Source organism: Acartia tonsa, chromosome 8, assembly GCF_053477335.1.
Source record: "Acartia tonsa isolate MP-2025a chromosome 8, ASM5347733v1, whole genome shotgun sequence".
NCBI classification, from domain to species: Eukaryota; Metazoa; Arthropoda; class Copepoda; order Calanoida; family Acartiidae; genus Acartia; species Acartia tonsa.
In genome coordinates this window covers 25,175,114-25,463,471 of record NC_137267.1, presented here as the reverse complement: position 1 = coordinate 25,463,471, position 288,358 = coordinate 25,175,114, and the positions used below count along the sequence as shown (strand labels likewise).

At 31.9% G+C, this 288,358-nt stretch overlaps 12 protein-coding genes, 1 long non-coding RNA gene and 2 other non-coding genes across 20 annotated transcripts in view; 6 read left to right on the top strand and 9 right to left on the bottom strand.

Annotated features, from left to right (window-relative positions):
* Positions 1 to 6,423, bottom strand: part of LOC145326369 (gamma-tubulin complex component 4-like) — an 18,802-nt gene extending 12,379 nt beyond the window's left edge. The window contains exons 1-10 of one of the 2 annotated variants that reach the window (XM_080169682.1): positions 5,534 to 6,423; positions 4,817 to 4,911; positions 3,671 to 3,744; positions 2,747 to 2,794; positions 2,355 to 2,455; positions 1,915 to 1,968; positions 1,379 to 1,423; positions 1,020 to 1,076; positions 655 to 705; positions 331 to 477 (exon numbers count right to left, since the gene is read on the bottom strand). In XM_080169682.1, coding sequence (XP_080025808.1) covers positions 331 to 477; positions 655 to 705; positions 1,020 to 1,076; positions 1,379 to 1,423; positions 1,915 to 1,968; positions 2,355 to 2,455; positions 2,747 to 2,794; positions 3,671 to 3,744; positions 4,817 to 4,911; positions 5,534 to 5,593 — 732 coding nt within the window. In that variant the 5' untranslated portion in view covers positions 5,594 to 6,423. The remainder of the gene's footprint in view (positions 1 to 330; positions 478 to 654; positions 706 to 1,019; positions 1,077 to 1,378; positions 1,424 to 1,914; positions 1,969 to 2,354; positions 2,456 to 2,746; positions 2,795 to 3,670; positions 3,745 to 4,816; positions 4,912 to 5,533) is intronic. The other variant, XM_080169683.1, reaches the window with a different exon arrangement.
* Positions 6,424 to 7,359: 936 nt separating this feature from the next.
* Positions 7,360 to 7,813, bottom strand: LOC145326373 (histone H4). The gene has a single exon (XM_080169690.1). The coding sequence runs from the start codon at positions 7,788 to 7,790 to the stop codon at positions 7,479 to 7,481; it is 312 nt and encodes a 103-aa protein (XP_080025816.1). The 5' UTR covers positions 7,791 to 7,813; the 3' UTR covers positions 7,360 to 7,478.
* A 1,961-nt stretch (positions 7,814 to 9,774) lies between these two features.
* Positions 9,775 to 10,244, bottom strand: LOC145326367 (histone H2B-like). Its single transcript, XM_080169679.1, has one exon. The coding sequence runs from the start codon at positions 10,202 to 10,204 to the stop codon at positions 9,830 to 9,832; it is 375 nt and encodes a 124-aa protein (XP_080025805.1). The 5' UTR covers positions 10,205 to 10,244; the 3' UTR covers positions 9,775 to 9,829.
* A 326-nt stretch (positions 10,245 to 10,570) lies between these two features.
* LOC145325471 (histone H2A-like) lies at positions 10,571 to 11,046 on the top strand. Its single transcript, XM_080168455.1, has one exon. The coding sequence runs from the start codon at positions 10,613 to 10,615 to the stop codon at positions 10,991 to 10,993; it is 381 nt and encodes a 126-aa protein (XP_080024581.1). The 5' UTR covers positions 10,571 to 10,612; the 3' UTR covers positions 10,994 to 11,046.
* Positions 11,047 to 15,238: 4,192 nt separating this feature from the next.
* Positions 15,239 to 41,067, bottom strand: ptc (protein patched). Its single transcript, XM_080169678.1, has 13 exons — positions 40,698 to 41,067; positions 37,892 to 37,975; positions 37,339 to 37,634; positions 36,873 to 37,043; positions 24,559 to 24,831; positions 24,110 to 24,254; positions 23,793 to 23,849; positions 23,539 to 23,685; positions 23,052 to 23,306; positions 17,709 to 19,250; positions 17,188 to 17,330; positions 16,665 to 16,848; positions 15,239 to 16,252 (listed from the first exon to the last, which is right to left on the bottom strand). The coding sequence occupies exons 1-13, from the start codon at positions 40,896 to 40,898 to the stop codon at positions 15,734 to 15,736; spliced, it is 4,017 nt and encodes a 1,338-aa protein (XP_080025804.1). The 5' UTR covers positions 40,899 to 41,067; the 3' UTR covers positions 15,239 to 15,733.
* Positions 41,068 to 48,242: 7,175 nt separating this feature from the next.
* On the bottom strand, positions 48,243 to 187,483 carry LOC145326365 (protein-lysine N-methyltransferase SMYD4-like). Its single transcript, XM_080169677.1, has 27 exons — positions 187,424 to 187,483; positions 187,066 to 187,096; positions 186,324 to 186,367; positions 65,924 to 65,952; positions 64,051 to 64,113; positions 63,479 to 63,550; positions 63,093 to 63,168; positions 62,619 to 62,671; positions 62,022 to 62,085; positions 61,582 to 61,659; positions 61,454 to 61,514; positions 60,966 to 61,030; positions 60,367 to 60,434; positions 59,769 to 59,809; positions 57,363 to 57,424; positions 56,830 to 56,901; positions 56,570 to 56,653; positions 56,120 to 56,202; positions 55,524 to 55,629; positions 54,916 to 54,985; positions 54,405 to 54,468; positions 54,092 to 54,144; positions 53,364 to 53,437; positions 52,193 to 52,282; positions 51,498 to 51,605; positions 51,190 to 51,243; positions 48,243 to 49,246 (listed from the first exon to the last, which is right to left on the bottom strand). The coding sequence occupies exons 5-27, from the start codon at positions 64,089 to 64,091 to the stop codon at positions 49,190 to 49,192; spliced, it is 1,596 nt and encodes a 531-aa protein (XP_080025803.1). The 5' UTR covers positions 64,092 to 64,113; positions 65,924 to 65,952; positions 186,324 to 186,367; positions 187,066 to 187,096; positions 187,424 to 187,483; the 3' UTR covers positions 48,243 to 49,189.
* Positions 58,016 to 58,097, top strand: TRNAS-CGA (transfer RNA serine (anticodon CGA)). The gene has a single exon. It is a non-coding gene; the product is annotated as a tRNA-Ser (tRNA).
* On the bottom strand, positions 58,614 to 58,686 carry TRNAR-UCG (transfer RNA arginine (anticodon UCG)). The gene has a single exon. It is a non-coding gene; the product is annotated as a tRNA-Arg (tRNA).
* LOC145325516 (uncharacterized) lies at positions 130,834 to 158,740 on the top strand. Its single transcript, XM_080168495.1, has 5 exons — positions 130,834 to 130,939; positions 145,281 to 145,324; positions 156,706 to 156,801; positions 157,998 to 158,057; positions 158,534 to 158,740. The coding sequence occupies exons 1-5, from the start codon at positions 130,834 to 130,836 to the stop codon at positions 158,738 to 158,740; spliced, it is 513 nt and encodes a 170-aa protein (XP_080024621.1).
* On the bottom strand, positions 134,409 to 137,381 carry LOC145326362 (uncharacterized). Of its 2 annotated transcripts, XR_013881892.1 has the most exons (7): positions 136,883 to 137,381; positions 136,587 to 136,643; positions 136,109 to 136,149; positions 135,638 to 135,775; positions 135,139 to 135,255; positions 134,661 to 134,745; positions 134,409 to 134,476 (listed from the first exon to the last, which is right to left on the bottom strand). XR_013881892.1 is itself a non-coding variant. In XM_080169671.1 (5 exons), exons 1-5 carry the CDS (start codon positions 137,070 to 137,072, stop codon positions 135,163 to 135,165), a joined length of 519 nt encoding a protein of 172 aa, XP_080025797.1. In that variant the 5' UTR covers positions 137,073 to 137,381; the 3' UTR covers positions 134,578 to 135,162. The 2 variants fall into 2 exon arrangements, 1 of the variants encoding a protein (XP_080025797.1); XM_080169671.1 differs by lacking the exon at positions 134,409 to 134,476 and having other exon boundaries at positions 134,578 to 135,255.
* On the top strand, positions 155,556 to 170,160 carry LOC145325515 (uncharacterized). The gene is made up of 7 exons (XM_080168494.1): positions 155,556 to 155,582; positions 156,706 to 156,801; positions 157,998 to 158,057; positions 158,534 to 158,644; positions 162,731 to 162,957; positions 169,610 to 169,758; positions 170,021 to 170,160. The coding sequence occupies exons 1-7, from the start codon at positions 155,556 to 155,558 to the stop codon at positions 170,158 to 170,160; spliced, it is 810 nt and encodes a 269-aa protein (XP_080024620.1).
* On the top strand, positions 172,873 to 185,313 carry LOC145325469 (beta-1,3-galactosyltransferase 5-like). The gene is made up of 9 exons (XM_080168454.1): positions 172,873 to 173,011; positions 175,592 to 175,698; positions 175,892 to 175,976; positions 176,353 to 176,456; positions 177,066 to 177,153; positions 177,795 to 177,853; positions 179,174 to 179,235; positions 179,567 to 179,688; positions 184,968 to 185,313. Exons 3-9 carry the CDS (start codon positions 175,908 to 175,910, stop codon positions 185,085 to 185,087), a joined length of 624 nt encoding a protein of 207 aa, XP_080024580.1. The 5' UTR covers positions 172,873 to 173,011; positions 175,592 to 175,698; positions 175,892 to 175,907; the 3' UTR covers positions 185,088 to 185,313.
* An 8,798-nt stretch (positions 187,484 to 196,281) lies between the features above and the next one.
* LOC145325468 (uncharacterized) lies at positions 196,282 to 197,951 on the bottom strand. Its single transcript, XM_080168453.1, has 2 exons — positions 196,986 to 197,951; positions 196,282 to 196,879 (listed from the first exon to the last, which is right to left on the bottom strand). The coding sequence occupies exons 1-2, from the start codon at positions 197,902 to 197,904 to the stop codon at positions 196,716 to 196,718; spliced, it is 1,083 nt and encodes a 360-aa protein (XP_080024579.1). The 5' UTR covers positions 197,905 to 197,951; the 3' UTR covers positions 196,282 to 196,715.
* Positions 197,952 to 243,502: 45,551 nt separating this feature from the next.
* LOC145325467 (uncharacterized) lies at positions 243,503 to 247,246 on the bottom strand. Its single transcript, XR_013881492.1, has 3 exons — positions 246,920 to 247,246; positions 245,855 to 245,935; positions 243,503 to 243,638 (listed from the first exon to the last, which is right to left on the bottom strand). It is a non-coding gene; the product is annotated as an uncharacterized LOC145325467 (long non-coding RNA).
* A 19,366-nt stretch (positions 247,247 to 266,612) lies between these two features.
* The window catches only part of mub (poly(rC)-binding protein mub), a 128,333-nt gene continuing 106,587 nt past the window's right edge, over positions 266,613 to 288,358 (top strand). For all 4 annotated transcript variants that reach the window (XM_080169675.1, XM_080169673.1, XM_080169674.1 and 1 more), the window contains exon 1: positions 266,613 to 266,644. The gene's annotated coding sequence lies outside the window, so the exon portion shown is untranslated. The remainder of the gene's footprint in view (positions 266,645 to 288,358) is intronic.

The following is a 288,358-nucleotide window of genomic DNA, read 5'->3' as shown; positions in this document are numbered from 1 at the left end:
CATATTGAACATAACGTACATAGTGGTCACACTGCAAATTGTCAGCGGCCTTTGCTCCCCATGTAGAGTGAAAACGGCTTGTTACCAAAGTTTAAGCAAAAGAATGAGAGAACGTGTTCATATAACTTTGAATATCTCACTGTATAATTTATGGTCCAATGTGTCCTGCCTCCCTAGATATTATCACGTCTGACATTTTAACTTATAAATCAAATAGTCGGGGGTTAGGTTACTGATCCTAAAATGTATCTTATCCTTATAAAAGTTAAACATTATATGATGAACATATAATAATTTACTAGATACCTATAAAATATTTTAAATATACACCTGAATACTTTCACCAATGAAGAATATTTTCTCGGCCAGTGCTGGAGAGATGTGTGACGGGACGAGGTCCAGTTTCAACTGATAGCTGCTGCTCTTACTCCGAGTTCGTTCTCCCTCGTCACCCATTATCAGTATACTGTCATCCGCCTTATTTTACAGCTTTTAACATTTTCAAGTTCCATGTGGCATATTTTTAAACTCCTTTTTAAACCAATTTTCGAAAGAATGTCTTTTTATTGCTAAGGTGAAAAGAGAAAAAATCTAGGCCTTTTGTGTTTTGTAAAATCTATTTTTACTAAATAAAAGAAAATAAAATAAACTCACCTTACTGTCTTTGATAATGAAAAACTCATGGAATGGATCATACAAACTTCCCTAAATCAGATAATACATTTAGTTTAAAATAATAAAACATAATTTTTATTAAGTTGTTATTAGGAATTCGAAGAAATAAGACAATAAATAAATTGATACACATTCAAAACGATAAGAAATATCACCCCTCTGATCAGATTATTTGTTAAAATGTTTGGACACTTTTAAATTCTAGTACTCAGTCTCTTAGCAACAAAAGATGAAAATCTCATCTAATGAAAACGCAAGTTGGTAATCTTAACAAAAATCTATCTAACTATTCCGAAAGTGCTTATTATGCTTAAACTTTATTTATCATTGTTCAATGTTCATACCTGTAAGAGCCAAGCAAGAAGTTGTTTATACAGAACTTTGTTCAATTCGCTTAAAACCTAAGATGAATAGGTATAAAAAAATATGTATTTGTACGTATACTGACAGTACATATGGTTTATAACTGTTTTCACTTATTTACAGTCGTAAGGGTTTAAGGCAGACGTTATAATTTCTTTACATCCCCTAAATCATAGTAAGGAAAATTTTACTATTTTATTATATTTGTAAAATTGAAGAAAGAAAAGTAAAATGAGAAAGGAAGAATTAAAGAGAGTAGGTACCTAGATACATGTTTAGAAACTATACACCACTAGTCAAACTTTCTAGAATAAATTTTATTAAATTTTTTATTTGTTACCTTTTTGAGTGCTGTCCCAACACCTTCAACTCCCGACGCAGAAGCCTAAAATAAGTAAAAAATACAAGATAAATACCTATAAAATATCACAAGCTTAATCGTTTACTACAAAAACTTTTAAAAATTCACTACTCCAAGTACCTCATGCACTATCACCAGAAAATATTCAAACACTTGGATACATATGGAGCAAAATTATTAAAGCTAGAACTAAATACATATATATTATATTGGATCTTTTTCAGATAGCTATTCTCGCGTATAAAATTCGATAGGTATAATTTGGAGCATAATTTTACTTAGAATCTAATCAATGAGAAGAAAATAAAACAAGTTCTTGTGATTTAGCGGGTCAAGATTTAATGTGCTTGAACAAGGAGCTTGAACTAGCCCTAGTTTTAACAAAAGTGCCTCAATCCACTCCATGACGATGTAGGTCAATAAGAAACTATGGCTAATCAATCAAAGATAATTATACAGAATAAGAAGAATAAGACATGAAGCAAGACGATAAAAAAGTAAAACTAGGTACCTACCTTATAAACTTTATCAAGAATCATACATCCTGTCGGCTGGTCTTCTTCAATAATCTATCAAATAAAATATTTCTATTTATGAAAATATCTAAAGCACATATAAAAACTTTTATTTTGACATGAACAAAAAGGTCATTGCGGCAAACTGCTCGACTAAAGTATATTCAAACATTGTACTAGATACTTGAAAGTATTTAACTTATTCTTATACAATCAATAACGTAATTTTGTAAAAGCTATTTATAGAAAAAAAACCTTACCACAAAGAATAAGAATTAGGTTTGTAATGTATAACAAGAAAAATGCGCATAAAAACTTATTTACAGAATATTTACGTGCATTGCGAGCTTCCTGTGCATTATTGAGTATTGGTTCCAGAAATTATTTTAGATGTTTACAACTAAACCTTTCTTCGAAAATTAGACTTGATCAGGATATACCTTTAGAAGTTGAACCAGAGCTCTAAGAACAGGTCTATGAGGGATGAGACGGTGTTGTAGGAGGGATAGTTGTGCTCCGGCATGCTCCAGTATTTCATATTCTTAACAATACAACAATACAGATTTTGTCTTTTAAATCAACATGTTTACTGTTCGTACTTAATTATGTGTTAACATCATAAGAGTAGCTTAAATCTTGCCAATTAAAATATTTATTTTTCTGTCGCAAATAAATATTTGATTTGATTTTGATTTAAAACATCTCAAAAATTTGATTATTAAATGATTATTAGTTTGACTTTCGTAAAGTCACAGATGCTTACTAAAATGAACGTAAACACCTTTTTAGTTGTATTTGAAGAATAGCTTTACTACAAAAGTGGATACCTTACCTAATGTAACTAAAGTTTGTCTGTATGGTTCTAGAGCAGTATCCACGCCTGAAATACAAACTTTATGTAAACAAATTTTTAAATCATTTACAACAAATATCGATTACCTATCTAGACTATGTAAAAGCGTATTTTAAAGTAAATTACATTAATAAAGTTAATTTTTGTTTGAAAAGACCATAGAAGCAAAATTTTCTTTGATAGGCTAATATATGCTTTTAAATATGCTGTTTACAACTTAACATGAAATTAACTTCTAAGAAAAGAAAACAGATTAAATAGAAAACAAGGATGACAACATCCATAAGTAGCAAAGCTCAAAAATTATGAATGGATATCGGGAAAAATAACTATAAAGCAGTGTCATACAATAAACATTAATCTTGATAAAATAGGGGAAAAAGAAACTTGAAAAATTAAAAGTCTAGGTATCGATCTAGCACCACAGTTTTAGACAAATCTTAATGAAACTTAATAAACATATGTAGAATATGAGCATATTCAATCCCTGATAATTTTAGCCGCAAATCCTGAATAGGAATCGAGAAAACCTAAAAATCTGGGAATCGATCTAGCACCCCAATTAATATAAAAATCGTAATAAAACTTAAGAAAAATACCTATGTATAATGTAAATTTAAGCAATCCCTGAAAATTTCAGCCCATTATCTAAAACAGAAGTTGAGAAAATGACCAAAACATGAAAATCTAGAAATCGATCTAGCACCCCAAATAACAGACAGATGGACAAAACAATGTATAGATTAGATGGGTATATGTTATAAGAATCTTTATTAAAAATTTCAGCTGTCTATCTTTTATAGGAGCCGAGAAAATCACGTTTCCCCCACTTTGTCTCAGACTGACGGAAATTTCGAATTATAGAGTAGCTTGGCTACTAAAAAATATAAATAAAATATTAACCTTCATATAAAGCAGCTAGATACATGGCAGAGTCAAATCTATATCTATTCTCATTGATGTAATGGTGAAGTTGCCTAAAACAATAAAATCATTTTTTATTGAAAAAAGATCATGATTGGCTAACAAAAAACACAGGTAATTTAAGAGAGAAGTATGCAAGTACACCCCCATTATGATTAACTAAAGGGATTGTTGCATGAAGTGCATTTAAAAATTTGATTGCAAGCATAAGTTACAAAAAAACAAACTAACATAAATAATGTTGTATCATAATAAACTAGCGGATACACCCCTAGAAGCCTCTATAGGCACTTAAGGTAGGAGGGGGAAAAGTCGACCTCATCCCATTTGAAATTTGAGTTTCAAAAAAGTAAACAAATATTTTTTTGGGGGGGAGGGGGTGAAGACACCCTCCCCAAAAAGAGTTTAAAACCTTCCCAGGACCTATAAGAAGCTTCACTGTAATGGAGAACAATATCGGTTCAGCGGTTAGCGAGATCCTTCGGGACAGACAAAAAACGCTTACTACTTTATATAATAGGATAGCAATCAATTAGGCACCACCAAAATAGTGATCATGCTGTTTTTGTGAAAACAGCACAGACATATAAGTTGCATATATCCAAAAAACACAATTCTTGATATTTTATAACCTAGTAGAAAATATAAATTCTTTCAAATATACATGTAGTTTAAAACTATTGAACAGTAAAAAATATGCAGTTCACTAAATTCTAGTTTAAATAAATAATGTGAAAATTTTTTATGGAAAAGTCTTGAATTTCTCTAATGGGGTGGAGGTAGCCTCCCCTTTAACATTTACAAACCTACTTTGGACCAATAAGAAGCTTCATTGCCAAGGAGAACCATATGATATCGGTTCAGCAAGAATCTTCGATACAGACCACTGACCAGGGTTGGAAAAAAAACCGTTTTTTAAAATAACCCAAATAAGTTGGTTTTATTGGTTTTAAAAGATTTAAGATTATTTGTGTTTTTCAAAAGTTCCAATTTCATTTCAGGCTAACCAGACAGAATCTTCTACTTGGATTCTATTCTGGACTTTTTTTTGTATTTTACCAACACTGGTACACACAGGAAGACATCGTGTTACTTTTATTTAAGGATGATGGTAGTTGCTCTTACATATAATCAGAGGCAACTTCAAGTAGCTGGTTAATAATTACAACTTCACATGGGTGAAGCTCGCTGATACTCTTATTAACCCGTAATACTCCATCCTAACATAAATAACAGAATGTTTCATAAATTAAACATTAATATCGATTATTTTCCTCAGTAGCTGTTGGTCTGTCAAGTCGTTTTTTAAAAAATCAAATCATAAAATATATGGCAGGTTTCAGGATTTTCTATTTATTTATTTTGATTTCTTACCAATCAAACATAAAGTCGGCGCTTTTACGGCTTATCTTTAGTAAGTGTATGTTTTCTAAGAAATTTTCCTTGCCTAACACTTTTTTTGTAGAGCTTATGGTGTGTTTTGAAAATTAAGAACAAAAGATCATAAACTTGTTTATTGAACTGTATTAAACAATAATAATTTTTTCTTAATTGATTTAAAATTGTTTAATACCAATAGCAATAAAAAAAAACAAGAGAAATTAGAGCATCTGCCATGCCAAATTATAGCTTTCTATGTACTCCTGTTTTACAGACTTAGAATACATAACTTTGCGGTAACAAAGCTCCGATTTGTCCTTACATGATTTTGTTGTGCTTCGCTACTTTTGGATCGTCATCCTTGTCTAAAATAATAGTAAGCTGTTTGTGAGCATGTTTATGTCCAAAAGGTCTCTAAAACTGCTAAACCGACGGATCATTGGGTATAAAACTACTACTAACCTTCTCAGGAAAGATAAGTCCAGGATGACCTCGTAGCGCGATCAACAATTCATGGTACATTTTTATCTTTGTAAAAACAGAATCTTGATAATTAATAAATAATAATGTAGGTCAATTTTCAGAAAGCTTAACGGAAAAGACAAACACAATGTTCGATAAATAATTTTCAGACAAACGTACGAATACACAACGCGTTTGATACGTAATCAAAATTAACTAAAATTTTGAACAGTTTGTTTGTATAACTCTTAAAAGCAGGCTGCTTAATAATGGACATACTTACATGCATTTGATCGAAGAATTGATTATACAGATGCTTCGCTTATGACAGATTTGCCTTCATATAATCTCATGGAAAACATAGATAGTTATATTTATAAAAATTTAATGATGACAAATAGTTTTGAATGCGAATGTACGGACTTTCTGATTTTAGTTATAGAGATGTTGCGCTTTCTAAATTGTACATATCTAATATAGAAACCATCATGCCAAGTTTGAAAACAATTTGACAATTGCATAATTTTAACATGACTAAAGTTTTAATAAACATATTTGTTATACGGACGTACAAACTAATTAATATTAGAAAAGGTTGATTACACGAAATAATTTAATGATCTTTCTTCGAAAACATACATTTATATTTCTACCATTAATAAAATATTTAATTTTTAATCCAATTATTTTGATATTCTATGTACATTGTACATAGACTATTTAATATAAATCATAGCACAATATATTTATAATATTAATAGTACAAACTTAAGAAGCTGTAATTAATTGAATGGAAACTGTTACTGGAAAGCCGCCCGTATGGTTTCTTGCTTGGCTGCAGCAGAAGTAAATAAACCCCGCGAACCATATGATCGTCATGGGCTTCTAGTAAACTAGAATATTTTATAATTATTTAACGCGCATTTTTAATTCATAAGATATCGTTAATTTAGATAGTCCAACTGGCCCTTTAATCCGTCAAATTTAATAAAAATTTCAAATCCTTAATATTTATAAATCATTAATTTCATAAAAACAATAATTTCCTGAAAGATAACTAACTCTTGAATCAAAAGCTAACTTATATGTTTTGTCATATCCTTTACATTATGCAAAAAAATAAAAAAAATAACAGTTTTACCGTATCAAAATCGTTAGATTCTAACTATAAATATGACCAAATTTTTTTTCGTTTTCCTATTGGGTGATTTTTACTATATAACTAATATTAGATAATTTAAACTTTATATGCCGCTAACTATACTTTACAAATTCTAATTTACTAAAAGCCGCTATCTGTAAACAAATAACCGTCTGCACATGCCAAAATCTTCTGTGTCATTTTATCCCCATTCGTCTTGTAGGTTTTTATTTTTCTCTAGACAAAATGTCCTCTTAAGTTATTTTATTCTGTCTTGACTACATATATAAATAATTCATTGATATGATTTTTTTACATTAAACTATTCTACCCAAAATTTTACAAGTCCCTGACTTCACATACCTGTCATTTAAGCCAAACAGTTTTAAGTCAATAAAAACAAATATTAAATTAAACAAAGATAATAAAAAAAAGAATAGAATTAACTTGGCACAAATAAGTGCCTAAATATATATGTTTCCAACAATCAAATCGTCTTATCTTTTATATAAGAATTTTATACGGCCGCACCCTATACTCAGGAGAAAAGGGTTAGAATATTGAAATGAACCCAAGACATCAATCTAAAATTTTAACGCTCCTACTACAAAAATAAGTGCAACTGGAATACCTATATGTTTGCATCATATTCTAAAAGATTACGGAATGTTCAATATGCACTTAATTTACAATTATATATATTTTATTTGTCTAAATATTCAGTGAAATTCTTCTCAATATGATCATATTTAGAGGGTTCTTAAAAGAACCCATGGGATAATCCCGTCCGTTGTCCAAGTTAGCTTAACCTCCGAATCCGTATAGGGTACGTCCTTGTCTCTTGAGGGCATACACAACATCCATAGCAGTGACAGTCTTCCTCTTGGCGTGTTCAGTGTAAGTGACAGCATCTCTGATAACGTTCTCCAGGAAGACCTTGAGGACTCCACGGGTCTCCTCGTAGATAAGACCAGAGATACGCTTGACTCCACCACGACGAGCTAAACGCCTGATAGCGGGCTTGGTGATACCCTGGATGTTATCACGCAACACTTTGCGGTGACGCTTGGCGCCTCCCTTGCCAAGTCCCTTTCCTCCTTTGCCGCGACCAGTCATGATAATATTCTGTATAAGAATGAATTGTTCAGGGATCTCAAGTCAAAAAAAATTTTTACCCTACTTTCATAGCAAAAATACACGACTTTACACGACTTTTTAAAAGGGGAAGGGAGGGGTAGAAAAAAGGGGGAAGGGGTAAAGTAAAAAGGGGGAGAGGGTAAAGGGGGAAATTTTTACTTGCATACCGATTTTTAAGTCAAAATAAGTAACATTCAGATTAAGCTATAATATCGATTCTTGCCCAAAAATCTGCTGTGATTTCATAGAAGGAATTTTTTAAATATTTGGATCTATGTGTTCCATTTAATAAGTCACAAAAGAGATAAATTTAGGGAATTGCTGGATGACGTTTAAAATACCCCCTATGGTGAAATATAACACCAAACAATAAAAAATGTGCACTTCATTTTTCAGATTTGGGTTCAAAGAGAATTTTCTTGGGACATATTTCAAAATTTGAGAAATACACGACATTTTTGGAAATTACACGACTTTTAGGCCAAAAAAAGGTCGTGTCACGACTCAATAATTTTTACACGCAACCAAAGTGAAATACACGACTTTTAGGCAAAAGTCGTGTAAAAAACACGACATTGTGATCCCTGGAATTGTTACTAGATTGATAGCAATATTTATACTCTATTTGATTGCAGGTCATTGGTGGATTTTCTTATCTCTCCCTGTGCTCGTATTGGTGCATAATCTGTTAACTCTTCTCTTATTGGTCAGAAATGAAGTGACGCTTTCCTTGATTGGTCCTCTCCTCTGATTGGATGTGAAGACAGGTGAAAGCTCTGAGTCATTCACCTTTCTCTGTGTTGTTGTTGTATTTTGTCGGTAAAAATCAATAATTCCTTTCTCAATAAATTCGTTGGGCTTTTTTATTTTAAAGATACTTTACAAGAACATATATTGGCGATGGAATAATCATTAAAAAATGTCAATTCTACATTAAAAATAACATTTCGGTCTATTTCTATCTAAGGAAACTATTACTTAACTTCTAAACAAAATACTTTATACTTCATAATTATAGGTAGTTGATGAACCAATAAAATACATTTAAGATTTAGTTACTAATTTTATCTACAAATGCCAACTAAATGTTTGATGGGGAATTATTTGCCCATTAATACACAAAGCCCGACACAATACCCTTAAAAAAATGACAAAGATACTTTTAAGAGTTGATAGCAACCTTTAAGATTAAGCAATTTTATGCTAGTTTTAGTATTAAAATAATTAAGTCTTGGGTATAACCCAATTTTTATAATTAGATAAGAATAAAATAGTAAAGGATTATTTTTTTTTTTTTTTTTGGGGGGGGGGTCGATTTGAATTCAATAGCCCAATTTGTTACATTGATATAAGAAATATATTTTAGCAAGGGATTCTTTTCAGGAAGGGGGGGGGGCAATTTCTCTAGGGAGGGTGGTTGTATACTCAAATAGTTATAAACCTTTCCTGTATTTCTAAGAAGCTAACCTGTATATGAGAACCATATCGGATCGTCGGTTATGCATATGAATAATTCGTACTAACGATCAATCGAAGCTGCAATAATGCTTCGCCTTTTTTGTGTTACAAGAATGCTTGTACACTATTAATCCTTATAATAAAGTAACAGGATGTTTGTGTGTTTGTCTGTACCGAAGGATCTCGCTAACCGCTGAACCGGTCGGGTTCTCCTTAACAGGGTAGATTCTCATATGTCCTGGGAAGGTTTATAACTATTTTGGGGGAGGGTACCACCACCCTCCCTAGAGAAATTAAATTTTTTTTAAATTTCTCAATTCTAGAAAGAGAGTTCAACGAAAAACAAACATCAAACGTAAATTTTTTTACTTTTTCTTTTAAAATCTTAAATAAGAAATTGAATTATTAAATTCGACTCTCTCCTCCTCAAGTGCCCCTAGAGGCCTCTAGGGGCGTAGCCGCTAGTAAATTTATAAGTTAGATGAATGAAATCTCATGTGAATTATTTGTTAGGCCCTATAAAAGGGCCTAGAATTCAAGATGTTAAGAATCCTATTGAATTACTTTGAGCTGGTGTACTTGGTCACGGCCTTGGTTCCCTCAGAGACTGCGTGCTTGGCCAACTCTCCGGGAAGGAGAAGCCTGACAGCAGTCTGGATCTCCCTGGAGGTAATGGTGGACCTCTTGTTGTAATGAGCCAGACGGGAAGCCTCAGCAGCAATACGCTCAAAGATATCGTTGACAAATGAGTTCATGATGCTCATAGCTTTGCTGGAGACACCAGTGTCGGGGTGCACTTGCTTCAACACCTTATAGATGTAGATGGCGTAGGACTCCTTCCTTCTCAACTTCTTTTTCTTCTTGTCTCCCTTGGCAATGGCTTTCTGGGCTTTGCCAGACTTCTTAGCAGCTTTGCCGGAAACTTTTGGTGGCATAATGCAATGTGGGTAGCGCGTCAATTTACAAATACAGAAAGATACTGTATGAATGCTACGTGATATTCCCTCTTTATTTATATACTGTGTTGAGTTCTAACACGAGAGAAAGTGTGTTATCCGTGACGGGTCATTATTTGCAGAGTCTAGAAAAAAATCTTGTTTCACTCACCCTTATAAAAAACTTTTTTCGCGAAACACTTCAAATTTATATTATTTACTTTGAAAAATAAGAAATATTTTTGAATACTGTTTAAGGGTTAATTTTTTTTCTGAACTCACGAAAATGTACACAAATTTTGGGTCTCTGAATCCATTTGTCGGCACCGTATAAGGTATAAATAAGAGAAACAAGAGCAACTGAACTTTAGTTAGTACAGTACTCGCTACGTATAAAATTCAGTTAACATGTCCGGAAGAGGCAAAGGAGGAAAAGTGAAGGGAAAGGCAAAGTCTAGATCAAGCAGAGCTGGACTTCAGTTTCCTGTTGGTCGTATCCACCGTCTTCTACGTAAAGGCAACTATGCCGAGCGTGTTGGCGCTGGTGCCCCAGTCTACATGGCCGCTGTCATGGAATACTTGGCCGCTGAGGTCCTCGAGTTGGCTGGTAATGCTGCCAGAGACAACAAGAAGACCAGAATTATCCCCAGACATCTTCAGCTGGCCATCAGAAACGACGAGGAGTTGAACAAGCTATTGAGCGGTGTCACCATCGCCCAGGGAGGTGTCCTCCCCAACATTCAGGCTGTTCTCCTACCCAAGAAGTCTGAGAAGAGCGCTAAAGCTTAATTTACCATCATGTGAAGTTACACTTCACGGCTCTTTTAAGAGCCTAAACATATTTCACTCTGAGAATTATTTTCCATTAAGAACATGGACAGAAATTAATGTTATCACGCTATAGCAAATGTTCAAAACGAATAGTTAACTTGATAAAATCATAATTGATTAATATCCGCGGGAATCGCGATGTTGCTACATAGTAAGGAGAGTTTCAATTTTGTTTGATAGTATTTTAAATTTCAAGAATCTTTTAATCGAGTCAATTTATGAAAGGTTTCGTGATCAATCTAAGGTCTTCCGGCTCGTACATAATGTCGTCTTTGATGCAATAATACTAAAAACAAATTTTATCTTAAAAATTTATCAGCTTTTTATGTATTACCTTGTAGATTTTTTTCTGTTAACTTTCCGGATTTTTCATCACTATTATTAAATGGTCAGTACTTTGCTGCCAAATACTTTTTAATTTACGAAGATAGCTCAAATATTAAGGGAGTAATAAGCGTTTAAAAAAAATAGTTTACGTGGGACACCCTGTAGATGTAGAATATCCGTGAAAATCATGGTAGGGGTTGAACTAACGTCAATTATGTTGCTAACATAGAACTCTAAGATTGGTAAGTTCATCTAGTAGGAGGGGAGGGTATGGGATAAAGAGGCAATTGTTCTTTTAGCCTTCTATGCAAGACATGTAATATCTAAGTAATAATATATCCCTTTGCATTGTGGCAATTAACTTCCAGAATTTCATAGTCGTTCTAAATCAGGCTTAAACTTGAGTTTAACTTAGGCTAGGTATGTTGGGATAAGCCGTAGTTTTTTAAGCTATAAATCGATGTAAATACTGCAAGATTTTATGTACTCTGGTAAAGTGATGCTAGCATCTGGCTACAATAACACTACACCCTCTCCCCTCCTACTGGAAGAACGAATTGACTAATATTAATCAAGCAGGCTAAATTGACGACAATTTTCCCTCTGTCTATATATCGAAGTATATTAATTATTCTATAGCGTTATCAGTGCGGGAGTGACATTCGACTTTAAATTTTACTGGTACCCAAAGTTTTTAAAGTCGTGTTTCTTATTTGTTGGCCAAACTAGTGGTGTCTTAACTTTATGAAAACTTTTAGAGGAGCGTTTAATTCATGATTATTATTATCCTGCTAGGTTGCTAAAAATAAAGTTTTTTCCCCCAAAAACCTATGACCAATCCTTGCGGGCTACCAGTGCAGTGCCCTCTATAATTAAACAATGAACCTATAGAACTTCCAACTTCTTGGTATGGATGACCTCATTTATTGGTCAGTTAATTCATCCAGTAGGAGGGGATGCGGGATATCGTTATTTTAGTCAGCAGCGAACATCATTTCATTAAAGTTCATGAAAATCTGGTACAACATCCAAGTAAGAATTTACATCGATTAAATTGAAAGAATGTAAATTAAATAAGTTTATTAATAGCTATACAAAGGTGCAAAAGTATGAAAAATAACAAAATTCAAAATCAGTTCATTGTTAACAGTTTTAAATGTAAATATAAGCCTTAGGTACACATTTAAATAAATGTTTAGGCTTTATAAACATTGTTACATTTTAAATGATGGTACCTTGGAATATTTTTTTTCTTGTTGACAAATTTTGTAGATTTAAAAAAAAAATTATAAGATTTTTTTTCGCATATTTGATTCATATCCAGGGTTGTCATTTTGGGCGGGCGCTTTTGGGCGGGCAGTTTTGGGCGGGCGGTTTTGGGCCGCCCAATATAAGGTCCTTTTGGGCAGTTTTGGGCACCCCCCTTTTAGGGGGAGAGAAAAAGGGGAGGGGGTTTAAAAAGAGGAGGGGCGGGCCTATTTTTTGGGTGATATCCTTATACTAAAGTAACAGGATGTGTGTCTGTTTGTTTGTTTGTCTGTGTGTTTGTACCGAAGGATCTCGCTAACCGCTGAACCGATCGGGTTCTCCTTAACAGGGTAACTTCTTATAGGTTCTGGGAAGGTTTATAACTATTTTGGGGAAGGGTACCACCACCCTCCTAAGAGAAATCGCCCCTAGAAAAAAATTACACTCCCCCCCAAAACATTTTTTAAATTTTTTAAAAAATAAAAATGGGGGGGAGGAAACCCCCCCCCTCCCCCCCCCCCCAAAAAAAAAAAAAAAAATTACTCCCCTCCCCCCCCCCAATTTTTTTTACTTTTTCTTTTTAAATCTAATATAATAATTGGATTATCAAATTTGACTCTCCACTCCTCAAGTGACCCTAGAGGCCTCTAGGGCCGTAGCCGCTAGTTAACTAAACCCTGAACAACTTTATTATGCTATCTACATTTTCCTGGATATTTTGTCTATGGTAGTTCATAAGTGTACAGCTTTACAGTATATTGTTTCTATTTGGTAAAGCAACTGATATATGATAAAAGAAAAAGATGCTTAGATATCATTCAAAATCTAAATTTTTTGATTTTTTACTGAACAACTTTATTATGCAAATCCAAAGAAAATCAATGGGAAAACGTTTATTTTGCACTTTTCTCCTCTTTTAAAGATTGATTCTGATAAAATAACAATTTTTTAAGGGATTTATGCATTAAATATTAAGAAAAAAAGTATAAGGTAGAAATTAATTAATTTTCTAAAATAGAAGTATTAGAAAAAAGAAATTCGACCCTTATCACTTTAGAGGACAGCTGCTGACCTCCAGTCTAATGCATGTAGCTTAATACATGTTATTGATTAAAATTACCCTTAAAAGTATACAAAAATGTTTTTTAATGTATTAAAAAAATAAATTTTAAAATCTTGATTTTGAGGATGATGACCTTTCAGTTGCTCCTCTTGTGTGTGATGGTGAGCAAAATGTTATCTAAGTACATGCCCATTACAACAACTTGTCTATTAACCTATGTACCATTTTTTGTAGTCATAGCAGCCTCCAATGGTGCCTCCTGACACAAAATATAACCATCTTATAAAAACTACAGTTTTTACCTTATGATTTGGAGTAATTAAAATTGCAATTTTTTTCTTTTTTAATATTGCTTGACTAGAGACTGCTATGACTACAAAAACTGGACAATAGTTCAATATATAAGTCGTCATCCTGGGCATGCACTTTGATAACATTTGGCTCACCATCACCACCAGTAGGAGCATCTTACAGGCCATTGTCCTCAAAATCAAGATTTAAAATGGATTTTTTAAACACATCAAAAAACGTTTTTGTATACGTTTCAGGGTAATTTTTATCTTTAACATGTATTTAGCTTCATCCATAAGACTGGGGATCAGCAGCTGTCCTCTTGAGTGATAGGGATGAAATTTCTTTTTTCCAAATATTTCTTAATTAGAAAAATCATTAATTTCTACCTTATACTGTTTTTCATAATATTTGATGCATAGATTTCTTTAAAAAATGTTATTTTATCAGAATCAATCTTAAAAAGAGGAGAAAAGTGCAAAATAAACGTTTTCCCATTAATTTTCTTTTCATTTGCACAATAAAGTTGTTCAGTAAAAAATCTAAAAATTTTGATTTTGATTGATATACAAGCATTTTACTCTAAAAAGAATCTTTTTCCTTTATCAAATAGAAACAATGTATTGTAAAGCTGTACACTTATGGACTACCATAGACATAATATCCAGGAAAATGTAGATTGCATAATAAAGTTGTTCAGGGTTTATATAAATTAGTAAGCTTTTTTTGTATCTAGAGAAGGATTTCACTAACTGCTGAACCGATATGGTTCTCATTTCCAGTGGAGCCTTTATAGGTCCTGAGATGGTTTTAGGCTATTTTATTTCTAATAATAAGTCTAGGTATGGTTTTAGGCTATTTTATATCCTTTTTATATGCTTTTTACGACATTTGCCCAAAAAGGGTGCCCAAAACCACTTTTAGGCGCCCAAAACCCGCCTAAAACCCTTTTGGGCAATTGGGCCGCCCAATATCAAAAAAAGTGCCCAATTCGACAACCCTGTTCATATCAAGTTAAATAGTTAAACAAGAGAAAAATAATTAATTTGGTGAAATTGTAATTTTAAAAAAATGGGACTTTCGCACAAATCATCCCCTCGAGCGCTGATAACCCTCTCCTGTCCTCCCTCACTCAAAATATATGGGGTGGGGGATCATTTGTTTAGGTAAGGCATCGGAAAAAAAACTACCCCACCCCTTTATTTTCAATTATTTTTTAAAATGGGAAGAGGGGGGGGGATGAGTTGTAAGCGCTCAACCCTATTTTTGTGGAAAAGTACCAAAGATGTAATAGAATTATTAGAAGGTACCATAAAAAATATTTAAATAAATATCACAGAGTCTAGTTTTAACTGAATCACAGCCACATACAATTTTAATAATATAATAATGTAAAAAAAGTTCATTTTAGTTTTGGTTTAGAAAAGTAAACAATTTATAAAAAAAAATGTTCAAAAATGAACACTTTACAATAAGATACAAGATGAGATTTTTAATTTGGCACATAAAGTTTAAAAATATGTTTTTGTTATTAAAAAATAACATAATTAATAAATATAAAAAAAAATAAAAATTTGTACATGAGATGCATTGGTAAGGTCAAAATTTCGTTCAAAATTAAATAATTTTGTTACAGAACGTCTTTTTAAATACATTATGTAGGTTTGATGCTGTAATTTTGATATTTTTTCACTTCTATTAAGTGTTTTGAGGTATTTGATAACTTTTTTTGTTGAAAAACTACCGAAATATTTCTATAAATCAATTGTCTACTTTTCAGAGAAGCCACCATCTGATGAGAGGCTAGAGGCTAGGCTGCTGTCGCCGCTAGATCTCAGCGGATCTGAGGGAACACTGCTGCCCGAACTGCTACGACGGCTGCGGCTCCGACTGCTCGGCCGGCTGCTGCCGCCTCCCCCACTGCTTCCGTTCCCGCCGTCAAAACTACTACTGCCGTTGGGCGTGTGCAGTTCAAGCTTAAATTTAGCGGTTGCCGTAACTTTGGTAACACCTGGCGTCGCGCCGCTACTGCTCTCCACCGTTATGTGCGGCTCTAGGAACACAGAAGTGCCATTTAAGCTGCTCTGGGTGCTGCTGGGCAGCTGTGGCTGCCTCTGACAGTCCTCATCCTCGTAGGAATCTGCGGAATAGCTGTCGGCGTAACTGTTGGAAATATGGCTGTGCGATTCTTCAGCAATTGTTGATAGGGAGAGGTTTGAATTATGTTTACGGCCATGGGATTTGGACGCTTTGCTTGAACTAATTGATTTAGGCTCTGTCTTGTGAATCTAAAATATAAAATTGTATTAAAAAACATTATAGATTAATAATGTGGCGAAGGTAGTTTGTCTGTCCATCAGTCTGTAACGCTAAGGGGAAATTTGATTTTCTAGGCTGTAACTGAAGATATTCTATGCATTGTTTTGAACCCGGTATTAGTGTCGGACTGATTATGACGTAACAAAAAAAATTAGCCAATGAGAGGCTACTATGAATTTTACCATTGGTCAATAATGTCCTCTCATTGGCTAATTTTTTTTGTTACGTCATAATCAGTCCGACACTAATACCGGGTTCATTGTTTTGTTCGTATGACTGTTGGTCATGCTTCAATAGACATAAAACCTTATTTTATTTTTTAAATTATAATATTAGAAAACTATTCATGCTTATGCAAAAAAAGTTGTAAAATTTGCTTACCTTAGGCGGCTTCGCCTTGAATCTGACAGGCGAAGGTTTCGGCGTCGGAGGCGGGACACTTTCCTCGCCAACAGGCGGAGTTAGGTTGCCAGGAGGACCAAGGATGACAAGCAGAACTGGGAAGAAAACTAGGCCGTTGAATAGACCAAGGACGATCAAGGCCACCAGAACAAGGAAGAAATATCTGAAATATAATAATTATTAGCATTTTAGTATTATCATTACAGATAAAAGTTATAAGCATAGCCGCTCTCATGTAAAACCTTAATAATTCAAATTACAGGTACATTGTAGATGAACTAGCACCTACGTCCCTATAGCATCTAGGGTTTCTGTATTAGACCGCGAAGAGATTTAGATGAAAACAGCCTAAAAGTCTTAAGTTTGAAAATAAACAGCATAGACCCATCTCGTGGATGTATGTAATTGCTTAAATGGGATGGACGTACAGAAAAGGGATTAGTAGAGTATTCGCAAATTTGCCAGATTTGAAGATTCGCCTTAAAAAAAGATAAAATCCCACCTGATGATAAAGTCAAACTGTGAGAAAACGAGCATGACGACGCCAAGTAGAGTGGAGACAGCTCCGTGTATGACTGGGGCAAACATCTGTTCCAGGGCCAGGATGGCACGCTTCTCCCGGCTACCTATACTTCCAACAAAGCCCTGAAAAATAATATAATTAGAAATAGATCACTTATTGGGCAGTTCGTTCATCCAGTAGGAGGGGTGGGGATAGCGTAAAGGTGGTGTTTTGGGGGCGATCATTATTTTAGCCCGCTACAAGTTTCACTTTATTAGATTACATAATAACTATTGTAAGATCCAAGTAATATTAAATCCATTAGATTGGGGATAAAAAACAAGTATCTATTTTGAAGGGAAGCTATACTGTTTGGAAGCGCAGCTACTCTTAAAGTAGGATGTATCCTGACACCCGTCATTCCATAGAAGTAAACCATTATTTGCCGTTTGTTTATGCTTTGCTACTTAGAAAACTTGTTAATGTTTAAATGCTACCTAATAAATTTTTTTAAAACTTACCACTAGAAAGTGAACAGTAAACTCAACTCCCAATCCAATAGCCAGAATAATGATGACTGCGGGTACAGCACTCAGTTTCAGGCCCAGCAGGCCCAGGGCGCCCAACAGCTGGCTGACCAGACAACCAACCACAAGGGTGAGTATGACCGCTGCCCAAGGTGACATGAAGACCAGGCTGATAACTACAAAGATGGCTCCTAACCCAGCGGCCAACGCTAGCAACATATATCCCCTCAGGCTGATGTACTGCTCCCAGAAGGTGAAGGGGATTCCATTGGGGAAGTTTGGCAACCCCTGTGCCTCAAAATTAGCACAAATTTCGCGGATTTCTTGTATAGTTTGCACTACAGTTTCAGTATCTCCAAGATTTTTCAGCAAAAATGGAATCTGCGCAAACCTAATTGGTTTAGATTTTGGAATTCTCAAGTTATAATCACTACGGTCTGAAAACCAGTTTTTGGGTGTGGGGACAATACTTGCTTGGCTGTAGCTGTAGGCCATGGCATCGTTAGAATACCAGGCAGATAGATAATTGTAAAATCCGTCGGGGTTGATAATATCGTCCTGCACGAGCCGACGGTAGCGTAGTAGAGACTTGTCTACAGGTGAATCAACATGTCCAGTTTGTACAATAAGCTTGTAGCCAAGAATGCCATCATCAGAAGCCTCTGGTTTCCAACCTTCCTCATCAATATGTCCAGCTGATATATCCTTGTCAAGTGCTGTTTGAAGTCTCAACAGCCAGGTGCGGAATAGTGAGAGCCAAAATTCTGGCAAGCCACCATTGTCATCCTTGATAATGTTAGCAACTCTAACAAAAGAATCATGGTACTTGTAGAGAATAGCTTGGTTTTCTGGATATTCAAAGTTTCCTTGAGTTATAGCGTGCATGTTGTAGAATCCAAAATATTCATCTTCAGCTTCTAAAAATCTCCAAACAGAAGTATTGCGAGGCACCATATCGGATAGATCAAGTCCATCTTCCAGCCGATTGATGCCCAGCACACTGGCGCCAATAAGACAGGTAACGGCAAGCAGGGTGATCACTTTCATGGGAGCTTTAGCTAAGATGCGGCCATAATAATCGCGCGCAAAGCGTGTCAAGTACAGGCCAGAGGCGTGCGGGGTTTGCGGCTGTTTGTCGGCTTCGCCGTTTTCAATCAAATCTTTGGTGGAAGAATGTTCTCTTAGTGTATTGCCGACACTTGACCATGTATCGTTATTTCTTCGCCGATCATAGCCCTCGTTGCGGTTATTGTTGGCATTTTCCGTCGACTCATCTTTATCTCCGCCACTACCATCCATACAGCAAGCCAAATCTAATTTCCCGCCAAAAATACGGCGCACATCCAGCGCAATCATGGCGGGAAACAGGAAGATCATCGAGATGAGGTTGATCGCCAACAATATGGCCGCTTGGAAGCAGAACGAGCGCATGGCGGGAATGGGTATGAGGGCGGCCGCCATGAAGGCGGCAATGTTGCACATGTGGGTCAGAATGACGGATATGCCGGATTTACGCATCACCTCGCCAACTTGGTCCTGAAACAAAACATTTTTGTTATTTTTTTTAAGGTTTATGTTAAAAACAAAATTGAATCTTGGCTTAAATTATTATATGTCCTGTTCTATTTTAGTTTTTTTTTCAATACTAGTAATAAGTTTAAATTTCTCTAGAAGTTATGTTATTAAGCTTAACCTTTTACCTAACCCATTTTCTATTTAAATATTGTAGATAAAAGTCTCCAGAAAATGTTTTATGTCGACAATATGACATCAAAAAAAAGAATCCATTTATAAACATTGTGCCAACAGTGGTAATAGCTGACTTATTGTCGACATGTCGTTTTTAAAATGTCAATATCGACATAACAACAGTCTTATGTTAATATATTAATAGCATCACTATGGCTTGACAGGGTATTATCTCTGTGAGATAAACAAATAAATGAAGTTGAGACATGAAAGGATAATTAGTCCGCCAAACACTTCCTCAATAATAACCCTTGCTCAGGGAAAAACGGACATATAATACTAGAGTTATAGAGTAGCTGCAATTAAAAAAATATAAAAAAAAACTATCATTGATACCAAACTTTGGTTAATTGTGACACTTGGAAATACTTTTCTTTTGCAATGTTATTATTAAAAAAGCGAAGTTATTACAATGACGTAAAATCTATAACATTTAGTTATTGATGTCTTTTGAATAATGGCATATCGAAAATATGTCGTTAAATTTCATGCAATAAAGTCGACAAAAACAATGAAATAAAAGAGGTCATAATTGACATTATTCTAATGACAAAATGTCAATTATTTTTTCTTTAATTGACTATCCGTTTATTTGATGTGTTATTATGATTTTGTATAAAATATTGTCTCTTAGAAAGTGATTAAGTAGTCATAAACATAATATTAATCAACCCACTTGTTAGTAGCGAAGCTTCTCTTTAATTCATTTAATGTCTGTAAGTCTGTCCGTCCTTATGTAATGCAATATGGGAAATGTTATTTTGTACACTTACGATTTTATTTATTTTTAGAATGTACCATTTGCCAAAAACACCCAGAAAACTTAAAAAATACTTTTTGAATGCATACTATGAGGATAGAGAAGCCTTTTAGAGCACGACTCGCGTTTTAAAAATAAAATAAAGATATCTTAAATTTTACTGTGCTTTTTATATACGGGGTGGTGTATGTCGTAAAACGGGAGTTTATACAAAAAAGCACAAAATTTTATTTTTGGTATAGCAGCTCATTCAAAAAGGTAAGTTTACTAAGTCTGTCTATTTGTAACTACATCAAAATGCTGTTTTCCTATATTTCATAGCTACGAGTATTATATCAATTTGTAGCATGGCTAATCATTACAATTTCCCCTGATTTTTTGCTACTTTTTAGAACATTTTTTGCTGTTTTAAGATATAACAAGGACCACACACAAGCAAAGCTAAATGTGAGTGAATGGTTTAAAAGCTTATTAAGAGGTAAACTGTCCTAAATCCATACACGTTCAACAATTAGGGGACAGACAAAAGTGACATTTATATTATAGAAACAGTTACATTTTTAAAATATACAGTTTAAAAGTTAAAATGAAGCTTAAAGTCTAAATTTCTTTTTAAATTGTAAATTTCATTAATTTAAAATTGAAATTTAATGAATATTTCGTTATTGCTAATAGCAATATTTTCGCTATTTTTACCCAATAGCTATAAATAAACAAACTAGTTTTAGAAAACTTCAATGATTTAATTTAATTAGTATTTCAACGGTGATTCTTAGTTAACAAATAGCTTTAAAAATAGCTTAAATTCAGCCTAATTTGTTAAAAAACTTTATCTGTATAAAAAGAGTAATGCTTACAGTTTATATGTTTGTATAAAATATATGAATTAGTATATATGGATGGAAGGACCTCCCAAGTTAAAATCAACAACAGGCATTACCCCCCCCCCCCCCCCCCAAAGTCTCATCTTCATTGGAGTGAAGGCTAGGCCCCCCCAAGATGCACAAACCGTCTGACACTCCTACTATTACAACCCCCCCCCCCCTTTATGAAAATATACCTAATAATTTTTTCCCCCACCCACCTTTAATTCTTAGTTTTGACTTCTGATTCCCATACCACCCCCCCCCTCTAAAATAAATGATGGACCACCCAGAATAATCCCACATGGGTCATAACCTTCTCCTCCCCCTTATAATACCCCCCCCCCCCACCATAAACCATGATCCAAAAAAATAGTATCATTTAAATATAATTCAGTAGCATCAATGAGGAAAGAAGATCTTAATTACAAATCTATAAACATCTAATTAATCCCCCCCCCCAAGTCCTCTCCCCCTTTTGATTCTTTTAAAAGTCATTCAAAGGATATTTAAAAGATATTTAGTTTATTTTTCTGTTTTTTTTTAGAGATGCATATCTGGGGTATCATGGCTTTAAATCTTGAAAGAATTATTGCTGCGCTTTTGACATATTTAAATCTGATCTTTTAAAAGGGACAATTTTTCTGAAAAATTGAAAAATAAGGATTTAGAGTTGAAAAATAGTCATAAACCTTCGCTACACACACATACAGACATGTTTACAGATAAACATCCTGTTACTTTTAAAAAGTTTCTTTTTTGAACAAATATGCCGCACTCTTGTATCAAAACGAAAACTAGGTCTTTTTGGTCATAGTGACTCTACCAAATGTAATCTATGTAATGTAGAAAGTAGTATAGAACATTCATTATTTTTTTGCCTTTACCCAAAATTCTTTATAAATGCTCTTGCTTTATATTTAGACTATTATTTTAATAATGACACCCCTGAATTCATTTATCTCAAAGAAAATTTTTATCTTTTTAATGTTTGGTACCCTATATTTGCTAAAAATGAAATATTTTTTCAACTATCATTGCTAATTCTAATTGCCAAAGATCGCTCATTAAAAATTAGTAAAGATGAATGTTTATCAAGATGGACCATTCTAAACTGTTTCTCTCAATCATTGTTTGTTGTAAAATCTGCTTTATCAATTTTAAATAATATGGGTCTAAATTCTGATTTTCTTAATGATTTTCTTGAGTTTCTATTAAAACAAAAAAATAATATCTCATACTTCAAATGTACATGATTTATATTCCGTAATTCGTAATTTATCTATTATAAACATTTAAAAATACATAAATTCATAGTTTGTTTCATGTTTAACTCGAAATAAATTATATAAAAACAACAACAACTTTTATAAAAGGGAATTTTTTCCAAACACAAATAGTAATCAGAGCATATTTTTTACTTGAAAAAAAAAACTTGTTGGGAGGTCTGAAAATTGTGTAAGTGGTGTAACTTTGTGCTATTTTAAGCTATCTTGATCTAATTTTGAAAATTTGAAATTAATGGCTATACAACTAGCCCAATAAATCACAATAAAACTTTGTAATAGTTATTTTTTGCAATGAATAATCAAGATCAATTTTTTTTTATGGTAGATATAGATGATTAAAGAGTAGCTGCACTCAAAAGTCAGACGATAAAAATGCATTGGCACGTTAAAAAGAATGTGTTATTAAAATTATTGTATGTAAATATGAGTATTATTATGAAAACTATTGCATAAAACATTTGCTTATTGTTTTAAAATCAACGTAGCAACAATTTTTAAAAATAACAACATTTTTTGAACGTAATATTTAATAATTAATTCTGAAACGCAACTTAATTACCATTATTGTGTACAAAATTAAATTTTATATTGATATAGGAATAATTCAAAGATATATGCAGTAAATCATTTTTATGGAAAAAACCTCAAAAAATTTTTATAAACAAACAAATCTTACCTTAGCCGGTATATTAGTAGGAGTTTGTAGTGTAAAAGTGTGAACCAAGAGAAAAACAGCGTCCACACCCAGGCCCAGGCTCAAAAACGGCACAATTTGGGTGGTAGATGCGTTGAAGGTGATACCAGCCAAGGCGGCGATGCCCAGACCGGCGGCAATACTGACGGCTACAAGGATTACCCCGGCTATCCCCAGCCCGGCGTGGGAACGCACTTTGTCCGTCCAATTGTACAGTGTGATACCAGCATAGGCCATCTAAAAAAAGGGATTTTTGTTAATCATTTTGCTTCTTAAATTAAACCGAAACCCGATATTTTGATGGATGAAATATAAAATTAAACTAAATATTAAAATCATATTTATCTAATCTACAATCAAATCCATCTTTTTCTCTTAATTAACAAATAAAAATTTCATAAAATCTTTAAAACAAGTACGATAGTTTACCAAGAATGAGAGCGCAGCTTACAAATAAAGTAAAACTTACCATCACAAGATACCCAATAACAAGGCTGTGCATGTCCATAGTGGAGAAAGTCTGCATCAAATGTTCCAGGGCCAGGGAAGAGTATGAGTTGAAGGTGAATTTATCCTGCACGCCTCGCGCCTTCTCAACCTCTGCTTGGAATTTTAACTAAAATATTAAATTGTCATTAAATTTTTTTAAATTTTTTAGAAATTTGCTTAAAACTACTTTTTCTCAAAATTGTAAACCTTTATGCAAAAAAAACATTTATTTACCTGGAATTCATTTAATATTTCTTCAGCTGTTTCAATATTCCATCTCAAAGTATGCACCTAAACACATTTTATTTTTTTTTTGTATTTTTGTTACAAGATATAAGAATATTTTTTGAATTCGTTAATTTAGGTCAGGTTAGGTTACATTGGTTACTGTGAAGCCCCGCAGGTTTTTTTTTGGAGAAAAAAACTAACCCACAGTCTTCATGTTTAAATTCTCAAAAAATAAGAGGCACTACTTTGTGGGAAGCCATCAAACATTTTCGGATGATTTAATATGTTCAAGAGATCTTAAGATGCAAGAAGAAATGAATTACCTTGTATGTGTTGGACCAGTACTCTAACATGTCCCTGGGCCCCATGAGCTGTATGACAGACTGGAGTGCCCTGGCGTCACTGATCATACCGGTCTTGTTCTTCTCCACACCTCCCACTACCAGCTCCTCGGGCCATCGCATGTACCTGATATTAATTATTATTATAAAAATTAAATTTTAAAAGCAAACATTTTCTAAATATTGAATTAGTTAGTCTGATCGAAAAATGATACCACTTTCTCCTTAAAATAAATTGATTTTTAGACTGCTGATTCCTATGACAATTGAGTACTATAATATAAGCAAAGAATCTCTATAGTACTGTCTTAAATTTTATAGAATTACATTGAATTTGTATTCATATATTTTTCTAATTTAATATTTTAAAGCGCTATCACTCTATAATCATCAATGTACGTGGTTGTTAAGCTTCGTTTATATGTGCATACCTTGTGGCAAAGCTGGAGCATCCGCCGGTCAATTCGACACCGATATCCGGCTCTTCGGCCTCCCCCTTATTCGGCGCTGTCCGCGGACACTCCGGGTCCTGCGGATTCAGACACGGCTTCTCCTGGTACCCGCTGCTGATGCCCGCCTCCTTCATCAGGTGCTGGAACTGGTCCAGGCCCACGGAGGGGAATGCCTCGGCCATCTCTTGGAATAGTTTGGTGGGGTGCAGGGATTGCCAGGTTATTCCCTTGCTCCCCTTGTCGCCTCCCAACCTAAAAAGAAAGAAAAATATTTAAAAATTATGTAAAAAGGATGTGTTGGGCAAGGTAGACAGATGGAGAGAGAAAGAGAGCGAGGGAGATAGAGAGAGAATGAAAGAGAAAAGAAAATTAAATAGAAATGAAAGTAAAGTAAAGATATGTCCAATTGAAAGATGATAAGCTTTATAGAAAACGTTTTGCGATACATTGCTTTAAAATGAAAAACAATAAATCAACGTTGTTAATGTTTAAGAAAAACAAAGCCAAATTTAACAATAAAGGGTGTAAATTGATTCTTTCATAAAATTGTTTAGAAAAACATAAAAATAAAATCATTAACCAATCATCCCCCCCCCCGCTATTCATCCATAAAAAATAAAGAGGGGGAGGGAGGAAATAAATAAACCTTTTGTTAGAAATCTTTGTAAATCTATCAAGATAAAAGTTGTATTTAACAAAGGATAAGTCAGGGAGATGGATCAATGGATTAAAGCGGCAGGATTAGGGGAACAGGTGAAATAACACCTTTGCATTACTTTAGGATAGGTTAAGCTGAGCTGGATAGATGGATAATGGGTTGTTTAGATAGGTTGATAGCTGGGATAATAATAATCAGGGTGGAAGGGAATATTGGATTGTTAATTATACTGGTCGCCAAAGTTTTGTAAACACGTTATCTTATTTGTTGGCTTAAAAACTTTGGAGAACTTTTCTTTGACAATGATCTTTTCATCTATACAAGGGGGTATTTTTGATTGTCATACTTGAAAGATAATGTATACAATTAATTGTCTTATCCCTTAAGGTCCGTGAACATAATGGTTTGTCAACCCCACCCCAACCACCACCCCCCACCCCCTTGCCTACTTATTTCAATTGTAAAGTGAACATTTTTAAAATCCAACAAATTTTATAGAAAAAAGCTAAATAATTATGGAATGGCTAAAAAGTGACTTAAAATGCCTGTAAGTTTATTTGAAGTCCTATTTATACGATTTGTATGATGCTGTCGCCTTTAAAAATAATGGTTCGATTGCGTGATCGAGTAAACACCTTTATGGTCTGACCAAAACAAAATTCCAACCCCTTTTATATTTATTGTCACTTGTGACGGCTTCATTTCGGGGAGGGTTACACAGTCCCCTCTGCCTCTTCAAACTATAGAAATATCACAGTACGTTTTAAGGCTATACAGATACAGTGATACTATAGATAAAATAACTATAAAAACCACTATCAGTAAATGTTAGGTACATGTACAATTTGGTGGGTATTCACATCCGCATACTTTTTACATTAAATCAATATTATTATTGCTCTAATTTCTTCAAGAAACATTTGCTCTTTATTATTTGAAATAATATCTCTTGCAAATATAAAATATATGCGCATGCGATAATAAGCGGAAAGGGATGCGCACCAAACCATTTACTTTAGGACAATTTTAAACGAGTCTTGATAAAGTAGGATACAAAAAAACTTCGACTACTTTCATAAATAATGTCTGTCTGTCTGTCTCAATATAATAACAAATTGTTATTTTGCTTCGCTACTCATCAAAGCAATTTTAGATACTAAAGTTTCAATATACTGAGACTTAGTTTAAATTAATTTTTTTTTAGAAGAGGGAAAAATTAAGAGATGGGAATATGTTTTCTCGTATTCATTCGAATCCGGTGGATAGGAACCGGTTCTCATCCATACGAAAAAACTATGTCTAGCATCGTATTATATCCAGCTTTCTACGAATATAAAAATGTACAATCAAAAGATTAAAACCAGTTTTTTTAGCCGGTGCCTTCGGCACCTCGGGGCTAAAAAACTAGTTTTAATCTTTTAATTCGTCATTCTATATCCGCGGAAAGCCGTTTATAATACGATACGAGAAATAACTATTCCAGTATGGCTTCGAAAACGTTTAATATCCGCAGCATTAGAACCGGTTCTCCGCCATACTGAAAAATCATGTATATCATCGTATAGCAGACAATTTTCAACGAATATTAAAATTAAAATCCCAAAATAATACCAGTTTTGTTAGCCCGGAATGGGATGGTAAAAGAGTGAAAAGGAGTGAGATATAGCAAAATAACATGCTAGATATTTCGAATTGAGTTACAGACGGATAGTTGGACATACATACAAGGCGACCTATAAAGTAGCTTCATAACTTGAATATCTATATCTGCCCTGTTTTGACTATTTGTTTTTCAATATACTTATCTCTAACCCCTTTAAATTTTTAAAAAGATTTCCCGACATTAATAGGTGTCGAGGGAATCATTTTAGAAATATTTACAAAATTTTTATGGGGAGAAAAAAGTGCTTTTCAACGTTAAATTTTGTCATCATTAATCTTAATATATTACTAGCATATTTTGTGTTTAACTTTTGTGCTGTTATTATATTAACTCTATGTCAATAATATATGTCACCCATGACCCTTTTTTATCAAAACTAATATGAACTTTTTAACCCCTTTATTATTAAGAATTGATGCTGAAAAAAGTTAAATATTTTTACGCATACCTATATAGCATATGCTATAAGAATTTTTTTTTGTTGGGGGGGGGGGGAATTGAGATTATTTTATGAAATGGGTTAGTTGCGATATTTTAATCTTAATCGCCCCATGGAAGTTCAAATATTTCTACCCCTTTACAGCAAATTTATATCTCTACTATCTGTCACCAAATATGTACTGTGGCTATATGATTACTTTCAATATATGTACTGTGGCTATATGATTACTTTCAATTTATGTACTGTGGCTATATGATCACTTTCTATATATGTACTGTGGCCATATAATTACTTTCAATATATGTACTGTTGCTATATGATTATTTTAAATATATGTACTGTGGCTGTATGATTATTTCAATATATGTACTGTGGGTATATGATTATTTTTAATATTATGTACTGTGGCTATATGATTACTTTCAATATATGTACTGTGGCTATATGATTACTTTCAATATACATATGTACTGTGGCTATATGATTTCTTTCAATATATGTACTGTGGCCATATGATTTCTTTAAATATATATGTACTGTTACTATATGATTACTTTCAATATATGTACTGTGGCTATATGATTACTTTCAATATACATATGTACTGTGGCTATATGATTATTTTAAATATATGTAGTGTGGCTATATAATTATTTTGATATGATATAAAACGTATGAAGACTTTTTAGCGTACAATAAGCGTTGTACTTGTACATATCAAGAAAATTTTTGTTACAAACACATTGAAATATTTTTAGAAGATAAAATGTTTCTACATTTGTTATCAGCATGTGTGCAGTGCAAGATTCTTGACAACTTTCAGACAACTTGGCGAGTCTCTTGATTCAAGCATTTAAATCAATTTAGATTTGTGTGTATTTCTAGTTTACTCTTAGTAACTGTCCATTTTAACCTATTTTTTTTAACGAAATCCCCCCAAAATAAATCCAAAACAAATGAAACAAAATCAATTATTATTTGATTTAACCTGTTTTAAAGGATTTGAACTATAAATACCCAGGAAATAGCAGATTATAACTTAATATACATGATTAGAATATAATCTACGTTGTAAAAATATTAATTTCAAAAAAAATAAGGACAACCAGATCCATAAGTAGCAAAGTCTAACATAATAAAATATTAATAAGAAAAATTATATTTTAATTAACGCCTAAAAGGCATGAGAAAATTTTTTAAACCCCAAAAATTCATGTATGCTGATAAATAGGGTAAATTGTGGATAATTATGTTTATATTGTTCTAGGGGAAATACATGTAAAAATTTCATTTCCTTTAGTTAATAAGCTTTCACTGGCTACACTACATAGGTGGGTTTATGGAAGATGAATTTTACCTTATTATCACAGGAATGCTCATGAAAACTTTGAAATTGAGCAGTTTATCACAATAGAACCCAAACTTTTATGATAACGTTGGCTTAACAACTTTGAGGACTTTTATTGGATTTTGATTGGTTGATTCATTAAGTTGGGTGTCCAAACGTTTCAACCACAAATTGTAATCTTAAGAAGGGTAATTTATCGGCCATTGTCTTATCCCTTTAGATCCCTGCTAATTACAGAACTTCTACGCCCCCCCCCCCCAAAAAAAAAAAATGAAATGGTGAGATAGACAAAGATTTGTTTACACTTAACACATGTTATTTACTTTAGAAAATTTTCAAGCGAGCGTTTAACAGTTTTGGAAATATGAGAAAGAGAAAGAAAGAGTTTGAGATTGTTGATTATATTACAGAATATTAATTTGGAAGGAGGGTTTAAAGGATAGATCTCAATTTTGATTTTCTGACCTTTGTCTGAAAGTCTTAGTAGTGCAAGAACCTGTCTATTGGTCGTATATTAGTATATTTTCTGATGATTTTAACGTCTCTAGTATGTTACAGACTTGAACCCCTTGATACCCATACCGCATTTTTAGCTTGTTATAATATAAATTAATGATATGCCAGCAAAAAAAGGAAAAATATTGACCCCTAATCTTTTGGGATTAACGTGTTTTAGCCCTCAGGGAGGGGATGAGAAACAATAGACTGGTTAGTACCCAAAGTTTTATAATTCATTCATTCATTGTCTTTAAAACTTTTATTTTATCAAAATTTGATTGGTTTGTACAAACTGAAGGCTTTTCCAACAAACATATTAATCTACATAAAGGGTATTTTTGTCTATCTTGATTGTGGGTGTCATTGTCTTATCCCTTAAGATCCCTGCTTGGTCGATGACAAATTAATGCTACGCTGTATCATGGGATGGGGGCGTGATTGAAATGTGTAGTATACTCCTTTGATTAAACTCAATTTACGGGTTTTTATATAATTGCAACGTAGTTATAAGACTTTTGGTAGCAATAAATTGAGACGTTGGGTATCCCTCTAACTGAACCGATTTTTGATTAGTCAACGGTCTAAATTTGTCTCGGCCAGGATATGATTAAAAGCCTAAATCGGCCAAGGAATAGCCGAGTACAATATTTTTAAACTTAAAAAATTAAAAATAAAGAGCTAAATGATTTATTGCGTCTTTCTCTTTTTATCGACAGACGCACTTGGATATATTATTTTCATAATTAATTATATGTATTTCCCATGTTAACGTCACCTTATGTGTAAATTTGGTGAGCTACATTATTGAATAGCGTTGTTAAGTTAGGATGGAAGAATTTTGTAATGAAAGCAAAAGTGGGGTAGAGGATAAGGGATGGGGTAAAACGGGTTATCATAATGTTTTATTTTCTTGACTTTAAGTTAAACTCTATCCCCTGCTTAGCCCTACTTATGTGAAACTAAAATAATGAGAGGTAGGGTTTAACACATATCATACGATTAGTATTTCCTCCCACCTTTATCTCAAGTTGCAAATGGGGAGGGGAAGGGGGTTAAGGGGGGGAGGGGACTGAAATAAAAACAAAGATGATATTTGTTTAATCTCTTTAATATGAAAGGTTTATTTTTATAAAAGATATTTTTTTCAAAAAGGAAAATTATTCTAAAAAATAATAAGAATGTCTTAAAATATCAAAGGCTTTCTATATTTAGGGTTAGTAATTTAGCCATGTTGATTTCAAATCTAGCATGAAAATTGAAGATTCCCTTAACGAGTAGGTATAATTTGAAATTTAAAAATACTGATTTCTTTGTCAATAAGGCATGATCGCAAAAGCTACATAAAATGTTAAGCTATAGATTTGTGTGGAGTAAAATTTCTTCAAACGTTAAAAGATATAAAGGTCTTAATTTTCAAAACCCTTTGACATAATTTCTAACCCAAGCTCATAACTTATTTAAGGGAAAAAATCAATCAATACGTTCAGAGTTTAAGCTGTCAAGAGAATTTTTCAATTCACCCAGAACGCGCTCTTATTACAGGGCGTGGCGACAAAACCGCCAAATAGGCGCGCTACTTTTTAAAATGGAAAATTAAGAAATGTTTAAACAGTGCTCAGTTTCTTGTTTATATTCTATCAAACATGTTTTTCATGGCTATTCCTTAAATTATCTAGATGAATGTTTTGTCAGCAGGATTTTCAATTTTTTTTGTAGTTTTGAAAGGACGCCTTTCTAATATTTGAACTCATCCATATTATGTGGTAACCGCCAAGACTCGTCGCCTCCGGCTCCAGGGGTTACGGGTTCGGGTCAGGTTATATCTGAGTTATGGGAACCCTTGGGAATTTAGCTTCTAAATGTCTATCTAAAATAACTATCTAGATATGGTGTCTATTTGGGGACCAAATTGTAAAAAAATAGGTACATTTCTATGCACATAATGAAAGCTATGAATTAAAACCAAATGTGCTACCTACCAAAAAATGCACTGAAATGATGAAAAATCAAAAATATTTGCCGTTGGCATAATTTCAAAATTAGAAAGGCCCCACACATCAAATAAAATTTCAAATTTCCGGTAAAACGCCAAAAAGCTAAAAAAAAATAAGATTGGTCCATTTGTTTTTTTTGTTCTGTTGTAAATGTAATTTTGTAGAAAGATTTTTTTTCTATTTACAGGGTGAAGCAAAAGAAATATCGAATCTTTCTTTTTACAAATTAAGCATAACTTTAACTTAAAAAATATAATTGTTTTAAAAGTAATTTTTTCCATATGATATTGAAATGTTTCAAAAAGGTTTTTTTTTCAAATTGTTTCATTATTTTGTAATGACCCTGTAAATTTATGTTACAAGTTAAAAAATGTAGTTCCAAATACAACTTTTTTTTCAGTTGAGTATTGCAATGCTAGAAATGTTTGCTATGCTACTTGCCAACATGGCCGAGTTCCTTGGGTTGCAAGTCACGAAAAAGATAGGTGTCTTAATATTTTTTGAATGATCTACATATTTTTATTGTCCATCCGTTCATTTTATTATAGTGAAGATAAGCAATACAAGAAAGAAATGTTATTAGGATAGATGTCTACAACTTGTTGTAAAGATTCCAATGACAATTAAGCATAATCAACTCTGGACATTAAACTGGGTCAGTTAAAAATAGGTGGATTCTTTGTACAGATTTTTCGTAGCAATGAGCATTTTTTATGCTAAAAATTAACTTGTTAAGCAAAGGAAAGTGGAGAAAGCAAGTTTTTATTTTTATAATTTCGAGACTAAAAAACTCGTCATGATTATTAACTTGTGTGGTCTCAAATCTGAACATTTATACACATCTTATAATCAGACATACAGACAAAGTTTCTTCAATTAAAGAAACGAAAATAAATATGCTTATATGGCAATATTCTACGCCAACCAACAATTTTTGCTCGGATTTGATGCTTTTAGTATAAAATTAAAAATGGCAGACGCCTGTTTTTTTTTAATCCATCTATTTATTTTGCTTCATAATTGTCACTGCTCTTTATGATATGAATGCCTCTTTTCTTTCTGTTTAACGTTCATGGTTCCTTTACTTTTGGGTTAGGTCTGAGTATTCTGCGGGACTGTAGGGTTAGGTAAATTTGTGCATTTTTAGTCTTTATATTGTAAGTTTGTAAACATTACAATTTCATCTGTTTTTAAGAATTGAAGAGAATTGACAAGAACAGTAGTATTTTATATAAAAATTTAGATTGATTTTAATTTTCATTTTTAAAATCAAATTGTTGCACTGAAAACTGACCAAAACAACGAAGCCCAATTTAACTTTTCTTTATCCCCGGATCAAAAATAAATTTGTGGGGGGTCCCGAATTACTAGCATGTCGTAATTAGGCCATATTGCAGAAATGGCAGCGACGCTCTCATAAGGGGAGGTCCCCTCACATCTATGGATTACCCAAAATTCGATAAGCAAGGAAAAAATCTATTGAAAACAAATAATTTTTAACATTTTAATAAGACTTACCCTATAAAAATGCCTAGAAATTTGTCTTTTTCCCTAAAATAATTTTTCATTAAATCACAAAAACATGATTTAAAACTAAAGAAATACTTTTGTAGATTACAATAAATGGTTAAAACGGTAAGACACTCACTCAACTTAGTGAACAATCCAATCAAAATTCATTATATGTTCCCAAAGTTGTTATGCCAACAAATCAGAATAGATTAGTTAAAAAGTTTGAGGACTAGAGTAATTATCAGCCCAATGTCCCCTCCCTGCCTGAAAGGAATATATTTTAACAATGTGAAAATTAGTCAAAGTAAAATATCTATATTGTTCATTCTAGACAGGGACAACAAATTATTTGAGAAAAAAAACAAGGATAAAAATCGCAAAATTTAAAAAAATGTAGAATTTTTCAGCAAAAGCTAAATTTTATTATGAAATCAAATTAAAATTTCATGTTATTTTAGCATCAAATTGTACGAATAGAGATACAAAACTACTTCACAGTTTTAATAAGTCAAAAAATAATTTAATAGAAAGAAAAAAAGGTTAAAAAATCTGAGTAGACCTAAGACCACCCGGATTATTATTTACTGCCACTTTTTTCTCCACGGAATGACCAAATTTGCCCTGTTATATGCATATACACGGATAACTATCCTCAACATGGATGATAACATTCATATAAGCAAAGCTCAGACAGTCTGACAAACGAACATTATCTTTTACCCTTTCAATAAATATACATTCAATGTATTTCCAGAACATTGGGCTGTTCATTACACTGGTACTCAAAGTTTTTTAATCAGGTATTCTTATTCGTTGGGTTAAACTTTTATTAAATTTTTATTGGTTAGATCAAAATTAGTAGAGTGCGAACATTTCCACCAATATTTTTAATCTAGAGACAATAATCATATTTCATTATCATTCGGAATTGTATGAAGATTTATCATTCATTGTCTTATCCCTTGATATCCCTGAAATTTTACAGAATACCTATTCTTTCCGTTGGTCCTGCTAAAATGTTGATAAAAATCTCCTTTAAAAGATTAGAGAGGAATAAAACGAGATACAATAAAAGACCCCATCAATTTTAAATTTTTAAGACCAAAGAGGCGAAAAAAAATGAATGAGACCCAATATTCAATTTAAAAGCGAAGCTTTTTCATAGTTAGACTCTTTACGTTTGTGCTTTTTTTTTTGGCTGAAATATTGCATTTAAGAATACTTTTAAACAAGTTCCATTCTTGTTTTTTTTCTGTATTTAAATATCCAATATCTGGAAGTGAAAATTAAAAATAAATTGACCCAAAAACTACAAAAAAAAGTCTCGTTAACAAGACAATTTAAAAGTTACATTTAAAAATACTTTGTACCTAGGTAGTAAAAAGAGAGGTATAGATAGAAAATAAGTAGATATGTATAGTGTATACAATTAAATAGATAAGCAAAAGCGTTGCTTGGCTTACTTTTTTTTCTGTCCTCTAATTAAGAACCATAGCAAGACATAAAAAAAGACTCAAAATTACCAGCCGCTGCGCCCCTGGACGCATTGTTTATCTTAAATATTTAATTTTAGCTGGAGCTATGGGCGCATTCGCAAGTATAACAAAAAGGTTTTTAAAACAGTTACTTTTTTACCAAAATAAACAGGCAATCTATTTTGAAAACATGCTCACTATAATTTTGGTTAATACATGTAATCTAAAAAAAAGCTTGATTTCATTTAAAATATATACATCCAAAATGATATAACAAATTGCCGTCAAATTGGCAATTTTGTAACAAGAAAGAAAAGCTCAGATGTTAAAAAAATATGTTACGAGGTTTGTTAAATCAGGGATCTAAAGGGATAAGACAATGGCCGATAAATTTATGTACATACTTTGTAATAAAACACAAAATTACCCCTTCTGTAGAAAAAAATTAGTAGTTAAATCGTTTGTACACACATCTTAATGAACCAACTAATCCGATCAAATAAAAGTCCCCAAAATTGTTAAACCAACGAATAAAAAAACTTTGGGGACTAGTGTAATATCAGCCCAATGTCCCTGACCTCCCTGGTGTGAAATAAATCGCTTTATCTTTAATGTTTGAATTTCTGTAAAGCATATTCAACCCTTAAAAATGTAAAAATAAAGCATGTCTAATGAATCTTGAACAAGTTCCATTATTAAAAGAATTACCGACCAACTGCCCCTCCCACCTATTTCATCCATCAAGGCCCCCCCCCCCCATCCCCTAACACAAACAAATTCTTTGAGTCCTTTATTTTTTGCTGACTTTGTCCTTGTGTTTGTAAGTAAGATATATTCCCAAATGGCAACTTACCCCCCCCCCCCCCCCACATTTTTTGTTTATTAAGTTTCCCGCCTTTTATCCTGTGGGCGAGGTTGAATTTCATTTAAAAGTTATAGGTATACTTGTCTACTAAGGAGTGTGAAACTGTGTTTTAGATAGGTATACATGTTTCCAATATTTTTGAATCATACTAATGTTAATATTTTGTGACATTTTTTCTCTCAAAAAAATGTAACCGAAAGGAAGTGGGCTTTTGTCCCCAATGACAATAGTCTTTAACAGTCAAACTTTTCAAAAATATGATAAACATTCTTACAAAAAGACTTAAGCACTAAAAAGGCAATTTCATCCTAAGAAATATCTTTTTTTGAAAATTGAATAGAAAACCGTAGGGAAAAGTTTTGTACCTAGTTCCTTAAAGGGAAATAACTTTTCTTTATCCGTTCTGCAATATTTTTTTGTGAATACATATCCCCCGGTAGAACCCATAGCGCGGCAAAGTAAAAGCCAAATGTACCCAATCAGCTAGAAAATATCTCAATTCAAAAGCTGGACAAAAACATTAATTTTTGTCAAATAAACTGTAACTTGGTGTAAAATGGTCTAGACTTACAACTAAAATGGTTTGGGAGAGGGTTGGATATTCTGAAAAACAAGAATGACAACTTTCAATAAACTATTAAACAAAATTCGATTAATTTCTTTCGCAAAATTACTTAAATGCACAGGATTGTATGTTTTAGGAGATGATTCGCTGATAACATTGTCAAAGGAATCATCATTTCACAAATTAGGTCAATACAATAACATCAAGCATAAATCTAATATTATGAATTTTTATCCAAATCTTTGAAAATGTTAGTTTGATCCTTAACTAAGACCTAAAAGGCATTCATTTCAAAGTTGGCTGTTAAAATGTATACTCCGTTTTTATATCAAATGTCGATATAAGTATCTAATAGTAAGCAAAATAATCTAAATCAGCTTAACTTAAAAATTTGTATAAATTGACATTTATACAATCAAAAACATGTCATTAGCATCTACATATTAAACGCGATAATGTCGACATAAAAAATGTCAATACAAGCTTCAAAATTTAACAGGGATTACAAGGTTCTAAAATCAGAAGACACGATTTGTCCCCCGTCATTTTAATCTACTTAAACTACGGAAAGTAAATTGTACTAAGAAAAGAAAAATATGAATTCAAAGCATTAAAATAATCTTTTGGACATGTAATTTATTTTATATTAAATTAATTTCAGGATTTATTTTTAATCTACCTACAAAAATTCTTCCAAGACTAATGTAAAATTTACCTAAGATTAAATGATATACATACAAAAAATAAGCTTAAATATTTCAATTAATCAAATATTAAAAGAAAAAGTTTTAAGCTTGTCCAAAAAACTTTAAGATCTTTGAACACTTTTATAACAAGAAACTTCTTTGATGTATGGCTTTAATTTCAGACAATTATAATCAGTTTTAAATTGCTGCTGTAACAATCTAAAAGATTTATAACTACAATAAGAGGTAAAATTATCATTTTGTGTTAAAATAAACAAGGGTAACTATTTTCAAAGCAGCAAAATATAAAAGAATATGTTTATCTTCCTTCAAGTTTGTCCAATTTAATATAATAAAAACAAATGGTTTTAATGTCTTACGCCCATATAATGAATTAATAGCGTTTCTAATGATAATTTTTATAATTAAGGTCCACCCTTTATTATCTTATTATGATTACATTTCTAATACTGTTAGATAAATGGATAGAAAGGAAGAAAGGTGATAGATAGATAAAGAACGAAAGAGAGTGAGAAAGAGGGAGAGAGATATTTGAGAATTTTTAACAAAAACAAAACAGTACTTACGGAACATGAACTGGAAAATCTGGGCCCAGTAGCCTGCTTCCCTCCCAGAAACAGTCCAGGGGGGTGATGATGGCGCAGGGAAACAGTTTGTCCAGGATCTGGTCCACAATCGGGATCTCAGTGTTCTGTGGGATGCTGGGCTTGTAGCACAGGTCTTGCAACTGCCAAGTTCTATAAAATAAAAATAAATTATCCAGTTTTTTTTTTAAAGAGAGGCTTTCAAAAAGCTTAGTTAAAACAATAACCCCTCCCCCCCCCCCTTCCTAGCTATCATTCTTTAATATTGTTTGTCTCGCCCCTGAGATGAACTTTAACCCTGCAGGGCGTTAGCCCTCTGGGCCTCCCTTAACCCAAAATAAGCACAAAGTTATAGTCAATAATTTTATATTCCAAGCTTTCTATAAAATTAAATTCAAAATGCAAATATTTAAAATAAAGAGACTACAAAACAAAAAGTGTAACTTACATGTCATCTCTGCTGACAGTAACCCTTGTGGCCTTCAGCAGAACTTCCAAGTGATTCAACAGAGCGTCCGACGTCAACATCTTTCCATCGCCTTCCGCCGTTTGGATAAACATCTGATTAACGCCGCCCGAACCGGCTCCGAGCGTCTTGTCAATATAGTCCATTTCTCGGTCGAGTCGGCCGCCCTCGGCCACCCACAGCTTCTCGAGCCGTTGTTCGGTCACGACCGACTTGAGGCCGATAGTCATAGAACATAGTAGCAGGAGGCCGGTAAACAAAATTTTGCCAGCGTGGGCCTAAAAATAAAAATGTGGTAATTTTAACCCATTGCATTGTAAGTTTAGGCAAAAATATTCTTTTACATAACTGATTAAAATCAAGATTTTTTTTTGACCAATAGAGGGAGGGGGGGGGGGTTGTTTTTACTGTTAACCCCCTATTTTTTGGGAAATACAATAGATTACCCCTTCCTTTAAACATTTGAAAACCCTCATTTATGCCCAAAATAAAAAGCTTGGACGTTCTTGTTGAGGACATATACGAAATAGCTCACCTGTATTAAAATTCCTAGTTGAAAAAGCTCTTCTTGTAATTTAGATCTGACCCAAAGGGCTGGCTTGTTTCCTCGCGCACGCCCCTGAAAAACAATGATATGAGACTATTAAAATTAAAACTATAGCCGTCAAATGCTTAATATGCTGAAGCTACTATCTATTGTTTTTATAAAGAAATTAACAATTTAGAAATTTAATTTAAAAATATTTTAAAATCAAAGCATAACATGTAACTCAACTACAAAAATAAATCTAAAATTAAATGTTTAAACCTTGAAGTTGAAATTTAATTTTAAAAGGACCTACATTTTGAAATAAAAAATGAATAAAGCCATCTTAGGAGCTATGCTAAGCTTCTCTAAAATTGAGAACTGAATCGGTTAAGTGGCTAGCAAGATCTTAACACATATACAAAATAAACACTTCTTTAAGTAAAAGCTAAAATCCATTTATAAAAATCTAACTTAATATGAACAACGTTTGAAATAGTAAAGCCTCTATGTAGCAATTCAAAATAATTGTAATTCTTTAAAAATTCATGGTATAAAAAGAAAATTGTTACTTCATGCACAATTTTTATATCAAGATGAAAATAAAATAATGTTTTAATGGGTAAATTTGTCTAAATGGGCCGGCGCGGGGCCACATGAAATCATTTTAGACCTTTTTCTAACCCACATATCTTTTTGTAGCAAATCTATTCCAAATCATTTTGTTCGCCTGTTCTATCATTTCTTATGAGTTTTAAAGCTTCTTCAAATGTAAGTGGTTATTTAAAAAAAAATTAATAACAAAAAAATCAATTACCAAAAACATTTGCTAAAGAACAAAATATTTCCAGGCGGTAGATAGTATTGGCTAAAAAGTCAATGTAATAAACACGCAAAAGGAAAGTTCTTGGTAGTTAAAAATAAGTCAGCTAGGAACTATTCCATCAAAATTAATTTGCCATCTTTATGAATACATCCTTGGAGAAAATGTTGTACAATCAAATGGATAAATTGGTCACGACCCGGCGACCCCTGGAAACCGCTGTCAAAAATCTACCAATTGATCATAGTCAAAATGAAAGAAAAATAACAGATATATCTGCGTATGTAATTGTGGCTCTAAAATAGCAAGGTTTTATGTTAAAATCGGCTTCCAATTGACTTTTGGGTGCTTTCCCTTAAAATAACTAAAGAGCAGAGAACCCCCCCCTCCATTCTTTGAGGGAAAAAAATAAGGGTGGGAGGGGGCACCTGCGTGGCTACCCTATACTCAATAAAACCTAACCTAAAGTAACACAGGCATGGGGGGGGGGCAGGGTTTTCTGTGCTTGACTCGACTCTTTGAGGGAAATCACCTACTTAATCTTTTTAAAATATGCTTAAAACTTGTTATAAAAAGGCCACACTCTATGCCTCTAAATCATGATTTTGAATACCAAACCTTTGAACATTACATATAGGGGTATTTTAAATGACCAATCATAGGTATTGTTCAATTTTGACATTAAACTTTCTATAACAGGAAAATATGTGACCAATAGTATTAAGGCAATAAGAAGGAAGATGGTTAATTTATCGCCCATTGTCCTTGCCCTTAATTTAGACGACATCTTAAATGTATTTAATTAAAGCCCTAGGGTATCATAAATTAATTTGATAATAAAGACTCTAATTGGTCACTTAATGACCATATAAAAAAAAAGGTTACAAATTTATAAAATAAAACTTTGTATTTTATGAAAATAATATGCATATTAAAATTTCTAAAATCAGTATATTTTACCCATAAAATTCAAAGAAAAATAAATGATCCCTCGAATTAATAGAGACATTTGAGTAAGATGTTAGTAGCCCATAAAAATTCCCCCTCTCACATGCCCCTACCCTACAAGATTTTGCCCATTTAACCCCCTACCCCTTCCACTTGCCCATTTTTATGGCCCAATTCCCCTTAACTCACTTACAAGATTGGGTCCTAGGGACATATTCAAAAACATTTTCACTGGTTAGAACAGGGTGAAATCATTGTGTGATAAGCTATACAAAATTTTCCCTTGAAATTGCCTTTCTATTTACAACTCAATCTGCGCTTAACAAGGGGTATATATTACCCTAATATAATAAAAACATATTTTAAATAAAAATAAGAGTAAAACTGCTAGGTATAAAACACAAAATCAAAAATATTTTATAATGTAAAATATAGTCACCCTGAACGCACGTAAGGTACCTTACCTTACTTACTATGGATAAATAAAACTACCTATATAGCAAAGTTTCTTTTATTTAGATTTAGAATAATAATCAAATGAAAAACGTCTATAATAGCTTTATTTCAAATTCACAAATAAAAAATAGAAGTTATAGATGGCATAAAAAATTAGGTAGCTTCTATATATCTTAAATAGCTGCCAAGAAAATTAATTTACTTTACTATTCTCTGAAGCGTTATCGAAGGCAAACAGACGGACTATGTAAGCTTTAGAGTGAAAGGATGCACTATAGTGAGAGAAATCTTCACACAAAAAATTGATTATCATCCGTATATAGCTAAAACAACAGCCAAGAAATAGCTCCCTCCAAACTAATAGTATAGACAAATAGAGTTACAGAGTAACTTTGCTTATGTTACATTTTGCTAAAAAATAAACCCTATGTTTACATTTTGACATAGGAGGAAATGAAATAAACGGCATGGGCAGAAATTTGTACAGGCCCGATTTTTTTACTCCATTACACGCACACACCCCCACACATTGATGTCTCTATTTACTGAAAAGCAAATGTCTTAATCTGTTTACATTGCAAAATTTACCTTTTTAATATGATCCAGCGCCACGCTGGCATTTGTGTAGCTTGTCCTTGTTAGCAAGCCAGGATCTGTCACTTTAACTGATTTAGAATTAGGTACACCATTACTGGATTTTATATTAGATAGATCTACTTTTAACTTTGGGGGTGGCTTTTCTAAATCATTTTTAGATCGTTGTTTACTATTAAGGCTTGATCTAGCCATTTTTAGGTTATTTTAATATGTAACTTGTTCTTTATATTAATTGTTGTCACTTTTTAACATTGAATTTACTATAAAATGCTATGTAAAGCATTGATATTGTTTAGAAATAGCTGAATTTTGTTCAGAATTTTGGGTAAGCATCGAGCAGTACTTTCCCCTGCAAATGCTTAGTTTAAACTGAAGAAAAAGAGGAGGGGGGGGGGGGTGGAACAGGGGAATTTCAGAGGGTTATATGGGGAGGGATGTCAGGATTATAGGAGGTGTGCTATCTAGATTGGGGTATACACAAAAGGGGGTTGGGGACCAGGGGAATTGGGTGGCCGGTAAATGTAAAGTAAATTGTAAAGAGGTGGAGAGAAATAAAGACTGTACAAGAAAAAATTATAAAAAATTAAAAAAATTAAAAATGGGAAAACTTTAGTCAAGAACATCACATTTTCAAAAATCTTTTTATGTAAAAAGTTTTTTGCTCCTCAAAAATTAAAATCATACAGTCCTTTCATGAGGAATAATAGGAAAGGGGATGGAGAAGAAGCTTTGTAGTAGGCAAGAAATGGGAAAAACGGAGATTGAAAGGGAGAAGTGGGGTTGGGGGAAATATAGGTGGATTATCAAACAAACCACCAATTTTTAATGGCTAATAACAGCACAATTTGTGTTTTTATGAATTTTTAGAGTAGAAATGCACAAGACAAGCAATTATTTAAGACAACAACAGCAACTTTAAAATACACAATGTGATATTTCTGTGTAATTCTTTTTTGCCTTAGAAATAAATATCGCTAAAAAATATTTCTTGGCATTTTTGTATGACTATTGTTGTAATGTTTAAGGTGCAAGATTTGAAGAGCAGAATCGCCCATGGGACAGAGACACACGGAGATAGGGATATCACACGGAGCTTTACAAAGTGTCCTAAACTATTGACGTCACACGGCTCATTTTTTAGGAAACTTTGTAGAGTTTCATGTGAGACTCTATAAATGAAAAACAACGTTCTGAAAAAAGAAAAATTGATAATTATTGTAAAAATCTTTATAAATTCAAATAATTTTGTATTTTACTCAACTTCACGCGACAAATTGCAACAAAAGCTCTTTTCCTAAAATTGAAATGATTCTATGATTTCAATATATAAATGTTCATAAAAAGACTGGCGAAATAACACTAAAGGTGTGGCCTTCCTTCAAAATACCAAGCGAGCACAGAAACACCCCCTTATTTTGAAAATTTAAGTAAGGGGAAAGGTAATTTTTTGTATACCTCATCCATGTTGGGACCCTAACCCTTATGGGCCTACAATTACGGGGGGCGAGACTTGTTTTCTCTTTGTATAAATATCCCTCTTTTCCTGATATAAACACTAAACAGAGAGTTTGAGAAAGAGACCTAAAAAAAGACCACCCACACCGATGAGTTATATGGGGTAGGGATAGGGAGGGGGGGGGGGGGCGGGGGGGTGGATGAGACCACCAACATAAAATTATGCCTTCTTCATTTCTGACTTATCTAAAGGATTATATACAACAAGGTATGCAAATAAGACCCAACGATTATGAGGCAGTTGACCAAGGATACGTAAAATAAAATGATATATTTTGATATTTTATTGCCCGGTTTAGAATTATATTAAGATGGGGACAGTACAAATCTAAAAAAACAGGCTAAAACCCACCCTAAAAGAAAAAACTTAATCAGTTTAGTAGTTGTTGAAATCTTAAAATTCAGACAAAAAACTCTTTGTATAATAGGATATGGTAAAGGAAATTTTTATTGGATTTTACCCATTATTACATAATTTTCAACTTTCTGTGCATTATGCTTGACTTAAAAATAAGTACAACACCCAAACTTGTATCCCTAATTTTTTAGTGTTTTTGCATTATATAAAAAAATAAAAAGTTATTTGTGATTAGAAAAAGACAGAAAAAAAGCAAAAAAATATGTAAAAATTCAATCCATTCTCCCGATCTTAATCAACACACAATTCCTTAGAAACAGTAGTGCCTAAAATAAAGGGTGTATATTTGATGGATTGAAAGCAGGAAAATAGCCTAAAACTAACCACCATCATATAAAGTGCATTTCTTAAAAGATCTGACCGGCTATTTCCGAGATGTTTTGTTTCAAACATAAAGACCTCACCAAACTATGATAAAAATTTGTTGGTTTAGAGTAACATTATCATTTTTTAAGGTCGGATTATTTCCTAAAGATATTACAATTCAATTTGATATCTCAACTGGTATTTGAAGAAACCCACCCAAAAAACAAGAACAAAAACAAACGGATAAGCGAAGCAATAAAAATAAATTTATGATTAGGTGTAAACAGACAATCTTATTAATATGCTTTCTTTCCATCTCTCTTTATTTCATTGTTTTTATATGGGCACTAGCGGCTGAGTCCCTAGAATTAAGAGCTCTTTATGCAAAGGGGTGATAGAGACAGTAAAATTCCGTTCCGTGATTAGAGAGATCTTGACGGACAGACAAAAAAACGCACAATTTAATATAGAAGCAAAACTAAAATCAGCCATGTGGTCAGAGAGACAGACACACAAGTTAATTAAAAAATTGCAGCGCTTCTTAAAAGAATTAATTCTTCAAAATTTCTTTGGCTTTGCAAAGCAAATAAAGACAGGTTATGTATTCAAAAAATCAATAGTAAAACAACAATCAAAAATATGATTTTTTACTGTGAAAATATCACGTGGAGACTTCTTAGGACCAATACTAAACCACCCTGAAAATTGAAAAATCAGTGTTTTATTTGAAGTAAAGCAAAGACAACCATTTAACCTTTTTTAGAATTTATATCCATAGCATTACTTGGGCGTTTCTAAACTCTGGTTTTATTGAATTTAATATGTTTGTTTGTAAATGGATTAAATCATTAAAAAAGATAATAAAGTATAATAATAAATTGATACTTTGACACAAAGTGCCTGTTCAGCACCCCCCCCCCCCCCCCCCACCAAAGTTTTTTTCTATGTCCAACCCTTGCGGAGTGCCCTAACCCAGTGGAGCCTTCCAGATCAACAAGGAATGCGCAATGTCTTTTAGTATGACGCGGTGTTGGACAGATTAGAATTTGTTTGATTAAGAAAATTTTAATTAGAGCCGGTTGTCTGATTAGTGTTTAAATACAAAGAAGTCAGGAAGTTCTTACCTCTCTTGGTCTATGTTTCTATTTATAGATTTGTTCTAGTAAATACAAAGAAGTAAGGAAGTTATTACCTCTCTTGTTCTATGTTTCTATTTATAGATTTGTTCTAGTAAATACAAAGAAGTCAGGAAGTTCTTACCTCTCTTGTTCTATGTTTCTATTTATAGATTTGTTCTAGTAAATACAAAGAAGTCAGGAAGTTATTACCTCTCTTGTTCTATGTTTCTATTTATAGATTTGTTCTAGTAAATACAAAGAAGTAAGGAAGTTATTACCTCTCTTGTTCTATGTTTCTATTTATAGATTTGTTCTAGTAAATACAAAGAAGTAAGGAAGTTATTACCTCTCTTGTTCTATGTTTCTATTTATAGATTTGTTCTAGTAAATACAAAGAAGTCAGGAAGTTATTACCTCTCTTGTTCTATGTTTCTATTTATAGATTTGTTCTAGTAAATACAAAGAAGTAAGGAAGTTATTACCTCTCTTGTTCTATGTTTCTATTTATAGATTTGTTCTAGTAAATACAAAGAAGTCAGGAAGTTCTTACCTCTCTTGTTCTATGTTTCTATTTATAGATTTGTTCTAGTAAATACAAAGAAGTAAGGAAGTTATTACCTCTCTTGTTCTATGTTTCTATTTATAGATTTGTTCTAGTAAATACAAAGTACCCTATTGAGCACAGATAACATCATCTCCTTCCTTATTTTTAAATAAAATTAAATTAAGGTAGTTTTATTTGTTCATCACATAAAGTTAGGTTAGGAAAGGTGTAGGCTTGCAGGGTTAAAACCTTCAGACAAAGTGAATTATAGCGTAGCTTGCTACGATTATACCTCCAAATATATGCAATGGTTTTAAGCAGGAAGGGAGAAGACTTTAGGCCCCAAGTTTTATAGTAAAGTTTTTTTTCTGTATTAATTTGCTTAACAACTTTGGGAACTTTAAGTAAATTTTCATTGGTTGGTTCATTTAGTTGAGTGTCCAAACCAACCCAATAATCGTAATCTACAGAAGGGTAATTCTGTGTATCATCATTGGGGAAGTACATAAATTTATCGTTCATTGTCTTATCCCTTTTTATCCTTGGGTTACAAGACACCCTTTATCCCCCTTTTTATTTGCCTTATAGTAAAAATCTTTATGACTTAACATTGGTGGAAAGTCGACAAATAATAAAAGGAAAAATAAATAAGCCTAAAATTATATAAAACAAGGATGACAACATCCATAAAAGCGAAGCACTGAAACAGTAGGACAAACGGACATTAATACTTGTATAGTGTCTGAACTGAATAATCAGAATATAAAGGTATAAGATTCGAAGCAAAATTGTAAGTAAATTTGTTGAAAAACTGCTTGATACAGGATAATGTTTATTGACATACTTACATCTTTAGGGCTTGATTATAGAGTTGCTTCGCTTAAAATATTGTTCTTTGTTGTCCCAGGAATCAATATACCAAATATCAGATCAAACGGATAATTAGATTATATAAAATAGATTATTGTTGTTAAAAAAGTAGAAGAATCAACATGTTTAAAATGGACGTACGGACATTCTGGTAATGATTATAGAGTTGCTACGCTTTCTAAATCGTACCTAACTATTACAGGAATTACCATGCAAAATTTGAAATCGATAGGACAATTCTAACATGCCTAAATTAACGAAAAAAGCTATTTAAAAAAGTAAAAAAATCAACGTGTTTAAAATGGACGTACGGACAATTTGGTAATGATTATAGAGTTGCTACGCTTTCTAAATCGTACCTAACTACTACAGAAATCACCATGCAAAGTTTAAAATCGATAGGACAATTCTAACATGCTTAAATTAACGAATAAAAGCTAACTATCTCGGACGGACGTACGGACGGACGGACGGACGTACGGACGGACGGACGGACGGACCGACCCTAATTATAGAAAAGCTTCGCTTTTAAAAATTTTAATATGTATTTATCATGATCAACCAATTAGAAACCATACAGGATTAGAAATTTCATTAATCTTTTGCTCTGCGATAAAGTCAAGCAATACGATAAAATTCATTGTAAATGTATTTAAAATTACGTTCTCTTGTTTATTATCAATATTAGATAATATTGCATCAATCAGAGATTGATGTACATCTCCAATGTTCATTACAATTAGTGGTTGAAACGTTTGGACATTCAACTTTATTTCAAACATTATTATAAAACTTTGGGGACTAGTGCAATAAACAGCCCATTGCCCCCTTCCTTCCTGGCATTAACCCATCTCTTTATAAACCTTACTAAATGGAAGGGCTGGCCTGACTAAATAATAGAAGCCTTATGATAGTTTCTATAATAAGTTTTCTTCGATATTAACACTTGATTTAAGCTTTGCAATATATATGTTATGCTATAACTATTAACTATAGCTGAATTAAGGAACCAAATTAAATGTAATTATTTCAAAGTTTGAAAGGTGGGTGATAAGAAAATTATCGGTGCCATTTTCTCACAAAGGGGGGTGGTAATTTTGTAATGGTATCGTAATCAAGTTATGATGGGAAATCTATTATATTTTTTTCAGTTTTAATGGTGAAAATGGAAACGCTGAAAAAATTAGACTACAGAAACTTACTTTAATTGGAACTTTTATGCCAGTTTTTAGCTTTTTGTATATTTTTGTAGTGTCCTTCATACCTTAATTACGACATCTTTACATAAATCTTCCCCCTCCCCCTTTTTATATGACTATGTGGGTGGGCGTTTGACAAAGATTATCAACTAACTAGGTTACCTTATATCACCAATTAACCCCCCTCCTTATTTTTAAAAGCGAAGCTTTTCTATAATTAGGGTCGATCCGTCCGTACGTCCGTCCGTCCGAGTAGATAGCTTTTATTCGTTAATTTAGGCAGGTTAGAATTGTCCTATCGATTTCAAATTTTGCATGATGATTCCTGTAGTAGTTAGGTACGATTTAGAAAGCGTAGCAACTCTATAATCATAACCAGAATGTCCGTACGTCCATTTTAAACATGTTGATTTTTCTACTTTTTTAACAACAAATTTTTATGTGATCTAGTTATCCGTTTGATCTGATTTTTTGTATATTGATTTATGGGACAACAAAGAACAATAGTATAAGCGAAGCAACTCTATAAACAAGTCCTAAAAATGTAAGTATGTCCAGAAACATTATCCCGTATCAAGCAGTTTTTGAACAAATTTACTTACAATTTTGCTTCGACTGTTTCGATTCTTTTATATTCTGATTATTCAGTTCAGACACTATACAAGTGTAACTGTCCGTTTGTCCTACCGTTTCAGTGCTTCGCTTTTATGGATGTTGTCATCCTTGTTTAAATGAATTGTAACTAAGAGAGAGTGGTACTTTTTTCTTATGCAAAACCTCTGGGAAACCAATACCAATGCCGCCCCTAACTAATTAATATTTTTAGATACAATCCGGTCCTTATTTTTATACATTTACAAATAATTGTGAGGGGGGGGGGGCTGTGCTCGACTAGCCACTTTGAGGGAAACCGATTTAAAATTCTAGAATAAGTTTTACGCATTCATTTCACGATCCTAGTAAAATAATTGTCCTGTACATCTTTTATCTTGGGTGGTCAAAGGTCAAAAAAACAAAATAATGTGCATGTGTGTATGTGTGTGTGCGTATGTGCATGTGTGCGTATAAGCGTTTGTGTGTGTGTGGGGGGGGGGGGGGGGGGGTGGCGTATGAGCGTGTGTGTGGGGGAGGGGCGTGTGTGCGTATGTTTGTATGTGACATATTTTTTTGAAACCCAAAACCTGGAAAAAGCTATGGACAATTAACTTTACCAGTATTAGGTAACAAGGGGATAAAGCGCACATGTGAAGAAGCATGGCACCTCTATAATTATCCATTTACACATTATTTAGAGTAAAGAGGTGTAATAACAATATAATCTTGTTGTAATTTACTAGTGGCTTCGCCCCATGGGTGTTCCCTTTCCAATTTTGTATTTGTCCTAAAGTAAAAAAACTTAGTGAAGGGGGATTATAATTTCTCATGGAGGTGGTATTCACCCTCTCGTCGAATATTCGACCGACCCCCTCCCACCCCCCTCCATGGACCAATGGAACGCTTAACTGAAAATGGTTCATCTGTTTACGACAGACGGACATCATGTTACTCAAGATGTAATAATCTATATGACGTTTTATAAAATTTTATTATAATAAATCCAATATTAAAACAGGTTATACATAACATACAAATTAAACTTGCGAATACAAAAATTAACAAACTTTAACTATTGACTAATCATTTTACATTTTCAAAAAGAATTTGATTTTTATTTTAAAACTGGGATATTTACTTTATTTGTTCTTAAAAATTGAAATCTTCCTAGAGTTAAGTGTTCCTTTAGAAAAATATTCCTATTTTGAGGAAAGGAATAACTATATGTGATAACTAAAAAGAATATAGATAAACTTGCATTTTTTATTGGATTCCAGTTAAAACAAATTAAATAAAATTTACAAATAAAATATAAAAACAAGGAAGACAACATCCATAAGTAGCGAAACTCAAAAATTATGGTTGTATATCCGGAAAAAATGAACTATAGAGCAGTTTCATAAAAAAACATTACACTAAAAAATCACGAAGCCTTGTACGATTTATAACTTGAAAATCTAGGAATCGATCTAGCATCTCAACTAATAAGCAAATCCTAATGAAACTTTGTGGGGATATGTATACTGTTAACTTATTTAATCCCTAAAAATATCAGCCGTCTATCTTGAATAGAGTTGAGAAAATCATGAAAACTTGAAAAAAATGTAGGAATCGATCTAGCACCCCAACAAATTGACGAATCTTAATGAAACTTGGAGAAAATATGAAGAATCTTAACATAATTAATCCCTGAAAATTTCAGCTCTTTATCTTTTATAGGAGCCGAGAAAATCACGTTTTCTCCTTTCTGTCTCTGAAATGGCGGACATTTCGAATTATAGAGTAGCTTTGCTACTAATAATGACAAAGGAACAGAAATTTTAGTTATTGAGAAGCTGCGCTACTTAAATCATAAGATACATTTGAAACAAAGTCTAAAATAGAATAAATAAGGAAGCAAAGCTTTTCTATATAATAGTTTATTCAGCGTCATCCTTCTGTTGCAGATAATGAACTGCCTTCTTCCACCAACAAACCTAGGATTGAAAATATTGAATTAATCAAGAGAAAGGATAATTTTGTTTAATACAATTGGGGTGTACTGTACATTAGTTTATCGCCTGTTGTCTTATCCCTTAAGTCTCTGCGTCTCCTTTTTTACTCCACCATTTATTTTCATTTTACTTTTCTCCTTTTTCTTGAAGACCAGCTGCGCAACTATCAAAGAAACTGGTTTGACTAGCCGCGAATCCGGCGCTTCAAGACACACACGTAGATAAATGTTAGAGTAGGTGGAGCTGTGATTTTCAAAAATGTGGGTGGAGTAAAATTTTTTATTTTCTTTTAACATACATATTTCTAATAGTGCAGCCTAAATATGAATAGGGTCTGTTCGAAGCTATGGGGTAAATTATAGACAGAAAATGCCTTACTTCTTCAATATTTAGGTGGGTAGGTGTTACGTACCCCTCCCTTGTCATTAAGCGATCCCCAAGAAGCTAGATATGAAGCCAACCGTCCAGCAAAATGTAAAAAACTAGTGAATACGCACATAGCTTCTAGGGGATGGCAACTGATGTAAGAAAAAATATTCTAAAATCACCATAAGACGTTTATAAAGCTTCCCTGAAGAGTACTTTAAATTCAAACCAGCAATATCCGAGATCTTAATCTTCAGACAAAAAGCCTTACTACTTTATAATATATGCAGTGAACATTCAAAATCTTTTCTTTTTGTTAACTTTCATAGTTATTCCCATCTACAACCCCAGACACAAATATGTTGGGGAGAGGGGGGGGGGGGGTGGGGCGGAGTCCAATTCTTAATCAGATAATAATTCCCTATGACATGCATTCCTATATCGCTCAAGGAGTTTTAAAACTGAAAGGTTGAAAAATATGTAGCACTTAAAGTAATATGCAAAATAATTTCTAAAAAGGGTAAGATAAATATTTGTTTCTAGGCATTTTATCGTTTTAAAGAAAAAAAACACACACTTAAACACTTTAAAGATTCATTGTTTTATTTCAAACACCCTGGGTATCAGGTTAACTTGATAAGTAACAACCAACTCTTTGATTGTCTGAACTTTATATTGAAGTCCCAACTGTGCAAGGTAATGTTTTAGACCAAGGCATTTTCTACTTAACGGGATATTAAGCCTTATTTCAAACCAAAACCTCCCCGACGACAGCGAAAACGTTACATGTTTAGCAACAGTCGCGGGTTCCTTTTGATAGTAATAATGGGGTGTGCAAAAAATGGATCTTGATGCTAATTTGACTATTTTGTTATTTTGTAACTTCTACGTAAAAACTCCTTGATTTCGCCACGCCCATAGGAAAAATTTTCCATCAATCAAAATCAACGCGAAGAATTGTCGAAGAAAGCGTCATATGGGAAAAATTATTTGAATTCTTCGGTAGCTCAGTTAATTATTAATTAGTAGGACAAATATTATAAACATAGCTCAAGAAATTAATGTTATTTTCTTCGAGCACTGTCTGAAAGTTTACCAGATCTTAAAGCGCAAAAAAAGAGACGTTCAACAAAGTATACATTTATATCAAAGCCCAATATTTTAATAGCAAAGATTTTTAAATATGAACATAGAAAATGGCCTTAAACATTCATAAGACCAGGATGTAAATGCCATGAAAAGCAGAGTCCAACTGGTCAAGCGAGAACTTAAGCTTTATCCTGACTAACGGACAGACATCGTTCTACTTTGTAATTTAGGGAAAAAAACATGACAAGTACATTTAAGACAGGCACTGTAAGCCACAAAATTTATAGAGTAGGTTTGGTGCTTTTCCCTTAAAGTACTTTGTCGAGCACTGAAACCACCCCCTTGTTATTTAGATAAATAGAAAATATCGTTTGTTTATTACTTTAGTTTAGGGTACTAAGGAGCCCCGCAGGGTTTCAGTGCCCGGTAGGCACTTTGTGGGAAAGGTTTGTAACAGTAAACTATTATACCTGGAAACTTTTCATAACAGCTACTTGCAACTGGTGAGGAGTTGGCAGCGCAGTCTAAACACAGGTAATTTGTAAACAAAATATTTAAAGTTTTACAAAAAGTTTAAAAAAACTTCTTGCTATTTGAAATCGAATATTAAAAACATAAAAATAAATCGGATCTATCACATTTTGTAAAGAGCCCTTCAAAAAAGTGTTCGTTTTCTGCTGGATGTTACTCGACAAAAGATTTGTTTTAGACCATCTACTAATAAAACATTACTTTCAAAAAAATATTAGCGATAAAAAATTTATGATGTAAAAACTACCTGAATTAGTCTTATTTCTTGTTTATGACTTTCTATGGCTTTATCAATAAGTCCTTTCTCAACAAAATCCAGATTATCCATTTCTAATTGAACCAGCTTGTCTGACACCTACAGTAAATCAATCAATGAAAAAATATACAAATGTAGAACTTGTAAGTTAAAGACTTAAAACTAGGATGACAATATTTACAAGTAGATGAATTTTGCTTTAACATTAACTTATTCTTACTTCCCCCCCCCCCTCCTCTTAATTTAGATCTTTTAAAAAGTTTATTTCTAGCTCCTTCGATTATTCAAAATATCAAGCATTGAAGGTACCAACCAACAACTTAAGTATAAAGTATATGATTATTATTTAAACTCATACATTAGTGAAAATCACATTTCACAAAAAAAAATTACGGACAATGTAGGTTATAGAGTAAATTATCTATGGACATCACAAAAGATATCCATATATATCTTTACAGCAGCCAAAAAAAATTTACAACGCCCTCCACAGAAATAAAATCTCGTTTGTTTAAATACTGACGACAAACATAATATTGCACATTCTGAATGCCTATTGACCAGGGATATATAATAACCGCATTTATAAATCTAATGATTTGAATGCTTATAGACAAACACATGGAAATATAGAGTAACTTTCCTACTACTAATAAAATTTATATATCTATTGTTTTAAAATTTACCTTCTTATTAGGTCTATCTTTGTTAAGCTGTTTGTATGTTGGCCAATCATTTTCACACGCCTGACAGGTACAGTCAAACAGGTAGTGTTCCTTAAGTAAGTTTATATCGTTGAAAGGTTTCGTGACTTTTAAGTTTAAATGTTTTTTAAAGGTTTGAATTTGCTATATATTTTACTAACGCCCCCATAAGCCTCTAGTGGCCATTTAAGTCAACCTCCCCCCTCAATTTTGATTTTAAATTTAAAAAGAAAAGTAAAAAAATATTTTTGAAGTAAAAAATTTTTCTAGGGGTTATTTCTCTTAGTATGGTGGTGTTACCCTGCCCCCAAATAGCTAAAAACCTTCCCAGGACCTATTAGAAGCAACACTGTTATTGGGAAACATATCGGTTAAGCGGATATTTTATTGGTGCCGATTGTTTTATAATCACGTTCTCTCATTTGTTGACTTAAACACTTTTGGGATTAAATTTTGTTAGATTGTTACAGACCTACAGTGTCCAAACGTTTCCACCAATAATTAAATTCTTTATAAGTGGTAATTTTCTTTATCATAATAAGGGATTTAAATCAATCTATTGTCTCTTGTCTTATCCCTTAAGATCCTTGGCTAGAGAGGATATACAACAAACCTTAATCCATGGGTTTCAAATATGTTTTGGTAGTTCACTGAAATGGAATATACAACAAACCTTAATCCATGTGTTTCTAATATGTTTTGGTAGTTCACGGAAATGGAATATACAGCAAATCTTAATTTATGGGTTTCTAATATGTTTTGGTAGTTCACGGAAATGGAATATACAACAAACCTTAATTCATGGATTTCTAATATGTTTTGGTAGTTCACTGAAATGGAATATACTACAAACCTTAATCCATGGGTTTCTAATATGTTTTGGTAGTTCACGGAAATGGAATATACAACAAACCTTAATTCATGGATTTCTAATATGTTTTGGTAGTTTACTGAAATGGAAAATACAACAAACCTTAATTCATGGATTTCTAATATGTTTTGGTAGTTTACTGAAATGGAAAATACAACAAACCTTAATCCATGGATTTCTAATATGTTTTGGTAGTTTACTGAAATGGAAAATACAACAAACCTTAATCCATGGATTTCTAATATGTTTTGATAGTTCACTGAAATAAAATATACAACAAACCTTAATCCATGGGTTTCTAATATGTTTTGGTAGTTCACTGAAATGGATACAATAATTATCCATTACCTCTTCACCTAAAAATAAAAATTTATGGGGGTCAAATTTCATTTGACTACAGAAACGTAAATAAATTTTATATGTAGCCCCTTATTCTTTAAAAATATAAAGTAATAATTAACAAAATATAATTTTTACTTCATTTCTTGGTACTATGTTAAGCAAAAAATATTAAATTAAACTTAACTTCCAATATGCACTCCCAAAATATTTTGGGAGGCTATTACCCCGGGGCAAAACACTTTTTTGTTGGGGGGGGGGGGGGAATTCCATCTTAACCACCCCCCACAAAAAAATAAAAGCTTGGACGTCCTTGCACATTTGGTCATTAAACAGATGTTAGTGTCACAGCAGCTAATAGTTTTAAAAAGATGACTTTAACGAAAGAGAAAAAGATATCGTTTGCTATGCAATTGAATAAAAGCCCACTCATTATTTAATCAAAGAAATATTGAAGGTTTTTCTCAAATAGCATAGCCCCCCTAATTTTGGGTGCCATTCTTTTCACAGCCCCAATAAGTAACAACGATTAAAAAAAACGAAGATTATCCTCCCCACATTTTGATCAATTTATTTCTCAATAATGGGAGGTGGTTGGGTTTCAGAGCTCGCAAAAGCATTTTTAGGAAATACCCACTTCTTATAATTAATTAATCATGAAAAAATATTACCTTTTCTGATATTCTTGCAAGCAATAAGAAGCATTTTCCGTCCAATATTAATCCTAAAATTTATTTATTCCTATGGCTATGGTCTGTCTGTTCAATTGTAGTTTTAAAAAGAAAAAGAACAAAATTTTTTTTTTGAGATGGACAATTTTTCTAGGAGGATTTCTCTTGGAAGGGTCGTGATACCCTCCCTCAAAATAGTTATAAACCTTCCCAGGACCTATATAAGGCTACAATGTGAATTCTTTGGTACAGATAGATGTCATGTTATTTTTATGTAACAATGTCTGTTTAGTGTTTATAAATAGTTTATTACCTAAATGTATTAGGATTACAATCACTATTGAAATAGCTTCCAATTGCACTGTAGAGGCCAGCACCTGAAAAAAGAATCATTTATTGCTATCATTAATACTAAATAGAATTTATTTTTTTTCATGGATAATTTGTGATGGGAAGGTATACAATTTCATTACTATTTAGCAGTTACTGAGATCTTTGGAATTGTCAGACCGATACAAAAACATGTCACATCTTTTATAAGTAATAAATATTGCCATCTTAGTATTATTAAATGTTTATAAATCATAATTTTTTGTTTTCCAACATAGACAGCTTTCCGTGAATATTAATATGAAATATTATAAATTAAAACTAGTTGTGTTAGCCCCAAAGAGCCAAAGGTCGGGTCCAACAAAACTGGTATTCATTTTATAATTCTTTTTTTAATATTTATGGAAAATTATCTGTGATAGGATGCTTTTCATTTTTTTTAGTATGGCTGCGGATATCACTCGGTTTTAAAGCCATATTGGAAAAGTCCTCACCAATATGGTCATGGCCAATCTTTTCCTTCTGTCCTTTCCCAACTCCCCACACTGGATGAGAGTTCATATCCTAAACAAAAAATATGAAGCTTGAAATAGGCTGAAACCTGCACATGGTCAATATAAAGTTATAGAAATATATTAAACGGGCTATTGTACCTTTTCTGATCCTAAAAACTAAATACTCTCTTATTTTTGTACTTCCTAATCATCTGTAAAAATATTGAAGGTCTCAAAAAAGGTTCAATTTACGGAATTACGCGAAAAAATTACACTCTTTATTATATTTATAAACTGAAAGATGCATAATTGAATAATGAACAAGGACAAGACAGTTCAAGAGTAACACAGCATGAAAAATGAACAAAATACCACATTTGATTTTAATAGCACTACAAAAATACAGCTAGCAAGCTGTGAATTTGCAGTACGACTGCCAAAATTATTTCATTCTGAAAAATTACTCTTGTTTATTGTAATAATCAGAAAAATATACAGGGAATTTAAGCATACCTTAGCTTCTATTTAAATCCTAAATCGTACATTTGGTCTGACGGACATGGGTTACTAATATAAAAGTATATGTATTCAAAATTCAATATTATTACCTGGATTAATCTGAGCCTGTAGATCAGCTTTCCAATAACAACTTCTCCAGGTTGTAATTTCCCGCTAGGTGTCTCCACTCCACTGTCAGAGTAGTAAGTCGTCTTCCTATAGAAATGGAAAATTTAATGTCTGACTTTTGTTACTGATTATACATTATATATTAACTTTAGATATTTAAGAATGTCTAGCATGTTTTACTACAGTTATATTCTATATTAACTGTTCTATGATAGTTACCTAAATGCTCTGAATAGAAATATAGTAACAAGAGAATGTCTGGTATGTGTTACTACAGTTATATTCTATATTAACTTTCTATGATAGTTACCTCAATGCTCTGAGTAGAAATATAGTAACAAGAGAATGTCTGGCATGTGTTACTACAGTTTTATTCTATATTAACTATTCTATGATAGTTACCTCAATGCTCTGAGTAGAAATATAGTAACAAGAGAATGCCTAGCATGTGGTGCTACTGTTTTATTCTATATTAACTATTCTATGATAGTTACCTCAATGCTCTGAGTAGAAATATAGTAACAAGAGAATGTGGTACTACTGTTTTATTCTATATCAACTGTTCTATGATAGTTACCTCAATGCTCTGAGTAGAAATATAGTAACAAGAGAATGCCTGGCATGTGTAGCGGCAGCAACATCTTCTTCATTCTTTGCCATCTTAACATTTTTAGAATAGCTTAAGTATCTTTTCATACAATATCTTTATAAATACATAATTCAGTAAGGTTTATCTAATTTTATTTATCAAACTATATCAACATAATCAATAATCATCCTTCTTATCTGTCTATCTATCTATCTCTCTATCAATCTATATACCTGAAATAACAAGGATAACCTCTGTACATCAGTGTGTACAGGAGGTGTATCTATCTATCTATATACCTGAAATAACAAGGATAATCTCTGTACATCAGAGTGTACAGGAGCTGTATCTATCTATCTATATTCTATATACCTGAAATAACAAGGATAATCTCTGTACATAAGAGTGTACAGGAGCTGTATCTATCTATCTATATACCTGAAATAACAAGGATAACCTCTGTACATCAGTGTGTACAGGAGCGGGCCAATCCCCAGACCAACCATTTCCAAGAAATTCTTTCTAAAAAATTTAAACAATTAGATATAATTTTTCAATAATTTTTAGACAAATGGCATATTATACATGATAGAAAAATTTGAAATTATTAATGAAAATATTTAAAAAAATAAATTCTCTTTAAATTCATTTTATAAGATTTAAATATTGTCAAGGATCTAGTTTTAAAAATGACTGACCTGGTTTTGTATCCAGAATTTGACTGGTTGTCCGCAGATAATCTTGATGGAGTGGAATATGGTGCAACCATCCTAAATACAATACATTTTTATTGAACAAATACGAAACATTAATAATTATTATAATTATGATTTTTTAATTTTCCTGAAAATTTTTATACAAACAATTGTTTTAGTATGAATAGAGCCTGTTGAAATCCAGCTTAATTGAATCGGATTCATAGAATATAATTTTGCAGAGAATGTAATAGTTTATAAGCAGTGCTTTTTGCATAAACCACCCATAAGCCGCATCATTTCCTTGATTTTGCCCAATTTTGTTAACTTGTGTTAAAAATTTTCGTTTCTTTTTGTAAGGTTGCGTGATTATCAACAGTTATTTGAATATTAATTGTAAAAGAAGTTGGGCATTGCCTTAGAATGTATTTAATAAGATTGATGCGCATATGCCATAGAAATCTTCACTGTAAATTTCCCCCATAGAGTTATGGATTGACTGACTGCCTGAAGGACAGACAAATTGAATTGTTTACCTTGCTATCATTGATTCTAATGTTATATAAATCCATCTGACACTCGTACTTGTGATAACTCTCTAAAACAATAAAAATAACTAAATTAGAAATTTATAACTAAATGATTCTTTTTTTTTATGATAACCATACCATCCATAATACAAAATAACCTTATATAAAAGTAACAGGATCTGTTTTCTCTCGTTCCGCTGAACCGCTTCACAATAGGTCCTGGGAAGGTTTAAGGGTACCACCACCTTCCCAAGATAATTGACAATAGAAAACAAATTTATACACCACACCTCCCCAAAAAATTACTTGTCTTTATAAAACTAAAATCATAAGTGTGAAAGATCGACTTACTTCCAAACCCCCCCCCCCCCACCTCAAGTACCGTAAAGGTTACAAGGGGCGCAGTCGCTTATTAAACATATAAAGTTTTTTTCATCTGTCCATTAAGATATATGGCTAACTGATTTAGTTTTCCACTTCTAAAAGTATTTAGGATGATTTAGAAATCTGAAGGTGGTTTTAAGCTACTTTTCTTTCTTCTTTCCTAGTTTCTAGGGGCAAAGTTAAGAATAGATTTTAAAACAGGCAGTCGCTAGCATATATGTAATTGTAATGGTAAAATTTATTTTACTATGGTAAATTTCTAATTTGTATGTACAGCAGTCGTGGCCGAGTGGTTAAGGCGTCTTACTCGAAATCAGATGGGGTCTCCCCGCGCAGGTTCGAATCCTGCCGGCTGCGAAATACTATTTATTTTTTGGTTTAATCATAGTAATGTCCTGTCACCCTTGAACTTTTGAAGTTATTTTCTCGCTATGCAGTTTGCAATCATATTATGTATTATTATTTAAAAATATTTATCAATATGAAGAAGACAAAGTAAAAATAGCAAAAAATAATTAGAATATGTCATAAAAGTTTCGAGTGTGGCCTTATCCATTAGGCCAAACGCCCTTCTATATATATTTGTTTACAATCTAAAAATTTGAATTAAGATCATATTATTACATATTAGATAAAAAAAAAAAATTTGTTATGAAAAAATCGATAGTCAAAGTGAAAAATTAAATAGATTGTATTACAAAAGTTATAAACGTTACAGGACTTGAACCTGCAATCCCCAGATCCGAAGTCTGGTGCCTTATCCATTAGGCCACACGCTCATATTATATTTTATAGCTTATATTATGAAAAAATTGTTATGAAAAAATCGATAGTCAAAGTGGAAAAATTAAATAGATTGTATTACAAAAGTTTTGAGCGTGACAGGACTCGAACCTGCAATCCCCAGATCCGAAGTCTGGTGCCTTATCCATTAGGCCACACGCCCATGTTATATTACTAATGTTTAAAATTCTAAATATAATTATTTTGTAATTTAAAAATATTGATCAAGAATTTATTATAAGGCGAAAACAAATTATTTATCCTTATACTAAAGTAACAGGATGTTTGTGTGTTTGTGTGTCTGTGTGTTTGTACCGAAGGATCTCGCTAACCGCTGAACCGATCGGGTTCTCCTTAACAGGGTAGCTTCTCATAGGTCCCGGGAAGGTTTATAACTATTTTCTTGGGGGGTGGGACACCCTCAACCCCCCCAAAAAATGAAAAATCCCCCCCCCCCCAAAAAAAATTTAAATTTTGTTAACTAAAATTAAAAATGAGGGGGGGGGCACCCCCCCCCAAAAAAAAAAAAAATTTTTTCGCCCCCCCCCAATTTTTTTTTTACTTTTTCTTTTAAAATCTAAAATAAGAAATTTAATTATTAAATTTGACTCTCTCCTCAAGTCCCCCTAGAGGCCTATAGGGGCGTAGCCGCTAGTTATGAATAAATCGATAGTCAAAGTAGAAAACTAAATAGATTGTATTACAAAAGATTCGAGCGTGACAGGACTCGTACCTGCAAACCCCGGATCTGAAGTCTGGTGCCTTATCCATTAGGCGACACGCCCTCCTTATATACTTAAACTTCTGTTTATATTTCGAGTATGGTCCCTTTCTTTAAAAGGCCCTTAATGGGCATTTCGTCGTATTTTCACAGTAGCTTTAGATAGGTTATTCGATCTAGGTTAGGTTAGTTTTTCTTTTGAGATATAAAAATATTAATCACGAAACCTCTTACTCTGATACAACAATATAATCGAATTAAATGACAGGAATAAGTTTCTTTAGAAATATTTTCCATTATCGCTTCAAAATCGATTAATATGCTGTGGATAAGAACCGGTTCTCACCCATACTGAAAAATTATGTACATATAGTATTGTATTATATCCAGCTTTCTACGAATATAAAAATGTACAAGCATGAGATTTAAACCAGTTTTTTAGACCATACCTTTGGTATTTTAAATTGTACATTTTTATATCCGCGGAAAGCTGTTTATAATACGGTGCGAAAAATTAATTTTACCTTCAGCTTCTTGCTTACAGTTTGGGCCACAGAATATTACCCTGAAATAAAACAGATTTCTTAATTTTAAACATTGTTAAATCGAAATAAATAATAGGCTAATTGATAATATGCAGGAATAAGGTATATCCAGGTAAAAAGGTCGTCAATTCTTAATCCCTATCGACAGCTGAAAAAAACACACATAGGTTTCGTAATTTTTTCCAGAACTTATTTCGTTGTTGGTATAAATAAGCTGGATAATATGTCAGCCATAGCCACTTTAGAATTTGTCATATAGTCTGACTTAGCATGAAGTATTCGAAAATATTCCCTAAAAAAACCTTTATTCAACCCACCTTATTTTTTAAATTAAATAGAAAATAAGGTAGGTGGTAATTTTCGACTGTTGGTTTATTACTTTTGGTATGTTAGGTTATATTGAGTAGCCTCGGTCACCAAATTATAGACCCCACTGGTTATTGTTCCGACAGAGGCCAAGTCCATCAACCCAAATTTTCAATATATTTCAAAATAATGAGGGGGGGGGGTAGTGCTAGTTTTAGTGATCGATAGATTCTTTGAAGAAATCACCAAATTATTTGAATTTTCAATTTACCTTGGACAGTTTGAGCAGGGATAGGGCACTTCCACACCCACCATACAGTGAAGACAGTATTTCATAATCTAAAAAAAAAAATACTATTGTATTTGATGAACATAATACTAATATAAAGGAAATATGCCTTGGCCTTAATAAAGGTTCACAACTTCGTAAATACCGAGCTTTACAGGCAATGCTTTATTTTATGACCTTATTCATGAAATCTAATCAAATTGCCAGCAGCAAAGGTATCAAGCCATTTGTTATTATATAATTTAAAGCTCAAGATTTCAAATTCTACTGGACCTATTGAGTTCACCATAATAGGGCAGCTTCCAAAAGTTTTAAAATTTTTGTCTTTAAGATAGATTTCGGATCAACGCTAACCACTGAACCGATACAGTACCCTTTTTAAAGTAGATTTTTATATCCCATTCTGCTAGATGAACGAACTGACCATTAGATGAAAAGGGAAATAGCAACCTAAATCAACGACAATTTTCTCCCTTCATAATATTCATTTATATTACACATCCTTTTCCTTGGAATAAGACTTTAAATTCAGGGGGCGTAGCAGCTTCTAACTTATGAACCCCTCGAAAATGGCCACTTACTTGGTCAGGTTTGTCTGGATTGAGATGAGCAGCTTCAGTGTCTACAACCGCCAGGATACTTCCAACTAAATACAAAGTTTTTAGGGGGCAGTTACAAAAAATGTCGGTTAAGTAGTAAAAATACCCCCATTGATGCTCAAGGGTGGGGTAAAGTGCTGATTACCCCCCCTCAAACTTTAAAACATCTCATTTTACCCCCCTCAAATATTAGTAGAACACATTAGATTTCCCCTCTCAAATCTTTGAAACCCTTTATTTTACCTCCCCCCCCCCCCCCCCCCTCAAAATAAAAAGCTAGGACGTCCCTGCATACCCCACGTATTTGTGAAATGAATATAAGTATTGCAATTGATAGGAATATCGCATCTGATAAAACCTAAACTGCTTTTCTTCTACTTTGGTTAGTCAGAAAAAGTTAAAATGCTTAAAAATACTTATTTACTTTATTTCAGGAAACAATGAAAATTTTTTAAAAATTTTCAATGTACCTTGTATGTTATCTTTAGCAAAAGCATTTCTACCCATTCCAATAGTTTCTATGATTTCAACCTAAAAATAATCAAAATATTAATTAATACCTAGCAATCTTTTTGTGTAATTATCTAATTATCTCTACCTGATCTGTGACCCTTGGATCCTGTTTGCAAGGCTTCTCTGGAACAAATTCTGGGGGGCAAGGGACGCCCTCATCCTTCTACACACAAAATAATAATATACAAAAAACTAAATACATATATTTTTGATTCATAACTATATTATATCTCTAAAATAAGATCAAGCAGTGAATAATTTCCATATATTATCATAACATTGTACATATTAGAGTAGTACAGAGGTGGATTTTATCAAAATATTACAGACATACAGAAAGAGAGAGAGAGAAGGGTCCATAAGCTTTATGAAACACACTTTGCGTTTTAAAAAACTGACTGATTACGAAACTATTTACACTTTCTAACAAATAATGTGAAAGAATTGTTAACATTATGTATTTCTATAGGTCCAATTAAGGAATGGGGGGGTTTATGATTTTTATATTTAATAGTAAAAGTTTACCTTATTTTTGAATTTTGATATACATTCAGTTAAAATCTTCGTGAATTCCGTTTTAGTCTTTTCTCTAAAACAAGTATATAAGAGTTGTTTTCAGTATGGCTTCGAAAAAAATTTATTTGAACAGTTTTAGAACCAGTTCTGAGCCATATCGAAAAATTATGTATCGTGTCGCATTATAGACAATTAACCACTAACAGTAACAAACTCATTAAATCATTGCCAGTTAAAATGGCCTGGGCCTTCGGACCTTCGGGGCCGACTGAACTGGAATAAATCTTATAAGTTTGCATTTTAATATCCACGGAAAGCTGTCTATAATACGATGCAATAAATAACTATTAATAGGGATTAAGAATTTGGACAAAATCAATGCTTTCAAAATTTAAAAGTACACAAAACCTACAATTTTATATAAAATTTTTTCTAAAATTTTTACCAGAGTCTATTTAACATAAGTTGGATGTTGTGTACTTTAGGACAAAAAGAAAACCAGATTCTCGAAGCTAAAAATGCCTCACTTTATTTTTTTGAGGTTTCTTTGTGATAAATTGTTGCACCCAAAAATCCAACTTGTATTAACTAGACTTTGGTTCTTACCCCAGAGTGCTTGATTTCAAAAGTTGCAAAGCTGTCTCAAAACTGCTAACGCCCTGTAATTAATATTTTAAAAAAAATATTTTACCTAAGTTTACTTTTATTCAGCTGTAGACAATACGCAATTTATTTGGAAAGGTATTATATTATGTCAAAATATAATCGGGGGTTTAAATTGAATTTAAAATGAAATTATTATCTATTATTGGAATATTCCTAACTTTGTACTATCCGAAAAGCTACTCAACAAAGTTCTTGCATGTCGGACGGTTTGTTGGTTAAATAGTTAGTTTTAGGCATTTTTCTCTGTATATAAGAATAAATTAATGAAAGTGCAAAACAAAAAATGTGAGATAAAAAACATTCTAACTTTTTGCCTAAAATAAGCTTATAACTTTATTTCTAGCTCATTTAAAAATTTAAATATTCAATTCAACGTTGGACTGTATCTTTCTTGTAAAGTAGGAAAAAAACAACCTTTGAATATTGTTTTCTTTTAACATAGCATTGACCAATCTTATGATGAAATAGGAAGGTTTCTCCTGGTTTATACCTAAAAACAAATTTATTAAATTGACAGCACTTTACATTTTAAGGTAGTTTTTATCTAAATTGACTAGTAAGTAATCTAAATAATCTTGTAGTTGAATAAGATAAATGGCAATGTATATGGAGTTTACAGATACATAAATATAAAAAATACCTAGGTTTTATTTCTATTTGATAGCTTATGTACTATTGATTTAAGTTTCCTTGGACAGTTCTTATTATGAAAGAAAATGAAAATCACACAACTTCTAAAATTTGGATAAAAATGAAAACCTCGAAACCTCAAAAATGTATTGTTTTGATTAATTACTTACTTGTATTTAATGCAGAGTTGAAAATCAGCAATGGCAGTTTTCCATCGTTTTGCCTTCATCAATGCGTTACCTCTAAAATATGTTTTTTTTTTATATCTGCGATCTTTGTAGTGTGCCTAGAGTACCTGTGTTTAGTGCCCTAGGAAAATGGTGATAGATGTCATCGCTTTTGGCCTAACTATTCTTTTGACGTTATAGTGTAGGGAAATAGAAAGGGAAGGGGGAAAGAAACACCCTAGAAAAATGATGGGGTATAGGGTATTTGACGTCAATAGAATAGGTAGGGGAAAAGCAGTGACATCTAGACAGCTACAACAAAATTGCCCTCTTCCTGTAGAATGTAAAAATTATTGACTCTTATGGTTTGTTCAGGAATCAAAGTTTGAAATCGATAAGACAACAACATAACTATTATACCTAAGTAACCTATAAGAGCTATCCATTAGGTACATACAGACTGACCAACACTAGTTATAGGAAAAAATAGCTTTTTATAACTCATATGACGGAGTTGCTTAGTGATGCACAAAATATCCTAATTGTAGACAAGCTGTGCTACTAGCAATACAAACCTGTGGAAATAAACAGATCCAATATGAGAGTCTGCGGTCATCAGAATACCGAGGTTCAAGTCCCTGCAATATTTATCAAATATCATCCTTATCTCGTTAATTAATTTTTTTGTATTCAGCAGCAACCATCCAATAACTTAGATTTAAAAACAATGCTGGAACCTATATGATGCTTCCTAAAAATGGACTATAATGAAACATTGCCACCAAATTAGAAAGAAATGTTTATGACAACTTAAAGTAGAGTAGGAAAAAAGTTGGAAAAAACAAAAGAACACATAATAAATTAGCCCCCCCCCCCCCCAATAATGCAAAAAAAGGGAAGACTGATTTATCATCCATTGTTCCCACCCTGTATTCCTGAACAAACTTGACGTGAATCTTACATCTAACCTCTTAACTTTTCCCCCCAAAAAACGAGTAATTTTAAAGAAGATAATTTATTTCAATGTAATGGGGAAGAGATGAGATAAAAAGACAAAGAACGAAAAAGGAAAATAAATGATAAATGAAAATAGAGGAATACTTCATAGAATGAAAAAGATATAGAAAAAAAACCAAAAGCAATAAAATGCAGTAATCAGAAAGAATTAATGAGATATATACAGAGAAGGAGATAGATAAAGAGAGAAATATATATACATACAGAGAGAGAGTGTGTGTGAGAGAGAGACAGAGATAGAGATAGATAGATAGATAGATAGATAGATAGATAGATAGATAGAGAGAGAGAGAGAGAGAGAGAGAGAGAGAGAGAGAGAGAGAGAGAGAGAGAGAGAGAGAGAGAGAAAGAGAGATGAGAAAGAGAGAGAAAGAGAGAAAAAGAGAGAGAGGGAGATAGAGAGAGAGAGAGAGAGAGAAAGAGAGAGAGAGAGAGAGAGATAGAGAGAGAGAGAGAGAGAGATTATGATAAAGTGATAAAGATTTTAAGTCGAACACGATTTTGAACTTTAGACTGGCAGAAATTTAATTTATATTTTATATACATTAGAGGACCCACTGATTTTAACCATATTGAAGTACAATTACAAGATCACACAGGAAGTATAAAGTATAAAAGGAGCAGTGTTTGTCCTTAATGATCTCGTAAATGGCTGAACCGATGGTAAACCCTTTTCGGGGAAGTGCGGTAAGCTATAAAATGTTGTGTGAGGAGACTCGACCATCAACAGAAAAAATATGACCCCCCACCTTCTTAGAAAAAATGTGGTGGAACCCCACCAACCCATCCCGGGGTGAAGACAATTGTTGATTAAACAAATGCAAAATGGGCTTATCAGTCTTATCTAAACAATATGCTTAAATCCAAATTGTCAAGATTAATTGTTCAAAGGAAATCTCCTAAAGTGACCGATTTGCTTAAATTCTTAAAATTGATTAGTTTATGTTCTGGTTTCATTAATCTAACATTGGAAAAATCAGTGGCTACATGAAAAAACATATAATATATCTTAATATAAGTTTAATCTAATAATACTAATATAGCATATGCGACCATAGCATCTAGGAGAAATATATTCTAATAGGATATAGGGACAGAAAAAATACTATAAGCTTTGTGGAAAATACATTTTTATCTCAGGCTAAAAAACCAGCTTAACAAATGCATACTGTTTATTGTCATTAACTAACCCAAGTCCGTATTGTGATTTTAAGTGACACTTTGAGATCCCACTAGTTGCCTCGCCCCTAGCCTCTAGAAAAGGGCATAGGAGTTAAAGAAAATGGCATGAAACCATCTCCTGTAATTTATTAAGCTTCCCTGAAAAGTACAACCCATTTGAAACAGCAGTTTCCAAGATCTTAAGCTTAAGACAAAAAAACCTTACAGCTAATAGGATGATTGTTGTATTGAGAAATGAAAAAAAATTACCTTACACCGCTTTTCTCATTCACTGTTTCCTGAAACAAATAGAAAATTATAAATACTTGTAAATTTCAAAATACTAAAGTAGCATGATGTCTGTTTGTCTGTTACTTTGTATGAATGTCAGCTAAGATCTTGTAAATGTCGCGACCGATCATTAAAAAAAATGTAGGGAAGTTTTAATTTTGTCAAGGGAAGGTTTTAAACAATTTGAAGATTGCCCAATTGAACGAATTTTAGGGTGCCTATGACACTCCCACTCAGGGGAGTAATTACTTCAACTAACATTAGTTTTACTCCCCAATACAAATATATAAATAAAGGTTTAGAACCTAGAAATAATCCAAAAATATTTTCATTTGTTAATTTCACTACAGAACTATCATTCTAAAAATTATTTTAAAGGCAAATTTTATTGGCTAAAAAATGAATTAAAACCTGCCCTTTAATCCGATGATTTTAGCTATTAAAGCAAGATTTTCCTACATTATCATATCGGGGAGATTAATTTATCGTCTATTGTCTAATCACTGATAAAATTATTACAAAATCTGTGGGAGTATGATGATAGCAATTTTTATTATGTTTGTATTCAATAGTATTCATACAAAACAGAAAAATAAACATAAGACAAAAAATCAAAGAACACCTACTTCTCTTTGCATTTACTAAAGCAAAACTTTAATATGATTTTGTATTCGAGTGCTTTATATTTTAGAGTAAAACACTAGAGGGAGAAAGGGTTAAATAAGTGTATCTCCCCTTCGCAGTGTCCTTGTGCCGACTCTCAATTGGGTCATTGAAAATCAACCAATAATGTCGGTTATATTAACACAGCCAAGTAGCAGAAAACAATTTAGTAGCAGACGGAAAAGGTCATCGAAAAAGGGAGGGAGGTGGTTATCTGTACATAATCTATACTACAGATCTGTTCTTTATATTTATCTTTTTTATAACTCAGAAAGACATAGCTCCTTTCTATTGAGGACTTTTATTTTGAAAAAAACTAGAAAAATAAGCTAAACAAAAACGTTGGCGGATCTCTACCATCCCCCCCCCCCCCACCACATTGTATTTCAATAAATTAAAAATAATGTTAGAGGGGGGGGGGGGTATTTAAAAATTATTTTAAAAATAAGCAGAGGGTTCTGAGGGATTTAACGAATATCTTTCACTAGATATTTTTGTGACATCTAAGATATTGCTTTTAATTTATTTCTATGTTTTATGTAGGAACACTGTGTATTGAATTTTAGTATATCTATGTTACGCAGGCAACACCCAAGTTTCAAGTAAAATTCAAAGAAAATTTCACAAACAATCAGATTCAAGGATATAGATATGATTTTGGATATATATTCATTCTTTGAAGCAGCTATACAATACAAATGACCAATGATATGTCAGTATACATTATAAAAATGGTCAATTTCAATATATACTGGCCATTTTTATTATAGGCACTATAAGCTGCTTTCAATTCATTTGAAGGAGGGGCGTGGGAAAGGGAATTTTCAACATCCTCTAGGAGATAAGATATTGGGGTAAACTGCCTCTTTAATTTATACACCAATAAGGCTAATTAACTCTTGCATATGGCTGTGCACGCAACCTGTAGAAGATTTAGAGGTTTTAGGCTTTTCCTAGTACTTTGCCAGTTAATACTCAAAAATCCTAAATGGAACGCTCATTTTTTTTTACGAAAAGTATGCTTTAATCCTATTTTTTTCCTAAAATGTTAATTCTTAATTTTTGCAAATTAAACTCCTTTAGGATGTTGCATAATAATGCTTTTGGTTTATTAACTTTCAATTCTGAAGCTTTATTTAGAAAAAAATAATTATGTTAAATTAAATAACAATATAAATTATGATAAACAAAGATGACAACTTCCATAAAAGCGAAGCTCTGAAACGTTAACAAACAAATATTAACACTTGTAGATTGTGATAACGAAATAATTAGAATATAAATGTTTAAAACAGTGGCGTGCGAAGCACTTTGTCTAGGGGGGGGCATTTTGAAGATTTTGTAAAATTTTGCCCCCCCCTAAATCAAAGTGCCCCGGGGGGGCACTTTGCTTTAGGGGGGGGCATTTTGATTATATATACTAATTTTAAATAAGGGCGTTTTAAGGGGTGGGATTATTTGATTATGGGCCTTCTAGTCCTTATCCCTTCTTCCCCATCCCTATTTCCCGTTTATATCCCCTATCTCTTCCCCCCCCCCCATCTTTTCCCCCATCCCTTCTCCTCACCCTGCAATGACCGAAGGGAAGGGAGCTAGAAAGCATCTTCGAAAAAAAAGTACAGAATATAATTTTACCTCCCCCCCCTCCCCCACCACAAAACATTTTTTATGGGTGGAAGGGGATGTTATAAAATATCAGCAGGAAGGATGAATAACCCCATTAAAAAAAAATTTTTGGGGGGGGGAGGAGATAAAAACACTAATTTTGGAAATAATTTACCAAAAATTAACCTAATATGTAAAACTGATTTTAAATATTTCTTTATTGTATGACAACAAGGATGACAACATCTTTAAGTAGCAAAGCACAAAAAATCATTAATAAGAATAATAAGAAATAGATTTAAAGAGCATCTATTGAAATAAATATATATTTTAGGTAGAAAAAGTCAAAAATCCTTTTTCCTGCATATTGTGTGATGACAGTCAAAGTAGATTACATACTGGATGCTCGAAACAGCAAGAAATTTTATTTTTTTTAAATATTATAATCCACAAAAAAAATTATCGTACAATAAAAACTAAAGATATAAAGAACTATGTAAAAAATAAAAAAAATCACTTGTCCTTTCATCTACAGATATAAAAATCTCTTAGAAATATGGAACTTTGGGGTATAGTCTCTTTTGTGGCAACGCCTCTTAAGGGGCAGTTCGTCGTATTTTCATAGTAGCTTTTTATAGGTTATTCTAGGTTAAGTTAGGTCAGGTGATTTCCCCGCAGGGTTAGGCAATTGGCCCCGCAGGAGCTATAAATAGGGGAAAAGCTACTGTGAAAATACGACGAAATGCACCTTAAGAGGCAATGTCACAAAAGGGACTATACCCGAAATTTAAAAGATACAAAAATAGCCAGAAACGTCCTGAAAAGCAGTCTGACATCCATGAGTTTTTAATAGTTAATTATACTCCATAATGATGGGAATGTTAACATTAAGTTTTAGCCTTCTATCTTTAATTGCAGTTGAAAAAATCACATTTCCTCCTTAGCATTACGTACTGACAGCCATATTGAATTATAGAGAAGCTAAAAAGTTATATCAACATATCCTAGCCTCTTTAAATAGCACTTTAAAACTCTGTTAATTTTTCATTAAGTGGTGTTTCCAAGGATTTATAAGGGCGGTGCGTGAAGCGCACCTAAAAATATTTACCCCCCCTTTGAACTAAAATCAATTAAAGACAACAAGAGTGGCGTATTTTATCAAGTTCGGAATATAGAGTGTAGTTAGTTTTAAGGGTTTTTAATGAAAATTGCCATAAAAAACATGTCTTTTTGTAAGGGTATGTAAACAAAAAAAAAGATAAACTTATTCTGAAAATAATATGACATCATATATAGTTATTCATTGAGACAGACATACAGTGTTGAGAAAAAGGCTTAGATAAATATCAACGCTGTTTCTTTTTTATATAAAATAACTTTTTGATTAAATATTTGTTGTTTTTATAGAAATAAAAACAAAATATACAATGTATGTGATAAAAAGCAGAAACCATTTGGAAGTGCGCGAAGCGCAATTTTTTTTCTTCAAATATGCAGGGAAAGAGGGGTTTTTGGGCTATTTATTACACTAATCCCAAATAATATAAAATTTTCTTATTCGTTGGCTCAACAACTTTGGAGGCTTTAATGGAATTTTGATTGGTTGGTTAATTAAGTCGAGTTAACATACATTTCATCCACTAATTGTAATCTATATAAGGGGTAATTTTGTGTATCATCATTGGGGATGTACAAAATTTCTTTGGTAAAAAGTTTATATTATACCAAATAAAATACTTCCTATTTTGTTATGTTCAGTGAAAAAAGATTATAACCTAATTTCTACACTAATTAAAAAATTTGGTAAGGTTAAATGAATAGTAACTGTCTGTATGGCGCGAAGCGCCAAAAATTTTTTTTTGAATATTTCTTGATCTTTTTTTTGGAAACTGGGATAGTTTTGCTTTTTGTAGGGTAGGGGGCAAAAAGGGGCATTTTTGTTGACCAGGGGGGGGCAAAATGGGGCATTTTTCAACATTTAGGGGGGGGCAGGGGGGGCGGTGGCTAGGGGGGGGGGGCAGGGGGGGGCGTTTTGGTCGCTAGGGGGGGGCGATTGCCCCAAATGCCCCCTTCGGTTCGCACGCCACTGGTTTAAAAATCGAAACAAATTGAAAGTAAATTTGTTTAAAAAGTGCGTAAATACAGGATATTGTTTAAGGACATACTTACATTTTTAGGACTTTATTATAGTGTTGCTTCAATTATAATATTGTACTTTGTTGTCCCAGGAATCGGTATTCCAAAAATCAGATCAATCGGATAATTAAATCACATAAAAATTTGTTGTTAAAAAAACAAAAAAAATTAACATGTTTAAAATGTACGTAAATTGGAGAACAATGATTATAGAAAAGCTTCGCTTTTAAAAGATTTTCTTTGAACAAATGTTGAACAGTTAAAATTAATAATGAAGTTAATATGGAAAGAAAATCAATTAAAAAATAAATAGGGATGTAAGTAAAAAGATTCAGTTGTAAATTACGCAACGATTGCATAGACAATTTGCATTGCAAAAAACATCATATATCAATTTATAACTTTTAAAAATACCCCCAAAGAAGTTTTAAAGGAAAATTGATTGATTTGTTATCCTATAAATCGTGAAATAGGAAAAATAGGCTTATCTTGTAATTTTCATGACTCTGTGGGATTATTTCATACAAATAACAATATTTCCAGTACGGCTTCAAAACTGATTAATATCTGCTGGATTAGAACTGGTTCTCAGCCTGACTGGAAAATATTTAAAGTATCGTATTGCAGACATTTTCCCAGGATTATTAGAATAAAAATCATAATATTAGTCACAGTTTTTTTAGCCCCGAGTTAGTTTTAATCTTAAAATTTTTGATAATAATATCCTTGGAAAGCTGTCTATAATACGATGCGATAAATAATTATCATGTTTTTATTTATTCAATAGAATTATAAGAGTAATCACTCTACTATTTATTCTTTACATAAAAAGGGGGAAGCGGCATAAGTCGACACTTAAATTTTACTTCTAAATGTAAAAAATATTTTTTTTTATGGAATGCTATTTTACAGGGTTATATAATTCTTGGAGGTTGGACGTATTCTCTACACAGAAGTTATAAACCAACCCATGTCCTATAAGTAAATTCACTGTAAAGGAGTACAATATCGGTCAAACGGATATCGAGTTCCTTCACTAAACATAGACTCACACACACCATTAAATTGGTTCCTGTTCGTTAACATAAAGAACAATGTTAAGCTTTTTATGGTGCCTACAAAAATTGACGACATACTGGCCTACCATTGGTCAATTAAAATTTATACCGGCCTACCATTGGTAATTTAGTAAATTTATTGGCCTATCATTGGTCAATTGTATTGTATGACGTAATTTTTCTGTAGGCACCATAAAGAGCTTCAAACAAGGGTGATTGGACACAAGAGTTTGCTCCAAAAGATTTGTCTATTTGTCCATAACGTATCTGTCTGTTTGCGTTTCATTCTGCAATATGAATTAAGGCAGAGTACAAATATTCTATAAAATAAGGGTTTTATCAGTATCACAAATAGCAAATGTGCCCGTGTCTGCATTCCCTATACTAAAATTGATCTGCTTTATACATGCGCTTCCTTTTAAGCATATTTAAGCTATTAAAGTTTTAAAAATTTGATAAAATGTACATAAAGTATATAAACAAAAAATGGAATTATTGTTACTTGGATCTTACACCAGATTGTCATGTACTCTAATAAAGTGAAGTTTGTATTTTTCCTCTGTTATAATATACACGTATATTCTACATCCATTTAGCCAGTGCAAGGAATTAAATCAATAAAACGTTGGCAGTTTTTTGGTTTACCTCTCAATTCAACTATTTTTTTCTAATGTTTTTTTAATACTTCTGATTCATTGGTCTGTCTGTCTGTACTATTAAAAATGCTGGTTAAAAATTTAGAAAAAATGGAATGCATGTGTGTAACCACTCCTTGACCTTACAACAGCACATAATGCTGAGCCCATTTTATTCACATTTACCACAGGTTTCTTTCAACCAACAAAATTAGAAAATATTTTGAAAAAAAACTAATTTTCATAATTATGGAATAAAGTTGAAAATTACTAAAAAATTAAATAGAAGTTGTCAAACTTAATAAACAAATGATAAATCTACTTTATTTATTTGTTTGTATTTTTAAAGTAATCAAATTTTCATGTACCAAAGCTTTTTGAAAGAATGCACTAAACTTAGTAATGAAAAAGCATGATATAAGAAGGACAAAGTTACTATGACACTTTTAGTTTAGCTATGCTATTAGAATGGTCAACATATTTAGTATTATTGTATGAACTTATACATTTTCTTGTGTGTATTTTTTCATATGTATGAAGAAAAGCCATGGGCAAGAGAAATTCATTTAAAACATAGATAAGAGTAATTGAAAATAATAACAAATCAGATCAGAAAAAAAAGAACTTTTGTTATCGTTGATTTGAAGTATAATTATCAAATCATGTTTAGCATCATATTACAGACAATTATGCAAGAATAGAAATAAAAATCTTAAAATTCATATTAGATTCGTTAGTTCTTTCTAACAAAACGGTTTTAGTCTTTTTCTTTTAAATATTCGCGGAAGGTTGTCTATAATAATAAATAGCTATTTTCTTCTACAATTTTACAATTTCTAAAAAAAACCTTTTAAGTTTCTTTTGTTATTTTGGGGGTCTCTACAATTTTTTAAATTTTCAAGAACAAAAGGGGGTAGGTCTTTGAAGGTGAGTAGCCTAAATAGCTTTAAACCTAAGATTTACTGAAAATTTTTGAATAATCTGTAAATATAGGTTTATGAGATCTTGTTAGACAAATATTTATCCAGCAAATTTAGTAAATAGATTTTTTTTTATTTTTTTCATTACAACATTAACTTCAGTATGTTACATTAATCTAAAAAAACAAGAAAATAAAAATAATTGTATTTATAAAATCAACTTTATTTTTCTTATGTACGTAGGTGCTATAATTTTTTTTATAGAAAAATAATCCCTGTATTTTGAATTTGTGTGGCTTTAGATTTTCAGAAGTGGCAAAAATAGTTAATACATGCCATTTACCAAATAATAAATTAGTAATTTATGTTTGTGCCTATAAGATCTTAAAAATCCTTAGAAATTTAGGCAAGCTCTGTATTGGTCCTGGTAAGGTTTAAGGCTATTCGTCAGATGAAAGATAAATCCCCCACCAATTTTCTATATTTCTTCTAATTACTACACTCTGAATTCCCTATTATGCTAAGGGCGCAGCAGAGGTTCTTGCCCGTGAAAATTATTTGAATAATCTTGTGAAGTATGCAAAAATACTTCAACCCTTCCTGGCACTTGTACTAACACTTAATCAATCATTTATTTCACAGTCACAAAAAGTGTTTCCATAAACCAACCATAAGGCATTATAAGAAATATGATATCAGACAAAACTAAAAAATACCAAAAAAAAATATTTCTTTTTTAATATCCACTTTCACGTAATAAAACGACACAAATCTTTTTATAAAAGTACAGAATGTCTGAGAGTCTATCTGTCTGTCTGTTTATACCAATGATCCAGCTAAACAATGTAGCGATAAGGTTCAGTATAGCTTCCCATTGCATAGGTAGTTGAAAAGTTTAAAACTATTTTGGGGGAGGGTACCACTACATTTCAAAGAGAAATCATCTCTAAAAAAATTAGTCTCCAAATTTTTTTTTACTGTTTCTTTTTAAAACTAAAATTGAAAGATGTGGGCGGGCAACTTCACCTCCTACCAAAAGTGCCCCTAGTAGCAAATTTATTAGAGAGTGCATTTCGTGCAATCAATTTATTATTTGTGATTTGGCAATGCAGTATATTTTGCTAAACTGTTGGGACACCTCACAAATGCGGGGTATATGTACATAAAAATTAACACTACATCACGAATTATGAATTTAGGAAATGCACTTTAGTTCACTCTGCAATTTCTTTACTTTATAAAATATACATTGCCATTAAATAGTATTTATCTTTTTAATCTGGTTTTAATCTTATATTTTTTTATTTTAATATTCTCTTATTGTATCTGGACCCCAAAAAGATTTGATAAAAAATGTATTTTTCATGCTTATTTCTTTTGTAAATTTTTACACCTATCAAATAGATCAACAGAGTATCTTCACATAGAATTTCTTAATAGTCTGTATAATTCAAGTATCCTATAAATAATAAACCATATATTTATTACTGACTGATTTTGATTAATTTATAGGCATTCAAACGAATACTGCTTTACGAAGTACTATTTACATAAAAATGAGCGAGCCGACTAAAATCATCCCCCCACCCCCTTACTTGTCTTATGTTTCAATGTTTTATTCAGTTCTAATTTTAGATAATTATTAATATTCATAAGCTCATTTGTTTCTTTCTAAATGAAACAAAACGAAACAAACTTTTGATTGAATCTATATAAAACTAGTGCCAAACTAAAAAACATCCTGTGAACTAAAATGTAGAACTCAATCGGTTCAGTGGTACCATAAATCTTTGTCTTTACTGTTTTGTGTCTTTTAATGGATGTAGAAAAAGGGGGGGGGGGGGGTATGTTCTTAATTTTCAAATCTATAGTATTTATCCGCAGTTATCGAATTTCTAAGCTGCAGACAAAAAACTTTAATACTTTATATTCAAACATTGAGGTCAAACTATATATTTGTTAAATCTTTGTCATTTCTGTTTTTAACTTTTAATGAATGCGAAAAAAAGATGGAGGGGTTCTCAATTTTCAAATCTATAGTTATAAAGGGAGTATTACCAACAAATTGAACAATGCCATTCAGGGGGTTGATTAATTGCATTTGGAACCCCGTGGTGTACATGTATAGTACCAGTGTACATGTGTGTTTATTCTCTATTGGGATAGGTTTTAGCAAAAAAATATTGACAAAAAAATAAAAAAAATATTAAAGTGTAAAGTATGATTCACATTTTGATTTGAGAAACATTAACTATTGTATTTAATTTTAAAAAAATATTAATGTAAATAAGACTAGAGACGGTCATAGCATGCAAAGATTAAATAAAAAAGATTAAATCTTATGGAATATAAAGGTAAAGCAACGCACACAAACATCCAACTACTTTATTGTAAAAATATTTGTCTCTGTTGCTGGGTATGAATGGGTTTTCTGCAGGGTCAAATGATTAATTGATTTCCTATTTATATTTGGGCATGCCAGCGTTTATTTACTGAGCAAATCTTTATTTCAGGGTTTGATAGGTCCCAGGATGGTTTTAGGCTTTTTTTTCTAGATTTAAACATTGGTGTGGTTTTAGGCTACAGGGCCTAGATGATATGAAGATAGGGGGGAAGGGCAACAGTGAATACTGTAAAAAGTAGTTGGTTGGGTTGAAGAAGGGATCTTAGGAGATAAGACAATGGTCGATATATTGATTTATTTCTACAATAATGATAAACAAAATTACCCCTTCCTCAGATAAATATTTTTGGTTGAAAGTTTTGGACTCTGCTTGTTTGAAACAACCCTGGATACTTTAATTATGATAATATTACCAGGGCTCGGCAGCTACAACTGAGAAAATTGTAGAAAAGAAGCCTCAACCGTCGGCAGCTAACATCTGTTTTAGCCACCCTAGGCCTAAATTCCCATCTCTATTTTGATATTTGGCTTTTTTTTAGTAGCATAGCCACTCTATAATTGATTTTGTATGCCTGTCAGTTCTTCCCTAAGGCCATGGGGTAAATGTAATTTTCTCTCCTACTACTAATGATAGAATACTGATTTTTAAAAAATATTCATCTAACCAAAGAGCATCTTGTATAAACTTTACTTTGCATGTCAATCTGTTGGTCATACTATAAATGGAATGACTAATCAAGTACCTTTAAAGATTTCTTAGTTAGATTTCATAAAATTCCCTCTTTTTTTATGACCACTTAACATCCGCTCTATAATAACTTTTTGTGTTACTTATGGATATTATCATCCTTGTTAATGATATAAAAAAGTCTGAGGATGTTAGAGTCAGATTCAGGGTTACTACTCAAATTTAAAGAAATTTCTAATCATGATGAAAAATTATGTCTCAAGATTTGTGTAAAATCAAATTCCCATAGGAATTAAAATGTATTTTAAATTTCTCTTTTAGGTCAGAGCTAGAAAGCAGGCGCCTAGGCATGTTATTAGATTAATCTCCGCTAAAGATGAAATAAAATTCTGGAAAAGGTTATGGATGATCCACCTACAAAACAAGGGATTTAATTCTATTTCTATTCTTCATAATTTTACTTGTAATTTTGTCTTCTTATATATATATAAACTGGCGAATCTTATATAATCCATTGGGGCTCTCCTAACTCCAAAATATCAAAAGTAATCAATTATTTTTTTTATGATGATTCCAATTACATAAATTCCTGGCTAAAACATGACATCCCACAGTATGTAAACATAACTAAACTGTATATTTTTTACCTGCATAGCTTATACACAACTTGCTTTAAGATTGAAGTTGCGGGAGGTCGACCCATATATTTTCAAATTTAGTTTTTAGAAGAAAGAGTAAAACTTTTTGGTGGGGAGACTTCTCTTTGGAGGGTTGTTGTACTCTCCCCCAAATTAGTTATAGACCTTCCCAGGGCCTATGAGAAGCTACATAGTAAAAAATAACCATATTAGTCTGGCGAAATACATCAGTACAGACAGACAGATAGAATCACAGACATTCTGTTATACATTGTAAGCTCCTATTTACGTACCTATACCTCCCAAAATTGGGAGGGAAAGAGAATAAATGTAGAGATACTTCGCGTCTTAAAAATGGTAACTACATAAAAATTATAATTCATCTAAGGCCTTACCATCGTTTATATTTCTTAGAATTGCACAGGGATCTTGTTACTAGCACAGTTAATCTATAATCAGGGCTTGTCCGTTCATCTTTAATGGAGAATTCAGAGAATTTAGTGGTTGGGAAGATCTAAACGGACAAACCGAAACACTATATACTTTATTTGATAAAATTAACAATCAAATTTAAATAATCTTGCATTAAAGTTTATTTTACAAATGGATCTTAAGAGATAAGACAATTGACAATAAGTTGAAATACTTCTTAAGATATTTTTGTTTATTCATGTAATCATTTTAAATTGTTACACATTTATGAGCTATACTATGTACAGACTTTGTATGTTATGAATCTTGTTTGCATCCTGATTGACCATACAAATAATTGTTGCGCACATTTCAAACAAAAAAAATAAACAAGAACAATAAATTTCCAAATGAGCAAATCTAAAGAGGAAATCTTTATATAGAATTTAGATAATAAGGAGAAAGAAGAAAAAGGAGAAAAGAGTTTGAAAATGAATCTAAAAAATAAGATAAAATGATATTAGATACTAGTGAATCGGTGGTGCAGGCACCACCTTAAAAATTATATTCTACGTTATCTCACTTCTGAATATTAACCCTATTCTTCCATTGACCTATCCCCGACTATTACCCATTTTTTCTTCCATTGAGCTATCCCCAACTATTAACCTTTTTTTCTTCCATTGAGCTATCCCCGACTATTTACCTTTTTTTCTTCCATTGAGCTATCCCTGAATATTAACCTTTTTTTCTTCCATTGACCTATCCCCAACTATTAAAGTTTTTTCTTCCATTGACATATCCCCTACTATTAATCATTTTTCTTCCATTGACCTATCCCTGACTAATAACTTTTTTTCTTCCATTGACCTATTCCCGAATATTAACTTTTTTCTTCCATTGACCTATCCCCGACTATTAACTTTCTTTTCTTCCATTGACCTATCCCCGACTATTAATTTTTTTTCTTCCATTGACCTATCCCCGACTACTAATCTTATTTCTTTCATTGACCTATCCCCGACTATTAATCTTATTTCTTCCATTGACCTATTCCCAACTATTAATCTTATTTCTTCCATTGACCTATCCCCGACTATTAATCTTATTTCTTCCATTGACCTATCCCCAACTATTAATCTTTTTTCTTCCATTGACCTATTCCCAACTATTAATCTTTTTTCTTCCATTGACCTATCCCCGACTATTAATCATTTTTCTTCCATTGACCTATCCCCGACTATTAATCTTATTTCTTCCATTGACCTATCCCCGACTATTAATCTTATTTCTTTCATTGACCTATCCCCGACTATTAATCTTATTTATTCCATTGACCTATCCCCAACTATTAATCTTATTTCTTCCATTGACCTATCCCCGACTATCAATCTTATTTCTTCCATTGACCTATCCCCAACTATTAATCTTTTTTCTTCCATTGACCTATTCCCAACTATTAATCATTTTTCTTCCATTGACCTATCCCCGACTATTAATCTTATTTCTTCCATTGACCTATCCCCGACTGTTAATCTTATTTCTTCCATTGACCTATCCCCGACTATTAATCTTATTTCTTCCATTGACCTATTCCCAACTATTAATCTTCTTTCTTCCTTTGACCTATCCCCGACTATTAATCTTATTTCTTCCATTGACCTATCCCCAACTATTAATCTTATTTCTTCCATTGACCTATCCCCAACTATTAATCTTATTTCTTCCATTGACCTATCCCCGACTATTAATCTTATTTCTTCCATTGACCTATCCCCAACTATTAATTTTATTTCTTCCATTGACCTATCCCCGACTATTAATCTTATTTCTTCCATTGACCTATCCCCAACTATTAATCTTATTTCTTCCATTGACCTATCCCCAACTATTAATTTTATTTCTTCCATTGACCTATCCCTCAATCTCTCTCTCTCTCCGAACCGTACTACAAATCAAGTTACTCATAAAAATTACTACGACTTTTATAGTTTCGTTTATTCATCATTTTTAAAAGATTGTCCCTCTCTCTCACTTCCCTTTTCTTCCGTCTTTATTTTAATTTCATTATTTTTATTTAAAACCGTATTTATAATTTTGTCTCTCTTTCTTTAAAATATTTTAGGATCCCAATATTTTTTGTTTAAAATTATCGTCCTGAAAGGGTTAAACTATTTAGCTAAATGTTAAATTTTAGTTTAATATCTGAACACATTCGGGCGCGTCGCTAGTATCATATTACATTAAAACTTAGTTTTCCTTGATTTACTATATTATAAACTTAAATTTTCTATTTTATGAATAGAAATTTAATACTTCAATATAATTTGAATAGCAACATAAAATAAAAAATTTAATTTATTCTTCATAGAGTAAAATAATGGGTCTTATCATTCTGGTCATTGAGAGTTTATTATTGATTTTTGAACCAGTATGAGTTTTTAACATCTGACCTTTGGAAAACTTGAGCTCGTTTATTTCCTATAAAGATCTGTCATGGATCTTGATGCAATACAGCAGGCCGTTTTGTAAATGTTAAAAATTGGAAGATTTCATTAAACAAAAGTAATCGCAAATATAAGTATTAAATAATGAGATGGGTAATAAAATAAAAAGCTCCTTGGATAAAAATTAGGATAATTATAAAGAAATAACTAGTTTATAAATACATACTTTAAATATGGCCACACTTTATTTATGAAATTATGAATATGAGTGTAACGAAATATGTAATATTTTACCAAGGTCAGGATCACATGAAGTTCAAGGAAAAAAAAATTTTTTGTGAGGGGGTCAAAAATGGGGGGTCGGCAGTTGAACAGCGGGGGTCATATGGGGTGACGGAGTCCGATTTTGAAAAGGAAAATTGCTATGGATTCTTGAATGCCGTCCGGAGGTGAGACAATTGGAATTTCGAAAATCGGAGCAAAAACGCGCGCGCAGCGCGCGCGCACAGTTGAAAATTGCGGAAAAAAAGTCTCCATTTCACGTTCCACACATCTCTACAAATTTTAAGATTCACAGATGGGAACAAAATTGTAAGATGAACTTTAATCCTAATTATCCTGTCAACAAAGGTGTCCCATCACTTACGCTAAATGTAACACAATATCAAAGCGCGTTTAAATCACTATTCTTTTCCAGCAGCGAATAACATCGGAGGGGGAGGGGGGGGGGGGCTTAAGGTACCCTCCAAAAATCATAATAAACCTTCTCTGGACCTACAAGAAGCTTCACTGTGAAGGAGAACCATAGCGGTCGAGCGGTAAGCAAAATCTATATATATAGACACACAGACAGACAGTCGCCCACTTTTATATAAGGATTAATTTCTGTAACGAAGGTGTATTAACTTTTTTGCTTTTTATTTAAGATAGCTAGCCGGTTCTTTTAGTAAGTAGTAGATGTAAAATTTTTCATAGCATTCAGATATGCAATCGGTTTTTTTTGTAGACCTCTTATTTTTGAAGTAATTTAAGTTTTTATAAAAAATAATTAAGTCAGTTTTAAGGTACTAAAACGCAACAAAATAAAAGAAGAAAATTGCCAGTATGAACAAAAATAGCAAGATCTTTAATTTGACACCTTACTTTTAAAATTCTGTTGATTAATTATTGAAAAAATCTATATTTTTAACTTCGGTTTAATAAAAACTTTAAACCTAAATATTTTCTCAAACAGACATAAAAAATATGGGTTCATATATACCTTTTAGAGGTGTCAAATTAAAGATTTTACTATTTTTAACAACAAATTTTTATGTGATCTAATAATCTGATTGATGTGATTTTTGATATACAGATTCCTGGGACAACAAAGTACAATATTAGAAGCGAAGCAGCTCTATAATCAAGTCCTAAAAATGTAAGTATGTCTATAAACATTATTCTGTATCAAGCAGTTTTTCAACAAATTTACTTACAATCACTCTTATCTGATTATTCAGTTCTGACACTATACAAGTGTTAATGTACGTTTGTCCTACCGTTTCAGTGGTTCGCTTTTATGGATGTTGTCATCCTTGTTTAGATGGAAATTATAGGTAAAAAAGTTAAGACGCCTTGTCAAGTTTTTTAAAAAGTGACCAATGAGAAATTGCTTTTATACAACTTTGGGGGCCAGTTAAATTTACAATCCAATTCCCCAGCCCCCCCCCCTCTATTTAGTAATTTCACATTTGCTCTGTCATTTCTCACTGTTTGTGGTGATTTCCTGAAAGTGACTATCCCCTGTGGAGGGCCCTAATCCTGCGGGGCTACCCAAAATAACATAATAACCTGACCTAAAGAAATAAACAAAAAACGAAAATCTACCCCCTCACTCTATCTACTATTTTCAATTTATTTCTAAATGAGGGCAAAATTGGGGTTCGACAAGGCACTTTGAGAAAAATTGCTTTCCCATATTTGTTTTTATAATACTTTTTTATCCATTAAAAAATTTGCCAACTCGTATTTTTATAAATTATTTTCTCAAATATAATTTTTTTGTAATTATTTTGTTGTGTAATCTTTGATTTGGTCCTGCATTTTTATCTCAAGTTTTTCTTTATTTTAGAATTTTATATACTCTATAAATTACTTTGTCTGACTGTCTATATAATATAATTTAGAAGCCTGAACAAAAATACGATGTTAATATTTATATATACATTTTAAATTTAAAAGCAGACGTACAAAAATGCCATAAATCTAGAATAGCTTTGCATTTAACTATTCAAGCAATTACTAAAATCCAAAAAGTTCCTTTTAAAAATGATTTAATTGATAATGAACCAAATTAAAATTCAAATAAAAATTATAGTTAGGTATGAAGGATATACCAAAGAAATTATATAATGGTATACTCTTACATTTCTATTTATCTGCTACTTATTATTTCCCTTTAAAGTAAAAATTTATAACAACTATGTCATAATTGTGTGTTATAACTATAGAAATCATTTTACTATATCACATTGATGACTATAGAATTTTTTAATCAAGTACAATAAATGTATCAAATTTAGTTATAGTAAGAGTTTATGTGTTCTTAAATTGATATATTATAACTTGTATGTTGCACCAGATTTGCAAGTACTCTGACAAAGTGATGCTCACAGCTTGCTAAACTAACGATACCTACCTCTTCGCTTTATTTAACCTTGTTAAAAGGACGTTACAAGTAAACATTATAATTTTATTTGAAAATTTTGGATTGTCCTTTTGCGCGGGGTTTAGTCATGCAATAGTTAGTTAGTTTTTGTCCCAAGAAACAAAATACCATTTTTATTCTTTCTCAAATTAAGCATTTCTAATGAAATTTAAACTCTCACATAGACAATTTTTCTAAATTATTGAATAACAGGAGGTCTGCCTGTTTGTACCAATACATCTCGCTAACCGCTGAACCGATATGATTCTCCTTTACAATGTTTAAATGCACAGCCGTTAGATAACATACCAATTATTAGGGATGAGAAAGGTATATGAAGATTATTAAGACTTTATTCCAAAATATTTTAAAAATCTACAAACTATAAACACAAAAATAAGAAAATATCAGGATTTGGCAGCCGCACGTTAGTCGTCTATAAGCTTCAGGAAAATCAACCTTTTACGATTTCAAAAATAAGCTGAAAGTCTAAACCGAACCCAAATATGACCATACCTCTATGTTAACCACAGAGTCTTTTAGAAGGTGATAAGATATACACGTGAAGATATGCCACGATCTAAAAGGGATTAATTTATAGAGTTCTATGCAAGAAGGTTTAAAAAGGTTAATTGAGGAAGAGAATTACTTTGTGTTTGATTGATAGATAGATAGATAGCTGGATAGTTGGATGGATAATTAGATAGATCGTTGGATAGATAGTTGGATAGATAGTTGGACAAATATATTTAAACCAATTGATATTCATAAATAGACAGATTGATAGATAGCTAGATAGATAGATAGTTAGTTATCAAGAAGATAGACGGATAGTTAAATATCAAGAAGATAGATAGATAGTTAGATATAAAGAAGAGAGATAAATAGTTAGATATCAAGAAGATAGATAGATAGTTAGATATCAAGAAGATAGATAGTATGGAAGGGAGTTACTAGGAAGTGCCACCAAAGAAAATCATTATGATTAATTTTCACGGATAGGAGATGTTTAATGGCAAACTTAGCATTATGTAAAAAGTTGCAATAGGTGACATATTATCCAATAACGTTTTGAATTTACACTATTATGGTATTAAATAAAAGTGGATGAAATCTATTTGTCTTAACCTCTTTTCGAGGAAGCTTTGTGTTTATCAAGTTCGAAATTAAATTCCTTATCATTAAACCAAAATCAAAGCGCAAATGTCGTCTTTTAAGGCTTTCCTTTCATAATGTGGCGCGGCATAGAGTGTTTGCTTATTTTGGATGCGCACGTTCTTTACTTTTGAATGAGATATGAGAGTGTGAAGATTTCGGAGAACAAAATTGGGCCTATCATTGGTCTCATTGAGTGTGAACGACCCTAGTATATCAGGGATTTGAAACCATAAGAGCTTCAGGTAGAATTTGTTAATTTGATTAAGAAGTATGGTGTATAGGACGATTATATGTAGTTTTAAAAAGGCTTTAGCCAGCTAAGCATGAAACTTAATTATGATTAATATATGTTTTAGTAATTTTTATGTGCCTTATTGTTGCATTTAACAATGATTTATTAAACCAAATAATTTTCCTTTAAAGCCAAAGTTTCCAAAGATTCTTTAACCATAAGAAAAGAAAAAGATTTTTTTAGTGCTCAAAGTTTTAAGATAACGAATAATATTTTATTCTGTTTATTAATTGATCTTGTAATTTCAGGTCTTTGAAATAATTTCATCAATAAATCTATATTCAAACCTGCTGTTGAAACTTGATGGTTCCTGGTATTGGGGGTTTGTATGTTCGCCAACTGATCTCGTGAACTTCCCGCTAATTCGGAAGTCAAGCTCAACCAAAGTGTCATGGTTGAGACAATTTCAAAGTATCTGATGAATAGGCGTTAGCATTCATCAAGAGATCAATAGCATCCAGTGAATTATTGATGCAATAAACTGTGACAATTTTTCTGTGAAATAAGTACCTAGTGAATCAATATGCCACTAACCAAAAAGCAGAAAATTGAGCGAGCTATCGCTATTGGCAGTGAAAGGCTAGAAGTTTTTGATGAACAGTTAAAAGTGTTTTATGACAATCTAAAAGCCTGCCAAAGTTTTAGTTCATGTGAAAATGTGACTGTAAAATCAATTCGTGACATTTTTAGTGAGGTCAAGGACCAATCTGACCTAATAAAAAGTCTAAAACCTGCCGTGGAGACTAGTGAGCTGCGCGAGTTCAAGCGTGATTTAGATGAAGCTAGTGAGCAGAAAACTGTTGCAGATAAAGTTTATGCGTCGTTGGAGCAGTGTACAAAAATTCTGTACTGGCTTGACAATGATTCAGATGACGCGAGGTCAAGCACTGTCGCCAGGAACCTCGACGTCATTGAGAAGGTGAAGATGGACATGGGAGTGCTTAAAATTTCCGTGGAGTTGCGCCAAGAAGTACGTGATATGTACCGAAGGCTTAGAGAGATGGAACGTCGTTCATCTAATCTGGATGAGAGTGGGACACCTGCCATGCTCTCCAGAAGTATGTCTGCTGTGGATATTCGGAGTTCCAACCCGCAGTATGGGCGCTGGGACAACAGTTTGTTGCCGTCGTTCGACGGTACTGACACGGATTACCCAAACTTTAAACAGGTCTTTAAGGATCTATGCTCTGGTTATGGATTTGCTGACCAGAGGTTAAGTCTGATGTTGTGTATGGAGAAGGTGATAACCAACCCGGAACTACGCAAGCAAGTGTCAGCGATTAGAGATCACAATGAACAATGGGCGTTTCTTGACCAGATGTTTTTATCAAACACTCGCCGGTTCATGAGGATTTTAACTAAGTTGAACAAGATGAAACCTGTGGATAAACCTGTGGACGTGGTTAGCGCAATTGCTACCTTCAAGAGCATGATGCAGGAGGTAGAAGCCATCGTTGGTTCTGCTGCAAAGGATTACAACCACCTAACTCTTATTCATATTTTTAAAGACAAGTGCCCTGAGAATTTGAGAGACAAAATTATGATGGAGCTTGGTAGCATGAACCAACCAAACATCCCGAAGATTGTAGAACTGCTGGAGAGGACCAGGGGTGCCATGTTGGCCGGTGATATGTCCTATGACAGTGGCGCCGGCAAGAGAAATCGTGACAGAGCTGCCGCCGCGCAAGTATCTGGCCGCAACGACAATAAGAATGGAAAGGCTGGAAAAGACAAGGCTTCCAAGTGGAACAGTGCATGTCCTGTGGAGAGCTGCAAGGAGAAACACCCGATTTTCCGTTGCCTCACGTTTAAGAAGATGGATGTGGTTGACAGAAAGAAAGTTGTCCAGCAGAAGAAGTTATGTGAACTCTGCCTATGTGACGGCCATACTGCTGACAAGTGTAATAAGTCTGATAAGCTTGGTGTTTGTGGTACCAATAATTGCGACAGATACCATTCCAGGTTGCTCCATGAGGCTAGTGCTGGTGTGAATACAGTTTACAAGTCAAGTTCTGCACCCAGCCCCTGTACCTTCTTACTTCAGTTAGTTCCTGTTGTAGCACCTGGCGGCGGCACCTGCCACGCCACGGTAATGTTTGACTCCGGGGCAAATTTGCCACTTGTGTCTGAGAAGTTATCCAACAAGTTGAAGCTGAAATCTACCGGCAGATATACAACTATTTCTGTAGCTGATGGCAGTGAGTCTTCCTGCCGCAATGTTGTGTTTTATTTGAAGGATAGGGACGGCAATCTGAGGGAGTTTGAGGCAGCTGTCATGCCTACCCTCGGCGGGGCCAACGAGATGCGCTCGGTCCACCCCGAAACTGCCGCCGAGATATTTAAAATGCCGCCAGAAAGGTTTACATATATTAGTGGAGGCTTAGATATCATCATTGGAAATACACATCCTGACGTGTTTCCTTCAACCTACCAGAAAGTGGGCCAGTCTATGTTGTGGCGAACCATTTTTGGTAGTGGTTTTATCTGTACGAGTGCTGATGGTGGAGCTGGAGATCAAAAGTCGGCTTATAAGGCTGTCAGTGTCAGTGGAGGCACTTTGCCAGACTTTCTGACGTCTGAATCGTTTGGCGTACAGCCGCAGGCACTTTGTCCAGGATGTACTGCTTGTCAAGAGTGCAAGGCTATGGCCGACGGCACTACCTGGGACCAGCGTGAGAGGCAGAGGATAATTGAGGCAGGTTTAACACTAGACTTGCAGTCCAACAAGTGGACAGGTCAATATGCTTATATTGAAGATCCTCACACTTTACCTTACAATGAGAGTTTAGCCCGCAAAATCGCTGAAAAGGATCGTGCCAGGATGGTCAAGGAAGGTACCTATGGAATGTATGTGGAGGTATTCAACGACGCCATAAGAAGAGGCGTTTTTCAAAAAGCCACGCCTGAAGAATTGCAGTATGAAGGACCTAAGTCTTGTTCATCAATAGTGGTTGCTTTCAAGGAGGATTCAAGTTCCACACCCATGCGATTGTGTGCAAATAGTTCTCTGACGTTTAAGGGTACCAGTTTTAATAACATAATGCTGGGAGGCCCGCCGCCAATGCAGAAGATATTTTATCATTTGATGCTTTTCCGCGGTTACAAGGTTGGTATAACCGCGGATATCTCCAAGTTTTATAACTCCATCCTGGCCACAGAGTTCGACAGCCAGATGAAGAGAGTTTTATTTTCCCCGACGCCAGATGGTCCACTTGAAATTTACCTGACCAAAGTTGTAAATTTCGGCGAGTTAGCTGCGGGAAATTTGGCAGTTACAGCCCTGAAGTTGACGTCCCGCCTGTTCGGCGGAAAGAGTGAAGCAGAGGTCAAGGAGATGTATGGAGAGGGACAAATAAACGGTAGTGAAATTGTTGCCAAACCTGAATTATGGAAGGAGCCACAAATACCTACCTACCCTGATGAGGAATTCAAGTTACCTCAGATTCCAGTTGCAGTCAAGCTTGAGAAGCACAGCTTCATAGATGACGTTATTTCGGGAGCAGGATCGAAGCCAGAAGCCAAGGAGATGATGAAAGAGGCCGACAGGATTATCGGCAAAGGTAGTTTTTCCTTCAAACAAGTCATTTATTCTGGAGATGATTGCCAGCCTACCAAGGTTCTCGGGCTGATATGGAAGCCAGCCACTGATGTGTTGTCCATTGCCACAAGAGTCAACCAAGATGGTAAAGTCAAGGGAAGGAAGGTGAAAGAGGATGCTGATTTGTACAACCTCCAGGACGCCTTGGACGAGAATCTGACGAAGAAGATGGTCCACAGGTTCGCCGCCCAAACCTTCGACCCGATCGGGCTTTGCAGCCCTATTCTGTTGAGAATTAAACTTGTCCTGCGGAAAACCTGTTTGCTGAATTTGGGCTGGCAAGATTTCATTCCTAAAAGTCTACGGGATGAACTTGTTCAGTCGCTGGAGGACAGAGCTGAGGTCGCTAAATTGGAGTTTGACCGTTGTGTGGTCCCGGATGAACCAACTGGCCTTCCATCCTTGATGATGTTTTCGGATGGGTCATCAGAGGCTTATGCAAGTAATGCATATTTGAGGTGGCCAACTAGACAAGGATTTGAAACGTTTCTGCTAGCCACCAAGTCAAGAGTTGCGCCGGTCAAGTGTGAATCAATTCCACGCCTTGAATTGATGGGGTGCCAGATGTCCACAAGGTTGGCAAAGTCCGTCAGAGATGCCCTGCCCTTTGATATTATCAGAGTGATGTACTTTACTGATTCATCGTGTGTTTTATCACAAATAGTTTCCAACAGTGCTATGCTGAACACATTTAATTCTCATCGTATTGGAGAAATTCAATCTGCAACCAACAAGGATGACTGGAGGTGGGTCCCCGGGACGCAAAACGTTGCAGATTTGGGCACCAGAAGCACCTGCAAAGTATCAGATTTGGGACCAGGTTCCAGGTACAGATTGGGCCCAGAATGGTTGCGCCAGGATGAAAGTGCGTGGCCGGTGAAAACTGCTGAAGAAGTCAAGCAGGTTTTACCCCCAGAGGAGTTGAATACCAAAATGGTTAAGTTATGTTCAATGAAAGTTGCCGGAGAAGCCGCTGAAGATGTCTTTAGGTTTAAGCACAGGAGATCATTTGGACAGGCCAAGCGTATTATGGCAGCTGTCCTGCAAGTTGCGAACACCTGGTTGAAGAAGCTAAAGAGCAGACAAGAAGGTAAGACTACAGCCGCTGGTAGTCATGTAGCAGCCGCAGATTCTGTGTACAAGCCGTCTTTGTACAATTTTATGGCGGCGGCGGAACTTTTCATTGTGTCACGAAGCCAAGAGGATGAGTGGATAAATGATGCTAAAGGCAATTATGCGTCATTAAATCCATTAGTGCATGAAGTATCATTGACCTGGCCTGTCGTTGGTCTCGGAGGAAATTATGTGACCAGGGAGATGAGGATTCTTAAAATGGTTGGTCGTGGACAGCCAGTCATTGACGCCATTACTGGCGGCCGTAAAATGATATTTGAAGACATGCCAGGTTTAATAATTTTGGAGCCTGGTAATTGGTTAGCTGCTGTTTTTATGAGAGAAGCGCATGTTGAGCTTCACTCTGGTGTCCGTGGAACTTTAGCTGAGAGCCGCCGTTGGTGCTGGATTGTGAAGGCAAGGAGGTTGGCCATCATGGAAGTGAAGAAATGTTGGCCCTGCAGTGTTGAGAGGGCTAAGGAATGTCGTGCTACCATGAAGGAGGTGTTACCTGACAAGTTGGTCCCGAGCAGGCCTTTTGAAGCTGTGCAAGTCGACCTGATGGGTCCGCTGGTTACGAGGAGAGCTGCCGCCAAAACGAGGAGTCAGACAGCAACGAAGAAGGTGTGGGTGTTCGTGGTGGTCTGCAGATTCTCGGGGGCGTTGTGGTTAGATGCCTTGGAAAAGTATGATACCAGCAGTATCCTGTTGTCCCTGCGCAAGTTGGAAGCTGTTCATTGTCTGCCGAAGATCATAGTAAGCGACATGGGCACACAGTTATCCGGTGCTCGCAAGGTTTTAGAGCAGAAGTTGGGCAGCCAGGTAGAGTTTTCTTGGTCTCAGATCCCGGCCCGAGCCCACCATTATATTGGGCAGGCTGAGAAAATGGTGGGATTAACCAAGAGATTGCTGTCCAAGAAGTTGGTGAATAGTTCTGTTAATTTCAACGAGCTCCTGGTGCTGTTGGCGGAGGTCAGCAAAATTATGAATAGCAGACCACTGACGATTGAAGCTGCGAACGACGTGGAAAATTGGCGGCTGATTACCCCTGGCCAGCTGCTGGGAAATGTTGACCGCCAGCCGTTGTGCAATGTGGCGATGAAACCGGAGGACCAAATTTCCTCCAGGTTGAAGTTGTTGGAAGATTTATCTGCCCAGTTTTGGACTGCCTACCGCCAGGAGATCCTACCGAAGATATTACGGATGTCCAAGTGGAAGGATGAGATGGCGGAGCCACTAGCTGACGGAGATATAGTTCTGGTTACGAGTAACAATCCACTGATGAGATGTTTGAGGATGGGCCGAGTGACGAGAATTGAGGATGGAAGAAAGACTGCAAGAGTCTTGTTCAGACTGACAGATAAATCTCCCCTAGAAGAACATGCTGTATCAGTCAGGCAGTTGTTAAAAATTATGATTAATAATTGATTCTTATTTTATGGAAATTGAGATTTTTTTTAGCAAAAAGCCACATTTTTCATATGCCTATTTTTATGCCTAAAATAAGAATCAAATGAAATGCGATTAAATATTCTTCTATTTCATATGCTCAAATTTAATTTTATTGAGTTTAATTTCTTTTCAAAAGTACAATTCATTTTAAAACTTACCTGAAAAGTTTAACAAAAAGGAATAAATGTGTCGAGGTTGCGTGATTCGATATTTATTCTAAGAAAAAAATCAAGTATTTTTTTTAGCAGATTTTTTTTAAAAATTATATATGAATTTCAATCAAGTAAAACATTTTTATTTAGATCAAGGAATGATTGAAAATTCATATTTAAAGTCTCATATTTTTTTACAAAGAAAAATTGGTATTTTTTCATAATTTCAATGAAAATTCTAACGAAGATATTATTTTGCTATTCTTTAAGTATTAAAAAGTTTTATTGTTGATTAAGATATTACAGTTCTTATTCATTAGGTTTGAAAAACTTTCTGCCCAAGGATTTTGAAAAATTTTTTCTTACTACTCTTTTTGATGCTTAACAAATTTAGTTTTAAGTACCTATAAATCTTAATTTTCTTGTCTAAGATTTATGTCGTTTTATTTTTACCATTATTGTTTACATTTACATTTCAACCTGATTTCGTAGGTACTTATTGATTTATTAATAATGATTATTACCTATTGATTATGAAATGATTATTATTTAGTATAGTTGTTATATTTACAACATCATGATTAATAGGATTATCTATTTTAGGATTTGTGTATGTGATATTGTGATGTCATGTGCATGGAATGTTGTATGGTACAAACCAATCCCCATCCTTCTATCCTAAAATGTGAGGTATTATGAGTCCTAGTGAGGAGTATAATATTGTGTATGCATTTCACGGGGTTTCATTTAGTTAGGAGCAAAATTGTCACGTTTTCGGGATGTGGCCATTCTCATGTGATTATGGTGAGTTGAGTTTAGTGAGAAATGTTGCTAGTGCTCAGCGCGAAAAAAACCTTGAATCTCGTTAAGGAAGTTAATTTGACTTTCAAACGGGGGGTGTGTCTTAACCTCTTTTCGAGGAAGCTTTGTGTTTATCAAGTTCGAAATTAAATTCCTTATCATTAAACCAAAATCAAAGCGCAAATGTCGTCTTTTAAGGCTTTCCTTTCATAATGTGGCGCGGCATAGAGTGTTTGCTTATTTTGGATGCGCACGTTCTTTACTTTTGAATGAGATATGAGAGTGTGAAGATTTCGGAGAACAAAATTGGGCCTATCATTGGTCTCATTGAGTGTGAACGACCCTAGTATATCAGGGATTTGAAACCATAAGAGCTTCAGGTAGAATTTGTTAATTTGATTAAGAAGTATGGTGTATAGGACGATTATATGTAGTTTTAAAAAGGCTTTAGCCAGCTAAGCATGAAACTTAATTATGATTAATATATGTTTTAGTAATTTTTATGTGCCTTATTGTTGCATTTAACAATGATTTATTAAACCAAATAATTTTCCTTTAAAGCCAAAGTTTCCAAAGATTCTTTAACCATAAGAAAAGAAAAAGATTTTTTTAGTGCTCAAAGTTTTAAGATAACGAATAATATTTTATTCTGTTTATTAATTGATCTTGTAATTTCAGGTCTTTGAAATAATTTCATCAATAAATCTATATTCAAACCTGCTGTTGAAACTTGATGGTTCCTGGTATTGGGGGTTTGTATGTTCGCCAACTGATCTCGTGAACTTCCCGCTAATTCGGAAGTCAAGCTCAACCAAAGTGTCATGGTTGAGACACTATTCAACGTAAAATCATTTACTAAGTATGTATATTTGCGATAACTTTTATTTAATAGATTCATCCAATTTTTAACATTTACAAAACGGCCTGCATTATTGCTTCAAGATCCATGTCAGATCTATATAGGAAATAAATGTCTAAATATGAGCTCAAGTCTTCCAAGAAATAAATGTGTAAAACTCATAGTGCTCCAATAATCCATAATAAACTCTCATTGCCCAGAACAATACGACCGAATATTTTACTTTATTAAGAATAAATTCATCTTTTTTATTTCATGTTGCTATTTACATTATGTTGAAGTATTTAATTACTATTCTTAAAACAGAAAATTTAAATTCATAATATAGTAAATTTACGAAAACTTAGTTTTAAAATAAATTGATTCTAGCGCCACTTTAAATGTGTTCAGATTTACAAACAAAAATTAAAAACATTTTAGCCCTTTCGTGACGGTTATGTAAAAAAATATATATTGGAAAATAAATTCCATAATTCAAATTGCATGAAAAAAACATTATTGTAAATACGTATCTGAAGATCAAATAAAAAAATGGAAGAAAAAGCAAGTGTGAGAGAGAGGTTTTAAAAAAAAGAAAACGCTAAGGCAGAATGTTATTACGTTCATAGTATCAAAGGCTTTTATTGTAAAATAAATAACTAAAATCAGCCGGACAGAAATTTTAACGTAAGTAGTTGAACTTGAAGTAATCTTTATGTGCAAGTTGATATATTTATATTTATTTTCTAATATTTCCCCTGTGAATATACAGTGAACCAACCGCCCCCCCCCCCAAAAAAAAAGGGCATAGGAAATGTCAGGGAAATTTTAACAAAATCCATATTTCTAATTCTGAATAAAAAAATGCATACCTAGCGGATGCGTACCTAGCATCCAGGGGCTCTGTAATTAAAGGGGCAGAAACAGGCTAGAAAAAATAGCTTAAAACCATCTAAAAATGAAATAGCCTAATGCCCTCATGGGACCTATTTAAAGCTTACCTAAAATTGAGAACCCAATCGCTTTAGTAGTTATTGAGATTTTAACCTTCAGACAAAAAACTTTATATATTATTAGCGTTTGCCCCTTTATTATCTACGGAATAGAGAAAAAGCTTAAACCCATCCCAAGACTTAAATCTAAAAATTAAATAGCCTAAAACCATCACGGGACCGATGTTAAGTTTATATAAAATAGAGAACCAAATCAGTTAAGTAGATTAGATATTAAGAATGAGACATTGAAATCAAATTGACAATATATTTACAAATAAAAATATTTTTATTAGTTATTTATTGTTGTATGTTGTAAATCATACAAAACTTGAATAGAAGATAAGATAAAAAAGTCTTCCCTGGAAATACTAAAAGCTATACTGACAGACCGACGGCATATAAAGGGGAAAAATACATTTTTAATTTAAAATTAAAGCCATCTATCTTTGATAGCAGATGAAGAATTATGTTTTACCCTCAGACGGACATTTCTAATTATAGAGGTGCTTCGCGTAAAAAATATATTTAATAATAATTAAGCAAGTGAGGTTTAGGGTGCTTTCCCATATCGAGTACATATCAAGCATTGAAAATACACTCCAATATTTTATAAACTAGCGGCTTCGCCCCAAGAGGTTTAATCAAACCAATTTTTCGTACTTTAGATTTTAAAAAAAATTCTTTTTTTTTAATTTTGGGGGGGAATTTTTTTTTTTTTTTTTGAGGGGGGGTAGTTGACCCCACTATTTTAATTTTAGTTTTAAAAAGAAAAGAAAAAAAATTTGGGGGGGAGGTATTTTATATTTTTTTGGGAGTTGGGGGTGTCCCACTCCCCAAGAAAATAGATATAAACCTTCCCGGGACCTATGAGAAGCTACCCTGTAAAGGAGAACCCGATCGGTTCAGCGGTTAGCGAGATCCTTCGCTACAAACAGACATACATCGTTCTACTTTGTATTATAGATAAATTGTAAATTAGAAGGGATAGGTTTTTCCCATAAGCCTAATTCTTGCAAGGGGTCCTAACCCACCGAGGTTTACACTTTATGTGCCTCTGCTCTTGATAGGATTAATTAAAAGAATTTCTAAGAAATTTTAAAGCTTAACAAGGATGACATTATTTATAAGTTCTTAGTAAAGCTAAAAAACATGGAAAGGTTTACAATAGATTTATACAATATCTTTGATAGTAGATGCATATCAAAGCTTTCCAACAGACGGACGGACAAAGTAAGTTATATACTGGATGTTCATCAGTATGGGGATGTTTTTTTAATTCCAGCCATTTATCTTTAATAACTAAAGAGAAATTCACGTTTACTCCTTTACGGTTTCTTACTGACAGACAGACATTTCAATTAGAGTACAAAGAAACATATGATAACATCCATAAACTTTGTGAAGTTAATAAAAATCTAATAAGATAGACAATGTGGTTAAAACATTAGATTTCAATAGAAATATATACAGTAAACTTTAAACATACATCTCTAAAACCATAAAATCTAATTACTAAAACTTTAGCATAATGGACGGACGGACTGACAAAGATAATTGAATATATGATGCTTTTTAGTCAGCGAAATCCTCACAGACAAATGTGCTTTCTATTTTTATTTTAAAGTAAATCATGATTCTGATTGTGAACCAGACAGACATATAAAGTTCATGTAAGATTTTCTGCTAAAATATTTTTTAGTAGAGAAGCTACTCTATAATTTGAAATGTCCTTCTGTTTTTTTCTAATAACTCGGACCCTAAGGCGGCCTAAGGCCGCTTTCGTCACTAGTAATTAATACAAGAAAGAACTGCTATTGTTTTTTAGTTTTCTGTAGGTAAGGTTAGATTAGGGTTAAATCAAATATTGTGCAGCCCTGTATTGATTAGGCATTATTGGAAAGTAAAAAAAGTCTTCCTTATATTAAGAATTTTAGAAAAATACAGAGGTGGGGGGGGGGGGGGTTGGTGGTGTAAGTGATCAAGAGGCTCTTTGAGGAAAAGCATCAAAATTTTTACAAAGTTTGAAAAACTAGTTAAGAATTAAGTTAAAACTTTTAAAGTATTAATATTTATTGATATGTATATATGGTTTTTAATTTTGATATTGGGCATTCCAAATCCGTGATTAATTCAAATATAATCAGACTTGGCTCTCATTCGAGACATTCATTTCAAATAAACATTTATTTATATATAGATTATGTATATACTTAGAAAAATATTATTATCAACTTTTATTGATAATATCTGAACAAGGATGATAACATCCAAAAGTAGAGAAGCTCAAAATATCACTGATAGATAAACGGATATAATAGAGCATGCAGATGATCAATTTTAAAAAAACATCACGAAACCTGTATATATCTAATAATCTATATATAAATATCTTTTGTAGCATGACCGACAGACTGACGGATCATATAAGTTGAAAACTGAATGCCTTTTTAGGAAGAGCAAGGTACCACATTTCCCCCATACCGTTACAGACTGACGGACTGGCAGACAAAATGAGTTATAGATTAGCTTCGCTACTAAAAACATAAATATTAGCTGATCAAAAAATTTAATTATGAAATTTTATCAAAAGTTCGACATCTTAATAGCCTTTAATCTGGTATCTCGTATATTAGCTAAAATTTCTGTAAGTCTTTGTTTATTGGCGAATTTAAACAAAATATTCCTCCTACTTTTTATTACTTGTCTATTTTTGTGTCATTAACATTGTCACATTTGTTGCGCTTCTTTTGGATATAATTTTACTTTCATTTAATATCATTTTCAAACTTTTTGAAAATTCTAAAAAATTAAATCCTATTATCTACAATTTTAGATCCTTTCATGCAGGGGCGTCCAAGCTTTTTATTTTTGGGGGGGTAAAATTTTTTTAAGGGGGGGGTAAATCGTTTTTGGGGGGGGGTAAAATGGCGCGCGAAGCGCGCCGCAAATTTTTTTTACCCCCCCCAAAATTTTTACCCCGGGGGTAAAATTTGCTTGGGGGGGGGGGTAATTACCCCCCATGAAACCTGTTGGCAGGGGTAAATCTAGTTTACCCCCCCAGAATTTACCCCCGGGGTAAAATTTTTTGGGGGGGGTAATTAAAATTTTATTAAATATATAGTATTTAAAATGCGCGCGAAGGGTAGGGGTAAATTTTAAATGGGGGTAGTAAAATGAAAAATCGTTTGGGGGGGGGGGGGGTAATCGCCCCATTACCCCCCCCCCCTTGGACGCCTATGCTTTCATGATTGTTTTGATAAAATAGTATGAGAATACCTATTTATGTATGTATATTGTATAGTATACGTTTATAACCAAAACGAAACCATATAATGGGGCCCAAAATAGGCCTATATGCATGTTTATTCAAAACAGTTGAAAATAAAAATCTCTAGGTTCTTTTGGTCTTAGCTTTAAGTACAGATGGAAAGGCCAGTAAAAAATTTACAAACCATCTTTCCCTATGAGTACAAAACCTACTAATGGCAGAATATCACACATATGGGGAGAAAAAACGTTAGTTCTCCTCCCTGGTATTTCAGCAATTTTAAATGGCCATGGGTAAAAACTTCCATCCCCCCCCCCTCCCTCAAACAAAATATAAAAAACTTTTTAGTAAGGTTTATCAAATTAAAATTAAAGCTATTTAATTTTTCTAAATTTACTTTAATGCATGGACACTTATAAGTATAGGTTATGTGTTTGTGTGCCTAAAAAAACAATATACATGAATATAATGGTTTATAATATACATACAGGGTGTCCCAAAAATAAAATACATTAGTATAATGGTTTATAATATACATATGTTACAGAGTGTCTTAGAATAATATACATGAATATAAAGGTTCATTATATGTATGTATAAAGCGTGTCCAAAAATGACATACATGATGGTTTAAAGTATACATACAGCGTGTCCCAAAATAAAATAAATAAATAAAATGGTTTATGATATACACACATTGTGTCCCAATATAACAAACATAAATTTAATCGTTTATAATATAAATACAGATTGTCCCAAAAAAACATATGAATGTAATCGTTTTTGATATACATACAGGGTGTTTCAAAATAAATGTTTCTATAGAATCTTAAAAACCTACACACCACTGGACAGGGGCCGGGCCTACAACACCCCTTGATAAACCCCCTAAAGATCACAACCAGCTTGGTTTTGGTTTAGAGGGGTGTCATAAATCGTAAGGGGTTGGCAAAACCCTGTGCACGACACCAAGTTTGTAAATATTTTGTGAGAGTCTAAAAAAATAAAATCATAGAATGACACCATTTCATAGTTTTATTCATTAGAATTTCCAGTAATATATAACAAATTCAATTAAATAAATAGAAAATTTTCTCATTTGAAAACAGTTTTTATACAAAGTCTTAAATTTATAGGACGATTTTTTCTTAATTTAGACAAAATTTCCTTAATATCTGTAGAATGTCACTGGAAATGCTAAATTGACTTCTGACACTATAGGACTGTTTTGGTAGTATGATGTTGTAATCAGGGATTTAGGGATGGGTAAATATGTTTGTTGTACCTTACTAATTCAATGAAAAACAATATATAAAATCAAAATGAAGAAAATCTAAATTAAATTTAAATGTCATTATTCAATTGTCTTCCATTTCAGAGGATAATTTAGATATTTGTTTTGTCTGTCTGGATATTTCAGTAAAAATTTAGTTTTATATCTTTTTAAAATAAAATAATTTGTATAAATTCGTTGAGAATATTTTCAATTAAATGAATTATACCTAGCTAATGAATATATGAAGGTGTGATTTATTCAAATTTCAAGATATTAATCATAATTTTGTATGAAAACGTTTTTGGAATAGTAATGCTGAGCTATCTATCTTTCAATTAATATCAACGTTAAAAGTAAATACCAAAGCGAATAAGAACTTTTCAAATTTATTACTTTTCCTTTGATTTATGCAAGTAACTAAGGCACACAACATAGATTTTAGATTTCTTTCAACCCAACAAATTTACAAAAATGGCAAGATAAAATATATACTAATCAGATTCCCTTAAGCTAGGGTCTGTTCGTCGGTCGACCTATCTAACAAAGTAGTATAATGACTATTTTTCTTGTTCATAGAACTCAAAAGTTGCTCAAAAATATTATTAAGGAAGATGATTAAAGTCCCTCAACAGATTATGACGTCATACGATAGAATAGCCAATGAGGGGCAAGTATACACTGTAATTGACCAATGGTAAAATTTATGCTGGCCTCTCATTGGTTATTTTATCGTATGACGTCATAATCTGTTGAGGGACTTTAATCATCTTCATTATAAAGTCATTAATTATTTACTATGTATATAGACACTACGCTATAATGGTCCTTATTCATATGCTAAATATTTTCTTAAGATTATCTTATTGTTTTTTTTTTACTTTTGCTTGTTTTGTGGGCACACTCGCGTAGATATCGAAGGTGAAGGCCATTTATACTACACATCCAAAATCACACACACACATAAAAACATACACACATAAACGACTTGTTACACACAAAATCACACAACTCCCTTTTTATTTGGTGTCATCCCACTTCTCCTTCCATCTACCCAAAATTAATGTCTTATTTATTGTTTTTTTTTTAAGTTGTTCAAATGTTTTTAATGCAAACTTTTAATCCTTTTAGAGATTATGAAAGTAACGTTTCAAAATGCGCAAACGTATTAAAATAAAATGCCTTTCTAAAAAGACAACAACTACAAGAGTTCTCTAAAACTACCTCTCTAACATGAAAGGGACTAGAAAATGAATAATTTATCTGTTAAACAAACCATAGAACAGATTAGACTATACTTCAAAGTAGAACGATTTCTTTCTGTCCGTCTGAAGCTTAAGATCTCGATAACCGCTAAACCGATTGGGCTCTACTCTTCAGATATTATTCCTACTGGTCCTGTCGTAATTTTAAGCTATTTTCTGGGGGGTAGGACACCTTAACCCTGCCCCCCCCCCCAACATTTAATATTGTTTAAAACTTAGCATGAATTAACTTATCATATATCAACCTTCTAGAAAGTTAATAATTTTGAAATACAATAGAGTATTTATCCATTAACAACCCCTTCTTCCCTAATTTTGCATTGTTTCTATTCTACCCAAGGTAGAATCCCACCCGTACATACATCTATACTTGGGAGAAGATTAAATTATTATCTATTATTCCAGAGAGGGAGTATTTGGACTTTAAATTATACTTTAACCCATTGATTTATAACCACGTTCTATCCTCAATTAACTTTAAAACTTTTTAAGGCTTCATGGAATCCTATGTTTATGAACAGTAAAGATAGTTTTGTTTATTATAATCAGGACTGGTTTAATATCTTATCCCTTATCCATGAATCTCGTGTAACTGTAGGAAGGGTAAAATTAAGTTTCAGCTTTAAGGGTTACCTCAGAAGTTGGCCAAGAAACTAGAAAACAGAAGTACTTCTTTGTATTTTTCTGAGTCAAAGTAGTTTATATCCAAATTTTTAACGTACCTGCTATTAAAATACGAGACAATTGCAACATAAAATGAATCTTTCCCCCAAACTTGTTTCAGCCTTTGGTAGTTTAAATTAGTTAAAGGAATAAATTTTGAAGAGAAAAATAAAAAAATATTTTATCATCAATTGTACAATCTCTGGGTCTTAAAATTATATAAATATCTTTTCAGAATCCAGTTGCTTATCCCAGAGTTTTAGCATCTTTAACTACGGGCAAATTCAAAATTTTTAGAAAATTCTCTTTAACCATAAAATTTTTAATTGTAGAAAGTTAAAAGCATAAAATTTGCAATTAGAGGTGGTGCAAATTTAAGGAGAAAAAGTCTCCGCAAATATCAATTTAGTGTTAAGTGGTTTATACGCCGCTGTGAATAGTTTTTTTTTTGCTCAGATAGAGATGGAGAATATGTCAGAAATAAAGTATATTGTCTATTTCTTAAATTTATAAATTAAAATTTCTTATTTAAAAACTAGTATTATCACATACTATACATATTAATGTAATCTTTTTTCCCAATCACAAAAATTCTGTCTAAGGTAGCTTAAATATCTTCTTTTGACATCTCCCTGCCTGTTCTTTAAAAAAATGTTTAGATTGAAATTATTGGTTGAACAGTTTCGACACTGCTAGCTTTAACCAACCAATCAATCCTTTATATAAGGACCTAAAGTGAGAGCGTGATCATAAAACTTTGTTATTTAAAATATTTACAGTCCAATGTAACCTTCTTCCCTGAGTAACATGAGAGAGAGAGAGAGAGATATCGTAATTGGAGAGTTGAGCGTAACATACAGAGTAGCGTAATTCAGAAAGAGAGAGAGAGAGAGAGAGAGAGAGAGAGAGAGAGGGAGAGAACGTTTAAGAGGAGATGGCATCTATTATGTTGTGTGTGTGTGTGTGTTTCAGTGTTGAACTTATGTGTGCGTTTTGAAGAGTTAAAGTTAGTTAAACTCAGTTGTCTACCGGTTGTTGTCAAGCCACCACAGCGAGTTGCCATTTTCAACAAATATAAATTATGTGAATTACAATAAAAGTTAGAAATAAATAGGCATAAAAGTTATTATTAAATAGTTATAACTAAAAACTATGAGTTAAAAAAAGGAGAAAAAAACCAGTGACAAAATGAGAAGGAGACGGATGGCAGATATTTTTCGTGTTTGGTCCTCTAAAAGTTTTGCACGTATATCCATCAGGGAATTAAAATCTAATCTTACTCTTATTTAATAATTTACATGCAGGGTAGATTTCATTTCAGGAAGTAATCTTAATCTACTGTTGCTAATCTAACCAAAAAATCTATTCTAACTAAAAAATCCAATTTTTGAATCTTAAACTTAGCTAAGAATACATAGATTATTTCAAGTCTATTCTTTGAAAGGATTTAAACCAAATGGACGATTTTAACATGCCTAAATTTATAACTAGATCTTTCTATTATTACGGACACTTAAAAAAAGATTCTTAAATTATCTTCAAAAATGGTTTTTCTCAATAGAAAAACTCCAAGATGTCATAAAACATAAAACTATTGTATAGTCATAACCGTTATATTTTATTGTCTTTTCCTTTTAGGGGCATATTTCTATTTAAGTGGCTCTGTTCCTAGTATCTAAGGGCTCAGTCTTTATAGTGCCAACAGATGTCATAACTTTTCCACCAATGCTTATAATCTACGGAAGAGTTAATTTCTATCCTAATTAGGGTTTTACAGCAAATTATCGTCCATTGTCTAATTTCTCTAATTAGTTCCCTGTATAATTTTATAACACAATATCCCCACTTGGAACTCCGATATAATAAAATTGATGACAATGTGTAAAAATCTCTCAATTTAAAACCAATTTTATTCGTTTCCTCTAGTAACAACAAATATTTACTTTAAATAAGAATGACAACATCCATAAAAACTTAATTCATCTACAATATCAAAACTTTAGACAATTATTAACATGTAGTTATGCATACTAAAAACTTTATGAGCGTACGGAACTTCTGGTAATCATTATAGAGTTGAGTTTATATCATTTATTACTACCGTATATAATTATTTTAGGAAGTATAAAGCTTTAGTAAAAATTTTCTTTTTATTTAAAATAATTTTTTTGCAGAATTAAAAATTAAAATTATTTTTTCTATTTAAGATTAGATCTTTTGCTTGAGTTGATAAAGATGTTATCAAAGAGATGTTCTACAAGCGTAAATAGTTCGTCTGTCGTTAATGTTTCCTTCAAGGCAGTAGTCGTTGCATGATTGTTTCCTAACCTGAATTTCCACAAAATAATTTTTCTTTCTCTCCAAATTATTGAATTTCTCTCAAATTTTTCTTTGACCTTACACTTGATTATCATGTACTCTAATAAGGTGAAACTTGTAGCTGGCTAAAAACGGCTATCCATTCCCCTCCTCTTACTGGATAAACGAACTGACCAATAAATGATTTCCATGTTAGTAACCTAAATTGACTTGATTTACTAATATTAAAAGCTTAAATTATTTTATATTTTTCATGATCTGAATTGTTCTTGTTAAAACTGAAACAACTTAATTATGAGATAAATATGCCAAGGTGACAACTGGGTTGGCATACAGACAGACTATTGTCTAGAACAGAGACAAATATAATGAAATATTTTTCGAGAAACAGGACATACCTGTTTAATTACAAAACGGACGACTTAAATTTATTTTCATCCTGATATAAAAGTAATAGAATGGCTGTCTAAAGCTCTCTGTAGCACTAAATCGATTTGGTTGTTCTGTACATTGAATCTTATTATGGGTTCAGGGAAGGTTTAAAATAATTTGTGTAGGGTACCTCCTACCTCCCAAGAGAAAAACACCTCTAGCAAATATTTTTTTCTTTTCTTTTTGAGAAAAAAATTGAAAGTCGACTTACCCAACCACCCCAATTTCCCAAAGCCCTTAGAGGCGTAGCCACTAGTATCACAACGATTACTTAAATCCATTTTTAAAAGATTTTGTGTCTCCTATTTGTGAATTAACAAAGGAATTTTATCAAGGAGCAAAGATTATATTTGAGCCTATAAAAGTTTTGTTTAAATGTCAAAAATGTTAAACGTATAGAGTTGTAGGGCAGATGTTATACTGAAGGTACAAGAAATTTTTACTAAAAGTTTAGCTGTCTATCATTAAAAGCAGCCGAGAAAATACCATACCCCCATAGTATTTCGAAAGGACGGAAGGACGGTCAGACAAAGTGAACTATAGAGAAGATTCGCTGCTTAAAAAAAGTGTAGTCTTAATGTTTGTTCATGCTTTGTATTTATAGCTATAGTTTGAAGACTTCGCTTTCATGGATTTAATCTATTCTTGATTTTTAGACAAATTACCCCTTTTTACTCCATATTTTGTTGTCTCTAGGTACTAATTATCATTTCCCCTTAATTAGTAAAGTTCAAATTCTTAGTTTTTTACGTCTTCCTCTTTAAATTTTAGACAAAAGTTTTTTTAAAATTATATTATTTTCTTGCATAAGTTATATTATTATAGTCACTTCTCCCTTAGACTATTGAGGCGAAGATTACTATCCCATCAAGAATCTACATAAATTTTTTTGAAATATAACTGAAGCGGTCCAGCGGCTAGCCTGATTTTTTTTGTCACAAACATATGTAAATACATACACAAAGACGGACAGACAGATGCCAAAGTCAATCATAACATAATGGTTTCTCTGATGACTGACAGACCGACTTTGTAGACTATTGAAGTAGCTTCGCTACTCATAACAATCAAAATTAAGGAATGAAAACTTGTTTATAAAAACAAAGATTTTGTGTAATGAAATTATTAGAGAACAAAAGAGATAAAATGCACTAAAGCCTAACCTTTTAACTAGCTATTTAAAAATCTATTTACTACAATGAAAAATGAATTTCACATTTTTTTAGTAATAAATATATTTAATATTTCAATTGATCAGCTATTTAACGAATGAGTTGGAGGTTTCCTCTTTTCATAAGTTTTTGGTTTAACATTTTTTTTTAGGGGGGAGGGAGGCTCTTAACGTTTCCTCTTGTTTAAAGAAATCTTAGAAAAACTTTTTGTCCAATTATGCTTACAAATTGTTCTTTTCATCTTATAATAATGTTCTTCTTACCTGAAAAAGAAAATTATTTTGAATTTTTAAAAAGTAAATGTTTCAAAGATCTTACCAAGACTCAGACTTACAGTTTTGTACCCTTTCATGAGAATATGTTTTGTACTTATATGTTTTTGTGCAAAATATACACTTTGCAATTTGTATATTGCATATGTACATAATGTGAACAGTCTTAATCAGGTTTAAAGTTTTTAATCAACTAAAAAAAAAATGTTAAATAACAGTTCCATAGTTAATACTTTTATTGTCATTTGTTTACCTGATGGCTCCGCCCCTAAGGAAATCCAGCTTCAGACAGAAATCGTCCTACTTTGTATTACAGACTAAAATTTAATGGATGAAAATTTCAAATTTTCATTTTCTTATAAGTAGGCATCATAAAATATGTAATTATAAATATTTATTATTATTTTGATGATTAAAAGTCTAAAACAAAAAGATCTTAGGCTTCAGTCAAAAAACATTACAACTTTATATTTTAGGACAACTATAAGACTATGAAGTCTTATTCATACGAAATAAAAAATAGCTGCGCTATAAAATGAATTATTAAAAACAAAAATTACATATAGTACCAGTTTTGTTACCCCCGAGGGGCCAAAGTCCCGGGCTAAACTGGTATAATTTTATTATTTTTACTTTAATATTCTTGGAAAATTGTCTGTGATACGATGCTATACATAATTCTTTAAAGAAAAGGTTCAAATCCAGCGGATATTAATTGGATTCGAAGCCATCTAAATTTTTTTTTATAATTCCAAATCCCAATATCCGTGGAACAAGGAAAGTGATATAGACAATATAGGGATATTATTTCATAGGAAATTATGTGTCTTTGTTGGGTTCTACAATCATTTTATGACATAGTGTCACAGCAAAATGTTCTGTGGTTAACGTTAATACGTTAAACATAAACGTTTAATTGAGCCAGGAGGGAGCGGGGGGGGGGGGTAGGTGCCTACGATGTAATTTTAATCAATCTAAAAAGGTAGAATTTAACACAGGATTTTTTGTAAAATTAGACTATTAAAGGCTTAAACAACATTTTGCAACCTTGCTTTACTGCAAAAATTTAGTTCACTCATTAACTAATCCAAGTCATAATTAGCTGTAGCTCTATTCTATTCATAAATCTACTAAATTTATTTTTTGAAGAAACCGCCGTTTGCGTCCGGTTTCCGTTTATGTTCCGCATATTGCACTTGAAAACTGACAAACATACAGAAAAATATAAAATTGGTGTTAAACTTCCTATACTACAAAAAATAAATTCTCTTTTACTTTTCCCTCTTTAAAATACTGTCAGGAAGTGTTTCCTATTCATCTGTTCTATAATTTTAGAAATTGTGGAAAAAACCTGTAGCATATCGTTTCTAGATTTTCTAGTTTAAGTTTAAGTTTTGATGAAAACTAATCTTGTTTCTCTGGAGAATTTCCCCTGTCCCTGACTTTAGGTTGCAACAGTGAAATGCAATTATATTATTTAATAGCTCTTGTGTCATTCTGTAAGGACACTAGTTGCTTTGCCCCTAGTAAAGGCTCTAGGGAATGGCTAACACCACCCCAAGACATATACAAAGCTTCCCTAAAAAGTATAACCCATTCGGACCTGCGATTTTCAAGATCTTTAGCTTCAGACAAAAAATTCATACTACTTTACATTATTATAGTAATTGTACCCCCAGCATCTAGAGGCTCTGAATCTAATTAACAAAATAGCCATAAACCATCTAAGTACGAACGTAAAGCTTCCCTAATCGGTTCAGTATATGATTGAAATCTTAACCTACAGACAAGCAATATTATTATAGGAAAGAAGATACATTGACATAAATGGAAGTAAATTCTGCCTTTGATAGGTTTAAAGTTACGAGGAATACTAAATTATTTTTGAATCTTTCTTCAAATGAAAAACCTTTTATTTTTCAACAATGAATGCATAAATTTTGTCAATAAGGAAACAAATTTTAGTATTTGAACAAAATATCTTATTGCTTATTGCGTTAATTCTTATTTTCAAAATTTTATAGTTTTTATGAGGAACGTGCTATGCAATATTATTTTTTAAATTGTTGAGTTTTTAATAATTTAAATGAGGGGGGGGGGGGTTGGAAGAGACACTTCTCAACCAAACCTAAAACACAAATTAACTCAACCAAAAAAAGAGTTCATAGAATCATAGACTGCTGATCTTTGTGTGGAATAATCCTTACTGAATCCAGTATACATACAACTTGCCTGGTCAATGTGTTGGTCAATATGTATTCATATGGAAAGGTTTCGTGATTATCTATTATCCAACTCTTTTTTTCTTTTACTCTTTATCTTTTTTATAAAGACCACTTAACATCTGCTCTATAATTCACTTTGGTAATGGTTGTTTTTTCATCAATAATTTTTTTTGTGCTTCGCTATGTATGGATATTGTCATAACCGTTTAAGAAGTTGTGTTTCTTAAAAAGGAACACACACTAGGAAGTAAAAGTAAAAGTAAATAATAAAATAAATGGCTTAAGTCATCCTTAGAAATTATATCAGAGATACAGGGGATCTTTACTAGAAAAGAAAAGATAAACTCTATAGAATCTTAAAATCTATACAAGCGACATAGATAATCATTCCTAAAAAAACGTACAGTATGTAGAACAGGAATTACAGAATAATCAAAGTTTCATCCTCTTTAAGTTAGATGAAAATTGTATTTTTTTTCAAAAAAGCAAATTTTTTCTATTTGTCTCTTTAGCTTTTTTATCTACCATTTAGTTTAGAGAAAACTTGTGCCAGTAGCCTGCAAGGCAAATGGAGAGAGAAGAAATTGGGCTGTTTATTACACTAGTCCCCAAAGTTTTATAATAACGCATTCTTATTCTTTGTATTAACAAATTGTTGGCTTTCATTGAATTATGATTGATTTGTTCATTAAGTTGAGTGTCCAAACGTTTCAAACACTAATTGTATTCTTTAAAAGGGTTATTTTGTGAATTTTCATTGGGGATGTACATTATTTCATTGGCAATTGTCTTATCCTTTTATATCCATGTATGGCACATGTGAAACTTAACTTCATGGTTTGATGAACTTTAACAAATGTGAATGTGTATATATGTCAACTTGGTTATACCAGGGATCTAAATGGAAAAGGCAATGGTCTAGAAATTGATGAACCTACCCAATAATGATTCACAAAAGTACCCCTAATGTAGATAACAATAAGTGGTTAAAACGTTTGGACACTCAACTTATTGAATAAACTAATCAAAATTCACTAAAAGTCCCCGAAGTTTTAAAACGAACGATTAAGAAAACGTTATTTTAGGGAAGGATAGGTCAACTCAAGCAAGATAATTTTCCATGACAAAATTCTACCCCAACCCATAAGTGTGCGGTAGGCGGATGTCAACACCCAAATTGTCGTGGACAGCGTTACACTTTTTTCACTCCTTATTGTTTAAGCCCCCCCCCCCCAGCAAAAATCTGTGCATACCACTAACAAAAAATTTCTTTGATGGTAGTAATTTTCTGAATGAAGTACTCTAACTAAAAACTAATTAACCCTAAACTAAATTAGTTGAAGCTATTCAAGTATATAACCCTACAATTATGTAATAACGTATATAATTTGTTTATAAATTAACTAAATTCAAAATTTCTCTCTTAAGAACGTAGAACATGGATAGTTTAAGTTATCTTAAAATCTTTTATGTTAAGTTTAGATTTTTTTGATTATGAAACTCTTCAATAGTTTTCTTTCTTCTATTACTCTGTTTGAATGAGAAGTTTTTTTGGATCATATGAAGGAAATGAAGTCATTCCTTAAAAGGACAGAAATTGCCTTCCTTGGGTATAGGAAGGCTATTTCCTTTCCTTTTTCTTACAAATTCTCAGTAAGGAAGGTGATTTCTGTCCACTATCTTACAAATTCTCACTAAAGGAAGGTGACCTCTGTCCACCATCTTACAAATTCTTCCTAGCTCTTAGAAATTCTTCCTTTTCCTCACTATTACAACCATGTTTAATAAATCTACCTTATTCCCCCAAATTCTTTCTTATTCTAAGAAATTCTAGCTTATTCTAAGAAATTCTTCCTTATTCTAAGAAAATCTACCTTGTTCCCTCACATTCTACCTTATTCTAAGATATTCTTCCTTATTCTATGTAAATCTTCCTTATTTCCCCAAATTCTTTCTTATTCTAAGATACTCTTCCTTATTTCCCCAAATTCTTTCTTATTCTAAGATACTCTTCCTTATTTCCCCAAATTCTTTCTTATTCTAAGATACTCTTCCTTATTCTGAGTAAATCTACCTTATTCCCCCAAATTCTTTCTTATTCTAAGAAATTCTACCTTATTCTAAGAAATTCTTCCTTATTCTAAGAAAATCTACCTTGTTCCCCCACATTCTACCTTATTTTAAGATATTCTTCCTTATTCTAAGTAAATCTACCTTATTTCCCCAAATTCTTTCTTATTCTAAGAAATTCTACCTTATTCTAAGAAATTCTTCCTTATTCTTAGAAAATCTACCTTGTTTCTCCACATTCTACCTTATTCTAAGATATTCTTCCTTATTCTAAGTAAATCTACCTTGTTCCCCCACATTCTACCTTATTCTAAGAAATTTTTCCTTATTCTAAGAAAATCTACTTTGTTCTCCCACATTCTACCTTATTCTAAGAAAATCTACCTTGTTCCCCCACATTCTACCTTATTCTAAGATATTCTTCCTTATTCTAAGAAAATCTACCTTATTATAAGATATTCTTCCTTATTCTAAGAAAATCTACCTTATTCCCTCTAAGTCTTCCTTCTCATCACATATCCTTCCTTTGTCTCAGATAATTTAGCTAATTCTTGCTAATTAGACCAACCATTCCTGGGATCTTAAGCTTCAGACAGAAAAACCTTACTATTTTCCTCATATTCTACCAGGAGATGAGAACAGGATGGCAATAATTTTGATTTTATCTAGGTCAGATTTTTTTCATCCAAATAAAAAAGATAGCTTTTTATAAGAGCAAAAAATAAAAATGCTTCTTAATTTATTGAAAAACTAGCTGCTATGCCCCTAGTGGGTTTCCTAATTTTTAAATTTTTAAAAAATATTTGGTTTAGAAGTTAACAAGATATACACACAGATAAACAGACACAGATCCTGTTACTTTTATTGTAAGGATAGTAAAATATATGTTCTTGTGTAAAAGCTAGCTTTTCAAAATAAGAAAAAAAATTGACACATAACTCCCCTTGCGATTGCGCAATATATCCTATGAAGATTAGAGTGGGTCAATTTTCAATGTTTTTTTTCAATTTTGAATTCACCACAATGGATTTATTATTACTTAGATCTTACACAAGATTTTCATGTTCTATAATAGAGTGAACTCTCTTGCGGGCTAAAATAACGATCTTTTCCACCCAATTCCTTTACCCTATTCCCTCCCTTCCTACTAGAAAATGGCCCACCAAATAAAATCGAAGGGAAATTGCAACCTAAACTGACTAAAAATTTTCTCCTGTGATAGTATCCATGTGAATCAATATAAAATTAATTGGATGATGAACCATAATTTCGTATCCTCTTAAAATATCATTGTTGTAGATGGTTAAAACATTATCTATCCCCTCTCCCCTTTACCCTATCTCTTTTCCTTCTTTATGGTGAATAAACTGACCAATAAACAGGTTAGCAACTTAATTTGGCGACAACTTTTCTATGTAACTTTATGTCATTAAGATAGGGTACTTATAACTTTAAAAATCGAACCATCCTTATAAAAAATGACCCAACCCGACCCAAAATTGTTGCTTGTAAAGACCAATACTAAAATCTAAATACAAAAAGTTTTGATATTAAGAAATATTTTATTTTTTGGTAGTAAGTAATATGAATATTAAGAAAATTCATAATCCTTTATATCTTTTGAACATATATTTTTAATTGTAAAATTATCCGAAAATCAACAATTCTTTAGCTCTGATGTTGGTCATCCCATATGTTCTATTATTATTCATTCATTCCGTTAATGTACTATTAACACGGATCTAAAGGGATAAGACAATTGGCGATAAGTTGATGTAAATCCTCAATGATTAAACATAAAATTATCCCTTCTGTAAGTTATAATTGGTGGTTGAATCGTTTACTATTAACAGGGATCTAAGGGATAAGACAATTGCCGATAAGTTGATGTAAATCCTCACTGATTAAACATAAAATTATCCATATGTAAGTTATAATTAGTGGTTGAATTGAATCGTTAATGGACAGGACACTCATTTTAATGTACAAACCAATAAAATTCAATAAAAGTTTTAAGTCACTGAATAAGAAAACGTTATTATAAAACTTTGGGGACCAGTGCAGTGTAATAAACAGCTCAATATTCACTCCCTCCCTGGATTATTACATAGTACACTAAGTTTTATTTTAACAATTTCTTATTTATGGGCTCAACAACTTTAGAGACTTTTTATTTAATTAATTAAGTAAATTGATTTATCATCCATTGTCCTATCCCTCTTAATTCCTGATTATAGGTTGATTTCTCTGTTTCGGCATGGGACAAGGACAACATATCAAAGACAATTTATAAATATAGAATATGTAATATAAAAGTTTTTTTAAAATAATTAGATACCGCTGAACCGATATGGTTCACTTATACACTGTAGCTTCTCATAGATCCTGAGAAGGTTTATAGCTATTTTAAGAAGGGTATCACCACCCACCTTGAAAAATATTACTCCTTTACAAAAATTTTTAATTTAAAATAAAAAAAAACAGAAATGAAAAATGTGGGGATGAGTATGGTCACCCCCCCCCCCCAACAAAACAAAAAAATTAACCCCCTTCCCTTCATTTTTTTCACTTTTTCATTTTAAACTACTATAGAAAATGGAGATAATTAATTCAATTCCCACCACCTAAAGTGCCCCTAAAAGTGTCTCTAGGAGCGTAGCCGCTAGTTTGAAATAAAACACTAACAATATAATTAATTATCCATTAAAATTCTTTAAATTCTAAATATACATAGTCTATGGTCTTATTTTAAATGTATGTCTGTGGGTTTGTGTTCGTTCTTGAAAAATACACGCCCTCCCTTACCATGTAGGCCGCCGTGCTGCGTCAAATTCTTGTCCAGGCTAGCCAAGCTGACGGACGTTTTTTTTTCTAATTTCTAAAAGCTATCTTTTTTATAAGAATATTTTTTTAATATTATATATAGAAGCAGTATGGTTCTTCATTACTGTTTAGCTTCTTATAAGACAAAGGAAGGTTTATAGCTATTTTGGGGGAGAGTACTAACACATTCTAAAGAGATATCTCCACTAGGAAAAATCTCCCCCCCCAAAAAAAAAAAAATTTAAAACCCACTAAAATTAAAGAGGTCTCTAGGGGCTAGTTTGTCATTAAATTAAAAACATTCTTATTTTTCACTCTTAAAAAAAGCTAGCTTTTTTATTTGGATGAAAAAAATCTGATCTACATAAAATTATTGCAACACAGCACTGTTCTTATCTCCTGGTAGAATATGAAGAAAATAGTAAGGTTTTTCTGTCTGAAGCTTAAGATCCCAGGAATGGTTGGTCTAATTAGCAAGAATTAGCTAAATTATCTGAGACAAAGGAAGGATATGTGATGAGAAGGAAGACTTTGAGGGAATAAGGTAGATTTTCTTAGAATAAGGAAGAATGTCTTATAATAAGGTAGATTTTCATAGAATTAGGAAGTATTTCTTAGAATAAGGTAGATCTTATTAGAATAAGGAAGAATTTCTTAGAATAAGGTAGGCTATCTGAGAATAAGGAAGAACTAGGAGGTAATGTTTTAATTTTCTTATAATTAGGAAGATTAAGTGAGATTTAGGAAGAGATTTTCTTAGAATAAGGAAGAATGTCTTAGAATAAGGTAGATTTTCTTAGAATAAGGAAGAATGTCTTAGAATAAGGTAGATTTTCTTAGAATAAGGAAGAATGTCTTAGAATAAGATAGATTTTCATAGAATTAGGAAGAATGTCTTAGAATAAGGTAGATTTTATTAGAATAAGGAAGAATGTCTTATAATATGGTAGATTTTCATAGATTTAGGAAGTATTTCTTAGAATAAGGTAGATCTTATTAGAATAACTAAGAATTTCTTAGAATAAGGAAGAATGTCTTAGAATAAGGTAGATTTTCTTAGAATAAGGAAGAATGTCTTATAATAAGGTAGATTTTCATAGAATTAGGAAGAATTTCTTAGAATAAGGAAGAATGTCTTAGAATAAGGTAGATTGTCATAGAATTAGGAAGTATTTCTTAGAATAAGGTAGATCTTATTAGAATAAGGAAGAATTTCTTAGAATAAGGTAGGCTATCTGAGAATAAGGAAGAACTTAGAGGTATTGGGTTAATTTTCTTAGAATTAGGAAGATTAAGTGAGATTTAGGAAGGTGATTTTTATCCTCTTTTTCAGATATGTGAGAAAAAGGAGAGTGATTTTTGTCCATATTTGAGATATCTGAGAAAAAGGAAGATGATTTCTGTCCTTTTTGGAAGGGAATTTCTGTCCTTTTTAGGAATGACTTCATTTCCTTCATATGATCCGTTTTTTTTTTTATAAATTTAGGGTCGGTTTGTCCTTAATTGCTGGCTCTAATCCTATAATACAAAAGTAAGCTGTTTTCAGGGAAGCTTTGTAAATTACTTGCGATGGGTTTAGGCTATTTGTCTGACCTCCAATGGCTTCCCCTAGAAGTTAGTGATGAAGCTACTAGTTTTTAAAGAAGTAATACTGAGCTTGATCTTTAAATCATTTTAGGGGTGATTTGGATCGGGGCGCGCCAAACTTTCAGCCAATCACAGCGCTGCATTTTCAAAATGAAGCGCTGTGATTGGCTGAAATTTTGGCGCGCCCCGATCTGAATCGCCACTAAAATGATTTAAAGATCAAGCTCTGATATATGATTTATTTTTTTAACAATTTATTTACTGAAAATTTTTCTCTGTTACTTTCTAGACACAATAACAATTATGGTTGAACAATCCTTTAATTTTTTAACTATTTCATTTACATATGGAAACAAGCACGATTATTTCCAAATAGCTGCTGAATATAAGCCGCGACTTAGCCTCAAATTTAGACTATTTTGGATGCTTAAAATTTTTTTGAAAAGAGGGATTGTCATATTTGGGTTAGGTTTAGACTTTCAGCGGGTTTTTTAAATTGTAAAAGGTTGATTTCCCTAAGACAGACAATATATGGATTGCAGAGTAGCTTCGTTATTTAAAATTTATATTGAATGTACCACATATATATGCTTTGAAATATAAATTGCTGTGGTTTTAACAATTTTAATAAGAGAAATCTACCAAACATTACTATAATAACTAAGAAAAATTATATTATTATTTTTATGATTATTTGCTCATGTACACTGTACATTTATTACAATTGTGTACATTCTTAGATACTTATTGTTTGTCACCCCTTTTAATTATGTATAGAATTATAAATAAACATATTTCTAAAAAAAATTAAATAGAAAGTTTCAAAATTTGTCCTTTGGCCCTAAAATTTCTTGGAACAAACCCCTTAGACCTTAAATTTCTTAGAACAAACCCCTGGAACCTTTTACATCTTTCCATTCTTCCTTTTATTTTATCCTTAAAATTTCTAATAATTGAGCTAAACTTTTAGAATGCCTTTTTTTCTTTTTACAAGAAAAGTTAAAAGATTAAAAATCTTAAACACAAGTTAATTCTTGTATTTCGACTATAAATTATTGCATTACATAAAAGAGTTCACGACTGACCTAATATCTACCTTCGACTATATAGCAATGAATAAAAGTGCTAATTAATGACGTTTTATGAACGGGACGTATATTAATGTATAATGTTGTGTGTTGACATAGCAACAACGTAAAACTCAACAGGTAGATTTAATCTGTTTAAACTAACATGTTTGGTCTAATGTCCTTGTTTTCTTTACCAAACCGAGGGATCTTAAGGGATAAGACAATAGACGAAAAATTTGTGTACATCCTCAATAATTATAAACAAAAATACCTATTATGTAAATATTAAAATTATTGGTTAAAAAATTGGACATTACAATCTAGAGTTATTGTAAAAAGTTTAAAGCCAACTAATCTAATCAAATCTATTTGCACAATATAATTTCTAATCCAATATTCCCCTACCTTCCTGACCAAACCCTAATTACACCCATGGTCTATGCTCATAGCCTTTACGTCAGGGATAGCGACATAGTTTATAAAATTAAATTCTAGAGTATGAAGGGGAAAAGAAAGAGATATTGATAAATCATTGTCGCCCCCCCTCCCCACTTTATGTATCTAATTGGATTTTTAAAAATAAGGACAGTGTCAAGATATATATAACTAGCTGCTGCGCAACCACATCTAAGAACTTTGTAATGAATAAGGAAGGGCAGATAAATAGACTAAAACCATCCCTGAGCTTTAGTCTTTAAATAAAATAGCCTAAAACAATCCCGAAACCTATGGGATGCTTTCCTAAATTTGGAGACTTAATCGATTCATTAGTTATTGAAATCTTAAGCTACAGAAAAAAAACATACCTACTACTTTATACGACAGGATTAAAATTATTCTATCTCGATAGTATGTAAGAATAAAATTGCATGTAATTGTTATCAGGGTAGAAATAAATCTGGTGCCTAAATTGTTTTCTGAAAACATATCCCCGCCTTCTTTATGCACGGACATCAAAAAGAAGTTTGTATAAAAACACTGAAAATTTTATATAAAGTAAATGCTTTAAAATGGTTTTTGTTCTCTCGGTATGAGAGTTTTTTTCTAAGTTATGAACATGGAATTGCATTCATATAGGTTAGTTTAGGCTAAGATACTTTTTTTTATTTTATATTTTTTAGGTTAGAACAATTAATGTCTACCGTAAGCTGGAGCCATGGGCTTTAACTATTAGATTCTTTTCTAATCCTTACATAACCTAACCTATTTCAAGTAGGTATTTAATTTAATTTTTTTGTTATACAATCTATGGTAAAATACCAATTATGCCTCTCTACAGCCAAATCAATACAGAATCAATATTATAGACAGCTTTATGTTGATTTTAAAATGAAAAATTTTAAAATTAAAGCTCACAGATTATGAACAGTTTTACCTATCTGTAGGGTTTTTCTATATTGCTGTCTGTCTGTATGTCATTAACTATTTGTAAACAAAAATTGGATTTAATATAAAAAGTTAGTTATTTGGTTTTCTTACTTATCTCTGATTAATATATCTGTGGACGGTTGATAATAATGAAGAATCAGACCTTCATAAGAGAGAGGTACCAAGTAACAAACATCCCAACTATTGCAGACGACCAACCAGGTTCGACACATCCTACTTTTAGAGAAGCTGCTATTAATATTAACACTATAATACACCCCTTTCGCCCACCTAGCAACAGCAACCCAGTGTGTAAAGCTGTTAAATAGCAACAACCCAACTACTGAATCTACAATTATTACAACCGCAGAAATGCAACTGCAATCATAGAGGAGAGGATTTTATTCATAAAAAGATTTTAATGCTAAAAATTATCCTAATTGAAACAAAATTAGCTATTTTTCAGCATTAAATTGTAGATTTATATGTATGTATTATCCTAGTATATAATGTAGGTTCTTTTTGTTGTCTGAAGGTAAAGATCTCTGAAGCTAAACATCCGTATTTGTTGTACTTTTCAGGGAAGCTTTTGGGGTGTCTTTGGGTGGTTTAAGGCTAGTTTCCTAGCCTCCCCTAGAGGCTAGGGGTGAAGCAACTAGTGCTGTATAAAGAAATAATAAAATAATAAGAAACTGGTTTTTTTACAAGTACAATATTTTTGGGCAAAATATGAAATATAAATTTTCTATATTTGCGATATTTCATTCCTATTCCATTTTATCAATTAATTATTTTGTATTTTAGATTCTTTGCCCGTATCTATGACTTCAACCTCAATAGGTGGGATTATTAATATTTGGCAGTGTTGGTTTATTTCCGATAAAAAAAGACCAGCAACCTAACACAAAATTAAAATCAGGAATATTGATGGATAAGGCAATGGTGGACGATATATTAATGTACATCCACTACTAGTTTGAACCAACCAATCAAGTTTTAATAAATGTACCAAAAGCTAATGCCAGCGAATGAAAAAGAGTCGTTATAAAACTTTGGGTGCCAGTAAAATATAAAGTCCAATGTTCTCTCCTTCCTGCTAATCATAACAGTCAATACGTAGATGATTAATATTATATTGTAATTTTAGAATTTAATTTGCCAACATTTTATCGTCAAAAAAAACACACCCTAATCCGTTGAATGAAATGCTTCCTACTTTAGCACTGAGATTCACAATGGGTTTATTAATGATATAAATTAATTTAGTATTTTGTACATTTGTTAACTTTATAAAGGTTTTTTTTATGAGTAAAGATGCATGACTTAGCTATGATACTGACCAACTGACCGATTTTAGGCCTTTCAAAGTAGTTTTGTCAGCGCTTTTGATCTTTAATTACCAAAGACTATTAATCTATCTTAATAGAGCTAGCTTCAAATCCATAATGATTATTAAGTACCTAAGGAAAACGCCATTTTAAATTCAAAATGAAAATAATATCATTCGCATTTTTTTTCAAATGCTAAACTTATTGGTAAAATGGTATTGGTGTTTTAGGATCACACAATACTTCTACATACATCATGAAATTACTCACCTTAAAAGTAGCAAATCTTCGCTTTAAGAAATGTTTGCAACCAACATTATGGTAGAAAGATTGCTAAAACTCGCCACCAAAATTAGACATGACCTTTCTAAATGCCTGTAAGCTAGTCTTGTAAGCTTGCGTACAGAAATTCCTTTTACAAGGAAACTCATGTAAACAAGTAGCGAAACGCAAAATCAATCTAAAACAATTTACTAGAGTAATAAAAAAGGTAAACTTAATAAGGACAAAGGGAGTGTTAAAATCTAGGATTTGAAGGGATAAGACAATGGACGATAAATTGAAAAATATCCCCCATGATGATTAACAAAATTAATCCTTCTGTAGATTTTTGTTTAAGGAAGCTAGTAAAAGTGGCTGACTCAGATTATGACGTCAAAAAAATTAACCAATGAGAGGCCAGTATACACTGTAATTTTATGGTGGCCTCTCATTGGTTAATTTTTTTGACGTCATAATCTGAGTCAGCCACTTTTCCTAGCTTCTGTTTGAACGGTTTGGACACTGTTAGTTTGTAATTTACAGTCCAATGTCCTCTCCCACAACTTAAAAATTTATGCTAACTATCTCTAAATGCAGCCTAGAAATTGCATTTTTACACAATATTTTGTCAAACAAGGGGACATTAGGAACTATACAGTAGCTGCGCTACTTATAATAAAGTAGTATACCTATTATACAATATCATGTTGGCATTTAAAATTATCTTAATATAAGTATATCTAACTTGTTTATTTTAAAGTCCTGTAATCCTTATGCAATAATGATAATGATTGACTAATCTAAATTGCAAATAAGTTTATTGATTTCATGCATATTTTCCGTATTGGCAGCGCAGATACTCTATAGCCTTAAACCAACCATGAATTTATGTAAGGCTTACCTAAACTTGAGAACTCAATCAGATGTAAATCAAATTAAAGAACAATAGGACTCAACTGCCTCTAACTATAATGTTTATCTACAAAAGTTTAATTGATGTTATCATTATTGGGGAAACATCAATTTATCGTCCCATTGACCTTTCCTTGTATCACTGGTTGTTAAAAGATACTAAAATGCAGCTAGTAATTTGTATACCTATACAATAACTATATATATGAACATATACATATTAATGCTTATTTTTTTTAGTTGCAAAGCAATATTTTTTTGGGTGAAAGAAATGGGTAATATGGCTGGAAAAATGGAAATTCGTATTGTTTTGACCTTCTAAAACATCATTGCAATAAAACAAGGATGACAAAGGACATAAAAGTAAAGCTTGACAAATAAGACAGACCAACAAAAAGTGCCAAACATAGATTGACTCCACTTGTTATACTAATAATTATGACTACTGCTGCTATGTCTATAATAAAAGTATTGCCAGTGCCATTGAACATGCCTACACATATTTTCCATAAAGTTGTCTGGTAGGTAATACGTATAATAATACCTTTCGGGAAATTTAAGGTATAGGCTGTATTTAATAACTGAAGGTAAATTTTATTTTATTTTACCTTTCAATTTATCTCTGGTGTTAAGTAAAATGTAAAAGGCTAGTTGGTTGCACTTAAGTAAAAGGTGTAACATCAACTTTTCCATATTAAATAAACATTTCACATTGTGTACTAAAGTAACATGGTGTTTGCCTGTCTGTTTGAAGACCACAAAGGTCTCGAAAGCAGCTGGACCGATCATTCCACAATTTTACATTGGTCCAGATATTAGGTAAGGGTATGGACTGAAGAATTTGTGCTGTATTAATAAGTGTTTCTGATTTAATGATGTGATACATATGCAGAAGTTAATTCACACCATATAAGTAAAAGCTAAAATGGGCCTAAGCTTTTAAAATGCATTAAAAAAATAGTTCCTTCTTGTCAGGACTTTAACTTAAATGGATTGAACTTATTTCATTTAAAAATCTAGAGTTGAATTGATAAATAGCCCAAAACCTGACCAATAAAATGAAGGCAAATAAGAAAATTTGATTTTAACCACTTGGAATATTAACAAAGATGACATTACCCATCATTATGAGACAGACGAACATTTAAAATCATAGACTAGTTTTGAAACTTATGATTTTACTTTCTTTAGAAAACATGTCCCTATATACATATTAATTGTATGAAATTATGCACTGCATAAGTGCTTTTAAGTAGTTATAAATTAAGCTTTTAAAAATATATTTTAAACCTAACCTTAACATTTGAGTTGTATACTGGGTTGGTTATAAGTATCATGACATTAGGGTTTGGTGTCGAGGAGGGAGGGGACATTGGACTGTTTATTAAAAGTCATTTTAAAAAATCATTTGCTTAACAACTTTGGAAACTTTTATTGGATTTTGATTGGTTGGTTCATTAAGTCGAGTGTATTCTGCAGAAGGTGTAATGTTGTGTATCATCATTATTAATTTATCTGTCATTGCCTTATCCCTATAGACCCCTGTACCATCCCCTTGTAATGATAATTACTGTAGAAACTAATGATTATTACCCCAAGATAAATCATCATTAAATATTTCATAATTTTTTATGACAAAGTGGGAAAAACAGGAGAAAAAAGAAATGGAGGGAATGTGTCAAGGAAAGAAAATTATTCTGCCTCCAATTCTTTTGCAATTCAAAATTATGCACTATCAAAACAAATTAAGACATTTTTTTAACCAATTAAGAATAATAGATTAAAATTGTTAAACTCTAAAGAATTGTTACTTAATAAAAAAGAAACTTTTTTACTGGCACAAGTTTTTTTTCTATTGGTGGCAAATCCCAGCTTCTATTTACATTTTATAATTTTCTTATTTTACCAAAAGCCTTCTAGGTTTTCGATAGTAGATATGATTTTGTAATTTTTGTACAGGAGTTATTTTTATTATCCTTAAATTTTCTTTTTATTACACTGATTTAATTTAACAATGAAAATGATGAAATTAAATTTTAATGTATACGTCTAAATAATAAAAAAAACAATTGATTATAGATATGCTAAGCTTAAAATATTGTACCTTGAAATAAGATAACCAGGATAATAATGTCATATCAAATTTTTTCTTCAAAAGAAGCATGTTTGAAATGAATGTACGGACTTTCTGATTACAATTTTAGAGTTACAACCCTCTCTATAGATCATACCCAACTGTTATAGGAATCTTTTGAAATCGATAAGACAATTCTAACAATGTCTAGCTTGAACAGACTGGCTCTTATTATAGAAAAAAATGCTTAAAAAGCGTTGATTATTGGTATTGTTTCAATCTTTTGATTGGCTTTGTGGATAATTGATTGATTAGCGGTTATCACATAAAACAACTAAAACATACTTTTACAGCATAGTACAAAATAGGTTAGATAAAGTTAATTTTTAGTAACATATTAGGGGATGGCAACATAGACGTCCAAGCTTTTTTTTTTTTTGGGGGGGGGGTAAAAAAATTTAAGGGGGGGTAATTCGGTTTTTTTTTGGGGGGGGGGGTAAAATGAAAAAATATTTGGGGGTACGGCACCCCACAATTTGTTTTTTTTTTTTGGGGGGGGGGGGGGTAATCACCCTATTACTCCCCCCCCCCCTTGGACGTCTATGGATGGCAGATAACCAATAGTCTGAGAATTTACGTAAGTTTAAAGCCAAACTATAACATAAATTTTATCTTCGTTGGTATAAACTTTTTTTGTAGCATTACAAGTATACTGATTGATTAGCTATAGAATTAACTAAAATCTTTTATATCTAATCATCTATCTATTGATTTATTAACAGTAATTAGTTTTTTTTCAAAGCGAAGGTTTTCTAAATTTTAGGTCAGTCCGTACGTACATTACAGATAGCTCTTTTTAGTAAATTTAGGCATATTAGAATTGTTTTAAAGATTTCAAACTTTGTAAAATGATTTCCTTTACAGTTAGGTACGATTTAGAAATTGGTAGAACCATAAGTCAAAGCCCAAATTGTGTTAAAATTGTGTCAAAAATGATTTATGTGAAGTAATAAAAATGAGGGATTGTCCATCTCTTTTTTAAGGGTTTTCTTTCCCACTTCTCCTCTCATCTCCCTCATTTTATTACGCCACGTGGATCATTTTTGACACAATCTTAACACAATTTGGGCTTTGTCGAACCATAAAGTCTGCATGTTCACATAGAACATGCAGACTTTTTGACAACAATCCTAAAAATGAAAGTATATCCTTAACCAGTATCCTCAATTTTCGAAATTTTGCAACAAATTTATATACAATTTTGTTTAGACTTATTATAAGGTTCAATATATTTTCACGTTAGTTTGTCCTACCGTCTTATTTTAGAGCTTCGCTTTTATGGAATTTGTCATACTTGTTTAGTTTTCTCCCAGGAAACAAAGCAAATTATGTTACATTGTTGTTCATTTTTAAGCGAAAATTTTTCTGTTAAAAGGTAGTATTAGAAAAGTTGTCTGCTTGATTTAGAATTTATTAAAATTCATGAAATAAAGCTACACTTTGAGTATTTTTTTTTTATAAAAAAAGCCATCGAGCAGCTTACTGATCAAATCCTTTTTTATATCAGAATTAAAGAAGCAAATTAAAGCCTAATTTAAATGTCAATTCAATAATTCAATGTGTCAATTAAAGAATTGACTAAATCAATATGTTGTATGTTTCATCGAATCATTCAGTTGAGTGCGTAAGGCGATATTGTGTACGTACAAAAAATTAACAGATTAAGCTTATTAATGCAAAAAAGTTATAAATAATAATTGTTTTCATATATATAATTTTCAAGCCTAATTACTAGTAATTTAGTAATAATACATTTAAAGTAAAATTTGTGAAATCAAAGCTGAACACAGCAAAAGATTTTTCTTTTCTGTTACAATGATTTTATATCTTAAAACATTTTCAGAAAATTCATCTAGGAACTCAACTGTATAGTTACAGTTAACCAAATCAACATATTTTTTTATATAAAAATTTACACACAATTACATAACAGAATGGAAGCAAGTAATTTTTTCTCTCTTTTTCTCCAATTTGTTTAACTGAAATGGTATTTTTTCTTCGTGTGGTTTAACTGAAGATATTTTTTTCATTCACATATGTGTTTTTTTTATATGAAGTGTGTATGGATTAATTCACATGCAATTATGTACACTGCATAGGTAGTAAACAAGCAAATTAATTTCCATTAAAGCACATCAAATTTAAATTGATATTGTACCTTTTATATTTTATCTTTCAAAACTTATTATTGCAGAAAATGGAAAAACATATGTGCATTTCTGATTGAGAAATTAAGAACCATAATTTTTAATTAAATACGAGCAACAAATTATGACCAAGAGTAAAAACATTAAAATAAATTTATACTTTCATATTAAATAAATAATAAAAATATATTCTATGTTGCTTTTGTACTTTGTGGTCCTTGTTTAGATGCATATTAACATGCATGGTAGTGCATCGTTTTAATATGACATGATTGACACCTGTTGAATGATAAGGTTTTATGGCTCAATCTAATCTTTTTTAAACGCCATTATCTGCTTTATAAGGAGATAAAAATTACTAAACAATCTAAACTACCTTTCAAAATTGACATCTATTTACTTCTCTTTTAAGCCAAGTAAATCTTTTATTTAATTTATAACTCAAATTCTTCTTTCAGTTTATCAATAAAACAATTATAGGAAATAATTTTAAATCTTAAGCTGTTTGTTTAATTGGCTGTTTGGTTTTTATCATTCACTTTAATTTTTTTTATAAATAATTCAACATTTATATACATTAATCTTCAAGTATCACTTTTTCTTATATCAACAAAAAGTTTTACAAATATGATTGGGCTTAAATATTTTTATGTAAAGATGAAATGTTTTGGCCCTTACCATAAACTTGTGTCTTGATATGTCTAGCATTTATAATGTACTAATGGATTTATTATTACTTGGATCTTACACCAGATTTTCATGTTTTCTAATTAAGTGGAAATTGTAGCGGTTTAAGATAATGATCTCCCCCATTCCCACCCTTTACCGCATACCCTTCCCTCCTGCTGAATAAATGAACTGACCAATACATGAGAGGGGTAAAGGCAACCTTAATTGACGACAATTTTTCCCCTGTCATAATATCCACGCATTTTCTACATCCATTACTTTACTTGAAAGGATAATTAGTTTTGACTTGAGTTAAATCAAAGCATCCAGTAAAATTACTCATCTTCTCATATATTTTTTTACTCAAAGGAAAAGGCCAAGAAATTTTCTTTCAATTTCTCATTTAAAGTAATTCATGTATTTGATTTAGTTTGAAGAGTATTAACCAAACTATGAAAATATCAGTGGTTATTGAAAATCTTTTATTTTGATATCCGCGGAAAGCTGACTTTAATACAATGCGATTAATAGCTAATTATACCCATTGCATTGTTGCGATAACAGCCAATATTTATGAACTTCGCCCTTGTGTTTGAAACTTCTTCTAGTGCGTGATTGCAGACTGAAGATAGCCTAAAACTTTCCATGGACTAATAAACAACTTCCTTGAAAACTATACTTACAGAGAAACATCCTGTTACTTTCGTAATTAAGTTGTTAATTTACCAATCCATCTTTCCCTACCATCCTTACAGTACATACTGTAACTATCCCCATTTTTTAGACAGATGACCCACAATTGGCTTAATATTTTGTCATTTGTCATCCTATAAAGCATATTAGAAAAGAATGTAAACAGAGAGAGAGGAGGCAATGGGCTGTTTATTACACTAGTACTCAAAGTTTTCTTATTCGTTGGCTTAACAATTTGGAGACTTCAATGTATTGTGATTGGTTAGTTTATTAAGTTGAGTGTTCGAACGTTTAAACCAATATTTTTATTCTACAAAAGGGTAAATTTTGTGTATCATAATTTGGGATGTTAATAAATTTTTCGGCCATTGTCTTATCCCTTTAGATCCCTGGGATATATAGCCTGTGTATACTGTAAAAGGACATTAAAATAAAATGTAATTGCAGTATACAAAAAAAGTTCAATAATAGGTCATATTTTTTGGTGTTTGATACCGCTGAAGCGCAATTTTTGCAGTACAAAATGTGACATTTGAATTAAAATTGCCAAGGAGATAAAAATCTCTTTCTTTCTTGTCTATATTTTGCAACAGTACTTACAAAACTCTTGCTTCTTTAACAATTTTTGCATTACAATTTTTTGCTTGGTTAAGGTTTCAAAGTAAATAAATACTTCAGATGTTTAAAAAAGATTCCACAACATTTTTTAGTAAGAAAATAAGCTAGCTGTCGGCCTGTAATGCTCTTTTCAAACAATATTTTCTAAATTGACCTTAATAAAGGAAACTAATAAATGGAAAATTAAAAGTGTTAATACATGAAACGAACTATTTTTTTTTGTAAAAATCTTTTCTACAAATCGCAATAATGTTCCCTGTTAAAGATATTGCATACTCGTTATGACTGTAACGATAAAAATCTTGCAAATAACATGCATATATCGCCACAAATGCTCGGCTCGTACAGTTTATTTTTATTGATCAATGTTATGTATGCCCGAAAAGATTTGACATATTCTCTAAAAAAAGCATTGATAATAATGATCGTATATATATGACAATGAACGATAAATTAACCTTCCCATCTTATTTGTCAAATTCTACCTTTTGTATATGGCCTGTAAAAAAGGGGATTGTTAAATAGTTTTTCCTTCATTTGCAATGTCCTTATCCCTGTTTAAACCATCTTTAATATTCATGGGCACTAAAGAAAGATTATTTGATAGATAGCAATAACATCACACAAAACATACATATATAATAGATAGTATTAATCATAAAAAGTGGTTATTCAAGTTTATATGTAAAAAGTTAAAACTTTTATTTTGCCTTTACAGAAATATTCACTTTCAATGGCTTTGAATGTTTTCATTCTTGGTAAATGTATTTATGCTTAACTATTGCAGTACTTTGTGAACAGACTTTAGGCTGTTGACATTTTGAAAAGCTTAGAATACTCATTCTATAAGGGACGAATTTTCTCTAAAAAAATTGTTTTAGCAAAAAAAAGACTTTTAAGAAGTCATACATGATTAATTACATTTTCAGAATTGCGTTACATATTTTCTAATAGTAGAGTAAAATTTTGGGCTTAATTATTTCGTTATGGGAAAAGCCATTGAAATTACCAATCAGCAGACCAATACAATGAACTAGAGTTTTTGAATAGTTATTTATCGCATCATATAATATACAGCTTTCCGTGGATATTAATATGAATAATTATAAGATTAAAATCAGTTTGTTAGACCCGAGGGTCCGAAGTCCGGGGCTAACAAAACTTATATTAGTTTTATGATTTTAAATTTATTATTCGTGGAAAATCGTCTGTAATACTATGCTATACATGGTTTTTCATTATGGCTGAGATCCGGTTCTAATCCAACGTTTTGAAGCCATATGTAATATATGTTCAATCTTTTTATGTTTTGTCTTCTACCCTTGATATAAAATGCAAATACAACAATAAATATAAATAAGTCATGGTACAAACAATTACGATAAAAAGTGTTCCTCTAATAGTTCATTTTAGCACAAAGGTTTTTTTATAACAAGAACTTGTGAAAATAACATAAAAAGTAATGGAAAATAGTCATATGAATGCTACCATCCTTGTTTGAAATTTATAGCTTACACACAGACTTAAGCACGAGTTGGTTGTTGAAAAAGGCAATTTAAGCAGTCTTGGATAAATGTCTATTTTTATTTCATGATCTTACATAACTGTGCAGCTTTTGACCTTTTGTTACTTTTACAATTTGAGAACTATAATTGTTGAATATGAAATGTACATTTTGAAACTATAATAGTCTTAAACGATAAGCTCAGAGAATTTTGTTCAAAAGAAAGGCAGCTTTCTTAAATTCAATAGGAAGTAAAAAAACAAATTTGTTTTTTTGAAAAGATTTATATAATGCTTTTTTGTGTATGACTGACCTATTATCAACAAATTGACTACATTATCTGGATATATGTACATTTAATTAGTGCCTACTAATAAACATCTAAAAAGGGTGCAGTATTTTAGCACACTAGATGTATGTATATTTTTGCAGACTCAATATTTTTTACATTGTATATGCACAGATTTTATAGTTTAAGAATTAAGTCTTATGTTAAATTGTAGTAGAACATGTAGAAGTAGCCTAAAACCAGTAAAATTCATTAATAAAGCTTTCCTGAAACATACAGTCAAAATAACCTTAAACAATATAATAGGAGGATGCATAAGACTTCAATAAACAGAAAAAGAAATATATATTTTTTAATAAAATTGTTATAAAATATAACGTTTGCAGTCAAATATATGTCCAAAATATTAGATCAAAGAAGAGCCTTCAAACGATATCAAAACGACAAAAATAATTTCATTAATGTTATTGAATTTGGAACATTAAATCCTGTGAAAACTGATTTCAAAGTGCTATTGATCAAAATCCCCCCCCCCCCTTCATTACCTAAATTTTTAAAGAAATTGAAAATAACACAGAGTAGTTTTTTACCTGATATAACCTAACCTGACCTTATGAAAAAAACCACTAATGTGGACACCTAATTATTATCAATAAAAGAAAGATGATGGGGGCTTGTTTTGCTCAACCAGGTTCTTTGAGGGAACCCACCCAATAATGATAGTGGGGCTAGGCTGCGTAATATTGAGTTAATGGTAGAACTAAACTTTACTGTTCTTTTGTCCCTTACTTTAATAAGGAAATCCTACATAAAAATATGAATATACTGTACTGAATTGGTAGTAAGATAGGGGTAGGTTTCTGGTAAAATCCGTAAAGGTTATGTGTTATAAGTTAAAAACAGTAGTAGAACGATAAATATTTATGTTAACTTTTTAAATTTTTTTGTCTATAGTTCTTTTCAATAAGAAATACACATATTTAGTGAATATCATCGTTCTACTACTATTTTTAAGCCTTAAAACACACACCTTTACGGATTCTACCAGTAACCTACCCCTCTCTTTGTTTCAGCCCCAAAAGAAATATTAGACAAATGAGCAGGGAGGGAGGGAAAATTGGACTGTAAATTATCCTGGTACCTAAAGTTTTAATCATGTTCTGCCATTATTTGGCTCAAAATATAGTTTAGTTGTTTTAAAACAGGAGTATCCAAAGTTTTCAACTAATCATTTCAATGCAATTGATTTCATTTTAAAATTTGTATATCTCTCTCATGACTTTATAGACAGAAGTTCGTAGATACGAAAATATATAAATTGAAACCTGAGATTTTAATTAAAATACATCTAATTACATGCTTCTTACTATTATTCTATACCTGACTCTTCTATTAATTTGATATCGCATTTAAAATGTTGTTTAACCTTACCTGAAAATAATTAGAATTATTATTGAAATTCAAACAAGAATACCCATACAGCAAAGCTAAATATAACAGAAAATCTGAAACAAGAAAGTTAACTGACAGATTGACAGTACCAAATGAATAAAAAATAATATTTTAAAAATGACATACAAACTCGTTGGAAAGAATTATAGAGTTGCTTCGTTTTTTTTGAACAGGAATTACCATGCAAATTTTTATGTTGATAGAAATACAAATGTGCTCAAATCTTATTAACCAATTCTAAATGCAATAAAGATTTACTTATTATTAAATATCTTTATTTTGCTATGGAAAAATGATCTTAATTTTTATTTATGTTTAGGTTATTCATGTAGTTCATGTTAAATTCATTACATACACAAATATACATTTTCAATACGCCCAAACAACCAATTTATTTCTTATATTTAAATTCATACAAAAAAGAACTTCCTTATCCTTACATAAAAGTAACAGGATGTTTGTCTGTCTGACTGTACCGCAGGATCTCACTAACCGATATGGTTCTCTAATACAGTGTAGCTTCTAATCAGGGTTCGAAAGCCGCGCCTCAGCCGCGCTTAAGCCTCAGTTTTAAACCTGCTTGTGAGCAGAAAAAGAATTTTTTGAAAGAAGGATTGTCTACTAAAGAGACAGTTTTATACATCCAGCTAAATTTTATAGTGATAAAATGACGATTTCACTGAGGCTTACACGCGGCTTACGCACGGCTTCCGATCCCTGCTTCTAATAGTCTTAGGGAAGGTTTATAATTATTTACAACCACCTTCCCAAATAAAATCGCACCCTGGAAAAAATGACCCCTCTAATTTTTTTTATAGTTTTTCTTATAAGATTGCTAATATTAATAGAAGTTAATAGGCAGATTTATTATTATTTCAATGTGCAACCAGCCTTTAACTTACTCTGTCCGTTGGTCCGTCTGTCCAACCCGTATACATAAATCCATGAATCTTATTTTAATTGATATGAAACACACCTAGAACTAATATCAACCATTAACGCATTTTATCGTGTGTGGGTTTAATTTTGGGTGTTTATTTATTATTGTAAATATTTTATAAAAGTATTGCTCAAGAATACAAAACAAATGAAGTTATTTAAAACATAAGTTTTTATAAAGGTGTCTAAACTATACTAAAAGTAATTTTTTGCCTCCTCATAATATAAATCTAATGTAACTTTGATAAAAAAGATTATCAAAAGCTCTTAAAACAGGTATTTCTGATACCAGAAGAATAATATTCCTGGAGCCTACTGACTGGAGGCTCTTTTCTATACTAAGTCGGTGTCTACATACCCTTTCTTGATTCTACTTTAAATCTTTGAATATTTTGCTTTTAAATACGACTTATTTAGTGACATTATAAGAAACCCGGTATTAATTTTCTGCTTTTCATTTTATGCGCCGAATTATTCCTCATGACTAATTTCTTTAATTTTATGTGTAGTTAAATCATTATCAAATGGCGGATACACAGAAAATATTACTCAATTGTACAACATAAAATTTATAGAATTTTTGTGACGATAAATGAAATATAATTTATATTTTGTGGTATGTTTTAGACGGCATAAATATGTCTAACATTACTTAGCATTATAAGCCATTTAACGCATATAGTTAGGTATATTACCTACAAATGGATATAGATAAATAGTTTAGATGGATTAATATCCCTTTGCAATTCCTGATTTTACACCCATATTTTATTTATATTATTAACAGCACATGTAAGAAAAATTCCGATAATATAATTTTGTACATATTATACAAGTTCGTGTAAGAGAACCTATTAAAAGCATTATAGTTGTAGCAGAACTTGAATATGCACATATTAGTTTTATGCATAAAGACACCAGGGAGGAAAGGGACATTGGGCTGTTTATTACACTAGTCCCCAAAATATAATAACGTTTTCTTATTCGTCGACTTAACAACTTTGGGACTTTTATTAAATTTAGTTTGGTTGTTAATTAAGTTGGGTGTCCAAATGTTTTTAATTCAAATTGCAATCTAAAGAAAGGGTAATTTTCTGTATCATTATTAGGGATGTACATCAATTTATCGGTCATTGTCTTATCCCTTTAGATCCCTGTAAAGACACAGAGATATAGGGGTAACTTTAATGTTAAGATAAAAGATGTAGATTGCAATCCTTTTCAAAATTACAAAATAGCAGCCAATTGTAAAAATTGTAAAAAAAACTCCCTTCGTATTTATATACGTTCATTTTAGCATATACATTTGATGCATTTTGGGAGGTATATGAAAGATGATTTTACAATTAAGCAGATTTTTAGCGCAAATTGTCTTTTATGGATAAATTTAAAGGAATGGAAAAAAGTAAAAAAAATTACAAATAAACTATTAAATGTTATTTCATATGATAGTCTTATTTTTTTGTGAAGATTCCCTAAGAATATCGATGTTTAAAAAGTGTATTTGCAAGGACACCTTTATATGAGTGACTACGAATGAAATTGCATCCGAATTTTTTCTTGACCTTTCCTATACACAAAACCAACTCATATTCGCGGGTTTTTAAGCTGTCAAAAATGACAATATCACAAGTCCAAAGCAGGAAAACATGATATAATTTGTACTGTGATTTTAAAAAGAGGCATGGAAACAATATGTAAGGCAAATCTTATACGTTTCTTTTATGTTTTATTAATACAGGGTGATACTAATCAACAAAGATAAATGGTGCAAAAATGTGATTGCTAAAAAGTTTTTTAAATGGCACAATTTTTTTTTCAAATTGAAATAAGCACTTATGATTTTAGGGAAATTGGTATACTGAAAAGTCAGAGTTCTTTATGGGATAAAAGACATCTAATTGATGTATACCCTTTATTATGAGAAAATTAGCCCCTGTTTGGTTTGGTTTTTAACCAACAAATGGAATAAAGTATATATGAACCTTTTTGAACAAGCACAATAGAAATTCCAAGCTTTTTATTTAAAAGTATACCAAAACTAAATAAAACGAGGTGGGTGGATGGGGGGATAAATCGAGAGCAAAGCGCCCCGATAATATTTTGAATCCCCCGAAAATTTATACTGGTAAGAAAAACAAATTTGTTAACCACCCTGTAAATATAAAATATGAACATATACGAAGTAGTATAAGTACAATACCAAAAAAGTGAGAACATTCACTGAATTATCTGCAATTGTTGGGAAAGGGCTCAATATACTGCTTAAACAAATAGCCTAAAACCACCCGAATACCTAACTGACTAATTAAAATTCGCAATTTATTTATATACTTTATCATATTCATAGATAAATTTAAAGAAACAATACTGAATAGAACCACCTAATACTTTTTTCTAACATAAATGAAAGGAAACAATGATTTTCTTGATTGCCATGTTCCCATCCCTGGTCAAATGTATAGTATTTCAATATTTTACAGTGTGTGTATCTAAATATCAAATTACCATAAAAACTTATACTGTAATGCTTTATGCTGGCCTATCTTATTATAGTAGTAAGTTTTTTTTGCCTGAAGCTTAAGATTTCAATAACTACTGAACCGATTGATTTCTTCATATAAGGAAGCTTAACACAGGTCCAGGGAGAATTTTTAGGCTATTTTTCAACCCCCCCCCCTTTAATATATAGCCCCCAATAAATAGGGGTGCAGCCCCTATTTTATAATAAACAAGGACGATTACGTCCGATATTATCCTAGCCAGGTAAAATTTTATAAGCAAAATTCACAGTCCTACAATAAAATAGTTTGAGGAAAAAGAAACCAGAAAGTAAAAAAATCTTTTGAAGAAATTAAAGTTGAAACATTGTAATAATAACTTAACAACAAAGAAAATAAAAATTACTGAAAGTAGAATTTTGTAACAAAATTGTGAAAAAAATAGTTTTCACTTTCTTCTTCAAATATTTCAGTATATCATGCAAATTGCTAATATTTCACACAAAAAATTAGAATTTGAACATTTTTTCCTTGAAATAAAATGAAATTGTCATTATTCATATCAAAGCTTTTCTAAAATATGGTTAAAGCGTCAAGAAAGGATAGCTCTCATTAATTTAAGCATTTTAGAATCATCCTCTCGATTATAAACATGATTTGATTGTTCATTTAACAATGGGGTTCATTTTTCATTTTACACGACATAATTATCTTATTTTTTTATGGTTGTTCATATGACGTTTATTATGAAAAGTTTTTAAAAATACGTCTATATTAGGATTTAAATGTTTAGGATTAAATTTTATTAATTTTTGTTCCGGCTTGTGAATAATTTTGAGTTCCTTTAATAATTAAAATAAGGTTATTTTACAGATTTGTCATCCTTGTTGGAGTGTAATGCACATCCAAATTTCAAAATTATGTTAAAAATAAGATTAGATTTTAATGGTCGACTTTAGTTTGTGTCTGTGTGTGTTTCTGTTCTTCCTGAAATCCTCGAGTCAAAATTATGGAGCACAGAACCAACAGTTACAAGGCGGAGTTTCTCCAGGTAAATAATTAGTAGCGCAGCTTCTCTATTTCTTAATAGATTTTGTCTGTATGTTCTTAAGTTTGTATGTTATAGAATTGTTATATTTCTTGATTTTTATTAATTTTTAACTTGATTTTTGTACACCTTTCTAAAAAAGGCGTACTGTTTTTACTTTTTCCGAAAATTCAAAATGTATATATACAGACAACTACCTCCCTTCATTTTTCAAAGACCTTTTGTGTTTTTGTCTGAAAAAAGAGGTTTTTCATTGAAACTAATCTCTTTTTATGGAAGAGTAAATTTTAATTATATCCCATTTTAATGTGACATCATGAATTGGGTGTTTACATGATATGAAATCCAGTCATAATTAGTTTTCTACAGCTAAGCAATCAAAAATAAAATTGTTGAACATGACAGTCAAAGGTGTATGGAAAATTTTAATTAAGATTCAACTAAAGTATAGTTCATGAAGTATAATTAACGAGTTTTATTATTGTCAGGTCGGGGAGGTTTATAGGCCTAAAACTACACATTACATTACTATCCTATTATAAAAGGTTTTTGGTTAAAAATAAAATAATTAACATAATTAACAAAAAATTACAAGATTTAATCAATCTTTTTGTATTGTACACGTCTCTAATTCTATTGATTTTATTTTAAGATCTATACAGTGATTTAGGGATGGGACAATTGACAGTAAATGAATCACTTTACTCACTTGACTTTTGTGGCAAATTTTGCAGTTAATACTTGGTAAATTTGGAGTGATTTTTTGCTTTTAATTCAATTAAACCGGCATTGCCAATCCCTGGAAATTAAGTATTACAAGGATAAAATCTAAATGTAAAAATTGCATCCCTGTATTCTTGAGTATTTTTTTCCCACCAGGGAAAATTGGATTTTTTTTTGAAAATATTAGAATAGGACAGTCTGTCCTTTTATTGATTTGGTATTTAGACAAAGTTTAGGTACATTAGGAACAAAATGTTTTCATATTTATATAGTTTTTTTTTATAATCTTATATGACCAAAATATTCTATTTTATAAGTGCCTAAGCCTGCCCTGTTATATTTGTTTATCAATACTTTTTAGTAATATCTTAGTATTTAATAAAAGAACAAAAAGATGATCTGTGAAGAATAATTTCCCCTTCATTGACCTACCCTTGCATCCCTGATTATTTCCCATGTCCAATTAGGACGCAGGTCACGTATAAACTCAAATAACAACCACTAAAATAAATGACGTTTTTGTCAACCAGCTAAGTAAAGAGTATTTTAGAGTACAGGCTTTTTTTTATCAGGGTTAACTCCTCTCCCCCCCCCCCTCCCCCCAATAATTCAATTATCCTTAAGCAGAATTTGTTGTTCTAAAATCTTGCCAAATAAAAAAATTTGCGAAACTTTTCATAGTGCCTAGGATAAATGACGTCATACTGGCCTACAATTCGTTAATTAAAATGTATACTGGATTGTCTTGGTAATTTAGTCTGTGTATTGGCCTATCATTGGTAATTTCTATAGTGTGACATTATTTTTTATAGGCATTATAAACAGCTTAAATTCTAGCTAATATTTTAATTTTGCTTATTGGTATAAACACCATTAAGAATTCCTTTTCTGAAGTTGTCAAAAATTAGGATTTTTCTCATAACTCAAGACCAATTCAAAGTGTCATATATTTATGTTGTGATGTCATATATTTAAGTTTGCAGACCATATGTTAATTGTTACTCTTAATTGCTCTTTAATTGCTCTCAGAAAGAATAAAGAGAAAATATATTTAAGTCAGTTGATATTGAGAGTCCTAACACAGAACATTATCTGGTTTGGGTTCGAGTCTTTATTAAGACCAATACAGCTATTTACAGACATCCTACTACTTTAGATAGTTTGCATAGGCAGATATTCTACCCCTTCAAAGTGCATAGTTAATTAATACATTGTATTAATTAAACAGACAGTCATCCTGTTGTTTGGTGTCCTGATATACAGACAGACATCCTGCTACTTCAGAACTATCCAGCTTTGAATAATCAGTAGTTTTGACTTATTAACATATTTAATCATTTCTAAATATAGTATCAATATATAATCTTATTTACTCAAAAACTGCATTTAATCCAATATAATAAATACTTGAAAATCTGTTTGCATTTTGAATTGAACATTAAGTTTACTCTATCATTAGCTTATGCTGTTTGTCTATATCACATTTGGCGCAGTCTTATTGTGCTACGTGTTATTTAGACCTGCTGCTGAGTTAAGGGTGGGGGAAGTGGTGTTTAATTTGAAGTCACTCACTTTTTGAGATATTTTTTTTTATCTCGGATTTTTCACAGTTTTGTTTTAGTTTTTATATTTCTAACTTGATTTATATTTCAGGTTTCTGTGGAATTTCATTCTTTAACTCTTTTGATCTAAATTTCACGGCGGATCTAGTTCCAGTGCTCGGATATGGCTGATGGAGAAAAAGGAGAGCGGGGTAAAACTGAAGGCAAGCGTGGACGGCCGCCTAAACGTCCTCGGGAGAATGACAGTCAGGATGATGATGGAACTCCCGAACATTGGGAGGAGGAGGATGCTGCTGCTGAGGATGCTGGTGCAGGTGCCAATGCGAATGTGGAGTTGGCGTTGGGCGAGGTGGAGAATGACGTTGTGCCTGAAAGCATAAAAAAATATATTAGGGCAATGTTGCAGGAGCATACGACTGTCAAAGATCAGGTGGATAAGTTAACGGCGGCGAATAAACGGCTGGAGAATAAGGTGAAAGAGTTTAAGAACTCTGATGAGCATAAGAAGTTAGGTTATGATGTTGATTTGGCTACTATTAAGAAAAAGGTGGCGCAATTGCCAGTGGATGGGGATATTAGCGGTTTTTTGTATGAAACAAGTATGGGGGCTAGTGTATCTGCAGTCAAGGCGACGGGGGATGATTCGTTTAATACATCTTTCATTAATCGTTTGAGTGTGGAGGCTAAATTGGATTCTACAAATTTTGAGGCTAAAAGAGGGAAAAGTGCTCCTGGACATTTGAAGTTTTCGCAGATTGAGTTTTTTGGTCCTGTTGGGAATGGAAATTGGATGAATGTTCGTGAGAGTTGTCTGACCGAATATGAAAATCAATTGTTGGATATATTTCCTTTAATTGAGGAAAGGGTTGACGTGCTTAAGGCCTATAAAAAGGTGGCCGGCGGTAGTGTAAGCCAACAGACTGTAGAGGAGCAGTTTAAGGAGTTTTGTCTTGTAAGAGGAGTCAAGTGGGATAGTGATTTTGTGCGGGATGCTCCATTTTGGGATGGAAACATTGATTTTGAGGATTATTTCTTATCCTTATGGAGGGTTGCTAGGTTCGCAAAGTTGGAGGATCCTATGCTTTTCAAGGACATCCTGTACAATAGGATTTTTGAGTGCAAAGGGAAGAAGATGGGGAGGTTGATTACGCCGGAGGCTAATGCTTCCTTAAGTGCTTTAGGTTATTACCTGTTGATAAGAAGGTTGGTGATACCCTTTGCTGATACAGAGTCGGCTACCGAATTCTTTTACGCCCTGAAACAAAAGAGTGGTCAGAATGTGGATGTGTTTTTCAATGCTAAATTGCGTCTGTTTAGGCTTATGCATCCTGGTCAAATCTAGACAATCTTGGCGTGATTTCTATAATAATGTGGCTAAGAATTTGCTGTTTTCTGATTTAGCTAGAGATATGGCTAATTTCATTGAATCTATGCATTACCTGGAAGATTACAGTGCTTTCTTGACTTATTTGATTCGCAGAGGTCAGCATTATGTAAGCTGGGCTCGTTCTGGACACGTATCACCTGAAAATGTAACGTCCTGTTATTCTCAGGCTATGGAAGGGTTGAGGCTAGAGGATTCTAGGGAGGTGAAAGCTAGGCCTGTAATCAGTGAAGTGCATGTATCTGATATGGAGGGCAGGACTGAGATTGGCGATAATAATGCGTGGATTGAAGGGGATGATGATATTCCTTGGGATCAGGTTGAGAACGTGATTGGGGCTCTGAATTCGAAGGCTAAAACTATGATTTGTTGGTATTGTGGGAAAAAAGGTCATGTAGTGGCTAGTTGCTGGCAGAAGAGAGATGGCAAGCCGCCAGCTCCTGATTCTCGCATAGGAAAGACCAAAGCTAAGTTTTTCTCAGCCGGTAGCGAAAAGAAAGAGGGTCCTGGAGTGCCTAATAATAGGGTAATACCTGAGCAGTTTCTGAAGAAGACAGTCAATCAGGTGGGGCCTGTTGTGGATAGGTGGGGCAATCAGGTGGGGCCTGTTGTGGATAGGTGGGGCAATCAGGTGGGGCCTGTTGTGGATTCTGAAAAGAGCAGAGATGAGAAACAGTATGAGGCTATGATTGCTGACATAGCCAGAAACAATTTCCAGCAATATCCTATGTAATGGATATGATTGATTTGATGTATAAATCTCATTCTAGGATGAGATTTATAGATCGTTCTTTTATTCATATTCATTATATAGGCTATAGTACTGTAAATAGTTAATTTTGCTGTCTTGTATTTACATTATTGCTTTCAACTTTATAAAGCATTACTGTCTTGTTTATTCGTCAGTCAAGGTGTGATCGTGTTAATGAAAACATTATATATATATATTTATATATATATATATATATATCTACTATATATTATTTTTTGATAAGTACCTATGCAAGGTTGAATACTTCGAGAGGTACTTACCTGTATAAAAAAAAACTTGGAGTGTAGCTGTGTGATGCTGGTAGTTTGGGAGATGTACAGGATTTCATAAATTGAACAGTATGTTGGCGGCTGGTGACAGATGAGGGGCTGACTGCTGTGTAGTGGAATGATGTATATCTAAAATATATGGATATATTAATTATAATGACTAGTGTTTTCAAGAGATTGTGAAGTTTTTGAAGATAACGAAAATGCCTATTTGTGCGGATTTAGAATTTCTTGTGCCTGGGGCTGATATTCCGGTGAAGGAGTTAGGAATTATTGATACAGGAAATAATTTTAATTCTTTGATATCTAGAGAAATTCTTGATAAACATGGAGTTGAGTTTTGTCCTGCTAAATTATCAGCATATTCAGTAGATTTAAAGAAAGTTAATATTATTGGATATGTTGAGTTGAAATTTAGATTTGCTGGAACTCAAGCTGTGTTTACGGAGATATTTTATGTACCTGAGGTGACGAGTAGGTTGGTAAATCTTGGATCTGATTTCCTGAAAAAGAATAAAATTAATATTTGTTTGGATGAAGATAAGTTTGAATTTTGTGGGGAATCTGTTCCTATTAATTCCTGTTTACAGAAACAGGTGGTGGCAGAGATACAGAAAATTCCTATTTTGTCCGGACGAATGAATTCTGAAATTCCATCTAAACCTACCTTGCCAGGGATAAAGGAGGGGGGTGGGTTTGGAGAGTTATATTCAACGAAGTATAATGTGAAGTTGCTGGATAAAACTATTTTTTATCCTGGAGGATCTACCGCTGTGGTGCATGTGACTGGATTAAAGAATGATGGGCTTTGGTACGTGTCCCCTAATTCTTCTAAGATGACAAGTGGCAATGGGATTATGATTATTGAGGGGGTGTATCAGCCACGGAAAGATGGGTCCTGTGTGGTTAATGTGGTTAATGCGTCAATAAAACCTATTACCTTGCTGAGAAATGTGAAGATGGGGCATTGTTTCATCATGGATAATCAAGATGTTACCTGTAATAAAACAATTAATGAATTGGATAAGCCAGAAAAGTTGTCGGGGCAAAAAATGCATGAACGGGTACAGTTTATTATTCAAAAATTGAAGTTAGATGAAAACCAGATGATTAAGGAAAATCCAGAATTGAAACCCAGGATTATTAAAATTTGTTTGGAAAATTTTGATATCTTTTCAATGAATGATTCAGATATTGGTGATTGTAGATTAATGACATATAATATAGAATTGTTACCTGGAGCTAAACCTGTGAAGGCCAGAAATATTCCTTTGAATCCAGAGTACGATGCTAAATTGAAGGAACAGTTGACCAAATGGCTGGATGCTGGCATTATTGAGGAGGGTTTCTCGGATTGGTCCAGTCCTATCTTTGCTGTGAAAAAGAAGGCTGCACCTGGAGCAGAGGCTAAGTTGAGGTTTGTCATCGATTTCCGCAACCTCAACAACGTGACTAAGCGGGTGGCGTGGCCGCTGCCACTGATCTCGGATAATTTGACGAAGCTGGGTTCTGGCAAGGTGTTCAGTACTCTTGATTTGACAGCTGCCTACCATTCGATGACTATGGATGAAGACTCTAAACCGTTAACAGCTTTTAGTGCAGCAAACAGGATGTATTTGTTTAACAGGTTGCCATTTGGGTTGTGTAATGCACCCAGCCTGTTCTGTGCTCTGATGGATAAGGTGCTGTCTATCTTGCCAGGTATGTATGGATTCTGTATCAGCTACTTGGACGATCTGATAGTGTTTTCATCAAGTCCAGAGGAACATGTAGAGCATCTGCAGGCACTGTTTCAAGTTCTTCGGCAGGTCAACCTGAAATTAAATTTAGATAAGTGTGATTTATTGACTAGAGAATGCCATTATTTGGGACATATTATTAGTGCCGATGGATTGAAAATGAATCCTGCATATCTGGAACGGATTAAGGATTGGGGCAAGCCTAGAACAGGGAAGGAGTTGCAGAAATTTTTGGGATTTACTAATTATTACAGAGGATATTTTGCTGATTATGCCAAGAGGTCGTGCATGTTGGATAGTCACAGGAATGACACTATAATAAAGTGGACAGAAGAGTTGAACAGAGTATGGACTGAATTTATGGAAATGTTCAAGACTGAAATGTGTAAAGGCTATCCTCAATGGGATAATCCTAATCTTTTTATTGTGGATGTAGATTATAGTTCTCAGTATTTTGCAGGGATTATTTCGCAAGAACAGGATGGTGTGGAGAGAGTGTTTGGTGTCTGTAGTAAGAAGTGTAATGCTGCAGAACAAAATTATCCTTCCTATAAAGGAGAATTAGGTGCATTAGTATATGCATTAAAGAATTTTTTACACTTTTGTAGGTTTCGTGAGTTTTTGGTTCGGACAGACAGTATTTCACTAGTGCATTATAAACGTTGGGCTAAAGGATCAATAAACGGTGTCACCTATCGATGGATAACTTTCTTGCAAAGTTTTGACTTTACAGTTATCCATCGACAGGGGACTAAGCATGTGAACGTAGATTATTTGTCGAGAACTGAGTTAGATTGTAAGAATCATCGACTGAAGGATTGTCAGGAGTGTAGAGAGACAGATAATAAAATTTTGGATCCTTACCTGAATGATTCACCATTTCTGGATCAAATCTACTCTATTATGCAGATACATTCTGCAGAGGATGAGGCGGATGTTGAGTTTGTCTGGCAAAGTAGTCTTCAGCAGGACGAGATCCTAAATGAAATAAGGTTATGGATATTGGAAAGGAGACAGTTGTCGTCTTATGAGAGGGCGGAGTTATCGGGCAGAAAAGAACTATTGTACAATCTTATTGGCCACATGTATGTGCTAGAGGGGGTTGTAATTTTCAGACAGCCTTTGGCCGAAGGGGGTTTCGTCGAGAGGCCTGTAGTGCCTCTTTCTTTATACAATGATATATTTGATTCAGCTCATGGTGGATATGGTTCTGGACATAGAGGTGTGCAGGAGACAATACGTAAAATAAATGAGAGATTTTTTATGCCTGGCGTGAACAAGTTTGTGGAATCGAGAATACGAAGTTGTATTACATGTTTGAAAAAGGCTGGAAGTAATCCTAAACATGTTTCACCTATAACTCATTCTGTTCAAAGTAGTGAAGTTTTTGCTAATATGTCCGTAGATCTGGTTGGACCTTGGACTCCATGTTATCATCAGGGACAGACGGTTAAATTTGTCCTAATCATGGTTTGTCTATTTTCTAGATATGTTTTTACATGTCCGTTGGTTGATGCTAAAACTGAAACAACTGTAAAGGCTATATTGGAAAATTTTGTTCCTACCTATGGTTTATTTAGAGCTTTGAGATCGGATAGAGGTACAAATTTTACAAGCAATGTGTTTAAAGGCGTGATGAAAGGATTGGGGGTGGATACTGTCCTAATTCCCACCAGGAATCCAAATTCGAATCCTGTAGAGAGGCAAAATCAAAGTTTGTATGCTGCTTTGAAAGTAGATGAAAATCATGGAACAAAGGACTGGGCTAAAAAATTACCTTTGGCTACGTTAGTGATTAACTGTTCCAAGAGTACTAGAACTGGATATTCTCCATTTTTTCTGGTTTTTGGTCGGCAGCCACGTATTCCTCTCGATTTTCTATCACCAGTTCTGTCTGCTGAATCTTCATCCTCGCGGTCGTATTTGGAATTTCTGAAAAATATGGAGGATGTAATTAAGAGAATTTCTACAAAATCCAAGTTATATTTAGAGGTTCAAAATAAACACAGAGTACAGAGGGAAGCATTAAGAGTTACAGACGTTTGTTATGCTTTCTTTAATATTGTAAAAACTGACGTGTCCAAGAAATTACAGTCTTTTTATGGAGGGCCTTTTATTGTGGTTAAGAAATTTTCGGATGCATTATATGAGTTGGCACCTTTTGGGAATAATCCCATCAAGAAAAATCAGGTTGTGGCTAGGGATAAAATTCGAAAAATTCATGCTCGAACGGAAGTTCTAGGGGAGGAGGTTAATTTTAACGTTTTTCCTTTACCTGAAATTTGTCCGTCCGATGAGATATTTTTGGAGGTTGACAATATGCCTGTAGAGAAAGAAACTGTAGAGGAGAGAGAGAGTGAAGATGTTGTGTATTTGTCATCTGAGAATGATGGTTTTGAGTTGGCAGAGGAAAGACAGAGTGACGAGATTCAGGAGAAGGAGAGTGAGGTTGAGGTTGATAATGACAGAGTTTCAGAGAATGAGAATAGAGAAATTATACCTGTAGGTGAAGGAGTAGAGGTGGGAGTGACAGATGAATCTGTGGTGCCTGCTCCTGTAGCTGAGGGTAATTTTGACGAGGTTGAGCTTCCATCGGAACAATCGTTTTTGACTACGGCGCCGCCACAATCTTCACCTGAAAAATTAGTTACAATTAAGAAAAGTGGATCACGGGTGGCGAAATATTTATGGGACACTGGGAGGAGGTTAAGATCTCAGGTAGGGGGTCCTGTGGTACATGTTCAGATAGGAACTCGAGGACGGAGAAAGTAGGGAAAGGAGAGCTGATAATAATTATTTTTGAGAAAAAAAAAATATTATTAAAATACATATAAATATTTAAAAAAAAATATATTATAATAAGAGTTCATGAATTGTTATTTGATTATTTTAATAACAAATATGTGCTGACAAAGCTAGTAGGTAGAAAGTTGCCCTGCAATGAAAGGCTAAATCAGTTGATATTTGCGGGTGAATTGGTGAACAGTTATCAGCTAATAATGTCTGGTCATAATAATAAATTTAAATCAGGTAAATATTTTTTAATTTGGGGATTGTGTTTGTTACCTTGTGGTGCTGATGTGATATCTGTGCAAGTAAAGGAGTGTGTTGGCGACGGTCCTGAGTTGAGGGCTTCAGAATGTACAGTATTTGGTCAGCATGAGTTTAATGGAACAGTCAGCGGTCATCTGTTAAAAAAAGTTGGAGTGAGATTTTTGCCCGCGGTACAATGTCACGTCGACAGAACGGTTCACACCTGGTATTGCGGCAAATATAGCCATCTACATTTAGGGGCACCAGCTGTTGTTAGTAGTGATGAGTTAATTTCTAGTGAAGATTGTAAAAGGATGGAGGAACAGAGGGTGTTAGACGTAGATGGACGACGGTTGCCTGTAGCGTTTTATGACCGGTCACTGACTTATTTCATAAATGGTAGCATCCTGTATGATGATATGATGACGTATGGGATTGACCCTCAGTGCAGAGGAGATGGTATTTATTTAAATAATACCTTTGTGCCTAATACTTTTCAAGAAGTTCAGATTACAAGTTATTTGAAAAATATACAAATTTTAATGTTACCTGATAACAGTTGTTTTCTTGAGGACCAGTTCATTGGGGCACACTGTCTGGAGTCTGATCTGCGGCTTGGGCTTGATCGAGTGATAGTTCACAATAGATCACAGGAAGATAGACGTTATTTTAGTTATTTTCGGACTGTTGAAATTGTAAATTTAACTTTGTTTACATTTTCTAATATGGCGGATGATGCTAATAATCAGGGTGGCCAAAGTTGGTTGGCGATTTCTCCACAGTTTTCGTTGGGATTAAAACTGGGGAAAAAAGTGGAGTTTTCTGACTTTCTGACTGATTTGCATTATTTTCATACCAACGTTCCTGATGTAGTTTTGTGGATTACAACTGCTAAAAAGAATTTCTTTCCTTGGATGCGAAAAAAAGAGGAGGATGGTGCTTTATTATTACAGTTAACTTCTTCCTATCATCAAGTGGAAAGGATTTTACAGGCAGAACAGGGGTGTTGGGAGAATAATTTGTTTCATTCCAACATCAAGCAAGTCGGAAATTTGTTGGTACAACATCTGGGGGAGATGGAGCTTGTGTCTGTATGTAAAAAAAGATGGTTGAATGTGACTATAGGAGCAGATTTGCCGTGTTATCTTGGTCATTTTTCTCTGTTTATGGATGATAGAATTGTTGCTGTAGAACCATTTACAAGATTAGTTAAAAATGTTTCCTTGTTAATGGTTGTCGAGTGTAGGAAAAATCCAGTATTCGTGAGAGTTAAACCTGGATTATATCTAGGCAATAAGGGGGCAGGAATGCAGCTGGTTCAGACTAAACGGCTGGAGGATAGTTGGTTGAAGGTACCATTGAATTTTGAGCATCTGCTGGATAAGGGAGAGAAAGGACAGGTGTTGGAGTCTGTGGAAGAGGCTAAACTTTCGGAATTGGCTGCTAATTCAAATGCGTTTGTTGTAGAGGTGACAGAAGATTGGTTTGTACATTTGTATAATTCCTCAATTGATTGGTTGACTAATAGTTGGCAGCATTTTGTTATGGCGGTGATGGGTGCTGCTGGGGTGGTTATTGGATTGCTGTGTGTTGGTTGTCTAGGCAGACTGTGTAATTGCGTCAAATTTTCGCGTTATCGGGAAAACAGTAATTAAAATTTGGCATCCCTGATAAATATAATTTATGTAAAGTATTTCGTTTTGAATGTCGTCTTATATATGAAAAATGTTAAAATATTAAAATATTAAAATGTTAATATTTAATTATTGATTATTATCAGGAAATGGAGATGGAAACGAAAGGCGGTATCAGCGGCCGTCTGCCCCACCTCGGCGGGAGGAGCGTGAACCGTCTGTTGAGATGTTGGAAGCTGGCAGATCTAATTGGCGGCATGTTGTGTATAGAAGAGATGACAGGAGGCAGTATGATGTAGAATCCCCCAGGTATGAGCCTGGATATGATGATGAGGACGATGTTGGCAACGTGAGTCTTGAAGTTGAGCTTGATTCCAGGGATCGTCTGCCCAGTGATCAGAGTGGTTCGGAGATAGACAGTTGGACTGAGCCTACTACGGACAAGCCTGAAAAGGTGGCAGATACTGGTTCTGGTGATGGACGGCGCAGATTTGGTAAGTTTGTGCCAAGTCAGGCTGCTGGGTCAGTCAGGTCTAAGGGAGCCAGCAAGGCTTATGATGATGCTGGGGAAGGTACTTCCAGAAGGGGAGCCAGCAATGCTTATAATGATGCTGGGGAAGGTACTTCCAGAAGGGGCGTGGTCAAACGGCCTGCTGGGGCAGATTCTCTTGGGCCTAAACAAAAGAGGGAGTTACCAGATTTACGTGCTGAGGTTGAGAGAAATAAGGCTGAGCGCAAGAATGACAAACGTGGCTTGGCGCCGCTCAGTGATGACGATATAGGTAAAATCAGTAATTCTGTTGCTGTGACTCTAAAGCCTATGATTGAGGAAAAAAATTCGTGAAGCTGTAAGAGAATCAGTCAAAAGTTTGAACACTGCACAGAAACTTTGGCAGACGGACAGTCATAATCGGATTAAAGATATGTTGGCCTCGCATAAGAGGGATCTAATGGACTGTATAAGGAAGGTAGATACAGAGATGCAGCAAATGGTGGCTACTACTGCACAGCAAAAGACTTCTTATATGGTACAAAGTGTACAGACAGCAATGACTGATAATTGGGAAAGTAGTTCAGCCAAGTTGGGACAGCAGGTGAGCCAACAAGTGGAAAGTGTTTTGGCAGGACAGGGAACTAAGGTTCAAGAGGCGATTACTGAGATGGCGAAAAAAGAGGCTGAAGTGCAAAGGCACTTGTCCAATATTTTTAGTGAGCTTAGCGAGATCCGGCGCAGAATAAACAATGACTTACCGGCGGCGTCATTTTGGCAGTTGCAGCAGGCTGGAACTTCTGACGGTGCTGGGGCTGGCAACGGAGTGATGATGGTCTCGGGAGGTGTTCAGGTCACTGGTGGCGTTGAGATGGAAGTGGCAATGTCGGCAGATGGGTCAGCGGTTGCTGCAGAGGTGGCTGTTGCGAATGATACCGCCTCAGCGGTAAATGATGCTGTGATGGTGGCTGTAGGAGGGCCTGTAACTGCTGCAGCGAGTAATGCTGTCATAGCGGCAACAGTGGGCGTTTCGGCTGAGGTTGGTGGAGGGGCGCTGAACACTCCTCCTCCAGTGGGTGAAGGAGAGGAAGGACTGGAGGCCGGGGTTAATTTCGATGTAGGTTCACCCAGTGAAGACATTGATCCTAGTTTATTGGATCAACCTGATGGATGGTGAAACCATGCTTAGCTGGATGGTTTCAGAAGGGGGTAAATGTCATATATTTATGTTGTGATGTCATATATTTAAGTTTGCAGACCATATGTTAATTGTTACTCTTAATTGCTCTTTAATTGCTCTCAGAAAGAATAAAGAGAAAATATATTTAAGTCAGTTGATATTGAGAGTCCTAACACAGAACATTATCTGGTTTGGGTTCGAGTCTTTATTAAGACCAATACAGCTATTTACAGACATCCTACTACTTTAGATAGTTTGCATAGGCAGATATTCTACCCCTTCAAAGTGCATAGTTAATTAATACATTGTATTAATTAAACAGACAGTCATCCTGTTGTTTGGTGTCCTGATATACAGACAGACATCCTGCTACTTCAGAACTATCCAGCTTTGAATAATCAGTAGTTTTGACTTATTAACATATTTAATCATTTCTAAATATAGTATCAATATATAATCTTATTTACTCAAAAACTGCATTTAATCCAATATAATAAATACTTGAAAATCTGTTTGCATTTTGAATTGAACATTAAGTTTACTCTATCATTAGCTTATGCTGTTTGTCTATATCACAAAAGCTACTTCAAACACTTTAATAAAAACTAAAAGCCTTGTAAAAATTCATTACAATGACTTCCTTGACTTTTAATGTTTATAACAATTTAAATTGAATATTTATTTAATTTGGTTAAGTTAAGTTAGGCCTTAATTTCAGAAGTGGCGATACATATGAAAAAATTTTTTTTTTGTTTTACAAATTATTTCTCGAATTCGCCATTTATTCGCGAAAATTTGCTATTCATTCGCATTTTTTCCGCTGGGTAGGTAATAGTAGATGTAATTATACCTCTTGGGGCAAAGCCCCTACAGGCTAGGGGCGAAGCCGCTAGTATCCTAAATAGCATTACCATGATGGACCGACAGCCAAACGATATGTTAAGGATGCTCAGTTAGCAGAAAAATGTCAAATTTAATAGCAGCCGAGTAAATCACGTACAGACGGACATATGGCTGACAAAGTGAGTAATAGTATAGCCTCGCTTCTGCTAGTTATAAAACTAGCAAGCACTTAAATCCAACCCCTTATCTACTTATTTTGTACCCAGGGTCAATTTGGGTATAAAAGTCAATTGGATTAGCCATAATGTAGGATTTAGATTTTGTTTCTTCTATTTAGATTCTGACTTTAATTGTAATTGCCAATTAGGAACAGGCTTCTAAAACCAAAGCGGTGGTTACCCTCAAAGCGCCTAGTCGAGCACAGGCACACCCTCCCACCTTAATTTAAATTTAATTGAAATAAAGGTGGAGGTTTACATCGGATCAGTTTAGTTTGGGATATATTTTGTACGGGGTAGCCCCGCATGTATAGAACCCCCCCCCCCCACATTAAACAGAAAAATTTTTTCCCCTCCCTTATTTTAATATATTAAAAAGCAATGGGTTTAGGGGGTTTCTGTGCTCGCAAAGCCCTTTTAGGGAAAGCAACATTAAAGTTTTAATTAGAAGAATTATTTTTTACAATGGAATCTAATTTTGTTTTTAATTTTTTTAGGAAGAGGACTTTTGAATACACCTTCAGCCGCTTTAAAGTCAAAGGTAAGATTTTTAAGATTATTAGGATTGTCAAAAAATTGCCACGTTCAACAAAATTTTCATTAAAAAACAGATTAAGGAAGCTGTAAAACTTTAGAAAATCTTTTTGAGAAAAATTTACTAATAATTTTGGAGAGGGCAAGGCCATTAAACCTTTTTTTTCATTGTGGTTCCTTAGGATTTTGGTTAAACTATGCCATTCATGGCTTTTAGTAACATCATTCTAGTCATAAACAGGTAAACGGTTAGGTATTCTTATAAACAAATAGTAAAACATGACATAGAAATATTTACGGTAGGACCTGAAATGAAGAGGGTTATAATGGCTAGTAATATTTGCTTAATTAATGTCATGTAATGTCAAATGAAAATAATATTAACACATAAGTAGACCTTACTCTATATTTTCTGGATACATTTTCTTAGGGGAGGAGCCGGATAATATACCCCACCAATTAATCTAGCATTTACTTACATATAATTATATTTGTCCGTTTGTCGTTCTAGCATAATTTAATTCGTTGTCTATTTGTGCTTTATTTTTAATAAAATCTTTTTCTGTACCTGCACATGACAAATAATTTTCATTCAAGGCTTTTAGTAAACTCATTCTCTCCTTGTATGTCCGTCTTTTTTGGGGTTGGTTACAGGGGCGTCCAAGCTTTTTTTTTTGGGGGGGGTAAAAAATTTTAGGGGGGGGGGTAATCCGTGTTTGGGGGGGGTAAAATGGCGCGCGAAGCGCGCCGAAATTTTTTTTTACCCCCCCCAAAATTTTTACCCCGGGGGTAAAATTTGATTGGGGGGGGTAATTACCCCCCCTAAAGTCTGTTGGGGGGGGTAAATACTCCCCCCAAATCTGTTGGGGGGGTAATTACCCCCCCCAAACTAATTTACCCCGGGGGTAAAATTTTTGGGGGGGGGGTAATTTAATTATGTAAAAAAAGCACCTACCTAATCTATTAAGTTAATAAGTACTATCCTATAACATAAAGTAGTAAGTAAGGTTTATTTGACTTTAGCTTCAGATTTCATTACTTTTAATACTGAGTTCTCCTTTTTAGGAAAGCTTCACATAGATCCCATGATGGTTCCACACTATTATAAGTCAATCCTTTGAGTGGTTTTAGGCTATTTTTCTCCTCCCTTTTTACCCTTTAGAAAACACGAGTTCTTAGATGCTAAGGGCGCCACTACTATTCAAATATATAGTAGTATCTCATTCTTTAGAACATAAAAATACAATAATTAACTCACTAACCAATGAACCAATATGATTATACTTTAAAGTGAAGCGTCTTATAGGTCCTGGTAAGTTTTATAACTAGTTTTGAGACACCTGACATCCTCCCAAAAGAAATCGCCTATAGAAATTCTTTTTCATTATTTAATGAAATATTTAATTTAGTTAGGTATCTATTTTATGGAATCTTCAGTGCTTTACAATTACATCATAGATCCCCCCCCCAAAAAAAAATTTTCAGTAAAATTTTTTTTTAAAGAACATTTATTTTGGGGGGGGTAATTACCCCCCCAAAATGGTTTGGGGGGGGTAAATACCCCCCCCAAAATCGTTGGGGGTGCCTACGGCACCCCCAAGGTAGGGGTAATTTTTTTTTGGGGGGGGTATTGTTCAAAAAATTTTGGGGGTGCCTACGGCACCCCCAAAATCGTTTGGGGGTGCCAAATGGCCCATTACCCCCCCCCCTTGGACGCCTATGGTTGGTTAATTGAATCTATTGAGGAGAGTTGATGTTGACAAACATGTTTGCTTAATTTCTTTCAACATCATGCATTTGGTAGGGCAGATAGACCATAACTTCTTCAATATCTTCAACTTATTAGTTTTATAAGGACCTAGGCTTTAGCATATTAGGCTTATATAGGATATTTAAAAAAAAGCTTATTGGGAAACTTAAAAGGGAAAAAATACATTCTATTCAAATAAAATGTAACAAAATAAATGAAAACATGAATTGAAAATAAAACAAAAGATATCCTTCTTTTATATTTTAAATGTTTTGTTGATGAAAAGACCAAGTTTCCTTTTCTTTCAGTAGAAGATCAAAGATCGATATTATTTTTCCCGACTGCTTGGTTTATCTTCAAGATATGTACATTTACTACACTATTGTACACTATTTGGAAATCAGTACAATTAGCAGTCCATGCAGAGTAGAGTACAATCATTGAAAATAATTTTCGAAGATTTTTCTCTCAACCTTATCTTTTTTTATCCTATTCAAAGATTTGTACTGTAGTTCACATTCATTTTTGCATAGCTTCTTTAATTTTTTAAATCCATTTGTATGAATGTTTGAAAATTTTAGAGAACATTTCCCTAGATTATGGATGTTATCAACCTTGTTTTTTTTTATAGTTATCTAAATTATTAATTAGCACAACAAAAATTAGCTAATTACTCATAATCTTGTTAATTAAATACTAAAATTAAGTTGTTAGCTTAATATGCTCCAATTTTCACAAATCAAGTCATAACAAAGATGACAATATCCTTAAAAACGAAGCTTCAAAATTAGCCAAAAAAAGTTGCAATACTTCTAGCCCATAATGATAAAGAGTTGCTAGATTTTAATTGATAGTGGCAATCCTAATTTTAGATCTTTACTTTTATGGATGTTATAATCTCTGTTCTTATTATATATGTACACTTTTATATGGTACTTTATTGTGTCCTTGTAGTTGCGCCTCTAGCATCTAGGAGATCTGCATTAAAGGGGCAGAGCAAGCAAAATAGCTAAAACCATCTAATGACTTAATAAATGAAACAGCCCAAAACCATTCCGGGTCCCAGGCGAAGCTTCTCTAAAATGGAGAACGCAATTGTTTCAGTATTTTTTGAAATCTTAAGCTACAGACAAAATCGCCTTGCTACTTTCTTTATCACACGATGGTATTTTGTCAAGTTTTTTTTTGTCAAAATTGTCTCTTGCTTATAAAATTTTATAATAAAGAGATTGTTTATTTTACTGCATGGGAATATTTTGTAAAGGGGTTAATTACGCTTCACCTTCATCAACACAAACTAAATTTACTAACTTATATGTCACAATTAATAGGAGCGCAACAACTTTACAATCTACGTATATGTCCATTCGTTGGTCAGCCCTCTCAATACTCCCTCAATCAGTCCTTCCAATCCAAAGATAATTTACAGCTAGACCCGTCTATCTTAGCCTTCAGAGCCATTTGTTCTCCCTAAATAGCTTTGCAGCTTGTATTTCAAATGCACTCTCCTCTTTCAGTTTCATGAACAGGGTTTTGCCAGAATACAGATAAATTGACACCCCCCAGTCCCACCCCTAAACAAAAAACGAATAGGTGTAGGGGAGTAGGTGTTATACAGACATTGTTCTCATTCCTCTCAACACCCTTTTCTGTATCTAACATAGCTGAGATAGCTAAACCGTCTTTAACCTTTTATTTTTGCTGTTCTATTTTCGTTATATTTAAAATATATGAAATTATGTCAAGTTCATACTATGTTAATATGAAAAGCCGTCAGATAATTTTGTCAAAATGATGGAAAATTACCAATTTTTAAAATTAGTTTGGTCTAGCAGTTGATAAGTCTAATCACGTACCAAGTACAATACATGTATACAAGATTAGAAGTAGACATAAGTAAATGGTGAGTGAATTTATCTTCACCTTCGCATAATATAAAAAGTTGTACCAAGGTGAAGTGTAGAAAAAATTGCGTATGTTTTGTATATGTTATTTGTTTAAATGGAATCATCATATATCTTTCTTTTATAAAAGTAAAAGGATCTGATTCTGTGTGTACGTGTGTCTACCTGTCTGTCTGTACCGAAGGATCTCTGAAACAACTGCACCAATATAGTTCTCCTTTACAATGTAGCATGTAATAGGTCCTGGAAAGATTTAAAACTATATGATAAAGGTTTATGACATTATATAATTTTTTAGTATGTCTGTCTATATTCTTTTAAAAATTTTCTTCCTTAAAAACATAATGAAAAAATAAGTAGCCTTGTGCATGTTCAAAAATTAGTATCTGAAATAAGGTAATTTGTTAATTTATTAAAACGTTTAACAAAAAGTTTAAGCAAAACGTTCAAAAAACATTTTCAATCGCCCCTTCCTATCGGACGTCCTATTACGGAGGTATTAGGGTTAAATTTGGTAGCCAAAGTTTTTTTTTTATAAATTGTATTCTATAAAAACCTCCCTTGAAAAAGCCCAAATTGTATACCCTGATACGATGAATGTCAAGATTTTAAGAAATTGGGTAGGAGATATACTAACTCTCAAAATGTCTGAATTTACCTTTGAATTTTAACAAACTTACTAAAGTTACCTCCTTATTCCAATATTTTTGACTTTGGGGTAAAAATTCTATTCATAATTGATGTTTTAATGAATTTTCACAATCCAGTCATAAGGACCAACCAACACGTAGAATTTAAATACTTGCTTTGCTATCAAAGGAAGATTACAATAATTACATCTAAAAATACCACAGCGTAAATTAAACGATGTTAATTACATATTTGGTTAAGTATTGAGAAATTTATGAAATTTAAATAACATACTTTTATGTTAAAATTTTTACATAACAGTCGTTTTCATAACTTAAGCCGCGGTAAAAGGAAACCTGCAGAAAAACACATAGCTCTAACTGCTGAAAGACTGTCACAAGGGACAAGTAGACCCAATACCCCAATTTTAAAGCCTCCAGCTTCAAATACAAAAAAGTTATGGGCATCTTAAATGACATTTTAGGGAGTTGAACATCTTCGAATTTTTTCTAGTCCTCATATCAAAAATTTCAGTATTAAATTACACAAGCTAGAAGCGAAAATTCTAAGCTTATTTTGAGCACAAAGTTAAAATGCCAATAACTGATTACATTCTTACAATATAAACACTTCTTTTCATGGTCAAAATCGCTCAAAAATTTGTTTAAACGTAAAATCCTTAAACATTTTCTAAATATTTACCGGTATAAAATGTTAAATTAAATAATTTTGCAATACTTTTTGTCTGCCATTTTAAAATTCGCATCATAGAATTTCTTGTTATGATTGGCATATGTGATTATGTGTGTGTGTGTATTCAAATTAAGGGATAGAGGAATAGTTTAAAGAGACACAAATTTTAAACTACGATTATTATTTATTTAGATCATGCAAGGCTTTTATTATCTTTTTATGAATAAAAAATAAAACGGTTTTATCAAAGACTACGAAATCAAAGTTTTTATTTTAGTTTTTAATTTTTATCAAAATTTTATAGAGAAGGTTTTGTAACATCTTTAAGTTTAGATACAATGCCAAAAAAAACATACAAAAGCGAACAAGTGGAATTATATTAAAGGTTTTATCCATTCTTTGATAAATATTAGGTTATTTAGGAATTTAAAAGATATATATTTCATAACAGTTTTATATTTTGATTAAAAAACAATTTGATTTAATTATCATATTTCCCTGATTAAAATTACAATGTTTCGGTCAAGGATTTTAATTGTAAAATTGTCTATTGTTTTCAAAATATTTTCTTAATGCGAAGCATCCCTATAATTATGTTATAGTGATGTCTACACTTACCGTACTGTTAAACTTTCAGACGTTTAATATTTTCTCTCCAATGTCACTTACCTATAATGAAAAAATTATGCAAGTATAAAATACTAATTAGCAAGAAAATAAAAAAAAGTTACCATGAAAAGCTGGTATGTTTGTCCTTATATAAAAGTAACAGGATGCCTGTCTTCAGTCTGTATCAGAGTGTGTGTATGCAGTACCGATATGGTTATCATTTACATAAAGGCTCCTTTTTAAAGATACAGGAAAGGTTTATAACTTTTTTTACATTACAAATGTTTTGGCACTCACCTTAATGAACCAACCAAACAAATTCAATCAAAGAGTTACCAAAGTTATTGAGCAAACGAATAATAAAACGTTATTATAAAGATAGTGTAACGAACAACAAAATGTAGCCACCCTCCCTGTGGAAAGGTCCACATTGTTTTTAATTAATGGTATTTATCATCCTTGTTGTGTATATGGTAGAGAAATTTGACAAAATGTTGCATGAACTTCTTTTACTAAATACTAAAGCATAAATTAAAAATCAAAGTTAGAACAGACAGAATGTATGAAAATAAAAAAAACTTTTTAGATGCGTACATTCTATGTAAGTGTACGCTTTCCTTACTAATGACTGCCTCACCTCTTCTAACAAATAAGCAAATTAAAGTTGTTTGTCCTGTTTTAAACCCTGGAGGAAGGGAACATTTACGAATAAGCAGTGCCAATACGTTTCCACCAATAATTATAATTTGGAGAATAGCTAATTTTGTTTATAAAAATTTCTGGTTTGCTCCTGTTTTCTTCTATTGTTTTATCCTTTAAGGTTCCTGCTTAAACCCAATACTATCTTGACACAGCATAAGAACGGCCTATACATTAAATTTCGCACAGCTACGCAATTCTTGCTAATTAGTAAATAGTGAGTGTAGCCATCAGACATCAATTAAAATTTTAATAATCATTCATTATTGATTTCTCTATGAAATAACAAATGATAACTCTTTTACTATAAGGAAAACAAGGATGATAACTTTAAATTAGAGAAAGCTTTAGAAAGTGAAATAGATTTATGAAAATACAAGTTTCAGGATCTCTGCTTATTTTAGTAAAAATTTATTGAATAAGCCAAAATTTTCGGGGATCGGTAGTTGCCTATTTTATGCTGCTCGGCTACGCAGAATTTTGGACGAATAACTGCGTTTTTAGCTGTTGTGGCTGAAGATTTCAAAATTGTTGCTACTTAGCTTTGATATTTAACTTTCAGACTGCTAACTTGTTCAAGCTTCGCTGGTATTGAACTTAATCATCTTGTTTAGTAAAACGTTACAGGTTATAAGTTTGATCCCAACTATGCAATTATGCAAACAATGCTAACAACACGGACATATATTCAATGGTTTTATTCCATTGAAATTATTGATGTACAATGGCTTCCCCTCTCTTTAAAAAAGGCTTGGATGTCCTTGATGAAATTATGCACTATACTAAACAGACATAACTTTTCTATGATAATTGATAATTTTTGCATACATCTAATTGCTAGGCTTCATTTACTTAGTTGAATGAAAGTAGGACACCTGGCATCAGCAGGTCAATGTTACTTAGATTTTAGAATTTGTAAACAAGATTTTAGATAAGAATAAGGAATAAAAGAGGATAGGTCTAACCAAAAATGCACACATTTAATGTAATTCAAGTACCTCAACAACTGTCCCTGTCTTTGTCTGCTGTTATACGCAAAAAGTATGCATATGAAATAAGTCTGTCTGTGTGTTGCTTTGGTGTTATTTACTAATGCATTTTTATCAGCAAACCGACCGATCTTCAACCAGTACTTACACAGAAACTAAATAAAGAAATCATATTGAAAGCCTGACACTTTAAATATTACAATATAGACTACTAGCGGCTTCGCCCCTAGCCTCTAGGGGCTTTGCCCCAAGAGGTAATTAAAAAAATAAGGTAGTACATGTGGTGGATCTTCATCTTCATCATATTATAATTATACATCAAAAAAAAAAAAATTTGGATCCTCATCTTCTTCAAACTGTATATCAATTATACATAAAAAAAAAAAAAATTTGGATCCTCATCTTCTTCAAACTGTATATCATCAAAAAAAAAAAGGGGGGGGGGGATTTTTTTTGTTTTTGGGGGGGTTGGGGGTGTCCCACCCCCCAAGAAAATAGCTTAAAACCACCACAGGACCAATAGGTATATACCCCGAAGAGTAGAATCCAATCGGTTCAGTGGTTACCGAGATCTTAAGGGACGGACGGACAGACAGACGGACAGACAGACATCGTTTTACTTTGTATTATAGATTGTTTATTGATTCCATTCATTTTAAGTTAAACTATTTTAAGTCTTTTTACAAAAAATCAAAATAAATTATATTTGCTAAATGACAAAGCCCATATTGTCCTGTTGTGGCGTCATAGAGAAAAAGGGAAAAGAAAGCCCCATTTCTCCCATCTTCTTTGAAGAGATTTTTCCCCCCTTTCCTTCTCCTATCCCGAAATTTATGACGTCACAACAGGAAAATATGGGCTTTGTCGTCACCAAATAAAAAAAATAAATCTTAACTTGCCTTTAAAATCATAGACAGGTTTTTTTTGAAGATGATTATTTTATTTTCCATTGACCCGTCCCCATATCCATGCATATTTTTGCATAGGAAACATAGGTTGTAATTTTGAATAATAAATTAACAGTCGTGCCAGACAGTTACGTTCAAGCAGATGAGCGATTTGGAGCGAAGCTATTCTACAATTTTACGTTTAACCTATTGTCTGTAGGTTAATTGTTTTTTAATTGTGCTTTAAAACCCACTAACCTATTAATATTATGCAAATTTTGAAAATATTTTACTTAATTTATTTGAACATTATGGAGTATTTCAGTTCTGCTGTTTTTCACTTATTTCCTTTTGACAATAAAAAACAACATAAAAAATTAAATCTTGATTTTAATTTATGTTGCTTTTAACAAAAAGCATTTTTAACGCATAGCATCTCCAATGACCTTATTCGTCTGCTACCAAATTATTTTCTTCTACTTGGCTGTGTCAATACACACCACACCATTGGTTGATTTTCAATGACCCAATTGTAAGACAGCACAGGGCTAGTGCGATGTGAAGATACAGTTATTTAACCCTTTCCCTCTCTAGTGTTTTACTTTAATATAATAAATATCACTCTATGAAAGACCTTAAAATTTATATCATAAACTTTTCTTCAAATGATTATATGTTCTTCCTTATTTAATTATAAAAATCAGCTACTAATCTTTGGTCTTTAATAACTCTTGTTTGTTTGATAATTAAGTTTATAGGTAATTAATCTTGCTAATGATATCATAAATTATGACTTCCCTGATTATGCACTATAAAAAATAACATGAAAATACATTTTTGCTTTTTTTCAATTAGATCAATTTGTTGTAAATAAAAATAATCAATATCGGTTCATCGGTTAACGATATCCTTCACTATAGACATACAGACGGACATCCTGCTATTCTAAGATTATGTTTTTTAGAGTAAAATAATCTCTATTCCAGATGTGCAAATCTTTTTTGCCAAGTTCTTCCTGATTATCTAATATTTGCATATATTAACATTATACCAACTTTTTGCATTATAGCCCAGGTATAGCAGGGATAGGACTATGGACAATAAATAAATCTTCCTCTAAATTATGACAAACAACTTTTGTCTTTGGTAGAATAAAACTTATAGCTAGATTGAAGAAAGATTTTAGTTATCTTGTCCTATTATAATGACTTCAGACTACCAATGACATAATCTTGTTTATAAAGTATAAGGAAAGTAAATTGTTTCTTTTCGTAATTACAAAGATACAAGTACGTCTAATTTCATTAATGCATAAATAAGAAAATAAAATCAAGAAATATGTCCAACAAAGCAACTTTTCTTCACTTTTTTATTTTAATATAATTATCAATTATTGTCTTTCTATGAACGTGAATGAATTGAGTGTAAAATGCAGGGCTTGTCAGCCGCATGTAAACCTCAGGGGAAAAAAACATTTTACAATTTTAAAAATCAACTGGAAGTTTAAACCTGACTCAAATATGACAATCCCCTTATTTAAATTTTTTTTCCAAGCATCCAAGCGGGTTTAAATTTGAAGTTTAGTCGCGGCTGACGCTCGGCCGCCGAACCCTTGATAGGAAAGGAAGCTAGGTCTACTGAACAAACTGTTTTTGTAATATAGAAATATCTGCAATAAGTGTCGTGCAAAGGGTTTTTTCAGGGGAGTGTTGACCTTAAGTGGGGAAGGCAGTTACTCCAAATTTTAATTTTAATAGGGGCGTTAAAACCCCCTTCTGTACGCATATGTATGCAATATTGAAATAGCATGTTTTTAAATTAAAGAATAATGTTTTATGCGTTTATGCAATTAATAACATTTGTTTCATTAATTAGAATGTTTAGTTTTAACAGATATGATAAAAATTATCAAAGATTTTATAATTCGAAATAATTTTTATTGTCACAAAAAGCAAAAAAATATAGCTGAGCATTACAATATTCTTATATAAAAGTAACACGATGTCTTTGTGTCTGTCTGTGTGTGTGTTTGTGTGCCGAAGGATCTCGCTAACCGCTGAACTGGTTTTTCATTACAATGAAGCTTCTCATAGATCCTGGCAAGGTATATAACTTTTTGTGGGAGTGTACCACCAACCTCCCAAGAGAAATCGCCCCCAAAACAAAATGACCCATACTATCTAAATTTTTATTTTTAAATCTAAAATAGAAATCGTGGGGGAGGGTGGGGGTCAACATCATCTCTCCCAACCTCATGTACTTTTATAGGCCTCTATATGCATAACCGCTAATTATTAAATATTATGCTTAACTACCTTAATGGAAAACTATAAAAATCTTTTTTTTCCCCAATATCTTCGTCACCTATTTCAAATCTGTGTTATGAATTACAAATAAATAAAAAAAATCTAATTGCTGCTTTGCGCTTAGTTTAACAAATGCAAATTTTAGCTGCGTTACTTTTATATAACTATTCGCTTCCCTTACTATAATTTCGAATATTATCTAGTAAAATATTACACACTAATCGATATCAAGAAATATTGTAAACAGCGTTTGTGAGATATTTGGTATCACTTTTAAATATGTTTTGCCATACCTATCTACATTAAAGGCCCCATGAGTTAATCATTGAAAAGGGAATTTGAAACAATTTTTTATCGATTAGGGGATATAATTCTGGAAGAATTTTCTTTATTGCCATGTTTTTTATTTGAATATGACCCAATCGCGAGGTCCTATAATATATTTTCTAGATTATGATATATCAATAGTAATTAGAAAAAAATGTATACTACCATACTGGGGACCTTTAGACAAAGACATCCTTGTTTAAATGTATAATAAAAGTGCATTACTAAATATTCAAATAGTCATATAAATTATCAAACTTACTATATTTGACCAGGGATAAGACAATAGCAGAGAAATTGATGTACATCACCAATGATCATACACAAAATAAAACTTTATATAGATTACAATTAATGGTTGAAACTTTTGGACACTCAACTTTATGAACCAACCAATCAAAATTTAATAAAAGTCGTCAAAGTTGTTGACCTAACGAATAAGAAAACTTAATTATAAAGCTTTGGTGACCAGTGTAATAAACAGCCCAATGTCTCCTCCATCCCTAATACTTGACCATAATATTATAAGATTTTTTTATGAATATTATCCTAATATTTTTTATAGAAAATTATATAACAGATTTATTTTTTCAGGATCAAACACCATTGGCGGATGATTGGTTGGTTGGAGAGAGTAGAGAAGGATTTCTAGATGTAGAGGATATACTTAGAGATCCTAGGACAACACAGGTATAATTTCTAGATATGGGGATATAATCAGAGATCCTAGGACTACACAGGTATAATTATGATTGGTTGGTTGGAGAGAGTAGAGAAGGATTTCTAGATGTAGAGGATATTCTGAGAGATCCTAGGACTACACAGGTATAATTATGATTGGTTGGTTGGAGAGAGTAGAGAAGGATTTCTAGATGTAGAGGATATTCTGAGAGATCCTAGGACTACACAGGTATAATTATGATTGGTTGGTTAGAGAGAGTAGAGAAGGATTTCTAGATGTAGAGGATATTCTGAGAGATCCTAGGACAACACAGGTATAATTATGATTGGTTGGTTGGAGAGAGTAGAGAAGGATTTCTAGATGTAGAGGATATTCTGTGAGATCCTAAGACTACACAGGTATAATTTCTAGATGTAGAGGATATACTTAGAGATCCTAGGACAACACAGGTATAATTATGATTGGTTGGTTGGAGAGAGTAGAGAAGGATTTCTAGATGTTGAGGATATTCTGTGAGATCCTAGGACTACACAGGTATAATTTCTAGATGTAGAGGATATACTTAGAGATCCTAGGACTACACAGGTATAATTATGATTGGTTGGTTGGAGAGAGTAGAGAAGGATTTCTAGATGTAGAGGATATACTTAGAGACCCTAGGACTACACAGGTATAATTATGATTTGTTGGTTGGAGAGAGTAGAGAAGGATTTCTAGATGTAGTGGATATACTTAGAGATCCTAGGACAACACAGGTATAATTTCAAGATGTAGAGGATATACTCATAAATCCTAAGACTACACAGATATGTCCTTGTAGAAAATTAACATAATGTCTGTCTTTATGTCTGTACCGAAGAATCTCGCTAATTGCTATACTGATATGATTCTTCTAGTATCCTAGTAACCCTAAGTCCATGGCAAGTTTATAGCCATTTTGGGGGAGGGTGTCCTCCCAAGAGAAATCACCTCTAGAAAAAAAGGACACCCCCAATATTCTTTTTTTCTCCTTCTTTTTAAAACTAAAATTGAAAAAAAAGGCAGGGGTTGACTTACTCGCCCTTCCCACAAACCTCTAGGACAAAACAGACATAGTTAGATGGACATATAAATAAATTGAATTGAGTTATAGGATAGCTTTGCTACTAAGAATACAGGCAAAATAATAATTCTAATATGAATCTGATATCTAAAATTTTTCTAGGATCCTTTTACATCTGCTTCAGATATCATCAACACACCAAACCCAGAACCTTTCATTCAGGTATCAAAATATTATGAAATTAAGTTAGATATGGAAAGACCAATTGGCGACAAATTCATATAAATCTTTATGATAAACAAAGTAACACCTACTGTAGATAAAAATTATTGATTGGAAAGCTTGGACTTTGATAGTTTGAGCCATCTGATCAAAGTTAGATAAAAATATACTCTAAAATTTTTAGCCGACAAAAAAGATAAGGTCCTTTAATTATAGTATTTTTTTAACCAAATAATTTAATGCCGAGTCACCTTACAATATAATGAGATTTTCTCAGCTGCTTTTTCAGATAGAGTAATGATTGATTGTGTCCATATTCCCCTTTTTCATACATGTTAATGTCAGAATGCTTCTATTATGACAGCAGAGAAGTTGGTATTTTCTCCTGTTTTTGTACATTGTTGACAATTAGAATTATAGACTGACCAACAGACAACAACTTTAGAGTAACCAAGTTAATAAGTTTTCTTTTTCAGGATGTTTTGAAGAGTAGCACAGACATACAAGATGTTACTGACAGTACAGATGTACTGCAAGATGTTGACAGTAGTACAGATGTACCGCAAGATATAGTGAGCAGTACAAATGTACAAGAAGAAAGTAGTACAACCAAAGCATATAATAAGATAGATGAAGAAATTATTTCAAGTCTCAATTCTGATAATAATTTAATTCAGGAATGAAAACTTCATAAGACAGAAAAAATACAGACATAGATACAAACAAAACAAGGATGACAACATCCATAAAAGCGAAGCACTGAAACGGTAGGACAAACGGACATTAATACTTGTATAGTGTCTGAACTGAATAATCAGAATATAAAAGTATAAGATTCGAAGCAAAATTGTAAGACAATTTGTTGAAAAACTGCTTGATACAGGATAATGTTTATGGACATACTTACATCTTTAGGGCTTGATTATAGAGTTGCTTCGCTTAAAATATTGTTCTTTGTTGTCCCAGGAATCAAAATACCAAATATCAGATCAAACGGATAATTAGATCATATAAAAATTTGTTGTTAAAAAAGTAGAAAAATCAACATGTTTAAAATGGACGTACGGACATACTGGTAATGATTATAGAGTTGATACGCTTTCTAAATCGTACCTAACTATTACAGGAATTACCATGCAAAATTTGAAATCGATAGGACAATTCTAACATGCCTAAATTAACGAAAAAAGCTATTTAAAAAAGTAAAAAAATCAACATGTTTAAAATGGACGTACGGACATTTTGGTAATGATTATAGAGTTGCTACGCTTTCTAAATCGTACCTAACTACTACAGAAATCACCATGCAAAGTTTGAAATCGATAGGACAATTCTAACATGCTTAAATTAACGAATAAAAGCTAACTATCTCGGACGGACGGACGGAAGGACGTACGGACGGACGGACGGACCGACCCTAATTATAGAAAAGCTTCGCTTTTAAAAATCGTATGTACACTGAGATAATCAAAGTTATTCTGTCTATAGATAGATAGCCAGACAGTCAAACACATCTATAGATGGACAAACACACCAATAAATGGACAAACACAACAGATTAGAATATTGATACAGATAAACATGAAGACATATTAAAAGACAAAGTAGACAGTTTTACAGATTTACAATACATGCTTTAAATTTTAAAATTGAAACTTTGGTTAACAATACGATTCTTTTCTATCTTGATAAATCCACAAAAACTAGATGTGAGATAAAATCTGATTGCTCACTGTTGAAATAAAAAGTAATATTGCAATTAAACACCTATAGAGGTCGGTAATGGGAATGTTTTTGTTAAAACAGCAGAAAACATAGGTCGCAATAAAGATACAAAATTTTAGGAGCATATTTCAAACTCAATCATGTTACGAGTAAGTGTGTTATTAGTCAATTGTATTGCAGATTTGTTACTAAAAATATTAGTAATATCATGTGAACACCTTAAGTTGAAATGATGACAGGAATATTTTAAAACGAAAACAATCATTGCATATTTGTTTTTCCAGTAGTAGCGCAGCTACTAAACAATTACTATGCTATAAAAAAAGTTTAATAATTGTCCAGGGAATGTTCGTGGCAACTTTGTACGGGGAATAGCGATATTCCATCAACAACAAAATAAACTCAACCAAAAAATTATTTATTTTATTTGCGAAACAAAAATGAATGGAGGGGGGGGGGGCCGCAGACTTAAAACAAAGCCACTTGCATATTTATATATGATCTTTGATATAAAGATTTATTGTCCAAAATACTTTATCCGGGCCCTAATCGTTCTTTTAGAAAGACCCTTTTGTAACTAAAATTTTACCTATGCTATTTATGCATGTTTCATTCTTGTTTTTGATCAAATCTAAAACATGATGATTGCTGAATAAACAAACAAGATAAAATTATTTATACTCTATGTTTATTCCTGTACGTCTGTCCGTCTGTCCGTCTGTCCTAGCCAAAATATGATTTTTCCACCTGCTATTCAAGATAGACAAATTTAATAGTTATACATAAGCATTATTTGTTTAATAAGGCATGCAAAACCAGGGATTAGTATATAAAACAAGGATGACAACATCCATAAAAGCGAAGCTCTGAAATGGAAGGATGTTACATGCTTCGCTTGTAACATTGTACTTTGTTGTACTAGGAATCAGTTTTCAAAAATCAGAAGAATCGGATAATTCTAACATACAAAATTTGCTGTCAAAAAGCTAAAAATCAATATGTTTAAAATCATCATGCAAAGTTTGAAGTCGATAAGACAATTCTAACCTGTTTAAATTAACGAAAAGAGCTAACTCTCTGTGACGGACGGACGGACGTACGGACCTACACTAATTATAGAAAAGCTTCGCTTTTAAAAATTTAATCAGAGGGAAAATATTAAAGTGGTCTACTGAAAGTCTTTAAAAGGTTCACATAAAATTACAGACATCTATCCATAAAAGCAGCCGAGAAAATCAATTTTTATGTTATGGCATTATATCTCAATAATAGCATAATGGACGGACAGATGAACAAAGTAAGTTATATAAAAGATACTCATTGGTTATTGGAAAACTCTATAAGTCTATGTGTGATAACAGCTGTGTAAATAAAAATAACTTTTATCCAACAAATAGACAGACATGGTGGTGAGTTGTCGGGGAGCTTCGCTATTCGCTGCTTTAAATAATGAAAAGCGGCTACGTAGATATAGGCCTAAAGGTGCCCTTGAGAGGGGGGGATAGTCGAGCCCCCCACTTTCAATTTTAGTTTTAAAAAGACATTTTTTTTTTGGGGGGGGGGGGGGTTAAATTATTTTCATAGGGTCGGTTTCTCTTGGGGGAGGGTGGTGGTACCCTCAATCCAAATATTTATAAAACTTTTCCGGACTTATGAGAAGCTACCCTGTAAAGAAGAACACACAGATTCTGTTACTTTATTATAAGGATTAAAAATATGTTGTCCTATTTTACTTTTTGTTTTGCATAATTCTTATCCTTGTCCGTAATGGCAATATAATCCAATAGGGTATGACAACATGAATTTTAAACTCTAGTCAACTAGAAAATTGACAGGGAAAGCCAATGGAGTATTTAGAATGGAGTACTTTGTAAACTGGTAACTCTATACTTGTTGATTGTCCATTTGTCTTACATTCCGTCTCTGTTTCCTTATATCTTGTTTATTTGTATTCATTTTCCCAGGGAGGGAGGGGACATTGGACTGTTTATTACACTAGTCCCCAAAGTTTTACGATAACGTTTTCTTATTCGGTGGCTTAGGAGACTTTTAGTAAATTCTGATTGGTTGGTTTATTAAGTTTTCTAACGTTTCAACCACTAATTATAACCTTCAGAAGGGTTAATTTTGTGTATCATAATTGGGAATATTGTACAATGTACATCAATTTGTAAGCAATTGTCTTATACCTTAAGATCCCTGCATTTTCCCCTTTTAATTTAATTTAATACAGAATTATTCATAATATCCTTAACTGAGAGTAAATCTCTTTTTATTTTTATTTTCTTGATTATTTTAAACAACTTTACTACTATAAGACAAAGTGGTCCTTGTTTCTTTTTCTAGTTCTCTATAATAAAAATGTATTAAGTAGATGCACTTAATGAAATGTAATCATTATTGATATCTACTTAATTATAAGTTTTCTTTCTGTTTGTATACAATGGAAAAATTCAAACAGAAATTTAAAAATAATATATCTAAATTTAATTAAGTGAGGGTATTTTTATTTTATTTCCATGCACAATTCGTAGAAATGACAGAAATGGATGGAGAATAACGTCAATTTAGCTTGCTAACGTGGAACTCATTTATTGGTTACTTCGTTCATCCAGTAGGATGGGAGGGGGTTTGATTAAAGGGGCGGGGGATTCGTTATTTTAGCCCGCTGCTTGTTTCACTTTATTAGAGAGCATGAAAATCTGGCGTAAGATCCATATAATAGGTGAATGAAATAAATCGCTCAAAAAATCAGCATGTGACGTCATAAAATTGAGGGATTATCTATCTCTTTTTTGGGGGGTTTCTTTCCCACTCCTCATCTCCTCATCCTTCATTTATATGACGTCAGAATTCTTTTTGAGCGACATTCTTTACTTACATGTAAGTGATAATATATCCATTACAACACATTACTTTTAATAAAGTTTTCATAAATATACATACAGGCCAAAGATGAAGGAGACACTCTACCTATCCAAGATAATAACAATAAAGGCATTATTGAAAATAACAGTGATAATATTCATTTAATTAAAGACTCTACTGACAAAGTTATTGATAAAGAAGTGATTGGTGATAGTAAAGATAGTCTTTCAGATCTCAAGAACAGTGAAAAAGAAACTACTGATACTTTTGATACTAATGATAAATCAAGCATAATTCAAGGGATAAGGTAATTATTAAATTCAATTCGACATTAGAACATATTTTAAATCAAGAGGGTGTGGACTTTGAATTGTAAATGATACTTGTCCCTCAAAATTTTTAAACAGGTATTCATTTATTGGCTTAAAAAAACTATTGGGAGATTTATCAAATCTTGATTGAATTGTACAAACCAATAGCGTACGGATAACTTTGAAAATAAAACTATACTCAAAACCTTACGTGATTGACCATTGGTGAAAATTGCGTTTAGTAAGTATCTATAAAGAAATCTTACCAAGACTTTATTAAATAAATGAACTGATTTAAAATGTCTCTAACAAGATCAATTATGATCACAACAGAATTAAATCTACAAGTGCCTTTACTACTAATTTTCATAAAAAGTAATTTTAAAAATTTAATATGTATTAGTAAAATTTCTATAAAGAAATAGAAAATGTATTATTTATCTTATCAAATATTTGGTATTAATGGCCTAATAGTATGTTTAAATGACCAAATGGCCGATGATATATCTCCTACTACTAAAATCATACATTTCAATGCTAGTGTTTCTGTATTAAAGCTAGAAAAGTAGAAATAGCATATGTTAGAAATTGCCTAATATAGGTTCTATAAGTTGACCACAGAAAACAACCCTCCTTATTTCATAATTTTAAACGCGTGTTTATTGCCCTTTCGGGAGCACTAACCCTACAAGATTCTTCTATTTTTCAATTGACCTAGCAAATCTAAAATTAGCTTTCAAATATTGGAATGACCTTCCCTCCCCCCCCCCCAAAAAAAAAAAACATAAAATAATTTGAAGAAAAAAACGAGGGCAGTCAAATTCATCTAACATATCACTAAAGTTTCGCAATTAAGAATTGGAAGTGTAATATTTTGGTTACTTTGCATGAACACCTGACCTTTTAGCTACTGATTTCAGGGGCCTTAGAAAGATTAATGAGTTAAAATTTACAATATTTCTAGAAAAGTTGAAAAGCTACTCTATAGATTGTCTGTCTATGGAGGAATTGTTATTTTCTTGGCTGCTATTACTGATATACTGCTGATTATTTTGAAGGATTTTGTGAATCAACAACCTTCTTGATTATTCGGTTATGTTTTCTTCTCTATGGAAGATTTCTTGGTTGTTATTACAGATAGATTGATGAATTTTGTTATGAAAAATAAAATTTTGCTGACCAAAAAACTCACATTATATGTCTGTATGTCAAAAATACTGTTATTATGATTTTTTGTATTTAGAAGCTTCACCACTCACGGATGTTGTCATCCTTGTTTTTCCTTTCCTTAATATTTCATCAACACTAGTCAATTACGTGGTTACAAATATACAGGGAAACAGGAATATCACATCAAATGATAAATCAATCTTCAATAAATTTTTAGTATGTGTTTTTTTTTTCAGGGAGGAGATGCCTATAAATTGTTCTGGTATCTAAAGTTATATTAACACAATATCATATTCATTCGCCCATAAACTAATTGTTAAATATCGATTGGTTGGTTCAAAACTAGTAGGGTTGAACATCAATTTCTTGGCCATTGTCTTATCTCTTAAGATCCCTAGACGTAAAACCGTGAACACATTTAATTAATGTCGTAAAATGGGCACAAACCATTTCGTATTGATAAAATGCTACAAATATTCCAATCTTTTCTACTTTAAGACTATAGAATATAAGTTGGTTTGAATAACCATTCTCCCTATCAATTTATAAATCAGAATCACATAATAGTTAGGGGCGCAGCCGCTAGTGGACTAAAAAACGTTTTCGGAATTTAATCTAACTTATATTAGGTCCAGTATTAAAAAGTTTAGATAGATTTTTAATGTTATTTTACTGTTCTAATATTCTTTGTAGATTATTTTTATTACGTTTTTACATCAGTATATCGATTGTAAACTAGTTTATAGCTGTTTAAAAAAACACAGGAATAAAAAAACAACTCTTGTTTTTATGTGCAAAATATATGTAGCTTAAAAATTCTTGAAAAAGTCAAAATCTATACTAAGAAGAAATTTACACAACAATTATCAATTTAAAAATATGGCTATGGATAGATGGATTATTAATTTTAGGCAATTTTTTTTACAGAATTATATAAATCATCAACTAACAAGCAAGTTTAGTTTTCACGGGTATATTTCTCTTAGGAGAACAAATCCATAATTGTTCTTAGTACTTTTCTAATTATTAATAATTTGATTTAAAATTTGTATTTCTGTTGTTTGTGCATGTTTGTACCTCTCCATAGTGATTGTTGAATACAAATCTATATTGTATTCTAAAGCAAAGCATGACAATGTTTTCTTCAGTTATATTTCTTCTTCCTTGTTCTTTTCTGTTTCTCTGTCTTTATCTCTCTCTCTCTCTCTTCTCTCTCTCTCTCATTCTCCCTCTCTCTCTCTCTCTCTCTCTCTCTCTCTCTCTCTCTCTCTCTCTCTCTCTCTCTCTCTCTCTCTCTCTTTCTCTCTCTCTATCTCCCTCTCCCTCTAACTCTCTCTATCTCATTCTCTCTTTCTCTCTCTCTCTCTCTCTCTCTCTCTCTCTCTCTCTCTTTCACTCTCTTTCTCTCTCTCTTAATCTCCCTCTCCCTTTAACTCACTCTAACTCATTCTCTCTTTCTCTATCTATCTATCTATGTCATTCTCTCTTTCTCTGTCTGTCTTTCTACTATCCATTTCTTTCTCAATTCTCTCTCTTTTTTTTATCGTTCCTTCCTTAAAAACCAAGTTATATTAGCTCTTCAAAATCATTTTTATAGATAGACATTAGACATCATTCTATCACTAATAGATAAAAGTCTGCAAAAATAACACTTTATTTCCTTGGCATTTTAAATTCTCTAATTGTTTGTTAAGTTATTTTTATTGTCATTACTTGGTTGGGGCGTGGTTTTTATACAACCACCATCCCCCCACCCCTTCCAACACTTTTTCTGATAAAGAACGAGCAGAGTTCTTTTTCATAAGTGTTTAAGTAATGTGACATAAATAAATGTTTTAGATAAAATTATTTGATGATTTTGTTTTAATAACTCAACCTTTAAACAATTAAAAATAATAAGCTTAACTATTATATAATGTACAATATAAAAAACACATTATACTAAATTATTATTCAGCTAATGAATTATTAAATAGCACAAAGTTCATTTTACCATGACATCTCTTTCTTTTATTTTCAAGCTGCTTAATTATGTGAAACTCTTTTATTTAAGTAATCTATGTAAATTTTCAAAATAATAAATTTTCTTTTATTGCGAATTTTTTGAAAGTTTATATAAACACTTTTCTTTTGGTTGTTCTTTAGCTTAGTCCCCGAGTCTATAGCTATGCAATGACAAGGCGTGGTTAATTAAAGGCTTAAATTCTTAGATTACATTCCAGACAAAACAACCAAATTTTAAGATAAAATTAACAAATTTATACTAATATTGACTCAGAGCGAAAATAGCTGGCTAATGTTTTACAATATAAGGTACAGAGGTCAATTGTTTCTATGCACATTTCTTTTGGGAGGAATAAAATATCCTTCCTAAAATCAGGTAAAACCATTCTAAACCAAAATGAATGAACAATTTACACAGAGAGAAACACAGACAAACATCCAAGATCTTTCAATAATTCAATTGACATTGTTATTTTTTTTGTCGTGTTTGTATAAGCACCCCTTGTATTGTAGTATATCCTGATGTTGACATTTAATTCTAAACTATTTTATACCCACTAAACTCGAAGGGCAAACATGACAACAAACTAAATGTCATCGAACTAGATCTAAGAAATGAGGAAGAAAGCATTTAAATTTAAATGAAGATTGAATGTCAAATCAGAATAATCATTTATCGCACCGTATTATATGTAGACAGCTTTCCTGAGATAATAAAGTGAAAGATTATAAGATTAAAACCAGTTTTATTATCCCCGAGGGATATTAATTTTGATATTTTGATTTTGATTTTCGTGGAAAATTGTCTGCAATACATGATTTTATTAGTATGGCTAAGAACTGGTTCTAATCCAGTTTTGAATACATTCTAGGAATAATTCAATAAATTTGTATTTGTAGCTTTTGAACTGAATATATATTTTATGTGTCTAAGGTTCATTTATATTACATTTTAGTAACTTAACAGAGGGGGGGGGGGGGTGTTTATGGAAGCTATGTGAAGCTTTGTGGGGACGGCCAAACGGTCCAGCGGTTTGGCGAAATATTTGCTGCAGACAGACTGACATCTCTTTAAATAGGTTCCCTTTTCACTTTTTGATTTTACATTTTAAAGTCGCTTCATTTATTGCTTGTTTTAATTAAAAATTGGTTTCTATTTTGAACTACACTTCTATGGACAATGATATACTTGTTAAACATAAAATATCGATCAGATAAAATCATGAAATAGTATGATTACTTCTTTTCCTAATTTCACATTTGGTTATTGAAAGTTTATAAATAAAAAAAAGTAGCGAAATCACTCTTACACTTTTCAAAAAATTTTGCCAGTATATTTAGACTCAGAAATATTGATCAATTCTCATAAAAAAGTAGGATTTTTGGTTGTGTATCGAAAACTTAAAAATCACAAAAAAATGTTTTCTATCCTCAAAAATGTTTTACATCTTACATTAAAACTAAAATTGAATGTCCCCCTATATGCGCAGCCACCTGTTGAAAAAAAAATAATTTAGCCGCGACGCTTATAAAATATTATTTCCTTGTTTATTGACAAGAATTTATGATTTTATGTTTCCTGCTTTTTAACACATATTTATATCACAGGATAAAATGTATCATAGATTACAATAAAAGTAAAAATAGTGACATCACACCAGTATACTTTTTTTTCATCCAAAGATATCAAACTGATTTTAAACATTAAAGAATAATTACGCCTGTAACGTTGACCATAGAAATTTAAATACATTTTATAGGTTCAAATTTTTTGTCCAAGGAGAAATTAATCCAATACTTTAGAATTTACGTACTGGTCGTTATTTCTGTGTTAAAACTTACCTAAAATAAATAAAAAAAATGAGAAATTTAATTTAATACTTTGTATCAAGATATAGAAAGTATCTTTTAAAAAAAAGACAGCTTGAATAAGCCTGACACCTATTTTTTAGTTTTTTAATCAATCAATGACATTAAAATTTTTGTGTGTAATTATTTATCAAGGAAAAAAAACACTTGTTTCGACTGCCAATCCTTTGAATCCCTGCGGGGTACAAAGCTTCTATTTAGAAGTCAGTGAAATGTAAATAAAACCATTATTTTTGTCCTGCAAAGCATAACCAACTCTTACAGTGAGGTAAATTGATAATTTTGTTATTGCATACAGAATATTATATTAACCAAGGCTAAAAATTAATGTTATTTTAAATCTCAAACAATTTTGGGAATCTCATTTAGAATTTGATTTCACCTTCTATTAAAAGTAAAGAAATCATTTTTAGTATATATTTAAATAAGAAATTAATAGTTGATTTAAAAGTAATAACTTTAAATCCTTTAAAACGAGATGAAATTTATATAAATAGGAAATTTTATCAGAGTTACCATTTTTTTAGATTGCTGTGATATCAATAGGGCGATCTAATACCCTTTAATTACTATCAATGCTATTCGTTTCCGACGTATAGACTTACAAACCTTAAGTGTAGAAAATCCGTGTTTCAACAATCTTTCATTAATCATGAATTTTGACTTTTGAACTCATCAAAGTATGAAATGAAGAAATAAATTTCACAACATTTAAAGCATGACCAATGACCAAATACCATTTAGACATGCGTAGCCTCCTTTTATTTGATTTTATGTGTCTTATTAAAGATCTTTGAGATGTATTTACATATAATTTCAAAGTAGTTTATTTGTAAGATTTCTCTAACCGCTGGACTCATACAGTTCTTCTATACTGTGAAGCATCTTATTGATCTAGGGATGGTTTAAAAGCCTGTAAGGAACGTATAATTAAACTACTAATAAAACTAACTTAATATAGTATTTCAATTTATATTGGTCTATCTAGATCTTTATTTAATCCCAATAAGAGTTGCTCTGCTTATATGAAAAAATGTCATCCTTGTTTTTCTAACCTATAAGTTCCACTTCACTTATCTACAAAGCATTTCCCTTTCTATAAAATTAAAAGGCCTTTAGGAATGAAAGTATTTATGAAAGGAAATTTTAAATCAGAATAGGAAAATGCAGTAGCGTGCAACGTGTTTTGCCATAAAGCCAAAATCCAAGAGGGTGTAATACAGACAGCAAGAGGGGTGTAATTTTATTGTTAGAGGGTTGAATCCATCCCCCTACATAATCCAAATACTGAAAATTCAAGTCTTCTTTGATTAATAACAATACGCACGAAGCTAGCATTTTTACACCGCCCATTCAAATTTAAGGGTCATATATAATCTTTTTTCAACTAAATATGGGCCTCCTTCATTGGTCAGTTCGTTCATCTTATAGGAGGGGAAGGGATGAGCGATATATTTATTTTAGCCAACTGGGAAGTATAACGTTATTAGAGTACATGAAATTCTGCTGCAACATCCAAATATTTATAAATTGATAGACACGGCCCAAGGGGTGTGATAATAAAAGGTTTCGTGATTTTATTTTTAAAATATTTATATTTTTCAGGCATAGTAACGCAGAAAATGTAGAAAAAGATGCCTCAAAACCATCAGTCAACCCTAAACTCAATGAAATATCTAAAGAAAAGTCTTTTAAGCAATTAAACAAAAAAGATCGGACAGATCTATTGGTTAAATCTTTTAAATTAGCTCAAGGTATGTATGTATAATAGTTCTTAAATTAATAATTCAAATCATTTAAAGGATGTTAAATTTTTTTTGCATTGCAACGAACACTTCAATTCCCTTGGATTAAATGAGGAAACATAACTTACTTATAGTTTGAAAATATGGATGGGCTGGGTAGTTTTTTTTCTAATCCTATCCCTGCGGGGTTTATACCCGCTGTCTACCCAGTACCCAATAAACCAAGAAATTTAGATATTCTTTTTCCTTAACACTAGTCAAATTTATTTAGGTAAAAATCCGCCATCCAAAAGTGAGCTCTCGATGTTACAAGCTCGGGTTAAAAGTGATCTGGCGCTAAGGAAATCTGAAAGCAATAATCCTGACTTTAAACATGTCATGGCATATAACCAGGAATTATATCATAACTAAAATCCCTAAATGCAGGGATATTAAGGGATAAGACAATTAAGGATGAATTTATTTGCATCACTGAAAGTTACACCGCTAGTTTGAACCAAACAATCCAGATTAAGTACCCAAAGTTTTAAAGTCAATAAATACTAATAAGTCTTTATAAAACTGTAGGTACCAGATTTAAAGTTAATACGGTTCCAGGAAAAACGCAGGAGTCCCAAACGTCGGAGTGGACAAACACAGGAGTGTTAAAATATTAATTTAAGTAAGTATTTCTATAAAGGTTAGGTTAGGTTAAGATATGTATATACAAATAAGCCCCACCGCAGGACCTAAAATATGGTTTAAAATAGGTTAGGTTAGGTTAAGGGTCCACTCCTGCGTTTGTCCACTTCGACGTTTGGGACTCCTACGTTTGTCCTAGGGCCGTTAATACAATGTCCTCCCCTTCCTGACTGAAAGCAAATTAAAAAGTCTAATTCTTTGTTTTATCTATGTAGATTTTTTCGTTGATATCATAAATTTTTAAAAAAATTTGTTTTAAAGTGTTCTCATTAATCGGCTTTTTAAATTTTAAGATATTTGAAAACTATAGAGCAGTTTTTTAGATGTTGTTTCAATTTGTTTTTATTCATTTTGACATCTTAACCTTGCAAAACCATGAAAATGAATGAAAAAATGTTATTATGGAAGGGGACATTGAATTGTATATAATAATTGTTTATAACATGTTTTCTCATTCGTTGGCAATTAAAACTTTGTGTAATTTTATTAAATCTGATTTGGTCGGTACAATTGGAATCTAATCATAATTTAAAAGGACTCTCCACAGAAAAATCAACTTTAGATTTTTGAAAATCTAACCTGAAATTATTATTCTCTGTTCAATTTTAGGCATTTTTTGTTTTTGTGGCATCGCGATCGAAGCCCTTTGAAATTTTTTACCTCCTTTAAGTGAATCCTCCCGCCATTTAATTTGTGCTGCTTTAGTGATTTTTAGCTTCTATTTTTGCCGCATTCATCGCCCTTCTCCGCCGCTACTCCGCTGTACGTCGCTTTTTAATACATGCTCCCCTCTCCCTTGTTCAGAAATTAAATGGAGGCTGGGGGTGTTGTGTATAGCTACGTACGCAATGTATAGCGGAGTAGCGGCGGAGAAGGGCGATGAATGCGGCAACTGCGGCAAAAGATGGTTATATTTGGCGGAGGTGAACACAAAATGGAGGCGGCAGGATTGTCCAGTCAAGGAAGAGGATAAATCGTAGAGCGGCCGGTTGCAATGGAGCAAATGTTCTTTAGCGGCGAACACATATTGAGTGGAGGAAAGTGTAGTATATATTGTTATAGCGGCAGTACAAATAGGCGGCGGACAAAATTTTCAAAGGGCTTCGATCGCGATGCCACAAAAACAAAAAATGCCTAAAATTGAACAGAGAATAATAGTTTCAGGTTAGATTTTCAAAAATCCAAAGTTGATTTTTCTGTGGAGAGTCCTTTTAAGGTCTTCATTATTTTTTTTGTACATTGCATTATTCCTTAGGACCCTGGTTTTCTTTTCAAATAATTATCCCTTATCCCTGATAATAAAAATATTTTGGAGGATTTTTTTAGTAAACTTTTGCAAAGATCAGATTTTTAAAAATAATGAATAAGATTTTATTTTTTTTTAATTGAGCATATTTTCAATTTTATGTTTTGAAGATAATATTTCTAATATTTTCATAAAATTCTTGCAATAATTGATTAATAGTCTTTTTTCGCATCGTATCATAGACAGCTTTCTTTGTATTTAAAAAGGAAAATAATGTAAGATTAAAACCAGTTTTGTTAACCCGAGGTGCCTAAGTCCCGCCCTAACAAAACTGGTATTAATTTTATATTTTATATTTGAGTTTTCGTGGAAAATTGTCTGTAATACGATGCTATACATGATTTTTCAGTATGGATAAGAACCGGGTTTTTTTTCCAACCGATATTTATCGGTTACAAAGCCATACTGAAAAAATATCGATATTCAAGGTGAATATATGAAAAACAGATGTAAACAAGAAATAAACCGGTTGGTGAGATCTTTACAAAGCCATGGGGAGTGTGGACGTACAGACATACATTGTTCTACTTTCTATTATAGATATTTTGATAATAAGTTATGATATTATTTGTACAGAACTTTGTTGCTCACTTGGTGAAGGATGTTTACGTTCCTGGGTACAAAATTCAGAACTGCCAACTTTGCCAAGGAATTTCATTTTTTACTAATAAACATTTATCGTCTTATATGGCCCCAGTGGCCTCTAAAATAGTGGTCTCCAAAAAGTTTGTCTCTGTGTGTAGTATGTATGTATTAGCGTTTTTTTCTTCTTCGGATTTTCTTTTTTTTATCTTATAAGTTTCAGAATGGTTTGTCTGTTCACAGTAATATTATTTTTCATTTAAAAAACTTAAAAGGCATTACTTTTCATGAAAACTAATCTAGAATTGGCTAATAAGTTACTAAAAAAGTAAATTATGAAAAAATAGCTTTTGAAATGGCAACTTCTGTTTTATTATGTAAGATGCGTGGCAAAAGTAAAAGTATAAAAAAATCTGCACTTCTAGACAAAGTAGTCATCCTATTTTTACCACATATTAGGTTATAAATGAGATAAAAATATGAGAGGTGTTTGGCAATCTAACAAATCCAAATATTGCTGATTCCTCAAAAAATAATTGTAATACAATTGTATCAAATGAAATTAAATCCCCCGCAGGGAGTGGAATTGGGACAGATAAATTGGGGCTGCCAGAAGATGGGACGGATAGACTGAGGCTGGCAATTCTGGTGATATCAGCACCTGGACACCTGGAGCAACGGGAGGCAATCAGGGATATAATCCAATCATATAGAAATAAAATTTTACCAGCGACTTGGATACATATATCTAAAAAGAATTTGGAATAACCGGGTCATAATTAAAGACGTTAAAGTTGTAACAATTCCTCATATGTCAGATGCCTGACTTGAATAGTAAGAGTAATGGGAATGTTTTGGCCCACAATAGGCACATTCTCTGACTGAAATATTACTCAAAGGCCAGGCAATCAATGCATCTTGCCTGTTAATGGCAAATTTCCTAATTAAATTCGGTCTTATGAAAGAAACCAAAAAGTAAGGTTTCGAGATAATCATCACATCTCAATGAGGCTAGTGGTACTAAAATGTAGCACCTTTATAACTATTAACACGGATACTATCAACTCACCCATTTAAAACATTTCGCTATACAAATTTTGTAAAATTTAACACCAATTTTCGGAGTTTCAAATCTAACACATCTCCCTTTTTTGTATTTTTAAGATTCTAAGTACCTCTACGTGTGTCTATTGGTTGTGTAAAAATCTTCCAAATTATATTTATTGGCAAGTTATAATGTCCATAGTTGGGGTAGCTTACTATTATTTATTTTTTCTTCAAAACAGCTGCAATTGAAAAAAAAAATTTATTTTGTCATCTCATTTTATACATAAGGATACAAAAAAGCAATATAATTTTAGGCGTTTTGCCTTAAGTGTCTTGCTGAGAACAAATAACCTTCCCCCCTTTTTTATTATTTAATGGTGATGGGGGGGGGGTGGAGTCTTTATTAAGGCACTTCAGGTAAAGGCCCCGCGGGGTTATCCTCATCCTTATTTTTGATTTATTTTTAAAATAAGGGGGTTTTAGTGATCGAAAGGCACTTTGTGAGAAGCACCGAATTTTATATTATTAAAGGCAGTCAGACGTTAAAACCAAAAAAAAAACAACGAACATAATAGTTTCGCTATCAAAAATGGTTGAAATCAGCTTCCAATTGTGCTAGAATTGTGGGATTTCAAATTCAATTTGCACCTCCCGATCATGAACGGAGATATGTGTTCTGAAGATAAAAAAAAAACTCGCAGAATTATATTGTCCCCAATTTTAAGAGGTAGAAATATTGATTGTACAATTTAGCCAAGTTTTGCCCATAGGTATCGAAAAAATGACCAAAATTTTTCCAAACTTACCCTACAATACTACTGAAATAAATTTTAACATACTTAAAAATTGTATTTTTAATTTCACGTAAGGATGTAGTCATATAGTTATTAAATTGTGTCGATATTGTGTCAGCTGCAACCACTTTCTAACAAAGCCATTTAGTACAGAAAAACCATCAAAAGCGTTAAAAACGTTTTGTCATAGTAATAGTCATTATATGGCCAATAGATTTCAAGAATACATATGGCAAACAATATTTTTTTCTGGTGAAAATGTTGGATATCAGTTATTAAATTTGATTTTATGTTATCCAATAATGGCTAGGGATAGGATTAGGAGAAGAATGGCTTTTTAAAACAGAAAAAATGTTCAGATTCTAGCACATACTTATAAAAGACAGATATTTTAGGGGATTTTATGTATGATAAATTAATCCAATCATATTAACAAAATTCTCCGTTGAGTTAGGACACTGCTAGTTTGTACCAACCAATCAGGATTTTCAAAAGTCCCCACAGATTTTAAGCCAAATATGAGATAACGTGTTTTTAAAGTGTTTGTTGATAGTTTATAGTGCCATGACCCCTCCATCCCTAAATTTATCCAGGTTCTTAGATATTCAGTTATTCCTGCTTAGATTATGCAGTTTTCATTTATTTTCAATTTTACCACTAAATTTTGGCTAGTCAATTATTTTTGCAGGATTTATTGACATTACCTGCAAAACTGATTGCTTTTTGCTAGCTTAGCAGGCACTCAGAATATAGCTGATGACATTAATTTCCGAGATATGTGCAGCATTTAAGTTTAAGGTATATCAGGTCACAAGCTTTTCCTTTATTCCCCACCTAACCTAAATCAACTCATAGAAATTAAAAAAAAAATATTAATATAATTTTTTATTGGTCCTTCTCTAGATTAAATTGTAGTGGAAAAGTTTGTACAACCCAACCAACATTTAATAAAACCCCCAAAGTTTTGTCGAAATTTTCAAAATTAGATTTCTAACATCTTTATTCAATCTTTTTTGATATTATAATCTGTATCAACATTTAATAAAAAAATAACCAAACTTTTATGATGTATATAAAATTTGAAATCTGTACAAATTGAGAATATCTCATAGCGACCGGGTAAAAAACAAGAAAAGAAATCCTTACATCAGAATAAAATGTAAAAGATCTACAAAGATAGATTTCAATAATATTTTCCAAATCTTCAATTGAAAATAATGGATTTTACAAAAAGGGATTTATTTCTTGATCCTATGTTTTAAAGATTATTGAAAATATAAAACAGTAGGGCGGTGGAAATGTATATGGTCCATTAGAGTGGCTTGATTATTTAATCCATACACAATCTTTCTAAAATATTTAAGAGGTTCTTCAAGGCATTTTGAAATCTTAATAATCTATTCTAAAGTATTGGACATATTTAATGAACAGGCGGGGATGGGGTCGTCATAGATCGAAGCCCGGCATTTCTTTTGCCTTCCTGGTTGGCACTCCTGAAAACCAACAACAAATTGAAGATCTTATCCAAGAAAACTCAAGGCATTGATTGATTGATTATATGTTTTAGTAATTGTATACTATAATGTATATTTGCTCTGGTTAACTTGAGCAAATGGCTAATATAGGCATGAAAAGACGAGCGGCTGCGATTTCTTTATTAAAATCGGATGTTGCTTATATTCAAGAAAACAACTTTCATGAAAATTAATCAATTAATCAATAATCATTATAGACACAATGATTTGGTAATGACAAATATTGGGGATGTTTATGAAAATCTAAGCTTGAAAATTCTTTCTGGGCTTAATTGGTTTCAGGTAATGTTTTAGAGTAATAAAGATTCTTAATAATACGACCAGCTGGGCTATTTTTAATGTTGGCGTCCATTGGAAAAAAGTGGCTTCATTAATTGTAACACATAATGCTTTTTTGCATTTTACCAGGAAGATTTAAGATTCAATATAAAGTATATTATAAGAAAGGAATTAAATATACGTATATAAAGGAATATTTTGTCTAATTGAAACATTTCTTTCCTGGTATAGAATCCTTGCTGAAACAGTTTAAGCATAAACAAGTAGATTCCTAGACATGTAATAGCACAACAAGTGAGAGATGTAACCACTAACAGACAAACATACCAACACCTAGAAATCATAGAGAAGCTTCTCTGTTAAACATAATTTGTTTCAGACATGTTGTAAAGAGGTTGATTACTTATTCAAAGTTGATGATGATATGTTTGTTCAAGTTAACAAATTGATCAACATGCTGCAAAAAAAAGATAAAAATTCAAGGTAACTTTTTAATAGATTTAATAGATAGGGAAATAAGACGACTTACAAAACTTTAGAAAGTGGGGTGAGGGGGGGGGAGTTTTATTTTGGGGGTTTAAGTACCTTCCTCCAAAATACTTTTTATGAGACAGAGTAAATTTGCACCAAAAAATGACGTCATACGATAAAATAACCAATGAGAGACCAGTATAAATTTCACAATTGGTCAATTACAGTGTATACTGTCCTCTCATCGGTCAACTTTATTGTATGACGTCGTTTTTTGGTGCAACTTTACGCTGTCTCCTCATTATCCCCTGGACCTTTAAAGGAATATTGTGAAGGAGAACCATATCGGTTCAACTGTTAGCGACATCTTAAACTATAGACAGACATACATCCTATAATTTTTATATAAGAATATATATGTGTGTATGTATGTTTAGTAAAATCTTTTAAATTGGCTGGTTCTAGTCTATATACACAAGAAGGTGTTTTAACTTTCTCAACCCCATATTAGATATCCATTCATATAAAAGTAAAGTTTTGACTAAAAGGAAGTATAAAAAATTAAGAAAAGCGGCTTTAACCACAGTTTAATGAATACCCAAACCTTAAAACTTATTTTAGATTAATTCTTGGAAACATATCACGTGGATGGAAACCTGTACGGAACCCAAAATCCAAGTATTACATCACACAAGAACAATATGATAGGAAAATATCATTTAATCAAATAAATATAAGAAATAAAACAGAAACATCTTTACGCGGATAATAAAATGAAAAGTCATAAGATTATTATTGTTGGCCCCGAGGGGCCGAAGGTCCGGGCTTACAAAACTGATATTAACTTTAAGAACCGATTCTAATCTACAGATATTAATCGGGTTCGAAGCCATACTGGAAAATAAATTGCGACAACTTTAAGTAATTATAATCATAAGGATAAAAATTAAAATATTCTAATTTAAACATTATATAATATATATACATATATGTACATATTATTTGTTTCGCCCCTAGCTTCTAGGGGAGTGCAGTGGAGGAAGATAATGGAAGAAAATAGCCTGAAACCACTCCTGGGCATTTAAATAACTTCCTTTACAACTGCAACCACTATAGTCCAAAAATTTCTATGATTCTTAGCTGCAGACAAAAAAACCTTACTACTCATTAAAGCATCATGTCTTTTTATTTATAACCAACTGAAGATTGTTTTTAACATGAAACACTGTGTATTGGACTTATCAAATAAAAATTACATGTTTAATTAAACTGTGTTGATCACTCTATGTTACTTTATGTTATAGGATATCTTAATTTTATTGATCTTAAATGGTATTTGCCAATGACAGGGAGCTGTACCCTGACTTTGCCACTGGACCTAGCTATATCATTTCTGGTAATGTTGTCAGGTAAATATCAGGGATACAGGGATAGACAATGGCAGATAAATTAATTTTGCCAAAAAATTTTTTATCTATATGCCTTATAATACATTACAATGTTTATAGTTTATGAGACTAAAAGTATAAGTCACCAAATAAACTGAATTTGATGAGATTTTAATGACGTTTTGACTATTATAACAATTAGAGATTAAAATGCATTAGTTTTATTCAATAAAAAATAACTGTTTATTTTATCTGAAAAAGATAATTTATAATACTTTATAATGTTTGTAATGCATCTTTTAATTTTATGGATTATTATTAAATATTTCCTTGATAAATGAAGTTCTGCATTGATGATTTTAACCACTTTTGTTTCAATTTATCAAGGGGAGGGATTTTTAAAAAAAAATATTGTTTTTTAAATATTGCTATTTTGTTGTGCGGATGGGGGATGTAGTTGGTCCCAACACCCCCAAATAAATATCAATTTTGGGGCTTACGTACCACTTTTTGGCTCTCATAGAAAACAACCCACTTATTTTGAAATAAATTGTTTGCTTGTTTTTCATAACTGTAGGTTATCTTAGTTTTCAAGGTAGCCCCGCAGGGTAAAGGAAGTAAGGCATAAGAAAAAAAAGCTATCCAGCACTTATTTTCCATTTATAAAAAAAGAGTTCAAAGAGTTATAAAAAAAAGTTGAGAAAGTTCGATTTTCCAAAAGCACCTTTTTTTCATCCCTTGCCAAACACCCATGACAAAATTCCTGTCCACGCATCGCACTATCTAAATTTCATCTGATATAATTTTCCTTTTCTCCCTGTATTTATTTAAACAATTTTGGATAAATCTGGATTTTATCTAAAAACAACATAAAAAGATGAAGGGTTGCAAAAAGTAATGTTTTTATCAGGAAATTTCTAGTTTAATGCTTAACTGTATTTTATTAGACAGAAATAAATTGAATTAACAACTCTTTCAAATTGATATAATTTGCTTCTTTGTAAGAATATTAGAAAATTTAATAATGATAATTGATCCAACTCTATAAAATTTTAGACTTATGACTTATGAAACCCTAACTCCTGAGCTAGCCAAAGAAAATTTAAAGATTTGGTTCAAAGTAAAAAATCCATAAACATCAATTTCTATTTATAAAAAAACCAGGGGTCGGCAGCCGCGCGTCAGCAGTGATTTGATAAATTTAAAGTTCAGCTGAATGTCCAAACCTTATGCAAAACAGATAATTTATCCTTTCAGAATTTTTTTTGCAAACAAGCGGGTTTAAATTTGAGGCTGCCGAGCTCTGAAAAATCAGAAGATGACATTATTTTTGTATTTCAGTGACCTCTTTAACTCAGCCAAGGATGAAAAGTATCTACACCTCGAGGATGTTTTTGTAACAGGTCAGACAATATCCTATCCTATTATATAAAGTAGTAAGCTTTTTTGTCTGTAGCGAAGGATCTCGCTAACCGCTAAACTTATATGTTTCTCCTTTACAATGAAGCTTCTTAAAGGTCGACACCCTCACAATAAAAATCCCCCTCCCCCTCTAGGGGCATAGCCGCTAGTTTATTTTACAGAGAATGAAGGATTTTAGCTAACATAATCATTTGTTAAATAAACATAATAAATAATAATAATAAAGATATTTAAATGCAATAATGTTGAAGTAAACCAGTGGTTTTTCAGATCTTAAAAGTAACTTAAATTACTTATCATATGTGTATAAAGGTATACTTGGAGAGTTGAACAACGTTACCAAGATAAATGTGCCAGAGTTCAGGAACAATGCCAACAGAATTCCGGTGAGGTTCATGGGCTGCACCATGGAGAACACTATCACTATTCATAAGGTAAGATTATAGAATTGTCAATTCAACCAAAATTCTGGTATCTTAAGGAATAAGACAATAGACGATAAATTGATGATATATAGTATTATTCTTTCCTTAGATTGAATTTATTGGTTGAAAAGTTTGGACACTACAAGTTTTGAATTAATAGATCAATATTCAATAAAAGTACCCATACTTTAAAGCAAACAAATAAGATAACGAGATTATTAAACTTTGGGTATAAATGTCCCCTCCATCCCTGGGAGATTCATAGCAGGTATAAGGTATAACCAACAAGTGAAATAATTCTTAAATAATATTTAGGGGGCTAATGGAGAGGTCGTCAATTTATGATGTTTTCTTATACTTTTCTTAAACATTAAATGTATTAGACATAGGATAAAAGCACCACATATATCTTCATTTAATCTTTATTTATTTGTTTATTTTGTATTCAATGTTGAATTCAAGATTACAGTATAACTTTAATCATGAAAGTAAGAAAAGTTTCTCACTATTTTTGTTCAAAGACGTCCAAGCTTTTTTTGATGAGAGTAAACCAATTGGTTTCTAAGGTTTCAGAGGGGTATTTAAATTTATGTTTCCTAATTTTGAACAAATGAGTGGTAAACACCCCCCCCCCCTCTCTCTATGGAAGTCCATGTATAGGTTACTTCTATAAACTCATTTATTTTGTTATCTTCCCAAATCAAATAAGAAGCTTCCATTTTGGTTTAATATTTATAATTTTTAAAGTTTTGTAGGAATGTTATTAAGATAATTACTTTAATCTAAATCTAAATACAAACAGATTAATTCTATTCAATACTTCAAATAGAATAATATATACATTAGTAATGCATTAAATTAACCCTGTTGGATCAAACTCGAAAGATAATAGTATGTTTTATATTTGGTATACATTTTGCTACTTTAAATTATCAAAATTGTCTTAAAAAAAGATTTTATTATAATTCAAATATCTGAAAATTATAATTTTTTTGAGGTTATTTTTTTCTAGTAGCGATTTCTTTTGGGAGGGTGGGGGTACCCTTCTCCAAAATAGTAATGAACCTTCCTAGAACCAATGAGAAAATGCATTGTAAAGAAGAACCATATCGGTTCAGCTGTTAGCGAGACCCTTCTGTACACACACACAGATCCTGTTACTTTATTATACTTGAAGCTTGGCAGTGGTGGTTTTAAACAAATTGGCCAACCCATTTAAATCTATTGGCGGAAAAATTTGAAGAGAAAATATTAGTTTGTAAGTTGGCATATCAATTATCAAGTCCCTGGCTGATATATATAAATTTATATTTGTATCCTAAATGCATGATCCTAAGCCTGTAAGTCTACAGGTCCACAGGAGGAAGCTTTTTCCTTTGGGACTTGAAGTATTTGTGTTTGGGGCTTTCTTTGGTTACAAATATTCAGGGATAGGACAATTGTAATAGAAATGTAAAAAGTATCATGTTATTCTCCTATGTTTTACAAATCACAATTTCTCTGTCACATTTTATTTAGGCACCTCAAAGTTCTTTTTTTTTTGGGGGGGGAGGGGCACACCTCTTTACTCTACCCCTTAGACACACTTGCAACAGATACATTATTTTTACAAGTTACGTAAAAATATGTATTGTCACAGACCCAATAGATAAGATGTAAAAATTTAATTTACATCCACATTCCTCTCTCTGGATGCCTGCAAATATTGCATTATAGTCAGGGTGAGAGGGAATTAATGAAATTTAAATCCAAAAATGTATAAATAAGTTTCAGCTTTTAGTAACTCAAATTTGTTGGAGAAATTAATGAAAAGGCGAAAATAGTTCAGAAATTGTCTCCAAACTATTTGTTTAAAGGAGATGTTGTTGATGATGAATTCATTGTTTATTATCCTATCCCTTTAGCTGTGAATATATTGCATTAGAACAGTAATATCAAAACACATAAAACATAGAAAATTATAAAAAAAAATCAGGTAGCTAATCATAAACTACACCTTTCTCAACATAGACAAATATGTACATACTACAAATGGCATCTTGTGTAGTTTTAACTTGTAAGAAATATAGATTCTATGGGTGATTAGGCATACAGTTGTAAAAGCGAACGTCACGTGTGTTCATATTAAGCATTATGCATTTATGTAATTGTGGGATAGAAATGCGATGTTACTCTATATTTCTTAAAGTTCGGTTGTCTAACCATCTGATTTTTTGAGCTTAGCTTTTAGATGGTTGATGTCCTTGTTATTTTTATAATTATTCTGTGAAACAAAAACGAACACATACACACTCACACACACATGAAGCCTAAATGTATATTTAGGTTTGTGCAGATATGGTTTTAGAATTTGTTTACCTAGGAATATATGTTTCTGAATTAGGTTCTTAAAAAAATAGATAAAAATTCCCAAAATAACTTGGAAAAAATCGTCTAATATTTATCTCTTGATCAATTGGATAACATCTTACGTTACCACTTCTAAGTGTTCCAGACATTTTAAATTTTTGTATAACCTATTATTTTTTTATGTAATCCAACTTTGATATCTAAAATATTCAGGTGTGGGGACAAATATTCTAATATAAAAACGGACCATAAACACTAAAGATATGGAGAAAAATGTGAAAAATATAAAAATAGCCTAAAACCTGCTAAAAAGCGGTCCTACCGCCATTAATGTTTTATACTTAATTGTGCTCCTTAAGGATGGGAATGTTGTCAAAAAATTTATAGGAGCTGAGTATATCCCAGTTTCCAGTTTGTCTCTGAAAAATATCAAAATAGCCAAAAACCTGCTAATAAGGGGTCTGACGGACATAGATGTGTTATACTTATATTTATGCTCCATTAATAGAAATGTTGACAAGAAATTTCAGCTTTCTATCTTTTATAGAAGCCGAGAAAATCACGTTTCCCCCACTTTGTCTCAGACAGGCGGACGGACGGACATTTTGAATTATAGAGTAGATTCGCTACTAAAAAGTATATCATCTTTTATAGTCTTAAACAGTGGCGTTCATGAAGTTTTGACAGGAGGGGCGAGTGTGTGCGTGTTTCATGAGGGGCAGTCCTTCCAAATATCAATCTTAAGGGTAATATTTACACCCCTATTTAACACGCTTATGGTCTAATAATACTAAAAGTACAACCAGAATTATGCCAGCAGTTTTAGAGATTTTATGCTTTATTTTAAAAAACCTACCATCTAAGTTATTCGGATTAAATTGATGTAAAACCAATAACAAAAGAAATAAATTTATCAATTTATTAGATTGGTTTTTCATTAAAAAACTAATTTCGTGCATTTCTATTAATTGATTAGGGCATTTCCTTAAATTGGATGGGATAGATACATATACAGATTAATTTAGCTAATAACAATAAATTAAAAAGATCTGTCAGTAAAGCAAAAAAGATTATATGTTGTCATAGAGAAAAAAATAAAAGAGAGGAATCGAAGCAACTAGAAAACGAAAATAGGCAGTGGGCCCAGGGGCCTAATTAGCGCTGTTGCCGCGCTAAATTTTATTGCTATTCCACCACTTTTCAAATGGGAGGATTACAAAATTAATATGTAAAGTTTTAATAATTAGAATATAATATTTAAATTAAAAATAAAAAGAAAATTTTGTTATTAAATATAAAAAAATACTAAAATAACATAATCTAAAAAAATATTTTTTTTTACTTTTTACTTTTAGATATTGTCGTTTTAATGTTTTAATTAAAAATTACAAAGAATTTATTTTTATTTAAAAAATTTGTGCATGAAAGATGAATCCTTTCATTTCTAAAAAGTGGGAAATTTTTTTTTATAATAAACATTCAGCTGATTCTGACCGCCCACGGCTGTTTGCTAAATATCGCTTTTCTTTTTATTCACTTTATTATTTATGATTGACTGCTAAATTTTCTTTAAAAAATTAGGGATGGGGAAGTAGTATTTTACCATGAAAAGGGGGTGAGTATTAATCCTCTTATCCTTTTTCCTTATGTATGTTGCTGATAATTAAAAGTATCATTTACCTAAATGATTAATTTTAAAGAAAAAAATATAAAAAAAATTTTCTTCAATACTTAATCAAACTTTTCGTGCATATATTCTAGCTTGATTGCATAAAGATAGGATGCAATTTTGAGGGCATTTTTACTTTAAAGTGTCGCTATTCTAAAATATTTTAAAATTACTACATTTCAAAAACGTTTTATATGGTTGGTTGATGGAGATGTCACGAAACCGCATATGAAAAGATCAATGCTACGCGCTAGGTGTTTATCAAATTACGCAAAATTTTTAAGAAATAAATGTATTTCAATTTTAGCTTGTTCTTATAATGGTCGTAAATTTTAATTAATGTATTGATGAATTTAAAAATGCAAATTCAATTTATATTAAATTTAACCACACATACATTCATATACTTTAGTATGAAAGATAAAAAAATTGCTTATTTTTTGTTGTTGTTTTGAACGGTGGATGATCGAGATATTATTTGTAATGCAGGAATCAAATGAATCATCTTCTTTTTAATCAAAAACCAATAGAAACATCCAATACTTCCCCTTCCTCAAAATGAATTAGGCAAGGGGGTATAACTCTTACGGGGGGTTAAAAAGAGGTAAAGCAGCTTTTTCCTTTCAGAAATATTATGAAGCTATCAAAGGGAGATTCATAATTCTAAAAGCTATGAGAGTTTTCATTTTATATTGTTCTTTGTGGTGAAAGGGGGAGGGGGGTCCATCTGATAAAATAACGGATAATGGATTGAAAACCAAGCTGTAACCTTCACTTTTCAATCATACATAACAATAGGATGCAGACAAATTTAACCACAACCAAATTTTGTTTGGTTGTATTCATATCATCATTACATTATCTTTATAATAATCCGCAGATTAGGGAGTTCTTTTTGTGATAGAAGGAGAGGGAATAGGACTTTAAATTACACTTGAACCCAAAGTTTTATAACTACGTTATCTTCTCCGATAACTGAAAATCTTTTCTTACATTCAATGTATTGTTATTGGTTATTTAATACCAAACTAGTAGTGTCCAACTAAATTAAATAGGAAGTGAAAAAAATATACCAGTAGAAGAACGCTTTTTTCGAAAATTTGATTCTATACGAGAATGGGTAACTAGGGGGTGTATCCACCCAACTGACAATAAAATGATACCGCTTTAGAGCTCACACCACCAGGCCTAACTTCAACCCCAACGATTTTGTTGCCAACCCCCTAGCAAAACCTATACACGCCACTACTTTATTATTTTTACTTTCCAGGTATTACCAGAGGAACAAGAAGAATTTGAAAACCTGGCACAAAACCCGTCCTGTCACAGACGTAGAGGGACTCATCCAAGTTTTAAAAAGAACTCACAAAATATTCAAAATAAACCTTGATTTTAAACCAATAAATTATTCCTTATTTTTTAGTATATGAAAATTTGAAGTTTAAAGAAATAAAGTCCGACAGTGCTTTCACTGAATGAAGCTATCGAGCATTGACCTCCCCCCCCTTTTTTAATTTTAATATTAAAATCAAAATAAGGTTGCTTACATTGCAATTTATTTAATCTAATTTATTTTCAAATTACAATTTTTCTTAAAATCAAAAAAATCTTTTCTTCCCTTTAATAAAGATACATGAAAATACAATCAGAGGGATTTTTAACTGGCTCATATTGTAGTTTAATAATTTTGTAATACCTTCTGAAAAAATTATCATATTTTTTAATATTTATATGTAAATAGATATTGTATTTTTGTAGCTTTACACTTATGTATTATAATACACTTTTAGATCTCACTATTTTATGTTAAGCATAATAATAAATAAATTTTACATCCTGAATTTTCAGTATCATGGCCTTAATTATAAAAACAAACAAAAAAGACTTTTTACATTTTTTTACATTTTTAATGCTGAAAGCTTTTTTATTTTTTTGTACCGATTACTTTGATAATCTAGTCAAATTATAATATATTTTTATGTTAAAAAATATTTAGAATTTTCAACTTTTTAGTTGTGAAAGATATTTTGTATTAGAATTGTGATAGTGATAAATAAATTTGTTATTTTATTTAGTTCTTGCCTTTTCAACAAGGATGACAACATTCATAAAAGCAGATAAGACCCTCATTAACAAATTAAAATCAACGTATTTAATTATGAACTTCTGAACTTTATTTTGAGGTCTTAAAAATTTCTGTATGAATGGAAATATTTCATCTTGAATTGTTCCTGTTCGTCCTCGGAATCAATATTAAAAAACTATATAAACAAGCAAATGACATTAAGGAATAGTAATCAAATGCTGACATATTATCGACATAGCAATATTATAAATTTATTTATTTAGACTAAACACTTTCCCTAATGTTGACATAATAACTATTCACATTTTTGTCAAAGGGACTGAATTTTTTGCTATAAATTTAGGACTTTCAACTTTTCATAATTATCTTGAATGAACACAGTAATAGTGTCTGACTGATTATGACGTAACAAAAAAAATTAGCCAATGAGAGGCCGTTAATGACCAATGGTAAAATCTATAGTGGCCTCTCATTGGCTATTTTTTTTTGTTACGTCATAATCAGTCAGACACTATTACTGTGTTCATTTTGAATGTTTACCTTTTGAATCTTCTCAGCTTTAATACACTTATCTTGCGCCCTCTATTATAAGTAATTCATTTTAATGTTTGCAGATTAATGATAGAGAGGATTCTTTATGATTAAATTTATTTTTAGTATCGAAGCTACTCTATAATTCAGTTGGTCCGTCCTCTGTTAGTTTTGTCAGTCTGTAATGCTATGGGACAAATGTGTTTCTTTTCGGCTGATATACAGGATATGCTTGTGATTTTATTTTTGCAAAGATACCCTGTACCAATAAGAATCCAATATATGATTTACTTGGTCCGTATGTCTGTCATTCATGCTGCAACATGTAAAATATATAAAAATACATGTGAAGGTTTCGTGATTTTTAAATTTCTTTCTATTGAAACATCTGCTCTTGAAATCACCTTTTCCGTATTCCCATCCATGATAATTGTGCTTTCGTACTTATGGAACCTAATGTGGGAGAGGTCCTATATGACTTAAAGTGACCGGCAAAGGACCTTAGGTCATTGTCTATTTTAACTGAGTGTGTTGCTCTATCACTCAGGAATAACAGATATTCGAGCAATTTCATTACAGGACAATTTTCAGGAAGCGCTGTCTGTGCATGGTTAAGGGTTGCTCCTATTTGTGGGCTAAGCATTACCCCTTATTTTTTTTGTACTAATATAAATGAAAACAAAACACAAGATATTAAAATTCTCATCAATTTCTCAAAATCAATATGCTTATCCAAATGAATTATTTTCCTTGATGTCCAGCAGATGATCTCCCAGAGTAACCTAGATAAAAATACAATTGAGTTTTTTTATTTGTAGTTTGAAACAAAAATATAAAATCCTATTACGTAAAGTATTAAGGTTGTCGCTTTGTCCTAAATCTTGGTGTGAATTAATGCTTTTTTATGCTCTCTCCTTACACCCTCAAACACAGAGGTCTAATGCTAGTAGGAGAGTCACTATTTTCAAAAAAAAAATACAGATGTAATCTTTTATGCATGGCAAAAGTTTACTGAAAATAAGACAAAAATAAAAGATAGAAAATCTTCATGATGTACTGACATTCAACCCAAACTAAATAGCCCTGTTCAAAATTAATTTTAATATTACCTGAAGCTTGATTAGCCTGTCCCCAACATCAGCAATCTTAAAGATACTATTTTTGACACCTCCTAATCGAATAACAAACTTTGTTTAAAATTTTACAACATAGGATAGGATCAAATAAAAACTTAAAAAGCAGCTTATAGTAACTATGAAAAAATGACGTCATGCTATACAAATGACCAATGATAGGCCAGTATACACTGTAATTGACCAATAGTAAAATGTACACTGGCCTATCAATGATCATTTGTAATTGATAGGACGTAATTTTTTTTATATTCACTATAAGCTGCTTTAAAACTTAATATTTATTTAGCTTTGGAGAGGTTACGCGGTATTGTTGAAACAAGTTTTAAAGTCTTTAGGTTTTAGGACTTAAAGTTGTTTTATAAGTACTTAAAGCTTGATTATTTGTATTCTACAATATTTCTCTTTATGAATTACATAAATATATAAAAAAGAAAACAAAGTTTTCCTAAGCTATCCAAGCTCTCTGTAATCATCTCTCTAAAATAAAAAAAAGAAATATTATTAACACAAACACAATTTAATAAAAGGATAAGTAAATATTTTCAGAAAAAATAAACTTTGTATGTTGTCCCCTTAATTACTAGATCAACAACTATCACTATAAAAAGTTTTAAAGCAAAGCGTTCTTCATTTGTGGCTGGTCCGTATATCAGTAAATCATAGACAAATAGTTTAATTCTAACTAGCGGCTACGCCCCTAGAAGCCTCTAGGGGCACTTAAGGTAGAAGGGGGCAAAGTCGACATCATCCCATTTTAAATTTGAGTTTCAAAAGAGTAAAAAAAAAATTTGGGGGGGAGGGGGGTGAAGACACCCTCCCAAAAAATAGTTTAAAACCTTCCCAGGACCTATAAGAAGCTTCACTGTAAAGGAGAACAATATCGGTTCAGCGGTTAGCGAGATCCTTCGGGACAGACAAAAAACGCTTACTACTTTATATAATAGGATAAATCAAAATTCTAATGTGATATAATTATCCTATTATCATAATTTTTAATTTGATTTCTATGACATATAGACACAATAGTTTAAGAGAACCATAGGATATTATAATAAACAATATTCTGTTTATTAAAGTTATACCATTCTGCAATTGTTGGTGTTCTTTTGTAAGAACTGATGTAGGATATATTTACAGAGGAAAATTTGTCGTCAATTTAGTTTGCTAATTTTGACCTCATTTATTGGTTTATTCGTACAATAGCCTGAGGTAAAAGTGATTTATAAGAGGTATCGTTATTATTATTTTTGTAGGACATTCTTGTTTGCTTCTATATATCGTTTTTATTCTGGTGTGCTTTAACTTATAAATAAAGTTATTCTTGTTTTTTTTTTATGCCTATATTGTACTATTAACACAAAAAAGTAAAACGAGTTTTGTGTCATCCAAAATATTATTAAGGATTTATAAAGAACTAGTTTGGATTAGTAAAAACTTTATATAACTACTTACAAACTTTATTATAACGAAGTAGGAAAGAGTTCTAGTTTTTTTTGGAATTGTTATTAAATTTCAGTAGCGAAGCTACACTATTTAGTCTGCCCATGATGTGTATTAAATCAATCTTATTTGATGTGTCTTTTATAAAAATGAAACACAATGCAGATATCAAAATGTTCATTTAAGATAAAAATATGCTCATTAAAATTTTACTCAAGAGTAACAAAATAAATATTCTTTATTTTTATTTCATGCTTTTTTTTGTTAATAGAAGATACATTAAGAATAATTTAATTTCCATCTAAAATGTTTTATTTTAAGCCATTACTGTGATTCTAATGGAAATAGTATCATTAATAGGATAATGTCTTGGCTTAAAGCAGGTGAAACTTATCATTATTCAGTTAGAACTATCAAAATAAGGTGATGAAAGCAGGTGAAACTTATCATTATTCAGTTAGAACTATCAAAATAAGGTGATGACTATAGAGTTGGTTATCTGTAATACAGATGTCTGTCTCTACCAGAGGGGAGGGGACATTAGACTGTAAATCATACTGGTCCCTAAATTAAAATCAAATATTCGTTCTCCTTAACCTGTTGGGGACTTTAACTAAAACATCCACAAATCTTTAAAAAAATTGTAAAGGGAAAAAGTCGCTCAAGAAATCAGTGACGTCATAAAAATGAGTTATTATCCATCTCCATAAGGAAAAAGGTGTGAGGATGAATACTCACCCCTTTTTCATGGTAAAATACTTCTTCCCCACCTCTAAATTTAGAAGCAGACGAAAATCAAAAGCCGCCCAGGGCTTTTTGTAAGTCAATCATAAATAATATAATGTGAATAAAAATAAAAGCGATATTTAGCAAACAGTTGTGGGCGGTCAAAATCAGCTGAATGTTCATTATGAAAAAAATTTCCCCCTTTAAGAAATAGAAGGATTCATCTTTCATGAACAAATTTTTTTAAATAAAAATAAAATTCTATGTAATTTTTAATTAAAACATTAAAACGAAAATATCTAATCTAATATTCTTGCCCTAAATATGGAAATAGTAAAAAGTAAAAAAATATTTTTTAAAATAATTTTTAATCCTCCCATTTGAAAAGTAGTAGAATAGCAATAAATTTTAGCGCGGCAACAGCGCTGGGTAGGCCTCTAGGCACACTGCCTATTTTCGTCTTCTAGTTGCTTCGATTCCTCTCTTTTATTTTTTTCTCTATGTCCATCTCTTTTTTAGGGGTTTTGTTTCCCTCTCCTTCTCTCCTAATTCCTCATTTTTATCACGTCAGAATTTGTTAAAGAGACTTTCTCCCCTCACAAAAAATCAATTTGCACTTGCAATTAATTTCTTAATTCCAGTATAGTTCAACAAGATATTTAATTGGCTATATCTGCCTTTTCAATTTATTGATTTTTCCAATAAACGGCTCGCTGTCCCTGGATTTAATTCCACAAAAGGCTCCAGAATGGATAATCTTTTCAACATAAAATTTGATAAGTTTCTATTTCAGATGAAATATAACAAAATAGTGGGGTATTATCTCTTATTTAGCAAGAGGACCACCCAATCATCTTCAACCTTGTAATGATAAAGTCAGAATAACAGTATGTCTATAATATGTCAGTCATTAGTACTATTTACTCCAATTATTTTTTTTCAACATAAAACATATAAATTGCAGGGATCTATAGGGATAAGACATTGACCGAAAAATTGATGCACATACCTAATGGTGATACACAAAAATACCCCTTATATTACAACTTTTGGTCAGAACGTTCAAAAACTCAACTTAATGAACCAACCAATCAAAATCTATTAAAAGTCAACAAATGTGTTAAGCCAACAAATAAATAACGTTATTATAAAATTTTAAGGACCAGTATAATAACAAGCCCACTGTCGACCATAATTCGACATAATGCAGCTTTTGGATTTTAATTTTTCAATTTTATAAAGAGAAGGTAGGTTAAACTATTCCTTCACTTTTAGAAAGAAAAGGATTTTCCCCTATGGTCAAACTAAAATCTATTTTAAAACTTTACAAAAACAATTTAGTATTCTAGTACAAAAATAAAATATAATACTTTAAAACGGCGACAAAAAGAAATCATTTTATTTAGATATCTTTTAGATAGAGATAGAGTAAAATTAAATTTTTATAAGCATTAAAGCGGATTATATATGTAGATTATAAGTTTATTAAACTAATTAAAACACAATTCTAAAATTCAAACAAGGATGATAACACCCATATCAAGCGAAACAAAATGAAAAAAAAGAAAGAGAGAAAAAGATAAAAAAAGAAAGATAGAGAGTGTTTGTCTTTTTAAGAGAGAAGAGTGGAATAGTAAGAGCTCCACACAAAATACCTATAACGAGTAATTATATTTCAATATAATCATTAATTTTCTATTCAAAGAAAGTTCATTAAAATTTGCATCATTTTTTTTGCAAAAGCAAATAATCAGAAATAAATGGATAAATACTAATACTAATTTTATACGACCGTCTGTCCGTATAGCCGTAACAAATAGTTATTTGTGAGTGTATTGATATCTTTTTAAAAAAACTTTAAATATTAGGACATTCATCTATCGATTCAAGCAATAATCCTAAAAGCGTAAAATCATTAAATGTCTTAAATGTAAGTAAGTATTTTAAATATAAATAACAAAAATTGTTTTTCAAAAAGACAACTTATACTTTTTCTTTTATTTTTGAAATAAAAATATTAGAATTTAATGGAATATTGATAATACATATATTGAAGAAAAATATGGATTAAAAATGTACAACAAGGAAAACTTTATCCATAAAAAGCAATGAAATTAAAATTCTGCATCATGTGTTTAATAGAGCTGCTGCTCTCAATGTTCCTTACCTCTATCAATTATATTGCCTTATATGCAAAGTTGCTGTCTATGACACTTTTCTAACAACCAATTATAACTAAGGGGAGTCAATCTCTCCTTTTCTCTACAAACATCTGGGGAAGTAACACCCAACCGAAAGTCATCTTTTTGATCGCATCACTTTAGTCTGGAAATCCTAGATGTGCGTGGCAATAAGCTGTCCCTGTTTTGAGCACTCCCCCTAATTTAACTATAAATGTAAAGTGTAAACCATTTTAACTGCTTTAGTTATGACGCGGTATTGAGCTGAGATTCGAAACAATCTCTTCTTCGGCGACAAGCTTATATGCTACGCGTTAAGCCACGGTCGCGGTTGCTCAATAACCTTAGAAACAAACATTCTTGCAGAAAATATTATATAATCTTATTTATGTTCCTAAGTAATAAACAAATAAACTAACCCCCCTATAAGTTAATTTTAAGTTTATTTATAAACTTATTTTTCAAAACTTATGTGCTCAAAATGAACGTATTACAGTATTATATGCTCAAAATGAACCAACGTATTACGGTTTTCGCGCTTAGTATGGACGTATCTTTTTAAAGATTTAAATAAAATTAAACTTGTGAAGAAGATGCGCTTATCTGATGTTTTTCAACGTATTGCTATATGTATAAAAATGTATTTTTGTAATATCCGCTTCTGAAGTAGAAAAATCCATTGTTTGTTTATCTATAGTAATGAAAAATTAATGATATGCTCGTAAATCCTATATCTAAAAGAATGGTTGTTGTGCAAGTTACCACAAACCGACCAGTGGACCTCAGAAACCCCAAAGGCTTTAAAAAAAACATGCTTTCAACCCTTGCAGGGAATTTTAGTCTTATTGGGCTTTCCTAACCTTACTTAAGATTTGAAAACTTTGTTATTGGTCCACCTTAATTTGAAGGACACTGTCAGTGGTTCAGAAAGGTTCAGTTCTGGATTGCTCAAGTTTTAACCTATTTGCGTTACCACTTAATTTGAATTTTACAAAGTTGCAAAAAGCTCTTCTTGAATGGAAGTTAATGTTTATGTTCAGGGAGGAAGGGGACATATTGCTATTTATTACGCTAGTCCCCAAAGTTATATAATAATATTTTCATTCTCGTTGGCCCAACAACTTTGGGGACTTTTGTTGAATTTTGATTGACTGGTGCATCAAGTTGAGTGCACAAACGTTTCAACATTTAATTGTAATCTACATAATTGTAGATCATCATTGGGGATGTACATTAATTGATCGTACATTGTCATATCTCTCTAGATCCCTGGTTTATGTTTCATTAATGTGAAACATCATTTTACCATTATCTAAAAATTTATGAAATATTGTTATCTAATGCAAAATTTATAGTTTAATTATGAAAATTAAGATGACATCTTAAAAGTATGCTATAAATAATAAGAAACAACAAGGCTGGAAACATCCATAAAAGCGAAGCTCTAAAATCAGCCGGTCGGACAAACGAACAATAAGTGTAAAGTGTCAAAACTTAATGAGCAGATTACAATTGTTTTTAGAAAGATGTGCGGACTGACCCTAATGATAGAAAACTTCGCTTTAAAAAATCAAGAAAAAAATATTTTTTTACGCTACTATTGCACGCAATCGTTCTCGTTAAAATATATTTATATACCCTATTCTATATCAATTAACCATTTACATGCCTCTCAAAGTCATAAAAATAACAAACAAATTGTGTTTCTCAAAATTGTTCTTCTGCCCCTTTCCCCCCCCCTTCTCTCTCTCTCTCTCATTTCGTATATACGTATTTATCTCCTTTTTTCCTCTCTCTCTTGTTTATTTATCTCTTTTTACATCATTTTTAATTTCCTTTTTTCCTTTTTTTTATTTTCACTTCTTAAATACATTCTAAAATTTTTGCCTTTTCCGAGTAATTTTGTTCTTTCTATTTGAGCACTCTCCTTAATGTGTTTTAGCGTGATATAAAAATAGTTTTCTTCATTTAATGATCTCCATTCTGCGAGGAAAAACACTTATTTAGAATTGGGGTTACTGTAACCAAAGAATATCTGTTTTTCTATCTATCCATCTTTTATCTATCTACTTATCTATCTATCTTTATACCTAATCTCTGAATGTTGTTGGGAATCATCTTGAAGATAGCCAGATCCTACGGAATAATTCTGCATTCTGGAGTTTGTTTTACAATCTGGAATCAGATTTTGTTATCAAATAAAATAGCATAAAACCACCTGGGGACTCTGCTGTAGTGGAGAACTCAATATGCCTTTAAAAGCCCCTAGAATCGAGGGATTTTATTCAAAATGGTTGGGAAAGGGCAGAAATGAATTATAAACTTCCCAAGAATCAATACCAAAAACTACTCATAAAAATTAATAAATTTGAATGAAGTAGTATCCCTACAAAGCCCTAGATGCTAGGGGCGTAGCCTCAAGTTATATTATAGTTTTTAAGTTTAATTTCGTTAAAACAACTCATTTACATGACGAACAATACAATTACTTCACGAATATAAAAGACAAACAAACGCACGAACATATGAATGAAAATACTTCACTGAAAAAGTATTTTCTATTTTGATCATTATTTCACAATTTTAATTGATAATAGATTTATAACAATTTAACCCACGTTGCTTGCATATAGCTGCTCACTTAGTAGCAGAAAATATAATGCGAAAATAGAAAGAAAAATATTTAGCCGCTACTTTCTATTTCCAGTACACTATTATTTAATAGGGTAGCTACTAATTAATTGCAAATTTTCAAAAGTTGTATGTTGTTGTTGTCTTTTTTTGACATGAAAGAATTGACTGAACGTATTAAAACATTCTTTTCTAATTAATCTTTGTTAGAGCTTTAAAATATGATTGTGTTAGATTTTGAATTTAGTTATGTATAATTAGAACTTTAATTATAACATTTAATTGTGTTTAAGCTTCTGTGAACGTTCTCATTCTTGTTTGTCTTGTAGCTTGCATTAATCAAATGCTTTAGTAATATCAAACTACATATTAAACTAAATGTTTTTTTAATTAAAAAAAATAATATTGCCTTTTTCTAAAAGCTCTCCTTAGTCTAGAAAAAAAACATGGCAAAACAGACATTTCGTCTTAACTAGGACTTTTTATTACCCCTAAATGTCAGGCACGTGAATAATAACAATCATCACTTAAAGGCTAAACTAAAAATAAATATAATACATAATATAAACATAAAATAGGGTGTAATCATTTTCTAAACTCTGCAACAGGTTGACCCGGCCAGTTAGAACAGAAAATCAGCTGTTGACCTAAAGTTAATTGTGTTTGGGAAACAACAGGAAGTGTATCTATTGTAAAAAATTCCCCTCGGAAAAAATCTGGGAAAGTCAATCTACTTATTTTAAATCACGCAACCTTTCATTCAAAACATTATTAATAACTCTCTCGATCAGTTCTTCCAATTCATATAAAAATAAAATTTAATTTAAACAAAATCTTAATAAAAACTAAATAAAACACAATAAAATTCATGTTTTTATTCTGAAAAATATTTGATTTTACAGAGACTACTGCGGGAAAACAATGTTATGGTAATTTTTCAAAGATTTTTATATAAATTATGTATACAACAAAATTATTATCATGCAAACCTTTACCTATTATGTGCAGCTTTGTATGACAATGTTATCTCAATTAGGGGGAATGCCATTCAAATAAGAGGAAATGTGAACAAGCAGGTTTCAGGCTATTTTAGTTTTGAATTCGTAATTTACCATATTTTTTTAATAAAACAAAAGAAAAATGATTAGGCTAGAGCGAACCAGGTAGTATAATAAATAGTAGTATTTTTTTGTTTGTTTGTATACCCAATAAGATCTTGTCAACGGGTTGACCACTTGGGAAGCTAATTGTACATAATATGATAGTTCTAGTGTGGCTACCTATAGCATACAGTGTGAGATTGATATTTTCTGATCTACTTGTCATTCGAGCAGGGTGCGCTATCATACAGACAAACATTTTTAATCCAGAAATATTTCAAATATCCTACCTATAAGAGCCAGTGTATGTACGTTCATCTGTCTATTCGTCTTCCTACACGCAAGCTGAGTTAAAAACATAAAATTCTATAAAATTTTTTAGAGCTATTAGATACAATTTAGTTGTACTGTTAAATCTGAATTTCAAATTGTTATATGCTCTTAATAATCATCTTTTTAAAATTCAAATGTTTTACCAACACTTGGCTACTTTGTTATTGTAGTATTAAAAAATGTGGGCATCATTTTGACGATATGAGTTGATTTTCCAAGGGATTGAACACAAAAATATTTTACATGGGAATATCTATTTATCTATCCATACTTTCTCTCTATCTTTCTCTTTACCTATATTTTAGGTAGCGAAACTTCTATAGAAATGAATAAACAAACTAACACAAAACCTACACGCTGAAGTATGCAGAAGAGCACCCCCATCTCCCCCTCCCTTTACATTATGAATTAAAATGTATTGTGAGAAAAGGAGAAAAGCTTTATTCCTTTACACATACAACATAGATTACATATAAAAAATATACTTTTAAAAAGAATAGGACAATTCTTTCCTCCTCCTACCATACCTTCAGTATGGAAAGAAAGAACTGTATTTTTTTTATTATAATTCAAGAAAATTAGCATATAAATGAAAGGGCAGAGGGATGGTACTGTTTTAAAGGAAGCTGTGTTAATTGCCCTAGGAAAAAGGGGATAGAAGGGGACGCTTCTGACTTACCCATTTTATTGACGTTATAGTAGAGTGAAAGGGAAAGGGAAGGCGGAAAAAAACCCTAGAGAAAAGATGGGGTATTGCGTATTTTTTTTGACGTCAATAGAATAGGTAGGCCAAATACAATAACATCTATCCCCATTTTGCTAAGGCAATATAGACAGCTACGTTATTAAGTTATTTCATTTAATATAATTCTTTGCTTTGATGATGATCTCTGTAGCAAGATCATACATGCTAAGAGCAGAGACACCTAGCCACAGCCCAAGAGCACTGCCAAGATCAACAACAAGATTCAATCCATTATAAGCAACTACATCTGTGGTAACTGTAACTTCATCCATAACTGCAAAAATATATAGTTAATGTTTAAGTTATCAAAAACAAAGCTAATCACATGACTTGAATTATTCATTTTTGGATGAGCATATGATTTAGAATATTATTTGTACCTTTATATCTAAACCAAGATTTATCACGTCTGTTAGTGCGATAAGCTGTTCTTTTCATGTTAACTCCAATTGACACACAAGGTTTCAGGCAGCCTTCAAACATTTCCAAGTCAGTTCCCATAGGTATATGATACATATCATAAAAAAGGATCTTTCCTAATTCAGAATTAATTTCAATTTTTTTGTCATCTTCACACACAGAACCTTTACTATCAGGAAACCAAGGAGGTAAACACTGATATACTTCAACAAGTTTAGCTTTCATAGCTTCCTCAATGCATTCCCCATAGCTTGATCCAATCTTTTCATAGTGGGTGCAAGTTTCCCCATCATCAATCGTTCTATCATACAAATTGTAGCGTATTTCAAAATGAGATGAATCAAATAATGTCCTCTCTTCATTGACAGGTCCAAACTCAATGCGTGTGTTTTCTATCTCAGTTATTCTTATTCTGTTAGCCATGTAAGGGTCCACCATCATGAATATTGACTTTATTGTAGTATTCACTTCAGCATATGATAATGTTTTTTCCAATTTCATGCAGTTACCAAAAGGTTCTGTAAACACCGGAATAGCTAGGCAACCTGATTCAATTGAACTGGTCAAAATATTAATGAAAAGCTTGTTCTGAAGTTCTCTATAACTCTGGTTTCTAAGGCTACCCCTCCATGTAGTTCCAGCTCTGTTATGCCCAAGTGCAAATCCAGTTTGATGACCAGTAGTATACCCATATTCAGTAGCAGCTTCATAGTTGTAATAGTCAACTTGGCAAATGTATACAGCAGGTTCTTGGATGTCTTTCACTTTCTTTGTTGATACTTCCTGAACAATTGGCCGAGCATAATACTTTACTATTGAATTATTCATTTGATAAACAAATATACCAAATAAAAGAGTTAAAACTGCAAATCTCAACATGACTGTTATATTTTATAATTCCTATGCCCTTACATTGATTTTGTGTGACTAAGTAATGGCTTAACATTTTTCCCAATAAAAAGTAATTGTCAAATTATTGAATATGTAAAAAATCTATAAATTAAACACTTAACTAAATACAAATTCCAACAAAATACTTTTCATTCTAATCCTAATTTTTTTTTATTTTGAAGAAAAAAATAATAAGTTAAGCTCATTCTAATAATAATAATAAAATATTTTTCATGTCTTTTTATGCTGACCAACAGACTATTGGATAAAGTAAATTGTATACTTGATGCTCCTTGATAATAAAATAATCTTAAATAGCAACCAAGGAAATCACATTTCCACCAATGTGTTACGGGCAGACTGACAGACTAACAGACTATCAGAATAATGGATAATTACTTTTATTCCAAATATAAACGGTTTGATGAATTCTAAAAGATTTAAATTGCATGACTTGTAGAAACTATTCTTATACTTTCTAAAACTAGAGCTTATAGCAATTCCAACGGTAGGCATGACACAATTTTACTATGAAAACAAGCAACCAGTTTGAATTTTAAAAATGTATGCAATTTATACATCTTAATGCAGATCTAATGGTTTGCAGAACATTTTTTTCTACTATTAAAACAAGTCGCCCAATTAGAATTATATGAAGGTATACTTTTTTGCACACCCTTTGAGTATAAAAATTATTCTAATCCTAATGAATCAGTCAATGATATGTAGGTTCTTTTATGGAGTTAGACAAAATTAATGGCGGTTTTTTATACAAAGCACTCTTCTTTATCATTATTAGGGTTAAGATATTATTGTATAAATATCGCCAAATTTAATGAGCATGAATTGATATCAACAATTCATTTTTATTAGATATATTTTTTTCAAAGTAGAGCACTGAGTCAAATATGCAAGGCTTTTTTAAGGGTAGATAACTAAGTTAAAAGGAAGTCAAATAAAAATCGAAAATATATTTCATGTCACACTCAAATATTCCTAATGAACTATGTGCCTTTCATTTTCATAATTACACTAAAAGCCTGAGCAAATATGTAACTATTGAGCATTGAACTTTATAGTATTTGCTCATTATTAAACTCTTAGCTTATTGGAATATTTTATTGTACCCTCTGTACGTATTATATATATGAAAAAGGATGACAACATCCATAAAATCCATTTGATGGTATGTCATTTTTTTCTAGGGGCTTTTCTCTCCTCCCTAAAAATGTTCAAAAAATTTCACTGGACTTTGAAGTAGCATAGCTATTCAGATCCTTCACTACATACAAAAAAACCTTGCTTTATATAATAGGATGAATTCAAAATGAAACAACCAACATATTATTTTAATGTAGATTTTTAATTTTGTCCCCTTTTAAAAGAATATTTTTTTCCTTTCTGTTGAGAATTATAATCAAAATTCCATATTTTGGAATTAGAGCACAAGTTACCTCACATTCTTTTTGGAATAATCTCTTTATGTCAAGATAAAGTGGGTCCATGGATAACACTGGGTTTTTAGAATTTTTAATAAATAGGATTCTTTTGGTGGTCTCGGACTAGGACCACCATCTTTTCTTATATTGGCTAACTTTAAAGACTTTGGTTACTCACATATATCCCTGGTACTAAAAGAGCACTTCAAGTTTAAAGAACTCTCATAACCTCTCCATGTTTCGTAGGTAGTCGGTTCGAATTTAGGTCTAGTCATTTACAATTGTATCAAAGTTGTATTACTTTGATACATCCAGAAAGAAGTTGCTCATTAAAATGTTTGGGTTGTTAGCTTCTTTGACTCAATTAACGTCTTTACGTCGTTATCAACCAATCACAGAGGTTTTGGGAAGGTGGTTGTATGATCGCCTTACTTGAAGAACATAGATTATAGCGAATAATAAATACCATAATTCTTTAAAAGGTTTTCCTTGCCCATCAAAATACGAAACATTCTCTTAATATCGCAGCAGAGACAGAGACAAACCTTAGTGCAGTTTTATGTACAGTTATCCGTGATTCGAAAATGAAAAGTTTTTGGATAAATTTATTTTTTGAAAGATATTATGTCTATGATTTTGTTCTTTAACTTTACCTATTAATTAAACGCTTAAAACCAGCTACCTCATTTTAAAATTTTTAAGAAAAAAAGACACAATTCTAACCCCTGCAGGGCTCTACCAATACAGTATCTAAAGTGTATTTTTCTTCAAAAAGTTTTTTTGGTATCCATGTGTGGGGGTCATTTACTTATGTTTTTTCATAATCTATCTTGTTGAAATGGTTTGGATTCTGACACGTAAAATTACAGTTTATTTTGGAAAATAAGTTTGTCCATTTCTCTGTTTAAAAATATGATCCTTTTCAGTATTTAATCAGAAATTTAAGAATAGTTATATCAAATAGTAATTGATACTCTTAACATATTATGATAGGTTAAGTCCAACCAAAGATTATACAAGCATTATATATAATACAAGCATTTGAGCCCCTAGCATCTACGGAATTTGTATTCAGAGGGGCAAAAAAATAGCCTATAATCTAAAATAAATGCAAAAAAATCTCCTAAGCCCATGCGAAGCTTCCTTACAAAAAAGAACTTAATCAGTTCAGTAATTATTGGAACCTTACGCTTCAGAAAAAATCATATATATTTCAAAATATTTGAATGCCTTTTATTGTCCAATTTACATAGGAAAAGGCATATATTCAATTGAAAATCAAAACTGCCTTTTGAAATATCTAAATTAAATAAAAATTCGCAACAATGTATTGTCCACATACCCAAATCTGTTTTGTTGTTAAGCAATTGTTGCCGTAACCTGATTTACAAAAATGCCAGAATCTAGCACTTCATGAAAATCCAAGAGGTAACTTCTTCTAATGATTCAAGGAGTGAGGGGACATTGAACTTAATTTACAATGATCCCGTAACCATATTCTCTCATTCGTAGACTTCAACTTTCTATAAATATTCACCAATAATTTTCTCTTAAAAAAGGGTTTATTTTGTTTATCCTTGATTGTCCTATCCTATCAGATCCCTGGATGAATTAGGTGAACAATTTTGCTTTGAAAAATTAAGACTTTTTAATGTAAAACATAGATTTTAAAAATATTGCGAATTTAGCAAAGCTTTTGATAATAGTAGTGATATAATAGTTATTTCTCGTATCGTATTATAAACGGCTTTCCGCGGATATAGAATGTGCAATTATAAGATTAAAACTAGTTTTTTTAGCCCCGTGGTGCCGAAGGCACCGGCTAAAAAAACTAGTTTTAATCTTATGATTGTACATTTCTATATCCGTAGAAAACTGGATATAATACGATGCTAGACATAGTTTTTTCGTATTGATGAGAACCGGTTCCTATCCACCGGATTCAAATGAATACGAGAAAAAATATTATAATAACTTTAGAAATATTTTATAAAAGCAATATTGCCAAGTTAAGAAATAGAAGGGTAACTTTACCACAATAAATGTGGGTAGGAAAAGTAATTGTTTTAGTTAATATATCAAATATATATTTTATTATATGGTTCATATATATTATATGAAAGGGAAACTACGTTATTTTCAATTATTTTTTAATTAAATTGTATAACTTTTTATATTAATTTTTTTCTTTTCTATGAAACAAACAGTTACTTTAAAAACATATTTTTTTCTCTGTTAATTGAGATATTGTCAACGTCAAGAATCTAATACTATCCGACAAAGATTTACCATCTACCACAAGCAGGATATACGCCTTATAATTTGGGACAAAAGCGATTTATTGTCAATTGTTAACACCTTATATTTTAGGACAAAAGCGATTTATTGCCAATTGTTCTATTCTTTATAAAAATAGTAGTGAAATACATTCAAAAACCACAAATTACATTTTTAAAAATGTATAGTTATGAAAAAGTTAGGCGAAATAATGTATAGCAATATTTAAGAATATCTTTGCTTTTTGTTAAAGTGTTATAAGCACACAAATTAGATTGTCTCTTTTACGGCTCTTTTGGCTAGTTATCTTTGTTAAACTATATATTTCATCTGTTATGACGTATTTTGAATAATGTCTATTTTCATGCATCCACTGTTTGTTAAAGAATCATGAAAACCAAATAAATAATTAAACTATAAGATTGTCTCTTTTATAAATGTACCTATAGTAGACCAATTTGTATTCCAACTTTTACATTCTCACAATATATAAGCTGCTGGGTTCTACAAACTTTAATTATCATAAAATCACAAAATGATTTTGAAAGTTATTTATTATGGGATATTGTGGGTGCAATCATCTTGTTTGTAATCAAATAAGTCGGGGTAAAAGGGAACAGAAACTGACCCCCTTATTTTAAAAAGAAAAAAAATTGGGGGGGGGGGGCAATTTCTTTTGAGTACCCTCCTCTGAAATAGTTATAAACCTTCCCAGGACTTATGAGAAGATTCATGGTAAAGGAAAACCATATCGGTAAGCAGTTAGTAAGAACACTCAATACAGACAAATATCGAAGACGCTGAAAGTCGCTCACTGTGACTTCATAAAAATGAGGGATTATCCATCTCTTTTTTAGGGGTTTTCTTTTCCACTCCTCCTCTCCTCATCCCTCATTATAACGTCAGAATTTTTTTGAGTGATTTTCAGCATCTTCACGAATATCCTGTTACTTTTATATAAGGATTAATTCCAATACATCAAAGTCAATCTTAATTTTCTAATACGCTTAAACTTTGGATGTCATGGAACCCGTCCCTAATGTGTAAGAGTCAATTTCTAGTTGTTAATGTGTTTATAAAAGTTGGTAAAAACTGTTAAGAAAGTTGTGTCTAGAATTATTGTTGGCAGTTAAGTAATGGTTTATGGGGATTATTATTACCTAACTTGAAACTAAGTTTATTTTATACTATAAGATATCCAAAGAAGAGAAATGTTATATGTTTCTTGGGCGCCCTGCTGACTAAAACAGAAAATGTTTTTTTTAATTATTTCATTTTATACCTTACCCCTTGACGATTATGTAAAGTTTTTAATTTAGCACAGAACCTCCACTCCTTAAACTAAGTAGGGGGTAGTTTTTCGTTTGTTTTTTAATTACTTATGGTCTGGTTAGGTTAGGTTCTTTGGGGTAGTAGATAGCAGGTATAGGCCCCACTTAATCATAGGAAAGGCTATCCACCCACCCCAGTTTATTTCAATTTGTTTATTTTTAAAAAAAGGGGATTTTAATTGCTTGATCGGCAATATGAGAAAAAGAACCAAATATTTTGATTATTTCACTATTTTGTGCAAATAATAATAATTTTAAGAAAAACCAAAATATTTAAGCAAAATTTATTGATAAAATAGTACACTTTTAGAATTGGTACATATGGAAAAATTTGTGCAATCGTACTTATTTTACTTATGAAATGCATAAAAAAAAGGATTTTCTTCCCTGGCAAAGACAAAGAGATGTATTTAAAGTTTTTGTTTAAAAGATATACATGTATTAATTCAAATATATGAATTAAAGTATGAACAAAATGAGTTTTCAGTTCATCATGAACCCAGTAATAGTGTCTGACTGATTATGACGTAAGAAAAAAAAATTACCCAATGAGAGGTCATTATTGACCAATGGTAAAATTTATAGTGGCTTCTCATTGGCTAATTTTTTTTTCTTACGTCATAATCAGTCAGACACTATTACTAGGTTCGTTCATCATTGATTTGAAAATCTTCGTTTAACTTAATAACATTTTTCTTGTAAATGTTTTATTCGCCCCTTACCTTTATTAAAAAAATTAGTTCTATATTAAATCTTTTTTGATTGTGGGAATCAATAAAAGAATTTCAGATGTCTTTAATATCAATTACAAAATTAGCATTCGCTAATCTTCAAGGATGGACTGACAGACAGACAAAGTGAGTTATAAAGAAGCTCTACTATTAAAAACTTATATTGCAAACGAAATTTATGTGCATACAGTTTAAAATACTTTGTAATACTTTCTAGATATTTCCATCAATATATTTTTGAGTGGCTATGATTATACTTTCCTAATATGTAATATGTTTGAGTTTTAGAATTAAGTTTCTATGAAATCTTGACAATCATTTCGTTATTAATTAATTTACTTAAATCTGAATTTGTTGAAGCATTTGATAGACATAAGAGAATATATCATTAAAAAATTCCAATAGGACAATAAATGTACGTGTTCAAAGATTTTAAACTCTGATTTGGAATTTTTTTGTACTTTACATTTGGTACGGAGAGAAAGTCACTCAAAAAGCAGAAACGTGACGTCATAGAAACGAGGAAGATCAAAGGAGAAGTGGGAAAGAAAATCCTCCCCAAAAAGAGATGGATAATCCCTCATTTTTATGACGTCACGAGGCTGATTTTCCCGTGCACACATTTTTCTTAATTCATGGAAGAAAGGCGTTGAAACTAACAATTAAAGAGAACATTTATGCCTTAAAAGGAAATTTCTAGGTTGTAGTTCAAACCAATTTAGCAATATTTTATATTGAATCCAACCCAAATAATATTAAAAATCCATATTATGATTATGAAATTTTGTTACATATCCATCTGTCTCATGTCCACAGTTTTTACTTCCATTTTTCGGTTCTTTTTGATGTTGTCATCCATGTTAGTATATTTATTACCAGTAGTGACACTTTCCATCCTTTAAAGATATTTAGAACATTTAAGAACACGAATAAATATGATGTGTTTTTTAATCTATACTAAAATCTAATGACTATTTATTCATTCATATTTTTTTCTGGCTGTTTTCAAAATCAAAAAGCGCAGATTTTTTTATTCTCATTGTACATTACAGTAAAGTCGTCCTGGCATATTTTGATATTATATTCCTATTAAATGTGCGCATATGTTGGGTATGTACAATATTTTAAACAAAACTTTTCTACAACATACCTATAAAACAAACCTTTATTTCTAATTTATAAAAGTAATCCTCTGAATTGTGCCTCTTACATAAATCATAAATATTTCATAATTATCTCTATAAATTAAAATTCAATTTGTATATTAGAGTTACTGAAGAACAACATACTTGATTATTAACTGATAAGATTTTAATTTCTATTGCTAATTGGTATATAAGGAGAAGTTTTGTTTGGTTTTGAAATGTTAACATCCTTGTTTTGTATATGTACAATATTTTTGGTAAGATTCAAGTACAGCGATAATTTTTATATAAAAGTAAAAGGATGTTTGTGTGTCTATTTTCTATTTAAACTAGAATCGAAAGTGTCGACCCCCCCTCACCTCTGGAGGCCTCTAGGGGCGTAACTGCTAGTAATATATAAGAAAATATGATAAAAGCATAACATTCAAAAATCTTATTGTCGAGTCACAATTATAGAGATGGTACGATTTTTCTTTCGTTGTGCATAATCATTATAGGAATCAGCTTTTCAAAAATCATGTTTCCTATAAAAAAGGTTGTTTTAAAATAGCCCAAAATTCCTTTAAAATGTTAAAAAGAATCCTGCATCCTGTTTCTGGTATCAGCTGGCACCTGCTTAAACCTGCTTAAAATTCCATTTTATGAAACAACTTTGCATGGTTTGTTTGAGTTTTCAAGTTTGAGCAAACTTTCTTTTCTTTGAACTGTACTCAGCTAGGTTGGGGCCTTAAAAATAAATTAGAATTATTCTAAGTAAAGAATTCTGTTGGTGATTTATCTCAAAGTACAAAGCGAGCAACAAAACTTTTGCATAATAGGTTAGTTTTCGTGGGTTTTGCGTCAGGTTAGGTACATGTACAAAAAAACTCCCTCCTTATTTTCTGCGCTTTTTGTTACAGAACTAATCCCCCCCCCCCCCCCACTTTCAATTTAAGTTTGTTTTTTAAAGTAACATTTTTTTTTTTGGGGGGGGGGGGGGTTGGATATATTTTTTCTAGGGGTGAGGGTACTTCCCCCCCGGCCCCCCCCCCACAGTAGAATTTTTGGTAATTTTTTATTTTTCCTAAATTTTGAAAAGGCTATCATTACCATTTAAAAGTTGCCATACTTTATTTTTTGATAAAATAAGCTGTTGGCATTTGTGACTGGTAAAGTTAAAAAATCCCCAAAACAACCAAAATAAGTATTAAACCTTTCAAGGATCTACGAGAAGCCAATTGTACAGGAAAAACATGTCGTTTCAGCGATAAGCGAGTTCTTTTGGAACACACAGACAGACAGTGAGAGGGACACATACATCCTGTTACTTTACATAAGGATAGTGCTTTTAAGAATCGAACTCTAGCAAGTGTCCTGGAGAACTTAGAAGGAAGAAAAATCTGCGTGATTTAGAAGAATAGGCTAATTTTTTTTCACAAAACAAACTAATTTTTTACTAAACTGTAATTTTTCGGGATTGTTATGGGTTCGAATAACGGTAAAAAATCGAAAAAAATTGTAGCTATTGCAGTTATGTCATACACGAAATATTTGTGGGGGTTGTCTTGGTCTAAAACAGGTGCAACAAAATACCTTTCATGGATAAAATTCATAGACAAAGATAAACAATAAATATTTTGACTGTCTCTAATTTTAGGACCAACTACTAAGGTCTGGTTTGATAAAACACCAATTTAACTTGAATAATATAAATTAAGCAGCGAAAAAGATTCTAATAACCTTTCCATTTTACCTTTATTTATAATAAGTAGGCTTTACCGAAAATACCAAGCATCATTTCTTTATATTAAAGGACTGTCCGCAAGAAAAAATTGAACAGAGGACAATCGTTTCAGGGTAGATTTTTGATTCATTTTTTCTCTTGCGGACAGTAGTTTTAAATATCTCACAATTAGGAATTGCATAGAATTAATTTGTAGTGATTTTTCAGCATAGTGCCATTGGTGCAGCGCGCCATTTATTTCCACTGGATTAAAACCAGTTCAAAGCAATGCTGAAAAGGTATGTATCGTATCGTATTTTAGAAAATCAATCTCTGTTTTGTTAGCTTCGGTGCCTCGTGACCCTAAAAATGGGGAAAAATTAAATTTATCATTTTATTATCGGCAGAGAACTGTCAAAGTATATAGCATATTATATAATCTTAGAATTTTTAAATGAACAGTCCAAAGAATTTTAACAAGTTTAATACTTCAACGTTGTTTATCGGAATTTTATGTTTAAGGATAAAACATTCATGAAATTTTTTCCCCAATAAGTATGTTTCATTTGATGTAATTTTTTTTAAATTTTATTCTTTCAATATTATTTAGAAGCTCTATATTCAAAGAAAGAGGGAGGGGGGGGGGGCGGGGGGGCAGAAATATAGCCTAAAACTATTCTAAGGCTACATAAATCACCCGAAAATTTTAAATGAAGATAAAGTTTGAAATTTTTATTTATATAAATTATATTGGATTCTACTGAAATTAATATTGTAAAATCTATAAAGAACATTTCATTAGAATGGCAGGGAAAAAGACATTTATTAGAAATAAAATAACTAGCACAAAGTAGAACGTTCTTATCTTTAGGATCTCGGTAAACAATGAACCATCTATTTAGAATTTAAATATGATTTAAAATATTAATAAAGTCCTTTTAAGGTCAAATGTAACACCCCTAACTCAACAGAAACTAACTTCTAAAAATAGATCCGAGGCTGGTTTGCTACAGGGCTCAGCAGCCAAGCATATCTAAACCAGTTTGAATGCTTTGAATACATAATTAAAAAGAGAGAATGTCATATCCATCTGATGTTCATTTACTAGGGGGAAAAAGTCACTCAAAAATCAAACACGTGAAGTCATAAAAATTAGGGAGATGAGAGGAGAAATGGGAAAATCCCTCATTTTTATAACGTCAACCGGCTGAACTTTGATTGACTTTCTCCTTTTACTTGATTTACCTAAGCTTACAGGCGGCTGCCAAGCCTTGCTTTTCTTTATCTCTTCCATAAGATGTCTTTTCTTTAGAAGCAAACCATACTTGATTATTTTAATATCAAATATGTCAGAAACTTTTATTTCTTTTGGTTTTCTAACCTTACTCAGCTTAGAAAATTGGCGGTTTTTAACTGGAAATTGATTATGAGGTTTTTGATAGAAATAAAATATAAACATATTATATTTTCTTCAAATTCTTCACATTTTTTAACATGTTTTCGCCAATTTTGAATAATTAGGAGTATCGACATTCATGACATTTTTTTTGGTAATGATAATAGAGTTGCTACCCTATCAATATGAATATATTTTTAGAGGGATCTTCATGCAAGCTTTCAATTTTTAAGATCAGAGCTATCTGTTAGGAAGTACAGACATACCCTAAACATAAACAAACCTCCGCTTCTAAATCAGATTATTTTGCAGGTTTGATATTTAGCTAAGGTCGTGGAAATAATATTTACTCAGCGAGTAAATCTAGAGAATTTATATCTTTTAAGTAAATATTGTATTTTATTTCAGAGATTAAGGGTTGTGACAATGGAAATTATTTTCTAGTATGTCTTTGAAAACTATCCGCTGGAATAGAACCAATACTGAGCCATCATGTATTATAGTCAATTTTCTACGAATAATAAACTAAAAATCATAACATCTTATCAGTTTAAATTATATCATCCGCGGAAAGCTGTTTAATAATACGAAACGATAATAGATATTACTAGGAGCGTATTATAAACAGCTTTTCTCGGATATAAAATTTATAATTATAAGATTGAAACCAGTTTTTTAGCCCCGAGATGCCGTAGGCACGGCTAAAAAACTGGTTTTAATCTTATGATTGTACATTTTTATATTCGTAGAAAACTGGATATAAATACGAGAAAATACCATTATTCCTCACCTTAAATAAAGAGATGTCAATACAAAACCTAGAAAACTAATCTGCAATGTTTTCATATAATTTAATTTAACCCTGTGTAAACAATAAAAATCAAACAAACAAACAAACCAATTCTTAATTTTTTTCCCGGGTTAGATGATAAAATACTTTTTATATAATTTGAAACCTTTATGATATTTTCTTTATTAAATGCTTGGATATTATCAGGTAGGGCTGGATTATTGGGCTGTTTATTACAATAGACCCCAAAGTTAAAAAAATTCTTTTTCGTTGGATTGACAACTCTGTAAATTTTCATTGAATTTTGATTGTTTGATTCACAAAGTAAAGTGTCCAAACATTTCAACCTCTGATTGTAATCTACAATAGGGGTAATTCTGTTTATTATAATTAGGGATGTGCATCAATTTATCGGCTGTTGTCCTAACCCTTGAAATTATACATGGGATGGTTAATAACACATAGAACGAGTTCTCTTGAAGTAGGTTTCAAAGCACAAATATCCCATGGTTCCATTGTAATTCAGCCCACACGGGATTCAACCCACGAAATTCAGCCCAGCGGGATTCAACCCAACGGTATTCAGCCCACACGTGATTCAACCCACGGTATTCAGCCCACACGGGATTCAACCATGTATGTATATCAGCCAACTAACCTTTGTCTGAAAGTCCTAGGGACAATATCTAATATTTTTTTTACTTATCAGATCAGATGAAATAACGCCTTTGGAGAGATTTTTCGGACAGACAGAGATACATTTCAGACAAGTTTTTGTAAAATAGAAAATCTATGTATAAAAGAATTTTCTGTATGAAAAAAAGGAAAAAAATAGAAAATAAGGAAAATAATAATTTTTGCAGAAAAAAGAAAAGAGCAGCGGGTTGCAATTTTTTATTAGCTCTGTTTTACAGCTATTTTTCTAGATATATACCAATATGTTTCTCCAATACAAAATAATTTTTATTAGATCTGTTTTACAGCTATTTTTCTAGATATATACCAGTATGTTCCTCCAATACAAAATATTTTTTTTTATATCTGTTTTACAGCTATTTTTCTAGATATATACCAATATGTTTCTCCAATACAAAATAATTTTTATTAGATCTGTTTTACAGCTATTTTTCTAGATATATACCAGTATGTTCCTCCAATACAAAATATTTTTATTAGCTCTGTTTTACAGCTATTTTTCTAGATATATACCAGTATGTACCTCCAATACAAAATAATTTTTATTAGATCTGTTTTACAGCTATTTTTCAAGATATATACCAGTATGTACCTCCAATACAAAATAATTTTTATTAGATCTGTTTTACAGCTATTTTTCTAGATATATACCAGTATGTTCCTCCAATACAAAATATTTTTATTAGCTCTGTTTTACAGCTATTTTTCTAGATATATACCAGTATGTACCTCCAATACAAAATAATTTTTATTAGATCTGTTTTACAGCTATTTTTCAAGATATATACCAGTATGTACCTCCAATACAAAATATTTTTTTTTTTATCTGTTTTACAGCTATTTTTCTAGATATATACCAATATGTTTCTCCAATACAAAATAATTTTTATTAGATCTGTTTTACAGCTATTTTTCTAGATATATACCAGTATGTTCCTCCAATACAAAATATTTTTATTAGCTCTGTTTTACAGCTATTTTTCTAGATATATACCAATATGTTTCTCCAATACAAAATAATTTTTATTAGATCTGTTTTACAGCTATTTTTCAAGATATATACCAGTATGTACCTCCAATACAAAATATCTTTTTTTTATATCTGTTTTACAGCTATTTTTCTAGATATATACCAATATGTTTCTCCAATACAAAATAATTTTTATTAGATCTGTTTTACAGCTATTTTTCTAGATATATACCAGTATGTTCCTCCAATACAAAATATTTTTATTAGCTCTGTTTTACAGCTATTTTTCTAGATATATACCAGTATGTACCTCCAATACAAAATAATTTTTATTAGATCTGTTTTACAGCTTTTTTTCTAGTGTACATCAGTATGTTCCTTGAACACAGAATAATTCGTATTAGATTAGTTCTATAGGTTTTTTTATAGATATATATATGAGACTGCACAAAAACCTCACAAAAATTTCAGTTTATTTTGATCTAATCATTTTGAAATCTTAGAATTAATGTAAAATAATAGAAGGGGAACGAGCAATATGTATCTATACCCACGAGGTTGGGGACCATGTGTCGACTTTCAATTGGGTCTTTGAATATTAGCCAATAGCGTCGTAAATATAAAACAGACAAACTGCTCCAAAAGAGAAGATTTGCTAGGAGACATAGAGGTCCCACAACAAGATACAGGAAGCTGTCTGGGTTATACATCTATACTTATACATTTATTATCACAAATGTAAAAATAAATTGGCTGTTTTATGTGGGTTATTTTTTACTAAGGCCTAATTTTCATCTCACTTTTTATATCATTTTCTCACATAATAATAAATATATAAGCTCACAAAACAAATTTTCTAAGCAGAGAATTTGACTTTAATAAAAGTTAAATAGTGAGTTTGTAAAAAATGTATAAATATGGACCTTTTTTACCATATTTATTAATTGCAAGAATGGAATTTATGAATTTTTAGGATTCATTAAATAACGCAAGATCCCATAATTCCAACTGGATTCAAAATCATTTCTGAATCATGTTTTAATTGTATAGTTTTATGGAATTTGACCATAAAAATTTAAATAAATTTGTAGGATTAATCCCTTTTTTTACATTATAAAACATACAATCAAAAAATGTTATAAAAATAAAAAAAAATATTGATGACAACATCAATCAAAGTGAAGATCTCAAATCAGAAGTCAGGACAAACGAACAACAACTCTTAAAGAGTGTCAGAACTTAATAGGCAGAACATTAATATGGTAGTCTAAACAAAATTGTGCATAAATTTGTTGCAAAATTGCGTAAATACAGGATACAGTAAAAGGACAAACTTTTATTTCTAGAATTTGATTATAGAGACGCCTTGCTTATAATATTGTACTTTGTTGTCCCAGGAATCAATATTTTAAAAATCAGAGTGTTTTAAATGGACTTTCTGGTAACGATTATAGAGTTGCTACGCTTCCTAAATCGTATCTAATTGTTATCATGCAAAGTTTTTAATCGACATGATAATTTTAACTTGTCTAAATTAACGAAAATAGCTAACCGTTACGGACGGACGGATGGACGTACGGACTGGCGGACGGAAAAACATAATTATAGAGAGCTTCACTTTTAATAAATGTCTCTTAATAAAGTGTCAACTCTTTTCTTTTCTTTTAACATGAACTTTGATTTTACTTTGAGAGTTGTATTTGATTCCTTTCTACATTTAAGAATACAGTGTTGACATCTTGTGGTGATTGCCTTTAAAGTACCTGGCTATCACAGAAACACCACCCTCAATTTCTTAAAATCTAATTGAAAATTGGAAAGGTATGTAGGGTTATTTCTTTTCTTTATCACTAACCATATGAGACCTGTACCTACCGCACCCTATCCCTGCGAAGCTAAATTGTACTAAATATAATCTAGTCTAACCTAATCTAATCTTTACACTTTATAGTATTATTAAAAGCGTCCATCCGTCCGTAACGGGTAGCTTTTTTCTTTAATTTAGGCTTTTTAGAATTGCCCTATCGATTTCAAACTTTGTATGGTTATTCCTGTAGTGGTTATGTACAATTGAGAAAGCGTAGCAACGTTATAATCAATACCAGAATGTACATACGTTGATTTTTAACTTTTATCTTTTTGTGTTATCTAATTATCCGATTGGTCTGAATTTTGGTATACCGATAGCTAGGACAAAAAAGTACAATATTATAAACGAAGCATCTCTATAATCAAGTCCTAAAAATGTAAGTATGTCCATAAACATTATTCTGTATTTAATCAGTTTTTCAACAAATTTACTCACAATTTTGTTTCGACTCTTTTACATCTATATCCTGATAATTCAGTTCTGACACTCTACAAGTGTTAATGTTCGTTTATCCTACTGTTTCAGAGCTTCGCTTTTATGTATGTTGTCATTATTGTTCATAAGGAGGGTGAGGGGTTTCTGTGCTCAATAACTCAGCAATAATTCATTCAGTATTGGTCTAGAAATATATATTCTAATATTTATCTTCTTGTTGCCCGACTATACTTTTCTGGGACTTCAAAAACCTTCTCTTTCTGACTAGTTTGCTATTTCAATAGAGATAGTTATATTAGAAGACTGTTTAATGCAATATTTTCTTGAATATATTACTAGAAAACAATTTTACAAGCTTATAAAACATTATACATTCGATGAATTAGGACGAAAAAGTACTGCATAAAAAACTTTAGAATATTATTGAAATATTCTACAATTTTTCAGAATATCTTTTGTTTAAATCTGGTGGATTCCTAGAAGTATGTGTCAAAACTCAGGGGCAAGGTACATGTATCACATTTCATCTAAAATAAAAACTGGAACGATGTCAGTCTATCCGAAATAAGCTTTCGATCTCGGTAACTACTAAATCTTCTTTACATAGAGGTATTTACTTGTTCTGGGTTGGTTTTAGGCTATTTCTAAAGGCGTTTAATACTCCCAAAATGAAGTTGCTTCTTTGGTTGTGTTATTTTGTGTTTTTGTATATAATCAATATACAATTAAAAATATATTTCTAAAATAATTATTGAGGTTGGATGGGCTTATTTTCATTTACACATGTAAATTCTGAAACTAAATATGACAGTATCCATTTAATCAATTTTTCCTCATTTGAAAGACACCATTCCATTGTTCTGTGTGTCTACATTCTTCATCCTTGAATGTTGGAGTAACACTTGGAATCCAATACATGTCACTGAAACATCAACTAGAATAAGAATAAATATAAAGAATACAACTATTATAACTACTAGCGGCTACGCCCCCTAGAGGCCTCTAGGGGCACTTGAGGAGGGGGGAGATGAATTTGATAACTCAATCTTTAAATTTAGATTTAAAAAAAAATTTCTTGGGGGGGGTGGGTTTCTCTTGGGAGGGTAGTGGTACCCGTCCCCAAAATAGTTATAAACCTTCCCTGGAAAGGAGAACCCAATCGGTTCAGCAGTTACCGAGATCCTTCGGTGCAAACATACACAGAAACACACAGACAAACAGACAGACAGACATCCTGTTACTTTATTATAAGGATTCCGTGCTAAACTAGAATAAGAATAAACACAAAGAAAACTACAGTTATAACTATTCCCTGCTAAACTATATGCTCTTATTATATTTAAATACAACTATGTAGTCATGATTATTATGTCTACATGTCTTTAATATAGAGTAATCATGGCTGACATATATCGACATGCCATTTTCAAATGATTTTATTGACAAATGTCATTTTTTGCAACTCAACTAATCTACAACTGTATAGCTTTTGATTACAACAGACGTCTTACTTTGTAAACTAACGAGCATAATTAAACTTTCATAATCATTTACATCTTTGATGTATTAATTAATGCTATTTTAAAATCCCTCTGCTGGTATTAAATATAGATGTCTTTTTTGTTTTGCTGCATGAGGCGCAAGCCTTATATTTTTTTTACTATTCGTACTAAATTTGTCTGTAACGCTTTTTTAAGGGCCAAATCTCACAAAAGTTTCAAGGCCAGTCTAGGAGTTAGGGTTTCGTTACTTTGTGTATTACTTTAGAAACCTAAATCCTAGGCTAGTCTGAGAAATTTTATGGGAATTAGCCAATGAAAATTAGGATTTCTAAATTGCAAATATAAAATATTGATAAGAAAATAAGGATTTAAATGGCAATATAAGTGAAGCTCTGTAAATAAGACAGACAAAAGAACACTGCCAAAATTACTGCATGCACTTTTCATATTAAATAAAATAAGTTTTCTTTAGACATTTTATAAAAACTTGATGAAAAATGACATTAAATTGCTATAATACAAAATGAGTAGGCTAATTATTGACAAATAAAAGATTGTTTAAAAAAACTTTTAAAGTCATCATGTTAAAAATGGACATGATAATTGTTTTAGAGTTGCCACTCTTTCTAAATTGCATCAAACTATATATATCAGTAATCATCATAAAAAGTTGAACATGTTCAAATGAACGGTCAGAGCCATCCGTTATTAGTCGTAGAAAACTGACTATTTACGACCCGATACTTTATTTTCAGTGTTCTAAAGTATCGGTTCTAATCCAACGGATATTAATAGGTTTCGAAGCCTTACTGGAAAACTTTTAAAAAAAACAACTGAGAAAAAGACACAAAGAGAAAATTCCATTTGTGTTTAAAGTGTTGACATGATGAGACTCAGGATCAAAAGCTTTACACAAGTCAATTTGAGTATCCGATAGGAAATCCCACCACACACACACACACACACCACACACATACACACACACACATCACACACACCACACACACACACACACGCACACATAAATATAACATGATAGACTATATCCATTTTCTTCAATATATGTGTTTCTATCAAGTATCAGGGATCTTAAGGGATAAGATAATGGAAAATAAATTTATATAATTACCAAATGAGACCAAAGAAAATTAAACCTTCAGTAGATTAAAACTATTGGTTAAAAAGTATGGAATTAATTAATCAAAATTTAATAAAATTGCTCAAAGTTTTCAGGCCAACGAATGACATAACTTATTTATAAAACTTTGGGTACCAATATCCTCCTTCCCTCTCCCTAGTTTCTATAAACGAATGTCATGAGCCTTTTGGTAATTTTATCTAATTCAAAATGTTTCCGCCAATAACTTTAATTTAAGAAAGGGATAATTTTGTTTTACATCAAGTTATTGGCCAGTCTTATCCCTTTATATTCTGGATTGCAACCCCGATCTTTTGACTTTGCATAGCCCTAACCTGTGAGACCTTATTTGGAACCTAAAAAAATCTGATTTGTACATTTATTTTTATTTCGAAAATGATTTTGCTAAAGGTTTTTTATTCATTATTTTTTTCTAAATGCCAACTAAGTATTACTAAGATATATTTGTTAACGTTTAACCTAATACACGATAAATATTTAATGTTATTGATAAATGCTCCAATAATAGATATAATCCTAGATACATACTCTCTAACAGCCAATAGAAAAACAGTGGAAGGAAAATCTGGCCATATTATTGGTTAGATAGTGTAAGTACATATTTTGTTGCAAAAATGCAGTTTTTGAAAATATGTACGAATAGTTAGTCAGCTATAAATAGTAGCCATTCTTATGATTAAGCTTTCTTGGGTAAATTATATAATTTATATATAAATGTCTTCTCTTGTATAATGTGAAGCATATGACAAAACAAATATAATAAGTCGACTAGGAAGAGTTGAATTTCATAGAAAAGTTAGCTTTCTGGAAATTATATCGTCGAAAAGTTCTTTGATCGAATTATTGGAAGGAATCGTATTTTACAAAAGTAAACGAAGGTTTTGTCTGATAGAATTCTCCTTTTTAAGTCTGACGGATTATAAGGGCAATTTTATTTTGACCATCTAGATCTACTTATCTGCGACCGTGGCTCAACATATACACTCGTCGCCAGGGAGGTGATAGGTTCGAATCCCGGCTGAACACCTCAGCATAACTAAAGACGTTTAAAATGGTTCCTACTGCTGTTATGACAGTTGCGCAAAATGAACAGTATGGGGTAATGCCTTGGCACAAAACAGGCTCAACTCAGCACAGTAAGGACTTCAAGCCAAAGATAGTAAGGGTTGTTAATTAACCTAATACCCCGGGTGTTTTAACGGAAAAGGAGTGATTTGGCTCTCTTTAGTTATCTTGGATTGTTGGACCTGACATTAAAGTGTCATGGACAGCAGCCTCACCCGTTTGAGATAGTTGATAGGTAATCTAGATCTACTACGTCTATTGTTCTGATCTAGTAAATAAATACATTTTATGTCATATCATTATGACATTTTCTGACATTAACAAACAAAAAATCAAAGAACTTTTATATGATTCTTGATTTCAATAGTCAATATTTTCCCACAAATTCTTGTGTGTTGAATTTGTTGCTTGATATCTAGTAAACATAAGAACATTAGTAAAATACAGGGTTACTCATTAATTTTCACCAATTTAAAGAGAGGGTTTTATCGAAGCATATTAATGGATCAACCTAGGTAAATTAGTCACGAAGAAAAAGTGTCTACCCCAATATAAACCCTAATTTGTTTCCGATCTCTTTTTATAATACCTTATCCGCTATTTGCGTTGCAAAATAACTTCTGAACTTATCTATAATACAAAGTAGAATGATGTCTGTCCGTCCGTCTGTCTGTCTGTCTGTCCGTCTGTCCGTCCCTTAAGATCTCGGTAACCACTGAACCGATTGGATTCTACTCTTCAGGGAATATACCTACTGGTCCTGTGGTGGTTTTAGGCTATTTTATTGGGGGGTGGGACACCCCAAACCCCCCTAAAAAACAAAAATATCCCCTCCATTTTTTTTTGTTTGCTGAAGATTTCCTTGGTCCTTTAACGAATTTTGCCAAAAAAAATTTTTGATCACCTCTTGGGTCAAAGCCCCTAGAGGCTAGGGGCGAAACCGCTAGTCCTTTAATAAAGTACCAGGATCACGGCGAGTCTATATGTTTGTACCAAGGGATCTCTCAAACTGCTGAACCGAATAGGTTCTTATTTACAGTGTAGCTTTTTGTAAGGTCCTGGGCAGGTTTATAACTATTTTAAGTAGGGTACCACTACCCTCCCAATTTGGTGAACAGCTGCATGATCTTAACATAGATTGAAAAGAAAATAAATTACGTGAAACTAGATACCTCTAGGGGCGTAGCCGCTAGTGATCAACATAGTAGTTCTTAATTAAACACTTTTTAGTAATAACTCAGATGCAGGCAATTTTTTATTCTAGAAGTAAAATATTGGATTTTAATATCCAGGGATTTTAGGAATCGTTTATCAAACAGTTTTGCTGTAGAAATTGAACATTGCATTGGTATGGAAAAAAAATTTGCCGTCTATCTTGAATAGCAGCTGAGAAATTCACGGTTTCTCCTTTTGTGTTTTGGACAGAAACAGAGATATTTCCAAATATATATATATAGAGTAGGTTCGCTATTAGAAATAAGAGCTAGAGAGAGAATAAACAGTAGAGGACTAGGAAATATGAATGAAAAAGAAGACAGATAAGAGTATGGAACATGAAGAGTATACATTAGAAAAAGGAGAATAGTTATTTCTCGTATCGTATTATAAACGGCTTTCCGCGGATATAGAGTGTACGATTATAAGATTAGAACTAGTTTTTTTAGCCCCGAGGTGCCGGAGGCACCGGCTAAAAAAACTGGTTTTAATCTTATGATTGTACATTTCTATATTCGTAGAAAGCTGGATATAATACGATGCTAGACATGGTTTTTTCGTATGGATGAGAACCAGTTCCTATCCACCGGATTCGAATGAATACGAGAAAAAGATATTATATCAAAGAGGCATAAAAGTAAACGGGATATATAATAGAGTAAATGAGAAAGGTTAAAAAATTAGTTTTTATTATCACTTAATTGAATATGACTAACAATCCATTCATCCCAGACTGAAGAAATGGTTTAAATTCAAAGAAAGAATTAAATATAAATTATCAAAGAATGCATAAAGCAGTAAAACTGTTTTAATTGTGAAAATTTATGCCAAAGCATCGCTTAGAAATTAAACACGAATGACAACATCCATAAAAGCTACATTAGACAAATCAGATAATAGGACAAATTATCATCGTCAAATATAAAGTAATTCCGCAGGTATCTAATGGGATAAAACAATGGACGATAAATTGATTTACATTCCCAAAAATAATCACAATTTCTGTAGATAAAACTTATTAATTGAAAAGTTTGGACATTATCATTTTGTAACCAACCAATCAAAACTCAATAAATAGTTTTTAGCAAACAAATAAGATGACGTGGTTATAAAACTTTGGGTACCATTTTAGTTTGCAATTCAATGTCCATTTTTCCTGATAAATGTACCTTAAACTATAATCTTTTTAAACAACTCAATGTTAATTGTCTTTATAGGACTGTCAAAAAGCAGTAATGACGTTTATATAACTTTTCAAATAATAATAAATGATTAAGTGATAAAGATTGAAAAAATATTAAATGAAAGATGAAGAAAGAAATGAAAGTAAATTAATGAGAAAAAGATCAAGTCAAAGAGTAAAGAGTAAGAGAGTAGAGAAATAGATGTATAGATAGAGAGAGAAAGGGAATGGAAAAAAGAGAAAGATTTGTAAAGTGCATATCTCGCAGTAAAGAAGATTAATGGAAAATGCAAGAAAAAGAATAAGTATTCTGAAATTCAATCAGTGCATCAAGATTTCATAAACCATCTTCTCTATAATTCACTTTGACTATTATCTGTTAGTCAGTCCATCAATTTATTGCGTAATAGTGATAAAGAATTCATCATCTCTTATTTTTTAAATATATCATAAACTTCATAGTGCCTATAAAAAATGACGTCATACATTACAGATGACCAATGATAGGTCAATACACAGACTAAATTACCAATTACAGGGCAGTATACATTATAATTGACAAATAATAGGCCAGTATGGCGTAACTTTTTTATACAGGCACTATAAAAACTTCAGAAACTTTAGCGAATAAAATGCATGACCAAGGTGTACCTTCTCCATACCTCTGTTTATGTGAGACTATGAGACTAGAAAATAATTGGGGGAGGGGGAGTTTTTTTTGCCTAGTGGCAAAATAATGATTTTAACAATATCTTTTTTAGATTATTCCTATTCTGATCCTATGAAAATGCATTATTGAGAATGAAACTTTTGCCTGTCTATTTTCTTTCATTCTGCTTTTTCTCTTACTTAGATTCTTTCAATGTTTCAAACCTATGTGGTAAAAATCAAATCCAGAACTCAATATAAATTTAACAAAAGAGAAAAAAATCAGTCTTCCTTAAATTCGACATAATATAAATATTTTCTTAGGAGAAAATGGTTTTCATGATTACGTATATTAATATATGTAATTGATAAGCAGAATAAATTTTCTTTTCTTTAAACAGGATGTGGATAGACAAGAAAAAATAAAATGAGAATGATTTACTAGATTGTTAAAACATTAGGGAGTATTCCTCAAACTATTAGTCGACCATAAACAAAATTTTTAAAAATATGTTAGATAGTTTAGAGCAAGTAAATAAACTAAGCAAGTGTTTTAACTAAATGTTTTTAGAACAGATATTCCTAACCCTGGTTTAATAATTGAAATTATAATAATTCAATTATTTGATACCGTGAATCCATTAACTAACATATAATAGGGGAAGCAAGGCTACTCTCTAACTCATTGTCTTCCTACCCGGCTGTCAGTCTTAGACCTTTAAATTATATTTACTTAAGTAGAGAATAGAGGGGGGTGTGAAGACGATAATAATGTATCAGATTTACAATTAAACGCATTTTATTGTCTTTATTTAAAAATAATACAAATTGCAAATAATTAGGTGTTCAACCCCCTCATTTATATATATTAAGTGGAGTGGGGGGGGGGGGGAGATGGGAGGTTGATCTTTTTTCAGGGCCACACTCTTGTGATGATTGAGGTTACCTCCCCCAAAAACATGTATAAAAACTTTCTCAAAGCACAAATTAAATGTTAGCAGAAAGACTATAAGTAGAATTAAGTTTTTTTTCTAGAGTTGAGTACACTCCACTTATTTCTAAATACGGGGATTTGGGGTTTGAAAACCTCCTCCCGCACGCCTCTGATCCAATATGTATACATTTATGCATCATATACAAACAATATGTTTGCATTTCAGGGAAACGGTATTATCAAAAATAGCGTCAAAGTCTAGGAGCATACAACCTGCAGAGGTTTAGTTCCCTGGAAGGAATTGGTAACTGGACAAAGTGTCTCAAAAATCAGCCATGTGACGTCATTTGGAGAAGTGGGAAACAAAACTCCTAAAAAAGAGATGGATAATCTCTAATTTTAATGACGTCACATGGCTGATGTTGTCCAGTTACGGGATTTGGTTTCTGCAAGGGTTTTATTCCCAGCAAGGGTTAGGTTCCCTGGAAGGGTTGGGTTCCCTGGAAGGGTTGGGTTCCCTACAAGGGTTGGGTTCCCTGCAAGGGTTGGGTTCCCTGCAAGGGTTGGCTTCCCTGCAAAGGTTGGGTTCCCTGCAAGGTTTGGAATCCCTGCAAGGGTTGAGTTCCCGGCAAGGGTTGGGTTCCCTGCAAGGGTTGGCTTCCCTACAAGGGTTGGGTTCCCTGCAAGGGTTGGGTTCCCTGCAAGGGTTGGCTTCCCTGCAAAGGTTGGGTTCCATGCAAGGTTTGGAATCCCTGCAAGGGTTGAGTTCCCGGCAAGGGTTGGGTTCCCTGCAAGAGTTGGCTTCCCTGCAAAGGTTGGGTTCCCTGCAAGGGTTGGGTTCCCTGTAAGGGTTGGGTTCCCTGCAAGGGTTGAGTTCCCGGCAAGGGTTGGGTTACCTGCAAGGGTTGAGTTCCCGGCAAGGGTTGGGTTCCCTTCAATGGTTGGAATCCCTGCAAGGGTTGGAATCCCTGCAAGGGTTGGAATCCCTGCAAGGGTTGGTTCCCTGCATGGGTTGGGTTCCTTTCAATGGTTGGGCATTAGAAAAAAAAAATGGTATATAGATTAATAAGAAATCTTGGCCAATGAACTTTCACTTTAACCCCTCCCTGGCTTATTTTTTTGGGTTGGGGGGTGTACAGTATCTTGTCCCTGATATAATTGAACAATATATATTCTAAAGAGAAGCACACAAAATCATGTGAGGTACTTTTTACATAAATAAAATGACCAAAGTTTGGAAAAAAATATTTCTTTTACAAATTGACATAAGATATTATCAAATTTCAGCAACAAAGCCATCATATCCAAATCTCGGTCGATAAGTAAGACCCGTTCTTTTAGATAAAACCGCGAACTATGAGCAGAAAGATACAGTGTACCAAAAAGTAGGTGTTAATACCAGACAGTTCCAGCTGCAGATTTTTTTACTGGCAGCGGAAAATGGACACTTTGAAACTTTTTTTGTTAGTACGATTGGTGTGGTGCTCCAGATTGTAGCATATTCAAATTCCAAATTGCTACAAATTCAGCTGTGCTTAGCCATACCAATTATAATAATTACTTACATTAATGTTACGACTACTGGTAATAATCGTCTTAGCTTCAGTGGCAAACTTAGTAAAACCAATGCAACCAATCACTGTATCTATATTCTATATATTTCATATTTACATAAATATAAAATAATGCAACAAGAAACACATTCTTTTATGAAAAAAATTGCAACATTTTTATAGTTTATTGAGGAAAAGTTATTCATTCTAAAGGTTAACATCAATAAATGAGATTTTTTCACAAAAAGCTTAAAAGCACCATTTATTTTTTTACCTTAAATATTTTTGATCTGAACATAATAGACAGATTTTTTTATTATCTTTTGTAAGGGTTTTGACTATTTTGCAGGGGACTAAAGTGAAACTAAAAATAATAACCATTTCTACCCACAAAAAAGTATAAACATTATTTCCACATAAAAATGAAAGGGTAGGAGTGGAAGGTGTTTGTGTGTATGTATATTTATGTAAAGCCATTACAATACATTTGAAATCTGTGCATAAAGATTGACATTTTCTTTATTTTAACAAAGGGACAGTCATATTGAAAAGTTAGTTTTGTTGATATTTACCAATACCTCCATAATAAGAAAGTTTTCTATAGAAACTAGGGACAAAGCCCAATAAGTCGAAATAACACCATTACTTTTATTTTGATGAGAAAAAAATGTTTTTGGAAATAATTTAAAATAAGGGAGGGGGGGTGGGTGGTGGAAGTTTTTATTTCTTTCCTAATTACATCCGGTCTTCTTACATTGAATACTGAAGAAATGTGTAAATACCATTTAGTCAATACTTACATACATAAAATTTAAGAGATATAAGTTTTCCGGAATTGTAATATAGGGAGTAGATTTGAAATCTGCATCAAATTTTAAGGATTTTTTATAAAATTCGTTTTTTGTATAATTCTTTATCTAAAAGCGGAAATACAAATTAAGTTAATTAATTTTGGCATCTGTGATTGGTGGATTTAAAAAATCTGCGCTCTGATTGGATGTCGTACATCATTCAACCAATTAGAGCGCAGGTAGTTTAAAATCCACCTATCCTATTGGTCAAAATTAATTAACTTAAAATGTATTTTCGCTTTTAGATAAAGAATTTTACAAAAAACGAATTTTATAAAAAATCCTTAAAATTTGATGCAGATTTCAAATCTACTCCCTACATTAAAATTCCGGAAAACTTATATCTCTTAACATACATATCTCTAAGTTTTGGTTGTATATGACCCCACAAACAACATCACCGAATAAAGATTTCCCAATGGTAACATTTTTACACCAAATTTGTGTGTGTAACATAAATTTTGTCTCAATATTTAATTTAATTCAATTATTCTGTATCCAGCTCAACCCCACCAACAGATAATTTTAGGTCATATCTTTTAAAACATGCTTTGTTTTGTAAAAAAAATAATACAAAAGCAATTAGAAAAATCAGGGCCTTTTACATTATAGTGCATATTTATTCTAATATATCATCATTTGGGATACTTCGGCAAAAAGTTTTTACATTTATACCCTTTTTTAAAACGAAGCTTTTCTATAATTAGAGTCGGTCCGTCCGTACGTCACAGACAGTTAGCTCTTTTCTTTAATTTGAACAGGTTAGAATTGTCCTATCGAGTCCAAACTTTGCATAGTGATTCCTAGTATTGCATAGTAGTTAGGTACGATTTAGAAAGCAACTCTATAATCGTTACCAGAATGTCCGTACGTCCATTTTAAAAACTTTAAGTTTTTAAAAACAAATTTTATTTGATAAAATTATCCGATTGATCTGATTTTTGGTATTCTAATTCCTAGGACGACAAAGTACTATTACTCAGTTCTGACACTATACATATCAAAGTCTTAAGGTGACTGTAGATTATTTAAAAAGTTAAATCTTTGGAAATAAGTATAAAACTTATCATTTAAATTTTTTTTTATCAATTCTAATTGTCTTTTTGGCTTATTTTTTGATAATTTCTCTTTAAAGGCTATGCCTCAAACCAATATACACTAGAAAGAAGAAAAAAGGTTTTGTCGGAGTAAAGTCAAATTTGTTTGGTATTGGGATTAAGAAATTTATTAAAAATAACATTTGCCTCAACTAATATGTTTGTTATTTTTTTAAGGGGTCAGAAACCTTTACAGAAAACTTTTATTCAGTAAAAAGAAAGGAATAAAAATGTAATCTACATTAGAAGAAAAAGCCAAAATTGATAGATAAATGAAGAAAGAAAAAGATAATGGTTTTATAAAAAGATTGGGAATGGTGTTGATAGAGAATAGAGAGAGAGAGAGAGAGAGAGAGAAAGAGTGAGAGAGAGAGAGATATTGTTAGGATGAGAATGAGAGAGAGAGATAGGGCAAATATTGAATGTTTGGTGGCTTCTGATAAGAAATAAGGTAAGAATAGGTATATTTTATAGATAGATAATCACACTAAATATTTACAAACAAAAAATTCTATGCTGCTATGCTAAATTCTATAGTCTTATGTGAAAGTTTTTTTCTGTAAACGTCAATTTTAGACAATTTTTAGCTTTTCCTTTAGCAATAAGCAGAAATTTTTTAAAAGCTAATTTTTTCTTTGAGCGGACCCCAATGGGTCAGGGCTTCCCAAAAGGAGCTAGTAAAAATTGTTAAAAATTAGAGTGGGATAGTCTCCCCCTACATTTAAAAAAAAATATTGAATAACTATCATTTATGTAAGATAAACAAGATTTTTTATGATAAAACAAAGAGTACATAACAGTAAAGTCTAATCCTGACACAATATATTGGAATTGAAAAGATACAAAGAAAAGGTAACATATAAATAATCAGAAAATAGGAGGGTTGTAAGTTTGTCTTTTTGATCCTTGATACATGTTAAATAGAGTTAGGCCCTTACTTTCTTCAGCACGTGTTGCTTCGCCCATAGCCTCTAGGAAAGGGCGGAGAATGCCAAAATCATTTAACCAACCCAAGACAGTAGACTATAAAGCTTTCTTGAAATACAATTCATTCGGACCAGCAATTCGCGAAATCTTAAGCTTCAGACAAAAAAAAACTTACTACTTTCTATTAAAGGATAAACTATGTTTTGGCCCAAAAAGAATCAAAGATTTATTGTAAGGTTAGAAATTCAAAATTGTGAGCAAATTACATATATTGAGAGTTAAAAAAGATTCTAAAAAAGTAATATAAAATCTTCTGAGGAAAAATCAATATAAAAGTATATAGGTTGTATGTTTAAATAAAATAAAACAAAAGTTTACATGTTTCTTTATCCGTGAGAGGGTAAGAGGGTGGGAGGAAGGTTAAACGTACTCACTTCCATGCATTTAAAGACAGTGACTAGGAATCTTAAAAATAGAACCGCCCCCTCCCCCAAAGATAGCAAGGCACAAAAAAAACTATGGTGGTCATAAAAAAAAGAGGTAGAAGAGAGAGAGAGAAAGAAGGACATATTTAAAATATCAGCCAAGAAAATCACATTTCCCTGATGGCGTCAAGGACTGACTTACGGACAGATAAAGTAAACTAGAGAATGAAAAACATATAGGTTGATATGAAGATGAAATAATAGTCCTAATTAGTTTACCATCTTGTATTTGACAATACTAATCCCTGACTGCATTACCCTCCACTGCTTTACTTAATAGTTTACTATCTTGTATTTGATAATACTAATCCCTGACTGCATTACCCTCCACTGCTTTACTTAATAGTTTACTATCTTGTATTTGATAATACTTATCCCTGACTGCATTACCCTCCACTGCTTTACTTAATAGTTTACTATCTTGTATTTGATAATACTAATCCCTGACTGCATTACCCTCCACTGCTTTACTTAATAGTTTACTATCTTGTATTTGATAATACTTATCCCTGACTGCATTACCCTCCACTGCTTTACTTAATAGTTTACTATCTTGTATTTGATAATACTAATCCCTGACTGCATTACCCTCCACTGCTTTACTTAATAGTTTACTATCTTGTATTTGATAATACTAATCCCTGACTGCATTACCCTCCACTGCTTTACTTAATAGTTTACTATCTTGTATTTGATAATACTTATCCCTGACTGCATTACCCTCTACTGCTTTACTTAATAGTTTACTATCTTGTATTTGATAATACTTATCCCTGACTGCATTACCCTCCACTGCTTTACCTAATAGTTTACTATCTTGTATTTGATAATACTAATCCCTGACTGCATTACCCTCCACTGCTTTACTTAATAGTTTACTATCTTGTATTTGATAATACTAATCCCTGACTGCATTACCCTCCACTGCTTTACTTAATAGTTTACTATCTTGTATTTGATAATACTAATCCCTGACTGCAATACCCTCCACTGCTTTACTTAATAGTTTACTATCTTGTATTTGATAATACTTATCCCTGACTGCATTACCCTCCACTGCTTTACTTAATAGTTTACTATCTTGTATTTGATAATACTAATCCCTGACTGCATTACTCTCCACTGCTTTACTTAATGCACAATTTATAGTCTCTCTTTTTCACTTTTTATCACGTTAAATGTGTTCCATAATACTTAGAGTACCTTGTATAAAAGAACGGGAATATTCCTTTTCGTAACATCGCCCCATAAGGGGCGTTTCATCGTATTTTTAAAATGGCTTCTTATAGGGTATTTTGGGTTAGGTTAGATTATATTGGGTTAAGTGATTGCCCCACAGGGTTAGGTAATTGGACCCACAGGGTTAGAGCCCCCTGCAGGGGCTAGAAATAGGAGAAAATCTACTGTGAAAAATACGAAGAATCGCCCCATAAGGTGCGATGTTACGAAAGGGACTATACCCAAAAGAACTGGTAGCTTGCTGTTAATAACATGTAACGTAAGATTCAACAGCCAAGAAAAATTGTGTCTTTGGTGCTGTCACAAAACCAAATGGGACCCTATTATTTGGTTGTAATACCTTTGTTCTAAAGTCCTAACTGTGACTGCGCGAATACAGTTTGTAATAAAAAACTAGAAATTCAATGAACATTAATAACAATAATTTATTCTTTATATGCACAATATGCAAAAATAGAGAGGGCATCAGCTATATGACCCTGTCCCGATTTTGTATAGGGTAGTTAAAATCAGCTAATAGCGTCAGAAATATAAACACAACTAAGTCCCTACAAAATAACATAAAGCAATTTGCTAGCAGACGAAAAGGTTCTCCACCACTTTGGCCAGTTAGTTGTCTAGATTATACTTCGATACTTACACATTTATTATCTTTACTTTACTATTCAAATGTGAAGTATTTTGGACGCAACTCAACTAGGCTTGTATTCTGTGTATCTATCTATTTATTCTTTGGCTTTGTCTGACTGGTTTCTTACTCTTAATAATTTTAAAGTCTCTCCTTGTGACTATCTATTTATCATCTATACCTTTCAACAGCTTAGCTACTCTATAAATCAAGTTGTCTGTCCGTCCATCCGGTGTCTATAAGTCAGACCATAACGATATGGATGAGATGTTATTGTTTTCGGCTGCTATCAAGATAAAATGCTGATTTTTTAAATCAAGCATAAGCATCCATCTTTCAGTCATGCTACAAAAATATAAAAAAACGCATGTGTAAGGTTTCGTGCCATATGACTATATTACTAATTTATGACCACTGAACAACTGCTCGTTAAGGCACTGTGTCCGCCCGTCTATGATTTTTTTTTGTAATTTCTTGATTTTCTTTTTGGTCCTTTTTTATCAAAGTGTTTGGAAACCAGGCCCGTGGAAGGGAGAAAAGACACTTTTTTTTTATCTTATTATCATGCTTTTAACAGCAGCAGGTTGTGTGTATGTCTAAATTCAGATATACGTTTCTCTTGATGATAAATAGTGGACGCCTTAGAATGTACACTAAAGGAAAAGGACGTCCAAGCTTTTTTTGTGTGTGAGGGGGGGGGGGAAGTTATAAAATTGAAAAAATAAATTTTAAGGAAGTTTATTTTGGGAGGGGTAACTTTTATATCATAAAGGTAAGCACGTCCAAGCTTTTTTTATGGGGGAGGGAATGGGTAAAAACCAAAAATCAAAAAACTTTTTGGGGGGTAATCATCCCTTTACCCCTTCCCCTTGGACGTCCCTGCTAAAGGTTGCAAATTTGTATTATTAATCTACCTATTATTCTGTAAAAAAAAACGTATATTATATGTATATAAAATGTTTATATATTTTTTTCCCTTCTATTTTGGATTGCATCCTTCGATGTTTTACTTCACTGAACAAGTAAATAAAGATTCAAGATCACTGATATAGAAAAGTATTTCAAAATGTTATGTAAATGTATTTTTTACACCTATTGTCTTTTTTATTCAACTAGGTGGTTTTATCGCCTTCATTTTTATATGCAGCGTACCATTATTTTTCATATGTAATCTCCGAATATGAAGGATGATTTAAAGGTGGAAAATAATAAAAACTCATAAAATTTTAGACTTACTTTAGTGATAAAAAAAGAAGACCAACTCTTTGGCAAAACCTTTGACTGGTCGTCCTTACAGCAAATGATTGTGAGATGCTCCAATTAATTTCAAAAACATTCCTCTTTCTAGTTTTTAACGTTTCCAGTATGCTGAGGTGTGGTCTATAGTTTTCACTTAGTCCGAGAATGTACGCAAGTTTAAAAGGAAATGAGATTCTAGCGTACAGCTTAAAAGAGAAAAAATAATAATGTACATTTTAGTACATAAACCCTTTAAAAATGTACTTGCAAAACTCATTGCAAACCCAAATTTACAATGTACATATTATGCACAGTACAAAATCGGACACTAAATTATCCTATCCTAGTTTCGTACCCAATATCACAATATACTAGCGCGTTACCTTACAAAAATCTCGCGGATTTCATTTCCGAAAAATAATCCATGTCCTGCATTTTGCCACATATACTAAAGTATAGGAACCTATTTTGAGAATTTCTTTTTTTTTATGGAATTTTATACTGAATTTAAAAAGATATAGAACAATATGACATAAAAATATTTAAGGGTATTTTTGCTAAGATTTTGTTAAACCATCCTGTTTTAAAGTTGATCTCGTTAATGGCTAAAGTTAATGATATAAAATTCTTTACAAAGATAAGTATGGGTCTTAGGCAGGTTTTTGGCTATTTGAAGGTAGTTTATTTAGCCCCTAGATGGTATAAGTAAAGAGTAAAACAATTAAATGTAAGTTTTTTCGTCCGTTGCATAAGATCTCTAAACCTTAAAGACGAATGATTTTTTGCAGTATGGTAGGACAGGGGTACAAAGTAGGAAACTGAACCACTTGCCATCTAATAGTAATTATTTATTTCATCTTATCTTCCTTCTTAAAGTTTCTTTGATTAAAAACTTATACTGGCTTTGTATTATTAAGGCAATCTTTATTAAATGACAACGGCTAAAGAGAAATCTATGGATTCTTTTTGGAAAAAATACATCCTAATAATTGTATCAACAAAATCTCAGTTTCTGGAAAGCTACCTATATAATGTCTTGATGCAAGTTTATTTCTATGATTCTATATCATGAAAATTTAAGGTGATGATCAAAGAGTATATTATTATTTTTCTAAAAATTATTACCAGAGCTGGATCTTTAAATCATTTTAGTGGTGAGCCAGATCGGGATAAGCCGAATTTCAGCTAATCACAGCGCGGTATTTCAAAAAATGCTGTGCTCTCATTGGTGAAAAGTTGGCTCACCCCGATCTGGCTCACCACTAAAATGATTTAAAGATCCAGCTCAGTATACCATTTTTTGTAACCACCCCTTTCTTTTCACAGGAAAAAAAATATATAAATGTGTTAATAATGCATATAAAAAATATGTAAAACATTACGTCATAAACAAGGACGTGCAAGCTTTTTAAAATTTCTTTTGGGGAGGAAATTAAAAACAAAAAAAATTACAATTCATTTAGGGTGCAATTCATTTAGGGTGGGGGTTGGGGTTTATTATATAGGCAAGAACGTCCAAGCTTTTTTATTTGGGGGTCATAAAATGTATTTGTTATATGTGAAACAATTGTCAAATTTGTTTTAACTCTTTTTGTTTGCAGTACTCCACAGGGTGAGTGGAATCACTCTGAGTTACTATGTTAATAAGATTTTTCAAAGACACTTTGTAAAATCATTTAGTAGATAAAAAACATTTATTTTTTATAATATCTTTCTTAGTTATATAATTTTATTTTAGAAAAAGTATTTATGCAAAAAATGACCCTGTATATTTATTTGTATTTATTGTGCAGGTAAAATGTTTAATTTTGTTCAGGTCTTAGGGCTTGGGGGTTAGGATGGTGTCATACAAGGATAGTGAAAAATATCATCTAGAAATGTTGAAAACTTTTAATTATTTAGTAGTACAGCTACTATATCATTTAGTTCTTTTTATTTCGTGTGTTCAACCGGCAGTTCATAGAAACGTAAATGCGTAAATTACAGAGACCTTCCTTGTTTATTGGTCGTTTAACAAGATTTTAATTGAACCTACCAGAATATTAAATTCAGTTAATCTATTTAAGATACCCTTTAGATATTATCATTATAATTTAAGACGATGAAATCTTTCAGGGGGGGGGGGAGGTTAAAGGAGTTGTTTATCCCCACTAAACTTTAAGACCCCTCCTTTAAGCCCCCCCCCCAAATTTTTTTTTCTTCAAAATACAATAATTTACCCCCTTGAAACCTATGAAACCCCCATTTTCCTCCCACAAAAAAAACATGGACGTCCTTGCTGTCTTAGTCTCAAATTTTTAAAGGATATCTATTTCCCGTCCGTGGGTGTATGTATGGGTGTTATAGCACCCTTGGGAAATCTTATTCTCTTTGGTAGGCACATTTCTTTATATTAAATACAAATTTCACACCTTTTACAGTGAATTGCACCCCAGGCTTAACAGATATTAATCTTTACATTATTCTTTTTCATTTTTATTTATTTTAAAACAAATTTTCCCTCTTTAGTCTTTAAATTTAAAAATAATAAATGTGCATGAAAAACTTTTTAAGGTGTGGGTAATTTTCTGTAGGGAAGATTTCTCGTGGGAAAGTGGTGGTACCCTTCCCAATAATAGTTCAAAACCTTTCCAGGGCCTATAAAAAGCTACATTGTAAAGGAGAACCATATCGGCTCTTCGGGACAGAGAGACAGACAAAGATCCTGTTACTTTTATAGAAAGACAAAGCACAATCAACAACTTGTTTAAAACTGTGTATTGATTGATTTAGTCGTTTGTAAGATCTTATGGGACAAACATAAACACATTAACACAAACATGCAACTATCTACTTTTAACAAATGTGAAAGATACTTGACTCTATGTAAAGTTTAAAATATGTTGAATCTAGATTTATTACGGGCTTAGGAGAAGGAAAAATAAAGTATAATATTTCAATTTACATAACAAGAAGATGAAAATATGAATGTTTAATTTGCCTTAAAGTAAGTTAATATTACAAGCACATATCTTTTTTTAAATGATGAGTGCACAGAAATTCTCTTGGGACTGTGAGTATTAAGGGGATGAATTAAAGTAAATCATTTTCTTCTTCCAATCAAAGAACAAATCAGTGATTTTTTTACAATACCTGTCAAGTACGGGATTATCTTACATTGTTCATCATTTAACTATATAAACTATTCTCCACTGTTATTAGCTTGTAATTGCTGCTCTACTTATGGGCACAAAATGTATGGTCTCTTCTCTTTAGTTTTCGTTTACCCTTTCCCTAGTAATCTCAAAACGTGTAAGTAAGCAATTAACATTTTTTTTGGCTTACTTAAATGTGCCATTGTGCCATTTTTGTGGTAAATTACTGATAAGCCATAAAAATACTAATTGCTTACTTATATCAGCATTCAACAACAATTTGGTCTTACTTGTGAGTTAAAAGAGGGTGGAGTAAATAAATACTCAGTCATTTACAGTAAAAGTGGCTTATTTAAGTTGAACTGAAGAAAAAGAAGGAGGAGTAATAATTAATCCCTTCCTTCCTGTAAGCAGTTTATGAAAAAAAGAGAAGATTTGGCTGATATAAGCCAAATAAGCAACAAATGTGATTGATTGCTTGTAAGTAATTTATCAAAAAATTGCATGATTTGGTATATAAGCCAAATAAGCATTCATTGTGATTGATTGCTTGTAAGTAATTTATCAAAAAATTGGATGATTTAGTATATAAGCCAAATAAGCAATAAATGTGATTGATTGTTTATAATTAATCTATCAAAAAATTGCATGATTTGGTATATAAGCCAAATAAGCATTTATTGTAATTGATAGCTTATAAGTAATCTATCAAAAAATTGCATGATTTGGTATATAAGCCAAATAAGCACTAATTGTGATTGATTACTTGTAAGTAATTTATCAAAAAATTGCATGATTTGGTATATAAGCCAAATAAGCATTTATTGTGATTGATTGCTTATAAGTAATTTATCAAAAAATTGCATGATTTGGTATATAAGCCAAATAAGCAATAATTTTCATTGATTGCTTATAAGTAATTTATCAAAAAATTGCATGATTTGGTATATAAGCCAAATAAGCAATCATTTTCATTGATTGCTTGTAAGTAATTTATCAAAAAATTGCATGATTTGGTATATAAGCCTAATAACCATTTATTGTGATTGATTGCTTATAAGTAACTAGCGGCTTCGCCCCTAGCCTCTAGGGGCTATGCCCCAAGAGGTGATAAAAAAAAATTATGGTGAAATTCGTAAAAGGACCAAGGAAATCTCCTGCAAAAAAAAATAAAGGACCAAGGAAATCTTCTGCAATAAAAAAAAAAAAAAAAAATTGGGGGGGATTTTTTTTGTTTTTAGGGGGGTTGGGGGTGTCCAACCCCCAAAGAAAATATCTTAAAACCATAACAGGACCAGTAGGTATAATCCCTGAAAAGTAGAGCCCAATCAGATCAGCGGTTACTGAGATCTTAAGCTTCAGACGGACAGACAGACAGACAGACATTGTTCTACTTTGTATTATAGACTAGCGGCTTCGCCCCTAGCCTCTAGGGGCTTTGCCCCAAGAGGTTTGATTAACCTAATTTTTCGTATTTTTAGAGTTAAAAAGAAAAAGTAAAAAAAAAAATTTTTTTTTTTTGGGGGGGGGGTATTTTTGATTTTTTTGGGGGGTTGGGGGTGTCCAACCCCCCAAGAAAATAGCTTAAAACCATCACAGGACCAGTAGGTATATTCCCTGAAGAGTAGAGCCCAATCGGTTCAGTGGTTACTGAGATCTTAAGCTTCCGACGGACAGACGGACAGACATCGTTAATTATTTTCTATGCATAATTAAGTTTTTTTTTAAATCATTGCTCTTGAATGACGTTGTATATGCATTCAGCAGATAAATTCTATTGCAGTATTAATCCATTTTGGAGATGTTTCTCTTAGGCTACTGCAATTGCAAATTTACCTCTAGGTATAGTTTTAGGCTGTTTTTTCTGGCAAATGCCCTTTCCCCCACCCCCTTTAAAAAAAACCTGAGCATAAGCTTGTATTCAATCAGTCAATAGTTAAATAGAAATTGTAGAAGAAAATTCCCTTTTGTGGCAACCTCTTAAGGGGCATTTTGTTGTATTTTCACAGTAACTTTCCCTCTATTTCTGTCCCTTGTGGGGCCAATTGCCTAACCCTGCAGGGCAATAACCTAACATAACCTATAAAATATACTGTGAAAATATGATGAAACACCTCTTAGGAGGCTTGCCATGAAAGGGACCCCGAAAATTCTTCTATGCTGGATGTTTCAGACATTAATGTAATTAACTAATTTACAATTGAATAGTCATTGGTATGACAGCAATTGGATCTTGGATAAAGTAACTCAGATAAAGTAGCCTCCGGACAAAGTAGCCTCGGACAAAGCAGCCTCGGATAAAGTAGCCTCCTAAGGAAAGTAAGAGTTAAAACTGTAGGTGGCTTGGTGTTGCTTTGGGTTCCAGACCTCTCCAAGCACCTTAAAACATACTCTGCTTATGTGTTTGGTGTAAAGCATCCATTCACCAATCAGTCAACCAAACCAACCCTTTGATTGCACAACCTTTGTAATGAGTTGCCCCTGTTTTGGGCCCAGGCATTCCCCCTACTCTAACTATTATTGTTGCACACCTGACTTAGTAGCAGTAGGAACCATTATAACGTCTTTAGTTATGACACAGGATTTAGGCAGAGATATAATATAGCTTTCACCTCCCTGACAGCGAGCGAGTGCACTACATGTACCCAAAGTTTTTAAGCTAACCAATGAGCTAGGATGGTAATGAAACTTTGGGTACCTGTGTAAATACAGTCAAATGTACACTCCCATCTTGGGTATAAATGTAATTTACAGATCAATGTTCCATGGGCATGGTTGGTCTACAAATTGGAAATAGAATGTTAAGGTTTTTATTTAATCTAAATTTTTGCATATTTTTTTTTGGCTGATATACCAAATAATGTTATTTTTTGATAAATTACTTATAAGCAACCAATGAAAATATTTGCTTATATGGCTTATATACCAAATCATGCTATTTTTTTTATAAATTACTTATAGGCAATCAATGAAAATTTTTGCTTATTTGGCTTATATAGCAAATCATGCTATTTTTTGATTAATTACTTATAAGTAATCAATGAAAATTATTGCTTATTTGGCTTATATTCCAAATCATGCTATTTTTTGATAAATTACTTATAAGTAATCAATCACAATTATTGCTTATTTGGCTTATATACCAAATCATGCAATTTTTTGATAGATTACTTATAAGCAATCAATCACAATAAATGCTTATTTGGCTTATATACCAAATCATGCAATTTTTTGATAAATTACTTATAAGCAATTAATGAAAATTTTTGCTTATTTGGCTTATATACCAAATCATGCTATTTTTTGATCAATTACTTATAAGCAATCAATCACAATATTTGCTTATTTGGCTTATATACCAAATCATGCTATTTTTTTTATAAATTACTTATAAGCAATCAATGAAAATTTTTGCTTATTTGGCTTATATACCAAATCATGCTATTTTTTTATCAATTACTTATAAGCAATCAATCACAATTATTGCTTATTTGGCTTATAAACCAAATCATGCAATTTTTTTATAAATTACTTATAAGTAATCAATGAAAATTATTGCTTATTTGGCTTATATACCAGATCATGCTATTTTTTCACAAATTACTTACAATCAACAATAACATTTATTGCTTATTTGGTTTACCCTAGAGGCCACTAGATAAATTTGAAGTCGGAAATAAGGGTAAATTGACCTTCCCCTAATTAGTTTTAAGAGAAAAGAGTAAGAAAAATTTAGGGAGGGGGAATACAATTTTTCTAGGAACTATTTATATTTTGAGGAGTGTGGTACCCTTATAAAATAGGGATCTACTGCAGTTCATGGTAAAATATTGCTGGTAACGAATGCTTCCTGTTTCCTGGCAATGTTAGAAGATTCCTGGATCTAGCATAACAATAAATATTTCTGGAGCTACCAATGTTTAACTTTCCTGGTTGTTAGCAATTTATGCATATTCCTGGCCACTGCCATGTTTGAAATATTCCTGTTAAAAAGCAATATTTCCCTTTTTATTTCCCATTTCCCTTTTTATTACACTTACCCCACAATTAGAGGTTGATAAGATTCACACAACTCAAAAGTGGCTATTTTGGCATGTTTGTCTGATGTGGTGTGGTGGGGGGTGGGAGAGTAGTGGTGTTTCTCTGTATTAAAGGGAGTGTGAACCAGAAATTTTCTGTTAATATATGTATAGAAGAGTGTTTTTGAAACAACATTAGATAAAAAAATTATCTGAAAGTTCCTTGTATAAGAAAATATTGACTTTTTAAACCCGCAAAAACCTTGTTGGGGAAGGGAAGAAAATTTTTTTGAGCAGCTGAGACTACATTTTTACTGTTTAAATCTATTTTTAATAACATTTTGGATGTAAAATATAGTTTAAAAGTTTTCCTAACAGTGTCTAATTAGTTATGTTATATCGAATTTTTATTTTACTACTGTGGTACTGTGTAATTGTCAAAAAATGAAGTATTTTAAAATGGAAATTATCTGTATAATGTCTGGTTTAGGATAGCACTGCCATCCCGTTCCTTACATGAATTTAATGATTGGACAAATGACTCCTGGGTATTTTTTCCGTTTTTCATTTTAGTTACTTATCATAGTTTAAAACAAAAAAAGTCTTTTTTGATAGTCTTATAATGGTGTAATTATATTTATCGCAAAATAGTTTGAAAAAAAATAATAATTATATATGTTTTTTACAAATACTCATTTGGGTATGGGTTAAAAATTACGACTAATATTTTGTCCATCTTCCTCTAAGGAAGAATTTACAACAGCTGTTTTTTGTTATTATTTTGTATCAGTCAAATCTAAGATTGGAAAAAAATATTTTCATATATTTCCGAGTTTGTTTCATATTTTTAATTGATTAAGCGTAGCAATTCTAATATGATCATTCCTTGAATTAGGTTAAGTCCACTTAAATTATGATGATTTTTTATGTTTTATGATGAGATTATGTTGTACGTACTTATAGCTGTGTGCCTAGTCTGCATAGGCGAAATAAAGCATAACCCACACAGACCAGAAATAACTTTTGCTTAAACCAAAATAAACTTAATACTTTACATAACAGACTAGCAGCTACGCACCTGGAGCCTCGATAGGCACATGAGGTGGGATGGGGAAATCAACCTTCCCCCAATCTATAATTTTGATTTTCAAAAGAAATAATTATTTTCCTCAGGGCAGTTTATCTTCAGAGGGTGTTTCTTACGTACCAATAGTTATAAACCTTCCCAGGATATATAAGATCAAAGCTACATTGTAAAGTATAACCATATCGGTTTAGAGGTTAACAAGATCCTTAGTCAAACAGATAAGACATCCTACTAATTTCATGTAAGGATAATATATTTATTCTTTTCACTTTGAATTTTGATTTCTTGGATAATTAGACATAAGGGTACAAGCGAATCATCTCTGAAATTAAGTCTTAAAATGTAAATATGTACTGTACACATTAATCATTTTGATAATTTTACACCTATTTACATAATATTTGTCGTAAATCATACTTATCTATTCGTGATATTTGGTTTCACCTTTTTATTATTAAAGGTATGCCCCTTACTTTTGCCTATCAAATGTGCTATAATTTGTTTAATTTTATTTATTAAATTTTCAGAAATTAAAAATATGATAACATCTAAGTTGAACCACCTCCGTATTTCTTCAATTTGTGAAAGGTAAATATTTGATACAGATTTAGCTGAAAGTAAAAGCACATCCGCTAGTGGTACTCTCCCCAAAAATACTTATAAACCTTCCAGGAACCTATAAGAAGCTACCCTGTTAAGGAGAAACTGATTGGTTCAGCGGTTAGCGAGCTCCTTTGGCGCAGACAAACAAACAATCATCATGTTAGTTTATTATAAAAGGATCATGTTTAAAATGAATTAACATCACCTTTTAATTATTGGCGTGCACAGGGTTTTACCAAGGGGTTCATGAAGCGCAATTGAAAATTTGACTCCGTCTCATACATAAATCGATGAGGCTGTATAACAGACAACAAACTGGTGTATTTTTAGTGTCAAGGGGGTGGCCCAGGCACCACCCCCCCCCCAATATGTCCATCCACCCACTTGAAAATCAAACAAGTGTCCTTGAATTGAAAAATTGCGAATTGCGCAATTTTTTTACATTTCGTGGGGTGTATCCACCCCACTTAATTTTGCCAGGTGGTGGGAAACAACCCCGTTTTGCAAGCCTGTGATTTTATTGAAACAAGGATGACAACATCCATAAAAGCGAAGCTATGAAACGGTATGGCAGACAAACATTATCTCTTGTAGAGTGTAAGAACTGAATATACAAAAATTTTAATATATAAGTTTTGACAAAATTATACTAAAATATGTCACATAACTTTTTAAGTACAGAATTCTGTTTATTTAAGGACATACTGACATTTTTAAGACTTGATTATAGATATCAAAATATTGTACCTTATTGTAATAGGAATCAGTAATCCAAAAATCAGATCAATCGGATGATTTTATTACATACAAAATTTTTTATGAAGAAGTAAAAAATCAACATGTTTAAATGGACGTACGGACATTCTGGTAACGACTATAGAGTTGCTACGCTTACTAAATCGTACCTATCTACTACAGGAATCATCATGCAAAGTTTGAAATCAATAGAAAATTCTAACATGCCTAAATTAACGAAAAAAGCTATCCGTTTCGGACAGACTGACTGACTGACAGATGGATGGACGGACTGACCGACCCTAATTATAGAAAAGCTTCGCTTTAAAAAAGAATAATTAAGGAGTAGATAAACTTTTGAATTAAAAACATGTTGGCCTTCAAAATTAAATCAGCCCAAACTTTACATTTACATTGTCTTCAAACATTTATCTAATAAAATAATATTTTTTTGTTTAGACGCCGTGGACAGTGATATCTAGACAAACTGAAGCTGATGATTCAAAATCAGTCAATAAGAAACATGTTCAATGGTTCAATTATAACAATCTCAATTTTATATTAGTACTTTTTTCTGTTCAATGATGACAACTCGAGGGGGAAGTTATTAGTGTTACTTCTGAAACACAAACTTATTCAGCTTACATTTCTTGGTATCAAATACGATTGCACGCCTCCGCTATTGGAAAGTTTTTTTTTCTGTTGTCATTAAATCCACATATATGACTAAAAGTGGACTTTTCACGAACAAGAGGCAGTAATTTTAAAGCTTCTTTTTAATATATACATTTAGTTACATTTATGAAAAAAGCATGACAACAACCATAAAAGCTAATAGACCTATAAAGCTGCTGGTGATGATTATAGAGTTGCTACGCATTCTAAAACATACCTAACAGTAACAGATATTTAATTACCCGTGACCGTGGCGCAATACTTAACACATACACTCATCGTCAGAGAGGTAAAAGGTTATATTCTCAGCTTAACATCCCTTCATAGTTAAAGACGTTAAAAATGGTTCCTACTGCTGCTATGTCAGGTGCGCGAAATAAATAGTTAGAGTAGGGGGAATGCCTTGGCCCAAAACAGGCGCAACTCATTACCATGCACAGTTAGGTTTTACTAGCCTTCACACCTCAGTTATGATGCAGAGTATTAATACATGCAGAGAGGTATAGAAAACGAAGCGACACCAAGACCCCTTGAGGTCATAAACAGATATTATTATGACAATTTTATGACTATTTTAACATGCCTAAATAAACAATCGGACTTACCATTATTGTAGAAGAGTTTCGTTTTTAAAAATAATTTGAAACTACAGTTACTAATACAAGCCTATATTTTGTGATGTTTTTGTTATATATGTATTTATGTTCGTTTATATTATTTTCATAAAACATTAGTCCAGTCCACATTTTTTTTTCATTTATTTAACTAACATCACTTTGTTTGCTTCTTGCAATGTATTTGTACAGGTATATAAGTACAGTCCTCTTTCTAGTAAATATTTCGATAATAAAATTTATTAAAGTCCAGAAACAATAGAAATATTTCCAATCTAAATATTTGTTAAATACACTTTATGAAAAGATCTAATTTCATAAAATTTCCATGGATTATATCTTTCTTTTAATTTTACCTAGAATATCATGGAATGACTCCTTTAAATATTATGAAAGACAGCTGTAATTATGGACCTTGTTTGCATTTTATTTTTTGTAAAACTGTTATATATGTATGTACTAGCGGCTTCATTCCTAGCCTCTAGGGGCTTTGCCCCAAGACGTTTGATCAAACCAATTTTTTGTATTTTAGATTTAAAAGAAAAATTTAATAAAAAAATTCTTTGTCGGGGGGGGGGGGGGGGGGTGGTCGACCCCACTATTTTAGTTTTAGTTTTAAAAAGAAATTTTTTTTTTGGTGGGGTTGGGAGTGTCCCACCCCCCAAGAAAATAGTCATAAACATTCCCGGGTCCTATGAGAAGCTACCCTGTAAAGGAGAACCCAATTGGTTCAGCAGTTAGCGAGATCCTTCGCTACAAACAAACAGACAGACTTTGTATTATAGACTAGCGGCTACGCCCCTAAAGGCCTCTAGTGGCACTTTAAATGTTTTTGTTTGCTACGATAATTCTTTAGTACGATACCTCTTTATTTTACGTTGAAGTCTCCCGTATTTAACAAAAATTTTCGATTTTTTTGTCATTTCTCTTGGAAGGGTGGTGGTACCCTCCCCCGAAATAGTTATAAACCTTCCCGGGAACCATGAGAATCTACCCTGTTAAGGAGAACCCGATCGGTTCAGCGGTTAGCGAGATCCTTCGCTACAAACAAACAGACAGACATCGTTCTACTTTGTATTATAGATAACTATAATACAAAGTAGAACGAAGTCTGTCTGTTTGTTCGTTTGTCTGTTTGTAGCGAAGGAACTCGCTAACCGCTGAACCGATCGGGTTCTCCTTTACAGGGTAACGTCTTATAGGTCCTGGTAAGGTTTATAACTATTTTCTTGGGAGGTGGGACACCCCCAACCCCCCCAAAAAGTTAAAAATACCCCTCCCCCCAAAATAAAAAAAAATTTCTTTTTAAAACTAAAATTAAAATAGTAAGGTCGACTTCCCCCCCCCCCCCCCCCTACAAAGAAAATTTTATTTTTAGATTTATTTTTTAAAATCTAAATTACGTAAAATTGGTTTGATCAAATCTCTTGGGGCAAAGCCCCCTAGAGGCGAAGCGACTATTAATAATATACATCAATTTATTTATATCTATTAATAAAGTATATTTTAGAAAAGAATTTCTTGATCCATACATTCTATAAATCCATCGAGTTTTATTTGTTAGATAAGATTTAACATATCTAACTTCGAAATTATTAGATGTTGAAAATAAGGATGACACCATCTATAAGTAGCAAAGTAAAAAATTAAAAAATGTAATAACATCTTTATGAGCATGACAAAACTTGTGCTATTGGAATCTTTACTGAAAATGTCACCTGTCTATCTCCAGTAGCAGCCAAGATGAACACAAATACCCCATAGCAATATGGACTGACTAACAGAGAATTATAGAGTAGCTTCGCTACAAATAAAATCAAATACTAATAATAACCCTACACGTAACCACAAAATGCTTCAAAAAGGTAAAAAAAAGTAACTAAAATGACTACATAGTTTTTATGAAAACTAGCGCCCGTTTGAAATGAAACAAGGATGACAACATCCATAAAAGCCAAGCTCTGAATTGGTAGGATTAACATTAACAGAGTGTCAGAACAGAATATAAATAATTAACGTCTAATCAAAATTTTAAGTTGAGGGAGGGGGGGTAGAATTAGTGACTAGTCACACGACATACCAGCAATTTTATTTTGGGTGCTACTCCCTTAGTTTTAGAGATAATTGAGTAAAATCTTTTTGGTTGTGTCTCCAATTACCCCAAGTTTTGGTATCTAACTTTAAAAAAATGCCGATCACTGCCATCTTCTGCCGTCGTCAAAAAATTTGTTATTGCATTTCTCGCCGAATTAGGCAATTTGGAAACATATGAGACCATGTTATTTTTTTCAAATTCTCTGTTATCAAGGAATATCTTAAATTCAGTGCTTCTCCTGTGCTTTTAAAGATATTGAAACAAAATCTTTTGAGTTTTTAGGTTAGTATAGTCAGAAAAAAATATTTGAATAGAAAATGGCGGCAGTACCGCTTCTGCCATCTACTGGTGTTTTCCGCCGCCACCAAAAAATTGTTTAAAAATTGCTTAAGTAAAGGACATACTTACATTTTTAGGACTTATTTATAGAGATGCTTCGCTTATAACATTATACCTTCTTGTGACATACATAAGTTTTGTCAAAAAAGGTTAATAATTAATATGTTTTAATGGACATACATACATTCAGGTGACGAATTTCGAGTTGCTACGCTTTTTAAATCGTACCTTACTATTTTAGGACTCATAATTTGAAATTAATAGAGTAATTCTATCATGTTAAAATTAACGAAATGAGCTCTTATTTATTATAAAAGCTTAGAAAATATTCTAAAACTTAAGGTCTAAACAAGTTTAATATCAATATAAAGCAACCTTGCACCCTAAAATGACCTCTAGGTTAATATATAAACAAGGATGATAAAATCTATAAGGTGAAGCTCTGAAATGTAGAACAGACCATCAATAACACGATAACAGTGTCAGAACTGAATAAGCATAATATTCATGCATAAGTCTAACTAAAATGTAAGTAATTGTTATGATTCGCTTTTATCATTGTACTTTGTTGTAATAGAAATCAGTATTTTAAAATTATATAATTTTAACTTTGAAAAATTTGTTATCAAAAAAGTAAAAAATCAGCACGTTTCAAATGGACCTACGATTTTTTCTGGCAACGATTAATGTTGATGTGCTTTCAAAGTTCTATCTGACTGTTTTAAGAATCATCATGCAAAGTTTGAAATCGATAGGACAATTATAACCTGTTTAAATTAACGAGCTAACCATTACAGACGGACGGGCGAACTGACCCTAAAAATAAAAAAGCTTCGCTTTTAACAACTAACAAAAACACATCTGTCCCTGATATTTAATAGAAGCCGAGAATAGTTATTTCTCGTATCGTATTATAAACGGCTTTCCGCGGATATAGAATGTACAATTATAAGATTAAAACTAGTTTTTTAAGCCCCGTGGTGCCGAAGGCACCGGCTAAAAAAACTAGTTTTAATCTTATGATTGTACATTTCTATATTCGTAGAAAACTGGATATAATACGATGCTAGACATAGTTTTTTCGTATTCATGAGAACCGGTTCCTATCCACCGGATTCAAATGAATACGAGAAAAACAATTCTAGCCAAATTTTAATCTCCATTTTTAGTTTTCCTCTGACATATTTTTTTATTATAGTTTATAGTAGCATCGCTACTAAAAAGCTAACCCTTGTAATAGTAAACAAAGGAAAACAAGGATGACAACATCCATAAAAGCGAAGCACTGAAACGGTAGGACAAATGGAAATTAACACCTGTATAGTGTATAGTGTCAGAACTGGATATTCAGAATAGAAATGTAAAATTGTAAGTAAATTTGTTGAATAACTGCTTGATACAGGATAATGTTTGTGGACATACTTACATTTTTACGACTTGATTATAGAGTTGCTTAGCTTATAATATTGTACTTTGTTATACCAGGAATCACTATACAAAAAAATCAGATCAATCGGATAATTAAAACAGATAAAAAATTGTTATTAAATAAGTAAAAAAATCAACATGTTTAAAATAGACCTACAGACATTCTGATAATCATTATAGAGTTGCTACGCTTTCAAAATCGTACCTAACTACTACAGGAATCACAATGCAAAGTTTGAAATCGATAGGAATTCTAACATGTCTAAATTAACAAAAAAGTTATCCGTTCGGGACGGACGTGCGGACCGACCCTAATTATAGAAAAGCTTCGCTATTAAAAAAGTCTATCCTTTGAGAATGTTTATATTTAAAATTTAACTAGAACTAGTTAATACATTCACATTTTTAAAAATACAAACAGAACAAGAAATCTTTGTTTATTTGATATTCAGGTTTTCTTGCATTCTCGACGAATTTCTTTAACACCTGAAAAATAAAATAAAAATTAATAAAGAACATTTTTGTATCTGTAGTTTATATTTTACTCGAGAACCCTTATAGCTTGAGTGAGCTAATTTCGGATTAAAGCTTCTGTAGGGACAAAGTTACTTTTAAGAATATCGGTGAACGCCACTCCCGCCAAAAATCGCCGTTTTCGGCGGTTTTCAGCGGGAGCAGCGGATACCGATATTCTTGAAAGTAACTTTGGCCCTAGAGAAGTTTAAATCCAAAATTACCTCACTCTAGCTCTAAGAGTTCTCGAGTAACCACCCCCCCCCCCCCCACCTCCTACCCAAACCATTTTAGTGGACATTCTCCTTTAATTATCTATAAGTAAGAATTAAAAATAAATTTTACTCTCAAAACTTTGTTCGCGGTTTATAAGCGATATGAGGGCAATTGCCTTTATTTTTGTCTCATTTTTAGAAATCTATAAAAGTAACAGAATGTCTGTATGTGTACATATGTGTGCGTATGTCTTCGCAGAAAAATATTGCTATCCGCTGAACCTATATGGTACCCCTGTACATTACAATGTAGCTTTTCATAGGTACTGTACTGTACCTTCCACCCTCCCACATCCTCATTTTTTTATTTTTAAATTTGTACAACTTAATTGAAATTTGGACCCCCAAACCCCCCCCCCAAAAAAAAAAAAATGGTTAACTGCCGATAGTTTTGATTCAAAGAAAATATTTTTGTCATGTTTATGTAAATTCCATTAAAAAAGTAACAGGCTGTATGTCTGTGTCTATGTACTGAAGAATCTTGCTTAGATAACTTTTTTACTACAACCATCCTTAGAGAAATCGCCCTTAGAAATAATTATCCACCCCTCTAGTGAAGCTACTTATATGTCTACTACTTACTTCGTAAGGGCGGGATTATCCTTCGATGTATAAGTGATCATTTAGAGAATCCAGAGTATCATCTCCGTTAATGGGATGCAATACTAACACCCAAGGATATTAGGTTTAGTAACATACATCAGACAAAACCCTTTAATTGCACAACCTAACTGTGCATGGTAATAGGCTTTGCTGTTTTTGGGCCAAGGCAATCCCCCTACTCTAACTACTTCTGCATGTTTCCTACTGCATCTGACATAGTAGCAGTAGGAAACATTTTTAGCATCTTGTCATGTCGCGGTGTCGGGAAGAGATTCGAACCTATCACCTTCCGTACGACGGGCGGATGCGCTGCTTGTTGAGCCATGGTCGTGTAAAAGTCTAATAAAAGTTTAGAACTCAATATCTATAATACAAAGTAGAATGATGTCTGTCCGTCCGTCTGTCTGTCTGTCCCTTAAGATCTCGATAACTACTTAATCGATCGGATTCTACTCTTCAGGGAATATACCTACTGGTCCTGGGGTGGTTTTAGGCTATTTTCTTAGGGGGTTGAACACCCCTAACCCCCCAAAACAAAAAATCCCCCCACCAATTTTTTCTTTTAATTATTTAAAATAGTGGTGGAGTGGGGGCTCTCCAGGTAATAAAAGATGTAATTATACCTCTTGGGGCAAAGCCCCTAGAGGCTAGGGGCAAAGCCGCTAGTAAAAAATAAAATGCAAAAACAATTATTTGATTAGGATAAGGGGAAGTCCCAAGAAATCAGCATTTCAACAAAAAAAAATTATTGATTTGAATATTTTTTTCATCTAGAGGCCTCTAAGTGCATTTGAGGAAGGAAAGGAGAAGTCCAAAATTTTAAAAAGAATATTTATTTACTGCATCGTATTATATATAGTTTTCCGTCGATATTAAAATAAAAACTTAGTTAGTTTTGTTGAGTTAATAATACTAAAATTAATCTTATGATTTTTATTGTAATATTTGTTGAAAATTGTCTATAATAATACGTTGCTATACATAATTTCTAATCTAGTGGAGATTATTTGGTTTCGAAGCCATACTTTTTTTCATAAAAATATTTAGGTTGGGTGAGGTCGTTTATTATGTTTCTCTTGTAAGGGTGGAAGTGCCCTCTCTCAAAATAGTTATTTACCTTCAATGGAACTTTGATACAAAAGCTCCACTATAAAGAAGAACCATATTGGTTCATTGGTTAGCAAGATTCTTTGCTGAACACACAGACAACAATTTTTTCGATCTTCCTTTTACTAACAACAGAACTGATTAAATAAAATGTGTTACTCGAAGATCATCCCTATTTAATTCTCTCTATTAAAACAAAATTACCTGTAAGAGTTACGAAGCTGCCATGAAGCAAATTTCGGGGAAACAATCATAATTCTTGACTGGCACCTTCTATTCGCAGTTCTAAATATTTAGACAATTTAATTGATGAATTTCTTTACTTACTCCCTAATGAGTCCCTATCCCCCCCCCCCCCTCCCCAGCCCTTAGAGAGTTTTTTTTAAAACAAAAGTATTTCTTAAATTAATCAATCACGTGAGGTAAGGGTGGGGGGGGGGGGGGAGGAGAACGCCCTCACCATTAAAGTTGCTGAAATAGGGGATAGGAAAGGAGGTAATCTCTTCCCCCCTCAAAAAATGGATCAAGGAAAGAAAACGAAGTTACATCGTATTTTCACAATAGCTTTTGAAAGGTTATTTTAGGTTAGGTTAAATATGTGATAATGATTGTCCCACAGGGTTAGAAAATATGCCCCGCTGGGGCTAGAAATAAGAGGACGGCTACTATGAATATACGACGAAACCCGAAACTTCATTTTCTTTCCATGATTAAAAAAAATAAGTATTAAGAACTCGTCAAATGCCCTATCTTTTAGTGTTATTTAAGGGGGGGGGGGGGGTTATGCAGCCATCTCGTAATCTATGTATAAATGGCACATAGAATTCGAATTTCTATCTGAAATTCTGCGTGAGTAATCCTTGGTAGGTAATTTTCCCTAAATTGAACAAAAAGTTGAAAAAGTAACGAAATTCGAATTCTAAGTGCCATTTACACATTGATTACAAGATGGTTGCTTTACCCCCCCCCCCCCCCCTCCCCCGCGGCCGCCATCCCTAGAGCAGTTAACAAAATAATATTATTTCTCATATTTATTCGAATCCGGCGGATAGGAACCGGTTCTCATCCATACGAGAAAACTATGTCTAGCATCAATTATATCCAGCTTTCTACGAATATAAAAATGTACAACCATAAGATTAAAACATTTTTTTTAGTCGGTGCCTTTGGCACCTCGGGGCAAAAAAACTGGTTTTGATCTTATAATTGTACATTCTATATCCGCGGAAAGCGGTTTATAATACGATGAAAGAAAAAACTATTCCTTACTTAAAGCTTAACTAGCGAAGAAGCTGAAATAGTCAACATATCCGAGTAATTTCTGCATTTTGTCTGAAAATTATGTAATATGTATTATGTTGGCGCTGGTAGCATTAGTGTACTAACAATATAAAAACCACGTCCAACTGAAATTCATCTGGATAAAAACCAGTTGGATATGCATACAATTTTACCCCACATGATATTAAGTAAATTTGAATGCCTAAATTTGTGCCAATTAAAACCTCGGGAATGGCATAGACGTAAAAATCACGGCGCAATTAATATGATAACTATGTACGTTGAACGTTCTACTATATTACTAGTTTTGCCTACATTGAAAATCTTTCATAAACAAACGTGATGTTTATTTAAATTTATGTAATTTTCCAATCAGCTGTTTATATTTTCTGCTTCAAAATAATGGAGGGGAAGTAATGAAAAAAGGGAAGAGTGGAAATACTAGACTAACCTATTCCGAACCTAGAAAAGAGTTAATACATGTGTCACAGTAAATTTGTGGTGTCAATTTTGTTATGTAATTTTAATGGCTGATTTGAATTTCCAAAAAGAACATGACTTATTTCATCAATTTCTCTGTGCCTGGTTCATATTTTAATGAATAATTTACATCTACAGATAGCTTAACGGTTAGGAAAAGTCAAGAACTATGCGAAAAAGTTTAATTTTAGCTATAATGAGAGAAAAAAGCAATTTAATGCACATTTTATATAATACGGAAAATTTCTTCCTTTCCCCGTACCTTATAAAAATCGGCGGAAAAAGCCGTTTTTTAAGCAAACAAAAGCGCGTTTTGCTCTATCTGTGAGATATTATGAATGAGATAATGTTAAGATTTGATATTAAGATGAGAAAAATTCTCGTTCACAGTCCCTTTAATTGAGGGAGTTAGGAAAACCTATAAATATTGCTACGCTCTGCAAGAATTCACCGTATATTAAAAACCTTAAACTGATAAAATGTAAATAATGAATTAGAGAGGGAGGGGGGGGGGGGCGGGGGTGAGGGGTGAGGGACTGAGACAAATATCATAAAAATTCATTATTTCTGATTTTTATCAACAGTTAATAATACAACGCTTATAAATAAGTATGAAACTCATTATGTAATTGTAACTTACTTTTCCTAAATATTTTACTTAAAATTAAAATCCTTCGCTACTTTATATTGTGAATTATAGCAGTTGCGCCCTAAGCATCATGAGGCTCCGTTTTAAATTGATAGAAAGGGGACAGAAAATATCCTAAAACCATCATGGGACCTTGTGATATGATGCTTCTCTAAAATGAAGAACTCAATCGAACTAGTGGTTAGTATTTCTATATTGTCAACCTTGCTTGCTTGAGTTTACAAAGCATAAAAAGGAGGGAAGATAATTTGAATTTAAAACACCCGCCAAAAGTATCACGAGATTTAAATTTAAAAATGGGTAACCAATTAGCTTTTCTTTCAAGAGGTTACGTTATCTTTACTCGGATACCCACCAATTAAAACCCCATGTTTTATAAGACGAAATAAAAATGCCATTCAAATTTTGGCGCGAAAGTGTTAAACTTTCCCGTAAAGTTTATACAGCCTCAACAGAGGAGGGGATGGCGTTAATTGGATTTAAAAACTCGCGCTACAAAATTTTGGCGCGAATTTAATGTTTAATCATATGAAGGCTTATTGATTTAAATTTTAAAGTCTAAAAAAGGGAGGAAATAGAATTATTTGAAATAAAAATCTCCCGCCTTAATCTAATTACTTACATGGTTTCATGGTCTGTACGTCACAGTTACGCCACTCTTTTTGTTGATTTAGGCTAGAATTGTTGGCGTTATTAATCCCCCCTCCCTGGACGCCGCACTTTTTTTTATAATTTGGTTAGTTTAGGTTATAGGGGCTAGTATTAAGTTTTGGCATTCTATAGGCGTTCAAGTTCGTTGGTTTTACTGTTCAATTGCAGAGCCTCACTTAGAAAAAAATTTATTTATTAATACGATGAAAATTAGGAATTTTTCTCCACCACTTTTCAATGTATTATAAAAATAAAAAGGCGTGCCCAAATTTTGGCGCCAAATTGGATATAAAGATAGAAACAGTTGAATTTATAGGTAAAGATCCAACTCTCCTATATCCTTCCCCCACCTTTATTAATAAAATAATTGAAGCAACTGTCCCTTATTAATCATTGCTGTTTACCCCCTAAGAAAATGTGATAAGGGGTATGGGGTAAAAACTCCTGTAAGCCAGTAATCTTCTCTCATTGCTGGTAACCTGGAAAACTTGCAGATTGCCAGCTAACAGGAACCTAGGATTTAGGGGAATATGCGTGCTGCTGGATCCAGGAATCTTGTAATATTGCCAGGAACCAGGAAGCATTCGTTACCAGCAATATTTTACCATGAACTGCAGTAGATCCTAATATAGTAATAAACCTACCTAGGACCAATGAGATTATACAATTAAAGATTCATACAGGAAAACAATATCTGTTTCCCCCACTTTGTTTCTAACAGACGGAGGGACGGACAGACGAACAGACTGGCGGACATTACAAATTATAGAGTAGCTTTGCTACTAAGAAAATCATGTTTTCCCCACTTTGTCTCTAACAGACGGACGGACGGACTGGCGGACATTACGAATTATAGAGTAGCTTTGCTACTAAGAAAATCATGTTTCCCCCACTTTGTCTCTAACAGACGGACGGACAGACAGACGGACGGACTGACAGACATTATGAATTATAGAGTAGCTTTGCTACTAAGAAAATCATGTTTCCCCCACTTTGTCTCTAACAGACGGACGGATGGACGGACGGACAGACAGACGGACGGACTGACGGACATTACGAATTATAGAGTAGCTTTGCTACTATGACTTCACGTTTCACCCACTTTTTCTCTAACAGACGGACGGACTGACGGACATTACGAATTATAGAGTAGCTTTGCTACTAAGAAAATCATGTTTCACCCACTTTGTCTCTAACAGACGGACGGACGGACAGACGGACGGACTGGCGGACATTACGAATTATAGAGTAGCTTTGCTACTAAGAAATCATGTTTCACCCACTTTTTCTCCAACAGACGGACGGACGGACGGACGGACGGACTGACAGACATTACGAATTATAGAGTAGCTTTGCTACTAAGAAAAAAAAGTTTTCTCTCACTTTGTCTCTAACAGGCGGACGGACTGGCAGACATTACAAATTATAGAGTAGCTTTGCTACTAAGAAAATCACGTTTCCCCCACTTTTCTCTAACAGACGGACGGACGGACGGACGGACAGACGGAAGGACTGGCGTACATTACGAATTATAGAGTAGCTTTGCTACTAAGAAAATCACGTTTCCCCCACTCTGTCTCTAACAGACGGACGGACGGACAGACAGACGGACGGACTGACGGACATTACGAATTATAGAGTAGCTTTGGTACTAAAAACTGTTACTTTTGATTATATTAATTGGTTGAAAAGTTTGGACACCCAATCCAGATATTTGGACCCACGTTTATACTAATTTTTAATGTAAAGAGTTTTGCCATATGTTTTAAATGGATATAAAGACTTTATATAAAGTTTTGGATCTACTGCAGTTCACGGTAAAATATTGCTGGTAAGCAATATTTCTAAAAATCTATGAATTTCAAAGGTTGCTAGCTGCCAAACGGCTGAACGTACGAATCATATCCGCACACCATTTTAAGGGGCATAAGAAGGCCTACAAATAATCTGGAATAGCCAAGATCCAATGATGAACAGGGAAAGCTTCGCTGAAGAAAAAACGCGTAAAATAGGTCTTTTTCGCGCATTTCTCTGCACTGCGAGATAATTATGCATTATTGATCTATGGCTATTCCAGATTATTTGTAGGCCTTCTTATGCTGCTTAAAACAGTGTGCGGGCATGATCTGTACGTTCAGCCGTTTGGCAGCTAGCAGCCTTTACAATTAATAGATTTTTGGAAATATTGCTTACCAGCAATATTTTTCCGTGAACTGCAGTAGATCCAAAGTTTTATTTATAAAGTTTTATTTTTGTTACAGGAATCTTTACCCAAAGTTTGAAATCTATAACATGATAACATTTATAAATTTACAGAAGTTATAGAGAAACTATGCAAGGGATTGGACCATGGAAAATTTATTTTGGGTATGGTCCCTTTCATGACAACGCCTCTTAAGGGGCGATTCGTCATATTTTCACAGTAGCTTTTGAGAGGTTAAGTAAGATTAGGTGATTGCCCTGCCGGGTTAGGTAATTGGCCCCGCAGGGTTAGAGCCCCCGCAGGGTCTAGAAATAGGATAAAAAGCTACTGTTAAAATACGATGAAACGCCCCTTAAGAGGCATTGCTACAAATGAGACTATACCCAAAAAATTTCTCTGATATTATACTGTCTTTTTCTTGTCTGTCTCATTTTTCTATGAGAGAAAATCACGTTTCCCCCATAGCGTTACGGACGGACTGGTGGACAGACAAAGTGAATTCTAGAGTAGCTTCACTACTAAAAAGTCATTTTGTGCTGTAAAAATAATTAGGTTTTGATTTGAAAATGTTATACATTTGGGCGGGAAAATATAAACTATTAACTATCTTTCTTTTCTCTTAGGAGGGTAGTGTTACCCTCCCCCAAAATAGTTATAAACCTTCCCAGGACCTATGAGAAGCTACCCTGTAAAGGAGAGTAAGCGAGATCTTTCGGTAGAGACAAACTGATAGACATCCTGTTACTTTATTATTTTAAGGATATAGCTAATCAGAGAAGAGAAAACTAGGAAAACTAGAGGTAAATTTGTGTGATTAATAGGGGATGGTTAGTTTGATGGTTGGTTTGTGTGTGTGTGTGTGTGCGTGCGTGCGTGTGTGTGCGTGCCCGTGTGTGTGTTTTGTAAGTGCGCGCCGGTCAATACAATGAGTGTCGGGTCGCGTCAGTTATCCAAAGGCAACCATAGGAGAACCACGCAATTGTTATAATTATGTGCAATGTATCTTTTAGTTATATATAGAGTTAATTGATAAGTAATGAAACAATTCAGTCGAGTAAATTCTAACTGTATTTTTAACGGTGCCTCTAAATAATTTTATATTCTATTAAGTAATACTTTTAGGGATATATAAATTATTTAAAGCCGTAACGTTAAAATAAAACTACGCATTATTGAAGCCAAACTCTATTGAAAAGAAAACTGGCAGTTTAAGGTAAGCACATTTTTATTAAAAATTTATAAAGTTTTATTATTATTGGGGCTTATGAGAATTATGGGGGTAAATGGTAATCGCCCCATTATCCCCCCCCCCCCCCTTGGACGTCTATGCACTCAGGGTACCTTGTTGAGCACTAAAACCCTGAAACCTTTAAAAAATTTAAAGGACAACTCTAACATGCCTAAATTAAGAATAATTATGTTTATTTTAATATTCATAGAAATTTGTCTGTAATACAATGCTATATATTACATAAATCAGTATGGCTTAGAACCGATTCTAATCCTGCGGATATCAATCGGTTTTGAAGCTCTACTGGAAAATGTATTATAAATTTTTACAAGCGAAGCTTTTTTAAAACTGGAGTCGGTCCGTGCATTCATAAGTCCATATTGGGGGGTGGGGGGGGGGGGGTTAAGCAAGGACGTCAAAGCTTCGATTTTATTAATTTTGTCATCATTGTTTCTCTGTTGTTTATCAAGGATCTAAAGGAATAAGACAATGGCCGATAAATTGATGTACATCTCCTTAGATAATACACAAAACTACGAATTCTGTACAATTTCTATAGTGGTTGAAACCTTTGGACACTCAAATTAATAAACCAACTAATTAGAATTTAAGAATATTAAAACTTTATCTTAAAACTTTGGGGACTAGTGTAATAAACAGCCCAATGTCCCCTCCCATTCTGGATATTTCTATTGTAATTTTCTTATCTCTACCATTTTATTATTGGCATAACATTGTTTCATCGCTGTAGATATATACTAAGGGAGAAGGAACATCGGACATTGTAAATTACAATTATAGGAAAGGAGTGTGGAAAAAAATAACCCAAAGTTTTATAACTACGCATATTTTATAAAAGATCTTTTAGGGGTTTTGATAGTTGGTTTTTAACTTGTTTTGCTCAATCTTTAATCAATTCATTAAATAATTTAATTCCATAACAGGGGTAATTTTAATGATCTTTGTCATATACCTTAAGATCCCTGAATTATACCTTACCTTGTAAGGGCGAGATTATCTCTGAAGTATATACAAAGTTTAATAACCACGTTATCTTGTTTGTTGCCCCAAAAGCTTTAGGTACTTATATTAAAGATTTATTATCGCAGCTATCTAAAGGGATAAGACAATGGCCGTTTAATTATTATACATCCATATTGATGGTAAACATAATTACCCCTTCTGTAGATTTCAATTAGGGTTGAAAACGTTTGAACACTTAGATAATAATGATAAATTATTGAATTTTGATTAGTTGAGTCCTCAAAGTTGTTTGTAAATAGGGAATTTTCATAAATTCATCGTCCATTGTCTTATTCTTTAAGATTCCTTGTAAAAACGAAAATTTAGTTTAAAGTAAAAACAAGAAAAATTAATCCATAAATGCGATGCTATGAAATAAAATATTTACACTTTCACTCGAAGTACCTTGATGAGCACTGAAACCTTTAATTTTGGGTCAGATTGTCAGGATAGGTTGTATAAGGAGAAGGGGGTGGCATTTTACCTAAAACGTTTTTTATTTGAGTCGCATATCTTTGAGCAAATAAAATGAAGTTTTTTTAATAATTATTTTTAAAATATTTTTACTCTTACAATGCTACATTTTAAAATCCACGGAAAGCTGTTTAATGTTTATAATACGATACTGTAATTATAACTATTTTAGTGTGGCTACGAATCTAAGTTTTCCCTCTTGATAGGTTATGAGTCATACTGAAAAAACATGTATTATATTGTAGAAAAACATTGCTTGCGCGATAACTGTTTACAGTATGCACAATTACAATTATAAAAATGGGACCCCTTTTTTTAAATTAAAATAATCGGTGGAAAAGTTTGGACACTGCCTTTTTGTAGACACACCATACCCAGGGATATAAGGATCATTGAGCAGTAAATTACATTTTTACCTAAGGAGGGAGAGTACACTGGACTGTATTTACACAGGTATCCAAAGCTTCATTACTATCCTTGCTCTATGGTTAGCTTAAAAACTTTGGGTACTTTTGTCTAATTTTGATTGGTTGGTTCCGAACAAGTATTGCCCAATCAATAATTTTAATCTACAACAGGGGTAATTTTATTTTCAGTATGGCTTTAAAACCGATTAATATACGCGGGATTAATACCGGTTCAAAGCCATACTGGAAAAATGTTAGACAATTTTATATGAATATTAAAATTAAAAAAAAACATAATATCAATGCCAGATTTGTAAGCCCAGGACTTCAGCCCCTCAGGGTTAACAAAACTGTAATTAATCTTTTAATTTTCAAATTTACTATCCGCGGAATGCTGTCTATAATACGATGCAATAGATAACTATTATCATCATTGGGGATGTATTTCAATTAAACATTCATTTTTTATCCCAATTAAAATTGGCGCTTTCACTCAGGCAGGGGCGTGCAAGCTTTTTATTTTGGGTTTTGGTAAAAAATTTTTAGGGGGGGGGGAATTCGTTTTTGGGAGGGGTAAAATGGAGCGCGAAGCGCGCCGCAAATTTTTTTTACCCCCCCCCCCAAATTTTTACCCCGGAGGTAAAATTTGCTTGGGGGGGGGGGGGGGGGTTATTACCCCCCCCCTAAAATCTGTTGGCAGGGGTAAATTTAGGTAATTAAAATTTTATTAAATATATAGTATTAAAAATGCACGAAGCGCGCAAATTTTTTTTTTATTAGAGATTTTTTATTTTGGGGGGGGTATTTGGTAATCGCCCCATTACCCCCCCCCCCCCCCTTGGACGTCTATGCACTCAGGGTACCTTGTTGAGCACTAAAACCCTGAAACCTGTAAAAAATTTAAAGGACAACTTTAACATGCCTAAATTAACAAAAAGGTATTGACAGACATACAGACATAAACAGATGGACAGTCACAGACCGACAAACTGACGGACAGACAGACGGACATATACTTTTAAGAATATTTTGAGTGTTATTTTAAATATGCATTAAATTAAAATAAAATAGGCACGTCAGAATTTTTCTATCAATTTCAAAATTTGTATGGTGATTCTTGTGGTAGATAGGTAGACTTTAGAAATCGTAAGAACTCTATGATTGTTACCTGAATGTCCGTACGTCCATTCTAAACAGCAAATTTTTGTGTTATATAATTATTTGATTGATCTGATTTTTAGAATACTGATTCCTAGGACAACAAAGTACAATTTTGTAAGCGTAGCATCTATAAAAATGTAAGTATGTCCTTAAACATTATTCTGTATTTAAGCAGTTTTTCAACAAATTTACTCAAAATTTTGTTTCAACTTTTAACATTTATATTCTGATTAATTAGTTCTGACACTCTAAAAGTGTTAATGTTCATTTATCACACCTTTTCAGAGCTTCGCTTTTATGGATGTTGTCATCCTTGTTTACCTATTTTGACCCCACCCTTTTTAATTTTTTTTATGAGCAAATCATTTTGTTATTCAAATTTACTTTTTAGTAGCGAAGCTACTCTGTAATTCGAAATGTCCGTCCGTCCATCCATCCGTCCGTCTGTCCGTCCGTCCGTCTGTCCGTGTGAGACAGAATAGGGGAAACATGATTTTCTCGGCTCCTATTAAAGATAGACAGCTGAAATTTTTTAACAACATTCCCATCATTAAGGAGCACAATTAACTATAAAACATCATGGGCGGTCGGACCGCTTTTTAGCAGGTTTTAGGCTATTTTTGTATTTTTCACATTTTTCTCCAAATCTTCAGTGTTTATGGTCCGATTTTCAAAATTTTTTCAGTTATTGATATCAAAATTAAATTTCCTGTCGTTTACAGAAAACAACCATGATGGCCACACTGCCATTTTGCAGGTTTTAGGCTATTTTTGTATTTTTCACATTTTCACCATATCTTCAGTGTTTATGGTCCAATTTTCAAAATTTTAGTATCATTAGTATTAGTATTAGTATAAAAATAATTTTTCCCATTGTTATGAGAATCTTTTATGTAATCTACTTTGACTGTCGTCATCATTAAAAATAAAACAAGGTTTTGTGTTTATTTTCTCCAATAAATCTATTTTTGATTTTAATAAATACACTTTAAATCTACTTTTACGTATTTCCATCCACGTATTTTTGTGCTTCGCTACTTATGGATGTTGTCATCCTTGTTTAAATTAGTAAATGGGTTAATGTTTGGCTTTATTTCTTAAAACGTTTTTATGATGCATTTGTTTGAGCAAACAAGGAGGGAGGTGCCATTGGACCGTAAATTACACTTGTACCCAAAGTTTTATAACCAGTTCAACTTGGTGAATTGATATAGGGTAGGGCTTTACATTATATTAATATCAATTTAGTTGGAACGCTGTTGATAATACGATGCAATAAATAACTATTCCAGTATGGCATCGTATACTTTTAATTTCTGCAGGTTTTGAGCCATACTTATAAAATAATGTGTAGTGTCGTTTTATAGACAACTTTCAAATGATATTTAATTATAAAGTAAAAACATTTTACTTGTTTTGATAGCCTGGGCCTTTGGACCCCAAAGCCAACTATACTGGAATTAATCTCATAATAATTTTTTTATTTTAATATCCCTATAAAGTTGGTATTAACACGATCTGTTTTATTTTAACTGGATTAAAAGGATAATTTAGATATATACCCAGGGAAGAAAGGAACGTAAATTATATAAAAGTAGTGAGAAGACCATGCACGTTTTATAAAAAAAACTTTGGATAATTTTAGAGATTTTGAATTTTGATTTTTTGGTTTCTAACTAGTTGTGCCCAAACTTCAATCAATTAAATTAAAAATTTAAATCCACAATAGGGGTAACTTTATTTATCACCATTATCTAATCCCTTAGTTGTGCCTGATTATAGGTAAAAGCATTCCCCATACTCAAACTTTTTTTGTCGCGCCACTGACCTAACCCAACTTAACCTAGCTAACGTAACCTACCAAAATCTAATATAGCAAGGATGACAATATTCATAAAAGCAAAGCACTAAAATGGTAGGACAAACGGACATTAACACTTGTATAGTGTCAATACTGGATATTCAGAAAATATATGCATAAATTTGTTGAAAAAATGCTTGATACAGATAATGTTTATGGACATAATTACGTTTTTAGGACTTCATTATAGAGTTACTTCGCTTATTATATTGTACTTTATCTTACTATTGTCCCAGGAATCAATATACAAAAACCAGATCAATCGGATAATTAGATCACATAAAAATTTGTTGTTAAAAAAGTAAAAAATTAACATGTTTAAAATGGACGTTCTGGTAATGATTATAGAGTTGCTGCGCTTTCTAAATCGTACCTAACTATTACAGGAATCCCCATCCAAAGTTTGAAATCAATAGGACAATTCTAACATGCCCAAATTAACAAAAAAGCTATCCATATGGGACCATACCCAAATTTTATTATCGCAGAAATCTAAAGGGATAAGACAACGGGAGATTGATTGATGTACATCCTCAATGATGGTAAACAAAGTTACCCCTTCTATAGATTACGATTAGGGGTGAACGTTTCGAAACTATCCATACAACGTAGAACGATGTCTGTTTGTTTGTCTGTTTGTTTGTAACAAAGGATCTCGCTAACCGCTGAACCGATCGGGTTCTCCTTAACAGGGTAGCTTCTCATAGGTCCCGGGAAGGTTTATAATTATTTTCTATTTTCTTGAGGGGTGGGACACCTAGGGGCTTGGGGCAAATCTACTTGTAGTTAATAAAAAAACCAATCAAAATTCAATAAAAGTCCTCAAAAAATATGAACGTTATCATAAAACTTTCGGGACTAGTGTAATAAACAGCACAATTGGTCAGCTTAATAACTTATATCGAATTTTGATTGCTTGGTTCAAAAATAGCTGAGCCTGTGTCAAAACTTTTTGACCAATGATTTATTTATTTCCTTTCGTAAATGGGAAAATTGTCATCAATTTATCGTCCATTGTCTTACTTCTTAAGATTCCTGGTAAAAAAATCTAGTTTGAAGTAAAAACAAGAAAAAACATACATAAATGCTTAAAAAAAACATTAATGCTTTCACTTGAAGTACCTTGTTGAGCACTGAAACTAGGCAAGGTAGGATAGGTTGTATAAGGAGGAGGGAAGGGTGGGGGGGGGGGGCTGTATTACTTGAAATGTTTTAGATAATGTGTATCTTTGAGCAAAAACAACGAAGAAGGTGCCATTGGACTGTAAATTACTGGCACCCAAAGTTTTATAACAACTTTATCTGAAGTTCTATTTTAAGATCTATTTTAAGTTACCTCTCTGTGTCCTGTCCCTCCTTGTAATATAATTGAATTACCAGGAACTAAACCCAGAACCACTTCATTATGCAATCTACATTTTCCTGGATATTTTGTCTACGGTAGACCATAAGTGTCCAGCTTTACAGTACATTGTTTCTATTTGTTAAAGCAACACGTATGATAAAAGAAAACGATTCTGTTTAAAGTAAAATGCTTATATTTCAATCAAAATCTAAATTATTGTATTTTTTACCGATCCACTTCATTATGCAAATCAAAAGAAAATCAAGGAAAAAACGTTTGTTTTGCCCCTTTCTCCACTTTTTAAAATTAATTCTGATAAAATAACAATTTTTTAAGGGATTTATGCATTAATTATGATGAAAAACAGTTTAAGGTAGATTTTAATGATTTTTCGAAATCAGAAATAATTGAAAAAAAGAAATTCTATCCCTATCACTTTAGATAACAGCTGCCGACCCCCAGTCTTATGGATGAAGCTAAATACATGTTAAAAATAAAAATTAGCCTGAAAAGTATACAAAAATGTTTTTTGATGTGTTACAAAAATCCATTTTAAAATCTTGATTTTGAGGATGATGGCCTTTAAGATGCTCTTACTGGTGGTGATGGTGAGCTAAATGTTATCAAAGTGCATGCCCATGAAGAAAACTTATATATTGAACTATGGTCCAATTTTTGTAGTCATAGCAGCCTCCAGCCAAGCAATATTAAAAAAGAAAAAAATTGCAAATTTAATTACTAAAATTCATAAAGTAAATAATGTAGTTTTTAGATAATGGTTATATTTCATGTCGAGAGGCTCCACTGGAGGCTGCTATGACTACAAAAATCGGTACATAGGTTAATAGACAAGTTGTTGTAATGGTCATGTACTTAGATAACATTTAGCTCACCTTCACCACCAGTAAGAGCATCTTAAAGGCCATCATCCTCAAAATCAAGATTTTAAAATGGATTTTTTTAACACATCAAAAAACATTTTTGTATACTTTTCAGGGTAATTTTTATCTTTAACATGTATTTAGCTTCATCCATAAGACTGGGGGTCTGCAGCTGTCCTCTAAAGTGATAGGGATAGAATTTCTTTTTTTCAATTATTTCTTATTTAGAAAAATCATTAAAATCTACCTTAAACTGTTTTTCATTATAATTAATGCATAAATCCCTTAAAAAATTGTTATTTTATCAGAATCATTTTTTAAAAGTGGAGAAAAGTGCAAAACAAACGTTTTCCCAATGATTTTCTTTTGATTTGCATAATGAAGTGGATCGGTAAAAAATACAAAAATATAGATTTTGATTGAAATATAAGCATTTTACTTTAAAAAGAATCTTTTTCTTTTATCATATGTGTTGCTTTAACAAATAGAAACAATGTACTGTAAACCTGTACACTTATGGACTACCGTAGACAAAATATCCAGGAAAATGTAGATTGCATAATGAAGTGGTTCTGGGTTTAGCAGAAAATGAGGGGGGACAATAGGCTGTTTATTACACTAGTCTGCAAAGTTTTAAGATAACGTTTTCTTATTCGCTGGCTAAACAACTTTGGGGACTTTTATTGGATTTTGAATAGGTAGGTTATTAAGTACTAACGGCTTCGCCCCTAGCCTTTAGGGGCTTTGTCCCAAGAGGTGATTTTAAAAAAATTATGTCGAAATTCGTAAAAGGACCGGGGAAATCTTCAGCAAATTTTTTTTAAAAATGGGGGAGGGATTTTTTGTTTTTGGGGGGGTTGGGGGTGTCCCACCCCCAAAGAAAATAGCTCAAAACCACCACAGGACCAATAGGTATATACTCTGAAGAGTAGAATCAGTTCGTTCAGTGTTTACCGAGATCTTAAGGGACAGACGGACAAACAGACAGACGGGCAGACATCAAGCCACTTTGTATTATAGATAGTAGTGGTTAAACCAACCATTCAAAATTCAAGTCCCCAAAGTTGTTAAGCCAATGAAAAAGAAAACGTTATTATAAAACTTTGGGAACTAGCAGAGAGAGAGGGGGACAAAGTGCTGTTTACTACACTAGTCCCAAAAGTTTTACGATAATGTTTTCTTATTCGCTGGCTTAACAACTTTGGGGACTTTTATTGGATTTTGAATGATTAGGTTGTTAAGTATGCCAGTGGTTAAACCAACCAATCAAAATTGAAAATTCAGTAAAATTCCCCAAAGTTGTTAAGCCAACGAATGAGAAAACGTTATAATAAGACTTTGGGAACTAGCAGAGAGAGAGAGGACATTTTGCTGTTTATTACACTAGTCCCCTAGGATTTAAATAGCGTTTTCTTGTGCGATGGCTTAGCAACTTTGGGGACTACTTGTGTGTCATCATTGGGAATGTACATCAATTTATCAGTCATTGTCTATAGATCCCTATAATTTAATAAAACTTCGGTATTTTGATTTATTGGTTCAAAACAAGCAGAATCTTAATTTTTTTGTATGTAATTTACTTTGAGCATTTGTATGTCAGTCATCATACAAAATAAAAAAAGGTTTTGTGTTTATTTTCTCCAATTAATTAAATCTATTCTTGATTTTAAAGAATACTCTTTCTTTCTACTTGTAGGTATTCCCATCCACAATTTTTGTGCTTCGCTACTTATGGATATTGTCATCCTTGTTCAATTTTTTACTTGCACTTCTGTATTTCTTCTCGTAAGTCTGTGTGTAAATCCCATATGTCTGGACTAGCTAAATGTCCGTATGTTCATATGTTTATCTGTATGTCCGAAAATCTGTCTGCATGTCTGTATGTCAGACTGTTGTCAGTCTGTCTGTCTGTCTATATGTCCAACCATCTCTCTGTCCATCTGACTATCTGTCTATTTGTTACTTTATTCATTTTTCTGTCTGTCTATCCATCTGTCTTGAAGTCTTTCTAAATTTCCATCTGTTTGCTTATCCATCTGTCTGTCCATCTATCTATTTGTCCATCTGTCTGTCCATCAATCTATTTGTATTTGATCTGTTTTTCTGTCTGTCTGTTAGTAACTTTCTAAACTTTCTTTAACAAGAATGATTATTTTATAAGTAGCGCAGCAATACCAAGGTATACAATAAGTAGCACAAAATAACATTCTATACTTTCTTAAACAAGAACAATTATTTTATAAGTAGTGCAGCAATACTAAGCTATACCTTCCAATACAAGAATAATTAGAATATAAGTAGGGCAACATAACAAGCATACCTTCTTAAACAAGAATATTAACCCTAATAAATTGGGGGTTTTACTATCTGTTTTACTATCTGTTTGACAGTCTATCTAAATGTCTGTTAATATGTTTGTCTATATTTACATCTGTCTGTTTGACTGTCTGTCCATCTGTCTGTTTATCTTTCTGTGAAAGGTAAATAAATATTTTTTTTAATGTTTAGAAAAAAAGGCATCAAGTTTTCAACTCCACCAATTTAAAATATTTTTTCAATGCTCTCATGTCATTTTGTCTGGTCTTTGGGACATCTCAAAATTTGTCTGTCTGTTTGTTTGTTAGTTTGTTCATTATGTTTATTAGGGTGGGTTCATATTGGCAATTTATCTGACACCAAAGCAGGAACTTACACTTAATTTATATAACTACAATACACCTCTGGATGAATTTGATTCATCTTAAGTCTAAAAACTGTTGGTTACCACACATTCAATTGTATAGCTATTTTTGAATTGTCATAAGCTCTTTGTAAGTACTATTATGGATATGTAAAAACTATTCCTGAGCTAAGTTTAGTATAGGAGCTACATGGTAAAATGTTCCACCTTACTCAAAACTTTTCAACTTTTTTCTCACATTTTCAATGTAGCTCCTAAACTACAAATAGCTGAAAAAACTGGTATTCAAGGCACAATAATAATCAAAATGTTTTAAAGTTTTCTTATAAAAGTTTTACCCTAAATTAAAATACTTTTCTTGAAATTTATTCAGGTTTATTAACAAACAGGCATTGGAATATTATTTGTTTCTATATTTGATGTGTTTTATTAGTATTTATTGTTATTAAATGTTGATAAAAATTCTTGAATGTTTAATTGGAAATTGTTAAGAAATATTTTTATGTAATCCTATTTACCTAGTACATTTGCATATATTTTGTTTGTCTGTAATTATTTTTCATTAGATTACTTCAGTGAAAAACATAAACTTATCACCTGAAAAAACAATAGGGGGCATTTAGAATCACTTTAAAAATAGATTGTTGTTTTTTTAAAATTCAGTCTGTTGTTAGAGTGGTTTTGCTTGAACTCCTATAGACTTCATTTAATCAGAAACATCAAATTAATTTGTATCAACTTGAATAAATTTTCATCAGAGTCTTTTGTATTATAAATAAATATATGAAATAATTTTTAAAAATGTTTGAGCAATTTTATGTGAGGTTTTAGTAGCTTAAAAGAAAGGTAAGTAAACATAAGATAAGCACATATTTCACAGTAAAAAGGTTGAATTAAAGAAAGCATATAATAAATAAATGGATAATTTAAGTAAGCAATCAACCCCAAAAATGGCTTATTTAAGTAAGGGTTTTGCAACCAAAATGGATGATTTAAGTAAGTAATCAACCCCAAAAATGTCTTATTTAAGTAAGGGTTTTGCAACAAAAATGGAGGATTTAAGTAAGCAATCAACCCCAAAAATGGCTTAATTAAGTAAGGATTTTGCATCAAAAATGGATGATTTAAGTAAGTACTCAACCCCAAAAATGGCTTATTTAAGTAAGGATTTTGTAGCAAAAATGGATGATTTAAGTAAGCAATCAACCCCAAAAATGGCTTATTTAAGTAAGGATTTTGCATCAAAAATGGATGGTTTAAGTAAGTAATCAACCCCAAAAATGGCTTAATTAAGTAAGGATTTTGCAACAAAAATGGATGATTTAAGTAAGTACTCAACCCCAAAAATGGCTTATTTCAGTGTAAGGATTTTGTAGCAAAAATGGATGATTTAAGTAAGCAATCAACCCCAAAAATGGATGATTTAAGTAAGGATTTTGCAACAAAAATGGATGATTTAAGTAAGTAATCAACCCCAAAAATGGCTTATTTAAGTAAGGGTTTTGCAGCAAAAATGGAGGATTTAAGTAAGCAATCAACCCCAAAAATGGCTTGTTTAAGTAAGGATTTTGTAGCAAAAATGGAAGATATAAGTAGGACATTAATCACAAAAATGGCTTGTTTAAGTAAGGATTTTGTAGCAAAAATGGAAGATATAAGTAGGACATTAATCACAAAAATGGCTTGTTTAAGTAAGGATTTTGTAGCAAAAATGGAAGATATGAGTAGGACATTAATCACAAAAATGGCTTGTTTAAGTAAGGATTTTGTACCAAAAATGGAAGTTATAAGTAAGCAATCAACTACAAATATAGCCTAAATGGCTGAGAAGGGATTAAATTTTGAGGAAAAATAATCCGGATTAAAATCTTAATCTGTAAGACATTTACGTCAAAAGCGTCCGATTTGGCTGATTCTTATCAGCCACCCTTATTTTTGGGGATTTTTAGGGGTTTATAGGGCAATAATAGTTCTTCAAGTAAGCAATTAACCCACGAAAATGGCTCGTTAGTCCGACATGTCCGATTTAAGTAAGCCACTTTTGTTGTAAAGTGCGGACTTTTCCGATGTGAGCACGTCCTACTTAAATCTGACAAAAATGCTTATATAAGCACAAAAAAAGGTAAATTGCTGAGACAGAGATTACTAGGGTTTATTTTTATGTAGTTTGACATGAGCAAGGCGTTTGATAGCAAACAATTTGTTCTAATAGCTTTCAATCTGAGCTTTACGATCAGTTGGAATATATACTACATTCCATTCAGTCCAGTGGCGTGGCGCCAGGTTTCTTTTCACCAGGAATTTTGGCACCAGAAATATTTCAATATCTTAAAGTAACATGATGATCGTCTCTGTATTAATATGTACGTCTTGTAAAATCTTGTAAACCGATTCCACAGAAAACAGTAAAAGTGTCTAACTATGACGTCAGAAAAAAATAACAATTAATTAATAAGAAGCCAGTATTCACTGTGGTAAAATATATAGAGGCCTCTCATTGGTTAATTTTTAATTTTTTCTGACGTCATAGTTCGACACTTTTACTGTTTTTGATTCCACATATTCCAGTGGCGTTAAGCAAGGTTTTTTTTTTTCACAAGGCATGATGGCGGTAGATCTTACAGACGTTTAAGGGGGGGAGATTATGGGCCGGTTATTGTAATACCCCCCTAAGAACCGAACCAAAAGTTGAAACTAAAAATGTTAAGGTTTATCTCACCCCCACAAAAAAAAGCTCTAAACACTGTAGGTCAGTATTGTATTCTAGAGAGCTTATATCTTTATTTTTCCTAAAATAAATAGCAAATTTATCCTATACTTGGTTAAAAAAGTGTCTTGGTGGTCAACTTAATGTCCGCACTTTTTAAAAACTGTTCAAAGCAACTCGTTTATTTTATACTACTGGTTTAATATCAATGCATTATAGATATTATGCAGTATTGTATCCCAATATTGCATCGTTCTTATTCTAATGCATGTCATAAATGTATTTATTCTTATTTTACTATAAAAAGTTTTATAAGTAAGCCAACCATATAACATCTAGCATTGATGCACAATGTCTAACCTACGCTAAGCCTTATAAACATGAGTTAAAGTTTGCTTTGTATTTAATCAAACATGATCAAAACCGTATTCATGTATAATATTTTATCAGTTTTATTTTTCTAAATAGCGTAAATAGAAGAAATATATATCTCCTCTCCGTATGTTGTTTAAAAGAGGAAAAATTAATAATTTATGAATTAGAAGAACGAGAAGGCAAAACAATAAGAATGGAAATGGGCGGAAAGGTAAAATGTGAATAGCATCCACCCCCCCCCCCCCCCAATCACATCTCTCTCTTTTTGTCTTGAATATTGTAAAACATGCATCACCCCTAACCCCGGATTTATTATTCCCCCCTCCCCACCCCTTACAACTCTACCTTAAAAGCGTGTGGCACCCAAAAATGTTTACCCCCCCCCCCCCTCCTCAACAGAAATAGTCTACCTACCCACCCAAACTTACCTCTTCTTATGTATTAGAAAAGGGAAAATAACTGTTGAGGTTCAAACGGAAATTTTTGGCGGATTTATCTGGGGTTTTGAATAAAGAAATAAAAGAAACCATAATGCTAATCTTTGTGATTGAATAAAATTATTGAGGGATAGAGACAAAAAACGAAATTAATAGAAAGATGTCTTGTAGACTACTTTTTTGTTCTTTACTTTGTTTAAAACCTACACTGGACAATAACTAAACTTCTGAAAATTGAAATTAATGGTTGAGCCATTTACGAGATCTAAATAAACATACAGACAGACATTCACATATTTAGAATACAGAATAATTCTTTATCTATTATGTCTCATTTTACATAAATCCTAGATTTAAACTTAATAACTCAGCAGCTAAGGGCCGTAGGGAGCTGTCTGTAGTAAGGGGGTAACAAAAAGGGATGGACAAATGTACAGGGTGGGGGAAAGGGAGGGGCAGAGGACAAGCAATTGTTTTCTCTGTAAGGATAGATTGATACAGGGATGCTAAAACAACGTTTTCACTTTTGCGCAAATATTTTTATATGAAATTAAATCTTTTGAATTTTTTTTATGGTAACAATTAAATAATCAATTACAATATATTTCTAATATTCGAAATCTTACTATATTCAAAAAGAACCTTTTTATTAAAAGATATTTTACAGTTTATCTATTTAAAAAATTATAATTTTTTGTATTTATTGTATTATACAAGTGTTTTTTTTCTTTTTAACTAAGAATTCTAATGCACAACAAAAATAGTCGTTTAATTGCCTTTTGCAAATTCTTATAATTGCAAAATTAGTTTTGGTTGCATGGTAAAAACTTCAAAAGAATAAGATGAAGGGGGGATGCTAAGAGGAGAGAGGAGATTTATCTGAGAAAAAGGGAAATAAGAGGCTGTATACAATGTAAGGTGGCAGGGGATGGGGGGATGTTGGCCTCCCTGAATGCATCATCAGAATGGAAGGACTTAAATCCGGGGGGAATAATTTCCAAGAGCCGGGGGCGTGAGCAAAGCGTTTCGAGTGGAAGAGGGACAATTGTAAAAGGGGAGATAAAGGGGGTTGAGAGAATAAAAGTTTCCGAGGGGAGTGGAGGGCTTATTGAGAGGCTTCAGTCATAATAGATCTTCCAAACTCGGAGGTGAGACCTTTAACAAAGATCCTTTCACGGGCCTGCAATCCTAAGGGAAGGGTTCCATCATTACTATAGACAGCCCATTATTGGCAATTTTATTTTTGGGTTAACATTTTAAGCACGCTTCGCGCGCATTACGTGAGATTGTGCAATTTTTGCGTACGTTTTCCCGGATTATTCATAAATTTTAGGAAAAGAACAAAGTGTTAAATGATAACATCCCACTCCGAGTTTCATATATTCTTGTTTTTATATCAAATAAAAAGTTTGGAACTAAGGTTTTTGATAAAAATTATCTACGAGTGTACGTGATTTTGTCTTCTGCTTCACACAGTAAGTAATTTTTATTTATTTATATGAAATGCTATATTTTTTGTATAAATCATTGTATAATATTATATTTTTTCTTAAAATTTGTTCGGCAAGTTTTTGTATATTTATGACATATATGTATTTTAATCTTTTAAACAACATTATTTTGTTTAAACTTATAAAATATTTTGCTTCTTTAACATTAAAAGTTTCAACTTTAAAATGACCATCGCGATTTTTTGCTTTGATTCAATGTATGTTTTCATTTATGTTTGTAATCTTAAATATTTTGAAGTTGAAAAACTTTTAATGCATATTAACTATAAAGGCTAATATGTATAAAATAACCCTTTAGTATCCTTGTGTTATTGTTAGAAACAGCTGATTTTATCCTATATATTTTCATTGACTCAAGTTCTGTACTCTATCTAACTCTCTCAGTTTGAGTATATTGAAGAAAATTACATCATATTATGCTACTTTTCATTATATTTCCGTACATTATGTCATACAAAATATGTGTAGGCTTAGAGTTAGTCATAACTGTATCATATCTTTTAATATTTTGTCGTGTTATCATGATTGACATCTCGATTGTTTGTCATCCATGACCACTTTATTTAATGCAAAATAAATATATAAACCATTGAATAAATGATGCCATAGAGAACTCTATTACAGAAAATTAATTCTTAACTGGTTTTATATAAAAATGATTCATTTACTAACTTTAAAGTAAATGGATATTTAAAACTCAAAGTTTTAAATGATCTTACTTAGTACATGCAAAAAAAAATACACTTCAATGGTCATAATGCATATCAAATAGAAGTAAAACGCATATAAAAGTATGATTTTGAACATTATTATAATGAAGATTTTTTTCTCTTAAAAAAAAATATATTTCGTTATGAAGCAGCAGTAGTTACTAATTTTAAATGTTATGTTGAGATAGATTTATAACTGTTGAAAATGATTTTCAAAGTCCTCTTTTTAACCATGTACATAAATCCAATAAAATATTATGCTTTAAATTAATGTTAGAAATCAAAGGCTTAAATATGTAATTTGACTTACTTGTTTATTGTAGGTTTTTGAACCCTTTAAACAATATGTTTTTTTGTTTTTATAAATCCTTATCTTCAATTTATTCTATTGAATAATAAGTGGGAAAATGTTCTAGTAAGCAAAAGATTTGGATCTTGCAATGTGCCCAAAATCAACCAGTTTCAGCTCTTAGAGGAAATGATATTAAAGGTTGGAAAAATAATGTGAAATAGCCGTAGTAATTTAGCTAACTGTTCCTCTGGTATTTTGATATAAACCATTACTTGTCAATATTAGTCAAATTAACCTTTGTATTATAATATTTCAAACCATATCAATACTGTAAGATACGTGATAGTAGCAATAAGAGTATATAGGTGCAGCTCAATTTTATGGCTGTCGCTTCAGATAAAGATCGTCCAATCAAAGGGTAGAATGACTGTAAAAGTTGGTAAATATGGTGCTTAGAAACCATCTAAAAGGTCTAAAATTATTACTTCTCTTATAATACTCTTAATAAGTTATTTCTAAACCAGTCAATGTGTACTCCTTGCAAGTATATGATTTCTGAATCAGCCATTTCTGAAGAATTATTCATTGTTCAATGATAAAATAACATGATAACATAATGAGTTCTTAAGTGTTCATTATATTAGTTAGGTATTATTTATCACGAAGTAAAATAATTCATAGAAGTTGATAGAATTTACATTTTTCAGTTTTTTTTCTTTTTTATATTTTTAAAGTTTCATATGTGCAAAAATAACAAATTAAGTATTTGATACTTTAATGTATATTCTGATGAACATAATTCCAAAATATCCTTTCTTCTAATTTAACAGCAGTTTGAACTAAGAAAGGTGTTTGATATATATAAATAAAAATTAGAAAAACAACATGTATTAATTAGAAGAGTAGGATTTGCTGTAATACTTGGGGTTTCATTGCTCGATAGGCAACTTGACAGGACAAATTGACAATGTTTGGGATAAAAGAATATGTGAGAAAATAGGCCATTGATTAATATTATAGTGTTTTTTTTTGCATGCAACTTGTTTTTTTTTACATAAAATGAATATAGTTTTCTGTATATCCCTTTCCCTAAAATTATAATTGCATGAAATAAATTAAATGGTATTATCTCCTTCCTGAAGCTACCTATTAATAATTGAAAGGTAATTAAATTACACAAATTAAATAGGTACAAAGCTTCTGTGTAGATTAAAAATTAATTCATAGAGCCTGATGCAAAATTTTACTTAAATTGAAAGGATAAAATAATGTTTTCATTGAAAATTAAAACCAGAAAAACTACAAACACATACAGCTTTATTTAACAAATTACTTGAGAAAATCAAACTCTTATCTGCTGTTTTAGATTTCTTTCTGGACACTCCAAAAACTTAACGGAAGAACAATCCGATTAAATAAAAGTTCATTTGTTGAATAAAATTAAAAATTTGGGTCAATTTTTGCTTTAAAATTTTTGTTGTTAAAACCAATTTTTCGATTCATTTCCCTTTTTAACTATTTGTTGTTTGTATATAAGTTCAGTACATATAACATATCAAAATACATATTCCAAAACTAGCTAAGCAGAGATTTTGACAATATAGATCTAAAAAAAATGTTAAAACATGATAGGCAAAGATTTAAGAGAAAAAGTATGTTTTTAGATTAAAGGAGAATGAAATATGTTGTTAGTTAGGTTACTTATTTTCTGATGCTCTTTTAATCTTCTATAAAATGGAAATTTGATCGGTGTACTTAAGATAGCTAGATCTTAAATAAAATAGTAAGTTTTCTATTTTATTTTATAGGATTTTTATCCCTATCAATGAATCGAACACAATTTTCCAACCATCTACTTTAAACTCAACCAATGAGTCCTTACAAAACAGCGTAAAACATGAAAGTTTAGTTTTTTAGTATTTTAGATAACAAGACCGAAAATTTGTTTACATTTTATGAAATTTTAGTAAACATAAAATATTCTACAGGTTTTTGCGAAATTTTTTAAAAATTGCAAATTTTTATTGTGCAAAATAAATTGAACATTTAAACTCCACCATAATCTCTCTCTCTCTCTCTCTCTCTCTCTCTCTCTCTCTCTCTCTCTCTCTCTCTCTCTCTCTGTCTCTCTCTCTCCCTCTCTCTCTCTGTCTCTCTCTCTCCTTCTCTCTCTCTCTTTCATTCTCTCTCTCTTATACAATCAGTCAACCTAAATTAGTCCTTTGATCTTCTACAAAATAAAGAGAGAGAAAGATTGAGGGAGTGAGCTACAAATATCAGGGAGGGGACATTGGACTATAAATCATTCTGGTACCCAAAGTTTTAAAAATCCTGATTGGTTGGTATAAGCTAATTATTCAAGCAATATTTTTAATCTACAATAGGGGGTATTTTGTTTCTCGTAATGTTGTTTTTTTAACGTCTTATCCTACTTATCCCTTATTCTACTTCAGATTTTTAGATTGTGATATTGATTTTCAAAATTACTTTCATAAAGATCTAAATAAAATCTTTTATTGCATCTTACTTTTTAAACATTTAAAAAAGCTCTATATTATTACAAAACATGTTTTACCTTCTTATAATTATTATCAATGGAGAAAAATTTAATGGTAATTTGACTGATGAAAAGTTTAAGGAAAAAAACAGTTTCGTTCGAACTCTATTAGTTTTTAGTATAATTTATGTTTCTAAAAGTAAACAGTTAAAACTAATATAGTTTGTTTCATCAAATTCCCTTTGAATAATTTGAATCAAACATTATTTATTACAAAGTTGCTTTTTAGAAAAATCTTTTCAATATTTGATTATTAATGCAAATTTGAATATCTGATATTCTTTCAATATACAATAATTGAAATTATGTTCGTATGCAACTAAAGAACCCACCCTCACGAGTAAAAAAAATGCTTTGTTTCTTAAAAGCCTTTCCAAATATGTCGACAAAGATAAATATTTCAAATTTGAAAAAAACTACAGAAAAAGGTTAAAATAGGTTAAAGATAAAATTACAGTGTAAAGAATTATCTTGTTAAAAAAAGTTACTTGTTAAGCAGTGTCTATATATAAACATGGGTGTAAGGAAAAAAAGTACAGTTAAAAAAATTAGAAAAAGTGTAAGTATTAGAGTAAAACAAAAGAGGGGTTAAATAACTATATGTCTCCATCTCGTGGACCCTGTGCCGACTTTTAATTGGGTCTTTTAATATAATATCATTGCCAATCGCATCTAAATTGTTAAAACAGCCAATTCACTACAAAAGAGTAGAAAGCAATTTGCTAGCAGACGAAAAAGGTTCCAAAGACCGGGGCCAGGTAGTTGTCTGTGATATACATATATAATTATTACATTTACTGCATAAGTTTTGAATAAGTCAATTTTTGAATTCATCAATTATTCAAAAACGATAACTACACAAACATTCATGGCGGATAAAACTGACTTTCAATATTTCTAAAATATACATATGTTATTGGAATAAACATCTCTTTATAAAAATTAGATGAATTTTTCAATCTAAAATAGCTTCAAAAACCAATTTTAAACCTACTTTTGTATCACCTTTTCTTCGTCTATACATATTAAATAAGTATAAAAGAAAAAAGCTAGTTGGATAGAAAGATAAAGAAAGAGATAGAGAAATAAAGAGAGGATATAGAGAGTCTGGCAAAAGGGATAATCTAGTTAAAAGTTGGATCTTCTTTTCCCTTGTTAGATATCTAAATCTATCCATACACATAGAAACGGTAAATTTTTCAGAAGAAAAAGAACATTTTCGAATATTTTCTTTTCTTTTTGTATTGTTTCATTTTCCTTTTAACATCTTTAAACTAAAATTTAAAAAATAAGATTTTTAACCAACCTTTTTTGTTATACCATATTATTAACATAATTTCTTTAAAGAATTGTTTGTTCTGTTTTACTATATTTTTTAAAATCACGTAATTTTAAAATACTTTGTATATTGATGTAGATGTTTTTAATTTAGGTACTTATATAAAAAGTTTTACTTTATTTATAATCGTTTTGTAAAGATTAAAATTGAACTTTTGGTATTAAATTAAAAACCATGTTTCTGTTTGAAATCTGAATATAAATAAGAGTATATAAAGAATGTACAGCAAAAAAATGAAAAATGAAGTTATTCTATCAAATCTGTATTTGTCACAATATGTATCATATTCATAACATTACTGGCGATAATGTATCAGCAATGATCACTTTAATTAATGTGATGTATTCGATATAATACTGCCATTGATGATATTAAGCCAGGGATGAACACTTTTAGTAAATGGTAATTAGTAGGCATAATTTTGACCATAAAAAGTGTATAACGTCAAGGAACTTTTGATACATATAAATTTAATTGATTGGAATTGGTTTTTAAGTTAATTCTATTCCATAGAGCGTAGACATTAATTAGTGTAGATATATAGGCACTCTAGTAATTAGTTACAAGTAGCTCTGTTCTAACAGTATAACCAAAAATATGTGCTGTTATTATAAAAACATAAGACACAAGTATTATTGTTGAATTTTGGCAATTAAATCAATTTTTTTAAAGATAAACATTTTAGCATAAACCAAAAACCACAATTTCGATAAGCCTGAAACTCAATAAAGTTTTGCTTAACTTGATAGCAGCAAATTTTTTATAATGAAAAAACAATTATAAAATAAATTCGTTTTGTGAAAACAAACTTCAATGTTGTTACTAAAAGTCATCCTTTTTAATGACCCCTTTTATCTTTTAAATTACATTGGATTGACTAGATTAATGTTGATAAAATCAAGGATGATACTTGTCCATCAAAATTAATCTCATTTTAAGTATCTAGGCCATGGGTGGGCGGTGCGGTGGGTCACCCATCCAAGAAACATAGCACTATAAAACCACCATTGAATAATAGGAATGTATAGAATCGTCACTTCAGCTCGTATAGACATGGGATAAAGCCATTTATTACAATTAGCACTAGAATTTTAAAAAAAGTCTCTATCCCTTTTACCCTTTTATACTTGGTAGGTTAGAACTATTTGTTATTTTATAAGAGTTTAAATCTATTTATTTCCATTCAAATGTATCTTTAGTCAGATATTTTGTATCTTTGGGCTCAACACTTAAAATCTTTAAATATTTTTCCAGTAAATTAAATGCTAAAAAAATGACGTTAATTATGTTTAATATGAAAGTAATTGATCATATAACGCAGTTAAAATATGAAGAATTAAAATAGCGCTAGATTTATTATAAGTTTTAGGCATTTGTAAACATTTTTGTAAAAAGACATAGTTTTAAGGTTCGAGCTTTGGTTTCTTAGTAAGATAAATTATCTATTTTATCCACATTAGTACAGAGAGAGAGAGAGAGAGAGAGAGAGAGAAGTAGATAGATTAGATATAGATAGAAAGAGAGAGAGAGAGGGGGGGGGGAAGAAAAATCGAGTGAGAGAGGAGGAGCAAATACATTAAATCTTTTACAACTTCTAGTATTTTATAACATTTTAGTACTTCTTAAAAGCATTTTGAATTTTCACTTATAGTTAGGGTTCGATCAAAATTAATAAATTTTCCAAAAACAAATAAAATATAAGTAAGTATAGTAAAAATGTGTTAAACCAGTCTAATTTTATGCCGTTATTATATGAATCTAAGACCCTAGTCATGACCTTTGGAATTTATATATGCCCATAATTTGACAGAATTTACAAATTTTGTAAAGACAGATAGTTGAATTAAAAGAATTACGCTAATACCCATGTCGATAATTTTAGAGGAAGGAAAGAGTTGTAGATTTCTTGTAACCAATTGCGTGCAGGCGGGAGAATGGTGTCAACATCCCCTAAAAACATCGTTTGGGCCACCTCAGCCTTTTTTACATCCCCCTAGTGAATCACTCTGCACGCCATAGCTTGTAACTAGGAGCTTTTTTTTATTGTCATATACTAAGAATATATGTTCATCTTTGGTCAGGGTAATCTCCTCCAAAAATTATTCGTCCATCAACAATAGCAGCTTAGTAAATACCAAAAATGCATAAACTTTATCATTTGCAAAAACTTCAGCCGTTTATATTCATAGACAAAAAATCGCATAGCTGGACAGAAAGACAAAAAGACGTTCTGTAAGATAAACAAAGTTAGTTATAGAGTAGTTGCACCAATAAAAATAAATATAAAATGTGGGGGGGGGGGGGGGACTTGAGATATTTCTACTTGAACTATATAACTCTGTCTATAGGAAATGCTGCCAAAAAATTACATCATGCATAATTTATTATTACATACACCACAAGAATATACGAGGAAGTAAATAGATAATTCAGCACTGGCTAGTTTCAACAAAAACAAAAGCATAATTGAAACTACTTTTTAATTACTAAATCGGAATGTATGCTTGTATGTCCAATAAGCTATTGTGATTACCTGGACTGATTTCAGCATAGTTTTCGCCCTGGGGAAGTTTTAGGCTATTCTAAGAATGGAATTTTAAGTTTATTGAAGAATATTCAATTTACCTGATGGATATACTGTTAGGGTCACACTCATGCAATCACAAAAAAAATAAAAAGCAACAATTATAATTATAATTATTAAAATGTAATTATAATTATTAAAATGTAACAAGAAATCTATAACTCTTTCTTTCCTCCAATATTAGCCAAGTAAACTTGATACAAACCAGTCATGCGCCATGAAAAAAAAACATTTCTATGTATTTAAATTGTCCACGGAATTGTACATAAAAATTAGGGAATATATTTTTAATATGCCTATCCCAAAGATCAGAAAGAGATAAAATAAATCATGGTCTGCTGTGCAGTGACAATAATTCCCCTGGGTGACAAATATTCATCTGACAAATACTCCCAAATGACAAATAATCCTCGGACAAATGCCCCCCTCGATGATGTTGGTTGATAAAGTATGTTTTTTGGCAATAATTATTCAATATTTATTCGGTACTTTAATATAAGATTAATGTTTTATATGTAACATTTAGTATATTAAAACTGATAAGAAAAAAATTGCTTGGCATTGTTGATCAAAATGTGTTATATAGATAGATGCATGGTATTTCTAGCATGAGAAATGCCTTGATTCATAAACACATGAAATTCATTACCACGCACAGTAATGAGACCTTCAGACAAAGGTTGATCTTTAAAAGTCAAACTTTGGTCTATTTTATAGGTAAACTATTGATATTTTTATCACATTTTCTCTGTCTTGTTGAAAAAGAATATTTTTTTTCGAATCAAGCTAAAAGTAAGAAATAAAGCCTCTTAAGCTATATTTATAGTCGCCAAACGGTATACTTAGTTGTAGAATTTAGAATCAGCGATGCACAAAATGGCTTTTCTCGCGCATCTCGGTTTCGTAGCATTATGGCTGTTTCAGACCATAGACGTCCAAGGGGGGGGGGGGGTAAAGGGGTGATTACCCCCCCAAATGAATTTGGGTGTGCCGTAGAAGGATGTACTATTTGGCAGTTAGCAGTCTGTAAAGATATTAAAAAAGGATTTGCGTATTATTTTTGACTTGATCCTTTTATATGCATATGAAAAGAAGAAAAAAATACATTTTTTTTTTGGAAATACTTGCCAAATATAGTTAACCTTGCATGGATTCATTGTTGAGGCTATGAAAATAAAAGAATAGTGTCATTGTTGGGTATAGTCCCTTTCGTGGCAACGCACCTTAAGGGCGATTCTTCGTATTTTTCACAGTAACTTTTCTCCCATTTCTAGCCCCTTCGGGGGGCTCTAACCCTGTGGGGCAATTACCTAACCTAATATAACCTAACCTAACCTAAAATAAACTATAAAAAGCCATTTTAAAAATATGACGAATCGCCCCTTAAGGGGCGTTGCCACGAAAGGGACTATTCTCCCATTGTTTTTTAACTTTGTAAAATTGTTTTAAAATATTATTAATTTCAAAATTTGGTAAGTAAAACATAAATTTAAAGAAATATTTTTCTAGTATGTATTCGATACCGATTATTATCCGTATAAAAACATGATCTCATCCCTTCTTAAAAATACTGTATAGCATCGTATTACAGACAATTATTAACGAATAATAAAATAAAAATCATAAAATTTATACCAATACGGATTTTTTTCCATAATTTTTCATTTGATATCCGTGGTAAGCTGGCTATAATACTATGTGATATTAACTATTCCATTTATAAGAATTTAAATTTTTGACCCGATATTTTGTTCAATAGGTAGAGAGAGAAAAATAGGACAGACAAAGGTTTAAATAAGAAAAATTTAAAATACAGTACGGAAAATGCTAATATTTGTCTTTACTGTTCTTCTATCTATTAATGCGACTCAAAAGACAAGTAAATAGCTTGCCCTATTAGAAAATTCGTCTTGGTTAGCAGATAAATTTTAAACTTAGACTAAAAGAAGCATGCAACCTTATTAGTTTTGAATTTTAAAGGCTTTGTTTTCAAATTAGCAGGTGAATGGAAAAGTCTAAAGCTGTCATAAATGCAAACTTATTACAACAGCTTCAAAATTTTATGAAATTTTTCAAATAATTGACTTTACTCCTAGACCTCTTAATTTAGTTTTAAGATTTTTATAAAATAGAGGTTTGGGTATTTTCGAAGGGATTAAACGATCATACTGGACACACATCTATTTACTTACATCCAGTTACTTTGCTTTGTAGAATTAATCTTAGAATCTGAATTGCCATGGTTTCTTTTGTTGATATAAAACACTTTCCTATTATGTATTTGTCAAATTAAATCTTTATATTTAATTCCTGAAAAAAAAATCTTAATGCAAAAGAATGAAAACAATAAATTGAAGTTAACATAATTTCTTTAGACATCCAGAAAAAATGCGCCAGGATAAATAACTTGATTTAGAATTAATTCAGACATTAAGCTTTCTATAATGAGTTTATCTTACAAAATTTATTGCTATAGAATAGCTATAAAGTAAGGCCTAAAGATGTTTTATAACAGCAAAATCACATTACATGTGTTGTTTGGCTCTATAAATCTGAATTGTAATAAAACATAATTAAATTACTTTAGAAAGCATATTTATAGAGTATCATATATTCAGATTGTATGTGAATATTTATGTATTTCACAACTATCTTGAGCCAAAATTAGGCTATGGGAATTTTATAAAATTAGGATGTCTATGTGCGCTAATAAATTTAATGGGATTTTAATCTAAAATCCTTTGCATTAACGCTTACAAAAGCCTAACCTCTGTGTAGGGCTATTGTAGCCTTACTATAATATACATTATTAAGCCTCACTTAGGCTATCAACTTAACTTTACTTTTCTGTCCGTCCATCCACATGTTTGTATGCTACAATGTGAAGGTAATATTTTACTATTTTTCTTGATTTAACAACTTCCCAATTTTAAAAATAAAAGTATACTAAATTTTCTGAATCAAGCTATAATTAACTTCCTATACTGCTTAACTAGTGTACAAACTTTTTCTGTATTATTAAGGCTACCTTATTAAAATCTTAAGACCTTTGTGGAAGGGCGTGAACTGTAGAGTGTATATAATGGGATAGATGCATGCATATCATGAACTTAAGAAGAGACAAAATTGGAAATTTTCTCATAGCTTACAGTAAAATCAGACAATGTTTTAAGTTATTTTTCAAAACACACACTTTTTAACTACATATTATTTTTGAAAAAATATTTCTATGTACAACTCATACAACTTAAAAATTAACGTACCAATGATGATACACAAAATTACGCTTTTGGAGATTACAATTAGTAGCTGAAATGTTTGGACACTGAACTTGATGTACCAACCAATCAAAATTCAATGAAATTACCCAAAGTTATTAAGCCAACGAATAAGAAAATGTTACTATAAACACTTGGGGACTAGTGTAATAAACAGCCCAGAATTCTAAGACAATTTTTAGTTTACTTATACATTTATCCTTGAAATTACAAATATATGCATACATATTACATATATATAATACAATATACATGCATAGATATTACATATATCTTTCATTCAATTTATTGCGCCAACATAACATATTCGATTCTGCATTCAAAGTGGGAAAAAACATCTTTGTAGTTTTTATAGCAAAGCTACTTTGCAAAATGCTTCAAAAGGCAAAATGGTATTAGGACGTTATTAAATACTGCAATATATTACACATAAGACTTTAAAAAATCCTGAATGTTAAGAAGGCAGTCATGCTAAGCATTACAGAATTAGACTGAGATCTTGGATCTAAAAATGGATCTAGAAGATATGTGGATATACTAACAGTGGAAATTAGGTTGCTTACAACACCATTTATTGGTCAGTTCGTTCATCCATTAGGATGGGAGGGGATGGCGTAAGGGGGGTAGGTGGAAGGATTGTTATTATAGTCAGCTCTAAGTTTCACTTCATGTTCTGGTGTAAAATTCAAGTGATAACATATCCAAGCCAACAAAAAAAATAGAGCAAGCTATCTTATGATATATAAAATTGTAAAAGTCTAATGCTTTTGAAAGTAATAGTCCTTGTCACTTTTGTTTTTGCATGTACAACAAATTACAATTGACACTATCTCATAAATTACCATAGATAAGGGGCAGGTAGGTGTCTAAATATGCTATGGAAAGCCGGAACAAAAAAGTGTTCAATTTGAATAAAACACAATTAGAACCTCTTTATGATGGATACATAGCAATGCAGATTTTTTTTTACTTTTAAAAACAAGGATAGCATATCCATAAGTACCGTAGCATATAATATCATGGATTGATAAACGGACAAAGTAGGTTATAGAGCAGAGAGTGAAAACAGATGTTAAATATGTATAAAATCACGAAACTATCTATATATAAATTTCACATTGTATGGCTTAGTAGCATAACCGCTTAACCGCCAGACCAAATGAATTATTTTGCAAAAATTTCAGCTGGCTATCTTGAATATCAGCTGACAAATTCATGTTTTCCCCATTCCGTTTGTTACAGTTAGACGGATGGATAATTCGAATTACAGAGTGGTTTTGCAAATTGCTACTAAGAATAAATAATAAGAAGAATAATTTGGTGCAAGGACGTGAAATACAGATTTTCTTCATTTAAAAACAAATTTTTCAATTTTTCGCTATTGTCAAAAAGATGTACACTTTTGCTCGTCAAGGAAATAGAACAAATATACGAGAAAAAAATCATTAGCATTAGCTAAGTGGCTAACTTGTTTATCCTGCGGGGTTTTTTTAAATCATACTTGGTCTAACTTAACCAACATAGATACTTTTAAAGTAATAGTTTCTAGTTTTCCTTTTATATCTAATTTAGATCTCGCTTATTACTGAACCGATTGAGTTTTCCTTTTTAGGTAAGCTTTTTATGGTTCATTGGATGGTTTTATGCACTTCCCTCCCGCATTCAATGCAGAGTCTCTACTAGGGGGGCAGACGTTTCTATAGACTGTAAAGCATTCAATGAAATTGGGCATTGCTGACATAATAAATACAAAAATATCGATATTTTAATGATTGAATGATTTAATAATTACTTCTATATAATAACTAGATGAAATGTTGTATAATTAATTTTCACGATTTCTGTCCCTGCAGCCAAAACCCGCTCATTTTTCTCGCGTGACTTAGTGACTTGAAAGCGCGGAAAAATTACAACAAAATGAAATATGTTCTCTTTTCTTGGAGTTAATAAGAATAAGACTTGGACACAAAAGCTTTACAAATGAGAACTACAGTTTAAATTTACAAATATTCAATTAAAGACATGATAAATGTTTTTATGGTATCTTAATCATCGCGGTTTACAACTGGTTTGTATCTGGTGGAAATAATTCGATCAGAAGCTGCTATTGTAGTTAATGGAAGTTTTTATGATAAAGAAAAACATTGTATACGGTTTACACTGATTTAAAGCAATAACTAATAACTTTTAGATTACTTTTCTATTTAACTATCGAGCTGTATTTTGAGAGAAAAATTAATTTATCTTAAATTGACCTATCCTTGACGAAAGTAAATATATATGTATATAATATATTTGTGTACGTACTTTTAATCTTCTCTTTCATTTGATATCTCTTTATCTATCTCTTTTATCTCATAACAATACGAGGCAAGAAGGAAAAGATTAACTAGCCTTTCTCTTTCCTTCTCTCTCTCTTTCTCATTTTTTTTTTCTCTTCCTCTCTCATTTTCTCTCTCTCTCTCTCTCTCTCTCTCTCTCTCTCTCTCTCCCTCTCTCTCTCCCTCTCCCCCCTCTATCTCTCTCTCTCTCCCTCCTTCCCTCTTTCTCATTCTCTAAACACGTCTATTTATCTTTATAATAATAACAGCGTAGATACTCTATATCAATTATTTTTCTTGCTTCGATGTATTAATTTTTACATTCTGTAATTGTCATAAAGATAATACAGAAAATAATACCGTAATAAAGTTTCAAAGCAATTCGCAAAACTGAAACTAAATATTTATCTTGGGGACTTTGACTATATTTATCCCTGTCTAAACTCACAAACACAAATATCCGCACAAATTCGCCAACACAAAAGGAAAATGAGATTTTTGCCGTGCGAACGGATACAGACAATTATTCTTTAAAAATGGTAAAATAAACTCGTTTTTTTTATTTACTTGTTAGTCATTTGCTAATTTTTTCTCATAAGACTTTAATTTTTTGTCTTCTATGATTTTTAATGATTTATAGTCAGGGCCACTACTTCCGTCACAACTCTCCCATTAGAACAAGTTTAAAGACTATATATAACATCATTTTATTTTCCATAAAACTTTAAAGTCATATAGTGATACTTTTTATTGGTTTGGATACAATACCTGCGCTTCTGACAGAATAATTTTCCTTGTTTGTTTCAATAATTATCCTTTAAGCTGAGCAAAGGTCGCTATGTGCCAAATTTTGAGAGTTGTAAATGAAAGTTTTGACCTTAACAGCGTGTTTAACACCCACCCCTCGCCTTTTCTCATTGTATTTTTGTCGGGGACAGGGAAAGAATTTATAAAATATTAACGGGAAGGTGATGCGTTCGAACCTAGACTAAAAATTTAAAATTTTAAATTGAAGATGATATCGTTATGTGACATTAATAGTAAGAAAAATATTAGCACATTAATTCATTACCATTCACAGTTGGGACTTCCAGACAATGGTTTGTTTATAGTTCTTTGTATTATTTCAATAATCTTTTTAAGCTGACATACATATACGAAAGTTATTCAAATTAATGTCGTTGAATATTCAATTATGATTTTTTATTATTATAATTATTGTTTCATATTCATTTTACAAAATCTATGAAAATTAGACGAATTTACTACTAAAAGTGAAATATTTAATAAACAGAAAGGTATTTGTTTCTGAAGTTTATAGGTTACCCCCTCAAAAATATTTTTGTTGAAATTTCGATGGCTGATATCAAGTAGACTGATATTGTACGTAAGTTAAAAAATACAAGTACAAATAAACAAAACAATGACTTAAAAAAATTAATTTGTTTTTAAATATCTTTGTTCCGTAAATATTAGACTAATGAAATTTTTAAAATTATACATTTAAGGTTGAGTAAACCCCCAATAAGTCCTGTAAAAACCGGACCCTGAATTAGGCCTCCATCAAAATTTCCCTTAAAATTTCAAGTTAAAATGTGAATAGTTACATATCAGTTATTATGTCCTAAAACTCGTAGTTGACATTATCTTGAAATATCTTTAACAAATTTACTGCTAAATTTTCTTTAGTTTTATCTTGTTTTACAAGAAATAGTATGGCCAATAAAAGCGCAGCTTTGAAAAAAATGCCTAAATAAAAATATAAATATTAAAAAAAATTAAATTAAAAAAAGGACCATTGTGTTTATTTGTTGCAAACTTTATATTATGTTATAAAGTTTTTTATTTGGTAGGTTTGTCAGTATATTTTATGAGAAAGATTAGTTGATTTTAAATGGATTATGTTTTAAAGAAAAAAGAGAAAATGTTTCTAATGTTGCCTTGGTATCATAATAAACTGACCTACCGTGAAAAATATTGACTTATACAAAATTTTCACTTCAAAAAAAAAAATAAATTCCTTTTGTCAAACCTAAAATTTTAATAGATTTTACAAGGGAAAAAAGAAAATTTATTGTCAAATTGTAGGATGTTGAGTGCAACTTTATTTTTGACGATTTTCCAAATTGTTAAAAATGTACAAAAATACATTTAATTTAAAAATAATAAATCGTATTATTCCCAGTGTTTTATATAGATAACAAGTTTTGGGTCAGTTTTTTTCCATTGGAGATTTCTTTAAAAATTAAGTTGATTTATAATTTTGGCCGTTTGTATGATTACCTGCTATTTGAGATTCCTTGCTTGCTTTAAATTATTTAAAATAAATCAAATCTCCAAAAGAAGAAACGCACAAAATAGTAAATGAAGGGACAGAAAAAAACATTTTTTGAATAAACGTGGACAATTATTTTAGAATGTTTAAAAAATACACATTCTTTGAAAAAGACTAACAATGTGGAATTTTCTCAACTTTTTAAATTCAAAGCTTTTCTTTAGTTAGGGTGAATACTGAACATACAAACGGATACTTAACTCATAAACCTATATTATATTATGTTAATATTGCTCTTTAGATATCGAATATCCCTTTTTTTTTTGTAGAAATTTAGACATCATAGCAACACTATAATTGGACCCATATATTGGATGTTGTTATTATTAGAGTAGAACACAAGAGGGGGAAGGGGTTAAATAAATGTATGTCCAAATCCCAAGTACTTTGTGACGACCCTCAATTGGGTCTTTGAAAATCAACAATAGTGTCGGGAATATAAACTTTCAAGTAGCAGAAAACAATTTGCTAGCATATATACTATAGATCTGTTTTGTCATACTTGTTGTTTTTTGTGTGTTTTTTTATGTTAAATAACTAACACAAATAGTTTAATTTAAATTATACATTTAGAATTAAATTTGATTATCAAATTAAGCTTAACGTAAATGGAGGATATTTATAAAGATTTTTAATTGTAAAGTTATTGGTACAACCCGTATGTTAGTAAGTCCATAACAAATATATCAAACAATACTGTCATAAGTAGAAACAATTAAAAAGGTTTAAATTCGAGAATTGTTCTTTGTGGCTGTGAGTGTGTATGTATGTGTGTGTAGGTATTTTATTAAAGTTTTATTTTGTATGCTATTTGAGAAAATAATTAATGAGAGACTATTAAATAAAAGTCAAGTAAGCTTCTCTGCATTATTTCACAACTATTTAAACATTTTCAACAAATTTTATTAAGGATAATTTTAATTTTATTAATGTGTCTCTTTAACTTGAGTATGTCAAATGTCAAATTAATAGAAAATACATGTAATTTTTCTTTTTAAAATAAGATTTTTTTTACAGTGGGACTGACTACCTTACCTTGAGGGGCTTGATCACATACAAAGCGACCTGAAATCTACAATTCGATTTCAAAGATTTTTTTATTTAGATAAGAAAATATCTGTACTTTGTTTTATACAATAAAAAGCTATACACTAAAAAACTATTTTTCATTGGTACATTCTTTTTCTAACTCTTACCGGTTAAGCTTTTGTAACATTAATCTATTTAGCTAAAACTTTTTCTCTCTTTTTTATTTAAGTCTATGTAAAAGTTTTTGTACTTTTATTTTAATTTTGGAGATTTTTTATGTTATTTATTTAACAAATTTTAAAAGATGATTTTCTTATCTTAATTTATATATTTTGAATAACTGGAACAAAACAGAAAAACATTTTTTTCTCCATTTTTGTTAAAGATTATCTGTAATTGGATGATATACATAATTTTTCAGTAAGGCTGAGAACTGGTTCTTATCCACCGGACATTAATCGGTTTCGTAGCCACACTAAAAGAGTTATTATGCTTCCTATTTTAAAGAAATTAATGTTTTATCTTAATTTTGTTAATTGCATTTAAATTGTTGAACAGTATGAAATCATATAAAGCAGCGTGATAGAAAATTTGAATTAGATTATTATTGAAGCTTATTAAACATATAAATAAGTATTACACAGATATATCATATTATTATACTTGTGTTACTATTTATACTAAAACTTGTTACCGTTTGATTATTTCATATTTCTCAAACGCTTTGCTAAGTTCAAACTGCTTTAAATTAATATTTAACGACATAATGGGACAATAAGATAGCTTAAAACCATCTAAAATAAAGAAATAAATCATTTTAGTGGTATAAGTAAGATTCTAACCGACAAACAGATTTTTTCAGTAATGTCTGTCCATTTGATGGAAGCGTCCAGATTGCTCCGCAGCGCACACTGGTTGGTAAACGATTATTCCACTTTTTGCCTTCATCCATTTTCTTAAATATATTCACCACAAACACTTATACTAGTTTCAAGGATAAAGATGTTGGGAAAATAAAGGTTTCTATTCATAAAATATTTTTTTAAAGTTTTTAAAAGTAAATAAGACTGTTTTTAAACTTCATTATACTCTATTCAGTAATTTCTTTTATGGTTTTTAACAAAAAAATGATCAGTCCTCTCTTCATCAAAATTAAAGAGAATCATAAGTGAATTTATGGAATAGTTATTTTGTCAAAGAAACCTTTTTCCCCAATCCTTAATTCGTGTATTTCTACCGTTAATTGTGTTTACAATTCAACAAATTAATAAGACAGATACAATTTTCTAAATCTATAGAAAACCTATCTTTTTTAAAACTTATCTAAATATATGCTATTATATTTTTTTGTCATTGATTGGCTACTCACGGACATAATTATACTTGTTACTTTATCCTTTTCGTAAAAATACTATTTATTTAATTGAAGCCCTTCTCTACCTTCTTCCTGCTAAAAGATTTCATACAATACATTTAATGTTTTTGCCATACTAGAAAAATATATATTTATATATGAAAAATCTTTTACATAATAGAGCAATAACAAAAGAGTGTTATTTGTAACAGGTGGATAATTTAAAGATACCTGATTACCCTGTATTTTTATCTGATATTGTTGATCATTGTCGTCTTCAGAAACCTGGCATAGATTACCAGTTGTTTTTAGTATTAATTTAAGTAATACGAGTCAAAAGGGAATTCTTTGATTGCATGACATTTCCTGAAAGTCCAAAAAGCACCAAGGGGCAAAAAGATTTTTCATACTGTTACATTAAACTGCATAAGTATATGAAGTTTTGAAGCTGTTTATAATGCCAATAAAAAATGACGTTACAAAATACAAATGACCATTTATAAGTTAATATACAGATTAAATTTCCAATGGCAGGCCAGTGTACAATTTAAATGACCACTGGTAGGCCATTATGACGTCATAGTGTTTCTTTAAGTTTACCTAATTGTTTGGTCTCTTTAGATATTAAAATTACATTAGGTGTGGTTTTTGTTTTGTTTTGAAGGGCATTATTGTTTTTCTTAGAAAAATACTCTATCTTTAATAATCCATTTTTCACACACACACATACCAACTATTTAGTTTATATACAACAATAGGAATCAGAGAACTTTTACCAATATCTGCAATATCTGTACGCTTTTAGTTTTTTTACGTCTTTTTATTTGGTTTGTAAATATTTACACAAAGAAACAGGGACATTGAGAGCAATATACTTTGTAATCAAGAAAAATTTACTCAATTTACTTACTTCAAGATAGTATCAGATTGACGTCGTAATAGACTTGATTTAAAGTATCCTTCTTATAGTGTAGCTGCGATAATAAAATAACAAGTAAAGTGATCGTGTTATGATATTATATATAACAATATGTAACAATGATGTGAGGGTTTTATAAGAATAAATTTAGATAAAGGATTGGCTTAGGTCAATAGAAAAGTGTTATAGAGTGGCAATCTCCCTCTATATGGTTGTTTATAACATTGTACAATATGTAGAGTATAAAATGAATACATAAAAAAACATATTACAAAAATAAAAAATAATCGACAGAATAAAGTGAAAACTTTTTTCGTAATTGGATTTTTTTTATGGAAATCTTTACACGAATTATTAATATATTTATTAGTAATAACTGCTGAGAAATTAAATTATCCTATAATATTATTCTACAGCCCAATGGGTAGACGGACGGACAAAGAACGTTTTAAACAAGAAGATATATGTTCTTAGAATTATGGCAAAAATATATATTTTATTTAATAGCTGAGATAATAACGTGTTCTCCTAAATTTGGAATTATAGAGCAGCTTTGTAACTAAAAAGATGATACGTAAAAATTGTTAAGGAAATATAATCAATCTTATTCATTTAATAATATTTCAACCAGTGTGCAGCGTGTAGAGGGGTGTTAACACACCCACACACCCCTTACAGCCTTTCCTCTTTTTTACCCCTTAATGGTTTTACAACCCCCTGTCGAAGCGTTATCCAAGCAACTGATTTCAACTCTATTTTTCCAATATATTATTTATTTATTAAACAAGGATGACAACATCCATAAAAGCGAAGCTCTGAAACAGTAGGACAAACGGACATTAACACTTGTATAATGTCAGAACTGAATAATCAGAATGCGAATGTATAAGAGTCAAAGCAAAATTGTAAGTAAATTTGTTGAAAAACTGCTTGATACAGGATAATGATTATGGACATACTTACATTTTTAGGACTTGATTATAGAGTTGCTTCGCTTATAATATTGTTCTTTGTTGTCCCAGGAATCAGTTTACCAAAAATCAGACCAATCGGATAATTAGGTCATATACAAATTTGTTGTTAAAAATGTTAAAAAAATCAACATGTTTAAAATGGACGTAAGGACATTCTGGTAATGATTATAGAGTTGCTACGCTATCTAAATCGTACCTTACTACTAAAGGAATCACCATGCAAAATTTGAAATCGATATGACAATTCTAACATGTCTAAATTAACGAAAAAAGCTATCCGTGACGGACGGACGGACCGACCCTAATTATAGAAAAGCTTCGCTTTTAAAAAGCATACTTTAAAATATATTAATATAATTCAAGCAAGTTTAAACACTTTTCTAATTTTTAAATTTAAGAAAGAAAAATGTGAAAGATGACCTTATTCAGTCCATTAGGTGTGAATTTTAAAATGTTTCAAAACAAAAATCCTAACACAATATATATTAAAAATAGGGACAGGTATTTTAAAATTTTAGCCAATTTTAATAATGACAAATTATGCTGATATGGTTCTCCTATTTAGCTTCTTATTGGTCCAGAAAAGGTTTATAACTATTTTGGGGGAGGGTACCTCCACCCTCCGAAGAGAAATCGTTCCTGGAAAAAATCTTGCGGTCTACAGTGTATATTAAAAAAATGAAAGGGAGAATCAGTTTTGTTTTACGTAAAGATTCCTCTACTAAATGGCCGAAAACCAACCCAGTTAACTTACTAAAATTTTAAAATTTCTATGCAAAAGAATTTACTTCTTAATTTAAAGCCATGTAAAATTGTTCAGATTCACTATCATAGTTAAAAATTGGACCTGTCAAGTATTGATTTAATAATTAGAACAATTAAGGAACAATTTTGATCACTTTCTACCTTCAGTAGTGTGAAAGACCAAAACCCTGCGTCCCTGAAATGTGCAACATGTACACATATATATTTGCCAATATCTATCATTCATTATGCAAATTTTACAAGGTTTGCACTTCATTAAGGAAATGCAATAGGATATGCCCAGAAACAGATACATATTGTTTTCTAATTGCAGCAAAAGTTATTGAAATTGTTTGGCAATTTCACTCTCATTAAAAGTGATTTGGATACCGTAGGGTTTTTGCTGTCAAGCTTATTTGGGTTTTAAAATTAAAGATCAAAAAATTCGACTATGTTATCAACTTTTTGGGTTCAAGGCCCCTTATAAATCTTTTAAGAAACAAATATTTTAAGCTATATTCAAGGCCCAATAGATATTTATGATTTCATTTATATATGCACAGTAAGATATATAAGTTTTCCGGAATTTTAATGTTAGGGGGAGATTTGAAATCTGCATCAAATTTTAAGGATTTTTTATAAAATTCGTTTTTTCTATAATTCTTTATTTAAAAGCGGAAATGCATTTTAAGTTAATTAATTTTGACCAATAGGATAGGTGGATTTTAAACTACCTGCGCTCTAATTGGTTGAATGATGTACGCCATCCAATCAGAGCGCAGATTTTTGAAAGAACACAGTAATAGTGTCTGACTGATTATGACGTAACAAAAAAAAAATTAGCCAATGAGAGGCCGTTATTGACCAATGGAAAAATTTATAGTGGCCTCTCATTGGCTAATTTTTTTTGTTACG

What these genes read in the sequence shown, in the direction of transcription:
- LOC145326373 (XM_080169690.1), bottom strand. Translation starts at nt 7,790, where the DNA reads ATGACTGGTCGCGGCAAAGGAGGAAAGGGACTTGGCAAGGGAGGCGCC.
- LOC145326367 (XM_080169679.1), bottom strand. Translation starts at nt 10,204, where the DNA reads ATGCCACCAAAAGTTTCCGGCAAAGCTGCTAAGAAGTCTGGCAAAGCC.
- LOC145325471 (XM_080168455.1), top strand. Translation starts at nt 10,613, where the DNA reads ATGTCCGGAAGAGGCAAAGGAGGAAAAGTGAAGGGAAAGGCAAAGTCT.
- ptc (XM_080169678.1), bottom strand. Translation starts at nt 40,898, where the DNA reads ATGGCTAGATCAAGCCTTAATAGTAAACAACGATCTAAAAATGATTTA. An exon ending in ACTGGTCCAACACATACAAG is followed by an intron (nt 23,850 to 24,109) that starts GTAATTCATTTC and finishes AAATGTGTTTAG; the next exon opens with GTGCATACTTTGAGATGGAA. An exon ending in TTATTGGGTATCTTGTGATG is followed by an intron (nt 23,307 to 23,538) that starts GTAAGTTTTACT and finishes CCCTTTTTTTAG; the next exon opens with ATGGCCTATGCTGGTATCAC.
- LOC145326365 (XM_080169677.1), bottom strand. Translation starts at nt 64,091, where the DNA reads ATGACCGCAGACTCTCATATTGGATCTGTTTATTTCCACAG. An exon ending in GGATCTGTTTATTTCCACAG is followed by an intron (nt 63,551 to 64,050) that starts GTTTGTATTGCT and finishes AACATATTTTAG; the next exon opens with AGGTAACGCATTGATGAAGG. An exon ending in ATCCAGACAAACCTGACCAA is followed by an intron (nt 60,435 to 60,965) that starts GTAAGTGGCCAT and finishes TTTTTTTTTTAG; the next exon opens with ATTATGAAATACTGTCTTCA.
- LOC145325516 (XM_080168495.1), top strand. Translation starts at nt 130,834, where the DNA reads ATGGTCGACTTTAGTTTGTGTCTGTGTGTGTTTCTGTTCTTCCTGAAA. An exon ending in GAGATCCTAGGACAACACAG is followed by an intron (nt 156,802 to 157,997) that starts GTATAATTTCTA and finishes AAATTTTTCTAG; the next exon opens with GATCCTTTTACATCTGCTTC. An exon ending in ACCCAGAACCTTTCATTCAG is followed by an intron (nt 158,058 to 158,533) that starts GTATCAAAATAT and finishes TTTCTTTTTCAG; the next exon opens with GATGTTTTGAAGAGTAGCAC.
- LOC145326362 (XM_080169671.1), bottom strand. Translation starts at nt 137,072, where the DNA reads ATGACAAACCTCAACTTAGCCTCTGCTCCAGGTGCAGCCTTCTTTTTC. An exon ending in CAACCTACTCGTCACCTCAG is followed by an intron (nt 135,776 to 136,108) that starts GTACATAAAATA and finishes CATATATTTTAG; the next exon opens with ATATACATCATTCCACTACA. An exon ending in CCAAGTTTTTTTTTATACAG is followed by an intron (nt 135,256 to 135,637) that starts GTAAGTACCTCT and finishes TGCTCTTTTCAG; the next exon opens with AATCCACAACAGGCCCCACC.
- LOC145325515 (XM_080168494.1), top strand. Translation starts at nt 155,556, where the DNA reads ATGAAGCTTCTCATAGATCCTGGCAAG. An exon ending in ACCCAGAACCTTTCATTCAG is followed by an intron (nt 158,058 to 158,533) that starts GTATCAAAATAT and finishes TTTCTTTTTCAG; the next exon opens with GATGTTTTGAAGAGTAGCAC. An exon ending in ATATAGTGAGCAGTACAAAT is followed by an intron (nt 158,645 to 162,730) that starts GTACAAGAAGAA and finishes ATATACATACAG; the next exon opens with GCCAAAGATGAAGGAGACAC.
- LOC145325469 (XM_080168454.1), top strand. Translation starts at nt 175,908, where the DNA reads ATGACAAATATTGGGGATGTTTATGAAAATCTAAGCTTGAAAATTCTT. An exon ending in CTGGGCTTAATTGGTTTCAG is followed by an intron (nt 175,977 to 176,352) that starts GTAATGTTTTAG and finishes AATTTGTTTCAG; the next exon opens with ACATGTTGTAAAGAGGTTGA. An exon ending in ATTTCTGGTAATGTTGTCAG is followed by an intron (nt 177,854 to 179,173) that starts GTAAATATCAGG and finishes TTTGTATTTCAG; the next exon opens with TGACCTCTTTAACTCAGCCA.
- LOC145325468 (XM_080168453.1), bottom strand. Translation starts at nt 197,904, where the DNA reads ATGTTGAGATTTGCAGTTTTAACTCTTTTATTTGGTATATTTGTTTAT. An exon ending in ATCTTGGTTTAGATATAAAG is followed by an intron (nt 196,880 to 196,985) that starts GTACAAATAATA and finishes ATATTTTTGCAG; the next exon opens with TTATGGATGAAGTTACAGTT.